We start from the raw sequence: 288,358 nt of genomic DNA on the forward strand, positions 1-288,358 counted from the left end.
CATTCACATGAGGAAATTCTGCCTCCCAGGTATTTGCTCATAAGAGCCTTTTATCTGTAACTGGGGTCTGGGACTGCTCTGTCTCTGGTTAGAGTAACATCTGGCAACAGCAAGATAATATTTTCAGACAGGTGGAGAGAGAATTCTCCTGGCCACGGAGCTAACTGTTGCCAAGGCTGCCTGGGAATGTATATCTGCTTTAGTTCGTTTGGGGCCAGAGATGGGTTAGAAGGAAGAGTAGGGTATCAAGACATCTCTTTTCTTCTTCCTCTCCCCCACCCCCAGTTCTAAACATCTCATCTTATTTCTCAAATCCAAGATTCTCCCCCAAAGGTTTCTCCCTGTAACATTTCCCCTCCCCTTCATTTCCTCTCCCTGTAGGTGCGCATGACCTTGGGAGCAGGTACCCACAGCCAGAGACCTGGAGTTTCTGACATCTGGGCTCTCTCCTAGGGCATCTAACCTGGGGGAAGTGAGCTGGTGGCAGCTGCTTGATGACAGTGTGTGTGTGTGTGTGTATTGTGGGGTTTAATTTTCTGTGTTAAGTAGACGCTCAAATAGAACACTTCTAATTTTCCAGTTCTACTTCAAGATGCTACGGATATTTGATTAAATGAGAGCTGGGAAATACAGAGAAACGAGTCATCATTGATGTCAATTATAAGTAATGCAGAACAGCAAGCAAACAAAACTCTGAAACTTGGTGTTCTGGGTAAGAACATTACCAATAGAAGTCATCTATGAGCATGACTGACCATTGCAGCTCATTCACCCTGCAATATAATAACACTTATATAGAGGCGGCAGCGTGCCATTTTCTTGGTTGTTTTACTTGATCAATAAACTCTACATGATGCTCACCTTTCATTCATTTTCCCTTTGGATACAGTGGTTGTCTGCTCACAGCTTCAAGGGAAAAGGAACATAGCCTGGGAAGACTCCGTTGATGGATGTGCCATTTTGGTGCCTTTGTGGTTTTCGCATTCTAGATGGTTTGCAGGTTGCACGCCATCATTCATTCAGTGATGCCTGCTGTGCGCCTGCCTGCTCAGCGCTGTGCCCCTCTGCAGGGGAGTCAGGGCGAGGGAGGACAGATGGGGAGGAGGTGTTTACAGCTCTTGCCAGAGGGAAGTCCTCTTGGATGGTGAGGAAGTGGCCGCCGGGATTGTCCCCCAGGGCAGCCACCCAGCATGGGCACGGCTGTTAAAGCCCGCGCAGACTCCCAGCAGCTGACAGGAACGGCTGAGGGCCCTCCTGCCCTTGCCTTTGTGGGGTCCCAGTCTAATCCCCACTCCACCTGACTCTATCCTCATTTCACCCCACTCTTGGTTTCTGTATTTGGAAAAAAAAACACTTTTCCATGAGCTCATTCTTTAGACATGTGCCTTCCTCATCACTTCAGGGGAGCTCCTGTACACAGCCCTACTTCTTTTTTTAGGAGTATTTTATCATTTATTTATTTATTTATTTTTAAAATTTTTATTGGCGTATAGTTGAGTTACAATGTTGTGTTACTTTCTGCTGTACAGCAAAGTGAATCATTTGTACATATACAAGTATCCACTCTTTTAAGGTTCTTTTCCCATTTAGGTCATTACAGAGTATTGAGTAGAGTTCCCTGGGCTATACAGTAGGTCCTTATTAGTTATCTATTTTACATATAGTAGTGTGTATTTGTCAATCCCTTCTTTAGGACCAAATTCCATGCTGGTCCCCCTAGGGGAGGCCCTGGAGGCTAGTGATTTGCAGGGAACACTGTTGACTTGGTTTTTAAGTTCTGAGTTTAACCCCATTTTGACCTTGTCTTTAAGAGAATATTCCCTTGGAATGACTGTCACAGTAAATGTCCTGATTCTGTACTTCATTCCCAAATGTAATTGGGTCAAGTGTCGTACTGAAGATCTCCTTTTATATGAGCAGGAAGGAGTAGCTCATCAGATGGGAATATGCTCTATGGAGGTACTGACCTCTGAGAAGGGTTTCTTTATGCTAGACTGCAGAATCATGATGGAAATGATGAATTGGGTCTACATGGGCCTGGTTAAACATGGCTGGGAAACATCTTTTTCTTGAGATCCACATCACACTTTCTTAGTAGAGTGGAAGAAAGATTTGCAGAAATAAGACTGTATTTCAAATAGCAATAGTGGCCCTTCCTGCCTGGGTGAACCTGGACAATTTACAGAATATCACTCCGCCTCAATTTTTTTCACCTTAACATGGTGTATTAGTTTCTGCGGGCTGCTGTAGCAAAGTACCCAAAAGTAGTTGGTTTAAGACAACAGAATTTATTGTCTCACAGTTCTGGAGGCTGGAAGTCTGAAATCAAGGTGTGTCAGGGCGATGCTCCCTCCGAAGGCTCTAGGGAAAATCCTTCCTCGCCTCTCCCAGCTTCTGGAGCTTGCTAGCTGTCCTTGGGGTTCCTTGTCTTGTAGCTGCTTCACCCCACTCACATGGCCTGTGTGTCTTCACATCATCTTCCCTCTGTGTGTATCAGTTTCCGTGACCAAACTTCTTTTTACAAGGACACCAATCATATTGGATTAAGGCCCATCTTAATGACCTCATTTTAGCTTGATGACCTCTGTAAAGACCCTGTTTCCAAATCAGCTCACGTTCTGAGGTCCTGGGGGTTAGAACATCAACATCTCTTTTTGAGGGGACACGATTCAGCCCATAATATATGGGAATAATATTTACCCTATAGGCAACCATCTAGCATGGATGTGAACCCCATAAAGGAGAGAGATTATATGATGATGATCACAGGAAGGGTGATTTAAAGTGATTAAATCTTCAAAGTCATTCACTTATTCACTCATTATTTCCACAGACCCTTACTGAAAGCTGTGTGCCAGGCGCCAGGGACCAACCTTTTTTCTTTTGGTTCCCACCTGGCTCCTGCCTTGGTCCCAGTTTCCCCCAGTCCCTGGCATTGGCTCCCTCTCCGCTGTGTAATCTCCTTCCTGCCTGGGTGGCCCAAGGGCTGGACCAGGCCTCCGGCTACAGACCCTCGGCTCTGCCACCAGCACCAAGGCTGCCTTGCTTCCCCAGCCCTGTTCTTCCTGCTCTGTCTTCCTAACCTCCCAGGATCGAAGCCCTGACTTCATTCTCCCCACCAGGGCCTTGCTTCTGCATGTTATCCCTGCCAAGGGGGTGATTTGACAGGAACTGATGAAGCCCTTAGCTGGAAACAGCCCTGGGGACTTTCTCTAGTCTGGGAGAGTTTGCATCCTCTCCCTTCTCCAGCCACGTTTTGTCCTCCTCTCCTTCTCTTCTGACTCCCAGCCTAAGCTTTCCACATGCCCTGCAGAGCACCTGGCCATACTCAACCCCTGTGCAGATCTCAGGTGTTTAAGGATTGCAAGGAGGAGGCTGCAGACACACACACACACACACACACACACACACACACACACTATACGTTCCCAACCTATTTAATTAGGAATCTTCCTCTTAAAGCAAGTAAGGCAGTTTATGTAGGAGCAGAGGCAACACACCTTGGGGTGGTTTTTCCTTGGAGCTGGGGTTTTAACAGGACATGCAGCTGCTGGTGACACTTCCCCCTCCAGAATTAAGAAAGCAGGTGGGGGCTTCCCTGGTGGCGCAGTGGTTGAGAATCTGCCTGCCAATGCAGGGGACACGGGTTCGAGCCCTGGTCTGGGAGGATCCCACATGCCGCGGAGCAACTGGGCCCGTGAACCACAACTGCTGAGCCTGCGCGTCTGGAGCCTGTGCTCCGCAACAAGAGAGGCCGCGATAGTGAGAGGCCCGCGCACCGCGATGAAGAGTGGTCCCCACTTGCCGCAGCTAGAGAAAGCCCTCGCACAGAAACGAAGACCCAACATAGCAATCAATCAATCAATCAATCTTAAAAAAAAAAAAAGAAAGCAGGTGGATTCTTCTTAAGCCGCTGCCCTTTTATATACAGGGCTTACATTACCTTCCCAGAGGAACTTATATTAACAATGCACACACTGGCTACATATTAGAATCACCTGGGGGTGGGAGGTAACTACCCCCAAATACCCAGGTTTCTGGGTATATAGAGTCAACAGGTCTTTGACAAAGGAGCAAATGTAATTCAGCTGAGGAAAGATAGTCTTTTCAATAAATGGTGTTGGGACACCTGGATATACACATGCAAAAAAAAAAAAAAAATTAAAAAAAAGAATCTACACACAGACCTTGTACCCTTCACAAAAATTACCTGAAAATGGATCATCGTCCCAAATGTAAAATGCAACACTATAAAAGTCCTAGAAGGCAACACAGGAGAAAAATCTAGGTGATCTTAGGTTCAGTGATGACTTTTAGATACAATACCAAAAGCACAATCCATGAAAGGAAAAAATGATAAGTTGGACTTCATTAAAATGAAAAACTTCTGTTCTGCAAAAGATACTGTTCAGAGAATGAAACAACAAGCCACAGACTGGGAGAGAATGCTTGCAAAACACGTATCTGATAATGGGCTAGTATCCAAAATACACAAAGAACTTTCAAAACTCAGCAATAAGAAACAAGCAACCCAATTTAAAAATGGGCAAATGACCTGAACACACACTTCACCAAAGAAGACTTACGTACTTATGGGAAATAAGAACATGAAAAGATGCTCAACATCCTATGTCACGAGGAAGCTGCAAATTAAAACAACAATGAGATGCATATATACCTACTGGAATGGCCAAAATCCAACACCCTGACAACATCAAATGCTGGCAAGGATGTGGAGCAACAGGAACTCTCATTCATTGCTGGTGGGAATGCAACATGGTGCAGCCACTTTGGAAAACAGTTTGGCAGTTGCGTACAAAATGAGACATACTCTTAGCACACGATCCAGCAGTCATACTCCTTGCAATTCACCCAAATGCGTTCAAGACTTATGTCCACACAAAAACCTGTACACAGATGTTTATAACAGCTTTCTTCATAGTTGCCAAAACTTGGAAGCAACCAAGATGTCCTTCAATAGGTGAATGGGTAAACAAACTGCTCTACAGCCATACAACAGGATATTATTCAACTAGACAAAGAAATGAGCTATCAAGCCATGAAAAGGTGTGGAAGAATCTTAAATGCATATTGCTAAGTGTAAGAAGACAATCTGAAAAGGCTACAGACTGTATGATTCCAAGGATATGACTTTCTGGAAAAGACAAAATTATGAAGACAATAAAAAGATCTATGGTTGCCAGGGGTGAGGGGGCAGGGAATGATGAATAGGTGAAGCACAGGGGATGTTTACAGCAGTGGAACTATTCTGTGTGACACTGGAATGGTGGCTACATGTCGTTAATACACTTGTTAAAACCCATGAAATGTACAACACCAGGAGTGAACCCTAATGTAAACTGTGGACTTTAGCTAATAGTAACATGTCAATATTGGCACATCAATTGTAACACATGTACCACACTAGTGCAAGAGGTTACCAATAGCGGAAACTTTTTAAAAAGCAAGGAGGGTCCAGGCATATAGATAACACAGCAAAAGCAAGGTGGGGAGCAGTGCATGCTACACTTTCATTTTATGTGTAAATATATATAATTTCTTGTCGGTTTTAAAATGATCTCTGGAAGTTGCCTCTGAGAGAAGTGAGTGGCTGAGGACAGGGCTTGGATGGAGACTTACTGTACTGTCCTTGTGTACATTTTAAAATCTGTGCCTTACACATGTAATCTCTCTTCAAAAGTAAATAAGATTAAAAAAAAATGAAGACAGAAGAAAACAACAGAGATACCCAGACTGTATCCCAGATTAGTGTAATCGGTATCTCTGGGAGTGAAGTCAAGGCATGAATAGTTTCTAAAGCCCCTCCAGGTATTCAGGAGAGAACCACGGCTTTAGAGGACCGTTTGCAAACATGGGGCTCCCCTGGTTCTTGCACCAAACTCCTCAGCAGGGCCAAACTCTCATGGGTGTGGACAGATAAAGCAGGGTCAGTGCCCAGGTGTCTCTCAACCTTAGCTCACCCCCAGTGTCTAGTTGTCTGGAAACCCATTTCCCCAGGGATACCAGCCAGCGCCCTCTCCCTGGTTTAATTCAAGTTTACCAGATGAGTTTCAAAAGCAATGCACGTGCTTTCCTTGCAGCTAGCTATGTTAATTACAGAGAATTGTGAGTCTCTGGGGAGGCAATTGCTCAGAGTTCAGCTCTTGAGTCTGTCCATTTCATCTTTCATTTCCTTTGCTCTCTCCCAAGGGGCTGGGAGCTGTGACCTCCAGGCACTGGCAATGGACGCAGCACAGCATGGCTGGTAAGAGCATCGCTCAGACTGCCTCAGAGTTGCATCCCAGCTGCCGCTCGCCAGCTGGTCTTTAAGGAGCCCAGCTTTCTTCCTGGGGTTAAGCTGGCAGCACCACCATGCTAAATTCAGCAAGAGTTCTAGGGCAGTATGGGCAATAACTGCATTTCCCATAATCTGAGATATTGTATGTGAAAGCTCACTAACAATTGTGTTTTTTAATTAAAAAATAAAAGTAAACTCTTGCCCCGCGGACCAGGCTCCAGGCCAGGTAGTGAGGGTACAAAGAGAAGAAAAACTCCATCCCTCCCCTTCCCTCCCTCTACCTCCTTTCAGTCTATTCCCACGGTGAAAAGCCAACACGGAACCAAAGTTGAGGAAGAGCTGAAGAACTAATTAGGCAGGTTTCAAAGAAAAATTGGGGGAATTATGATGTTTGTTTGCTCCTTTTCTGTTCCCACCCTCAGCTTGTTTACCTTCTGTCCACTCTTCCCTTCCTTCCTCCCCCTGTTTATACAAGTGCTTCCTTATCGGGCTGACATTCCCCATCTCAAAGATGATGAGAGGAATTGATTGGGAAATCTGTTCTGCATTTTGTGTGCATCCTGTCCAAACTATTGTGTTTGAAAACGCTTGTGCTGTTTAATCTAATTTGCGTTCCCAGGAGCGAGGAGGTTTACTAAAGTCAGGAGGCAAAAACCACATGTAAATCTATTCAGACTGTGCACAGTCGTTGCTGTGACATGCTGTACTCTGGTTATATTTTTGCTCTTATACATCCTTTTGTTTTGTTTTTCCTAGAGTTAGAAATTCTTTTCTTTTACTTTATTTAGTATTGATCAGGATTTGCTCAGAAAAGCAAACCAACGGTTTTGTTTTTTGTTTTTTTCACCATGGCAGTGAAGGCCCAGAATACTAACCACTAGGCCACCAGGGGACTCCCTGAACTGTAACAGTTGTTTTGTTGTTGTTGTTCTACTTTTACTCCTGGATCTCTTTCTCCAGAAGCCTTCTGTTTTTCTGCTCCCTTCTTTGTGCATGGCACTTGACTGTTGTCTTGGGGCTTTTTTTCAGTTTCTCTGATGTCTCACTGGTTTCCTGGATCTGGTCTTCTTTCTTGCTTTACTCCCTGCCTCCCGCTTCCCCTGAGTTTGTTTTATGTATATATGTATGTGTGTGGGTGTGTGTGTGTGTGTGCGTGTGCGCACATATGCTTTATTCCTGAAACTCCTCTTCTGGTACCTCCTAGGAAATAATGCATGGGAGACAGAACACTTACTCTCATGCCTGAAAATGTCTCAAACTTGGTTGATGGTTACGTGTTTAATTTTGATTGACAATTGAAAATCATATTTTCCCCCAGAACTTCCAAGGCCTTCGAACATCTGGTATTGTTCTTGAGAAATCCAATGACATTCGGATCCTCATTTCATCATATATAACCTTCCTTTCTCCCTCCCTCTCCCTCCTCCTCTGCTTCCTCCTCATTCTTTTCCTTTCTCTCTCTCTCTCCCTTTCCTTCAACTATCATTTTTATCCTGATTGTGAAATCTCATAATTAGGGTTTCCTGCTCTGAGCCTTTTTTTTGTACATTGCATTGGTTATTAAATGGGCCCTGTTAATCTGTCCAGATTGAAATTTTCCTATACTATTTCCTTTATGTCTTTATGTTATTATCTCCCCATCCATTTCCTCCCTGTTTTCGTTTTATGGAACTTCTTCTACTAGTTAAGCATTGGACGCCCTGAACTGCTCATTGAATTCTCCTATCAGCTTATCTATAGCTCATTTGTTTGTTTCTTCTCTTCCTGTTGCTTTTTAAAAGTACTTTCTGGGATATTTACTTGATTTAATTGAATCTTCCACTAATTTTTTTAACATTTTAACATTCATTATTTTAATGTTGTTTCTTAAAGAGCTTTCTTATTCTCTAATTGCCCCATCTTGGTATTAGAGCATTCTGTTCTTGTTTCATGAGAATAGTATCGTTCTATGTCTCTAAAGATACTGATGGTCTTTGGAAATTTTCTTCTGTTCTCCATATTTTGTCTATTTCCTGATTTTAAAAAAATCTTTTTTTGTTTTCTTTTGATCTTTATGTTGAATGCTTTCTTTAAAAACCTATTGATACTTTGCTGTCTGTCAATGTTTCAGAATAGAGGACTTGAGCCGATGTGAAGCTCTCTGACTGTGATGGGGCAATGCCTCCCAGGCTGTGCTATTAGGGGATGGGGGTGGTCATGGGCTTTTTCATGGGGAGACTCTCCATTTACTCTGGGCTATCTGCTTGTTAACAGAGAATTCTGTTTCTTGAGAGAATATTGTCTGACCTCCTGCCTTGGGATATATATCTATCTGGTTGTTGGCATTTGGAGTCTGCGACTGGAAGGGGGTGATGGGGAGTGAGGAGGGGTGAAGGTTTCTTTGCTCTGTAGACAGACATCATTCATTTTCTTTCCTTAGCCTCATAGCTCAGCCACGCCTGCCAATGTGCCTCAAGTGCCTTTTTCTGAAGTCCATCCTGCAGGGTGGGAGGGTGCTACAGACTGAACGTTTGTGTCCCCACCAGACTCATAGGCTGAAGCCCGATGCCAGTGTGATGGTATTTGGAGGTGGGGCCTTTGGGAGTTGATTAGTATTAGATGAGGCGATGAGGGTGGACCCGCATGATGGGATTAGTGACCTTATAAGATCAGAGAGCCTCCGTCCCTCCTGGCATGTGAGGATAGAGCAAGAAGGTAGCCATCTGCAACAGGACCATGAATTGGCCACACCTTGATCTTGGGCTTCCCAGCCTCCAGAACTGAGAGAGAAATGTTTGCCATTGAAGCGCCCAGTCTAGGGTATTTTGTGATAGCAGCCTGAGCTGACTAGGAAAAGGAGTTGTTCTTTGCCTGTGCAGGGTACGAGGAGGGGATCTGGGGGCTTGATTATTCTGTAGAAAGTGTCCAGACAGTTCTGTTTTCAGCCTCTGCCCTTGCCTATCTTCCCCAGAACGGAACGCCTCCACCCTGGGACTGCGGGTCCTTCATCGGCCCCGCACGCTAATGGTCCACCCTCTCCCCACCCTCTGACTTCCAGAATCGTGTTGATGCTGTGGCTTCCCCTCCTCTCCCTGTCTTTGGGGAGCGACCCTTTTGTTATTCCTTTACGTAACATTTCTGGTATTTCAGGCGGGAGCAGATATAAGTGTTTATGCTCATTCCCCATATTTACCTGAAGGTTCTCCTCTTTCGCTGGGCTGGTTGCACCGGCCTTTGGTGGCTACTGCATGTCCACACCTCAGGCTGCCCTCCTGGAGACTGTGCGCAGGGATGTAGGGATGCAGGGCTACTAGCTGTGGCAGGAACGAGGCGACGTTTAAGCATGGGCCCTGGTCTGAGCTACAGCTGTTGAGCATTTGCTCTAACGCGTATTAGCTGTGTGTCCTTGGACAAGTCACAACCTCTCTGTGTTTCACCTGTGAAATGGGGGTTATAACAACACTTACCTGAAAGGTCAGCTAGATAGTGCCTGCAAAACACTTTGCTGCTTCCAGCACAGAGTAAGGGCTCAATAAATTGGAGCAATCGTTATTATTATTAATATAATTAACATACTATCGTATTTCTCAGAGATAAGAACATCTCTGTATTATCGTCATTACATCTGAGATTAGACCAGATAAAAACAAGACCCAATTATAATAATTTCTACCATGGGTCTTCTACCAAGACCCATGGTAGAAATTAGAGAAAAGTCCAAATGATTTCCACCAAGTTATGTATTAAATCGTTTATTTATAATTATATTATTATTTATCATTTCATTATGTTATTTTATTCTTTGCTATTTATTTCTGTATCTAGTTATTTATGAAGCACCTGCTACGTAGCTGGTGCTATATACCGTAAGCCCCATGGGAACCAGGCCACAGAAGTGTGAAAGTGCAGACACTGTCTTTAGGGAGCTTACATTTCAGCCAGAGAGAATAGTTAAAGAACAGCTAAATACTGAGTCATTAGTTACTGGCTGAAGTGAAACAGGGATGAGCAAGGAGATGGTATGGGGGTTAGATGAGGGGAAACGTGGCTTGGGGGAAGATGTGGAATTGGTCTGGGCTTGGAGGATGAGGCAGGGCCAGATGCACCAAAGGAAGGACAGGGTCAGAAGCAATAGGAACCCCTTTCCCCACCCAGAGAGGGAGGGGAAGCTTTGTGTTTGCAGATCACAGTGAGAAGTGGGGGGGGGGGGGGCAGGGGCCGCAGAGGTGGGGTGTAAGGTTGGACGTTGAGGTGTAATCAGATTGTGAGCGGCTTAGAAAGAGGGGCGGAGGGGCTGACAGTTAACGTGGCAGACACTGGCTCTCTGGGCAGGAGGATGGCGGGGCGGATGGTGCAGCAGGTCCCTGGGGCTTTACTCCGGTCCCCATCTCACCCTCAGCAGAAGGAGAACTCAGAGGGAAAGTTTCCAAACTCGCCTGAGAAGCTGAGTGATGGGATGAATGAAAAATTGATGTGGGTCATAAATGTTGTAGGAGAGAATGCACCAGATTCCCTTAAGGGTAAAGTTCAGGGAGAAACCTACTGCTGCGGAGGGAAGGGGTTCCGTGGGGGAGAGAGGGGGAGGGAGGGGGATGCCCATCGGGGGTCCCGCGGTGCCACTCCCAGTATCCGGGGCCCCCGGGTCCTTGGAGAAGCTGCTGCTGCTCAGCGATGCTCCTGATGGAACAGAACGGCCAGTGTCCATTTGGTGAAGGGCATGGGGGCAGAGATGCTCCGTCTCCCTCAGCCTCAAGGCTGCTGCCCTGGATTCCTTTCAGCTTCCTCAAGGGGCGATGCAGATGTGACCCCAGAGAAGCTGAGGTCTCTGCTGAGCTCGCTGATGCTGGCTGACACTGGATAGCCCTCCTTTTCCACCAGCCCCACAAGCTCTTCCTCACAAGGCTCTCCATGGGGTCTGGGCGGAGTCCACAAGTCTCTGTGACCCTAGGTGGTCCCCTAGAGGTCAGAGTTCCGGGGCTCTGAGTCATTTTCCTGGTTGCCTCTTTGCTCCACATGCACCTCGGAGCACTGGTGCAAAGATCTTGGTGATGAGTCTTTGCATCCAAATACCTGCTGGTGAACTTTCTTCCGAGAAGGAGCACAGACAGTGAAAGGAGGGAGGCGGAGCCTTAATGCTGGCTCAGGGGGTCAGCCCCCCTGCCCGCATCCCCAGTGGCTTCTCATCACCTGTCTCTGGCGGTTTATTTCAGGAACACTTGAGATGGGCGTGTAGTGGGAGGGGAATAGTTACAAGCAACCAAGGCAGGGGTGGGGAGCGAGAACAGTCTTGCTGGGTGGTGGGCTGATAAACGTTCACCAGCTCTTGGGGGTAGGGGTAAGGGAGGCACCTTGACTGGCAACGTCTGCTGATTTCTGTGTGTTAACACTCTCACTGTGAGCCAGGTCATGTCACCAACAGGATGCCAGGCGGCTAACACAGTTCCCCAAGATGTAGCAATAGACTCACCCAAGCTGGTAGGCACATGCCTGGCCCCACTGTCTTTGGAGGCTTAGAAACCTGAGTTGCCATCGTGCTTTCTACCATCAGCCACAGCGAGACTGGGTATCTTGCCTCCCTGTCCCTCAGGTGGCCAAGAGTTTGCCTTTCTCTGGACCCACGGTAGGTTATCATGGTAGAAATTAGAAACTGGAAAGCCAGGGGAGCTTTGGAGAGTCCCTCTGGGCTCACTGACTGCTGATGGCATCGGAATCAGATGCAGGAAGGAGGGAGGGGCTGGTAGGAACCCCTGCAGTTGCCCCAGAGACTGAGGGATGGGCTGGCTGGCAACTGGTCCAGCTCTCCCTGCCTACCAGGGGTGTAGTTGGCAGTGCCTCCCACTGGCTGAAAGGTTTCTGATACCCCTGCCAGCCCTCTGAGTCTGTGTTGATGACAGCTGCCACCTACCCGGCTCCATTACGGGTCAAGCACTCTGCTGGCTGCCAGGTAGACCTCGTCTCGGTCAGTCTCACAGCCGCCCTAGGAGGTCAGCGTGATCTTGACCCCCACTTTACACGCAGAAACCGAGGCTTGGATTAAATAACGTGCCCAAGGTGCTACACTTGGTAAGTAGCAGAGCTGGTTCTGTTTGACAAGAGCTGGGGGGAGTCAGCGCTGGGGGGGAGGGGCGGGGGAGGGGGAGCGGGAAGCCGGACTGGGGCCAGCTGCCCTGTCCCTCCCGGCCCCATCCTGTGGCAGCCAGGTGGGCGGCGGCATCTGTTGGCAGCTCTGGGTCAGGGGCGTCCACTGGCTCCCCCGGCAGGTCTTGGTGGGAGGGCGAGTCAGGCACTCTGTTCCCAGGAGGGGATGGCGGATCTTGGGCTTAAGGATGGGCCTGCAGTACTGGCAAAGCGGGGATCACTCTGCCTGCTGGGAAATGTCCTAAGGAACCCAGCTGAGCTGCAGTTACGGAGGTAGATTTCCTGCTCTTTTCCACATCTCATGATTAATCCAGAAGCCTGAGCAGCGCGTGTGATGAGGCTCAGCAAAGTGGCCGTGGGCATCTCCAGCCTCCTTTGCAAGCCCCGCTTTTCCTCTGGAGTAGGTGCCCTGGAATCTGGGCCAGCCGTACACATTTCAGCAACTCGATTACAAGAGACAGAAGAGGCCGGGTGTGTGGCACCAATAAAACCGCACACACCCTGTACTTCTCTCTGCCTGTTGCTGGTTTGTGCATTTCCCCACCACACCTCCCGAGAGCAGTTTGTTTCCCGGAAGCAGCAGAAGAGAGGTCGGGAGAAGGAGATGCCTTATTGTTGTGAATGTGATGGACGTGGTGGCACCACAGGGGACTGGACACCAAGGCAAAGAAAGACTCCAGTGTCTGATGAACTTACTGGTTGAACTTAACCGCTTACTGGTCTTTGGCAGGTAATCAGCTTCTAAGAGTCTCTGTTTCTTCATCTGTAAAATTGGATCACGGTACCTGCACTCATTGATTTAACAAATAATATAAACATATAAATCCATACTCTGGCGTATTCTAGGTGCTGGAAATCAAGCAGTAAACAGAACAGTCTCTCCTCTTCGGATGTTAATAGTCTAACATGGGAAGATGGAAAACGGCAATGACATCTGTGTCAGGTGGTTATGATACTTAGAAGAAAAATAAAGCCGGGCTGAGGGGTAGGGGAGACAGTGTATGCATGTGGGGATGACTTTTCTTAAAGGACAGTCAAGGAAGGCATCTTTGATAAGATGATACTTCAACAGAACCTGGAAGAAAATGAGGTGCCATATAGATGTCCAGGTACGGCAAAGAGCTAGTTCAAAGGTGCTGGAGTGGGAGAGTGCTTGGCAAGTTCAAGGAGCATGAAGAAGCTCTGTGTGGCTGGAGGGGTGGGAAAGTGGGGGTCAAGGAGAAGAGGGCAGAGAGGGTGTGTGTGTGTGTGTGTGTGTGTGCACGCAGGGGCTGGTTGGATCATACAGCCTGGCAGGGTTACTCTAAGTGAGATGGGAAACAACTGGTGGCCTTGAGCAGAGAAATGACCTGATGTATATTTTAGAAAGACCACTCTGGTTGTTCAGTGGAAAGTAGCTTTTAAGACTGTAAGCTCGGTGCTCTGTGACCACCTAGAAGGGTGGGATGGCGGGGAGGAGGGAGGTCCAAGAGGGAGGGGATATATGTATACCTATAGCTGATTCACTTCATTGTACAGCAGAAACTAACACAACATTGTAAAGCAATTATACTCCAATAAAGAAAACAACAACACTGTAAGTGGAGAAGCCAAAAGACCAGGTCGGAGGTGACTGCATCTCCAGGTGAGAGAGGAAGAGAGCTTGGATTTCAGCAGTGGTCGTGGTGATAAGTGACCGTCAGAATCTGGAAATATTCTGTAGGTAGAACCTGTAGGATGAGCTAGTATGAGGGGTGGGTTGGGTGAATAGTGAGACACAAAGAGACACCTCGAGATTTTGTCCTGAGATTGGGATTGACACGTACACACTACTGTGTATAAAATAGGTAACTAATAAGGACCTACTGTATAGCACAGGGAACTCTACTCAATACTCTATAATGGCCTGTACGGGAAAAGAGTCTAAGAAAGAGCAGATATACGTATCTGTATAACTGATTCACTTTGCTGTAAGCCTGCAACTAACACAACATTGTAAATCAACTCTACTCCAATAAAAATTTAAGAAAAAAGAAACAACACTTTTGCAATAAAAAAAAAGATTTTGTCCTGAACGATGGGTAAACTGGAGTTGTCACATATTGAAACGGAGAACTGGGTGAAAGGAGAACCCTTTGGTTGTGGGGTGCAGGAACCAAGAATTTGGCTTCAGGCGCATTAAGCAGCAGTAGTCTGTTGGATACCCAAGTGGAGGTGATGGGTAGACAGAGGCGTGTGAGCATCCGGGGCCCCGGGAGAGGCCGGGGCTGGGATACGCTCATCAGTGTGTAGTTCATTAACAATCTTGGGGCTGCATGAGATCATCAAGGGAGTGAGTGAGGATGGAGAAGAGGAGTGGGTGGGACATTCCAAGGTTTAAAAGTCAGAAAAATGAGACAGAACCAGCATGAGAATCAAGAGAGCCTGCTTAAGACGGGACAGAGTACAGAGTGGGTGCTCAGTAAATCACAGCCACTGCCATCACCATGACCATCGGTATTTTCATGGTTAGAGTACGGAGAAGTGAAGTTTGAAACCAAAATAGCAAGAGTTCAGGAGGACGCACTTCATGTACTTTTTCCTCTTTTCCTTCCCTTTCCTCTGGTTGTGCATCAACCGTGGTCTCAGACTTCCAGCTACTTACTAGAAATAAAACAAAACCATACAAAACTTCTGGGCACCTTACAAGCCCACAACTCAGTTCAAGATATTCAAGAAGAGCTGAGGTCTTTGGGTTGTTGGTAGGGTGAGTAACCACTGAACAGAGTCTGGGAACTGGATGTGACTTTCTCCTCTTACCAACTCACTATATGACCTCAGGCAAGTCCGTCCCTGCCTCAGTCCTGGAGGAGGATAGAGACTTCCATTCAGGGGAGAATACTGATTAGCTCACCAAGTTTCCTACTTGGATGGCATCTCTGCCATTTGCTTTTCTCCTCTCCAAAGCATATAGATCCTATCCTCAATTATTAAAGCAAGATAACAGTGCTTTTGATTTCCCTCTGAGAGTCTAACCTCGAATTGTGGGCTGTTTAGTACTTACAAAGTCTGGGAGAGGAGTGCCCTTTAGGAGTGACCATCCAAGGTCCCCCGCCCCATCCACCCCTGTAGGCAGTCTGAGGCAGATGCCTCTCACTGGTCTACCAGAAGGCCAATGACTTGAACCATATTAGTTTATTTCCTTGTATAATTATCTTCACTGAATTGCATTTTAGGAATCATGCCCTTGGCTTTCATTAAACATCCTTGAAACAGTCACGCAAAGTTCACTGCTGCATTTGCACGAGAACTACTGTTGCAGACACGACCTATACGCTTCTGGAAAAGACTTCCTGAGTGTTTTTGTGAAGCACAAGTCTGCGGGATATTAATAAAAATTTCATTATGGGAAAAGTTGAGTGAGTTTGGAAAAAAACCCAGGTGTCTTTCTTAAAGGTTATCTAAGAGGCTTTACTAACAAAAAGTACAGTGGGTCCTTAGAAAGAGGATAAACTGCAAGATTTCCCATTTTGTCGACCCTTAGAATCCTGTTTTGGTGGTGCAGCTCTTGGGATCAGTGCTCTGAGCACCCAGCAGAAGAGGCTCTGAATGCTTCGGGCTCAGTTAGTCAAGCACCGTGAGCTGCAACAGGGAACATACAGACAGGAGGCCAGGTAAGCAAGTGACAGGGGAGCCTGCAGGGGGATGAGCAGCGAATGGGCAGCTGGCTCTTCCGTGCACAGCGATCCTGGGTGCCTGGGGTCCCAAGAGGCTTTGCAACGTCCTGGCTGCATCAGATATTAACTTTGCTATTCATGGAGTTAGGGGTCCTAGTCTCAAATATATCCCTCAGTGACCCTCCTGTACAACAACACACAGAGTTAAAAGATTTTAAAAAATAATCCATTGTTAGGAAAAGGACACAGAGACATGTGCTGTGTTTACAGTTTCATGGGCGAGATGGGGAGGAATGCCACTCGCTCCGACAGCTCACTACCTAGGAAGACCACTGAGAGTCTCTCCCCTCCTCTCCCGCAGCTGGAGTCTCTCTCTTTCACTTCCTGACGTGTACACCCCGTCAACCCTCAAATTTCAGCCTCCGAAGCTCCGAGAAAGCCCCTTGGGGAATACTCTGCTCCTCCCTTTCACTGGGCAGAGCGACCAGCACAGGTGTGTGTGCAGACTGCCTGCCCTCCTATCCATGCAAGGTGCATTATTTAGAGGCTAATGATTTCATTGTAAAGTGGGAAGTGAAATATGTTTCGCTAAAGCTTCCAAAGCGAGGGAGGAAGGAGGGAGGAAGAGGGTAGGTCAATGGGTAAATATGATTGCCTGATGGTCTGGGTCCAGCCATCTTCCTAAGGCTGTATCTTTAACTGGGAGGTACAGCAAGATGATCGATAGCACAAGCAACCTTAGGAGAACCACACCGGCCAGCCCGGATCAGCAGAGTCTGTGTGGTGAGATTTAAGGGGGTGCTTAGTTGGCCCTCCAGCTGTAAGTGTTTGCCAGATGACTTGTAACTTCACCACTGAAGCCAAATTCCTTTGACTCTTAGGGCTCTTTCTGCATTCAAGAGCCCTTGGAAATGAGAAATCCCTGAAATGGGTTGTCGCCTGCTGTCAGCTAACCCTGACGCTCAGGAGTAGAGTTGGGAGTAACGGGACGCCGTGTACCCGGGGTCCTTCCTGGGCGTGTGTAACTCTGAGGCTAAGACAGTGAGACTGGCAGTTTAAGAAGCACCTCCAGGACCATGTCGCCTACTGGCAGGCGGAGTAAGGACCCTGCAAGGTGGACAGACATACCTCTTCTCTTATCATTTGAGGGTTTGAGAGAAGAGGCACCGGGAGTTTAGCCTGAGCCCTTCCCACAGGTCTAGAGGTGGGAAGAGAGAGGGATGGGCTTTGACCCTGGGCGGCTCCTCCCTCCAGGCCAAGACCCTGGAGGAGGTTGAGTTTGTATCTTCAGAGGGGATGGGGTGCCCAGGCAGGTGACTGAAGACTTTATCTCCGAAGGACCCAGCATTAGAGAGCTGAACAGCCCCAGACCCCGCGGGCCGGGAGAGCTTCTGGGCATCCTTCCGTGGGGTCCCATCACCTCCCTGCTGGAGGCAGACTGGGTACCAGGACCCTGCGGTGAAGCCGACTGGGGAGCAGCTTCCTCCAGCCTCTCCAAGCACAGACGTCAGCGGCGAGGCTCAGACTTGGTGGCTGTGCTCTGTCTCTGCACAGGCTTGTGTACGCGCAGCGGGGGACCCACGCAGGGGACCGGGGTGGGGAAGCACACAGGAGGCAAGTGCAGAGTGGCGGCAAGTGGCGGTGGTGATGCTGGGGCAGTGCGAGCGGACAGCGGCTCTCCTGGAGGCTCCACCCCTCGGCGGGCTGCCGTGGGACCTGGGAACGGACAGTGCACGTGGAGGGGCAGCTACTCAGGGCTGCCCTGCCGGGGGGGGGGGCGGGCGGTGCTGTCAGGCGGGGGCTGCCTTCAGGGTGGAGTTGTAGCAGAGAAGTGGGGTCACCCCTCTTGGAAGCTTTGAGAATGCGTATGAGGAGGGAGCTGCGAACGGAATCTGGAAAAGGTACGGAGTGCTAGCTTGGTGGAGTTGGGTGCTGGCAGGACTGGCCTTGGAGTCGTGGGAGCGTTCCCAGGAACATCCAGGGGATCGCCACCGGGGCCCCAGTGGTCCCACAGGCCTCCTGAGGCTGGCTGTGCTGTGCTGAAGCCCACATCAAGGGCCCTGGGGATGGCAGCAGAGGCCAGCATGGTTGAGGGTCCCCCGCACCCACCTCATCTCTGCAGGGACCACAGAACTGCACGCACCGTGGGTGTTCTTCACCTGCTCACAAAAGAGCCAGGTCATTGCATGCAGCAGGAAAGGCTTGACGGGGGGTGACGGGAGGAAGGGCAGGAGCAGAGATTTTCCATCTTGATGGTTTTGTTCAAGGCCAGCCCAGAAGCAGCTGACGTTGGCTTCATTTATCCAAAGGGCACGGCGAGTGACCCTCTACAACCCAGGGATCCTGAAATATTTAGAAGCTCTAATGTTTGGGTGGGAAGAGAACCTCTTTTGGATGAGAAGCTCAATTATTGAGGAAGGGAGAGCTCCCGTTGTCTGGGGCGTAGGGGGGGGGCACCTTCCTGCTGCGTTGGCAGGGTGCCGGGCGCGGGGCACCCTGCCTGGGACACTTGCCCTGCTCTGTGGGCGAGGCCTCTCCCACAGTGCTGGGCTCTGGGGGACTTTTCTCGTGGCCAAACTCTTCGGGAAAGTGACACAACGGCCTATTTCTTCCAACAGCACCTCTGATTCAGCCTAGGGTATGGTTCGAGGTTGCATCTCTTGTAAACCCCCCTTCAGCTGCTGTCAAGGGCTGGCACCGGAGTTCTTGAATTTAGGCTGATGTGGGTCCTGCTAGAGCCTGCTGTCCTCTGCACATGTCAACAAATGTGTATGCAGGTGTGGACCAGCTGGATCTCTCTCCTTCTCTGGGAAGCGTGGTTTTCAGCAGCGTCAGGCTGGGAAGACAGACATTTCATGAACCCTGAAGTCCTGTGCAGGCAGTTGTCACACAGTGTTCCACCAGCGGCCCACGGCCGGCACAGAGCACTGCAAAGCTCCATCTAGCACAAGTGACCACGGGGAATGGGTTGAGAATCCTGCTGCATTGTACACGTCTCCTAAGGGAAGAACATCAAGAAAGATGAGCTCGCCGCGGAATTGGCGAACTGTGTGGAAGGGGCGGGATCTGTAGAGCTCAGCAGCGGCGAGCTCCTGTCATGGCTTGGCCAGTTCGGGTCTCCCCCTGTCACTTATGAGGGTGCGGCGATGTTTTCCCAGATGTGGTCCCCGTGTACAAAACAAAGAATCGCTTTGCACAAAGCCAGAAGGGATACATTGAAAGAATTATCAGAAGAGAATAATACATAGGAAATGTTTGTGCTCGCATGCAAGGAAACTTTGTGGGGTATCTGTGGCTGCCAAAGTGACATCTGGCAGGATTAACTGGATCACCAGAGCCAAACAATGAGGACTGGGAAGGCAGCAATAACTGTGAGGCCTGGGCCCATGTGGGGGCAAGATTTTGAGAATGACCACTTAGGTGACAAAATGGGATTCCCACGAACCGCAGCTCTGGTTAGTTTCTGGTCTGGAGCCAGATCCTCTCTCTGATGCAGACGTGGGAGGACGGAGCGGCAAGAGCTGCCCAGCTGCTCATCTGGGAACTCATCCTCCAAGGGACTCTGTCCCTCGTTCTCCTCCCGTACCTGGAGGCGGCAGTCAGCGGGCAGCACCTCTCACAGCACCCCCACGTACACCTGCTCAGACCACCTGCTCAGAGCTACTCTTTTGCCCAGCCCAGCATACCTGTTCCACCTGTCTGATGACCCGCCGCACGTTTCCTCGAAGCACACCCCAGAGCTCTTCGTCACTCCAGCCACGCCTCAGCAACTCCTGTATCAGTACCGGGTATATGGACACGTCCTCCAGCCCCTGTGGGAACCTGTGTGGCCGCCAGCCAGCCAGCTATTGGGCCTCAGACCTGTTCCCTGGTCCTGAGTCAGAACCAGAGCCCTATGTGTCCAGGGTCCACTGAACCCCAGCCCTGGTCAGATATGGAAAATGGAGACTTGGAGAGAGTAAATGATTCACTCCTGCTCTTCATCCTTCAAAGGAAGGCCCCAAAAGCGCCTCGACTATTCATCAAAACTCATTGAATTGTACTGTTAAGATCTATGCCTTTCACTGAATGCAATTTTTGCCTCCATTTATAAAGAGAAGAAAAGCTTTTTAAGAACTGGGTTGACCTCCCTGCGTGCACAGACCCAGCTGCAGGCAGAGACGATGGTCAGCCCAGCCCAGGCCTTGCTAAGAGTCTGCTCAGAGGCCGTGGGTCTGCTGGCACTGGATGGGCGCAGATGCTGGGCAGATGAGCTCTGTGTGGTGTTTTAGACAAATATGATGACCTAGAGTAGGGCCAAACAGACAGGAGAGCCCAGGAAGCAGACCCTGGGAGAGGGGAGATACCAGTTGGGCCAGCACACCTGAGGCTATGGTCAAGGCCATGAGGACCACAGTGTGGTGGGCACGGTGGCTGTGAAAGCCCCACTGCTGCCCAGCCAGCCCGAGACAAGCCATGGGGAAGCACTCACCGGCCAGCCCCGTCATAATCTCCGCCAATCCCGATGAACTTGCATCCAGTGACTGCCCTGATGTGGTCGAAGTGATCTGAAGAATGGGAAGTCAGCAGTGTGGGGCTTCCAGGGCAGGGGTGGGGGTGATGACTGGCCTCTGTTGATTCCCCTTTTTGCAGCCTGTAGGCCAAACAGTCCAGTTCCTTCGTGGCCTGGCACCGAGAGTACCAACTCGAGGGCCCTGAGGTTTGATCTGAAGTGATCCCAGCTGGCTCTAGACTGGACTTCAGATTTGGAGTGGACCCCAGTGCCCCCTGTTTGGGCCATTTCCCACCCACGATTCACCCTGCCTCCCAGTCTCCTTGAGAACCTGTGGAGGCTCCTTTCTCCGGGTGTGCAGGATGAGAGAGGAACAAGAGTACAACTGATGAAGACCCCAGAGACCTAAGGAGCTGTCCAGTCCCTTGGCCAGAGGTAGGGGCAGTGCGCTTTAGGAGCCCCTGCAGAGGCACAGATGGGCAGCACCCAGGCTCTGTGTCTGACAGCCTCCCTGCTACCCATCAGTACCGCAGTTTTGATTCCGTGGCTCCAGTTCCACATGGCACCAAGGTGCTGTGTACCGTCCGTTATTGGGTTTTTGGGAGCTGTACCTATTGCCAACAGGTGGGTCAAGCCACTGGGGCTCTTCTGAAGTCCTCCCCAAGTTTGGACCCAGCTTCAGCTCCAAATCAGAGTTTTCAGAGAGCCCAGGGTGAGGCTCACCTGCCACAGTAGGCACGTTGGCTAACGGGTTGCACTGCAGCACCCGCACGGACAAGGGCACCATCGCGATGCCACCGTTCTTCTTCTGCAGGGGCGGACCGGTGGACAGTCAGCTTGGCCCCCAGCACAGCCAGCTGCCTGTTCACTCTCTCGGCCCCTGTGAGGAAGGTGTTGAGGTCAGAGTCGTCTCCTCTCTGGGTTTGTGTGAATGGAGGAGCCGCAGCCCTGGTCTGGGTGGTGTCTTGGCCCTGGGTTTCCGGGTGTGGTGGAGTATCTTACCACCTAGACCCCCACCTAGGGCTCAGGAGTTCAGGGGCTGTGGACCGTGGGTTTTGGGGGCAGAAGATATTTAACCTGGGGTTTGAGGAAATTGAGGGAGAAGAGGCTCAGGTTCAAGGGCTCCCGGTTTGAACCTCTTGCTTTAGGTTTGAGGGCCAGGGCAGTCTCTCTCCAGAAGCTGCAGGATATCATCAGGATCATTCCGAGTGTTCTTGCACACACCCCGGGCAGCTGAGTGGGAGAAGATGACAGGTGCCTGTGACACTTCTAGGGCTCGCCGTGCCACAGCATCGAGACATGGGACAAGTCCACCATCATGCCCAGGCGGTTCATTTCTGCCACCACCTTCTGCAGGGACAGGATGGGGAGAGAGCATCAGGGCTGCATTTACCTTGTGTGCATTTATCTGTAGGGAACAGGCGGGGCTGTACATTCATGTGGGGCAGGGTATGGAACCCGGGTCCTTACCTCGCCCAAGCCGGTCAGCCGACTGACATTGCTGTAGAAGGGGTGGATCCCCTTTGCTGAGCTCTGTGCCCTGCAGGATGGCCAGGAGGCAGTCTGACTGGTGGCCATGACTTGGCTACAAGAGCCTAGAAAGAGGTTCTGTCGAACCGTCTACACCTGCAACTCCCTGGTGCAAGAGGAGGGACCCAAACTGGGCTGTGCCTGGCAGTAGGAGGGCCCTTCTGGGGATTCAGTCTTGTTCTGCGAACCTCCATTCCCCTCCCCACCCCAGGTTCAGGGCGGATACCAGGGGTAAACTTGTTTTGGGCCCCAGCGTGATCTTGGGCAGATCCCTGCCTCACTGGGCCCTTACCATCTGCACTGCGCTCACCAGGGCGTGTTGCAGGTGTGGGTGAGTGTCACGTAGCGCACACCCAGCGCATAGAAGGTACGCAAGATGGAGAGGCTACTGTCCAGTGAGTGGCCGCCCTCCACACCAATGAGGCAAGCCAACTTCCGGGTATTGTTGCGAGCTGGGGGCAGGTAGGTCAGATGATCATTTTCAGAGGCAGGGGTAGCTTACTGAAGTCCCTAGCACCTACCACCACCAGTCTGTTTACCTTTTTTTTTTTTTTTTTTTGGTCGTGCCGCGCAGCATGAGGGCTCTTAGTTCCCCCACCGGGGATCAAACCCGAGCCCCCTGCAGTGGAAGCGTAGAGTCTTAACGTCTGGACTACCAGGGAAGTCCCCCGTCTACCTTTAAGTGAGGTCACAAGCTCCAGCTCAGAATAGGAGGCACACATGAGGCGGATGAGGTCAATTTGATCCGGGGTGAGGCGCACAGCATCCCGTTCGTGGGTCTGGCATGGGACGTAGGCTGACCAGAACTGAGGGAAGGCCAGGGCTCGCTTTGGGCTTTGGAACTCCTTGGGCTTCTCATAGCCTCCTCAGCTGGCACAGCACTCACTGTGCCCAGAAGTCACATGGAACGCGTTGCTTTTTCTGTGGTACTCGGATGCCCGTCAGGTTGGCTCACTGTGACCCCTGTAGCCCCCAGCATCCATGGCATGGCACTTTCTAGGCCACTATGGTAACTTAGTTCCAGTGTGACTCACCTGTGGTCTCTGAGGCCCCCAAACTGCCCCACATTCCCCAGCAGCCATGGTGGCACCTTGTGTGGCCCTTTGGTACCTGGGCACCCACGAGACCGTCTTTCAGCCTGTCCAAGCTGGTCTGGCCATGGCTGAAATTGCACAGATTAACATCCTGGAGCCCATTGTGGTAAAACTGCCTCAGGACCCAGGGGCATGTCGTTGTGGCTGGAGGGAGGTCAAGGCAAATGGGTGGGCTCCTTAGGTCTTGGGATCAGGCAGGACACATTGCCTGGCCTGGGCCAGCCGGGGGGTCCCCCACCTCACACTGTCACACAGACTATACTAGGAGCAGCTGAGGCCTGGGCTGAGGGGTTCCCACCAGGGAGGGGATGACAGAGAAGGGGAAGGGCATCCATAGATGATGGAGAGGACATCCAGGGGTGGTGTGAGGGAGCCTCCCCACTAGCTCTGCATGCTCCGGACCTCCTCCCCTGCCCAGGGCCAGGCTAGGCCCCCACCGGCCCCCACCAGCCCGCACACACTGCAGCCCCCCGTCCACAAGCGGGAAGTCCCGCCTCAGGGCCCGCGTGCGCTCCCGCGGACTCGGGGTGCTGGAGGTGCCCGGCGTGGTCTGGACGCGGGTTCCGGCCGCAGCAGCAGACGCAGCAGCAGCAGCAGCAGACACAGCAGAGGCCGCTGGCTGAGTGCGCGGGGACCTTCGAGGCCCCCGGGCCGCAAGCTGCGCAGGGCCAGGCGGGTGGGCAGAGGCGGGTGTGAGAGGGGCGGGCGATGGGGTTGTGCCCGTCCACACAGGCCACCCAGCGGCGCGGCCTCGCGAGGGGGGCGGGGTGAGGGAGGGGATACAGAGTCACAGGGCCCTGCGAGCCGTGTGCGGAGAGCCGCGATCCGCGAAGCCCGGCAGCCCCGGGGCGGCACTGCCCTCCCGCCCCCTGCTCCGAGGCAGCTCCCGCGGGCTAAGCTGGCCTCTGCTGAGAGCCCACTCGCCTCCCGTCGCGGCTTCCCTCCGCCCCTGCGCCTCTTCCCACTCCCACTGCTCCGAGGGGGCGCCCTAGGCTGCTCTCCCCCGCCTCTAACCTTCCTGGCCAAGCTGGGCCGCTTCTCTCAGAGGGCCACCTTCAGCCCGAGGCCTCCCGGGAGCACACCGCGTCCCCATCTGCCTGCAGCCGGCCCCGCCCACTCCGAGGGCTGCGTGCCAGTGTCTCTGCGGCCACAGGTGCTCTGGGCTCCCGGTTTCCCGGTACGGGGCCATGTGGGCTGGTGTGGGGGAAGAGAGAGTTTCTGGAAATGGGGGGGGAACCTTGTGAGCTCTGGATTCAGGAAGGGGCCCTCTGCCCCCGACCTTCTCTCTCCACCTACTTGACTCCCCAACCTGCATGACCATTCTCTGGGGACTTCAACCAGCACCCGGGAACTCTCAGGAACACCCCCACACACACACTTCTGGCAGCCAGCCTCAGGAAAGAGCGCCCTCAGGAGCTGCTACACCTCCCCAGGGCCTGAAGAGAGGGACTTTTGGGATGTGAACTGAACACCTTCTGGGGAGAGTCAACGACCCTTTTCCTCAGCAGAGCAGGAACCCAGTCAGTAGGCTATTTGAGTGGAAGGAAATGAAGTCATTTCCATGGCAGCAGAGCCCCCATCGCAGCAACCTTCCTCCCAGGGCTGCTGGCCGACCTTCTGGCCAGGATCCCTCCTACCTCAGCATGGAAGGCCTGGCCTCGTGAAGAAGTATAGGTTCTGAGGAAAGACCTGGCACCTGGGTTCTGCTGCTACACTTGCCTTATCTCGAGGCCCTTGTGACTCTAGCTTTCCCAGAAACCTCAAGGGCTAAGTGCCTGTGCTTGCTCAGAGGCCGCACGCCACTCCCCATTTCCAGCCTCAGGCCCTCCCCCTAGCTGCCTCCTCTGGGGACCCCCTCCCTCCAACACACACACACACACACACACACACACACACACACACACACACACACACAGAGAGAGGGGATGTGCCTTCTCACAGAAGTTCAACCACTGAGATGCTTTAGGGACTGTGCCCAAACTCCTTCATCCCCAGCCTCTCCAGTTTTTGCTCTGATCCCTGGCACCCCCTGGAGCTGTTCCACCTTTGGAACCTTTCCTGGGTAGCAGGAGTGCCTAGCACAGGGGTAGTGACCTAAGTGTGAGCACTGGCGACCCTAGAAGTCTGTTACAGAAAAACATTGAGCAGTAAGGGACCCCCCTGGGGACAGAAAGGGCTGGGAATAAAGGAGCATGTGAACCTCGGGGCAGGGTGCGTGCTGCTTGACTCTCCATCCTGTTCTTGCTTCAGGGAGCAGGTCTTCCTGGGTCTCTCTATCCTGCCTCCTGAGACCCCAGGCAGGAGGCTCTTTGGGAAGCCACAGATTGCTGCTTTCAGTTTCAAAAAACCCAGCTCCCCCCTGGTTTGTGGTGGTGGCCGCTGACACTGGCTCAGAGCAGGAGCCCATGTGGTAGCCTGCTAAGGCTTCTCTGCACCCTGTCTCTGCTCCTGCATTCTTCTCGGCTCGCAGAGTGCAGACTTTTCTGTCTTCAGCTGACAAAGGGGCCCCTGAGGGTTGAGCAGAGGAACGTCACGTTTTCTTCCAGGCCAGCTTCAGCCCTGGGATGTTCAGGGCAGACTGTCATTTCAAACCTCAGTTTCTGAGGCTCCTTGCTTTTGGCCATTTAGTGTGGCAGGAGGCTCCTGGCTGAGGAAGGCTCAAACAGAACGACGCAGGTTGTGATCTGTGGCAGTGGGCAGTGGGGGGACGGGGTGGGTCACTGCAGGAAGAGGCATTCGCTGCCTTAGGCAGTTAAACCATTGCCCTCTCTTCAGAGTGCCTCAACCAGCAAGATGCTGTGGGGTCTACCTCCTGGCACCATGCTCCAATCGCCGGATTTTGGGTCTGGGGCAACCCAGGTCTTCGTCTGACTCTTCCGGAGCGCGCTTTCTCTTGGGAGCATGTCTAGGGACTGGCTTCTCTGCTTCCACCTTTGCTGGCGTGGCCAAAGGAACTGCTGCTGCAAAGAAAATCAGAACTGATCAGTCACTTCTGCTGTACACAGTCTCCTGCCAGAATTTCCCTCTCTCATGTCTCTCCCAGTTTCTGGCTGAAGACCTTTAATCAACTTGACATCCAAAACACAGCCTTGGCCCATCACCTCTATGAGTCCCTAGGGAAGGGACACTGGCTGCAAAAGCAATTCCTAGAGCCTATGGCTGCAGCACATGAGGAAGTCTCTTCACCGTTTCCAGGGAAAACAGTAGAACCCGAAAGTCATTGCAACCATGAGCCTCTCCATCTCTCCCTTCCACAACAGAGAAAACATTTCTTGCAGTCTGTCACTTCTGAGGCTTTAATGGAAATGTCTTTCAAGTTTTGGAAAAAAATAATCTAATATAAATTGGTGAAGAACCCCTCCCACCTTGGCAACCCCTCTTGGGCCCCATTTATACTGCCTGTTTCCACCACACTGAACTCTAGCCCTCTGATACTTTTATGTAGATTAGAACAAGGCCGAATACTGAGGCAGAGTGATCAGGAGACTGAGAACCGCGTTCTGGGTACCAAGTCTAGGCTCACATCAACCCAGCCTCCTGGGACACCGTCTCCTCAGCCCTCCAGTCTCATTAGCACTTCGACAGCCCTCTTGGTTCTTCCGGTCTTCCCATCAATATGGCACCACCCTCTCCCCTAGAAGTAAAAATCATTATAATTCTCCCTCTCTCCACCATGAAAGGATGAGATAAAGGCTCAGCAGCAGCCCCCGTGAAACACATGGTCACCACTGTGAAGAGGTGTTACTAAGACGATTTGGTCCGACTCCGAGAAGGAAAGAGACAACTCTGCCCTTAGGCTGATCAGGCCCACAGGAGGGAACCACACTGGGGGCAGCCTTTGAGAGAGTGGCAATGCGAGAGAACCTTCTTTAGGAGGGGACTCCCTGTTGCCGACCTTGAGAAAGTAAGGATGGGACATTGGTTTACTGGGGCTGTTGCAGAGGGGATGTGCCCAGAGGTTGGGCCACCCTGCTTGAGAATCAAAGCACCTTCTAGTCCGAAGCTGCTTGAATGCTCCAATCGCCGGATTTTGGGTCTGGGGCAACCCAGGTCTTCGTCTGACTCTTCCAGAGCGCGCTTTCTCTTGGGAGCACGTCTGGGGACTGGCTTCTCTGCTTCCACCGTTGCTGGCGTGGCCAAAGGAACATCCCCGTAGGCCCGGTAGCCACCAACCAGGCAGTATGTCTCCCCATGCCAGCCCAACTGCGTTTCTCCACACCCTCGGTAGGGGACATGGTACTGACCAGGGGTAGGAGGAGAAACGGGAGCCACTGCTGCTGCAAAGAAAATCAGAACTGATCAGTCACTTCTGCTGTACACAGTCTCCTGCCAGAATTTCCCTCTCTCATGTCTCTCCCAGTTTCTGGCTGAAGACCTTTAATCGACTTGACATCCAAAACACAGCCTTGGCCCATCACCTCTATGAGTCCCTAGGGAAGGGACACTGGCTGCAAAAGCAATTCCTAGAGCCTATGGCTGCAGCACATGAGGAAGTCTCTTCACCGTTTCCAGGGAAAACAGTAGAACCCGAAAGTCATTGCAACCATGAGCCTCTCCATCTCTCCCTTCCACAACAGAGAAAACATTTCTTGCAGTCTGTCACTTCTGAGGCTTTAATGGAAATGTCTTTCAAGTTTTGGAAAAAAATAATCTAATGTAAATTGGTGAAGAACCCCTCCCACCTTGGCAACCCCTCTTGGGCCCCATTTATACTGCCTGTTTCCACCACACTGAACTCTAGCCCTCTGATACTTTTATGTAGATTAGAACAAGGCCAAGTACTGAGGCAGAGTGATCAGGAGACTGAGAACCGCGTTCTGGGTACCAAGTCTAGGCTCACATCAACCCAGCCTCCTGGGACACCATCTCCTCAGCCCCCCAGTCTCATTAGCACTTCAACATCCCTCTTGGTGCTTCCAGTCTTCCCATCAATATGGCACCACCCTCTCCCCTAGTACTCAGCAGCTCAGGATGGGATGTGTCCGAGGGCACCGATATAGATGTCTCCATGACAGCACAGAGGTGCCTGGGTTTGAAGGTGTGTTTCAGGAGTGGCCCTCTTCCTCAAACTGCTCCATTTACCATTTGCCAACAAAAATGCACTTGTCTTTTGCTAAGAGGCCAATCAGGAAAGGGTCTGAATGGAAGCATCCTGTAGCCCAAAGGGGAAGCTCCATTTATAAAGATCAGGACCATCCTGCACACTTGTCCAGGGATGACCTTTCACTTGTCCTCAGCAGTGAGCACTGTGGGTCCCTGAAGGTGTCCCAGGTCACTGGTATTACTTACAGCTGGCAACGCGCTCAGGTATACGTAGTGGGCAAACCCCACAGGAACATGAGGCAGCCAGGTGAGATTGTGTGTACACCATGCCTCCGGGCGGTCTCGGTGTACCTGCCGCACTGCCCACCCATGGAACAGAGCACAGGTCTGAGTTAATATAGACGATCCAGTCACACATTCTCACTCAGACAACCAAAGAGATTGGTATCTGGTGGAGAACTGTCAGGGAAGTTTCTCTGAGGGCAGCACGTTGGCAGTTACGCGGCCATGGAAACTGTTAGAAGGCCGGTGAGGTCATCACTACCCAGTGAGGTCATGATAAGGAACGTGTGACTTGGGGGTCAGGCTTCAGGAGGAGGGGCAGTTTTGTGGAGGAGATCAGGGGGGAGGCAGAGGTACTCTACCTGGCCCCTCACACCTGGGCCTCCCCACCCATGCCCTAGTCTAGCAGACACCCCACGTGGGGCGTGCTGGTGGGCTGGCACAGCCCCAGGGGCCCCAGGAGGGCAAGAGAGACCCACTTTCTGAGATTGCCAGTGACACACCCATAGTCCGGATATTATCCGTAACGATTACTAAGGTTGTTTATCTCCCTCCACTTTTACTAAGAAAAGGAGTAATTGAAGACTCTAAGTCATTTTTACTGAGGTTCTTTGTTTTTTTTTTTTTTCTTCAAAATACTAAATGTAAAGTCTGCAGGGCGTATATAGGTGTTCAACTTTTTTCCAGATTTTATGTTTTTGGTGTTTTGTAAAAAATTTTTATTATTTATTTATTATGTTTATTTCTGGCTGTGTTGGGTCTTCGTTTCTGTGTGAGGGCTTTCTCCAGTTGCGGCGAGTGGGGGCCACTCTTCATCGCGGTGCGCGGGCCTGTCACTATCGCGGCCTCTCTTGTTGCGGAGCAGAGGCTCCAGACGCTCAGGCTCAGTAGTTGTGGCTCACGGGCCCAGTTGCTCCGCGGCATGTGGGATCTTCCCAGACCAGGGCTCGAACCCGTGTCTCCTGCATTGGCAGGCAGATTCTCAACCACTGTGCCACCAGGGAAGCCCAGGGAAGCCCCTTTACTGAGGTTCTTAATACCTTCCTCACAAGGGTGGACAAAACTCTCAGCTTTTTGTATTGAGTGCAGATGTCTCTATTCTTGCCCATTTCAGAGTCCTCCTCACTCAAAATCTAGGTTTTGTCGATCTTTAGTACCCTGTCTCTCATCTTATCTCAGATTATTCTGTGGTAAGATGGTGCAAACTATGTATTTATTAACTGGAGAGAATTCAAGTCCCCGGAGCTGTTGTAGCTCAAAATTCTGTTTTTTGTTTTTTTGTTTTTTTTTTCAAAATTCTGTTTTAAGTGGAGTCATTTTCTGTGCTTTCCTTTCATGCTGTCTGCAAAATGCCTGTTTCTGTCCTCCTTGAGATCCAGGTTTACAGCGCTCTCCTTTTTCTCATTCTGGGGTCTCTATGTTTGTGGCATCTCTGAGGGCCCATGTTCTGTTGAGGCTGAATTTGATACCTGGGGGGGTGGGGGGAAAGCAACTTCCAGATGGGTCAGCCTAGAAAAGGATCCCCCATTGTGTAGAAATTTAAAAACAGGCAAAATACCTGTCCTATCAGACACTATGATTTGCCCCCTCTGTCTGACGCAGCCCAGAGCTTCGTCATTTAATTCACACCTATCTACTGTGAAGGCCCAGCCAACAAGATCATTTTGGAGCCCTGAGTGGGTGCCCAGAATGGATGGGAAGCTGAGGTAACCAGAACTCTGCCTTTTTTATGGACAGGTGTTAGGGCATCTTCTTTTCAAAGTGACACATTCCCAACCCATCCAACTCACGTAGAGGAACAAAACCACTGTCACCAGCCAAAGGGAGAAAAACATGGGGCTGCAGAGGAGAGGGATCTTGTGGGGACTCTTGTATTATTCATCCACGTGCAAGTATGAGCTCCAGATTTGATAAGACATGCAGTCTGATCAAAAGTCATGCAATTAATGATTTCTTTCAAAAATCAAAGAACTCTTTGATTCTTCATTTTAATGTAACTTTGACCTCTTTTCTTTCCATGTCATAAAAAAGGCCTTGACTAAGCTAAACATGCTCTCTCTCCGTGCCTGCAATGTATCAGAAAGCATCGTCAGTTACTTTCACAGGCAGTGGAGAACTCCTTAATTTTTCTCTGACGACAAGAGCTCCCTTTGAGCCTGGGCCAGAGGTGAGCAAGATTCTGATTCTGGAAAGATGTAGAAAAATGAAGTTCCTTTTGCCAGAGGTTCTGGGTGAGCATTGTTGATGTATGACTGTTAGCAGTCTTACCCTCCTTCCACCTATTCTTCCTTTTCTGCATGGTGGACTGTCCTTTAGTTTTGGGGGTACAGTATTGGGGGAAAAAAGGAAGGGGAGGCTAGAGGTAAGTAGGCTAGTGGCGGGGATTTTGTGCACGAATATTTGAAGAAGGAAGTGTGGGAGCAAGTGCTGTGGTAAGACGGGAAAGGGAGAATTTTTTTAAAAAAATCTGTGATCCATAAATCCCCTTCAAAGACTCTAAGCAAAGTACTTAAATTATTTTACAATTACTTTTTGGTTACTACTCTGCAGTATAAAAAACAATAAGTTCACTTTTTATCGTATCCCTATGTCATTAGCATCATTTTAAAGACGTGTCTTAACGGCTGTATCGTGTACCATCCTTTATTTAACCAGCTCCCTTTTTTGGACAGTTAATTCAGTTATTTTGTTGTTTATAAATATATATATATATATGATGGATATTTTTGTTTGTAATTCTGATTATGTCATTTTGTCAGTCAGGATAACTGATGGTAGCTGTACTAACAAACAACCTAAAATCTCAGTGGCTTAGCAGGTGTTGACTGAAAAAAATGCACAACTAAAAGTTGAGAATCATCTTTTTTTTGGTGGACTTGCTGAGGACTTAAGCCCGGGAGGCAGTGTCAGATCGCTCTGAGAGATTGCACTGAAGAGGGAAGGGAGGAACCAGGACATATAGGAGTTTTGCAAAAACAAAACAAAACAAAACATTAAACCCCCAAACAACCAGGTAGTCGGAACATCAAAAGAGTACTGTTAATTAAAGAAAAACCAGACATCTCAAGTCAATGAATTTAGCATTTTTCTATGTACGGGAAGAGGCAGGAGTCTGGGCTCATTGGAATCCTTCCTTTGATGTGCATTTGAACTATCTAGAGCCAGGATCCTGCTTTTCTCCATCCTGAATCCCCTCCGGGTGCACCATCGGGGATGGCTGCCATGGCTGATGACGGCTTGATGGCTGCAACACTCTGTTGACTGATAGGGCAGGCGACATTCTTCATCCATACAGGTTCAAGTTTTCTTTCTTGCTCGATTTACTGGCTAGGGTTGGAGTGGGAGACTCTGTTCTTTGCAGATGTGAGAGACTCAGGGTCCTTCAACATTGTGGCGTCACCTTCCTCAGGTCCTCAGAGCCCCGGCGCTGGAAGAAGGGAGCTTGGAGAAGGCACGCACGCTCTTGGCCTCTTCTGCCCAGAGAGGACAGAGCCACTTCTGCGCATGGTCCACTGGTCAGGGCTCGTCCCAGGGCCCCACCCAGAGGCAAGGGGGCTGTCGAAGGGAATCTGGATGCAGCAAAGAGAAAGGGCCAATGGGTATTGATTAACAACTAGCCAAGGTCCTACCTACCTACCAATTCACTGTCAGATCTTTAGAATACAAAAGGTTACATTCCTGCAATCCTCCTCTAATTCGAGACAATTCTCCATTCATATTCTCTTTTGCTTAGAGCAACCTTGAGCTGGGTCTTCCCAGGCTCTTCTTTCTACTCCTACAGGCTGTGGTCTCCTCGGAAGCTTTGGTGGGATGCAGGCAGCATCTGGGAGAAGGCGCCTCGGAACTCACGTGCCCGCGTTGCCCAGGACCCCAATTCCTTCCACCTCTCGGATGCTGCTTTCTTTTCCCAGGGACAGAGCCAAGCTGTAACTGACTCCTTGGGTATTTCAAAGTCCCTGATCCCAAGACTGAAGGATGACTGCCTGCTGTTGTGAAAGGTTACCAAATTATCAGGACCTCTGATTGGGAGGGACAGTGGGAAGAGGGGAGGTGGTGTCAGGGGAAAGGCACTGACATTTCAAACTCAGCTGGCGACTCCAGCCCTTGGTAATGGCTTTAGTAACTTCCCAGCTGATCCCTGTGATTGAGCATCAGGACCATTGAATGCTAATTGGGTTGAAAAGCTTCCCCCTCATGTGCTAAAACTCTCAGGCAGTAAAAGGCTTCTGACCATGTCTGGAGTTGCGTGCTGGGGACAATGTGGTGGGTTGCCTCTGTCTACACTTAACTGCTGTTCGTCTTCCCGGCTTGACGGGGTAGGGTTGCTGTACATACACAGACTTTAAAATTATTTTTAAATTATTTTTTTAAACTGAAGAATGGTTGATTTACATTGTTGGTGGTTTCCGGTGTACAGCAAAGTGATTCAGTTATGCATACACACATACATACGTATACATACATACATATATATATATTCTTTTCCAGATTCTTTTTCATTATCGTTTATTGCAAGATATTGAGTAATATTGAGCACAGTAATACTGTGCTCTACAGTAGGACCCTGTTGTTCATCTATTTTACATATATCATATATCTGTGTGTCTCTGTTAATCCCACACTCCTAATTTATCCCTCCCCTCACCCTTTCCCCTTCGGTAACCGAAATTTTGTTTTCTGTGTCTGTGGGTCTATTTCTCAAACAGACTTTTTTTTTCTTTTTTTTTTTTTTTAAGCAGATTGCACCTTGCTGTGGCTGGATCAATACTCTGGAGTAAGCTGTTTGCCCTCAAAACTGCTGGGGCCGCAGCCATGGAGCTGCAGGATCCCAACGGGGTCCTGACGTCCATCTGCTCTGTTTTTTTCAGGTGCGCTGAATCGACAGTCCTGAGTTTTGAAGTTTTCCTGGAGGGGACGTGAGGGGATTTCTCCAGGATCGATGGAACTCCTTTTGTGGTGCTTCAGTGCTTCCACCATGAAGCGCTCATTTCCCTATGCACGTCCCCCCGCCCCACCCCACTGTTTCCTTTACTCTCTCTCCTCCCACCCCCAATTCCCAGAAGAAGATCTAGGAATCAGGTCCAAACATAAGATCTTTGGAGAATCCTTGCGTGTGTTTTTTTAAATTTTTATTGGAGTACAGTTGATTTACAATGTTGTGTTAGTTCCGGGTGTACAGCAAAGTGAAGCAGTTATACATATACATATAATCCACTCTTTTTTAGACTCTTTTCCCATACAGGTCATTACAGAGTACTGAGTAGAGTTCCCTGTGCTATACAGTAGGTCCTGATTAGTCATCTAGTTTATAGGTAGTGTTGTGTATATGTCAATCCCAATCTCCCAATTTATCCCTCTCCCCTCCCCACTTTCCCCCCCTGGTAACCATAAGTTTGTTTTCTACACCTGTGACTCTATTTCGAATCCTTGTGTTTTACTCTCGTCCTGAAACTAGATAAAGCCTAGTCATCAATCAACAGGTGAGGAAGTAGAGCCAGGCATTGTTTGAGTGTTGATGTTTCTGGTACAAGCTGACTCTCCGCTCATCATCCCACACCTTCATCAGCCATCATCATGCTGTCTGTCACCTCCTCTTCTCTGAAGAAGGCCCGGGCCATCTTCTGAAAATACAAAGTCCAGCATTGAGACCCTCCCAACTGAGAGAGCAGGAAGGGCCAGGGCTGCTGAGGTGCTCCCTGAACCCCACTCAGGGGATCTGTGTTGTTCCCCCCTGGGTGTATTGTGTGGACCCCTAAAATTCCTCCAAACCTCTGCCTCTGCGCTTCCAGATTGCCCCTGAAAGAAATGAACAATAATCATAATACCCACCACGTACTGACCGCTGGTCTCTTGAGGGCTGCCTTGCCATTGGACAACATTTGTTGAGCTCCTACTGTTTGCCAGACAGCGGGTACATGCTTTATGTGTGTTTAGCCCTTCTGACAACACTGTGATTTAGGACCTGTTAATATGTCTATTTTGCTGAAATGGAAACTGAGGTTCAGAGTGGTTAAATAACAAGGAAAAGTCCATGTTTTTACCCCCTACACTAATATATATGTATATTTGTGTATATATATTCTACATATGTATATTTAACATGTATATGATGTTGACTGAAAAAAATGCACAACCTCAAAGTTGAGAAATATGTTTTATTGGGTGGGCAAAACTGAGGACTTAAGCCTGGGACACAGCCTCTCAGCTCTCTCTGAGGGACTGATCCAAAAAGGAGAGGGAGGAGCCATCAACTATAGGAGTTTTTGCAACAAAGACCAGGTAATCGGAACATGGAAAGATTCCTGTTAATTAAAGAAAACCAGACATCTCGAGTTAATGACTTTTTAGTGTTTTTCTGTGTATGGGAAGATGCAAAAGTCTGGGCTCACTGAAATCCTTCCTTTGATATGCACCTCAGCTATGTGGGCCAGTATCCTGTGCTTTCTCATCCTGAGTTCCCTCGGGGTGCACCATCAGGGGAGGCTGTGGCAGTTGACTGCTAGATGGTGGGCATCCTGTTTCCATCCTGAGTTTCCTCAGGGTTCACTCTTGGGGCGGCTATAATGTGATAGCTTGATGGCTGCAACATCCTTTGTTTACTGATATGGCAGGCAACATTTTTTCATTGACAATTATATATATACAATCGACACTGTTCGTGTTACATATATTATCTATTTTACATACTACGCGTTTTTTAGACTCTTTGCAAAAAACCTTGCAAGGTAGGTGTTATTCTTTACATTTTGTGAAAAAGAAATTAAAGCCTCTAACAGGCTGAGAAATTTGTCAGGTCACTACATCACGATTAACAAGTCAGTGAACAAGATTTTGAATCCAAGTAATCCTTTTGTGAAAACAAAACCCCCCCAAAAACAAAGAAACTATGTTCTTTCCATGCTCCAAAATATATTTTGGTCAAGTGACTTAAGGAACTCTCCCTTAAGCTTGTCTAAAGCAGAAAATAAGACAACAATGCTTTACTGGAAATTATCAAAAGGCAGGATCAAGCAGGAATAATGAAAGGGAGCCTGAGGTTTCGGGGGATGAACCCACTGGCTAAATAGGCCCCTGGAAACAGACCTACTTTTTTTTTTTTTAATTAATTTGTATATTTGTTTATTGACTGTTTTCCTCCAATAGAATGTAATCTTTTTTTTTTTTTAACATCTTTATTGGAGTATAATTGCTTTACAATGGTGTTAGTTTCTGCTTTATAACAAAGTGAATCAGCTCTACATATACATATATCCCCATATCTCCTCCCTCTTGCTAGCTCATGATTTAGGACCCACGCACAGGAGAATTCAGGCTGCATTAATAGAAAAATATGACTTGCAGCCCTGGAGATGTGGCTTCAGAGGAAATGATGACTTAATGCTTGTGATCTGTAAGAATGTTGGTGTTTTGGGTCAAGTAACCTATGCATTTTCTCAAGGGAGGTAGGTTTGGGGAAAAAAGGCAATAATTAAACTGAACATACCAACAAGGAAAAAATAATTTAACTGTTACGATGACTCATTTAGTTGGCAGCTTCAGGTAATGAGGTGCTCTGGATTAATTTTCCTGAGAGCAGAAACATATCCCTTTAAATGATGAAGCATGTTATCTTCATCAATCTTTGAAGAAAATATTTCCAAGGTACATTTTATATTCTCTTTTGTCAGTAGTATTCTTGACAATTTTTAGGACTAGAGACATAGTTTTTGTTTTTAAAGAGTTTAAAGAACGATTTGATCTTTGAAAATCATGTTACATCGTTGGTCCCCAGTGTTTTCATCTACAGTATGTGAACTTTGGGTTAGATGATCATCAAGGTTCCTTCCATCTCTAATATTCTCTAAGTAAAGGGCTCTTGTGCACAATAAAATTTAAAACATAAGAATCATCGAGGGGGCTTGTTAAAAATGCAGATTCTTAGGTATCATTGTTGGAGGTTCTGATTCAGTTGGTTTGAGTGAGGCAAGAGAACCTGTATCATAAATGGGTGCATACCCATGGCCATTTTGATGACCTCATTTTGAGAAACTGATTCTCTTTCCAGCCTCAGATAACAGATGTCATAACCATTTTTGGCCACCAGGGTACCGTTGCTGCCCTGCCCTCAGTGGTGTGAAGTTGTAAGGGGCTGACCAGACCCAGAGGCCTGTGCTTTGATAGTTTGCTTCTGATCCCATCCTCAGTATTAACTGTCACTTAGTTAATGTAGCTGCTGAGGAAAACCAGATAATCGAGCTGCAAATTAGGTGCCCTGCATTTGTACCTATGAGTCATTAAGTTTTCATCTCAGGCTGGGTAGGGGCGAGGGGAGGACTTCCATTTTCTCCTGTAGTCTAAAGTGCATAAATGAGCCACGGCTATCTTAGACCCTGTTTGGAGGTCTCTTACTCTTCGTTCGTGTTCTTTCTCATCCTAAGAGTCAAGTTTCTGGAAGGGCGACATCAGGAGAAGTGGCAGATTTCTGTGTAAATATGTTAACATTTCATAGTGAGGTTTGGGGTCAGGGCTGTCCCTGACTTCTCTTTTAAATTTCTTTATTTTTTAAACAGTTGTATTGATGTATAATTCACATGCCATACAATTGACTCTTTTGAAGTATATGCAATTCAGTGGTTTTTAGTAAAATCTGTGAATTTATAGAGTTGTATGCACCTATCATGTAATCTAATTTTTGAACATTTCCATCACCCTCCAAAAGAAACCTTGTGCCTATTTGGAATCACTCTCATTCCCACCCCCAGACCCATTCAACCGATAATTTACTTCTTACCTCTATAGATTTGCCTTTTGTAGACATTTCATATAAATGGGCTCATACCGTATGTGGTCTCTTGTGTCTAGCTTCTTTTATCTAGCGTAATGTTTTTGAGGTTATGCAGTAGCATGTATCATATTGCCAAAGAATATTCTATAGTATGGATATACTACATTTTATTTATCCATCCACCAATTAATGGACATTTGGTTTGTTTCCACGTTTTCGCCGCTCTGGCTGATGTGTGCATGTAGTTTTAATTTCACTTGGGTGGTTACCTAGGGGTAATTACCTGGGTCATATGATGAATCAGTGTTTCAAAGTAGCAGTTTCGAATTTGACAATTCCACCAGCAATGCATGAGGGTTCCAGTTTCTCCGTATCCTTGCCAACGCTTGTTATTATTGGATACAAGTCCTTTATTGGATATATGATTTTCAAATATTTTTTCCTAGTTCATGGCACGTCTTTACTTTTTTAATGGTGTCTTTTGAAATGCATTATTTTTTATCTGAATGAAGCCCAGCTTATTTTTTTCTTTTATCAATATACTTTTTGGTGTCATAGCTAAGAAATCTTCGCCTGACCCAACATCAGTGTCTTGATGCTTACCTAAAATCTTGTAGGCTTTGTTCAATAGGAAGTGACCAGTGACACCTACTAGTTAGTGCCTTGTTTAAACAGATGAAAGATGAATATGCACGTTGTGGCCTGAACCTACTCTAATGAAAGCTTGCCGACAGTTTTCCTAAGGTCGTGAAGGTGCCGCAGCCAGACTGGACTCCTCCATCACCATGCCATGGCCTTCTGAGCATCTCTTCCTCATCTTAGTGCCTGCCAGCAGCAGAGGAAGGAGAACATAGGTCTTTCATGTACCTTTTTGTACTATGAGGTAGCACTGTGCCCTCCTTACTTTTTCAGAGCCTTAGGTAGAGGACCCTACCCTGAGGTGCCACAGCTGGAGGAACACAGCCCTTCTCTTTCTATAGGTTTTAGAGTGAGATATCGGGACAGTAGCTCACTCTCAGGCAACGAAAAACCAAAGAAAAAACCACCCACTACCTTAGGGTTTTGTCCTAAGAATATGCTGGTTGCAGCCTCTGTAGGTAGACACCAGGCATCCCTGAGAGCTTCTGATAGACTTGATACTTCTCCCCAATCCTGTTGTGTCTCTCCTGCTTTCCTAAAATACTAAGTAGTTTGTGTCCACTTTCAGTTCTGGATTTTTCCCACTGCGTTTAGACTGGGAGAAACGTTATCAAATCCCAGCTTCATGAATGCCTGATTATCACTTGTAACTTTTGTCTCTTGAGCCTAGAAGGCATCTCTTGTGTATAAATGACACTGGACGTTAATATGCACCCTAAACTTGAATACAGTGCACATCTAGTAACAGCTTGTATAAAACGTGTTACTCCCCGAAGTAGTCCTAACACCTTATAATTGAAAAAGTGAGTTATAATTGACCAAATGCTTTCACAAATAGGATCCCTTTTGATCCTCACATCTCTGTGGGGAATTACTGCTCCTTTTTTAAAAAAATAAATTAATTTTATATTTATTTATTTTTGGCTGCGTTGGGTCGTTGCTGCGCGTGGGCTTTCTCTAGTTGAGGCGGGCGGGGGCTACTCTTCTTGCGGTGCGCGGGCTTCTCATTGCGCTGGCTTCTCTTGTTGCGGAGCACGGGCTCTAGGCGCGCGGGCTTCCGTCGTTGTGGCACACAGGCTCAGTAGTTGTGGCGCATGGGCTCAGTGGCTCCGCGGCATGTGGGATCTTCCCGGACCAGGGCTCGAACCCGTGTCTCCTGCATTGGCAGGCGATTCCTAACCACTGTGCCACCAGGGAAGTCCCTACTGCTCCTTTTCTACGTATGAAGAAAACGTCTGGACTTCCCTGGTGGTATGGTGGTTAGGAATCACCTGCCAATGCAGGAGACACGGGTTCGAGCCCTGGTCCGGGAAGATCCCACATGCCGCGGAGCCACTGAGCCCATGCGCCACAACTACTGAGCCTGCGCTCTAGAGCCCGCGAGCCACAACTACTGAGCCCACGTGCCTAGAGCCTGTGCTCTGCAACAAGAGAAGCCACTGCAATGAGAAGCCCGTGCACCGCAACGAGGAGTAGCCCCCGCCCGCCGCAACTAGAGAAGGCCCACGTGCAGCAACGATGACCCAACGCAGCCAAAAATAAAATATAAACAAAGAAACAAAAAAAGACTTGTCAGAAGTCATTTATCCCCAAATATAGGATTTCTAACACCAAATTTGATGCCTTGCATGTAGCATCATGCTTCCTCTCCAAAGTAATAAAACTGAATTTTTGTAATTTTAAGCATATTAGACATGCCATGTTATATTAGACCTATGGTTAATCTATAAGCAGTCATTTACATTTGGAATGAGATCTGTAGACAGCGATATATATTCACTTTTTAGGACTTATTTCCTTCTCAAGCTTCTATTTCTTGCTACAAAGTAAAACGTTTTGTTTCCTGTTAAAGGAGTTCTAGGCATTGTCAGTGGGTAAGGTTTGTGGTGGTAGCCAGAGTACAGAGATCCTGAACGTGGGGACATCCTTTTGCCATTAAATTTCTACTGTGCCCGAAGCTGGGTTGAATAGTTTTAGGCTGTTTGAGGTCCCAGGAAGACTCTTTGCCCACCCAGGGAGCAAAAGGCCCAGGAAAATTTCCATGTGATTTTAGCTGGACCCCATTTACTGGATGATTCATCCTTCCTTTCCTTAATTCCACGCCAGCTTTCTTCACCTAGGTTTTCTCCTTTTCCCGAGACCATTCTTATCGTGATCTCTTGTTTCACCACCTGTGGCTTAGGACCATATTTCTCCAAGTGTGGGCCCTTGAGCAGAAACATCAGTTTGTTAGAAATAGAAATTCGGAACCCACAAAATCTGCTTAGTCAGAAACTCGAGGGGATGGGGCCCAGCAGTCTGTCTTTGACACACCTTCCAGGTGATTCTGATGCATGCTCAAGTTTGAGAACCATTGGTGCAGTAGTTAATTTTTTTTTTTTTTTTTTTTTTTTAGCATTCCTCTAACCTTTCAAAGTGATTTATGAATTTCATCTGACTTACCACCCTTTAGGACAGCATTTTTCTCGCAGTGCTTTGTTTTTGGCCAAAATAAAGGGTTCCGTGGTCAGCTGGCATGGGAAAGACTACATTCTTATGCGTACTTACTCTGTGCCCCCCATACCCTACCCCCAAAGTAGGTAAGGATTCTGGGGTCAGTTGCCAGGTTTCAAATTTTAGCTCTAACATTTAGTAGCTACTATTACTGCCACCTACTTACCTTAGTGATCTTTGGGGGAGTTACTTTCCTCTCTGAGCCTTTACTGTCTAGCTTGTAAACTCATGGAATAAAATGGCAATTACTTCTGTAGGAAGTTGTGAAGACTAAACAAAGTCATGCACATACAGTGACTCAGGTGGTGTTTGGCACGTGGAGAGCTTCCTTGAATGTCGTGGATCATACTGGCTATGACCCTTGTCATTGCCAGGACTGTACTAAATAAATAAATAACTCTCCGTCGGTTATCTCTGGCGCTTGGCATTTCACTGCTCATTTCTAAACCTGAACATTTGCCGTGTGCTCCATTTTTCAATATTATACAAATGAGACTAGTTTTCACTAATATCCCGAGATAAACTATATTTGAAATTTTGCTTATTTCTTCCTTTTGTTTTCTGCCACCAAGCCACTTTCCTATCTGGGGCAGAATATTTCTTTTGATAGTGATTTAATATTTTAAGCCTTTGTTGAAGAATGTTGTCTAAGATGTGTCGAAAGTCTAAATCAACATTATTTCCTGCCTCAGTTTATTTACCACTTCAAAAAATTTCAGGTGTTTTATATCTATTTCTCTTTATAGATACAGAATCTACCTATAGATATAGAATTAATACAGATATCTATAGATTCTATAACTTTACGGTGTTTCTTCTATTAGGTTATTTTTACTTCAGTGTCTGAGTCTATTCTTAATTAAAAATTCCCTCAACCTACCCTATACTTCCAACAAATCCACAATGAATCTTATTTTATTGGGTCTTCTCCGGAGCCTTTGTAGGAGCCAAATTTGGGGCTATTTGGATGATTCTATCTAACTTTGCCTACAGATTCATAGTCGTCCTCAAGAGCATCCAGAACTCTGGTTGGATACCATTCCATCCTGGTGATTTATTTCACTTTTGTCAGTTAGGACGAGTACAACCCTTGCATTTTTCTTTCTTTACTTTAGCATAGTTGGACTGCTTCATAACAACATTTGTATCCAAATATCCTCTTCAGTAAAATATATCAGAATTTTGATTTATTCTCTTTTCTATCTTTTATTCATCCATGTACTCATGTTTGTAAGTCCAACTGATTCTTGGCTGGCTTTCTACCAATAATAAAAGAAAAAAACAACAACCAGAAAGTCCTTAAATTTTTTTTTTTTTTTTTAGCATTCCTTTAACTCTACAAAGCGACTTATGAATTTCATCTGTCTTACCATCCTTTAGGACAACATTTTTCTCACAGACTTTTGTTTTTGGCCAAAATAAACGGTTCCGTGGTGAGCTGGCATGGGAAAGACTACATTCTTATGCGTACTTACTCTGTGCCCCCCATACCCTACCCCCAAAGTAGGTTAGTGATTCATAATTCACAGTGGCATTTTGAAAGATTCTGAGATGTACTGCATAAAGAATCTAATAGATTAACTTTGACCTATTCACCCCCTCCCCCCCCCCCCCCCCCCGCATAAACACCTATCATCATCCCATGAGCTAATGTTGGATAGGACACCTCTGTGACCTTTTGGTTTAGGAGTTTCCTTATTCTCTTTTGGTCAGTCTTTGTGTGTTTAGATGTACTTCTCTTTTTGTCTTTGCTTATTTATTTCTTTGCTAGTTAGACTTGCTGGGTCTGTTTTCCTTTTGCATTCTCAATATTCATTTGAAAATTTTGTACTTGAACTTTCTGTAACACATCTTTGAAACGATTCCTTTCCTCTTTCTGTCATCTGGTCTCTGAGTGATTGTCTTTTTGTTTTCATGTTTCTTTAGAGTGTTAGCCCTGGATTGGGTCAGATAACTTATGGGGAGTACTTACAATGAGTTTTAGGTCTTGTACTTGTGAATATTTCTTTTTTCCATTTATGCTTTTCCCATACTTATTTTTTTGATAGGCTTCTGTGACCCAAGTTGAAATTTTATAATAATTTACTTTGAACAACAGAATAATTTTTGTTATCTTTCTGTATTCTATATTGAAATGGTTATTTTCATACTTTTAATAAGAATGCTACTTTGGTACTACTGGTGGTTATAATGGTTTCAGCGGTTTTTTTAATTTACTTAATAGTTGATGTAAGATTTTTAAGCTTCATTGCTTGTGATAGGGAATTAGCAACTAAAATGATATGTTAACATTTATATTTTCCAGTGAACCTACTCAGAAATTCACTTTTCCTTCACAGAATTTGTAACAGAACTTCATATTGCCTTGCAGTGCTTACTGCATACAAGCTATGCTCTTGTTTCTGCTTGCAGGCTCTTGCCAGGTGTCATTTTGTCAATGACACCCATTCCTACCACTGCATTTGAAGTTGCAGACCTCCTTCCCCACACTACCTGTTCCCCTCTCTACTTCATTTTTGCCTTTTGTGTTGATCAATATGTAACAAACTATGCATTTTATTTATTCATTGTGTTTGTTCTCCTTTAATACAAGGTGAACTCCCTGAGGGCAAGTGTTTTCATCTGTTTGGTCACTGCTTTGCCTCTACTGTCTAGAACAGTGTGACACATTACGGGTGCAGAGTAAGTTTTTTATTGAAGTACAGTTGATTTACAATGTTAATTTCTGCTGTACAGCAAAGAGACTCAGTTACATATATATGCATTCTTTCTTATACTTTTCCATTATGGTTTATCACAGGATATTGAATTTAGTTCCCTGTGCTGTATAGTAGGACCTTGTTGTTTATCCATCCTATATATAATAGTTTGCGTCTGCTAACCCCAAACTCTCAATCCATCTGTCCCCCACTGAATTCTTGATTTAAAAAAAAATTTAATCTCAGGAGATGTAGAAAATGCATTCCATAACATTCAGTATCTATTCATGATACAAAATGAACAGACTATCATTAGAAGGTATAAGTATTCAGCAGATGTGATATTTAATGGTGAAACACTGAAAACATTCTTTTTAAATATTGGAAACAAGATAAGACGCCTTTCACCAACAAGATAAGATAATCCTTCTTTGCAGCATTATATAGGAAGTCTTACACAGGAAGAAAAAGAAGAATTCTTAGCATTGGAGAAGAAAAAACTGCTATCACTAGTCATTGAGGATATCTTGTCCCTGTAGAAAAACCAAAAGAATCTACAGATGAAGTATTCGAATGAATAAAAGTGGTTAGCAAGTATACTGCAAACAAAATCAATATACAGAATCAATTGCATTTCTGTACTCTGCTACAACTATTTAGAAAAGGCAATGAGATACCATTTATAATATTATCACAATTATAAAGTACCTAGGAATAACTCTAGCAAGAATAGGCAACAACTATATGGAGAAAATTATAGAACAAAGACACTTAAGAAAAACTAAAGGAATGGAGAAATAAATCTTATTTCAATAGAAAATTTCAATCCACAGAAGATGTGATTCTCCCCAAATTGTTTTAGAGGTTTTATGAAGCTAAAATGAATTTCCTTCACCTCCCTCCCCCACATAGAACATGCGAGCTGATTCTTAGCAGCAAATGGAAGAGTGAATTGGGGATTTTTGACCTACTAGATATTAAGACTCGCTATTATAAAACTCTACCAATTAAGACAGTATGGTACTGAGCAGAAATAAAAATAGATGATTGGAAGAGATTAGAGAAGCCAGGCGCACAGCCGTACATTTATGGTAAAGGGGAATATATAAATATATATGTATATGTTTTGGGGTCAACCTTTAAGTTCTCTTAGCAAATTATAGTTATACATTGCAGTGTTATCAACTAGTCACCATGCTATACATTAGAACCTCAGAACTTATTCATCTTATAGCTTAAAGTTTGTAGACTTTATTTTTTTAGAGCAGTTTTATGTTCACAACAACATTGAGTGAAAGGTACGGGGATTTCCCACGTACCCCCTGTTCCCACATATGTATAGCCTCCACCATTATCAACTACTCAGCAGAGAAGGATATTTGTTACAATTGATGAATCTACATTTACACTTCATTAGCACCCAAAGTCCATAGTTTACATTAGGATTCACGCTTGGTGTTGTATGTTCTATGGGTTTTGACTAATGACATTATCCACCATTATGGTATCACTTAGTTGGAATCAAAGAGTATGTAGCCTTTCAGATTGGCTTCTTTCACTTAGTAATAAGCATTTAAAGTTCTTGCATATCTTTTCATGGGTTGATGGCTTATTTCTTTTTAGTGCTGAATAATATTCCATTATCTGGATGCACCAGTTTGTTTACCCATTCATCTACCGAAGGGCATCTTGGTGGCTTCCAAGTTTTGGCAATTATGAATAAAGCTGCTATGAAACATCTGTGTCCAGGTTTTTTTTTTTTTTTTTTTTTTTGTGTCCAGGTTTTTGATGTGGACACAATTTTTCAACTCCTTTGTGTAAATACCAAGGAGTCCGATTGCTGGATCGTATAGTAAGAGTATGTTTAGTTTTGTAAGACACTGCCAAACTCTCTTCCAGAATGGCTGTACTATTTTGCATTCCCACCAGCAATGAATGAGCGTTCCTATTACTTCACATTCTTGCAAGTATTTGGGGCTGTCAGTGTTTGGATTTTCATTTTTCTAATAGGTAGGAGCATTGTCTTTAATTGACGGGGGGGGGGGGAATAAAGGAAGTAACTCAGATATTCATTAATATCAATAGAATGATCTTGATTAAGCATGGTCAGTCCCTGAACTAGTGTCCTCCCGGACTGGGGAGTGCAGCGCGGGGCGGGGACTCGCAGAGAGGAGAACAGCGCATCAACCCCAGCGAGAGGCGCGCAGGTCTCGGGATGCGGAAGGCGGGCCGGCGCCGCGCTCCTCTCCGCCCCCGCGAGCGAGACGGTCACGTGCAGTGGAGGAGCTGACCTCCGAGGGCGGGCCTGGGAGGGGCGCCGCGCAGGTGGTTCAGGGTCGCCCGAGGCTAGGCGCGAGGCGGGCACTTGCGCAGCGCGGGGCGGAGTGCGAGCCGGGGCCGGAACCGCCGCGGGTGGGGAAGGGCGGGGAGGAGCCTGGGAGCGTGCCGGCCGCCGCAGGGGGAGGGGCGGGGCGGAGCCGCGGCGCGCGCGCCCGTCGGAGGGGGAGGGACAGAGCAGCCATTGGGCGCGCTCAGTGTGGCCGCTGCGAGTGTGGGGCGAGCGTGGACCGCGGCGCGGCGGTGCGACTCCTTCCCCGGCCCTTCTCCCCGCCGCAGGCGAGGGCACCGTGTGGCGGCGGCGGGGCCAGCGAGGCCGGAGGAGGCGGCTGTGCCCGGGCATGGTGGTCTGGGGCAACGCGGAAGGTGAGCGACCCCCGGGCCGGCGGCGGGGGTGGGGGCGGGGTGGGACTGGCCTCGCGTCGCCGGGCGGCGGCCCAAGCGCGGGCGGCCTGAGGCGGGGCGGGGGCGGCGCGCCGGCCCGGCCCCCGCGGCTCTTGGTCTCGCGGCCTGGGCGGCCCGCGAGAAAAAAAAAAAAAAAAAAAGAACTTAAAAATTGAGAGTTGCATATATAATAAAATGGCATGAAACTATACACAAGCATTGTCCCAAAACCAGTTTGCTGGTTTTGATACTGTAATATAGTTAGGTAAGATGTAACCATTGGAGGAAACTGGATGAAGCATACATAGGACTTCTCTGTACTATTTTTGCAACTTCTTTTTTACCTCCGATTTTTTCAAAATGAAAAAAAAAGTCAACAATTTTAGTGCTGTTTTCTTGTAGATGAAATACTGCCCCGCCATGAAAGCAGTGAATTACTGATAAAAACCGAGGGCTACATCTCAAAAACATCATATTGAATAAAAAAGCAAATAGCATAAAAAGATATAGTATAAAGCTCAGAACATACAACCTAAACAATATGTTATTTAGAGATACAGCTATGAGAAAATTAACAAGAAAAGCAAGTGAATGATAAGACACAAACTTGAAGATAATGTTTATCTCAAAGGACTAACGGAGGGTATGTGACCAAGAAAAGGGATTCAGGGTCCTCAAAGGTGATTGTAATGTTCTTTTCCTTAAATTTTTATTAATCACTATTTTATAACAACTCTGAAGTCTTAAAAATGTATAAACCTGATCTTTAGCATTTAATAATCACCTTTATTGAAAAGAGTAAAATTAAGTGAAAGGTGAATAAAATTCAGCAACATTAAACATGTTTGATAGAGCATATAATTATAAGAGCATCTAAGAGAAGATTGGGTTCTAGTTTAAATTCTGGTCTGACTAATTTGGGGTTAGTAGGTTTTGGTCAGTGGTTTTTGAAGGGCGGTCCCTGGGCCAGCAGCATTAGTACCACTTAGATATTTGTTAGAAACGTAAATTCTCAGACCTTACCCCAGACCTACGCTCTTGGGGAAGGGCCCAGCACTCTCTATTTTAACACAAACCCTCCAGGAGGTTCTGATGTGCACAGACTTTTGAGAGTCACCAGGAAGTTCAACTTTCTCACCCATAAAATTAGAAGATAAAACTAGATCAGTATTTCCCAAAGTGTGGTATATGTAGTACTGATCATGTGCAAGATGTTTTTAAGTGATAGACACATCACCATTTAAAATTTTATTTATTGTAATGTTTGTTAGACTAGTACAGATAGCTTACCAAACCCATAAGTTCACTGATGTTGTGTCATACATTGCTAAGTTAAAAAAAAAAAGGAAAGGAATCAACTTAATGTAAATATAAATAATAAGGCAAAATAGTAAGGTATGTATAGCAGAAAGTAACACAGCATTGTACATCAACTATACTCCAATAAAAATTTAAAAAGTAAGGTGATATGAGAATATCACAAAATTCCTGGGGTTAGTTCTTAGATATTAAAGTTTCAGTAGTCCTGAAGAGGATCAGTCTTGAAAATATTTTCCATTCTAAAATTCTGAGACTTCATATGCTTGCTTTTCTTACAGATCTGCCTCCTTAATTTTGCTTTTTAAAATTCAAGCTAATACGTTAAAAATTTAGTCCACACAGCTTGTGTTGGGAGAGGAATGGCCTGTTAATGTGCTTTTGTATTGGGGGATACTTATCTGAGATTGAAAATTTAACCATAGTTAATGGAAAGTGTGGATAATTCACATGCGAATCATTAAAATTAAATATATTAAGGAGAAATCTGTTTTGAAAACATAATTTAATTTTAGAAGCACTTTCTTTCACTACGTGTAGTATTTATAGTGGAATAGGCAGATGGTTTTATGTAAGGAAATGAAATGAGGTTTGTGGACAGTAAGAAACATATTTTGATAATTAGGGATTTAGACTTTGAAAAGTCTATACAAGTTATAAACAGCTACAACATGACCGGCCCTTTTGTTAAAAAGTAAATTTATTTATTTATTTTTGGCTGCGTTGGGTCTTTGTTGCCGTGTGTGGGCTTTCTCTAGTTGCGGCGAGCGGGGACTACTCTTCATTGCGGTGCGTGGGCTCTAGGCGCGCGGGCTTCAGTAGTTGTGGCACTTGGGCTCAGTAGTTGTGGCTCGTGGGCTTAGTTGCTCCGCAGCATGTGAGATCTTCCTGGACCAGGGCTCGAACCCGTGTCCCCTGCATTGGCAAGTGGATTCTATACCACTGCGCCACCAGGAAAGCCCCTGACTGGCCTTTTTAACTGGCATTTTAAATAGCTTTTTTGCGATGTAGTTCACATACAGTTCACCCACTTAAAGTGTACAATTCAGAGGTTGTGTATAGCCAGAGAGTTGTGCAGCCATCACCGTGCACAATTCTAGAACATTTCATTACCCCAGAAAGCAACCCTATATCCATTAGCAATTATTCTCCATTCCCTCTACACTCAACCCTAGGCAACCACTTATCTACATCTTATTTCTATGGATTTGCCTATCCTGGGCATTTCATATAAATAGAATTTATATTTCATATAAACATAATGATATGTAGCCTCTTGTGACTGGCTTCCTTAATATAATATTTTCAAGGTTCATCCGTATTGTAGCATGTATCAGTACTTTATTCCTTCTTATTGCTGAATAATATTCTGTTCTATTGATATTATATGTCACTTGATGGACATTTGGGTTGTTTGCACTTCTTGTCTTTTATGAATAATGTTGCATGTATGAACATTCATGTACAAGGGTCTGTGTGAAAGTATGTTTTAATTTCTGTTTTATACCTCGGAGTGGGATTTCTGGGTCAGATGATGACTGTGTTTAACATTGTAAGGAACTGACTGGATCTAAAATGCATTCTCATTCAAAGCAAAATTACAAGTTTGCTGAAAACTGAAATACATTTCTGTTCTAATTTATAATAAGGTACCAATTTTGTTTGTCAATGGTTTTATTACAGAATATCTCTCTAAAATGATATTTGGCAAAAATCATCATTAAAATACATGTTTTTGAAAACAGCAGCTTACAAACGGCTGTTCTACATCACAGTTTATCATCATTTATCAAAATTGTCACATCTTCTGTGACATGGTTCTTTCTCTGCATATTTTATCGCTGCCTGTGTCGTTTAGCCATTTAGGGGAAAAAAATGTCATGGAATCTGCTTCCTGAGCTGATGATTGAATTCAGATTGTTTTGGTTGACTTTTACAAATAAATTACATGTTAAGAAACTGATGGTAGTTTTTTTTCTAAAATTCTCGTTTCAGCAGTAATAAAAAACATACTTCTAAAAATAAAAACATAACATTTTGTAGTCTAGCTGCATCTGACACTTGATATTTTGCTGTGTGGCCCTATTAATATTTTGAAGTTATAAGGAGAGATACTATTTTGTGTAATGAGAATTTATGTTCAGTAAATTGTTAATATTTGACTTTGTTTTACTTTCTTCTAATGCTTTCCTAAAGTCTTATGTACTAAATTACCTACCTTTAGATTTCTTTTTAGGAAAGGTGTTCAAGATATTTCTTTTTCATACCTACTTGTGAAATGAGGTTTTTAGCACCTCCTTGTTATGAAGGAATATTTCTGAAAAAAATAAGATAAACAACTAAATGCAGTGAATAACTGAAGTAATAGAGAAGTGGTAGTATAGAAAAAAGATGCTCCTCAGGGAAGAGAAAGAAAAAATACCAGTTGGACTTGAATGGATAAGATTTATTTAAAGCCTTTCATTGCTGCATGAAGGATAAACAAAAAGAGTAGTAAGGCAGCATGAGGCAATCAGTGTCCTTGTAAAGAAGACAAGAAATATCCTTAATCTCTGAATCTATAACTATATGATTCTACACGTAGATCAGCTAAAATCATCCTTTGTTTTATTTCTAGTAGGGATAAGCTGTTCTATGCACAATATTGTAATGGATGTTTGTAGTGAAGACTTGAAGCATTTGGATCATTTGGGAAGTAGACTCAGACAGGGTTTAGTGTGTAGAATACTTGTAAGCATGTGCCCTTGGGAACAACATAGTGGGAGGGAGGCAGAGGCGTCAGGATTGGGCAGAAGCTTACGTCAAAGTGTCTCCTTGGCCAGCCTTCCAAGAGAGGTTTGTTGATAGCTTGGATGTGGGGTATGACAGAAAGAGGTGTCAGGATGATTTCAAGGATTTCAGCCTAACTAACTAGAAGGACGAAGTTGTCATCAACTTCATCCTTTAAAAGGAGGTTTGGTGGAGAAGATCTGCAGTTAGTTGGGCTTGTTAAACGTTCGAGATCTGTAAAACATCTATTGGCAGAGGATGAGTTGGTGAGTCCATATGTGAAACTGGAGCCCAGGAAAGAGGTCTGCAGTATATATAAATATGGGGGTGGTCAGCATAGGATAGATGCTAATTAGACCAGGAGACTAGCTGAGACCACCAAGTGAGCATGTGTAGACTGACTTGAGGATGAGACAGGGCTGAGTCCTGGGACACTTCAGCGCTTAGAAATTGGGGCAAATAGGGGAAACCAGCGGAGGAGACTGGGATGGAGCCCCAGGACCCAGCACACTGCTTAACAGCAGTGGGTAGTAGATGTTTATTTCGTGGGTAAATGTCCAAAGGGGAGGGAAAATAACATAGGACAATGATGAATTTTATTTCTCCAGGTAGAATAAATTAAAAGGTGAAAAATAGGATCAACTGTTATCTATCTCCTCGGGTGAATGGGTGGGGAGTGAGTCATGGAAATTAGAATAAAAATAGATGTGTTCTTTTCTATAAAAATAGATGTGTATACCTATAAAATAGGAACCGTTCCTTTTAATAAACTGAAGTATTTTTAATGCAGTTACTTTCTTTTAATCTTTATGGTACCTATTGTGCTTGTGTGGCTAATTCTTCGAGAAACTGTATAAAAATGTCCCTTGTGTATAGAGATGAATCCAGTTCTTCAGATTGATTATTTCTATTGTTTGTGAATATGCTTTAAAGTAGCACATTAAGTAGTTGAAACTCATTTGAGAAATTATCCTATATTTGTATCTCTCTTCTTTGTACTAAATGACAGAAGAATTTCATTTATATATTTGCTTCCATATATTTGATAATTTACAGTAGAATTTTCAGTGTTCTTCATGGTTAAAATTGGTACTAAAGGTGATTTGGAAATTGTGTTGAGCATGTATCTTGCTAAACTATAGAAGACAGACATTTTGTTCAAGGATTTTATATTCTAGGTGAAAAAGTTAAAACATTTATGGAAAGGTACATAAACAATTTTCTTGGGAAAATATACAGTTATGTCATTGAAACTCTGAGTCCTGTCTTACACTGAGCGGGACATTTATTAAAGAATAGACTGAAAGTAGAAATATCTGTAAGCTTGAATTTTGACAGAATGAAAGAAGAATACAAAAATCAAGCTCACAGACTCAGCTGCCTTGATGTGGATGAAGCTTCTGTAAACAGACAGCTACTGTCCTTGAATAATAGTTCACATATCTTTTGAAGTGAATTAAGCTTTGGTTGTATTGGACCTGACCTGTCGGTGAGAAGGAGATGGCTGAGGCCAGGGAGGCGTGTGAGCTTTCTCAAGACAGACTATAGAGTCGCTGGTGACTGAGACAAGTAGTGAAACGTTATTTCAAGGGTTGAAATGTGAATAGGAACCAGTGATTTAACAATGCTCATCTCTAACTTTTAAGCCTTTTCTTGAGCCAGAAACCTTGGTTTTTTATGAGAGGTTGAGATTCCCTGAAGATACAACCTAGGTTGGACAGTTACCCAGATCTATTATATATTTAAGCTCAGGAAAGTTATGTGAACTGTGTTACTGCTTCTTGTTTTTGTGAGTTTTTGGTCCAGGCTTTCAGAAAGACCTGAGCTGAACTCTAGGACAAAGCTTGTGGTGACCACCATTGCTGTTTCAAGCCACTGTCCTCTGTGTTTCTTTCTGTCATTCAGGAATTTTGTTGTCATAGCTCCTCTATTACTGACGTGTGTGTGTGTGTGTGTGTGTGTGTGTGTGTGTGTAGGGGGTGTCCTTCATTTGTAAATTCTGTAATCTTTGGACCTTGGATGGAGATGGTAAATACAGAAGTCTTAGAATAGAATTGGTCCCAAACTATTTTGAGAGAAAACACAAAGCATATTAAAACTTACATTTTCAATTAAAGCATAGGGAAACCATTCACAAAAAGGGTGCAGAAGTTGATGCTGTTGTTTATTGTGTTATATGCTGGTTATAGACCTTCATTTTACGGTTATTTCTCTGAAATGCAGTAAAAAAACCCAAAAAACAAAAAACAATGCCTAGCACCATAGCAGCCCGTATGAAATGAGGCATATGCTGTTTCTAAGACTCACAGCATGTTTTTCTGATACTGTGTTTGCCCATAAACATGTTGATGGTAGGTGCTGTCTGAGGCAGGGGCGGTTTTCCTATGGAAATCCTCTCTTGAACGTACTGGTTTCTGATTCCCCTTGAGGAAGAATGAAGCTCCTTTTTGCTTCCTTAGCAAATTTGATACTTCAGGTATTAATAACATAGCCAGTGGTTGATATGTATCTTGATGACTTACAGGTCATCATGATGGCTGCTCTGTCATAAGTTGCTGTGGTTTCAGAGTACGTTAGAACTCTACGCAGCGTTTTGAGGTGGGAGGGAGCTGAGGTGTAATGAAAGAGAAATTCCCTGCACAGCAGTGGTGATGCCTTAATGATAAAATCATCTTGCTCGGTCTCAAAATCCCTGGGTCTGCCAGCAACAGCATTAGATGTGAAGTCTGACCTGGGCTTCCATTTTGATTTTGCCATTAAAAGCGTTATGACTTTGCCCTCAGCACTTCTGCGAGTCTAGAGGAATGTTAATTACTAAATGAAAACAAATTTATGAGATCCTTTTGATGGAGTAGAGTGTAATATCTGCTGAGTGCCCCAATATACATTCAGCCCTCTAGAGGAGAAGACTTATAAGTGGTAAAGAGTAGGCTGCTTTTGGAGAAGGAAGCGTGAGGTGAGATGGCAAATTTGGGAATACGTTTTCTAAGGAAGGCCTTGGAGGAGGCCATCATTCTGTAAACCTGAACTTGAGATACAGCAGTGTCCGTTTTGGGGATAGGAGGTCTCTGGGGCATTTATGATTGGGAGTGTGTGAAAATACTGATTCAGAGCCACGAGACCCTGTGACATTGGCTGCATCTAACCCAGGTCTTTCTCATTTAGGGCCCCAGACTAGGGAAGCTACAGTTATCTTCTGAAAGATAGTAAAAAAGATGATCTTGCTGCTCTTAAAGTGAAAGAATCCAAGTTTTGGTGAAGAAATGTTTTAGGGACAGGATTGCCCCCATGTTTTTAATATCACTCTTGACTGATTGTTTATTTCGCTTCTTATTTGGGGAAAAGTATATGGAAGTTCAGGTTGGGAAAATTACTTGGAAGAGTTTCTTAAGAATAACCTCATTAGATAGTTTGTGTGTAGATGTGAGAATAAAGTTTTCTTAGAAACAAATGATTTTTTTTACAGTTCAAATATTTTATTTTCCTTAAAGATAGGAGTAGATTTTATAGTTTGAGACTCTTGCTATTATTTAAGCAATAACCAATAAATGTGAGTAAGTAGCAATTATTTAGGAAGAATGATATAATGATGAACTATTGGAAAATATAAAAACTATAGATAGCATTGTTGAATTGGAAGGGACTTATCACCTGATTTTATAGACAGTTTATCTCATTATTCGCCTCCTCACTGTAAAATGGTAAAAATATTAGTTGATCCAGAGTTATTTTAAGGAATAAAAGAGAATTTATTCATTCAACAATTATTTATTAAGTGCTTACTAGGCGCTGAGGCACATGCAGGTTCAGAGGATGTGTCTGTGTATTAGAAAGAAGAAAATCCTGGCCTTCATGGATTTTACCGACTAAGAGGCAAGAGGCTTTACCCAGTGATGACAAACGTGATGAGGGCTTCCAGTGTGCTCCCTGCAGTGGTGTTTTAGACTGAACACAGTGCCTGATAGTTGCGGTAGAAGAAGACTAGCACCAATGTGTCTTGGATGCAAAGTACACCCATTATCTCATTTAAATCTAACACCAGGTCTATAAACTAGGTCTAGTTTCCCCCCTTTTACAGCTGAGCAATGTTGTGTTCTTTTAGGTCTGTGATCAAATCATGGTTATTAAATAAATTAATGAGTAAACTTGGACCTAAAGTGTGGTCCAAGGTCTTCAGCCAGATAGTGGCAGAGCTGGCACTAGAACTGGTTTTGACTCAAGCTCAGGGCTCCTTTCATTGTACCACATTGCCCCTCAGAGCGTGCATGGGCAAATAATCGTATGTACCATGGTAGATAGGAAGAGTGCACAGTTTCAGAGATCCCATACTTGCCAATATGAAAATCATTTCACACAGTACAAATAATAACAGTGAAATCAGGGCTGCTGGCATCCTCAGTTTTAATTCCCATCGCTAGTTATATTCAATTATCCAGTGAGATGGACTTTGAGCTGTGGATTTAGTGTATTAAGTAATAGGATCCAACTCGAAGTTTTCTCTGGCAAGCTATTGGCTGTGAAGTAAATTCAAGGCTATTCATCCAAAACGTAAGGTGTCCTGAAGTAGATGTATATGTCATCTTGCCTAATGGGTGGGTTGTGTGAGAGATTTTTCTTTCCAAATTGAGTCATTGGAGACCATTGCTCCTATTACTGCCTTTGAAGTCCTGCAGCTGGTGAACCTTTGGTAGTTGAGATTTCTTTCTCAAAAAACAAAAACCAAAAACATGTATTAGAAGTATTTGTAGTCTAGTTGTGTGTGGGTTACGTGTCTTAATTAGTAAAGTTCTAGTGAATGTCTTGGGATTTTATAAAAACTTCAGTAATAACAACTAAAAATGAACATTTCTGATCCTTTCTCGTGACCCCATAATCAAATCCAAGTCAGTTTCTACTCTCTGCCTGCTATCCTCCAACTCTGAACCACCTTGAAAATACTTGTTTTTTCTAAACATTGTTAGTTTAGGGAGTTACTTGGAGTGAGAGAGTCTCTTTCCTTTGGCTTCCTTTGGGTCAGCAAAGCAGAGGAGTTAGTTTTGGAGGGTTCTCCTTCTATGCATCATCAATTTTAGTCCTTGGCAACGTCTCTAGTCCCAAAGAAATGATGTGGGACTCCCCACGTCTTCCAGAATTTTTAGAAGGCATGTGATGTATTAACAGTACCTGTGTCTCTTCTGTAATTCATCTGGGCTCTGCAAACTGCCGAAGTGTATCTAATAGAGAAGTACAAGACATGTGCCTATTTTCTTAAAAGTCAACCTTAATTTCGTGTCACTCCAGTCTGCCGCTGGTCTACCCAATAATTAGGATTTTAAGGCTTATGAGTAGTTAGGGGCGCTCCTAGTCCAGAAAGGAGATGCAACTGAAAATATGACATATATTGGCACTACCACTGCAGTGCTTTGGGTTTAAACATTCATCAGTGAAAACTAAACTCTATGAAATGAATGCCAGGATAGACCAGTCTCATCCTGATTTCCTGTCTGGAGTCTATTGCTATAAAAGGTGTATATGTTTATAATTCCTGCCCCTAATAGTCCCTTGCTTCTGTAGAGCAGTGTTTCTTTCCCAAGCACTTAAATATGTTTGATTTTACCCTTGCACCTGTCTTTTAAGGCAGACACACTCAAGTTGACACACAGTTTTTCTCATGACAAGGACCAGTTGTGATTTATGGCCATTTACAGGATGTCAGTGATGTGGAGAGGGTACATTTTGAGCGAACAAGGCTGTATATGTATATCCTTTCACTTGGCAATAAAGAACATGGTAAAAAGCTGTTTTCTTCTGAGTGAAGAGCCCTTAGGCTAACTTCCTATAATGTTCACCTAATGTGTTACTATGTTCAAGTCACCTTAACAAATATTTCTTGAGTGCCTGCCTCCTGCAAGGTATTCCACTGGCTGAAGTGAAAGTGTCTGTGAGAAGCCTGATGTATAGAATTTGGAAGTAAAAAAATGCAGTGTTAGTGTGGGTCTTTACTGCTTTAGTTGAAAAGAAAGTGTTATGAGGTAACCTGTCTTTTCCTTTATGAATTTGGCTTGTTTAGTAAGAAACATATTAACCAAAGATGAAAGGTAGATTCAGAAACATTTATTCACTTTTAATAGGAGTATAAACTTTTATTTTCACCAGAAATTCCTGAACACCTTGATTATAATAAAGTACAACCCTGATTTTGGCGTTTAGGGCCAAGGATAAAAGATTCGTAGACTTACTGAAGAGTAGATTGTATGAAAGCACAGACTCCTGATAAACGCTGAGTGCCCTGTAGTCCTCTAGATCAGCGGTCCCTAACCTTTTTGGCACCAGGGACCAGTTTCGTGGAAGACAGTTTTTCCACGGACGGGGGGTTTGGGGTATGGTTCAGGTGGTAATGTGAGTGATGGGAAGCGGCAGATGAAGCTTCGCTCGCTCCCCGCCACTCACCTCTTGCTGTGCGGCCAGGTTCCTGGGGGGTTGGGGAGCCCTGCTCTAAATAACTGTCCTAAAAGTGGAAGAACCAGTCTTTTTGTTGGTGAGGACCCAGTGGCCTCCATCATTGTAACTACTGTGATATAACCTGTAGTGTGTGATTGATAAATAATTTAATACTGTTGACAGGGGTATTTGTTGCTTATTTTGTACATTTGCAAGCAGTTCTTTCTTCCTCATGATACTCCTTGCATTAATAGTTGAGCGAAATGACATGATGAGTCAATAAGACTGCTTTCCCTGTGACCAGAGTTGTCAGGACAAGTCAAGGTCTAATCAGACATTTTCATTTCATTAAGTTGGACTTTTGCCAGAGCCTTTTGGAAGCCAGCATAACACTTGTTCTTGCAGGTCATTGGCCCAGACACAGTCACATGATTACACCTCCATGCGAGAATGTCTGGGAAATGTTGTTTTATAGTCTTGTTTCAGAATAAAAATCAGGGTTCTGACGTTAAGAAAAAGGCTACTGCTGAGCTACCCCAATTCTTTTCCCTACCTCCGATTTCTTCCTGATACCTAGATGGAAGATCTGGCTGTATTCCTTTTCTTGAACTCTGCGTGGCATACTTGGGTACTTCATGTCCTAGTCTTTCAACCTGAGAGGAGGATCCTTCAAGTTTTTGCAGCTTTCAGCTCCATGAGCTCAGTAGGAGTATCCTTGAAGCAAAATAAGAACAGGGTGTTGCATGCTCTTTTTTTTTTTTTTTTTTTAATTTCAGATTTTAATGATCAATTTTAGTTATCTATGCAAAGTGATTCATGCAGATCATAAAATTCTTAGAGGAAAAGGAACCCTGGGACAGAAGACATGGGTCCACTGAGGGCGGTAGTCATGGTTTGCAAATAAAAATTGTGACTGCAGCCAGAAGAAGGAACAGTGGGTGCTGAGAAAGGAAATGACAGATAACCATTCCTAGAGGGTTTATTTGGCTTTTGAGAAATAAGTAAACGAAAAGTTCCCTCTAGTTTGCTGCTTTGAGTCTTCCCTTTGAACACATCATCTAGGCAGAGTTGACATAGATGGTTCTTTTAATTTAAAATCTCTGTAGTCTTCAAACAAGGAGGCCCCATGCAGGCAGTCTCATAGATGGTTGTACATGAATTACCCATCTGTCTTCAAAAAAGGGAGTTTCTGATTTCCTTCTAAGAAAAGGATTTGCAGGATGTGGTGGGAATGAGGTGAGCGAGGCCTTCAACTTCCATGCAGTTGCAGACATTTTGGAGGCAACTTGAACTCTTTGGATCATACTTTAATCCCTGATACCTAAGGATGGCGATCCTAATTTCAGCATCTGGGTGGTATTCATGAAAGGCTTCTGGTTGAATAAGTTAGGAAGGATGCTCATATGAATAAACCTTATTATATGCCCCAGTTTCTGGGCAGCCTGCAGTACCGAGTTCTGACCTGGGATTAGGATGCCTTGTGTGGAGCTAGTGCCACTGCAGCTCTTAAGTCTCATCCAAGATGGTTATTTTCCATGTGCTTCTGAGTAGCTGTTTCTTTGGCTTTCTAATAGCATGGATACTCAGCATAATCACAGACTCCTAGATATGGAAGTATCTGAATGATAATGTAGTCTAATTTCGAAAGAAATGAGATGAAAGAGGCCAAGTGACTTGCTTCAAGGTATCTGGTAGAAAAACTGGTGTTAGAACCTTGGTTCCGTGTTCTCAGTCCAGTGCTGTCTTGCAGTGCACTGAATTTCTCAGAGAAAATGAGACTAAAGGCGGTGTTTTTCTATGTCCTCCTTTGCTCCTGGTACTTAACAGACCTGGAATCTACTCATGTATGTGTCAGGTTTTAGATCAGCAATAGGCTCACTGATTATGGAAATAATTGGGGAGATGTGGTATGTGTGAAAGTTTCAGGTAAGCGAGGCAAGGGGTTGTTGTGGTGGATTGGGAGATGTTTACCAGTTCAACTCACATTTCTGCAGTGTGTGATGGGACTTGGGGCTCTTCTTTCTGTAGCTTATTAACAGATAAGCTGTTTCGCTGCTGGAGCTGCTGAATCTACAATAGCATGAATCAGCAAGAAGGAGGTGTGATTAGTCACGTGGACTTAGGCCTTTCCCATTGCCAAGGCTTGATATATTCACATCTTCCACTTTTTTTTTTCCTTCCGGTTTTACTGAGATATACTTGACATACAGCACTGTAAAAGTTGAAGGTATATAGCGTAGTGCTTTGACTTGCATACATCATGAAATGATTATCACAGTAAGTTTAGTGACCATTCATCATCTCATATAGGTACAAAATTAAAGTAGAAAAAAAAGTGTTTTTTTTCACATCTTCTGTTTTTTCCTCTTTGTAGAGGCTCATCACATGGAATGATAACATGTTTAGTCTTCTGTGTTACACTTGGTTTAGTCCACGTAATTACATGTAATGTAAAATTACATACAGTGCAAATCAGTCAAGAGGCTATCTTTCCTTCCTCCATCTCTGAGACATGGGTGACCACAGGAGGCCCCTCTGTTGACATTTCTTGCTCTTGTCGTGGCCCTGTTGCCAATCAGTCTAAAACAATATTTTTCTGTGAATTTCTTGTGAAGTTATTTACATGAAAAGTTTTCTAAACGTATGTAATTCAAACTTGATTCTTTGTTTAATGCCAGTGCAATTTTTATGGACTAGAAAAACAATTATATGAATTCTAGATTTTCCCGGGAAATCTATAACATGTAGATCTGAAGTTCATATGGGACCTCTGTCTCCTCGTGAGCCCTAGGTAAGGTACAGTGAGGATGGAGAGGTGGATAAAGGAAGGAGTGAGTGATGCTTCATTGGGGAAGGTGAGCAAGGTGGCCAGATAGGTTTGTTTCATGACAAAGAGTGTGATTTAAGCACTTACTTTCTTTTGAAAACATCTCTTTTCACCATCTCCCTATCCTGATATCACAGGAAGAAGGAAAAAACCAAACAAACCTGTTGCCTCATTTCCTAAAGCAGTGATTCTCAAACTTTAATGAACACGCAAGTCACCTTGCCTTTTAGAAGACTGCCGACTCTGATTTAATAGTGGTGGGGCAGTGGTTCTCAAAGTGTGTTCCTCAGAGCAGCAGCTCTGGTTCCGCCAGCCGTGTTAGAACTATAAATTCATGGACCTCGCCTGACCTGCTGAATTAAAATCTCAGAGGATCGGCCTCAGAAACTGTTTTTACACATTCACCAGGTGATTGTTGTGTACCTTGAACATTTGAGAATCACTGCCATTGAAGCTATTCTCTTGGGATTTTCCCAGGCCTCTGGTATTTGCTACTCTGTGATTGGGCCTTGGTATTATTCCCTTGCTATTTAGGAATTGAAACTTTTGGGCAGAGATGTTACTTGAGGCTCCTGACTGGATGATAGTGTCCAGCAAGTTAACTGGCTCTATTAAAGTATGTTTCTTAGTCCTTCACCACTCTCTCTGTTATAACCCTGATACTTTGTAAAGCAAAGATGCCATTTCATGGAATCATGAACATCAGTACCATGGCTAGACACCATACATAACATGGCGATTGGGTAATACCTTAAAAGGTAGACTGAAAAAGAAACCGACGAGATAAAACACCCCAGAAGAAAACGCTCTTGTAGATTTTCAGGGGTTTTACATCTTAATATCAACTGAGTCCCAATTCACAGATAGTTTCAATCATATTAATAGCCAGTGGGCGTTGTTACCTAGGTTCTATGCCTGCTTGGTTCAGATGAGTGCAAACATGCTTAGCAGTGCCTTTACCAGTGTTGCCATTACTGGTGAAGGAAGACTATTTTATAATAGGGATTGGATTCTCTCAGAAGTCAGTTTTCTTAAGGTATTTGCAAAGGATGAATGTTACCTCCTACAGTGTTTCAAGAGCTCTAACTTTAACTTTCTGAAAGTTTTATTGATTTCTTCCAAAGGCTATAGCTGGAGAAATACGCACTGTATGTTTGTCAGATTGGTTACAGGGTCTCCAATATAGGTGGGCTGAGGCTGTGTTTGTGCTTTTCCTCTGGGAGGTTTTTCATCTTAGAGAAAGGATCCATGTGTTTTGTGAATCTCTATAAAGCAATGAGAGGAGTTCAAAATGTATTAGAGTATTCGACAAGTGCTCCAAAGAGGGCTATTTGGGCACAAGGTCTAGATGCTAATGTATTACGTTCTTTGAAAACAGCTTAAATGTAAGTACATATAAGAACCCTAGTTAAGATTTAAGGGTAATGCTGTAAGATCTCTCGTAAAGGATTCACAAAAAGTGCTGCAATTTTATAACCTTTCCAGAAGCAATACAGTGTATGTTCACCCCTCATTTGCAACTTGAAGAAATTTATCCAGTTTATGCGGAAAATTGAAAAGAAGCAGATGCTTATTCCTAAGCTAGAGTTTTGAAGGCCAACAATTAAAATAAACATGTCTCTGCCAAAACTTGAACTAAATTAAAAAATTTAGCATATAAATTAAAGCTTACTTAAAACTAAATTTATCAAGGAAGTACATTTGTTTTGCATTACTGGTTTCAATTATTGTGAAAAGGCTTCATTTTTATGGAACACTGAAGATTTTTCAAAGTTTCCAACAATTTATTAGACAATTGCACCACTGAAAATGAGTTACGAGTGTCTGGCTTAAATGTATGAACTATTAGCACATCGTTGATGAGCTTAGAGAGAGATGTTAAAGCAGCCATTATCCTCCTGCAGGTTCATGTTCCTATTCCCAGGGGACTGTAAGAAACTGGTTTGTAGCCTGAAAACAGATAAAGCCATGGGCTGAGGATATACGTAGCATCTCTTCTCTCCTATTCGTTTGTTCTTTCTCTTGGGAATCTGAATTTTGGGACATTGCTGATGAATTGCTGTCAGGCATGGGTACTCTTAGTTTATTGCCATAGAAGAAGAGAGAGATTACTTCCTTGTTTGCAGTACCTGTCTGCTCTAGTCCTGTCTGTACAGTGTTTCCTAATTAATATTTCCTAAACACCTACCTCATAACTTTTTGTCATTTACTAAATATTTATTTAGTTCTTGTTTTCCCAGCTTTCTTGAGGTATAATTGACAAATAAAATTGTATATATTTAAAGTGTACAAACTGATTTGATACACCTAGACATTGGGAAATACTGGTCCTGATCAAGTTAATTAACATTTTCATCACTTCACATAGTTCCCCTCTACCCCCATACCCTTGTTTTTGTTTTTGTTTTTTTTGGTGATGAGAATGCTTAAAGTCTATTTCAGCAAATTTCAAGTATACAAGACAGTATTATTAACTACTGTAACCATGTTGTACATTGGATCCTCAGAACTTATTCATATTCTTCTTAAAAGTGAAAGTTTGTACGTTTGACCAATGTTTTCCTGTTTCCCTCATCTCCCAGACCCTGGCAAGGACCCTTCTCTTCTGTTTCTATTAGTTCAATTTGTTTTTTTTTTTTTTTTAAGATTGCACATGTAAGTGATACCATGCAGCATTTGTCTTTCTCAGTCTGACTTTTTCCATTTAATATAATGCCCTCCGAGTTCATTCATGTTGTCACAAATGACAGGATTTCCTTCTTTTTTATAGCTAAATAATATTCCATTGAATATATATACCACATATTCTTTCTTTGTTCATTGATGGACACAGGTTTCCTTATCTTGGCTATTGTCAATAATGCTGCAATGAACATGGGAATGCAGATATCTCTTTGGGATACTGATTTCATTTCCTTTGGATATGTATCCAGAAGTGGGATTGCCGGATCATTCGGTAGTTCTATGTTTAACTTTTTGAGTAACCGCCATACTGTTTTCCATAGTGACTGCACCAATTCACATTCTCACCAACAGTGTACAAGGGTTCCCTTTATTCATATCCTCACCAAGATTTGTTGTCTCTTGTCTTTTTTCATAATAAACATTATAATAGGTAGTGAGGTCATATCTCATTGTGGTTTTGATTTGCATTTCCCTGATGATTAGTGATGTTGAGCACCTTTTCATATAACCGTTGGTCATTTGTATGTCTTCTTTGGGGAACTGTCTATTCAGGTCCTCTGCCCACTTTTTAATTGGATTATTTTTAAAATTTTGCTATTGAGGCATATGAGTTCTTTGCATGCTTTGGATATTAATCCCTCATCTGATAGGTAGTTTGCAAATGTTTTCTCACATTCTATAGGTTGCCTTTTCCTTTTGTTGCTTGTTTCCTTTGCTGTGCAGAAACTTTTTAGTTTGATGTAGTTCTACTTGTTTATTTTTGCTTTTATTGCCTGTGCTTTTGGTGTCAAATCCAGAAAGATATGGCGAAGACCTATGTCAAATAGCTTACCACCTATGTTTTCTTCTAGAAGTTTTATGGTTTCAGGTCTTACATTGGAGTCCTTAATCCATTTCAAGTTAAGTTTTGTCTATGGTATTCTTTCGCATGTGGGTATCAATTTTCCTAACACCAGTTATTGAATAGACTATCCTTTCCCCATTTTGTGTTTTGGGCACCGTGGTCAAAGGTTAGTTGACTGCATATGCATCCCACATAACTATTTTCCTGAAAACTTTCATTTACTCCTGTTTGCTGTGCCAGGATTCATGGCCCTCAGTTTACTGTTCTATTTTCATTGATCCCTAATCATCACTCCGTCTGCTTCAGTCAGTCCAGTGATTTTCCTTCTTCCGCCACATCTCAGGTTCATGCAAAGTAGCTTCTGGGGCAGAGTTGCCTTTTCTTTCTAAACAGGTCCAGTCAGATCATCACGTATGACTGCTTGTACATATAGAGGAAGGCAGACTATCAGGAGAAAACTATTTTAGGATTCTATGTTATAAACATTTTAACTAAAAAACTTTTAAATTTAACGAGTTCATGCTTCTTAAAAAGAAAATGCTGAACACAATTTAATCCTTTCTAGATAAATTAGAATGACATTATACACAGTAAAAATAAGTTGCATTGTAGTGATTTCTACTAGACAGGTAAGGTATTAAGGACTAGTTGTCTGATCCTACATTGAATAATACGTCTTGCAGCTGATATTTGTTTTTATAATGAATGCACACGTGTGTTGGTTTAAATTGCTGTGTTGAGATTAATGTTCTCAGAAATTATTTCTACATTACCAGGAAGTGGTACATTTGAAGCCTCTCCTGTACCATCTTGAGATTAAAAAAAAAAAAAAAAAGAGAACTTTCTTTTATTTCCATTACTTAAGTTTATTTAAACTTGTGTTTAAAAAACAAAATATCTTCTCAAATCCCCAGTCATATTTCCATGCAGCTTGGTTCTAAGAGTCCTGGAAACAAAGAACAGTATCAGTCCAGGACCTTTGCAGGAAATGTTCTCAAGATCACTAGTGCATCTTAGGATGTTAGCCCAAGGGCCAACTGGGATATCAGGCCACATTGAAGAGATACTTTAATTTGTAAGATTTGTTGTGACCGTCAGACAACATATGTCTTTTGACTCCATTAAGGAATGTGTGAAGGCACAGCACTACTAATGCTACATTAGCTATCTGTCTTTAACTTTCAAAAATAATTTGAAAGCATTTTTAATGCCATTTTTCAGACGGCGAAAAGAAGTGCAAAGAAGTTAACTTGGCCAAATATAAGTGAAGGAGACGTGATTTTAGCTCGAGAACAAATGCTTTGTCTCATTACTGTACTGCTTCACTATAACAATCAAGATGTGGAGATTTCTAAAATTTTCACCATGAATGTTAAGAAAACACTAGATTGCATGATGTGTTACAGAAACACCCACTAAAATCCACTGAAGTAAGAAGTTGTGAATTCTCTCTGTACTTTGATAAATTCCCCTTGGGAGCACACCGGTTTGGAATCAAGAACGCTTGGTTCTAGTCCTAACATCTGCATTCTGTGGGTCTCAGTTTTTAATATTAAAACTCTCCAAGGCCCCTTCTTAGTGCAGTGATACATGCCTATGGAATTGGGGCTTTTTGCATGCTTTATGAAGTATTTTAGAGCCAGCTGGCCTGGCACTTTACACTGGAGGAAAAAGTAGCCATTAAGGTCTTAAATTTGTCCCGTGTAGTAAAGACTGAAGGTGAAGATGAGAAGTTTTGTTTTCTTAGGTTTTGTTGAAGCAGGCTGCTACTGACTGCTGCCCTGGGATGCTTGGGATTCGTCATAGGGCCGGAGGCTGTGCCTGCCGGTCTGGCAGTGGGCCATCCTGGCGAAGCACAGCACAGGGGCTGGTGTGCGCTGCCACGTGAAGTATTAGATAACTGCCCAGAAGAGCTGCCATACATGCAGAGGAGGGGGTATTAGGGGCTGCCCATGGTAGTCATAAAATGATAGATATGAATCTAATCTTAGAAAAGCGAGTTGAACTCCCTCACTTTTAGTTGGGGCTCAAGGAAGTGAGGAAAGTTGTGCAAGTTTGTACCTTTAGTGTGAAAGTTGAGGATGGAATTCGGGTCTCCTGACTACTTATCTAACTCACCACTTACACTCATTTATGCTAAATACCATGCCTCCTTTTGCTCCCACAGGAATATGGTCACTTGGTGAATTTATGTTCATTTATTTCATGTACAACCTGAAATGCCTCTTCTTGCTTATCAAATCAACATAAAGCACTTGAAAATTGGATTCAAGCTTAGACAACAGACACAGTGACGTATTAAGATCATTTTATGCCGTATCATGATGATTTTTAGGGTGTTAATTAATTTCCGCTCAAGGAAGCATAAACAGCAACTACATGCAGGTAAAAGACAATAGACAAAAAGGTAGCAGTAAATGGTTGCCCTTTGGGTTCCACAGGGCTTGTGTTAGATAAGGTCTTACTTTGCATAGTTATGATGCGGTAAAGAAGTATACTCCCCACTAGTAAATATTTCAGAGATGCTAAATTGGGAAACTGGCAAATTGCAGGTATGAATGGATGAGTACAGTGTGCTCAATGAATAAGGAATCAAAAGGAATCAGAAGGAATCGAAAGAATGTAGGCACCTTAAATGTATTCAGGTACAAAGAAATCACCACAAAGGAGACCATGATGGAGGAGAGGTACTGGCTTGTCAATAGATTTGGGTTTGCAGTTTGGAAACCACTCTGTAAACTCCACAAAAACTGATAATTGTGCTAATAACCTTGGTGTTGATAATCATAATCTGGGTATTCAGATTTACTGGCATGACATTATGCAAATCAGTTAACCTTTCTGAAAATCGAATTCCTCATCTGTGAAGGAGTTGGATTAGAAGATATTTCCTGGCTTAAATAACCACTGTTGGACAAAGAATCTTATAATTAGTATCTGCAGCTCTTCAGGAGGGAAAAAAATAACGATAATTGATAACTTCAATGAGTAACTTTATTTCTTTGAGTTATGGGATAGTCATGCTTTTTTCAGTCGTCATAGATACTCCCCATCGCCTAAGATTATAAATATATGAGGCTTGAACACACAAAGGAAACTTAGAGATAGTCCACCCCTACTCGAAATTTTATTCTTAAGGGTGGAGAGGCCTTGAATTACAAAGTGACTTGTCTAACTGGTTAATGGTGAAGCCCAAAGGACTAACAAGGCTTCCCAGTTCTCCACACACAGGGCTCTTTTCTCCTATAGGAAAAGGGGTAAATAGGTTTTCTTTCTCATGCCAATTCAGGTTGATTAGTAAGGCCTGGCTGTTTGAGAAAGACTGTGGAACTGAGAGCCAGGTACTATAGAAAAGACTAATGTTATTGATTAGGACTGTTTGCTAGATAAACAGAACAGGGAAGTCACCTATATGTTTGCCACCTCCTCTCAAAGCTATGGTTTACACATGTTCCTTGAGGTTAAACTTTGAATATTTCTTCTGCCTTGCTTTTTAACAACCATCACTCACAATATTAATTAATGTTGTCTAAGGTATTTCACTCTAAGAGACGGCCTATGTCTCAGTGGACCAAACTTGGATTTGGTCATTAGGAAATACGTCATTCTCAGTGCTTGGATCCTCATTGGGTTTTCTTGAGCTGTTTTTCATTTCTGACGCTGCTAAATGTTTTAGACTTCTCCATTAGCATCATGTGGCCTGTCTGACTAGGATTTCAAGCTGCCAGGGCAGGACCACAGCTCTGAGTACAGGCTGGCTGTAGTTTTGTCCCTCATTATAAGACCATGGAATACAGTAGGAGAGGAGCGGCAGATACCTTGTCCTTTGTGGTTCCGACAACTTAAGTGCAATTCTTGGCAGCCTAGTTTTAGACTCTGATATGGGCCTTTTCTCGTATGATGTTGCAGGAAGCTTTCTCTTGCTGCTGACATGTTCTGGCTCCTTGGTTTACTCAGAGGAGTGGTGAAGGAGACATACCTCAAGCCAGGAGCCGCTATGTTGGCCCTTATGCTCTACTTTCTATAACTTTGCAGGATTTTGGAAGAAAATGAGAATATACTCTGGAACTGGAGATACATATACCCACACATAGATTCGTATATATATATATATTTTCACTTCTTCAGGTCTTTGTCCTCATTCCTATCATCTGGAATTGTTTTGAAAGAAAAACGCATATTACCCTCATAAGGAACTAGAGTTTAACTTCGGAAACTTATAACACATTTATAAAAGACACAAAGTGTTCTCTCTTTTTAGAACTGTTCAAGTGCAAGTCAGATTTGAGTTCAAATGGAATGAAATGCCGGTTTATTTCTGGAAGCAAGTTTAGTTATTTTCTAGTCCAGATTCTTTGTTTTACAGATGAAAAAATGGAAATCCAGGGTCTAGGAGGGTTAAGTGATATGCTCGGTGGTACATTTCAGAAGAAACAGAATAGGAAAAAGAATCCAGAACTTGCCAATTTTTGGTCTCACGCATTTTATCTCACACCGCAGTACTGCCTCTGGGTTTAGAATTACAACAGTTTGGTTTCCTTTTAAACTGATGACTTAGGTTTTTGTTAAGGTTTGATTTACAGTTTAGTAAAAATTTAATACTTATGTTCATTTTGGGTTTTAGCAAGTCAATACTATTCTAGAGTTTTATTTTTATTTTCTTTAAGCCTGTAATGGGCATTGAGGTCTCCCTGTGGTCTCTGGACTTCTCTCTCGGCTTTGAAGATTCTGCTGTTCCCTGCTCCATCTCAACTTACGCATATTCTCAACCACAGGGGAGTCTGGAACATGCCAGACATTATGGTGAGGCTGTTACAACGCTCACCCCGGTCTAAAACCTAAGCCACAGGAGACACAGACTTCTGGTTCCGCAGAAAGCAGGTGTTACAGGTAAGGAAGGGAGCATAATGTACAACAGCCAGATTTTAAACAGCTCTGCTCAGATTTCATATTCCCACACTCCCTCTTAATTTACAGGCTTCTGTTCACAGGTAGTTTGAAAACCTATCTGTACCAAATTTAAATATTCAGTGACTTGCCTATAACTAATCATACTTGAAATTAAAAAAGCATGTGTGAACAAGCAATAGCACTAACTAGTACTCACAGGGGAATATTCCAGCTATATTACAATGAGACTTTTGGCAGTAAAAGCACTCAAGTACTGTTTCTTAAAATGTAAGGATTAGGTGTTCTTGAGGTAGAAAAGAAAAATCTATTCTTTGCAGATGGAGGGGACAATGAAATGGATTCACTAGCAGAGTCACTTTTATGGAAATTTGGATCTGTACTGTGAAATTTTAGTGTTTAAACAAGATCAGAGGCCTTGTAGGATGATTTTTTAACATGCTGGATTAGAAACACCAGACAGAATTGATTCCCAGTAAAATGGAAAACGTCCTGAATTAAAAAGGGGCCTCAAAAAAAAAAAAAAAGGAGCCTCACTTGGTAACACTTAATTTTCTAACATGAGTGCTCCAAACTCTTAATAACTATTTTAAAACACTTGATAATTTCAGGTAAGATAAATTTTACGTAAGAATAAAAATGGACAGCGTATATGAATTTGGTGAGACTGAGCATACAATGTGGATTTGCCTTGGAAAACTTGGGCAGTTTTTGAGATTATTGAAGTTGAGCGTCTGTTGCAAGATAGCTAAGTGAACTCTCCCAAAGCATTTCCTGGAAGCATTTGCCCAACAAGTAATCTTCAAACAAACGAACAAACATACATACCCACCATTCCTCTATTCCGTGTAATATAATCCATGGACCAACAAGAATAAGCTTATTTTCTACTTGTACAGTTTTTGGGTGGTGCTGCTTTTCCTAACCTTCTCACCATCTGTCAAGACATAACTTTCATTACTCTCCAGCATCACTTTTAACAGCATCATCTTTCTTTTCGTCCTTTCTCCTTCCCTCCCTCCCTCCTCCTCTCCCCCTTTGCTTTTCTTCCCTGCCTCCTTTTTCTTTCTTTAAAAGGAATCTCTTTTGACCTGTGTTTTCCTCAAGGGTTCAATTGTTTTTATATTTCTCTCCCTCATAATACAGTCTTTGGGGATTTAAAAATACGACATAAGTAGAATCTTCTGTGATTTCTCAGCAGAAGGGAAGGTATGGTTTGTATCACTTTCTCTCATAGGATTCTTTATGGGGTAAATATTTCCAGATGCCCCAAATCTCTTTGTTACGTTTACTATAAGAACCAACAACTCTTCCTTTTCCTGTACGGTGACATGATTGGGTCCTGGGATGGCTCCCACTCGTATCGCTATGAAAACAGAAGTTTCATAAACCAGAGATGAGTTACTTCAACTCAGTTTAATTCAATAAACAGTTATTGAACATTTACTGTGTCCAGGATACCATTGGCCATGGTGAATGATACACGATCCCTCCTATCAAGAAATTTGCAATCTAGTATGGGAGAAACTATGCAAATAAATGTCCAACCATAAGATGACTGCTGCGGTCTAGTAACAAGCAAAGATTTAGGAACTCAGTAGGTAAGCAAAATAAGTCGAATAGTAAAGATGAGGCTCTTTTGTTTGTCAGTATTTTACTTTAGCTCTGTATAGTTTTGAGATATGAAATGGTGTCATTTTACTTTACAGTTCTTGTTACTTTATAATCATTACCACGACTTTGTAGTCATAGCTCATGGGTAAGTTGCTTCACTTATGTGAATGTTATGGAGAGGTACTATGCTTCCGGTAGAGTCTTCTTCAGAAAGAGATTTATTGATTTGAGTTTATAACACTGAATTATGGTGTGGTAATACGTTTTACTTCAACTCGAAGATAGCTACTTTATCGATCCCGTGGGTAAACCCTTACTCTAGATCTGGGCGGTGAGCCCTCTCAGGATCAGCTGTCACACAGCAAGAGATAAGACTTCCTGGATCAGTTTTCTAAAGTGACAGGTTTATTCCCTGGTCAGGACAGAAGATACTGTTTTTAACGAACAGGCTAGACTTCTCTGTGTGCGTATTTGTTCCATGTGTTTCGGGGTGAGGATGGGGTTGAGGAGTCTACTCTGTTTTTATGGGGCATGAATCTGGCTTAAAAATGACAGAGCCCTTTAACAGGGAAATTGCAGCTGGAAGACACCAGCAACTAAGTAGATCTGGGACTTGAGAAACTGTGCCTCCCTGGAGCTATCCAGGGTACTGAACCACTTCTCCTTATGTTGCCTTCTAACCCCGCGAAACAAACATTCAGACATTTAAAAATATCTAGCTTTTTTTTTTTTTTCTGACTAGAGAAATTCTTTAACCTGTATATTTCTGATAACTGTTCTTGCTCTAGTCTTGGCCAGCTGTAGCAGTTCACCTCTTGTGTCTTTTATTCACTAAACAAATATTTAGGTATAACCTTCTCTGCGTTGGGCACTTTTCTCATGGTTAAATTACTCAGATTGAATATGATTATTTTTGCCTTTTTGTGAAATTTGGGTTAAAGAAACAAATTTTATGGGATGCCTAAAGGATCTCAGGTTTTCAAGTGTCGTTTGAAGAACCTGGTTTCTGGTCCAAAGGTTGTGTTTGTTTACGTTTGTTTACAGTACTTAGAATAGCCCTTGGCATAAAATAGGCAGCACAGAAATTTTATTCCGCTGATGATCAGATTTATTTTGTGGAATTTTTTTAAAAATAAATTTATTTTATGTATTTATTTTTGGCTGCGTTGGGTCTTTGTTGCTGTGCGCGGGCTTTCTCTAGTTGTGGCGAGCGGGGGCTACTCTTCCTTGTGATGCACGGACTTCTCACTGCGGTGGCTTCTCTTGTTGTGGAGTACGGGCTCTAGGCGCATGGGCTTCAGTAGTTGTGGCACCTGGGCTCAGTAGTTGTGGCTCGTGGGCTCTAGAACGCAGGCTCAGTAGTTGTGGTGCACGACCTTAGTTGCTCCGCAGCATGTGGGATCTTCCTGGACCAGGGCTCGAACCCGTGTCCCCTGCATTGGCAGGTGGATTCTTAACCACTGCACCACCAGGGACGTCCCATTTGTGGAATATTTTTCTATACCATGTTACAAGGAACATATTTCTTTTCAACCTAAAGGTAAAATTCTTTGAAGAAAAATTTTGCTCTAAGTGCTCTAGATGCAACATGCACATAATCCTGATGAATGTAGACTAAGCATTTTGGGGCACTGTCATATACATTAGGACCAAAGTACAGGCTGATCGGAAAGAAAGGGACCAGAAACTTCCAGCTCAGACTTTTCTACTTATGTATTTTCTCAACCATCTTTTCATTCTATTTTATTCATACTAGTCTATTCTGTATTCAGGTAAACAACCACCACCTGTTCACCCCCTCTCCTCCAAAAGAGGAAAAAAAGAATTTTTCCTTTGATGACAGCAACACATGACCCAGGAAGGTGGAGTATATTCTAAACTGTCCTTTTGTAATTCCTTGTTCTAAGCATCTGGCAAGACAAATTGGTCTTGACTTCCCTGGAAATGTTGGTTTCTTTCAATGAGTATAAGGGGTACAGAATCAACAGTGTTCCTAGTGTTCTCAAGACCAGTTATTGTATGGGTCAGTAAGGCTAAACCCTTCACCCCCAACCTGGTGTTAATTTAATGTTATTCTCAGTAAATATCTGAGACAGACTGAATTTGAGCAGAATATAAAGTATCTGGCTGAAATTGAATCAGGTTCAGTGTTCTAACATAGCGATTTGCCACTACCCACATCTATTTCTGTGGTATGCCTTTTTTTTTTTTTTTTTTTTTTTTTTTTTTTTTTACAACATGTACATTTAGAAACTTGGTAAGGTCCAAACTGTATCATAATTGACTTGAAAATGTCAGTTTCTTGGGATTGCCAAACTCAAACACTTTTCTTGGTATCTCAGTGAGAAATCAAATTTGAGGTTGAAGAGTATTGACCAGTAAGCTTCTTTTCTAGAGATTGTTACTCTACCTTTGGTCATGGACCAAGTTTAATTATTCCTATTGCTTTTATTTCTCTTTCCTTAGGGAAGTGATAGGCACTTGTTTAGTCACCGGAAGTTGTGAGAATTTGTGGACCTCAGCAAAGACCCAAGAGACCTATGCAACAGTATTGTTTTCCTACTTATATACCCAGACCCAGTTTGTTTTAAAATCTATTTACTGATTCCACCTGAGTTGCATGACTTAGTTGTAATATAATCTCTTGATTTCTTGAATTATCTCCAGACTGGACTTCATGATTGATTTCTTTTTCGCCTTTGACTTATTCAGATGGAAATAGGTTAAACAAACAGAAAAACTTGACTATTATTCAAAGGCTGAAGGATTCCTTCATTACTTCCCTCCATTTCCTTGGGAATCAATACCATTGGCTGTTTTCTTTTAGTTAGCATAGTTTTGCTTGCTTAATATAATTAATATAGTAATTTAAGAGTTATATATACGTGATCTGACTTAACCTTCCAATTCTATGGTGTAGTATTACTACTGTCATTTTATGTGTGAGAAAGGTAATGTTCAGGGGGAGTTAAGGAATTTCTAATGACCATAAAATTAGGAGTCAGGACTGAAGATTCAGACCCAGCTCTCTCCGACATTAGTCACTGCTTTTAATCACTCTTCTGCTTGCTTTAATATTTCTTTACTGCCCACATAAAGTGCCATGTCAGAATATAGAAATGGTTATTAACTGAGGAAATAGGAAATATTTTGATGTTTTTAGGGAAATTCAAAACATTGTAGAATAAAAAGCTGGACATGATTTTATTGGCAGTTTTATCGCGATGGCTTAAAAGAAATGAAGTTGTTCCTGAAGGTACCTAGTTTATTGTCGTGAAATATATTTGCTTTGCCTCATGCTGTGTTTTGTAACATTTGGTCCTGGTAGGGTTTATTTGTGCGTGTAGTTTAATATAAAGATCTCAATTTTAACAAATACTGGGAACTCTTCGGAGAAAAAGCCAAAACAGATGTGTTTTTACTCAGTAGTTTTTGTTTAGGTCTGAACCTTTGATAGGAATTTGTTCCACAAATGTGGTTATTACAGAAGATGAAGAAAGCCAAGCTGAACACAAAGTTAGATGACTTGTCTATTTAATTTTAGGTGATACTTGCCGAATGTCTTGAGAAAATATTTTTTCAGCTTGTTTCAGAATTAGAATAGACTCTGTTGACATTTTATGCAAGCATATATCTGTTATTCCTTTTTAGAAATTCGAAGTAAATTCTTCTTATAAAAATAATACACAATCAATAATACACGACCATTTTCTATGAGGAAATTTTCAAATGAAAAAACATTAATCTCTAAACATCCGTAACACCAACCAGTTAATATGTTAGTATGTTTCATTTGGTTTTTGACACACGCAAGTGCACACAAAACTTAACATATAATTATATAATTTTATATGTAATTTTGTGTTCCAGTTTTCTACTTAATTAATAGCATTGTCTTATTTTGCATTTCTGTGACTTCCAGGGAGATATAATCTACTTTATTGGCCAGTTCTATCTAATTTGGGGTTCTCTGCTTGTGTGTATGGTGTATGTGTGTGTATAATTTAATATATATATGTGGGTGTGTATATATACACATATGTATAATTCGTTTTCTTGTTTTAGAAAAAGATGCATTGTATTCCTTTTAATACATCACAACTTACCCATTTTATTGGGAAGACTTTGCACATATTAAAATCTGATATATTAGGACTAATCAAGAAGAGGTCAGTGTGACTAAGATGCTTTTTAAATGTTTTTTTGTATTGTATATAGCAACTGGAGCTGCTTTCCCAACAGAAATTTGAAGTGATGCCGAACCTGTGCTAATGAATAGATATAATTAATTGGAAAACTTCATCTGTTTTCCTACAGTGTCTTAAAGACTTGAAAATAATCCCTCAGTAATTTAATCATATCTCCTAGTTTTCTCCTTTAATGGTATTACCTAGCAATATTTTTTCTTTATTTTAAGATCATCTTCAGCCTAATCCAGATAGCCCTATTAAATTATCGTATCAAAAACCAACGATAATTTTCTATACCTTTTATTTTCATAGGGAAATATTTTGAGATCCACCAGTGTGATTAAAAAATAGAGCAGGTGGAAGTGGGGCAAGGGTGGGAATTGACATCTGATGCAAGAGCCAAGGAGGAAACCATTGTTTTTACTCTGGTCAGGTGATATCATGCTAGCCTTACATTTCTAAAATTTGAGTATCTTTGGAATTATATTCAACTGCAGCAGTTTAAGTTGTAAATGCTTTAATGTTTTCAAGGCATGTCTTTTAGTGACTAAACTTTTCTAGTGCATTTATTTCAGTAAGGTTGAGGGGATTTCTATTGGATGATCTTCTCCAAATGAGGTAAATATTCTAATGGTAACTGTCCTCCTGGAACACATATCTCTTGTTATTAAAAGTTTTCTAAGAGTACTGATGAATTTAAATGACTCACAGTAGCACAATAGGCATTTGAGTTAACCTGATTTTTAGCAACAACTTTTTTTTTACTGTGAAACTTCTTATTCCAAGATGTTGGGGGAAAAGGGGAAAAACTACAAAGAAAAACATAAAATTTAAATGAACTGCCACTACTTAGATAAATCAGGGTCAACATTTTTTTTTTAAACATCTTTATTGAAGTATAATTGCTTTACAATGGTGTGTTAGTTTCTGCTTTATAACAAAGTGAATCAGTTATACATATACATATGTTCCCATATCTCTTCCCTCTTGTATCTCCCTCCCTCCCACCCTCCCTATCCCCCGCCTCCAGGTGTTTACAAAGCACCGAGCTGATCTCCCTGTGCTATGCGGCTGCTTCCCACTAGCTATCTATTTTACATTTGGTAGTGTATATATGTCCATGCCACTCTCTCACCCTGTCACATCTTACCCTTCCCTCTCCCCATATCCTCAAGTCCATTCTCTAGTAGGTCTGTGTCTTTATTCCCGTCTTGCCACTAGGTTCTTCATGACCTTTTTTTTTTTTTCCCTTAGATTCCATATATATGTGTTAGCATACTGTATTTGTTTTTCTCTTTCTGACTTACTTCACTCAGTATGACAGACTCTAACTCCATCCACCTCACTACAAATACCTCCATTTCATTTCTTTTTATGGCTGAGTAATATTCCATTGTATATATATGCCACATCTTCTTTATCCATTCATCCGATGATGGACACTTAGGTTGCTTCCATGTCCTGCCTATTGTAAATAGAGCTGCAATGAACATTTTGGTACATGACTCTTTTTGAATTATGGTTTTCTCAGGGTATATGCCCAGTAGTGGGATTGCTGGGTCGTATGGTAGTCCTATTTTTAGTTTTTTAAGGAACCTCCATACTGTTCTCCATAGTGGCTGTATTAATTTACATTCCCACCAACAGTGCAAGAGCGTTCCCTTTTCTCCACATCCTCTCCAGCATTTATTGTTTCTAGATATTTTCATGATGGCCATTCTGACTGGTGTGAGATGATATCTCATTGTAGTTTTGATTTGCATTTCTCTAATGATTAATGATGTTGAGCATTCTTTCATGTGTCTGTTGGCAATCTGTATATCTTCTTTGGAGAAATGTCTATTTAGGTCTTCTGCCCATCTTTGGATTGGGTTGTTTGTTTTTTTGTTATTAAGCTGCATGAGCTGCTTGTAAATCTTGGAGATTAATCCTTTGTCAGTTGCTTGATTTGCAAATATTTTCTCCCATTCTGAGGGTTGTCTTTTGGTCTTGTTTATGGTTTCCTTTGCTGTGCAAAAGCTTTGAAGTTTCATTAGGTCCCATTTGTTTATTTGTGTTTTTATTTCCATTTCTCTAGGAGCTGGGTCAAAAAGGATCTTGCTGTGATTTATGTCATAGAGTGTTCTGCCTATGTTTTCCTCTAAGAGTTTGAAGGCATGGGAGAGACTTAAGTTACCCACAAGAAGATCCAAAGAATCATAGGTCTGAGAGTTTTTTAAGTGGGTATACTTGAGGATGTTTATAAGCTGAAAGAAAGTAGCCAGCAGAGGAAGGGTGTGAAGATCTAGGAGAGGAAATGATTGTTCATTTGTTTTCAAAAAGCTGAATACTTATCGTGTGCCTGGCCTTCTTCTAGGATCTGGGGTTCACACCATCTGTTATCTCTTCTGCAAGGACAGTTCAACTCATCCCCTGGTGAAGAGAAGTCAGATTATTCTTTGCATCCAATGCAGGTGTAGGAACTGTTCTGTACCTCTGAAGGGACTTTACTTAACCAGAGTAATAAGTTAGAAATCAAAAGAAATTAGAGCTGAAAGGACCTTAAAGGCCACTGTACTTAATTTTGCCTAATATTTTACATTGAATGTAAGAAAAGTTTATTGCAGAGCCTGTTCTCTTCAGAGTTCCTTCAGTGAACTTTATGTCTTCAATCCAGTGGGTCTAGCTCGTAGATTTTGGCCTCCTCCTCAATTTGCTTCTTCATCCATATTACATTTTGCCCGGACTATGGCAGAAGCTCCTGGGTGGTTTCGCGGCCCCTGGGCTCAGTTCCTCTAAGTTCATCTGCCTACTCGGGTTGAGTGATCTTCTAACATAAAAAGATACGCTTAAAATAATGCTGCTAATGGCTTGCCCACACAGAGTTAGTGCATACTAGCCGCCCAGCGTGTGCTCTGCACAGAGGCGTGTAGTCTGAACTGTGCTCGGCCAAGCCTCCTGGGGCTCTTTGGCCCTGAGGAAGGGGAGCTTTTTGGGATCACTCCCTTTATCTAATCGGTCCTTCAGCAGCGGGGCACCTTTTTCTAATCAGCGGAGGCACCCTTACTTAGCCAGTGGTAACCCCAGGCCTCATCACCTGTGGGATACAAGCCATGCTGTCTCCCAGGCTTGCTTCCGCCAACATCTCTATTTTCCTTTCTGTCTGTTCTCACATTTGGACCCCTGGCCTTTAGTCATCCCCACCTGCAGTATTTACAGTGCCCAGCAGGTGTCAGGCTTGAGTGTCTTTGCACAGGTGCTCCCTCTGCAGTTAATGCACCTCCTACTCCACCTCTGCATAGCCTCAGCTTTTTAGATTCTGCTTCAGGGTTATCATGAAGCTGTCACTTAGATATAACATTTTGCCTCCAAGGAACCTCTGTGCATAAAGGTTATGCTTCTTTATCTCATGTGATTCAAATTTTCACGTCCCTCCTTAATGCAGGCTTTAAGGGCAGGAGTCGTTTCTTATCCTTAGCACAGAGCAGATGCTTTTTTTTTTTTTTTTAAAGGTGCTTTTTAATGATGATAAAATGTATGGTTTAAATCACTCATTTTACAATAATTTTGCTTTAGGTTGTGACAGAAATAAAGTTTACAGAAGTCGTGTTCCTGCGATAAGAAATAAAGATGTGACCTTCCAGTTGTGTAAAGCTCTTAAATGCTGTGTGAGTGCGTCGGGTGCGCTAAGGAACCTGGAGCTAAATGGGCTAGTTCTGAGAGAGAGAGACTTAACTATGTTAACAAGGTAAGCCTTCATTGTATCCTGCCAACATTTGATAGTTGCTTTTGGGGCAAGCTAAACCAATAAAAGTTTAAACTTTTTCTCTCCATTAAAGGGATTGAATAAATTGGCCACTTTATCAGCACCTCATGCCTGTCACATTAATGGCTGAACTAGAAAATCAGAAGGATCAGCACAGGTTTTATTTTCTTAATCCTTACCTCAGGGTGGAGAAAGGTCAATCCCGAACTGAATCCCAAGTTTAGACCAGGAAGCCCTCGGGTTCCTTATAGTATCTCAGAAATATGGGAAAGTAGAAAGGAACAATAAAGTGTAGGGCAGATTAGCCTCATTTTCCTGTGAAGCTTGAGGAGAGGGAGGGAGGAGGTGGATGACCATGGGCAGTTGGGCAGGTTGTGCACTGTACAGCACCATAAATGTAGAACGTTTGCATATATTATTATGACAGCCTTCTGACAGATGGAAATGGTGTCTTGAGGAAGTACCTTTTTCTGTTTCTCTTAGAGAAGTGCTTCTCAATGGGAGTGATTTTGTCCCCTGGGGGATATTTGGCAATATCTGGAGGCACTTTTGGTTGTCACAAGTAGCTGATGTGTTACTGGCATCTAGTAGGTAAGGACAGGGATGCTGCTAAACATCCTACAGCGCACATGGCAGTCACACACAACAAAGAAACAAAGTCACACATTGCCTAGCTCAAAATGTCACTAGAGCCGGGGCTGAGAAACCCGGGTCTAGAGGATGAAGGTGAACCTCCCTGTCTCTGGTATCTTTTCCCTGCTTGTTCTGGAGAAATGACAGCTGGAGAGGGAGTGAACCATTTCTGACTCTGCATCCAATATGCTCCAGCAGCCTGTAGTACATCATGTACTCATAGGGCCAGTGTGCCTGGAGGAACCCAAGGCTACCTGATGGCAGAGCTGTGGATCAGGGTGACAGCCAACATGGGAAAAGCCTTCCTGCCTCCAGGCCCTCGGTTCACCAGGCCCAGGTGTCTCTTCCTTCCATCCATGGGCCTCTGAGATGAACCAGCTTTCCTTGTCCCTCCTAAGCTTCCCAGGTTGTGAGTCCTTGCCTCTCAAGAGTGGGGCACAGTATCCTCAGGTTTGCTTTCCACGCTGCCTCCTGAACCAGTTTTGGAAGGTTTGTGGATGATCAGTTGGGGGATAACAGGTAGAAAATTGAGACAAAACAGTGAACTCCGAGACTGGTGACTGGGTTCAAATTCCAGCTTTTCCACATGTCAGATGTATGGCCTTAGGCAATTCACTGAACATCTCTGTGCCTCAGTTTTCTTGTCTGTAAGATGGGGGTGAGAACAATAGTGCCCACTTCATAGGGCTATGGTGAGGATCGAGTTAGTATTTGGCATGTATTTGGCATGTAGCAAACAACATGTAAGCGGTAGGTGTTCCAGGCCTCATTCCACGTTAATTTTTGGTATCTGTATGAGTTTGCTAGGGCTGTCATAACAAAACACCACAGTCTGGGTAGCTTAAACAACAGAAATTTATTTCTCACCGTTCTGGAGGCTGGAAGTCCAAGGTCAAGTTGTCAGCAGGGTTGGTTTCCTCTGAGGCTCCTGAGGGAAGAGCCTGCTCCAGCCTCTCTCCTTGGCTTGCAGAGCGCCGCCTTCTCCCTGTGTCCTCACAGGGCTTTCACCCTCTGGGCAGGCCTGGTGTCTCTCTGTGTGTCTAATCTGCATTCCTTATAAGGACACCAGTCAGATTGGACTGGGATCCACCCTAATGGCCTCATTTTAACTTAATTACTCTTTAAAGGCCTGATCTCCCAATACAGTCACATGCTGAGGTACTGGGGTTTAGGGCTTCATCCTGTGAATTCCGTGGTGGACACAACTCAGCCCATGACACCTGACAAGGACCTGGTAACAACACCAACATGGTTCTAACCATGTTTAACTGTGATACCAGATGCAAAAAAAAGCCAGGACAGACCTTGAGGCCATTACTCTAAGTGAAATTAGAGAAAGACAAATACTGTATGATCTCACGTATACGAATCGAAGAAAACTGAGCTTATAGAAACAGAGAACAGTTCAGTGGTTGCCAGAGGTGGGAGTAGGGGGGATGGGAAAGGTGGTCAAAAGGTACAAACTTGCAGTTATAAGAGAAACAACTCCTGGGGATGTAATGTACATCGTGATGACTATAGTTAAAAATACTGTTTTCTTTTTTTTTTAAACATCTTTATTGGAGTATAATTGCTTTACAATGGTGTGTTAGTTTCTGCTGTATAACAAAGTGAATCAGCTATACATATACCTATATCCCCATATCTCCTCCCTCTTGCATCTCCCTCCCACCCTCCCTATCCCACCCCTCTAGGTGGACACAAAGCACCGAACAATACTGTTTTTTAATTTGAAAGTTGCTAAGAGTATAGATCTTAAAAGTTCTCATCACAAGAAAAAAATTGTAACTATGTGAGGCGGTAAATGTTAACTAAACTTATTGTGGAAATTATTTTGCAATTTATACACATATCAAATTACTATGTTGTACACCTGAAATTAATATAAAATTATATGACAATTATATCTCAGTAACATGGGGGGAAAAAAGGAATCCAATATCTCAGGTATAAAGCCTCCCTCCTCCTTCCCTCTCACATTCTCGGGAAGACCTCAGGCCCGGGCCTTACACCTGCCTTGAGTATATTCCTATTAACTGTGTCAGTAAATGGTAGGTGCTTCCCTTCCACACCTTCCTTTGCTCGTCATTGGAGAATATGCTAGAGCGACACTAGAAAAGTGATCACATATCTCCGATTTTTGTGGACAATCATGGTTTCAAAAATTCTGTCCTCTTGTCCACCTAAGAACACTGGTATTTTTCATACTACAGGTTCCAAAATGTGGTTCAGAAATCATGGTCACGGTGCCTGCCATGCCAGGATGGCAACTTGGAGGGCTGGGGAGGGCGTGGCAGGTGGCAGGTGGGGAAAGCCGGCAGCCAGAAGGAGGAGAGGACAAAGAAAAAGACCCAGGAAATTCGTATCTCTAGAACAAATTCCCAAATAGTAAGAGTTTACTGTAGCAGCAAGTCCTAGCCTCTAGTTTACTGCTAAATCTAGTCCTCAAGGAGCACAGCAGTCAGAACATTTAATACAAAATTTCCTAGCTCTAAAACGGAAATATTAATACCTGCTTGTTGTGTTTGGAAGTTATTTCAAAAAGTAACGCTAATATCAATAAAGCCCTTTATAAAAGAGCTAAAGGAACTCTGTAAGTATTACTTTTGTTTGTTTGTTTTTCCATCACTCTTCATAGCTGCCAAGCAGTAACGGCTGTCTTTGTACTGAATCCCGGAAGTGTCTCTGTATCCTGGAAGTATTGCAATGATCGTCTTCACACCTGCAAAATATTCCTGCACCGTGTACGCAAATGATTATGGCTCCGCTCTCGGGCCTCATCTGGGAGCTACTGCATGTGAGGATCAAATTGATACACATTAGGGCATCCTCAGCGGTCTTTGGCAAAGGCCTATAGATTACCTCGCTATCCAATTTGTTAACTGGACAGCAGAGCCTGAGTGGAAAGAACAATGCGCTCGTCAGTTGGGAGAAGCTCCTCCAGGTATCAACAGATACAAGCAAGGCAATCTCACTGTGCAGGTTGATTAGAACTGGGTTTGTATTTTGGACAATAAACTCTACTTATGATAGTCTCCCAGTCACTAAGTATCTCTGCTGTAAGAGAAAACTGGGGCTATTAACTTCTCCAGATAGAACCCGAGGGAAAAGTGATCATTTCTTTTCTAAGCAGAAGGGAAGGTTCTGCTCAATAAAGATCAATTAAACATCTCTGTTAAAAGACTGCTTGAAGCTGGTGCCAAAGGAAATTCCACTGTATTAACCCGTGCTCCATCCAACCCTCCCCACCTCTGTAGCTTGCGCTGGGGAAAATTGTAAGAGGACGCTGGCTATTGTAAGCTTTATAAGGTGACAGTCGCTCTCACATCCGTGGCTGAATGATCTTTGATGTTGAGTGATTTTTCCTGCATTTAGCAGGGGTATTCCCGGAGGATGGCAGGCAAATCAAACGCTCCTCTGAATTCAGCTGAGCATCAATCATCCTCATGAGGGAGTAAAAAAAAGAATATAACAATAGGTACCGGGAAAAATGATATGGTGGTCTGAGCTAGTAATTCCCAGGATGCAGGAAGAGTTTTGGGGGCCCTAGAAAATCCACTGCATAAAGAAAACCCGCCACAATCTCCGCCAGCATCTTATAGTTACCACTTCATTCTTGTCCTTTAAAATACAGTGTGCTTGTCCTTTAAAATACAGTGTGTCTTGTACATTAAGATACAGTGTGCTTCTACTCTCTGGCTTAGACTGCATCCTCTCATGTAAATTCCATCTGTTCTTGCTTGAGGGAGGGCAGACACAACCTTGACTTTATCCTCTTGATGAGAGTGATGTTTCATGGTGTTGGGAGGATTTTCATTGGGTCAATTGCCTGATTGAGACATAGCCTTAGTGAGGTGACAAATAGCAGGCATTAATGTCTCTTTTTTAATGGTATGATGAATGGTCTAAGAGAAGGGTCAGCAAACTGTAGCCAGCCGCCTGTTTTTGTAAATAAATGATTGGACCACAGCCAGGCCAGTTCATTCATGAATTTTCTCTGGCTCCTTTTGCGTCGAGTAGTTGTGACAGAGACCTAATGGCCCACAAAGCCAAAGATATTCCCTGGCCCCGGCCACCCCTGATCTAAGACCGTTCCCACAGTCCTCTGATGATAAGAATCACCTGGATCATTTGTTCAAAAGACAATTTCTGGGTCCAGCTTGGAACCGCTGAGTCAGAATCTCCAGGGAAGGGGCTTTGGGAAGGTAGAGTGAACAAGCTTCCCGGGTGATTCTTATCCCCAGGGAACTACTGGTCTCAGGTGTGCCTGCCTACCAGGTAAGGAGGAGGTTTTCAAAGAGGCAGTGGGGGTGGGGGGTTGGGCGGAGTTTGCCTTGGAGAGCACGGGCCTCGCGGTTTCACTGCTGGGACTGCATCCCAGCTCCGCTTCTCCCCGAGCTTCGCCACCTCGGGTAAGTTCCTTTTAACACTGTTTCCTCCGCTGAGAAGTGAGGGTCATGGTGCCCGGTTGGCAGTGTGTGTATATACGCTGAGAGCCTAATCCAAGGCTCGGTAGTGGTCACCCTCACTAAGAGGAGCAGCGCCATGTAAACACAGAAGACCCCGCTGTGGAAACATCTCATAAATAAGACAGGCCCAGCGGGGCTTTTCAGTAGTCCACGGTGTACAGCTGTTTTCCTCAGAAGGAAAAACTCCCTTAAAGGAATCTCCCATTACGTTCAGGACAGTATACGGCCCTTTAGAAACTCAATTCTCCACAGAATGCTGAGTATTGCAAGAGGTTATCATTGGCTGTTTTAGGATATAGCTGAGTTTGCAAAGGAATATTTAATTTCATGATTGAAAACTCTGGTACTTCGCACGAGACAGACATATATTCTGTTTCTGAGGTTAATGTTTTTAAAAACTCTTTGCCGAGTGACCTCCCCCAGGAAGTTCCCCTGGGGGAGGGAGGAGCTGACCCGGAATTGCTGGGTGGGGGGTGGCGGCGGTGGCGCGACGCTCACCTTGGTGAGCAGAGGCGCGGGCTGCGGGCGCCATGGTCTTCCTCACGGCGCAGCTGTGGCTGCGGAACCGCGTCACCGACCGCTACTGGCGGGTCCAGGAGGTGCTGAAGCACGCGCGGCACTTCCGGGGGAGGAAGAATCGGTGCTACCGGCTGGCAGTCAGGGCTGTGACGCGAGCGTTCGTGCAGTGCACCCGAGCCCGCAGGTTGAAGAAGAGGAACCTGCGGATGCTCTGGATCAGTCGAGTTACAGCTGCTTCCCAGGAACACGGCCTGAAGTACCCAGCATTCATCCTCAACTTGATTAAGTGCCAGGTGGAGCTCAACAGGAAAGTACTTGCAGATCTAGCCATCTACGAACCAAAGACTTTTAAATCTTTGGCTGCTTTGGCCAAAAGGAGGAGACAGGAAGGATTTGCTGCTGCCTTGGGGGACGGGAAGGAGCCCGAAGGCATTTTTTCCAGGGTGGTACAGCACCTCTGAGGGGCATGCTGACACCCACTGCCCTTTGAGGCGGAGCATCTTAGGAAAAGTTTTTTTTTTCCCTCATGTGATGATTATACTAAAATAGGGACTAAGATTTGTCAACAGTGAGTAAGTTTGATTTGCATTTGTGTTAATTTACATTTCAGTAACAGGCCTGAGAGAAAAGGCCTTATCTTGCCTCTTTTGGCACGGGTTCAGAAATCTCACATGGATTGTGTAAATAAAGTTTGTGTGGAACGCAAAAAAAAAAAAAAAAAAAACAAAACTCTTTGCCTGGCGAGATCAAGCAATTTCAGCCATTCGTGTAGCTGTTGAAAGGCAGTTTTTAGATAAATTGCGCATAAATCCTTGCAAGATACAGGACCCAATAATACTTCAGGTTACCAGGGAGTTTCATATTTTACTAAAAGGGGGAAAAAGTCAATCTTGAATCTTTTAGTCCGATGACCAAAGAATTGCTCCATTGATTTTGTTCAGCTACTCAGGTGGGTGTGCAGTTGATCCTGATTGGATCTTATTTAAAGTTTACTTTTTCTGGGAAGTATTAATTCGAATGTAGTATGGGTAATACTGGAATACGAGAGCCTCTTTAAAGCCACTTTACACAGCTTGTGTAAACATCCTAGGGTAGTTTCCTCTTAACATTTTCACAGATATAGAACTTGAGTTTGCTGTATGTTTTCCTCTTTTTAACAGAAGAGGGAGGTAAAGGCTTGGCTAAACAATGTACCTAAAACCCAGGCTAGAGGGAAATGGATTCATATTCTTAGAGGAACAGGTAAACAAGAACAGCATGAATTCTGCCAGGTATGATTTAGGTTTGTGAAGGAAGGAAAAAAAAGCACACTTGGCAAATGAGTGTGGTTTGCTGATTTCTTTATTTTTAAACTTAGTTTTAAACGAAAGTACCAGTGGGACCCGAGAAAAACGAATCTGCAGAGGGCAGGGGGCGGGGGGTATTCTTCATTTTTATTACATGCAGTGTTGGAATCGTGCTGTGCCCTGAAACACAGCTGGATGAACAGGGTAGTTCAGGGTCTGCCTGGATTAACTCCTTAAGCAAATTTCTAGGCTGCCAGGCCGGCTGGTTGAGCTCCAGGCTGGTGGCTAGTGGTGCCGTGTTATTCCTTTCCGCTCACCTCAAGGCGAAAACCCGGAAGTGCCGACCACCAGTAGCTGCATGTACGCCTTGTGGAATGTCCAATGCTGAGAGATTCTCTTAGGCTCATGCCTCCTGTGCAGATGCTCCCCACACACACCCCCCCGGCCAGCTCCCAGAGTTCCCATGGCTCACACCTGGTGCCAGCCAGCAGCCGCGGACCTGCCTGTAGGCCCTCGTGAAGGCCTGCTGCTCGTCCTGAAAACCTGCTGCTACTCGAGAATCCAGAGGGGCTGCTCCTCATGGGGCGCCGTCTTGGCTAGAGGCTGCCTACATCTTCTGTGGGCTTTGCCTCCGTGGTTTCCAAGGGGGCAAATGGGGGCTGCCGGGCCTTATTTGACGGGAGACATGAATATCTGGGCTAGGTTCACTTCAGAGATTCATCGTTTTCCTGATAGGTATGAGTGATAAGTTTTGTTTGTTTTGTATGTGGGTGGGGTCATGGAAATACTTGGGGATGGTAATCAAACTTAGCTGAACTGAGTTTGCTGTCACTGAGCAGTGTGATCTTGGACAGGTCTTTTAACCTTTCTGGTCTCCATCTGTAGAATGGGAATTATAATACTAGTCTCATTTGCCTTTGAGATTGTCATGAAGAGAAAGTGAACTACATATACGAAAGTGCTTTCAGAATGGCAATGTACTCTGTATGCAGTGTGTGTGGCAGATAGCATCCCAGTTTGAATTTCAATGAGATTCAGAACTGTGATTAACAAGGCAAGCAGAGCCAGGATGGGGTGAGGCAAGCAGGGTGGGTAGGGCGCTAAGTGAAGGAGGCACTCCCTCACGGGGGTGTTTACATGCGGCTCTGAACCAGCAAGACGCTGAGAGTCAGTGTCTCCTTCAGTTTTGCACTGTAGTCACCCTGCTTGCCTCACCCAAACCCCTGTCCTGAGTGAAAGTAAAATACATGCCCATGAAAATTATACATGTGAGATACACTTTTGTTGTAACAAAGTCCACCAGTACCTAATCAACCTTGACAGATGTTACCGCTGGGACAATTTCTGGGGTGTCTTTCCTGGCGTTTTTCATACATGTACAACCTTAAACTAGCTTTTGTTCTCACCTCATGGGCAGCACAGAAACATGGGGAAGAAACACCAATCTGATCTCAAAACCTCATGCGTGTTCTAGATCTTTGTCATGGGTGTATTTGTAGACTCTGTGGAGGGGTCACACAGCACATGACACGGCCAAACATGTTGAACCTACGTCACCCAGCTTTCTCTCCCGTACACCAAGTCTTCAGTAGCTGCTCCAGGACCTCCACCTCCCCCGTCTTTAAAAGCTCCAGGTACTTCTTTTCTTCCATCTCCTGGTTGGCTGGCTGGCTGCCTGCCTGCCTCTCTCATCCACTACTTCCTCTTTCATCTCCTCTCATGAAGACTAATCTGGCCATTTGAGGACTCTTTATCTCTCTTACTGTCTCCCAGATCAGTTCCATAAAGGATCTGGTGGTAAAAAAAGACTCCCCTTCAGGCATGGGTATGAGGGAGAAAGGTTGTCAGTAGCTCCATAGGTTTTGTTCCTGACATGTAATATTCATATGTACCTCTTCCCGGCCCCTCCTCCACACTTTTGAAATGCGATCACGCTGTCCCTAACGTCTTCTAACTCAGCGGTCCCCCACCTGTTCGGCAGCAGGGACCGGTTTCCTGGAAGACAATGGTTCCACGGGGGAGGGGGCGGGGGGCTCAGGCAGTCGTGCAAGCGATGGGGAGCGGCAGATGAAGCTTCGCTGGCCTGCCCGCCGCTCACCCCGCCTCCTAACAGGCTGTGGAGCGCTGTTCTAACTGGCATTGTGTCACTTAACGATGCATCGCAGAGCTCTCCAGTGGTACTTCCAAGCTGATGTCATCGTTTTTAACAGCTGCCTGTATTCTACCCTGTCAGTGTGTCATAATTTAACCCCTTCTGTACTAGGAGATGTGTGTTTCTCCTTTTTCACTCTTGCAAATAATCTGCGTTGAAAATCCTCCTACACTTTTCACTTCCTTGTGTGCTTAGAAGTTTGATTTGCTGGGTCAAACAGGATGATGTGCATTTTGATAGCACATTATGGGAAGGTTGATTGTGAGCACGGCATGGGCTCTGTCCCTGGTATTTTTCTTCCTGCCCAACCTCTGCTAGATTCACCTTCACATACAGTTTTCATTCACATCTTGAGGGCTGTAAGTAACAACTGTCAGAGTTGTTTTTCTAAAATACCCTCGGTAAGCTATCGTGTATGGCACCGGTGTGACTGCTTTGGGAATGGTAGCTCCCAGGAGGAATGAGATGTTTCCCCTACTCCATATGGACCATCCTGCAGTTTGGCCTGCGGAGGCCTCAGGGTGCTTGAAGGCGCAGGAGAGGGAGCTGTGTGGACCCATCGCCGCCCAGTGGCCGCTGAGAGGACGACGGCCTTGTTCGCAGGCTCAGGCACCAAATCCCTGGGAACTCCTAGGAATGCTTGAGGGGCACTTTACTGGAGGCTGAAGTCCTGCATGAACAGCAGGGAGGTGGGAGCTAGTGACATCTGGGCTACTGTTACAGTGACTCCATGTGCAGCCATAGGCTGGCGCCTGGGGCAACTCAGGTGACTGTGGCTTTGGAGTGAATTTGCGTTTTATGGCTCACATGGTATCTACAGATACTAGAACGAGACAGCGGCAATATGCCAGGAGCAAGTCGTTTCTGGGCAGTGCTTATCTGCCTTCAGGACCTCTGCCATAACTCTGTGGTCCATAAGTTGGGAACCACTGAGGTGGGATATTGGAAAGCTGAGTGCAAATGAAATCATTAACTCAATGTCAAGGGGAGCGTGCTCTTGAAAGGAATCCTGGGGTGAGTTCTCACCATACGGAAGGAACACCCGGTTGTTCCCATTCAGGATCCTAAAATGACTCCCTAATGTAACAAATCAACTTCTCTGGGCAGCTTGTTACCCCTTCATAACGAGTCCCCACCCTATAATGAGCCCTGTCTCCTGTGGCTCTGATCAGGGCAGGTGCTGTCACTGCTATCGGCAAACAGAAGGCTTCTTTTTGCTTCTAAGTCATTGCTTCTGCTTCTTGTACCTCCGTGAAACGCCACCTCCGTCCCTTTGGTAATCTAAAGCCTACCATCTTTGCTGCCCTTCTTAACGCCCACTGCTCCAAGTCCTCTCAGCAACTTGGGCTTTTAGTGACTTTGGATTTTGTGAACTCCTGAAGCTTTTACACTTGGTGTCAGACATTTGCTGTGGTCTCTGTTTCGGGTCTGTCACTTGTCTTCTCGGCTAGACTGTGACTTCTGACATCAGTGATGCTTCATGTTTTCATAGCTCCTTGAAGGGAGTTGCTGGACACAAAATAGTGTAATATTTCAGTGACTTGCTGCATGATAAAAAAAATGAAAGCCTTTTTGTAAATGGAGATGTTCGTATATTAGATCTGCTTTATGTAGACATTTTAAAAATCATTCATTCAGTCACGCATACACACGCACACACGCACGTACACTCCTCATACAGGGCTGGTCACAGGTGTAGGCGCATAGCCTTCCGCTTAGAACAGAGATGTGTTCCTGCGAAAAGCATGCCAACCAATGTGGACAATCAAGCCGATGGCTCATAAAAACGGAGCCAATCTGCTTGGATCGAGACTGGGCATCCAGACCCCGTGGATCACGTGTCCACTTTCCCAGGCCTGGCGTGCTCCTCGGAAAACACTTGTTGGATGAGTCGTGGTCATGTATCTATTGGATTCAGCTCTGCTTCCTCTTGCTCTGCTTTGTGTTGACTTTATGTGAACAGTGGATTGCTGGCCTCTGGGTTAAGGGGAGTTATTTAATGCACACAAGCCAATGAACAACCACTAACTGTTGCGAGTTCAGGGGATCTAATATCTTGGGAGGATTTATACCAATTACTTAACTGCCTGAATACCAACCTTCCTATTAGTTTTATGATAAGATGCGCTTAGGTCTCACGTTTATCCCGAGAAGACAGCCTTATCCAAATCATCTATATTTTAGCAGGCAGTACCAAACTTCAGGCCTCAGAAACACATTTTAAATAATTCTTGCCATGCCATGTATTTTAAGTATCATTAAAAAGCCACTTTCTTACTTTTAAAAATATGTGTGCAGTAGATTTTGTGAAGCCTATAATAAGTCTATGAAAAATTGATTACTTTTCCACAGGTATAGGTTCAGATTTTTATTCTGCTTGCCAAATGAAAAATCTAGTATGCGTGGGTCCTTTATCTTATTTATGCCCTCTGAATAGAATCACCATGTTCCCAAACAAAGAGAAATGGGTTACTCGGATTGAGTAACCTAATCCCTTCCTGTGGTGGGCAAAGGAGTTTGTGCAGCTCTAAACTAGGAAGCATGGATTTCCCTTTCAAATGCCTCATTTTCTTATTCTTTGCCTTTCAGTCAGCTCCATGTAAACTGGGTCAGAATATAACATGGGTGCTGAGGTGAGTTTCGGCTGCTGGTGGAATGTGCGTGTGATGGAAATAGGTCGCTTTAGGACCCAAGGATGATGCAGAGAGAGGTTTACAGTCAAAAGATAATAATCGTTCTGTCCTTTAGTTAGCATTCCTGGTTTCTTTTCTTTTTTTTAACTGAACAGTATGTGCCAATGGCCCCCACGTACTTTCGTCTCAGTTCTCTGGCCCTCATTGCTACAAGTTGGTTATGGCGTTGGCTGCTTTCCCAGCATTCATTCTCTCCCTGATCAGGAACCATGGCTCAGCACCCTGGTTGAGGGAAAGGGAAGGATGGGGTATCATCATGCTCCCCTGTGCCTAAGTCTCTTCTGAATTACTCCCTCTCCACCCTTCCATCTGAGAGTCCTGGATACTTGTTAAGCCCCCAGAACAGACGAGGTGGGGGAATTGGGCACCTTGTGCAGGTGACAGTGGCATAGATATAGCGCCTCGCCCATAACTAAGGTGGGACTAGAAACAGCCTTCTGAGCTGGGGCGGCGGGTGAGCACACAGCTCTCACTCCACAAACAAGGATGAAATAGGCAGCGCACAGAGGCTCAAGAGACCGCTGTGATGAGTAACTCTGAGTACAGGGGGCCACGGCGGTGCTCTGTGAGCTTGGACACTTACACTGGGGCTACAATGTGGACAATCTCAAGGACCATGGTGGTGAGTGTGAACCGATTCGGCCTTGAGGGGCCAGGAGGGCTTTTCAGCTGGAGACTTTTGAGAGTGTGATTGGACCCGCGGCTTTTGAAATTGTCTTAAAGAGAATTGAGAAGTTGTCCTGTTTAGTGGTTTTAAAACTTTGCTTTGATGATCTCCCCGAGGGGCTGTTCTGGTGGGAGGATCTGGGGAAAGAAGCCGAGAGGCTGGAACCTTGGGCTCCTTTTCCCACTGATTCAGCAGTTCCGCCTCTGTTTTACTTCTTGAGCTGCCAGGTAAGAGTCCCTTCATCCATCCTTTCCTCTGTCCTTTCCTCCTTTCCTCCCTTCCTGTGGTTAAACACATAAGTTGGAAACTTTTGTTAACTGTTTTTAAGTGTACAGCTCAGTAGTGTTAAGTATACTCAGTGTTAAATAGATCTCCAGACTTTTTCCTCTTGCAAACTGCAACTCTAGTCTCTTTCAATAACAATTCCCCCTTTTCATCTCCCTCCAGCCCTTGGTAACCACCATCCTACATTGTTTCTATGAATTTGACTAGCCAAGATTTCTTTTCAAAAAGCAATCAAGCAGCTGAGAAGGTTTGATAGCCTCCTGATGTATCCATCATTCCTCACTGTCTGCACCCGCCCCCCAGACAGTGAGGAAACTGAAATCCCAGAGGTCCTGGGAGGCCCAGGTGGCCACACAATGCAGATGTTATTCACACGGATACTTAAGCCGGATTGCCAGGTTCACATTTTGGCTCTGATGCTCTGTATGTGACACTGGGCAAGTGATGTAACGCAGTGCCCCAGTTTGCTCATCGGTTAAAGGGACGTGATGGTAACAGAATCTGCCTTATAGCCTTGTTGTGAAGATTAAGTGAGGTAATCTACATAAAGCACTGGGAATAGGGCCTGACACTTATGTACGTGTCTGCTATGATTGTTAAGTGACTTCCTAGCATGACACAGTTCCTTGTAAGGAGAGCTGTGACTTTGGGCCTACAACCAGCTCCTGTGGTGCATGTCTTTTGAGTTTCCACTTAAGACTGAATAGATAGATAGCTTTGACTGGCAAGGTTTCCTCCTACACATCCCTATCTTTCATCTAGGGCATGCCATTGATCTTGAAGGATGCTCCATCAATATCTTAATCCTCAGGGGGAAAGTCACGCAGTTCACATCATACAGCACAAGAAGGCCGGTCATGCGACGGCATTAATTCAACAAATATTTATGGAATGCTTTGATGTAAGGACACCTGGGGTAGATGCTGGGGACACTGAGCAAACCAGCCCCAAATCCCTGCTCTCGAGGAGCTTGTGTTGTCTTGGGGCAAACCTTTGTAATGCAGCCCTTTTAATCAATGAAATGTTTTTCCTGAACTCATCTAGCTAAGGAAGATGAAAAGTTTGCTTAAAAATATTCAGGTTTGGAAAGGAACTCTCTAGACCTGTTGCTGATGGTGCTTTCGAAAACTGGTTCGTAAAAATAGACACTAAAAATGGTGTAGAAATACTGGTGATTTCAGATTTGAGGCGATTTTTCAGATACACAGTTTGCAAGTCGGTTTATCTCCAGTGCTTATTCTGGGGTTGCGTGTGCAGTACAGTCCCTCATACTTAGAACTCGGTAAGGACAGCATAAGACTCACTTTACCTGTGCTTCAATCAGATGTCAGGAGGAATGTGGGATTCCTCCTGCCTACGCCTCTCCTGGGCTTCCTCCTTTCCTCCTCAATGTGGGCAGATGACATTCAGACTCAGAGGAAGCAGAAGCAGGGGTAGTGCGGTTGGGACTGATCTTCCAGAGGGAAGAAAATAGGAATTGCCATCACAGGCTGGGGCTTTCCAGCTACAAGAAAAGATCTGCGGTACAGATATCATGCTGCTTGCTACCTCCTTGGCTATTTGGGTCATAGCCGGTGCTGTAAAGCACAGCTGTTCTTTCCTGGGGTCCTACAAGTACTTCATTGGTAGGTACTTCCCAACACAGCATTTCCAGGGTGCCACTGCTAGTCAGTCAAGGTTGCTGGGTGATAGGCATCCCATGTACTGTTAGAAACTGCTGGGACCTGTGTGGCGGCCTTAAAGCTAACGGACACAATCACCCGCAGCCGTGGCCCATTGTTCATTGCCCGCTATCCCCACTTGTTTCCCGTTAAGAGACTGCTATTTTGTTCAGCTAGGGTGGAGAACCCTTGATCTTAGGGAGCAGGGGGGCCCCTCTTTTAACCCTAAGGGATGAAGCGTGGAGGTCTGGGCCAGTTGTAATAAACCCATTCCCAAACCCAAACCCAAACCCAAACCCAAACCCATCCTCCTTCACAACTCTAAGTTTCAATGTGACACTGGCCAGCGAGTCTGGTGGTTTCTAGGAAATATTTTAAAAAATTTCCCATATAGGACTTCCCTGATGGCGCAGTGGTTAAGTATCTGCCTGCCAATGCAGGGGACACAGGTTCGAGCCCTGGTCTGGGAAGATCCCACATGCCGCGGAGCAACTGGGCCCGTGAGCCACAACTACTGAGCCTGCGCGTCTGGAGCCTGTGCTCCGCAACAAGAGAGGCCGCGATAGTGAGAGGCCCGCGCACCGCAACGAAGAGTGGCCCCCGCTCGCCGCAACTAGAGAAAGCCCTCGCACAGAAACGAAGACCCAACGCAGCCAAAAATAAATTAAGTAATTATTTCTTTTAAAAAAAGAGAGCTTTAAAACCAAAGGTCAGGGGAATGACTGCTAATGAGTTTGGGGCTTCTTTTTGGGAGGATGAAAATGTTCTAAAATTGATCGTGGTGATGAATGTACCAAAAGAATTTAATTGTACACTTTAATGGGTGAATCGTTATGGTATGTGGATTGTCTCTCAATAAAGCTGTTATTTAAAAAAAAAAATGGTCTGCAGGTAGCTAGACTTAAATTATAAAAACAAATATTAAGCCTGCAAAAAAAAATACATAGGGGATAAAAACACTTGTTATATTTATGCAATTTTAAAATAGCTAAATGCCGTGTTACTGCACAAAATTTCACTGGTTAGGAAAAACAACAAATTGGAAACAGTGTCTGCCTTCAGGAGTAACTGGATGGGACAGAAGAGACTTATTTTTTTCCCTGTATACTTTTATAACTTCTGATTTGATACATGTATTAAAAAAATAAGTGTACATATAATTAGTAACAACAGTGTCATACCTCTCCTTAGTACAAGTATAAACTCCCAGGTTGCATATTTTGTTCTGAAAAGAATAAAGAATGAAATATATATGTTTTTAAAAATCAGTCAAAGGAAGTAAAAAACTGAAAGATTCTTACATTTGTCTCATCTCACACTAAAAAGCATTTAGTCATTTCTCTGTTATTAGGCATTATAATCAGGCAGAATTCTTTCTTACCCAACAGTCTGACACATCTTTAAACAATGACACAGTTGACCATTCCCTCCTCCTTGAAAACTTCCTTTCCTTCATTTCTAGTACATCGCACTCTCCTGGTCTTCCTCCTCCCTCAATAACCTCTTATTAATCGCCTTTGCTGAATTCCTCTTCATTTCCCAAGAAGGTGTCCAGAAGGTAAGTTCCATGAAGGTGGGAATTTTTGTCAGCTTTGTTCACTACTGTATTCCCAAAGGCTAAAAAAAGTACCCAGAACCATACTCAATAAATAACTGTTGAATGAATACATGAGTGAATCAGCACCTCCAGGCTCACATTTTGAAAAGCCATAGAAGTAAACTATATTCCACATAACCTTTATGCTTAATCTACTTTATTACATTATATTTCTCTGAACATTGATAATCAATACACTGTTTATTATTTGATTAGCCCAAATACTTCATTCCCTGCTCTTTCTCCATCAATGTGTTTTACACAGTATGTGCAAAACGCACATTTAACAGCTCTTATACTACTACTAAAAGCATAAACGTAGCATAGAAAAAGAGCAGCTGTTGCTATGGGAATTTTCACTTTTGTTTCTAGTATTAATGTTGAATTAACACAATGACATACTTTAGTAATTTTTAAAAAGGGGGGGACACCCCACTAGACTTAACTAAGATATCACAGTAAAGACAACACCCGGAAAGTGCCCGGGGCCCGCGCGCGCCCCAGTCGCACTCCCCGGAGGCTTCGGGACGCCGACCGGGCGCGGTCGCGCGGGGGCGGGGCTGGCGCTGACGTCGGCCGGGGGCGGGGCTGGGGAATCGCGCAGGGGGCGGCGCGCGGTGACGTCGGGCGCCCGGGCGGAGCTGTGGCTGTCGTGGTGGTGGTGGTGGTGGTGGTGGCGGCGGCGGCGGGTCGCCGCCGACGCCCGGCGGGCAGCGGCAGCGGCAGCCCTGAGCAGGGTGAGACGGCCGCGGTGGCGGCAGCTCGGGGTCGGGCGGCGCCTGGAGCTTCCCGCCCGTCGCTGGCGCTAGGCCCCTCGGCTCTCCTCCGCCCGCTCCTCCTCACGGCCCTGGCTGGGTCCCGGCAGCGCGCCCCCGGGGAGGGCGGAGCCGTAGGTGAGGCTGGCGGGCTGGGGGGCTGGGGGCTGGCGGGCGGGGGCTCTGGGCTGCGGGCCGGCGCGGGCGCACACGGCAGGCGCCGGGCGGGCGGCGTCTGTCTCCTCTCTCTTGCCGTAGGAGGCGGTGCGGCGCAAACAGTGGGCCGCCGCCTCCGCCGCTGCTTCAGGGGGCCAGTCACGCAGAGCCCGGGGCGAGCCGCCCCGAGGAGCCTGGCGCCCGCGGACAGGTGGGCTTCCCGCCCGGAGGCCCTCGGGCTGCCCGCACGGCCCGGGAGACCCCGCTAGCGGCCTGTCCGCGGTTCACCTCGGCGGCCGGGGAGGGAGGGAGGGCGGCGCGGACGGCCGTCCCGGTCCTCGCGGGCGGCGCCACCAGGGAAGTCCTTTACAGGCCTTTTAAAAGCGTTCTGTCTCTTCTCTATCTGGTCATATATATTTTTTCTTTTCTTCCTGCCTTCCTCAGAAAATCTCTACCTACCCAGCTTTAGAGCAGGAAATTATCCGATTGAATTCTAGCTGTTTGTTTAACAAGAAATTTTTTGTAATGGTATAAACAGAAGACTCTTAGTTTGAACGAATAAAAATGACTCATTTATGTTTATTCTGCATCTGGTATTAGTCAGGTTTATGGCTTTTATTTCCTAAAATCGTTCTAGAAATATTTATTATGATTTTGTTCCTTATATTTTTATCTGCATTATATTGTTATTTCCATGGAAGGTTCTGGACTGTTTCTAAATAAATTCCTTCGAAGGGATTGTTCCTGGCACACTGTTACTTCTGATGCCCTTACATTTGTCAAAAAGAAAATGAGGGTTTTTTGGACCTAAACTGAGAAGAATTATAGTGGAGGGAAGATGAGAGATGTATTTCTTTCACTGCCATTTATGTCTGATCCTGCGAGAGTACAGAATTTTTGATGGGTGTGTCTTCAATTTTGTGGACCCAGGCGTTGCCCACTGCCCAGCTCCTCTGACTATACCTGACCCAGATGCTCAGTTTCTGTCTTTTCTGTATTGATCATAGGTGGAGGAGTTACTGATGGCCATGGAGAAGGTAAAACAGGAGCTGGAGTCCATGAAGGCGAAGCTGTCCTGCACTCAGCAGTCACTGGCAGAGAAGGAAACTCATGTGACCAACCTTCGGGCCGAGAGAAGAAAACACTTAGAGGAAGTTCTGGAGATGAAGTAAGTTTTATAATATTGTTCTTCAGGCATATGCTTAGTTGAAATACTTGTCCTCATCGCTTTCATCTTCTGGCCCCGTTTGTCACGCCTGACACGCTTAGCCTAATTTTAATGCTCACTTGTGTTTCTCACTCCTTAGAACAAATTTGGGACAAATCCTCGTCAACTGGAAACTTTTGCCTCCCTGTCATTGAATTTTGCAGTCCTCTAGAGTGTATGTATCCATATGCAATTGTGTCTCTGAAGTTCCTAAAACCTTCTGGAAAGTTCTGGCAAGATGTTGAGCTTTCTGAGGAAGATAACCATTGCTCCTGAGGTCATACGATGGCTAGGCAATTTTAAAAACATTTTTTATTATAAACATTTCCAAAGGTACACAAAAGTAGAGAATAGTATAGTGAACCTCCTTATACCCATCCCCCATATTTAACCATTAACATTTGCCGCACTCTCCAGTCAGTTTTGACAAAGTTGTCACTTTTAGCAGAACCATTCTTGACATCATTTTCGTACTTTCCAGGCATCTTGCAGCTTCCTTGAGATAGTCTGTTGTGAAGGCTGTATATATCTGCTGTGCAGAATACAGCTGCTGCTTTTTCTCCTCTGTGACTTTGAAAAGTTCTGGTTTCCTTCTCTTCAGAACAAGTATGTCTGTTTTTTAAGTCCCTTAGTACTTTCTCCATCACTCCAATCCCCACCCCTGTGTAACTGTCCTGCTCTCATTTTACTGAAACCAAGTCTATGCTGGGACCCCTCAGTTACCTTCATCACCTCAGCAGTTACCTGTGTTCTTGTCGTCGTCTCTTCTGACTCAGAGGAGATACTGTCTCTCCTTCACCAAGCTCGCTTCTTATTTCTATCACAGATTTAAGCTCTGGTTCCCTCCTCTGCAATCTGTCTCCATTAATTTTCTTTCACATAATCTTTGCTCACTTTCTGTTAGTTCCTTCTTCTCTGCAATAAATACGCACTCTCTCTGACCTAAAGTAAACAGTCTTTCTGAGCCCAGCCAGTGCTTGAAGCTAACATCCCCTCTTCTTTTCTGCTACGTTGAACTATCAATACATGTTGAATATGAGAATTACAAAGTAGCAGAGGATCTTGCCATGACACCTCAGCATGAATTTTCATGGGGCATGATTGTTTTGATATCATGACGGCAGCCCAGGAGTTGAGGAAACAAATATCGGGGTGTCCCCTGTGCTTATGGATTATTAGGACACAGTGGGAGGTTAAGAGAGCCTGATCTTTCAGAAAAGAATTACAGGTGATGTGCTCTCGGAAGTGACAGATACTGGAGCCAGAAATAGGTTGATACGCAGGGAGAACGGGGAGAATTTAGGGTTCTGAGTATCGTGATGAGAAAGTTTGCTTCTTACGAACAGGTTAGTAGAGGCAGTTGAAGACAAGGTTTTATCCCTGATGATAAGAACATAGAGGAAGGATGGGCATAATATTCGGGAATACAAGGTATCGATGTGATACTCCTAAGCACAAACAGGCCCTGCTAAAGCAACGGTGTAGGAGTATTGTTTCGTTTTCTCTGTGTACCAATATCTTGACTTGACTTGTCACATCTTTCCCACTCAGTTCAAGTGTCTATAGCAAAACAGTGGTGGATTTGTAAAGGAATTTTCCTTTATTATTAGGACTTTGAAAAGATATGAAAGAATTTTTTAAAGAATGCTTGACTTTAAACCATTAAAAGGGAATTGCGTGTGTTTTGTTTTTTTTTTTTTTATTGTTATTATTTTTGGAACCACAGTACTAAACTTTCTTATGGACTTCCCTTGCCAACCCAGGTTAGAGATTACATTTCAGAAAAATACTGTGATTTGCAAGACTGTTTTTGGTAAGGTCAAACACTCACACACTAAGGCATGGGATGAGTCATTAAAGTATTCAGAGAATTTATAAGTGGTATAGAAATTTGATGAATAAACATTAAATAAAAGTTCTAGAAATAAGGTGTTAAAACCTGGCTCTGACAGGTGACCTGTCTCTTAAATCACCTTCCTCATTTGCTCAGGAGATACTACTACAGCATCATGCTGTTCTTAGATTTTCTACAAGTTTTTTGTCATGCAGATTTACTGACTTAAAGTTTTTAAAGTAGTCTTTGCTTTAATTTGCACTTAAATTTCTCCTTGTTGTCTCTCATTTTCATATCTTAATAAAATGGTTGTTTAATACCTTTCTTTTAACAAATTAAGCACTTCAGGCCTAATCGTCTATCCGAACATGCTGTTGAGAGTGGTTGCTGATCCCTAACTCCTAATGTATCCCTTCTCCACACTCTTTGCTCCTTTGGTAACCATAAGTTTGTTTTCTATGTCTGTGGGTCTATTTCTGTTTTGTATGTAAGTTCATTTGTATCTTTTTTTTTTTTTTTTTTTACATTCCACATATAAGCGATATCATGATGTTTGTCTTTCTCTGTCTGGATTACTTCACTTAGTATGATAATCTCTAGGTCCATGCATGTTGCTGCAAATGGCATTATTTCATTCCTTTTTATGGCTGAATAATATTCCATTGTGTGTGTCTGTGTGTGTGTGTGTGTGTGTGTATACATATATATGTATAAATATATAAAACACATCTTCTTTATCCATTCACCTTTTGATGGACATTTAGGTTACTTCCATGTCTTGGCTATTGTAATAGAGCTGCAGTGAACACTGGTTTGCATGTATCTTTTTGAATTATGTTTTTCTCTGGATATATGCCCAGGAGTGGGATTGCTGGATCATATGGTAACTCTATTTTTAGTTTCTTCAGGAACCTCCATACTGTTCTCCATAGTGGGTGCACCAATTTACATTCCCACCATCAGTGTAAGAAGGTTCCCTTTTCTCCATGCCCTCTCCAGCATTTATTGTTTGTAGATTTTTTTGATGATGGCCATTCTTACTGATGTGAGGTGATACCTCGTTGTTTTGCTTTGCATTTCTCTAATAATTAGCAATGTTGAGCATCTTTTCATGTGCCTTTTGGCCATCTATACGTCTTCTTTGGAGAAATGTCTATTTAGATCTTCTGCCCATTTTTTGATTGGGTGGTTTGTTTTTTTGATATTGAGCTGTATGAGCTGCTTGTATATTTTGGAGATTAATCCTTTGTCAGTTGCTTCATTTGCAAATATTTTCTCCCATTCTGAGGGTTGTCTTTTCATCTTGTTTATGGTTTCCTTTGCTGTGCAAAAGCTTTGAAGTTTCATTAGGTCCCATTTGTTTATTTTTCTTTTTATTTCCATTTCTCTAGGAGCTGGGTCAAAAAGGATCTTGTTGTGATTTATGTCCTAGAGTGTTCTGCCTCTGTTTTCCTCTAAGAGTTTTATAGTGTCTTGCCTTACATTTAAGTCTTTAGTCCATTTTGAGTTTATTTTTGTGTATGGTATTAGGGAGTGTTCTAATTTCATTCTTTTACATGTACCTGTCCAGTTTTCCCAGCACCACTTACTGAAGAGGCTGTCTTTTCTCCAATGTATATTCTTGCCTCCTTTATCAAAGATAAGGTGACCATATGTGCGTGGGTTTATCTCTGGGCTTTCTGTCATGTTCCACTGATCTATATTTCTGTTTTTGTGCCAGTACCATACTGTCTGGATTACTGTAGCTTTGTAGTATTGTCTGAAGTCAGGGAGCCTGATTCCTCCAGCTCCACTTTTCTTTCTCAAGATTGCTTTGGCTATTCGGGGTCTTTTGTGTTTCCATGCAAGTTGTGAAATTTTTTGTTTTAGTTCTGTGAAAAATGCCATTGGTAGTTTGATAGGGATTGCACTGAATCTGTAGATTGCTTTGGGTAGTATAGTCATTTTCACAATGTTGATTGTGGATTTGTCCATTTCTTCCAGGTTGTCCATTTTATTGGCGTATGGTTGCTTGTAGTAATCTCTCATGATACTTTGTATTTCTGCAGTGTCAGTGGTTACTTCTTTTTCATTTCTAATTCTATTGATCTGAGTTTTCTCAGACTTTATTCTTGATGAGTCTGGCTAATGGTTTATCAATTTTGTTTATCTTCTCAACGAACCAGCCTTTAGTTTTATTGATCTTTGGTATTGTTTCCTTCATTTCTTTTTCATTTATTTCTGATCTGATCTTTATGATTTCTTTCCTTCTGCTAACTTTGGGGTTTTTTTGGTTCTTCTTTCTCTAATTGCTTTAGGTAGAAGGTTAGGTTGTTTATTTGAGATGTTTCTTGTTTCTTGAGGTAGGATTGTATTGCTATAAACTTCCCTCTTAGAACTGCTTTTGCTGCATCCCATAGGTTTTGGGTCGTCGTGTTTTCATTGTCATTTGTCTCTAGGTATTTTTTGATTTCCTCTTTGATTTCTTCAGCGATCTCTCGGTTATTTAGTGACGTATTGTTTAGCCTCCATGTGTTTGTATTTTTTACAAAATTTTTCCTGTAATTGATATCTAGTCTCATAGCATTGTGGTCAGGAAAGATACTTGATACAATTTCAATTTTCTTAAATTTGTCAAGGCTTGCTTTGTGACCCAAGATATGATCTATCCTGGAGAATGTTCCATGAGCACCTGAGAAGAAAGTATATTCTGTTGTTTTTGGATGGAATGTCCTATAAATATCAATTAAGTCCATCTTGTTTAATGTACCATTTAAAGCTTGTGTTTCCTTATTTATTTTCATTTTGGATGATCTGTCCGTTGGTGAAAGTGGGATGTTAAAAGTCCCCTACTATGATTGTGTTACTGTCGATTTCCCCTTTTTCGGCTGTTAGCCTTTGCCTTATGTATTGAGGTGCTCCTATGTTGGGTGCATAAATATTTACAATTGTTATATTCTTGTTGGATTGATCCCTTGATCATTATGTAGTGTCCTTCCTTGTCTCTTGTAACATTCTTTATTGTAAAGTCTGTTTTGTCTGATAAGAGAATTGCTACTCCAGCTTTCTTTTGATTTCCATTTGCATAAAATATCTTTTTCCATCCCTTCACTTTCAGTCTATATGTGTCCCTAGGTCTGAAGTGGGTCTCTTGTAGACAGCATATATACAGGTCTTGTTTTTGTATCAATTCAGCAGTCTATGTCTTTTGGTTGGAGCATTTAATCCATTTACATTTAAGGTAATGATCGATATGTATGTTCCTATTAGCATTTTCTTAATTGTTTTGGGTTTGTTATTGTAGGTCTTTTCCTTCTCTTGTGTTTCCTGCCTAGAGAAGTTCCTTGAGCATTTGTTGTAAAGCTGGTTTGGCGGTGCTGAATTGTCTTAGCTTTTGCTTATCTGTAAAGGTTTTAATTTCTCCATGAAATCTGAATGAGATCCTTGCTGGGTAGAGTAATCTTGGTTGTAGGTTTTTCCCTTTCATCACTTTAAATATGTCCTGCCACTCCCTTCTGGCTTGCAGAGTTTCTTCTGAAAGATCAGCTGTTAACCTTATGGGGATTCCCTTGTATGTTATTTGTTGCTTTTCCATTACTGCTTTTAATATTTTTTCTTTGTATTTAGTTTTTGATAGTTTGATTAATATGTGTCTTCGTGTGTTTCTCCTTGGATTTCTCCTGCCTGGGACTCTCTGTGCTTCCTGGACTTGATTGACTATTTCCTTTCCCACATTAGGGAAGTTTTCAACTATAATCTCTTCAAATATTTTCTCAGTCCCTTTCTTTTTCTCTTCTTCTTCTGGGACCCCTATAATTCTAATGTTGGTGCGTTTAATGTTGTCCCAGAGGTCTCTCAGACTGTCCTAATTCTTTTCATTCTTTTTTCTTTTTTCTTCTCTGCAGTAGTTATTTCCACTATTTTATCTTCCAGGTCACTTATCCATTCTCCTTCCTTAGTTATTCTGCTATTGATTCCTTCTGGAGAATTTTTCATTTCATTTATTGTGTTATTCATCCTTGTTGTTTATTCTTTAGTTCTTCTAGGTCCTTGTTAAACGTTTCTTGTATTTTCTCCATTCTACTTGCAAGATTTTGGATCATGTTTGCTGTCATTACTGTGAATTCTTTTTCATGTAGACTGCCTATTTCCTCTTCATTTGTTTGGTCTGGTGGGTTCTTACTTTGCTCCTTCATCTGCTGTGTGTTTCTCTGTCTTCTCATTTTGCTTAACTTACTGTGTTTGGGGTCTCCGTTTTGCAGGCTGCAGGTTCGTAGTTCCCGTTGTTTTTGGTGTCTGCTCCCAGTGGCTAAGGTTGATTCAGTGGGTTGTGTAGGCTTCCTGGTGGAGGGGACTGGTACCTGTGTTCTGGTGGATGAGGCTGGATCTTGTCTTTCTGGTGGGCAGGTCCACGTCTGGTGGTGTGTTTTGGGGTGTCTGTGACCTTATTATGATTTTTCGGCAGCCTCTCTGCTAATGGGTGGAGTTGTGTTCCTGTCTTGCTAGTTGTTTGGCATAGTGTGTCCAGCACTGTAGCTTACTGGTCGTTGAGTGGAGCTGGGTCTTAGCGTTGAGATGGAGATCTCTGGGAGAGCTTTTGCCATTTGATATTACGTGGAGCTGGGAGGTCTCTGGTGGACCCATGTCCTGAACTCGGCTCTCCCACCTCAGAGACACAGGCCTGGCACCCGGCCAGAGCACCAAGACCCTGTCAGCCGCATGGCTCAGAAGAAAAGGGAGAAAAAAAAGAAATAAAATAAAGTTATTAAAATAAAAAATAAAAAATAATTATTGAAAATAAAAAAAATTAAAAAGTAATAAAAAAAAAAGAAAAAAAAAAAGAAGAGAGCAACCAAACCAAAAAACAAATCCACCAATGATAACAAACGCTAAAAACTATACTAAGAAAAAAAAACAAAAAACGGACAGACAGAACCCTAGGACAATTGGTAAAAGCAAAGCTATACAGGCAAAATCACACGAAGTCCACTGCCTCAATTTGGGGATGATTCATTGTCTATTTAGGTATTCCACAGATGCAGGGTACCTCAAGTTGATTGTGGAGATTTAATCCGCTGCTCCTAAGGCTTCTGGTAGATATTTCCCTTTCCTTCTTTGTTCACACAGCTCCCGGGGTTCAGCTTTGGATTTGGCCTCTCCTCTCCATGTAGGTTGCCTGAGGGCGTTTGTTCCTGCCCAGACAGGACAGGGTTAAAGTAGCAGCTGATTCCGGGGCTCTGGCTCACCTAGGCCTGGGGGGAGGGAGGAGTACAGAATGCAGTGGTGAGCCTGTGGTGGCGGAGGCTGGCGTGACATTGCACCAGCCTGAGGCGCGCCGTGTGTCCTCCCGGGGAAGTTGTCCCTGCATCACGGGACCCTGGCAGTCGGGGGCTGCACATGCTTCCGGGAGGGGAGGTGTGGATAGTGACCTGTGCTTGCACACAGGCTTCTTGGTGGCTGCACCTGCAGCCTTAGCGTCTCATGCCAGTCTCTGGTGTCCGTGCTGATAGCCTCGGCTCGCGCCCGTCTCTGGAGCTCATTTAGGAGGTCCTCTGAATCCCCTCTCCTCACGCGCCCGAAACAATGGTCTCTTGCCTCTTGGGCAGCTCCAGACTTTTCCCGGACACCCTCCCGGCTAGCTGTGGCACGCTAGCCCCCTTCAGGCTGTGTTCACACAGCCAACCCCAGTACTCTCCCTGGGGTCTGACCTCCGAAGCCCGAGCCTCAGCTCCCAGCCCCCGCCCGCCCTGGCGGGTGAGCAGACAAGCCTCTTGGGCTGGTGAGTGCTGGTCGGCACCGATCCTCTGTGAGGGAATCTCTCCGCTTTGCCCTCTGCACCCCTGTTGCTGCGCTCTCCCCTGTGGCTCTGAAGCTTTGCCCTGCCACGCCCTGTCTCCAACAGTGAAGGGGCTTCCTAGTGCATGGAAACCTTTCTTCCTTCACAGCTCCCTCCCACTGGTGCGGGTCCCGTCCCTATTCTTTTGTCTCTGTTTTTTCTTTTTTCTTTTGCCCTACCCAGGTACGTGGGGAGTTTCTTGCCTTTTGGGAGGTCTGAGGTCCTCTGCTAGTGTTCAGTAGGTGTTCTGTAGGAGTTGTTCCACACGTAGATGTATTTATGATGTATTTGTGGGGAGGAAGGTGATCTCCATGTGTTACTCTTTCGCCATCTTGAAGGTCTCCCCACTTTTCAGTTTTTTTTGTCATATGTATTACTGTTATGGCCATCTTTATTAATACATTTTCACATTTCTGATTATTTTCCTATGATAGGTTGTTAAAAAATTGAATATATTCATCAGAGGGGATCAAAGGAATTATAGGAGAGGTTTTCCCATATACATTTATGTATTCTTAAAATGTTTTAACACTTATATTTCTTACTTTGTAATGAGAAAATGTTACAAAAATGACCCTACAAATTACTATATTATCCACCTTATATTTGGAGAGAAAAGCAACATTGCTAGAAGATAGTTTCTGCTTCCTAAGGATGATACATTTGTGCTTATAAAATAAAAGAGATGAATATACTTATTGACACACTGTCTTCTAGAAGGATTGGACCACTTTAGGTGATCAGGCATGTAAGAATGCATGTATCACCTTACCTGTTCATATAATGTTTAAAAATCTTTTGCCTGAAAAAAAACTTTTACCTCTTTCATAGATTAAAAAGTTTTGTCTTACCTTGCTTTCATTTGCAATTCTTTGTTTACATTTTCATGTGTTTATTGTCAATTTGCATATTGTCTGTGATTGGTATATTCCTATTTGTTAATTTCTCTTGGGGACAGTACGGTCTTAGTATTTCATTGACGTTTATGGGCTTTTTCAATAGTGAGGATAAAGTACTTTCACAGTTGTGAATAATTTGTAGTTTTTGTCATTTGCTCATTAGTTTTTGACTTTTGATGTTTATAATTCTAGATTTCTAAGCAGTAAAATGTACTATACTTTTCTTACATTTGTAATTTGTAATTTTTTTGTAATTTCTTACATTTCGTTTTTTGTTTAGAAAGTCCTTCCCTATCTGAATATCATTAAATATGTTATATTTATTCTTTTTATTTTCTAATTAATTTGCATTTTATACCTAGTTCTTTAATCTTCCTGGAACTTATTTTTAATTTTGCGTGGGGAGAACGTATTTATTTTGATGTTTTCCTAATAATTGAAAAGCTTTCTAAATACTGTGATCAGTCTCTTTTCTTTTGGTTTGTGGCATTTCCTTTTTCTTTCTTAAGTGCTTAATTATTGTGAGATTTGTTCCATTGATCTCTTTGTTGATACTCTTTTTCCAGGACTACATTGATTTGATTATAACAGGCTTTCAATTTGTATTAATGGCCGATTGGGTGTTGAAAAAAATGTCCTTCAAATATATATGTACACACACACACACATATACATATATATATATATGCTGTTCTTAACTCTTTATTCTTATGTGCTGCCAGACATTCTTACCCCACTCTTATATGCTGGCTGCCTCAGGTGTCAGCTTAAATGGTACGTCTTCAAAGAGACCTTCCCTAACCATCCTGCCTAAAGTAGGGCAGTCTGTGCCAGTATCAGCACAAATAAATCAGTCAGCCTTTCAGAAGTCATTTCCTTTCACACCAAATCTTCCAGATGCAGTTCTCATGTTCCTCATTATTGGGTGAGCTGTTAAAATGAAGACAACTATTGATCCACCGTCAGCTCCTATTGAATTGCTTAAAACTTCCAGCAATTAAATAGGAGCAAATTCTGTCATTTAAGAGAAGTGACTTACTATTGAAGAGTATAAATTCTAAAGTTGTAGTTAAAAAACTTATACAGTACATTTTTTTTTAATACAGTACATTTTTGATTATGTCCTAGATGAAAAAGACAGCCAGTGTCTGGGACAAAAGATCAGCAAGGCTCTGTAAAACCTTTGTCCCATTTTAAAATGAAGTATTAGGACATCTGTGCCATAGAGATTCAAGCTAGTGTCCCTGAGAATTTTCAGCTGCACCAGAGTGGTGATTGCTCAACAGACTAAACTGGAGAGTGTGGGATAATTATCACAAGAGGACCACATACAATGATGACATGGAAAGTGATTAGTTACAAACAATCAGTAGCATAAGAAAAGGATATTAAAAGAAAGTTTTTAGAGGTACTGATTTCAATGAGAAAAGGCTGGTGAGATATTTTGATTCTTTATTAATTGGTTTTCTTCATGCAGGGCTTTCAAAAAGAAAACAAGTAATTTGAGCACACTAACCAACTTTATTTTTCATGAAAAAAGAAAGCCCTTTGTGATTTTAATGCTGCTTAACTCTTTTCTTCACTGTTCATGTGGTTATAATCTTAAGCAAACAAACAAAAAATTGCTATTATAAGGCTGTGGTGCTTCAATGGCAGTAATGGCACTGACCCTAGTACAATTTTCAGTAGATAAACAGAGCTAATTGATTTATAACCATTATTCTAATGAAATAATCATAAATAATAAGCTTCATGTTAGGGATTATGTTATCAAGTGTGTTGTTTTGTCCTTATTTCTCACATGTTTTACTTTGGTGAAGAATTACAAGCTGTAAATGGTACAGATGAACCGGTTTTCAGGGCAGAAATAGACACAGATGTAGAGAACAAACGTATGGGCACCAAGGGGGGAAAGTGGCGGGGAGGGTGGGTGGTGGTGGGATGAACTGGGAGATTGGGATTGACATGTATACACTAATATGTATAAAATAGATAACTAATCAGAACCTGCTGTATAAAAAAAAAAATAAAATAAACTTCAAAAATTCAAAAAAAGAAAAAAAAAAAGAATTACAAGCTGTAATCCAAATGAATTGAAGGGACTATTGAGATGATCCAGTCATTGCTTTTTGAAAAACACTTTAAGCTGCAGACCCCTTTTTTCAAATGAATATTATTCAGATATGAAAATAAAACTTATTATTTATTAATTAATTAATTTTTTTTTTGGCTGTGTTGGGTCTTCATTGCTGCGCACAGGCTTTCTCTAGTTGCGGCGAGCGGTGTGGGGCGCAGGCTTCTCATTGCGGTGGCCTCTCTTGTTGTGGAGCCGGGATCTAGAGCGCAGGCTCAGTAGTTGTGGTGCACGGGCTTAGTTGCTCTGCGGCATGTGGGATCTTCCCGGACCAGGGCTCGAACCCGTGTCCCCTGCATTGGCAGGTGGATTCCCAACCACGGTGCCACCAGGCAAGTGCCTAAAACTTATTTTAAGAAGTAAAATGAAAAAGAAGGCAAAGCTGTTCTGATTGAGACAGGACTGGGGAGCCCAGATGCCCCAGTGTGGCCCTGCCAGGCATTCCCTGAAGATGTTCTTTAGAACCCCTAGGCCTTCCCAGGGCTGGGTTCAGTAAGCCACTAACCAAACCTTTTGGTTTTACAAACAGGAGCAACAACAGTAACTGCCATTTATTGATAATTTACAGTGTGATAGGTGTTCTGTCTTACTGCTAATTATTATAATAACCCTGTAGATTCAGTTTCATAATGTTCATAGTATAGATTAATAAATTAAGGCTCAGAGTATTTAGTTAACTTCACTGAAGTCATCCTGATGGAACCAGGAATTGAACCCAGAGCCAGATCTTTCTTGGTCTGTGTTCTCCCCTTAGAGAAAGGGTCCTTATCAACTTCTTTCAGTTTCTGTGACACTGTTTTCCTGATTTCTACCCACTTCTCTGACTGCTCCTCTTGTCTCCTTTGCCCGCCTCTTACCCTCTGCCTGCCATCTAATGTTGAATCGGTCCTATGACTATCTCCTCTTGCTGTGCTTTCTTTTCCTAGGGAGGCTCATTCATTGCCTTGGCCTCAGTTAACATCTGTGTATCAGAGCTTCCACACTTAACATCTTTAGCTCATATCATTCCTCTAAGCTCCAGACCCACATGCCCAGTTGCTCCCTCAAACCTTTTCTCAGCATCTCAAAAGCACATTACATTCAGCTCAAGATTTCCCCTCAATTCTGGTCCTTCCTTATTTTTTCCCATTTTTGTTTATGGTGCCACCAACTTGTCCATGGTGTTTAAGTCAGAAACTTCAGAATTTTCCTTGATTGCTTCACTCCCTCATTTCCCACCCTGCCAGTCAAATCCTGGTGATCTTTTTTCTCTGAAGTATTTCTGTAAGCCATCCATTTTCCCACCCCACAGCCACTGTCATAGTTTGGTCATGTCGCTGTTGGCTGACATTATTGCAGTGGTCTCCCAATTTTCCCGTCTTTCTGTTTCCCCCTGGTATGCAGCCTCATTGCAGCCAGTCTGAGCTTTTGAAAGTGCCCATGTGATGTTTGAATCCTGGCTCCACCACTCACTAGTTATGTGAGCTTGGCAGGCTGCTAAGTCTTTCCAAACCTTAGTTTCCTCATCTGTAAAATGGTTATATAATTCTTACCTCATGTACTTGTTCTAAGAATTAAATGTGGTAGTAGGTGCCCGGCATCACTGTTAGTGATGATGGTAGAGATGATCGTACTCTGCTCAAAACTTTTTCAGGGCTTCCTGTTGCCCTTAAAGTCCAAAACTCTTGTCACACTTCCTTGGTGCTCAGTCTCCTTAATCCCTCAAATGTGCTGTGTCCCCTCCTTCTTGAGGGTCTTCACCTAAGTAGTCTTCTCCTCACAGTAGAAGTGTTGTGTCTTTAAATAGTTAATGGAAGTTAACTTATTCTTCAGATCTCACCCAGCCCCCAAATCTTCTCTTATCTTTTACTACCTTGGATTTATAGCTTTTATCCCTGTTTGCAGTTATAATTGTGTATGTTTGTTGCTGTTGGGATTAATGACTCTCTTATCCACCGTTATCTGTCTTATCTACCTTTATATGGAGACAGACCATGTTTATTATACCCACCTGCCATGGTATCTCTGTCAGGGAGCTTAATGCCTGCTACTAACTAAAGATCTTTCTTCCATCAGTGAGGGATTATACTTCAGTATTTTTTTTCTGTTCTCCAATGTTTGGTTAAGTTTATTTTTCAACAGCGCTGCCTCCTTTGTGGGCAGAATTGTCTGAAATGGACTCTTTCATGTTAATTACTAGTTCTTGTTCTTGATGGAGAGAACTCCCAAGGTAGCCGGAGCCCTCTCAGAATCTGTCATTCTTCTGGTATTGAAATAGGCTAGGGGTTCGTTTTTCCACCTAGGATAAAGTGCTGTTCTTGTGTTCCTGTAGGTTTTGTGTTTTTGTGGCACTTGTCTATACGTTGGGATTCATATTTTCTTTTGCTTAAGTCTGTATAAGAAATATGACATATTTTAGGTCCACTAACGTCATCAAATGTTCCTTTGTGAACCTCTCATTTAAGTTTTCTTGTTTTTGTTTAGATACCTTGGGTTAAGCAAGTAGCTTTATTTAAAAAGCCAATTTTCCTTATAATATGGGGATCAAAGAATGTGTTCTTAAAAGCTGTCAGAAAAAACGAATTATATAAGCATCTATCCCAATTCATAAGTTTAGTTTAAAAATATTTTAAACATTAGTAATGAATCAGGTATCCCTGTGTTACTTTTTTGTTTCTCAAATACCTGAGAGAAAAAAGAAGCCTGCTTATTTATTTATTTTCCAATAAATATGGAAGGGATAGAAAGGAAATTCTTGAAACTGTTGATTATTGTTGCTTTCAGATTTTCAGTGTCCTTATCTCTAAGATCATTTTTATAGGAATCTTTGACATCAAAATTTTGGTACTGAGATTAAAGTAGTTGTATTTTGTGGGGATTCTCAGGGAAAGATGCCATTTTAGGAAGTAGGGTGAGCGGAGAGAAATTAGGATTCTTTCCAATCTTTTCTGTTTCTTCTCTCATTCCTTCTTTCAGAGAGAAAAGATCCTATGGATAGAATTTTTGCTTTTTAAAAAAAATTCTCAAACCTTAAGCGATACTTGGGCTCTGCTAATTAAAGTAGCTTCATAAGTAATAACTTTCTTTGAAAACACTGTCTTTATTCCTTATGGATGGAATTGAATGCACAATCATTTAGCTTTTCTTTTTTTTTTAAAGTAACAACCCAATCCATTTCCACCAAAAATTTCCTTCTAGGAAAGTGGTTTTATGATTAATGGAAAGTGTTATATGATTAATGGTTCTGTAGATATGAAAGTTATAGGCTGGATATCTGCTCCCTTTTATCATCTGTGTCATGCATCTTGTTTATAGTAAATTGAAAAAGGTACATTTAAATGACCAGTAAGGTTGAAGACACGCTCTACTACCTGGCAGTTTCATTTCTGTGTGTCTCCTTGAGAGAAACTTTTGCACATGTGCACAAGGAGACAGGTAGATGTACATGTGCTTGTCGTAACAGTGAAAAAAGTGGAAAAACATCTAACTGTTCCTCAAGTAGGTGAGTGGATAAGTTGGTATTTATTCACAAAATGGAATATGAGTACACAGTCCCTTCCTCCAAAATACTTAGGGCACATGTATGTTGGAATTTAGATGTTTTTCAGATTTTGAAAGGTAATCCAGTATATAAACTGTATATTGTGTAATACTCCCATTGGGATCTGGACAATACCCAGTCATCAAACATATTAAATCTGTAGCAAAAATTAGGAATATTCATATTAAATTGGATAAATAAATGGTAAATAGCCTCATAGCAGTTGAGTCAGGTTTTTCCATTAAGCTTGGAGAAAAATTTAAGTCTTTTTAAAGCTCTTTGGATTTTAGAATTTTGGATAAGGAATTGTGAAACCTGTATTATACAGTTCATAAAAGTGAATGAGCTAGAGTTATGTGTATCAGTGTGGATAAATCTCAAACACGTTTTTAAAAAATTGAAGTATTGTTGACATATTATATTAGTTTCAATATTTTGCTATTGGGATACATTACAAAATGATCAACACACTGGGTCTGGTTAACATCCATCACCACACATAGTTACAAAGAACTTTTTTTTCTTGGGATGAGAACTTTTAAGATCTACTCTCTTAGCAACTTTCAAATATGTAATACAGTGTTATTAACTATAGTCACCATGCTGTACATTATATTCCCAGGACTTATTTATTTTTATAACTGGAAGTTTGTACCTTTTGACTCCCTTTACCCATTTCACCCACTCCCTGTCCCCCACCCCTGGCAACCACCAATCTGTTCTCTACCTGTGAGCTTGTGGTTCCACCCCCCCCCCTCCGAAATGGTAAGATTTTATTTTTTTTTATGGCTGAATAATATCCCATTGTGTATATCTATACACATATGTGTATAGATATACACACCACATTTTCTTTATCCATTCATCCATTGATGGACACTTAGGTTGTTTCTATATCTTGGGTATTATAAATAATGCTGCAGTGAACATGGGGGTGTGGATATCTTTTCGAGTTAGTTATTTTTGTTTTCTTTGGATAAAAACTCAGAAGTGGAATTGCTGGATCTAATGGCAGTTCTATTTTTAATTTTTTGAGGAACCTCCATTACTGTTTCCTATAGTGGCTATACCAGTTTACATTCTCAGACACATTATGTTGAGTAACATGAGCAATTTGCAAAGAGAATCAAGAACAGATGACATCACTTCTGTGAATTTTAAATAAGCAACAGTGAGGGGTGGGGGAGAGAGAGAGAGATATCTGAAACAAATAAGGCAAATTGTTGATGGTGATTTCCATACGTTGTTGTATATTTGAATGAGTCTCTGTAGCCCCGAGCTTCTGCTTTCTTCTCTAACCTTTTTAAGAATGCAGGGTTACAATTGAATTAGGTGATAGAGCATAATACATGTTGGGACTGGAAGTGTTCTTAAAATCAACTAAATTATCCTTTTTTCTTTTAAGTGAAGTCATTCCTACTTGTTAAGAAATTTTCTTGAATATTTATTTACTTTTCCCTTTTCTGACCTATGTCTGTTACTTTTTTCTCTTTTAATATATTTATTTTTTGTTGGAGTATAGTTTACATACAGCAAAATACATGGATCTTCCGTATCATAGTTCCATGAGTTTTGACAAATGCCAGTAGTCGTATAATGCAGTCTTACGAAGATATAGAACATTTCCATCATCCCATAAGGTTCCCTTGAGCTCCTTCCCAATCCGTATTTTCCCTGCCCCGAACACATAGATAGTGTTCTAATTCCTTTCACTTTAGATTAGTTTTGCCTGCTCTAGAACCTCCTATACATGGAACCATATAGTCTGTACTCTGTTGTGTTTGGCTTCTTTTGCTCAGTGTACTATATATTTTTTTAAAAGTTTATTCGTGTTGTTGCATGTATCCATAGTCATCCTAATATTGAGTAGTTTTCATTGCATGGATACTGCAGAATCAATTTATCCATTCTCCTGTTGATGGGGTTGTTTCCAGTTTTGGCTCTTATGAATAAAGCGGTTGTAAACATTTTTATACAGATGTGTTTGTGGCCATGTTTTTATTTCTCTTGCGGAAATATCTAGGAGTGGAATCGCTGGGTCATAGGGTAAGTGCATGTTTAACTTTCCCCAAAAGTATGCAGTCAGCTGAAGTGAAGTGAAAGATTTTGTGGTCATAGACCTAAGTATTCAAATTGAAAATACAACGCGATGAGTAAATATGGATGTAGGAGATGAATGAAAATAATGGTAACACATGTATTTATTGGAGTTTATGTGATAAAATTGGTGAGAGTCGAGAAAACAAATGTATTTTCCTTTTAAATACCCCGTGAAGATCCCTTATGGTTTTATTTCTTCTCAACATGCTGTTAAAACATGAAGCAATCTTTTGTATTGTCTGTTTACTACCTAAATTGATTTTCAAAAAAATTTTATTAATTTTTAAAGATTTCTTTTATCTACTTAACATTTTTACAGAAGCATGTGCAAAAGAGCCTTTGATATGCCTTATTTGATGGTTGCCATGGAAAAATTAAGGAATTGTATACAAAAAAAAATAATATTTATACCTTGGTGTTTTGCTTTTGAAACAATTATGATTTTCTCCATAATAGTTTGACTTTTTATTGTTATTTTATCCCCAGATGCTTCTTTGGTTTTATTTATCAAGATTCTCTTTCTCTCTCTTTTTAATGACACTTTTTAAAGATTTGTTCCTTGTAGAGAAATGCAGTTAAATTTTATATGTTGATCTTATATGCGCCAGGCTTGCTAAACTCTTTTTTTTTTAAATATTTAATTATTTATCTGTTTTATTTTTGGCTGCGTCAGGTCTTAGTTGCTGCACGCGGGATATTCCTTGCGGCACGCAGGATATTTCGTTGCGGTGCGCAGGCTCCAGAGCGTGTGGGCTCCGGTGGGCTCTGTAGTTGTGGCACGTGAGCTGAGTTGCCCCGTGGCATGTGGGATGCAGAACCCACGTCCTCTGCATTAGAAGGTGGATTCTTAACCACTGGACCACCAGGGAAGTCCCTTGCTGGACTCTTAATTATACAGATATTTTGTCTGTAATTTCATCTGAGTTTTCATCCTACGATCTCTGTATAATGACTTTCTTGCTTTCTAATTCTTATACCTTTGGTTTCCTTCTCTTGTCTTAACCGCACTTGGTCTTAGTATCTCTAGAACAAAATACAACAGTGGACTGTTGTAGTCTATCAGTTGCCTAGTGTAGATTTGATTTTTACAAGAAAGCCCATTATTAAAGAGGTAAGTCTTGAAAAAAAATGTGAGTAATTTGGTTGGTTTATTCTGGTTAGCTGCTGTTCTTTGTATATGTTCTATGCTATTTTCTCCCCAAGACAGAATTATTTATGTAAATAATTTTGATGGGCTTCATTTCAGTTTAACACAGTTTAGTGATAGTGTGTGTGAAAGCATCTTAAACAATGGCAGTGTACAGGAGTGCTTTTCTGTAAGATCGTAAGGTCATGATCTCTTTGTACTCTCCCTCAATATCAGTCTTCCTTGCCTCTTCTCTTTCTCTGGAGGAAAAGGGGGGGAAAAAAAGGAAAAAGGAATTCTGTAGCTTCTGGAAAGCTTTGGGCACACAGTGACTTCAGTGTTGACATAGCTCTGTGGGACACAGACATTAGCCCGTTAGCTTTATGCCAGCAGGGACCTCCCCCCCCCCCCCCCCCCCCCCGCCACCTCACAGTCAAGCTGCTGCCTCCGGTGTGTGTTTATTCAGCTGAATCCACTCCCAGTTGTAGCATTGCCAGGGTTAGCTTTTAACATGTTCACAGCTGATAGGTATCGCTTCACTCTTCTTTCTTTACCCTTCTTTCTTCACCCTTCTTCTTGATTTATATACTAGTATTTCAGGGACTAAATCTGGGAATTTTGTTAACCTCACTGACGTCTGTTGCAGGTGCTTGAAACTTTTGGGTTGTAGAGCATGAAGAAAGAAGTGAGGTTGATACTTAAAATGCTGCTAGACTGAACAGTACCTTTATGGTCCCTTGTATTTAATTCTGCCTTTGCTTTGTTAGTACTGAGCATTCTCAAGTTAAACACTATGGAAATGGTTACTATAGGATCCCTCTGCTGGTTGATTTTACTTTTAAGGTTAAAAAAATTTTTATTTTGATGTTATTTTTTAATGGAATGACATCTTCAATCCTGACATTGCTTAGTATGATATTTTTACTACTGTAATATCTGGTTTGGGATATTATCTTTTCTTCTTTCTGTACTTTTCTTCCTCCACCCATTCCTTCCTCTCTAGTTCTGCCTTTTGTTCAGTTTGAGAGTCAGACAGGCTTTCTAGAGGAGGTAATGCCTGATCTAAGGATGAAAGGACAGGTAGGATTTAGCTGGGAGTGAAAGTGAGGGAACGGGTAGAGGATATTCTTTATTTATATTTATTTAATTAATTAATTTATTTATTTAACATCTTTATTGGAGTGTAATTGCTTTACAATGGTGTGTTAGTTTTCTGCTTTATAACGAAGTGAATCAGTTATACATATACATATACTCTTTAAGTAGAGGTTAAGGGGTAAGTAAATGGTATGGGAGTTTGGGTAACTGAAAGCTATTTGGAATTTCTAGAACTTGTACTAAAATCAGTTTATTGTCACTTGAGTTGTTGTCTTGATGAGCACACAATAATAGAATGTATTATGACCTCGGGACTTCCCCATTTTGATAGTATTTTTGTTTATTCTTTAATTTCTCCTCTGGGTTATGCTGGCATAAAGGCAGATGTTCTTTTTTCTCTCCTGGATTCAGTAGCAGAGAGTAGCTGCTAGGAATCTGGAATAATTGCTTGTTCATTTTCTTGACTCTGACATCTTTTTTAGAGGAGAATAAGCTCAAAGTAGCATTCATTTAAACAACTTAATCTATCCATTTGAATTCTGGTATGGTTGTTTCTCGCATTGTAGTATGTCTCTTGCTGGTGTTTATTTAGATCAGTCTGAGAACTTGGTTTTGGTTTAATATTTGAGAGTTTACAGTGTGCTTTGCTGCACAGAAAATAAATCCTTGTCAGCAACTGAAAGAATCAACGGAAAGAATACTAGACTAATGATCAGACGAAATGAACTACCTAGAGGCTCTTGCTTTGTCTCAGTCTTGGAGGTTCAGACTCATTAAAAAACTTTGAGTTTCTTCTAAAATGATAGAAATTAGAATACTTTCTTTTCCTATTAAAGATTCATGAATCCAAATCATAGTGATCTTATAGAATCTGAACTTCATTCGAGTATGTTGCATATATAATAAGTGCTTTTATGTGTCCCATTTCTCGTTCTTGAATATTCTTAATTTAAAATTTATAATAAGGTATAGTGCTGGTGTGTGAGTGTGTATATATAGCTATTAAGTTTTACCACTTTGTAAGCTCTGTTTTTGGATAAGAACTCTATCCTACACTTTTGGTGTATGTTGTATAGTATTAAAAGTATAAAAGATTCTTGTTGACAGTTAATTATTTGAAAATGCTTCTCTTCACTTCAGATCAAACACAAATAAATCCAGAGTGTATAATTAACATTTTTTTAAACATTAGGATTGCATTTAGTATTTTGGCCAGTTTGTATTTGAGATAGAATTTTTTGTGTGTTAGCTGGTAAGGAACTAATTGTTACAGAATAAGAGTAATTGTCTCTGTTATAGGGGAAAGATATAATTTTCCAGGGACTTGATTTGCATCTACTATCCAGTAGCCATTTACTTTCAAAATAATGCGTGAAAATTTGTTTTTGTCAATCTTTCATCAAAAATTTATTGAGCACTTACTATACCAAACACTGTGCCGTGCCCTAGAGTAACAAGATGAAAGTCCCAAGTTCTAGAAAGTTTTTCTTGAAGACAGATACAAAGAAATAAATTGCAGATTGGGCTGGTAAGTGCTCTTCTTAGGGACACATACGGTACAGCACAGATCAGAACATCACAGAGCCTGAGGATCGACTTGGGTGATGTCAGTAAGAATTACTATAAACTCTTTTGCATCTTGCATTGATAAAGTTTCCTCAATGTATGTATTTACATGTTTCAGGAAAAAAATCGTTCTTAATTTAACATAATAGGATGCAGTACTGGTATTTTTTCTAATGGTTATCTTGACAAATAGTGCATTGAACTCTCTGGGATACAGTATAATGTTTGTGATGATGACCATTTTCATGTATCCATAATATTCTTTTTCTGTAACTAAAAATAGCTCTAGACTCCTTGGTTCTGTCATTTTAGAAATCAGGATAAACTGGATCAAAGCGTTCTCTTGTTCAGAGAAACTAATGGAAGTTTTGCCTCAGAAGAGCTTCTGATATTTGTCTAAAATATATGAAGCATTGTTGTGATGTTTTGTTGTTTTTGAGATGTATTTTTCTAAAAAATGATCATAAACCCTATCAGAGATTTAAGAATTTTCATTACTGTTGTTCACAACATCCTACCATTTCATTGAGATACAGCTTGGTGTAATTTTAGTACAATCCTTGGACTAAATTTTAAGCAGTTATTTTTCCAGTCTTCCAGCTCAAGCTGAGTGTTAGAGTGAGCAGAAGTAGACTAGTGAGTGTTGGTGTACAATTTGGCATGTGAGAAGTGTGAGATCATTTTGGAGAGTGTCATGAGCAGAATTCCCAAATAGAAATTTTCCTAATATCTGACAACTGAGATTGTCCTGCTAAATTCAGCATGTGTTTTTGGTCGGTCATGGTAAATGTCTGTGATATGTGCAGATATGCTCCCTTTATCTTCAGTATGAATGTGCTAGAGAAAGAGCAGCCTGGCTTATTGCCTGCTGCTTCTTTCTTCTCCCAGGGGAGTTGGCAGGAATTTTAGTAAAGTGAATCTAGCTTGAATGTAGCCTAAAGAAGGGGTGCTGATTCCCATTGCAATGGAGAAAATTGCTGTGTAGCCTTCTCGGCTACCAGTCAGAGCATCATTTTAATTCTGTATTCTAGTAAAATGGGTGCAAGCAGAGCTGAAGAAGCAGGGCACATTAGTCGTTGTATTTTCTTTCTTCACCAAAACAGTGCTTGCCATACTAGTATAATCACAAGTGCTAAAGTGTATGTGAGACTGTTAGCTGTCATCAACATCTGTTTCTCCTGATTTGAATGAATTTGGTGATGAGTGTCCAGAAAAGGAGGGACAGTTGTACCTAGAAATCAGTTTCATTGTTGAATTTAACTTCTGATATTTCCCTGTGGGATAAACTTGCTCAGAATTTATTTGGATTTTTTGACTTCCAAAGGTAAAGAATGAAACTGGAGGTTGATTATAGGCTTCAGAGAATTAGCATTTTGACACATCTTTTTATGAAGGATTTTGAACTCCAACAACTGTTGAGAATCTTTACAGCATGATGCGGGTAGTTAAATTTATTTAAAGAATCATATTCATGAATTCAAATACCTGATAATTTTATTGTAAATTTATTTTTCGTAAGAAAATTTGGAGAGTTTGAAGACTGCCATAATTGAAAGTTCACTACTTGCTAAGCATAATACCAAAACCAGAAACTGTAAAAGAAGAGGTTCTTATCTTTGCACTAAAAAAATTCTGTATTTAAGTTGCCATAAACTATGTTAAAAGAAAAATGACAGATTTGGAAATATATTTGTAACATGCACAGCAGGCAAAAGGTTGTTTTCCAAATATAAAAAGATCTTAAAGTGGATTAGGAGAAAGGTTAAATGTCCCCAAAACAAAATGAGCAAAGAACAAGAACAGATGAGTCACAAAGGAAGGAATACAAAGCGCCTGTAGATATGTGAATAGATATTCAGTCTTACTTGTAATCAAAGAAAAGCCCAAAAAAGAAAGAGAAGAAAGAAAATACCCAGTTGTCAAAGGTATAGGAAAGTGCTCAGACATCGTTTGGTGGAAGTTTAAATCTGTACAGACCCTTTTAGAGATCATTTGTTGTGTGTATTAAAATCATAACTGCATACCCTCTGATCCAGGAATTCCACCTTTCAGAATTTATCTCCAGGAAAAATTTGGATAAATGTGCAGAGATACACATGTGAAGGTGCCTGTTATAATAGTGGAAAATGAGAACCAAACTAAATATTTATCAATAGTTATAAGTAAATTATTTAATATCAACACGTTGGAATTCTATGGCAGGCATATTTTTTCCCCAGTGTTTAAAATCGTTGTAAAATACAGCTTACATTCACCATGTTAAATTTACCATCTTAACCAATTTTCAGGTGTACAGTTCATAAGGTACATTCATACTGTTGTGCAGCCATCACCACCATCCATCTCCACAACTCTTCATCCTGTAAGACTGAATCTCTGCACCCATCAAACAGTCACTCCCTGTCTCCCGGCTCCCGTCTCCCCAGCCCCTAGCAACCACTCTTGTGCTTCCTGTCTCTGTGAGGTAGACTGCTCTAGGGACCTCATGTAAGTGGACTCGTGTAATATTTGTCTTTTGTGACGGGCTTATTTCATTTGGCATAGTGTCCATCCATGTGGCAGCGTGTGTCAGCATTTCCTTCCTTTTTGAGGCGGAAAAATATCATTAGGCATTTTTTTAAATTTAATTTTTGGGTGGGTAGTACATACATTTAGTTCAAATTCAAGAGGAGGGTTAGGAGGAGAGAAAGATGGGAAGTGGCTGGGAAGTGACTGCAGATGTATATGGGTTTTCTCTTAAGGGGTGATGGAAGTGTTCTAGAATTAGATAGTAGTGATCAATGTATAACTTTTAATATGCTGAAAACTGCTGACTTACACAGTTTAAACCGGTGAACTTTATGGTATGTGTGAATTATGTCTCAATAAAGCTATTATTAAAAAATTTTCAATGTCAGTTACACTTCAGTTAAAAAAATTTTTATGCGGAATAGAATAAAGTTTTCTTACATGTTGTCCCCCAGTGATTCCAGTTCGTTCCTCCCTTCTTCCCTTCTTGCCTTCCTCCGTTCCCCCAAATAACCATTAATTATTTCTTGTGTAACATTACAGAAGTATTTTTATTTCTTATGATATTTTTTATTTATAGTAAATAGTAAATATTTATTGTTCCCTCCCTTTTAACCAAAGTGGTAGCAAATTGAACACAGCCAAGCAGGCATCTCTGAAGTCTTTTCTCTTATTTTTAAAGGTAAAAATGCCCCTTTTTATTGATTACTTGCCTACTGTAGGGGATTTAGATAGTACAAAAAAGTATGAAGAAAAATGTAAAATCTACCCATACCCAGACACTGGTAATTGTTTGCATCCTTTTAGACTTTTCTCTGCATGTTTATACTTTTTAAAAATTAGAATCGCGATCATCCTATACTTGCTATTATATATCTGCTTTTTTACTCTTAATATGTTGTAACTGTAGTTTTTATCAGTAACTATAAATCTACATTTTAAAAAATTGATGCATAGTATTAAACTGGGTGGACATTTCTCCTTTACTTAACTCATCACCTATTAATATCCATTTAGGTTGTTTCTAATTTTGTCGCTGGTGTAAACAACAGTGAGCGTCTTTGTACACTTGCCAGATCGTTTCCTTGAGATATTTACTGCTGTTTTGCAGTTTGCCAAAAATTTTAAACAATGTACGTTTTAACATATATGCCACAAAGATTTCAATGATATTATTAGCTCTGCGAAAAAATGGTGCAGGCATTTATATCCTCACTTTAAATATGAGGAATCTGAAACCCAGAAAGATGGCAATGTGTTCCAAATTAGGTTGCTCTTTAGTGTGAGAGCTGGAACTAAAACTCCTGTCTTCTGATTGTGGGTTAGTTTCCTTCCACTGTGGCACACTGCCAGACCTTGAATACCTTGAATACAAAGGGTGATTTTCTGTTGTTGCTTCTTCATTTCTAAAAACATGATTCTTGATGTAACTTCCTTTTAGGTTCTTTGTATAATGTTCTAGAATTTATCCATTCAGATTAAAGGTTCATATACCTTCGTTAGGGATACAGGCTAAAGATATACCCTCTGGAACATTTTACTAGCTTATCTGCACTAACATTTTCATTTAATTACTCAAATTACTCACTTATATTGTTATCTTCTTCTGTATAAATAGCTCACACAGCCTCAGTTTTTTGTGTTTTGTTTTTTGTTTTTAAAGCTTCAAGTTATCTAATTACCTTTGGGTACTAGCTTCAGTGGGCTGCGAGAATTGCTTTAATTCGAATGCCAGCTCTATTACTTACTGTGTGATCTTGGGGTGAGTTATTTAAGTCTCTGTATGCCTGGTGTCATCATCAATAAAATTCAAATAATAGTAGGGGTGAGATGTGACAGGGTGAAAGAGTGTCATGGACATATATACACTACCAAATGTAAAATAGATAGCTGGTGGGAAGCAGCCACATAGCACAGGGAGATCAGCTTGGTGCTATGTGACTGCCTGGGGGGGTGGGATGGGGAGGGTGGGAGGGAGGGAGATGCGGGAGGGAGGAGATATGGGAACTTGTGTATATGTGTAGCTGATTCACTTTGTTATAAAGCAGAAACTAACACACCATTGTGAAGCAATTATACTTCAATAAAGATGTTTAAAAAAATAAAAGAAATGGAAAAAAAAATAGTACATGTGTTATAGTGAGGATTAAATAAATTAACACATAAGGAGTGCTAAGCACATTCTGGCATGCACTCATATGTTTATTATTTAATGTGCTAACTTAATTGTAAAGCACTTAAAAGTCATTTTGTATTTTGACATCCTTTGTGTTTGTTGGTGAAATTTTTTGTATGATGTGTCCGTATTCCTATAGGTTTCCCCTGCCTTTCCCCACTCCTCACCTTCAGTTCCGTGTAATACCTTCTGTTAATCTTGAACAGTGTCTTTATTTAGTCAAGCAAAGTGAGGAGCTGCCAGACTGACCTTGTTTCCTGTTGGTAATAAACACAAATTAAATTACTGACATTTTACAGATTATCTCAATCAGTTTTAAAGACAGTGTAAAACAGAATAATGTGAATCCTCATTTGCTAAATGCAGGGTTCTGAGAGCTGTGGTAGCTGCTTTCTCATTGCCCGTAGTCTGCTTTGTTTCTGCTACTTGAGGAGGAAAGCTCATTTGGGTTTTCTTTTTTGTCTTTATACCAGCACATGCAAATGACAGTCCAGGCTCTCCAGGATGAATTGCGGATCCAGAGGGACCTAAACCAGCTGTTTCAACAGGACAGTAACAGTAGGACTGGTGAGCCTTGCGTGGCAGAGCTGACGGAGGAGAACTTTCAGAGGCTGCACACTGAGCATGAGCGGCAGGCCAAGGAGCTGTTCCTCCTTCGAAAGACTCTGGAGGAGATGGAGCTGCGGATTGAGACTCAGAAGCAAACCCTGAACGCTCGGGACGAATCCATCAAGAAATTTCTGGAGATGTTGCAGAGCAAGGGGCTTTCTGCTAAGGCTACTGAGGAGGACCATGAGAGAACAAGGAGACTGGCAGAGGCAGAGATGCATGTCCACCACCTCGAAAGCCTTTTGGAGCAGAAGGAAAAAGAGAACGCTCTGTTGAGAGAGGTGAGTGGCCACTTTCTCAGTTGTTATGACTGTCTTTTTTTCCTGATTAGTCAGCATTTTGACCTAGATAAATTTATATGCTCTCCTGAGCTAGTGCAAGGGAATTTCTTCTTTCTTACCTAAGTTCTGCACTGATTTCTGTTCTGATTTGCTGTCTTGTATGAGATGACATTGGCTGGCATGTATACTGGTTTAATACCTTTCTGGGGTTTTTTTTCCCCCCTCCTGATTTCTGTAGACTCATTTTGTTGCTAGAGGGGCACAGAATTTTCTTGATTTGTTCCTCATCTATTGATTTGTTCATAGAGACACACACAACAAAACCAGAATTAAAGTAGCTAACTACTGCTCAATTTTAAAATATTAATAATTGAAAGTAAGCGATTCCCTCAGTTTCGGTGTGCTTATAAAGTCCTAGGCAGCAGTAATGGATGTTTGCCCTGTGGTTTCCATGGAAACTGTTGCCTTGCTGTAAAAGATCCGTGATAAAAATTATATGCTGCCCTGGAGGCACAGCTGGAGGGAATGCTACAGAGGTATGCTGTCACTTATTTTTAGAGAGGAAACTGAGACTTTAGCTGACCACTGTGTCTACTGATAATTTTTCACTTTTCTATGTAATGTTTCATTTTAAGAAAGCTTAAGTGAAGAATTCATCTTACATTGAATTAAAAAAAAATGACAGCTCTACTTCTCTATATGAGGTCAGAGTCTTCAGATAATTTTCACATTTGGATAGGGGGAAAAAAAATCTCAGAACTATTTTAGTGCCAGTCTGAATAATCCCTTTTTAAATGAAGGGTGAGGAAGGCGGTTAAAAGCAGGAAAACAGCGACTTCCCCTGATGATGGCGACGGTCTGTATCTGCTCTCTGCAATATGGTAGCCACTGGCTGCATGTGACTGTTGAGCAGTTGAAATGTGGTTAGTGTGACTGAGGAACTGAAATTTAAATTTTATTTAAATATAACTAATTTAAAATTAAATTCAATTAATCAAATTTAAATTTAAGTATCTCTGTGTAGGTAGTGGCTACTGTATTAGGTAGTGCAGCGATGCATAATGCATGATGCGGGTAATGTTACCCGCTTTTCTTAATAATTTGTCTTGAACATCTTTCTTTGTCAGTACATGTAGAGTTTTGTAATTTCAGTTGAATTTATAATGTTCTGTTGCATTTATTTATATTTCTTACTGTTGAAAATTTAGACTACTGTTAATTTTTCATTATTATAAAACTGTGCTGCACTGAATATCCCTAACCATATATCCCTGTACATTAATTTTTTTCTTTAGCGTAAATTTCCAGAAATGAATTTGCTCAGGGTGTGTACGTTTTCAAAACTCTGAATATCAGTCTTGTCTCCCAGAGTGATTGGACCAGTTTATCCTCCCAGAAGCATATACTGTATTTTTACGGTTAATCTGCAGCTATGTGCGTTACAATCTTCAAATTACTGGACTGTATTGTTTTAGAAAATTTTCTATCAACTACTGTGTTGTAGGCACCATCCTGAGTTTCTTTCATTTTACTTTCAAGAGTTTATATTTTAATGAGGTAACCTGGAGCCTGGCCATAGAACATTGTAAGAGAAGGTGTAATCATCTCAGATAGCATGCAGCATGAAAACCCTACCAGCATCGTGATGAACTTTGAATGTTACGTTTTTACTCCTTCTGTTCTGAATATTTCAACCTGTGCCCATTTATTTTTGAGTTTTGGAGTTACTAAAAAGTGAATAGTTAAGGATTATGGAAAGCCACAGTGTTATTCTGGCAGAGAACAACCAGCAATATGGTGAATTTGAACAAGTAGTAGGAAAAAACATGAATTTAAGACTAATTTTGAAGTAACAAGCTCTACAAATATGAAGTCCCACTTCTGAACATAATGTGGAAAGAAATATAGGCCTTGTTAGTTGTATCAATACACAATTCCAGTTGCCATTAGTAATGTAGCGTCATCTTACAGGAAACACAGTCCTATGGATTAAAATTATTTAAGAGCAAGTAGAAGTGATTGCTTCATGAACACATGTTTAGAATGCTGGTTCTCCTTTCTTTGTCTCCTACTTGCCTTCAAGACTTAGCGCAAATTGCAGTTCTTCTGTGAAGTCTTCCTTGTGCAGCTCTATACATATATGTAGATGAGCCAGTAATATTATAGTATACTTCCATGTGTGTTTCTTCATTGTTCACTTAATTTTTTGCACCAAGGATGTGTATATATATATATATGAAATTTTATCTTGTCAGTGTCTTAACAAATGCACAGTGGGTACTCAAGAAATGTTGGTTGAATAAGTTGAAATGTAGGGAAAGAAGTTTAAGCCTGGAGCTTACAGAAAGAAGGATAGCTTTTCCAATTCTTTTTTCTCCAGTGTGACCACTGGATACTAAAACCTAACGAAGGTTAGAAAACAAACTAAAACCCCAAACCAGTTTTGCTTATGAGTTTAGGTATAGAAGTTATAAATAAGATATTGGCAGATAAAATCAGCATTATGATAAAAGGATAATATTCTGACCAAAAGGAGTTTATTCTAGGAATCCAGAATGGCTCAATATGTCATTCACAGTTATAATTTGTAATAGGTGAAAGGAAAAGATAACCTCGTAGTGTTTGATAGCTATCTCAAAGACATTAGATAAAATGTTAGACACTTTGAAAACTAAACCAAATGAACTAAAAATAAGAATGGAATGATACCTTTATAGCATGATTTAAATAAAACAACTCAGTAAATGTGTATTATAAACATATTTTAAACTAGTAGCCAGAATTGCGCTTACTGTGACATATACTAAGACGCATCCATTAAAGTTAGGGAGAGGCAAAGATACTGTTCATCAGTATTTACATTATTCTGGAAGTGTTAGGCAGTGCTGTTAGATAAGGAAAATGGAATAAATAATATCAGTAACAGTAATGGAAAGGATAGGGCTAAATTTTCATTACAATGTAGATGGGAACATTAATATAAAGATGCTGCTTTCCCCCAACTCTGTGAATTTAGTGTAATCCCAATAGGAATATTCTTGACACGTGCCCAAATGACGTTGCAGTTTCTTTGCAAGAAGAACAGTGCGGGAACACTTGTTTAAGCAGCTCATGATATATGTGTTTCAAACCCAGTGATATTAAAATCTGTGGTACTGGCACAGTAATAGATAGCTAGATTGATGAGACAGAATAGAACCCAGAAATAATATAGTTTTAAGCATATGATACATGTTTGGGAATAATCGCCATCTATTTGGAAAACAGTACATAGTTACATCAAATTAAGTTCTAGATGAAATAGCTACTTGTTAAAAAATAACAACACTAGAAGAGAATGTAAGAAAAAGGTTTTAATACAATCTTGAGACAGGAAAGAATCTTTTATTGCCATAGCAAGAGGCTTAAACCATTAAATTTGTATATGTTAGAAAATACAGGTAACAGAAGCTAAAATGGTAATTTGGAGTAAAGCTTTGTAACATGTGGCTTGACTGTTTTGTTTCCAGAGTGACAAGGTGCTAGAGGCACTCGGCACAGCCTTTCTTTGCTCATTACTCAACAAACATCCATTGAGCTTCTAGAATGTATGTGACCCTGGGATACACGCTGGGTATACATTTTTCATGTCAGAACACATGGTCTGTGCCCTCCTAGAACTTAAAAATCTGGTGAGAGACAATAAACATAATTATGAGAGGAAATAAATTAGTTGAGTCTAATTATGTTGGGAGAGGGGATAAACAGGGTAAGTAAGCATCTTTGAGGAGGTGCCCTTTAAGGGAGATCTGAAGAAAGTTGAAAGAGTCTTGCTGAGCATTTGGGTAAAATCATTTCATGAAGAAGGTTAACAGTTTCAAAGGCCGGATGAGAAGTTTTCAGGAGACAGCAAGGAGACTAGAGGACAAAAGCATATTGTCTAAGGGGAAAACAGGCATGAGATGAGAGGTTGAAGAGGTAGCCAGGGCCAGAGTCATTCATTGCATTCATCAGATATTTATTGGGCACTAACCCATGTGCAGAGCACAAGGAAATATAGTAGCAGTGAACAAAACAAAAATCCATGCCCTCTAGGAGACAAAGCACTTGGCTTCAGGATCCCTGCAGGTAATGCAACAATTTTATTCAAAGTGCAAGAGAAAACTGCACCAATGTTTAATCAAGGGAGTGATCTAGTTTAGCTTTTAAAATCTACTCTGGCTGTGTTGAGAATAAATGGGGGAGGGAGAATTACGAGTGAACAAGGAAGTCTAATAAAGAACTTAACAACTCTAGGTTGGGTGAGTGGTGACTTGAAATGGCTATTGTGCATTATATCACTAGTGTGTCAAGAAAGGCAGAAAGAATTGAGAGCTGGCAACACTGGGATATCCATAGGTTTTCTTATTATTGGATTATTGTCCATCTTTTTAAAAAGCGGGTTTTCATCAGTTCCAAGACTCATAGTTTTCCCCATCTCAACAGTATGAAATTGAGTTAATAAGTCTTATCCTTGATGGCATCTTAAAATCTCTGTCAGCAAGGCCACAGTCCTGCTTGATTTGTTTGCCTGTGTACTCACAAACAGTTAACAGCTGCTCATTTTAGTCAATGTTGTGAGTATTGTTGCTATTTCTCATGTTAACTTTAGCTGTTGTTTAGTATATCTTCAGTAATATTATGCTGTGAACCAGCATTGAAACAATTATTGGTATGGAGAAAGTTATAAAACAGTTCAAAATGATATATGATTAAACTTTATGGTTAAATAAGTAAAAAAGGGTCTTGCAATCAGTATAAAATAAAAATTCTGAATGATAGAAGCTTGGGTCATGGTTTATTTGGAGGCATTTCCTTCTTTTCTTTCCAACACATTAAACAGTGGTTTACCTTACAATCAGTGGCATCTTAGATTTGATGAAATACAGTAACATTAAAATGGCATTCATATCCAGGAACATTTGTGATTAGTTTTCCATTTTGTTTATGAACATGATTCTGGAGATAGCAGGTAAATAATTCCCCCAAATAAAAGCCAAAGAAGAAAAACAAAAATTAAATTAAGCATTATATTTTCTGTTTGTACTGAAATTACATTGTTACGTGACTTATTGTTAGATTTTGTATTGTTTACTGGAGTGCCTTTCCTTTGATGGATAGAAGCGTGAAGACACCTATTGGACACATACTGAACTAGAGTCAAGACGTGGTTAGTGCCTGGGGCCAGGCATATGGAGTTTTAACAGGCTTTACAGGTGATTCCGTGATACACCAAAGTTTGGTTCTCAGTCTGTTGGCAGAACATACCTGAATTGGCTATGGAATTTTTGGATTGGCTATCCATATGCATACCAAGCATTGTCTATAGGCTGAATAAATATTTCAGTTCTATATGTGCTCCTGTTTTTTTGAAATGTAGATCCTATTGTGATGAATAAAATACTAATTTGTTGGGAATTCCCTGGCGGTCCAGTCGTTAGGATTCTGCGCTTCCACTGCAGGGGCCACGGGTTCGATTCCTGGTCGGGGAACTAAGATCCGCATGATGCACAACATGGCCCCCCAAAAAAAAAAAAAATTAAAATACTAATTTGTTTTAAAACATTTACACGTATGTTAATTTTGGTCTCTATAATATTTTAGTCAACAAACCTTGTTTAGTGCAACTGCTCTCATGTTAAGATTTGCAGCAGTGTTTGAGGTTTAAAAGCCCTACTCTTAATCTACAGATTCAATGCAATCCCTATCAAACTACCACTGGCATTTTTCACAGAACTAGAACAAAAAATTTCACAATTTGTATGGAAACACAAAAGACCCCGAATAGCCAAAGCAATCTTGAGAACGGAAAACGGAGCTGGAGGAATCAGGCTCCCTGACTTCAGACAATACTACAAAGCTACAGTAATCAAGACAGTATGGTACTGGCACAAAAACAGAGATATAGATCAATGGAACAGGATAGAAAGCCCAGAGAGAAACCCACGCACATATGGTCACCTTATCTTTGATAAAGGAGGCAAGAATATACAGTGGAGAAAAGACAGCCTCTTCAGTAAGTGGTGCTGGGAAAACTGGACAGGTACATGTAAAAGAATGAAATTAGAACACTGCCTAACACCATACACAAAAATAAACTCAAAATGGATTAAAGACCTAAATATAAGGCCAGACACTATCAAACTCTTAGAGGAAAACATAGGCAGAACACTCTGTGACATAAATCACAGCAAGATCCTTTTTGACCCAGCTCCTAGAGAAATGGAAATAAAAAGAAAAATAAACAAATGGGACCTAATGAAACTTCAAAGCTTTTGCACAGCAAAGGAAACCATAAACAAGATGAGACGACAACCCTCAGAATGGGAGAAAATATTTGCAAATGAAGCAACTGACAAAGGATTAAACTCCAAAATTTATAAGCAGCTCATGCAGCTCAATATCAAAAAAACAAACAACCCAATCCAAAAATGGGCAGAAGACCTAAATAGACATTTCTCCAAAGAAGATATACAGATTGCCAGCAGACACATGAAAGAATGCTCAACATCATTAATCATTAGAGAAATGCAAATCAAAACTACAATGAGATATCATCTCACACCAGTCAGAATGGCCATCATCAAAAAATCTACAAACGATAAATGCTGGAGAGGGTGTGGAGAAAAGGGAACCCTCTTGCACTGTTGGTGGGAATGTAAATTGATACAGCCACTATGGAGCACAGTATGGAGGTTCCTTAAAAAACTAAAAATAGAACTACCATACAACCCAGCAATCCCACTACTGGGCATATACCCTGAGGAAACCATAATTCAAAAAGAGTCATGTACCAGAATGTTCATTGCAGCTCTATTTACAATAGGCAGGACATGGAAGCAACCTAAGTGTCCATCAACAATGAATGGATAAAGAAGATGTGGCACATATATACAGTGGAATATTACTCAGCCATAAAAAGAAATGAAATTGAGTTATTTGTAGTGAGGTGGATGGACCTAGAGTCTGTCATACAGAGTGAAGTAAGTCATAAAGAGAAAAACAAATACCGTATGCTAACATATATATGGAATCTAAGGAAAAAAAAAAAAAAGGTCATGAAGAACCTAGGGGCAAGACGTGAATAAAGACACAGACCTACTAGAGAATGGACTTGAGGATATGGGGAGGGGGAAGGGTAAGCTGTGACAAAGTGAGAGAGTGGCATGGACATATATACACTGCCAAACGTAAAATAGATAGCTAGTGGGAAGCAGCCGCATAGCACAGGGAGATCAGCTAGGTGCTTTGTGACCACCTAGAGAGGTGGGATAGGGAGGGTGGGAGGGAGGGAGACGCAAGAGGGAAGAGATATGGGAACATATGTATATGTATAACTGATTCACTTTGTTATAAAGCAGAAACTAACACACCATTATAAAGCAATTATACTCCAATAAAGATGTTAAAAAAAAAAAAAGAAGGTGTCAGATATGGGGATATATGTATATGTATAGCTGATTCACTTTGTTATAAAGTAGAAACTAACACACCATTGTAAAGCAATTATACTCCAATAAAGATGTTTAAAAAAAAAAGCCCTATTCTTTAACTAGGTTCTAGGCCAGGAATTTTGGCTGTAACATGTCTGAGGAATGCCCATCTGTATCTTTGGCAGTTGTCAGGTAAAAGCAGAGGAGGTTAGAGGGAAAAAAAGAGAAATAAACGTATATAGAAAAAACAGAAACTTTGGACAAAGAGTAGGAAGAATTAAAAAAGAAAAAGGGTCCCTAGTTAGTTTTCCCTTTGCTAGTGATTTTGGAAAGTGTGAACAGTTGCATCGCATAACTTACTGATTCAGGTTATCCTTCCTCATCTTTTTTTTTTTGTTGTGTCATTTGTACCTCATTTCCATTTTGACAGGAAGATATGTTTTCTCAGAAGCATGCTGTTACTTGAGATGGTAAAGGGTCAAAGTGCAGTGCTGTCTGACAATGGCAGAGTTGAGGTACAGGAGGAGTAGTGAGGGTTCCTTCTTCACTTCTCCGTGTGGAGTACAGTAAGCCCAGAACTTGTGTGGAGGATTGAAATCTGCTGAAGGGACGTCTAGCCTTGAACCAAGGGTGCTGGAGGCTAAAACCTGAAACTTGAAAGAAAGAAATTTCAGACATAAGTACTACTTTTCAGTCACAAATGCTCCTTTCTCTCAGTTGTGTAAGTAAATGTTGACTTACTTTTAAAAAGAAAGAAACTACTAACAACGGAGAAATTTTGTTCCTAACTTGTTTGTTTTCTTTCTCTAGTCATTATTCTTTATTAAATCAGTGAGAGGAACTGAACACGTTTTCTACCGTGTACCACAGTTGACAATATAACAAGATCCAGATAATTCTACCTGTATGAATCTCTGAGCTTTCTTTAATTTGTGTAGAGTGAAAATTTTCAGGCTAAAAAGAGCGAAATAAAGCAAGCACTAGCACATTCGACTTCTTACATTTGTCTGAATGGTACATTCTTTTTTATTCGCAGAGTCCTCTCCCTTTATTAACGGTGCAGGAGTCAGAGGCTCGATGTGCTCTCTGGGAAAGGGGAGTTGGTCAGCCCACTGACTGCAGGATGTGTTCATAATGAGCTTTAATGCGCAGGCCTTTGAATGGAGATCTGTTAGGACTGATAGGTTTTACAAGCTCTTAACAGGAAAGCTTTATGCCTGCGAATGGTTTAAAGTGCACCCTAGTTCCTTAGCAGAAGAGGATTTTTTTTTTATTCAAATGGATTTCTTTCCTTATATATTGCTGATATGCTTGCTAGAGTTTAAAATGAAATTGTAATAGTTTCACTGTAAAGCATTTGGAAATTTCCCTAATATCTGTGTGCCCAATTTATCACCTGTTTACAGTGTAGGGAGTAGACTCAGTGTGGACAGACTGGAGGCTGGGGGGTAACTGATGAGTTTGTTGTTTTAATGCAGGTGAGAGGTGATTATGGCCTGAACTAATGTGTTCAGATTTTGTCCTGGATTAATGTGTTCTGCATTTTACTGTCTTAATGAAGTGTTTTATCTTGCAGGGGTTAATTGTGGATTAACTCGATCCTTAACGAGACTTGCTTTTACACTCTGTTGGCTCTAGTCTAGGTAGCCTTCCCTCCAGGGCTAGACTGTCTCTACTCCTAAGACGTGACCTTTCTGGTGTCTCTGCTCAGTGCCTCTGATGTTCTCTCCACTCTGGCTCTTTGGAGCTTGAATTCTTCCCAGCCCCATGTGCGTTCAGGTAGTTGCTCAACTCATAGCTCTCTGGTAGTTGTTCTTTGACACTGTGGAGTCTTTCCCTGTACATGCAGGCTTAGTATTTGGTCAAAGACTCCAGGGGACCCCTGTCAGATCAGACACTGCTGCTTTTCTGGCTAGCTTCTTCCTCTGTGTCATTCTGCTCTGTACATTTCTCCTGTCTTTGGGACTCTTACCCACTGATCTGTCTTCTGAGCTCTGCGGGACTGCTGTTTTCTGTTTGGTCTTCCTCTCCCTGCATCACATATTGGATAGCAAGTCCGGACCATAACCTTGTTAGTTTCTCTTCTCTCAAGGATCATACTCCTGTGCTGCTTGTTTTCCAGCGTCTGAAAACAGTTGCTTTATGCATTTTTGTCTAATTTTAACATAGTTTATGACAGGAGAGCTAGTCTTCTGTCTGTTATGATCAGATTGTGTTGACCTTGTAGAGGGTGAGAAGTAAATAGGAAACTCGTTGAAGGATTGAAAACAGACTATTGCCGTGATTTGTTGATGCTTTATCTAGAGTACACCATTGCTTTCTTTAAAATGGACAGAGGAAATGAAAGGAACTTAACTCGAGGCTGTTGTAGTAATCTAGGCTGAAACTAGACTGGAACTGGAGTGAAATGATAAATTCAAGAAGTCTTTTGAAGCTGGAACAATTAGGACCTGCTCTAGAAGGTGGTAGGAAGTGAAGATGTGGGAGGAATGAAAGGAGACACTGTGCTGTTTGGCTTGAACCACCGGGAGGGTAATGCCATTTAAGGAGATGGGCAAGACTCATCAGTCTTCAGAGGAGGGGCTAGGTTAAAGAGGAGAAAATGACGAGTTTTGTTTTGGATGAAATAAGTTTGAGTGACCTAGTAAACATCTATATACATGTCAAATGGGCAGAGCAGAGGGCAGGGCTAGAATTTCACCAGCACTGTTCAGATGGAAAATATCCATCTGTATTCTCTGCCATCGCTAGGGGCTGTACCAGGGTACTCTGGAAGTACTGGCTGACTCAGAGACATTCCCAGAATCTGACAAGAAAATAGCCTGAGGAGGTCTGGTAACTTCAGGGTGATCCTTGAAGACCCGAAACTGTGATATTCTGCCATCTCCTTCCTTCCTTTCTGATCCTGAACGCACTGACATTTGGATTGAAAAAAATAGCTATGTTTTTCTGCCATTTGCTACCTGTAGACTGTTTAGGAAACTTGTTCAGCAGTCTTACCTTCTTTTTTTTTCTGATTGTAGCCCCTCTGGAGAGAGATTTCCATCGTAGGTAGCCCGGTGGTTGTTGCTCTGGGGGAGGATGCTGTGCAAAGGAGGTTGTCCACACAAATGCTTTCAGTTGTTTTGTGCAGTGTGGACTGTGGCTACTTTGATTCCTCCTTTTTCTTTTTTTTTAAATAAATTTATTTCTTTTTGGCTGTGTTGGGTCTTCGTTGCAGTGCGCGGGCTTCTCATTGCGGTGGCCTTTCTTGTTGCGGAGCACGGGCTCTAGGCGCGCGGGCTTCAGTAGTTGTGGCTCATGGGCTCTAGAGCGCAGGCTCACTAGTTGTGGCGCATGGGCTTAGTTGCTCTGCGGCATGTGGGGTCTTCCCGGATCAGGGCTCGAACCCGTGTCCCCTGCATCGGCAGGCGGATTCCTAACCACTGCGCCACCAGGGAAGTCCTGATTTCTCCTTTTAAAAAGGGACTCTTTCTAATCCCCTTTTTGGATTGTTTGGAGTTCTGATAATACGTCTTGGAGTCCTGTGGAAGAGCGACACACAACCTGGGGATGTGCCGGAGCTTCACCTCTTGTGGTGGCTGGGGTCTGTGTGACTTACCGTGTATAACCAGGTGTGCAGAGACGGGGACCCTCCTGTACCCCTTAGCCTGAATGCAGTCTGTGTGCTCCCTGGTCCACAGGGAAAGGTCAGGAAGACAGAAAGTGGATCAGAATGTCTTACAAGGCCGGGGTAGTCATCTTTGCATGTAACTACTACTCCCTTGCCTCTCCACTCCCCTGTTGAAAAAATGAGAGTGAAAAGGAGGACACGTACTCTCTTTTTTGCTTCTCTTGTATAGGAGATGCATCGGAGATTTGAGAATGCCCCCGATTCTGCCAAAACTAAAGCTCTGCAAACTGTTATCGAAATGAAGATGAGAACTTCCTAAGGAATCTTATGTGTCATTTCACACTTTAATGTGTGAGTTTAAGAAAGTGGTATGTAATAATAGTTCACTCATTTTGTAGACTGAGAAGAAATAGTAAGACTTAATGAAAATGACACGTTAAAAGAACTTCAGTTTCGTTTCCTCTTGTCCAGCATTTCTTGGAGTCAGCTGTTCTCAAACCTTTTGATATCAGGGCCCCTTATTCTCTTAAAATGACTCATTTCATTTGTTTTTAAGAAAATGTCCACCAAATACCAAGTTTGTGTGTCAGTTCTTCTCTCGAGTTAAGAATAGGGTTCCGTGAAAAAAGTACCTGATTGGGCTTGCAGCTCACAGAGCACCCAGTGCTGTCCTGGGAGCAGCGTCACACCCAGGTGCAGCAGCCGGGCCTGGCCCCTTCCTGTGTCGTCACACAGCATGGTACAGAGATACATACTCAAGGGCTGAGCATATGAAAAGTCACCAGGGACATTCCTAAGTGAGCCAGTGTTTTAAAAATGTTCTTTCTTAGTTTTCTTTTTTGTCTGAGAGTGCTGGCACTGAAGACTACACTGACGGCTAGCACGGTTTGGCGCTGTTGTCCAGAGGCACGAGCGCTTTTGCCTGTCCTTTATACCTTTAGTGCATGTGTTAACACAGTGGAAAAGGCACATAAAGTCATAGTATTATTATGAAAATAGTTTTGACTTCTCAAAAGGGCTAGGAGGCACCCCCAGGCTTTCACGGACTATACTTTGAAAACTTCTGCTTTAAGTTACTGAGTAGTTAGAAATCTTTAGGCTGAACGTTATGGTGATTGGTGACTAAGCGCTTGCCTTCTGTGTTAAATTGCCTGGATTCAAAACCTGGCTTTATTTAACCAGTTGTGTGACATAGAACAAGTAACCTAACCTCTCCATACCTTAATTTCTTTATTGATAAATGGTGATAACAATAGTACCTATCCCATGGGTTCTTTTGTGGTTTAAATTAGTTAAAACAAGTAAAACACTTTAAACAGGACCTGGCACATAGTAAACATTCAGTCAGTGTTAGCTGCTATGCTATTATTATTTTTATTAACAACATATTCCTTCTTGCAAGAGCTAGAAGACTCTTACAGATAGGGACCCCTCCCTCTCCCCCTCCTGCCCTCTCTGTCTCTTTTTTTAACTTCTTTGTATCCCCTAAAAAATTTGACACGGTGTTTTGCATCATGTGCCTTCATTTAATATTTGTTGATGTGGCAAGAGTCTTTAGTTTTTGGTATATAAATAGTTTTATGTAAATAGATGCTTCTCAAGTACAGTTATCAGAATGGTTCTCTTAATTTAGAAGATTTCCTCTTAAAACTTTGTTTTTATTGTTGTATACATCTTTATTCTCACTGGGGAAAGGGTTTACCAAACAAATACCAAATTAGTGGATTCTGGGTTCTTTATAGTTAGACAATTCATAGTCTTGAACATAATCTTGTAAACAGCCTCTAGAAAGGTATAATTACATATTCACATTTCCCACAAGTTTATTGGTACATGTTATTTCCTGATCCCTGTTGGAACCTAAAAACACACGAGTGTACCTGTATTCACAGAATTATTTTGCTTGCCTTTTGATGGCACAGGGAAGTGTACTGGTTTTAACTGGCAGTAGATCTATTTTAAGTTGTGTTAACCTCCAGCCATTCTGCTAAGAAGCAAGAGACTGAGATTCTGGTGGCCCAGTGGGGTCAGGTAGATGTTATGTTGAAATTGCAGATGAAATAGCTGAGATGCTGAGAGTGTGGCATGAGCTTGAGAGGATCATGAAGACCTAGACTGGTCTTTGGGGGAAATGGGAAAGGAGGTGATGGTGGACAATAAAAGAGCCCAGCTGTCTTCAAGGTGACGTAATATTCTTTTCTCTCTCCTCCTCCTCTCCCTCCTCCTTTCTCCCACTTTCTTCCCTCTGCTTCCTTCTCCCTTCTCTAACTTCTTCTTTTCCCTTTAGCAGTGGAGGAGCAGGGAGGAATTACTGGACTGCTGTAGGGTTAGAGTTTTGCTGGGTAGATATGGCAGAATGACTGGGATGCAAGTGAATTGAGGGTGGAGGTGAAGGAGTAGTTGGGATGATGAGTCCAGGAATGTAGCCTGGATAGGAGGGAAGAGAATTCAGAATGGATGGACAGGTTGGGAGAAAATGTAGAAGTTAGGGAGGTGGAGGACTCTGTGAGATACAAGAGCAGCAGTTAATGTGAGTGACGGTGTGTCAGGCCTGGGAGGAGAGGCCTGGGTGATGTGGTCTTGTAAACTGGATAGCTAAAATGGACCGGAGGATGAAGGCGTTGGCATTACGGATGTCAAGGAATTCGGACATTGAAATCTTAGGATTATGGCAAGAGTGGCATTTGAAGGAGAGATCTATTGTCAGCCGGGTGCTGAAGACTTCTTCAGCGGGCGGGAGTGACGGGGAAGCCCCTAGATGGCAGCCGTGCAGAGGGAGAGTGAAGAGGAGTGTGAGCTTTAAATGGGAGCAGCATGGAGGAACCTGGAGGATGCCCACACTTGTCCCTGCCACTCTGTGATGCTGGTGGATTAGTGAACTTCAATGGAGAGCGTTGGGGGAAATTATATCCTTTGGGAAAGCCTGGGTTTACTTAGAGCAGGGAGACAACTTTTGAAAAAAAGTTGAGCATTTGGGAAATTTAACAAGGAAAAGAGGATTTCAGTGGACTCAGTGGGGTTGGTTGATTAATGATGGGAGACCCAGGGCTGGGGAAGTATAGAGTAGTAAGATGATAAAGAATTTATTTATTTAGTTATTATACGTTCTAGGAGTAAGAAGCCTCCTTGGAAAGGGCTGTCCTCAAATAAACCCAGCCTGAGTACTGGTCGGTGCTACAACTAGTCCAACATATCAGGCGTTAATTTTCTGGCCTCATCCCAGAAAGTAGCCTGGCAGGTTCTTTTTCTGCCTCATGGCTTTCAGAGCTGCAGTTATGGTCCCTTTTTAGGTGCAGATTTTATGGTGCATGATTTGATAGTGAGTGTCTGATTTGGTCAAGAGCTGCCTCTCTGTCTGTGTTGGGATTTTCAGATAGTGCATTTGAAGCCGTTTATTTGTTTATTCTTCATGGGCCGGGATAGCTTTAAACGAGTAAATCAAAATCCTGGTTTAGGTTTAGAGTGTCTCTGATTGTGTTAATTTAATATGTTTAATTTTGAACCAAATGTAAGTTTCATTTGAATAGATTTGTAAAAGAAAATTTTCGTTGTGTTATTTTTAAAGGTAATGCAATGCAAGTCAGAGGAGTACAGCCCTCGCCTCTCCCCCGAACCTAAAAATAGCTAGCTGTAAGTGTCTCATGATAAATCCTTTAACTCTTATCAGCATACTCTCAGATAACAAGGAAAGTCAGTCAAGACAGGCTTGAGGTAAAGTGAAAAGAGGAAGTCAGTCTCAAAATTTCTTCCTAAAGGAATGGTTTCTCTAAAATTCCAAATAAAATAAAGCTATACTGAATTTATGCTCTTTAAGGTCTTTACTTCTTAGGTGAATAAGCATATGCAACTATAGATGTAAAAGTATCTATTCTTTGTAGGAGTTTTTCTGTAATTGATGACATCTAAAGCAATCTGGGGATAAACTGGATACTGTGACAGACAAAACCAAGAAAATGAGTATAGACGGATGTTGTACGAGGAGGTGATATTCGTGGTGATGCTGATTTACAAGGACAGTGACGTTTCTTTTTAGAAATCATTATGAGATATTTGCAATGCATGGTGAAGTATAGCGAATAAGTAAGATTACTAATGCAGTAAGTAGCCTCCTCTTATCTGCAGGGGATAGGTTCCACGACCCTCAGTGGATGCCTGAAACCACAGATGGTACCAAAGCCTATATATACTATGTTTTTTCCTATACATACCTATGATTAATTTTATAAATTAGGCACAGTGTGTAAGGGATTAGCAACAGTAATTAATAGTAAAATAGAACAGTTATAACAGTATGCTGTGATGGAAGTTATGTGAATAGGTCTCATTTTCTCTCTCTCTCTCTCTCTCTCAGTATCTTACTGCACAAATCTAATGCCTTCTTCATCTAAACTAAGCACTTGTCATGCACTGTAGCCGTAACTTTTGCAGTTTGAGGTGGCACGAATTTCTTTTTCCTTCATCCCAATTTCACTGCTGGAAGATTCGTTCTGACTGTAGATCTTAGCAACCTCAGCATATGATTTTTTCTCTTAGTGAGAACTTCCACCTCTTCACTTAAAAGAAGCACCTTACAGCTTCTCTTTGTCAAATCTGAATTGCCAGCATACTACTCTTGTGCTTTGGGGACGGTATTAAATAAAATACTGTCACGTAAAAATGGTCACTTGAACACAAGCACTGTGATGCCAGGACTGTCCATCTGATAACCGAGGTGGCTGCCGTGAGTGCCTAACGGGCGCGGGTACACTGGACAAAGGGATGATTCACGTTCCGGTGGGACAGAATGGGATGGTGTGAGAGTTCATCGTGTTGATTGGAACAGCGGTGCACAGTTTAAAACTTCTGAATTGTTTTTTTCTGGAATTTTCCATTTGATATTTTCTGACCGCAGTTGACCTCAGGTAACTGAAACCACAGAAAGCAGAACCACGGAAAGTAAAACTGTGGAAAAGGCGGGACCACTGTGTGATAAAGTGTAACTGTTAACGTAATTATTCATCCCTTTGTTTTTCTGCAGTGGGACGTTATCAGATCTTTATTATTGTAGATAAGGGTTATACGCATTATTGTGTAAATCTTTGAAACCTTCTTACTCTTTTCCCCACTCCTTTGCGGGCAGAAATAAGCCTTTTAGGGGGGGTCAAGTAAAACGATAAAATATTATAGCTAGAAAAGGTTTTACTGTTAATATTACAGATGTTTTCACTAGAAGTTTGTTGACCATAAAGTACTTAGAAACTTTAACTAGTTTTCCATTGCTTCTACTTCTTTAGTTAATACTCTCAATTTTAATCAAAAGGGTGCAGAGGAAAGGATAGAGGAAAAATCATACTATAGATCTCAGTCTCAGTCCTCTCCACCATATGGCCATGAAGGATATATTTTAGAAGCAAGGCACCAGTTGCAATATTTCTACATATTTGTTTATCTTTATTAAACTTCACATCTGTAAAGACAGACTTGTGCAACCTCTCTGACTTTTTGCGAATACTTTAATGTCTAAATCTTCCTTTGTCCTCAGGATTCAAAAATTTCCTCTATGGAGCGTGGGCTCTGAGACTTGGAAGAGGAGATTCAGATGCTGAAATCGAACGGGGCTTTGAGTACTGAAGAACGAGAGGAAGAAATGAGGCAAATGGAGGTCTATCGGAGCCATTCTAAATTTATGAAAAACAAGGTCATGGTGTGTGATACCGTGATTTTTAAATGGGGTTTGAAAAATTGATGCATGTTCCTACTTCTTTAGTGATGATGGACCTCACGCTGTTTTATCAGGCTTCAGGGAAGAATACTTGTACCGTAATTCTTTCAGATAGAACTTTCCCAGAATTAAAGTCAGAATTACTGATGTTGTATAGTTATTTCACATTTCACTTCAAAGAAAATTACTTGTATGAGGCTAAGTGTGTATTATCACAGTTTAACATTTCATGTCTACCAGTACTTCTGAGGCGATTAGTAGGATTACATCCAGATGAGTTTTTCTCACCATATGAAACATCGCGTTCTCTATGTGTTGTGAACAAATTTAGAAGTCAAATTCAGCCTAAGAGACTGAATCCACCTCCCCTTTTTTTTCCTGAAATGGCTTAAATAAAATCGTGTTTTCCCTTCAAACACAGTTCCCTAAAGGAAAGCCCTCTGCGCTCTCCCTTGGAGAAGACCCATGTGTATCAGGTTTATTGTTTCCCACGTGCACTTGGGGTGTATGTACAGTAGGATAGGCATCGCTGAGACATATCAGTCTGTATTATAACCTCAGTCACAGTATTCCTTCTTTAGAGCCAAAGGCATTTATTTTGATCCTATGAACTATTTTAGGCAAATTGGAGGACTTAGTTTATTACAGTTATCAGTTTATCAGGTCTGTGGTGTTTTAAAGATCATAATTTCAATTATAAAATATTAGCTAGAAAATAAGTGTTCCTCCCCCTCCCCCTGCCCCCCATATCCCAATTGTGTTAGTTCCCTAATTTCTCAGAAGTGAACACTGTTCCTTTAATGATACAGTTTCTGGCTTCTTTCTCTGATACCCATACCTGCATATAAGTCAGTAGAATATTCCTCTGTTATTTTAAGAATCTGTTATCAATGACTACGGCCAATTTCATGTAACTTTTAGAACTTAAAAATTCACATATCCAACTTTCTGTTAGTTTTGATTTATCATTCTAACTTGAGAACAAAATAAAATATCATCTCTGCTTCCCATTTGCTGATTAGCACATTTCAGTCCATTACCCTGTGAAAATAGTGAGCCCATCTAGGGTCCTTTGAAGAGGAAATTAGGGGAACAGATTTGATTGTGTTATATGAGTTATTGTTATTTCCAGTTACTGTTCTGGCTCAAAAGCAGATAATAAGAAGACCTAAGTTGACACATGAGTGAAAAAGAATAACAGTGTCGTGACAGGTAGAGCAACTGAAGGAGGAGCTAAATTCGAAAGAGGCTCAAGGGGAGGAGCTGAAAAAGAGAGCGGCTGGTCTTCAGGCAGAGGTCTTTGCCGAAACATTTACCCTTTGCGTGCAGTGATCCCACAGTGGGACCCTGCTGCTCTGGCTCTGGGTGCTCACACTTTCACTCTGTGGTCGGCAGCTTTGCCTGGGACTAGCACTGACCAGCCTGCTCTGCTCTTTAACTGACTCCTGTTCACCGGTTTGACCCACGTGCCACCCTGTGTGCAGCGAGCCCTCATGTGCTCTGGAAGCCCTGTCCCTGGTTTTTTATTGTTGCTTTGTCACTGTGTGGATGGTGCTTCAAAGCTGTTTTTTCTCGACTCCTTTCCTGTTAACCAGAAACTTGTTGATTTATGTGAATGGTCTCTTTCTCTTCTTAGGTACAAAGAATGTGCAGATGTTCTAGGTCCATCACCCAGGGTTTATTTGAGTCTGATTTCTTGAGTGAAGTGCTTTACCTTCATATGTAGACATCATCTTTAAGTCCCCGATAGGTGATTTTGCAACAAATTTTACTTTCTTTGGAACAGATGTATAGAAGTGATTAGCTTATTTAGTTATCTGGTCAGTTAGAAGTAGCGTGAAACTTAAAGTCTCTAAATCTATTCAGTAGCTCAATCATCTGTCTAGAGAACTTGAAATTCCATTTCAAACTGTGATAAAATGATTATAATAAAATAGCTGACACTTGAGTACTTACTATAAGCATTTTATAACCTACTAAGGTAGGTATATTCTCAACCCAATTTATGGATAAGGAAGCTGAGGTAACACAGTGGTGCTCAGGAAGCACAGTTAGTAAGAGGCAGAGTTTGATTTTTACACAAGCCATTTGGTTCCAGAACCTGTGCTGGTAAGCTCTGCACTCCACTGCCCTATACTAGGCTGTGCACGCATTTGTCTCACAAGTGTCAGGAAAAAAACTGCTTCTGAAAATTACGGTAGGATAAGACTGGAATGCAGCATTAAAAGAAAAAAAAAAAAAACCACTTGTGCTAATTTAGTGTGTTTGCTATTTATGGACCACTTTATAGTATAGATAGAAAAGTGAGATATTTTGTCTAAAAGGGTCCAATTTGGTTTGTTGTAACCATGTATTGTCTAGAGGAGAAGTTGATCTATAACTTTTTTTTCCTCAGCTAGTATTATTAATTTCTTTTTGTGTCGAACAACAGGCTAAACATTCTCTACATTTTTTTGGTTTAATCTGTACGCAGTACAGTGGCACTGGTTTGCTTTCTCCATCTTACTGATTAGGAAACCAAGGCTTAGAGAGGTAGTTACCCAAGAAGACACACTCGTTCGTTCTCACATGGGATTGACTGCAAAAGCCTTATGCTCCTAACTTTTAAGGAAAATTTGTGCTTCTAAACTCTTCTATTTAGGATATTTTCTTCTTTTTCTCAGTCTTTATGGTCAGTATAGCATTATTTGAGGATTATTTAGTAATGCAGATGATGAGGAAACTGAGATTTTATATTTATTTTTGATCACATGGTCTAGAGGTAGCTGGAAATTTGAGTAATCTTTAAGCCATAGTTCTTTAGCTGATGAGGTGAGAACATTTTGAACGTTTCTCCTGACTATTCATTCATACCACAAGTGCGTTTTTAGTGCATTCTGTTTGTTAGGGGTGGGATGTTGGTAAAGGGATGTCATGAAAGATGCTACACCATTACAGTATGTGGCAGCTCCTGGGTACGTATCTGTGTTACAGGATGGAAGTAGCTGCTGTTTACAGCTATCTTCCAGTGATGTCCTTAGCAGCTGCGAGTATTTTGCATACAGTGAGCACACAGAAATGTTTGTTGAATGAATGAATATTCTATTTGTAAGTAGAGATTTCATGCATATGAGAAAAATGCTTGTCTTCCTGATGAAACAGAACAGTAAATTATAAGTTTATTTTTAGTCCTCCTTAAAAGTAATTTTAATTACAGTAAAATTTATTTCATACTCTCTCATGGGAAATTGTTCTCAAAAACTTTGTCCCTTATGCCTAAGATTATTTCAGTCAAAATACTTTAGATACATTCAGCTTTTTAAAAAGTATTTTTTGTTTCATCAGTGGTACTGAGATTACTGACTTCTTGTGAAATTTATACTTCCAAGAGTCTATATTTTAGTGCATAGCTACCTTGCTTAGGCAGTAGATACAATGTAAAAACAGATATGATTTCTGTTAATTTGGCTTACATTTATAGCTACTTTATTTATTTATTTTAATTTTATTTTTGGCTGTGTTGGGTCTTCGGTTCATGCGAGGGCTTTCTCCAGTTGAGGCAAGTGGGGGCCACTCTTCATCGCGGTGCGGGGACCGCTCTTCATCGCGGTGCGCGGGCCTTTCACTATCGCGGCCCCTCCCGTCGCGGGGCACAGGCTCCAGACGCGCAGGCTCAGCAGTTGTGGCTCACGGGCCCAGCCGCTCCGTGGCATGTGGGATCTTCCCAGACCAGGGCTCGAACCCGTGTCCCCTGCATTAGCAGGCGGATTCTCAACCACTGCGCCACCAGGGAAGCCCTTGGCTTACATTTAGAATAAAAGAGTAAAAATTCTTAGAAACACGGTAGAAATGTAAAGGAGATGTTTGATGTTAAATGTTTTCTAAGTTAAGATGAGAAAAATTTCTGGGGGAGTGAGTGGCACCTGTTGATGTATGGATTACTCTGTCAGAGTAATTCAAATTTGATTACACATGTAGATTCTTAGAGAATGAGATTTTATGCGTTCTTTATTTAGGTTATATACTTTTATCCATTTAGTTGATATGACATGTTGTAGGTAATATAACTTTGTAGGTGGAATCTTTCTTTTAGGTCAGTACCCCTAACTCCTCAAAATTATATAATTTTTAGAAAGCACATGTTTATAATGCCTTATAACACTAAAGTGGCTTTTTAAGAAGGACTTTATGTACACTTTCATTTGAGAATGAAAAAAACAACAATGAAAAAATAAATGTGCAGCTTTTGAGTTTAAATAGCAATAGTAGGAAGTTTCTTTTTTCTTTCTGTATTCCATCTACACTAGTCCTGCTGTATGATTTGAAGTTTCTTATGACTTAATAAGATGAAAACTGCTTTAGTCGTGTTCAGATGCTTACTGCTGTCTCATAGTCATCTAAGTGAATTGGGATTTTTCTTCTTCCATTCCTTTTCTAATGGATTTCAAAAGTTTAGGGGAGACAATAAATGAAAACTGGAAATTTTGCTATTAGTTGAATAAGCTTTGTTTTTTTGGGGGGGGTGGTCAGCTAAGATTAGATGGTGCAAAAAGATGAATTGTGTCCTGTCATAAAGTTAATGCTGTATATCTTGACGTGGATCTGTCAAAGATCCAGATCAGAGGTGGTGGTTTTATTTCTTTTTTCCTTACACTGCTTTTTCTTCTTCTCTAGATTGGTCAGGTGAAGCAGGAGCTGTCCAGAAAGGACACAGAACTACTAGCCCTACAGACAAAGCTAGAAACACTCACCAACCAGTTCTCAGACAGCAAGCAGCACATTGAAGTGCTGAAGGAGTCCTTGACTGCTAAGGAGCCTCGAGGGCTGCCATCCTGCAGAACGAGGTAAAAGGAGTTGTGGGATTTGCACGGAGCCCATTCCTTGGCACCTTTTCTTGTGTGTTACCTGTGCACTTCTTGTTGTGTTGAGATACGGGAGCTATGAATAATGTTACGATGGATTCTTTAGCGATGTGGTCAGTTATAGTACTAAACTATAACCATCTTGTTTCTATTGTTCTTGTATCTAACAAATTAAACCGGTGCAGTTAATATATATTTTTGATACTTCAGACTTTGACTAAGTCTGTGCTTCTAAGTAGACTTTAAACTAATGTTATGAAATGAAACGATAGTTGTAAAAGCATTTGTTTTCACCCGTGGTAAATCTTTCAGTCATGAATGGGAGTGAGCTTGGTCAGCCTGTGTTGGGTTATTAAGTGTCCTTAATTTTTGGTATTATGAATAGCTTTAAGTAGGCAAACTGTGGAATCTAGAAATGTTTGAGATAAATCTTGTTTTGAACTGCAGATTATTAGACATGTGCCTTCATGTCCTGTTTGAAAATAAAGTTAGCATTTTTAGAAATATTAGAAGATTATCTAGTCTGCCAGCCTTGATTAGAGGTAGGAACACACTAAATAATTCCAGGCAGATGAGAATCTCTCATATTTGCAATGAGAAGGAATTGATGATGCTATTTGGATTTACTGTCTTAAGGAAAATATTTTCTAAAGATCTCAATGAAATAGAGAATTTAGGTAGGAATAGGTAAGCAGTTCTGCTCTATAGAAGAAAAATAAAGCGTATAGTATGGATTAATTTTTTCTTTTCTTTTCAAGAACAAGGTAATAGATAAATAAAGGCATAGTGTAATGAAGAAAGGAATGGGTAGTAAAAAGAAGGCATAAAAACATCTTAGACCCAGAAGTTCAGAATCTTCAAGCGAGGGGGAATGGGAAAATGACCAAAATGTTTCATGTAGTATTTTATTTTTTTACAGTTAGGGATTTTGTTGAAAATGAGAGATTTGGATGATGTATTTATAATTTTCCTTACAACTTATACTTTTTCTATTTTGATCACGTTTCATTTTATCATGATACCTCAGAGGGATATTTTGGGGTAGATAAGGCTCTGGCTCTGGAGTCACAGTTACTGAGTGTGAACTTCAGTTTTACCACTTGCTACCAGGTGCAGGGTCCTGGGCACATTACTTAAGTTCATTGTGCCTCGTTTTACACCTGTAAGATGAAGAGGAGTTCCTGCCTCATTAGGTTGTTAGCATTAAACTAATTTATTCACTCCTAGTGCCTGGCACATAGTAAGGTCTTTGTCTGTCAGTTATTGGCATCCTTCTAATTCTTGTAATACTATCAGCTAATATATGTAAACTGTTAAAACGGTAAGAGAACATTGTTGCTTTTCTTTTCATTGGCATAAATTTTATGTAGAAGGTCTGCTATTTAACATTTTTATCAAGCTAAATTAAGGTTTATTCAGGGAATTGCAAATACAGAATTATCTGAAAAATGTTACCTGCAAATTTATTAATTTGTGGCTTTATTAGAGATTTTCACATCAGTGCCTGGTATGAATGCAGTACTACAAAAGGGTCAGAAGAGGGCGCCAGTGTTTTGGAGCTGAGCCTGTTGGCAAGTGCTGCTGTGATAGTTTTGGATGGAGGTGGCAGGTGTGGGAACCAGGGAACCAGGCAGTTGGTTAATGATAATGCAAACACTTAAAAGCTTGTCACAGTCTAATAGATGACTTCTTCCCCTTGGCAACCCATCCTTCTCTTTGTACCCCCCTCTGAAATAGTGTTCTTATTAGCTAGGTCTCACACAGATGGGCTTGTGATTGGTTTCTTGTACCATAGAGAACAAAGACTGTATTTGTGGTCATTCTTGGATGGTTTTTATATTTGTTTTTAGGACTAACTGAGTTTCAGCAATTACCCCTGTAAGTTATTAGGACTACTGCTCAAATATAAGGGTCTCATTCTAAAAGATAACAGTAGAAAAGCTAACTTCCTTTTGAATTTGGGGTGATTATATGAATGTTATATGCCTGTTTATCAGGATTTGCTATTTTTTCTTAAATTACTCTGGTGACACTTGACAAGGCTCACTTTTTCCAAAGCAGCTTTCTCCTGTTGGATCCCATAAAAGACAGTTTGAACCAGCTCTTTGAAAGTTCTCACCTATTTCTATAATTGCTATCTTTCTGTTCCTATAATTGCTCTTTTTTAAAAAAATAATTTTATTTATTTATTTTTGGCTGCATTAGGTCTTCGTTGCTGCGCGCGGGCTTTCTCTAGTTGGCGGCGAGCAAGGGCTACTCTTTGTTGTGGTGCACAGGCTTCTCATTGCGGTGGCTTCTCTTGTTGCAGAGCACAGGCTCTAGGCTTGCAGGCTTCAGCAGTTGTGGTACACGGGCTCATTAGTTGTGGCTCGCAGGCTCTAGAGCCCAGGCTCAGTAGTTGTGGTGGCGCACGGGCTTAGTTGCTCCGCGGCATGTGGGATCTTCCCAGACCAGGGCTCGCTCCTGTGTCTCCTGCATTGGCAGGAGGATTCTTAACCACTGCGCCACCAGGGAGGCCCACTATAATTGCTCTTTATCGATCTCATCCTCCTCTCTGAAGCTACCCTAGACTTTCATCCAGCTCTCAAATCACAAAATTAAGCACATAATGAAAAAGAACATGGATTCAGGAGTTTTTTGGTTTTGTTTTTTTTTTAAATTTTAAAATTCTTGAAGGAAAAACGGGATGTGGGAAAAGACCTGGTGTTTTTCCTGTTCAGGGTCCATGGAATGAGGTCCTTTTGTGTTGGGCAGTGTACAGTGTATAGTATCTATGGAATTGCTCCAGTTTTATGAACATCTCCTTTAATTGGTTGACCTTCACAGAGGTGGTCTGGATTTAGTAGCACTGTGGTCAAAGCATGGGCTTTGGAGTCAGACCTAGGCTTGAAATAGCCTTCTACATTTATTAGTTATGTGACCTTGGATGAGTTATCTTACCTCTGTAATCCTCCATTTTCTCGTCTGTCACTGAGAAGAATAATAATACCAACTTCCTAAGGTTAGAATAGATGTTTAATGTGGCTAGAATAGATTTTTTAAATTATGAAGTTCTCATCTGAATTTGGAGGTGAATATTAAATATCAGTGGGTTTAAAATATCACCACTGGTTTTTTTAGATGATAACTTTGTAGCCCTCTCCCCACCTTTGTACAGATAAACTGTGCACTGTTGAATGACACATCTCTGCCTGTGGCCTTTTGCAAGTTTCTCTGAGCTCTTCAACCTGTTGTTGGGATGTCAGACAGAACTCAGTGCAGTTGAAATAGCCTTTTAAAAAGGTCTGCTTGTGTACACTCTCAGCCTCATGACCCAACGCCCTTCAGTCATCCTCCTTTCTAGATGGGAACAGTGGGAGATGTGGTGATAGGAACAGTGGGAGATGTGGTGATAGGAAATTATACTTAGTGATCTTCGGCAAGTCACTTAGTTTCGGCTTTGATTTCCTCAGCTTTAAAATTAGGAGTAGTTTAGATTATTTACCTTTTTAAAAGTTTATGGGGACTTCCCTGGTGGCGCAGTGGTTAAGAATCCGCCTGCCAAAGCAGGGGATACGGGTTCGAGCCCTGGTCCAGGAAGATCCCACATGCCGCAGAGCAACTAAGCCCGTGCGCCACAACTACTGAGCCTGCGCTCTAGAGCCCGTGAGCCACAGCTACTGAGCCCATGTGCCACAACTACTGAAGCCCACGCGCCTAGAGCCCGTGCTCCGCAACAAGAGAATCCACCGCAATGAGAAGCCCGCGTACCGCAACTAAGAGTAGCCCCCGCTTGCCGCAACTAAAAAAAAGCCCACGTGCAACAACAAAGACCCAACACAGCCAAATAAATAAATACATAAATTAAAAAAAAAATTTATGAAATACAGGAAAAATGCAGAAAATAATATAGTAGACAGTACTCAGATTTAACTTACATTTATGTGTGACCACATTAGGTGATCTTTAAAGGTCCTTTCAAAGAAAAGATTAAAACCAAAAAAGCTCATTCTAAACTAAATATTCAGTGAAAGCAGAAACTTTTGTTAGAATCTCAGGTTTTTAGAACTGGTTGGGGCTAGGAATAGGCTAGGAATAAATATTAGGAAGCTGTCATTATGGGGGTAGTGGCTAAAGCCTTAGGGATGAATTGGTTTCTCCAGAGGAAGGTTGTATCGAGTGAGATGTAAAGAGGGGGAAATGACAGCGGATCCAGTGAAGAAAACTGAAAAGGTGTGGTCAGAGAGTTAGAAAGGCAGTGAGTCATATAATTGCAAAAGAGGAATTATAGGAAACATGCCATTGTTACTGGCATGCAGTTACTAGTGCTAATGTGCTCTTAGGTAGATCTGTTTATTGATGTAAAACAAAAGAAGGTTAAGATGGGTTGAGATAATTAATACTTTTGTGGTCAGAAGTAAAAGGCCAAACAGCAAGGTAGCCATTTTTCTGTTCATGTCCTTTGGTAGAGAAAGTCTTGTGGAGGAAAAACCTTCTGATTTTGTTGAAGTTGGCCTAACCTGTTTGCCACAGACCTTGATGCTTGGCAAGCTGGTTAGATGCTGTTCCTCCAGCTCAGTTGATGTGAATAAAAAAGGTCTTATTCCTCCTGCCAAGAATGGTGTTAGGGTGATGACTGTGTGTCCTGCTAGTCTGTGAGGGGTTTTCCTGAATATGTTTTTTGTGGTTTGCAAAATACGGACCTCACGCAAAATTATACTCTGAATTTAGTTCACACCAAACCAGAAGATCAGTGTAGAATTCAGAGCAATTAATCTAGTAGTAGCAAAGTGGTTTTTGTGGTTATTTTTATCTCAGCTCTCCAGACTAGCCCATTTAAATTCTGCATTGCATGAAAAAGCAGATCAAGAAAAAGTGTACACAGGTGATTTGAATTGAAAAGATCACTTAGTAATTAGACTGTGGGCTTGGGTAGTTTCTGTGGCTAATATTTGTGATACGAAATATTTTTAATATCAAAACCTGCATTTCCCACTGCAGTAACACCAAAGGTTTGTATGTTTATAACAGGAGTTTTCATTCTTTACCTTTTTCGGTCACCAATTCTTGTGGGTCTCATACCTGACATTCCCTCAAATCGGCATGCGGGTATTTATGAGTGGTGGTTCGTGCAGGCCCATTTCCAGGTCACTTAGCAGAGTCAGGGATCTAACGTAAAAGTGCAGCTGGGGCATCTGGGTACTTTTGGTAAAGAAGCAGCAATATGAGGCCTCACAGTTATTATCCTGAGACATTGGTCCCATCAGAATGAGAAACACTTAGAAGTGATGAGGGACGTTTTCCTGCTGTGTTCTGATTCCTGACCCACAGATGGAAAGCCTTTCATTTTTCTGAAATTAATGCTGAGAAGAACTGAGAGACAAGGCAGTTCAAGCTTATCTACAGGTTTAAATGTCTGGGCTTTTGACTTCTGCAATAAGAATTTAATAGTGTATTTCAAGGGTATTGGGTAAAATGTTTTTAAGGTGAGTTGCTTTGTTCTTTTGCTTGTGGTTATTGGGATATATAGAATACATATTAGAAGTGGAATATATAGTATACAGAATACAAACTAGAATGTAGGAATTAGGTAGAAATGACTTGGCATGAGATTTATTTATTTTTAGATTTCTGGCATGTGTACTTTCTAAGACTTTGACCTCTTTAACTGTGCAGCGGGTCAGAGGGTTCAAGGAGCTCCCTCTTGACTCGCCCTGACTGATGGATGCCCTGTAATGGGTTCACTAATAGGAGCCACATCTCATGCTGTCAGATGGAACTAGTAGCCACGTAGGCCGGCTGGAGCTGAGCCTCAACAAACGCCAGGTGGATAAGGGTCAGTGAGTTCTTCTGGCATCTCGACAGCCTGGTCGTTGAATTTCCTATTCACAAGAATCTTCGCTCTGTGGTGGCAGTTCTTTTCTCCCTATTGAATAATTATTCAGTCTGTTCTGACATTTCCCTTCTGGACCTTTTTTCCTTCTTTGCATAGTGGAGTGTTTCTGATTTTAATAGGTAGATGAAGGAAAACTGGGGGTAACTTAAGGAATTTTGTCACCTTGCACTTTAGAAAGGACCATTGGAGAACTCAGTGGTGATCATGTATTCCATCTTTGTTCTGCATTGGATTTTAGTTCTTGCTCTGAACTCTCTAGTGCTGAATTCAGGCACCAAAACTGGAAATTTGTAACGTAACATCTTTTGGATTCGCTGGGCTTGGCTTATTGTAGTTCTACTGTTTGTCAGTAAAACACTTTTTTTTTTTTTTTTGGTCACTGCTGAGTAATCTTTTCTTTTTCCTCATCTTTGAGGAAAAATTTAAGTAGATTGGCTATCTTTACACATGTCAAGTTTCCATTTCATATACTATTCATGGGAAGAACTCATTTAGATCTTCTTCAGTTGCTTTCATTAGCCGTTTGTAATTTTCAGCATACAGAGCCTATACATGTTTTGTTAGATTTAGACCTAGGTATTTAATTTTTTTGGAGTGATTGTAAATGGTCATACATTTTGAAACTTGAAGTTCAGTATTGCATCATATTTATTTTGACCAGTTCACAAAATATCAACATTTTAAAAAGCTAGTGTAGGGACTTCCCTGGTGGCGCAGTGGTTAAGAATCCGCCTGCCAATACAGGGGACACGGGTTCGATCCCTGGTCCAGGAAGATCCCACATGCCGTGGAGCAACAAAGTCTGTGCGCCACAACTGCTGAGCCTGCGCTCTGGAGCTCACGAGCCACAGCTACTGAGCCTGCGTGCCAAAACTGCTGAATCCCGTGCGCCTGGAGCCCATGCTCTGCCACAAGAGAAGCCACTACAATGAAAAGCCCACACACTGCGATGAAGAGTAGCCCCTGCTCGCTGTAACTAGAGAAAGCCCGTGCACAGCAGCGAAGACCCAACACAGCCAAAAATAAAAATAAACAAAATAAAATAAATTAAAAAAAAAAATTAGTATAAATATGCCTCTATTTTCCTTAGTAGTATGTTTACTAAGAACTATTTCAGGCACTTAAAATATAGGTAAAATACTAAAACATTTTAATATGGTAAATGACGTGTAGGAGTTTTGAATTTTAAGGTAGTTGGCTTTACCAGTATTTCTTCTTTACGATGTATCCTTTCTGGGTCTTTAAAAAAAAAACATCCTTCCATGCTGCCCTGTCTTAAAAGATACTTAAACAGTATCTTTCTTTCTAAAAGTTTTAAAGATTTGCTTTCTATATATAAAGCTTTAATTCATCTAGAATTCATTTTTGTGTATGATATGAGTCAGGGTTCTTCCCCCCTCCCTCAGTATGGGTAGCCAGTTGTCTAAAAACAGTTTATCAGATACTCTGTGCTTTCCTCACTGATTACAGTGTCACCTCTGTTTATATGTGTATGGGTCACTAAATGGTGTGAGTGTGTGTGTCTGGGCTTGCATTTCTGTGGCAAACGTCTGTTGGTTTATTCCTGTTCTAATACCATGCTTTCTAATTTTGCTTACTTAAAAAAATCAAATTTATTGCCATCAAATAAACTGCATATATTCAAAATGTACAGTTTGGTAAGTTTCGGCACATACACCTCTGAAACCAATGGCACGGTCAAGATAAAGAACACCTGTCCCCAAGGTTTTCTTGTACCTCTTTGTAACCCCTTTCTTCTGCCTCTCCCTGATATTCTTCTCTCCTCCCAACTTCCTCCCTCATATCCAGGCAACCCTCGGTCTGCTTTCTGTTACTGTAATTAGTTTGCATTTTCTAGAATTTTACATATATGAAATCTTACAGAATTAGTGGTTAAGAGCTTAGGATCTGAAGACAGACCATTTAATCTTAAATCCATGCTCCATCACTTCTTTTTAGCTTTGAGATCTTGGGTCTGCTTTCTTCTCAAAGTACCGGTTTTGCCGGTTACCATGGGAAATTGAAATTTTCCACAGGGAAAATACAAGGGAAGAAAATACGATGCTTGAGAATAGAATTCCGAGGACTTTTGATATACTGTGTATGTGCTTGGCAAGCATATACATGACCATGTGCAGGAAGGTTCATAAGTCTGAGGGTAGAATGGAGAAAACTGTTTAATACAGAAGTAAAGGTTTGTAAAAAATAAACATGACTGGAAAAAAAAAGATGATGTGAGGCTGTATTTGAAATGATTGCTCAGGCTGGGAGAAAAACAAATAAAACCAGAATGGAGGTGAATAACAAAAAGTTAGGGATAGGTCAGAGGTTATACTATGGACAAAGAGTAGATTTAGTAGGCGTAGAAGAAAGGAAAGAACCATGTTTCAGAAATAAGATTTTCAGAGTTTGAAAGTTCTTAGGTGGACCTTTCCAGAATGTAATAAGGTTTACCCTGTATCATTAATTAAAGTAGAATAGAGGAAAATTCCAGGTGCAAGATTGTTTATTGAGGGGGCAGTGGAACTTGTGCTGACGAATTATAAATGGGACCTGAAAAGACGGCTTCCCCTATTTCTGGCTTGGTGAGACTGGTGGCATTGAAGTGGTTGAGAGAAATAGAGTTTAGCAGAGTGGAATGTTGTTTATTTACATGTTTTTCCTCTCCAGCGTGGTCCAACATAATTTGTAAGTACATGATGGCTTATGTATATCAGTCTCAAATGAGACTGGTCTCCTAGGAAATTTTCCACAATACTTATTGAGCAGTAAGTGCCACTAAACATACAGTACTGGTTCTCAGATACCTTATTGTTTTGATATAATATAGTTTCAATATGTTATTGATGTAATAATATAGTTGTGATATAAGGTAATAATAATATTTCCTGATGTTTTGGTATTCTCTCTGTGAGTCATTACCCATAGTACCTATTTTTAAAAAAAATTAGGTTTCTCATTGCAGTGGCTTCTCGTTGCAGAGCACGGGCTCTAGGCACACAGGCTTCAGTAGTTGTGGCACACGGGCTCAGTAGCTGTGGCTTGCGGGCTCTAGAGCGCAGGCTCAGTAGTTGTGGCGCACGGGCTTAGTTGCTCCGCGGCATGTGGGAATTTCCTGGACCAGGGCTCGAACCCGTGTCCCCTGCATTGGCAGGCGGATTCTTAACCACTGCGCCACCAGGGAAGTCCGACCTATTTTTTCTTTGTGGGTTATTCTACATTCAGACAGGGAAAATAATATAGGACAAGTTCAAGATTAAAGATGTTCTGTAGAAACATACTTGTTATCTTAGATGTGCACTGTCAGTGTGTAGCCACCAGCCACATGTGGCTATTGAGCACTTGAAACATGGCAAGTCCAAATTGAGATGTGACATACGTGTCAATTACAATATGCATTGGGCTTTGAAGACTTAGTACAAAACAGAAACGTAAAATAGCTTGTTAATAGTTTTTTTATATAGACTACAGGTTTGAAATGACAATAATGTGTATATATATTAGATTAAATAAAATATATTATTAAAATTAATTTTACCTGTTCCTTTATCACTTTTTAATGTGGCTGCTAGAAAATTAAAAATTTCAGAAGTGGCTTGCATGTGTGACTCATGTTACATTTTTGTTGAACAGAAAGAAACCCACCTCCCTGTTTTTCTGTAATCAAATGTGTAACTATTTGCTGAATTATAAATCCTTAGTGGGAAAGCAAAAAAACAAAAGAATTTGGTGTGTGAGTATGTTTAATGAAATTTGCTGTGAATAGATTCTAAAATAAGTACAAAATGCCAATGGCATTCTTCATAGAACTAGAATAATTCTAAAGTTTGTATGGAAACACAAAAGACCCTAAATAGCCAAAACAGTCTTGAGAAAGAAGAACAAAGCTGGAGGTATCATGCTCCCTGATTTCAAACTATATTATAAAGCTACAGTATTCAAAACAGTGTGGTACTGGCACAAAAATGGATACATGGATCAATGGCGCATAATAGAGAGCCCAGAAATGCATCCACATTTATATGGGCAATTAATCTATGACAAAGGGCCAAGAACATACAGTGAGGGAAAGACAGCTTCTTCAACAAACGGTGTTGGGAAAACTGGGCAGCTACATGAAAAATAATGAAACTGGACTGCTCTCTCACACCATGCACAAAAACAAGTTCAAAATGGATTAAAAGGACGTCCTTAGTGGCACAGTGGTTAAGAATCCTCCTGCCAATGCAGGGGACACAGGTTTGAGCCCTGGTCCAGGAAGATCCACATGCCACGGAGCAACTCAGCCTGTGTGCCACAACTACTGAGCCTGCGCTCTAGAGCCCGCGTGCCACAACTGCTGAAGCCCGTGTGCCTAGAGCGCGTGCTCCACAACAAGAGAAGCTGCCACAATGAGAATCCCGCGCACCACAACAAAGAGTAGACCCCGCTCGCCGCAACTAGAGAAAGCCCGCGTGCAGCAACAAAGACCCAACGCAGTCAAAAATAAATAAATTAATTTAAGAAAATAACCAAAGAACCAAAATGGATTAAAGACTTAAATGTGAGACCTGAAACCATAAAACTTCTAGAAGAAAACATAGGCAGTACCCTCTTCAATATCGGTCTTAGTAATTTTTTTTGGATATGTCTCCTCAGGCAAGGGAAACAGGCAAAACTAAACAAGTGGGACCACATCAAACTACATAGTTTTTGCACAGCAAAGGAAACTATTAACAAAACAAAAAGACCACCTACTGAATTGGAGAAGATATTTGCAGATAATATATTCAATAAGGGGTCCAAAATATACAAAGAACTCATATAATTCAACATCAAAAAAAAAAAAAAACTTGATTAAAAAATGGGCAGAGGATCTGAGTAGACATTTTTCCAAAGAAGACATACAGATGGCCACCAGGCACGTGAAAAGATGCTCAACATCACTAATCATCAGGGAAATGCAAATCAAAACTACAATGAGATATCACCTCACACCTGTCAGAGTGGCTATTATCCAAAAGCCAGCAAATAACAAGAGCTGGTGAGTCTGTGGTCTGTGGAGAAAAGGGAATCCTTGTGCACTGTTGGTAGGAATGTAAGTTGGTGCAGCCACTATGGAAAACAGTATGGAGATTCCTCAAAAAATTAAAAGTAGAACTGCTGTATGATCCAGCAGTTCACTCTGGGGTATTTATCTGAAGAAAACAAAAACACTAATTATAAGAGATCCATACACCCCTATGTTCATTACAGCATTAATGAACCAAGATATGGAAGCAACCTAAGTGTCCATCAGTGGATGAATGGATAAAGAAGATGTTGTCTGTGTATGTGTATATTATTATTCAGCCATGAGAAAGAAGGAAATCCTACTGTTTGTGACAACATGGATGGGCCTTGAGGACATTATGCTAATAAGTGAAGTAAGCCAGACAGAGAAAGCCAAATACTGTGTGATTTCGCGTCTATGTGGGATCTTAAAAAGCCAATGAACAAACATAGCAAAACTGAAACAGAATTATAGATATAGAGAACAAACAGGTAGTTGCCAGAGGAGAGGAGGATGGGGAGAGAAAAGAAGTAGGTGAGGGAGATTAAGAGGGACAAACTTCCAGTTACAAAAGTAAATGAGTCAAGGGGATGAAATGTACAGTGTGGGGAATACAGTCAGTAACTATGGAATATTATTGTGTGGTGACGTATTGTAATAGACTTTTTGAAATGTATAGTAAAATCAACTTACACTGCTGTGTTTCAGGAAGTAACATAGGGCTGTAGGTCAGTTATACTTGAAAAACAAACAGAACAAGAGACCAGATATGTGGTTACCAGAGGTGAGGAATCAGGGGAGGGGAGATTGGATGAAGACAGTCAAAAGGTACAAACGTCCAGATATCAGGTAAATAAGTACTGGGGTGCGGTGCACAACAGGATAAAGATAATCAGCACGGCTGTGTGTTATATGTGAAAGTCCTTAAGGGAGAAAATCCTAAGAGTTCTCGTCATGAGGAAAAGGTTGTTTTCTATTTCTTTAATTTTGTATCTGTATGAGACAATGGATGTTCATAAAACTTACTGTGATAATCACTTCATGACGCATGGAAGTCAAATAATTATGCTGTACACTTTCAACTAACACAGTGCCGTATGTCAGTTGTATCTCAAAATTGGAAGAAAACATAAGTACTTATATTAGATTTCTAATTATTTTAAAGTTATATCTAATGGATGGTATGAAACTTTGGTGATAAAGGTACCTGGATACCAAGCTTTAGCTGACTAGTCTTGAGATCAGAAAGTAGACCTTGCTTTGCCTTACAGATCTCTAAGTGCATTATGGGATTGTCAGCTGCAGCTAGATTGTATTCTCTGATACAGCAAGTGTCATGTTTGGTGACGCTTATGGTTTCCTTTCTACTTTTAGATTTTCTAAAGCAGTGTAGCATCACTTGGGAACTTGTTAGAAATATTGATTCTTGAGCCCCAACCCTGCCAAATTAGAAACTGGTGGCTTGGCCTGGCATTCTGTTTAAATCCTCCAAATGATTCTAAATTTGAGAAACATAATAGATTATACCACTTTTATAGAAGTAGCAAAGCTCAACTCAACCCCTTTATATAAATTCTCCAATTTTGTCCCCTTTATTCAGATCTGTTTATTTTGATTACACCGTAACTTAACGGATGTAAATGTTATTTTATCATGGAAGTGCTCACAAAATTTTAGGGTTTCGTTTCTAAATAGTCACAGTTGTATTTAGAGTGGTATTTTATTTGATTCTAATGAAAGTTTACTCTAAAAGTATCATTTAGGCAACTGTACACATCTATTTGGAAGGAATTACGTTCCTTTCTTTTCAATTAATCATTTGTAAAAATGTTATATTCTTAGGTGGATGCTCTGGGGTTGCGTTTGGAAGAGAAGGAAACCATGCTGAATAAGAAGACAAAACAAATCCAGGACATGGCTGAGGAGAAGGGGACCACAAGCTGGAGAGATCCATGACCTCAAGGACATGCTGGATGTGAAGGAGCGGAAAGTTAATGTCCTTCAGAAGAAGGTGAGGTGCAGGTGTTCTGAGCCCAGGGTCCCGCATCAGACCCACGTCCTCATTCCTACCACTGAGTTGTACCTAAGTGCTATCAGAGTTTCTCTCTCATTCCTCTGTTTATATTTTTGCAGGTCGTAATTGAAACCATTGCTGCAGGAGGTAGATTGTGAAAACTGTTCTGTATATTCAGTTTTTAAACTTGCGAAGTAAACACTGTTTGGTATCTTCAGTAGTATTTTCCGTGCTACTGTCTCTGAAAAGTGCCTTGTAAATTGCCAGAGTATTTGCATTGGCATTCTTCTACCTCTCCTAATCTTCTGTCTTGTATGGCAACTGTAGGGCCATGAATTAGTGTAGTACGTGGGCCGGGATTCTTGCAAGACTGCAATTTTGAATAGAAACACATGCTACTATAATGACATCTAATCTACATATGTCAAGGAAAGGAAGACTTTCTTTCCTATTTTACCTTAAACATAACTGGAAAGAGGCTAACACTGTAATAAATAAGGGAAGTACTAATAATTGTCTTCCCCTCCCCCTTTTAGCTAAATTAAAGGGTACCTTTGAGATAATAGTTACAGTAGACACTGGTATTTATTGTTCTTCTCCACTGAGGGGATAGATCAGAAATATTTGACATTGTCCCAGTTTATTTTTAACCTCTAACAATAGCCCAGGAATAAAACTCTCTTCACTAAACCTCAAATTCAGCTTTTCTTTTGTGTACAGAGGACCATGTTCAATATTTGTCCTCTGTTAATTTGGTTTTCATTTGCTTTCAATGAGTAAACATAAAAATTTGATCACTCTAGATGGGTGACTGTAGTATCTTGTTAGTGGATGCTACTTTGCTTTACATTTTTATACATATGTTCTTCTCACCTTACCCCCAACTGCTCACTTCCCCTTACCCGTTTCTTGTATACGCTTCCAGGCACAGTTTACATATACACAGGCAAATACGTATTCTCTTTTTTTCTGTTTACCTCTTTGTGTGTTCTTCCATAAACATTTTATGCATAATCCATATAAAGCAAAAATGTTTCTCTAAACACAAATGTTACCATTCCTTTATTTCCCTTTCCTTTCCTTTCCTTTTTTCCCATTAATATATTTTGAAACTTCTTCCGGGGCTTCTTCATTGTTACCAGCAGCACCTGTGTGGATGTGCTACGGTTTATTACAAGGTTTCCACTGATGGACAGTCTGCTTAAAGTTTCTGCTGTTATGTAAAATGATGCTGCATTTTAAAAATGTGCATATTTAGTTTATTCATATGTGAAGTATATTTCTAGGTAAATTACTTAAAGTAGAATTGCTGGGTGAAAGGATATGCATTTGTAATGTTGGTGGATTTTGCCAAGTCACAAGTACATTGGTTAGAACCCAAAGGTTGTTTCAAACTAATGCACGTCTTATTTTTAACTAGATAAACATTAAAAAAAGTTTTTAATAACTGTGAACAGGGGTTTGAAGTTAGAAATAATGCCTCATTATCCTGGAATAATCATAGTTTGTAAAAATAGAGTGGCAGCACTTATGTTAGCCACTTTATATCTGTAATGTTGTTTAATCCTTGCAACTTTTTGGGCGTGGAGTTTAGATCTTGATTGCTCTGTTATAATCAGTGGCTAAATTTTTAGGCCATGACACATAATAAGAAATATATGTTACATTCATCTGTGTCAACGTATAGTATACATGCTTAGAGGTACAGCTAAAACAAAATTTTCACAAAATATACTCTGAACTATCTTCTCCCATTTCTTAAAGGAAATAGAAAAATGTTAGTCCCAATCCATTAAGTTATTTCAGTACTCACTAATAAAACACTTTTATACCTTGGTATCCATTCTCCCATGCTCCCCTTTCCCGCCCCCAAAACAAAAACAAGCCCCAAACCAACAAAGTCCGAGACATATTACATCATAAGGGAGGTTCAAATTTGTACAAATTTGTTTAGCTAAAAAAGTGGTAGCTTCAGGTTTTGTCACAAGGTTGGTCTTATTCCAAAATGCAGCTTTTCCCATGACAACAACTTTCCTGTTGGGAGAATTAGTAGTATGTGTTCAAGCTTTTTGACACTACAGGACATCATACAAATATGACGTGTATTATGCTTTGTCTAGTCTCTTTGCCTTTCGCCGTGGAGGGCCAGTGGAGTAGGCTCTAGAGGGCCGGTAATTGTGCTCTTTTTAGTACACTAGCTGCCTCACTAATTTGTCATGTTATAGACTTTGATTTGTCTTAAAACAGTTATCAAATAGGTAGCACAGGTACTTTCAAAACTGGTTTAGATTATTATTGCTTCTTTTAAGATAATGCCTCTATACCTGTCATTTTCAGTGCTTAGAGCCTTCAGTGCTTTCTGCCTACTTATTTTGTTGTAGAAGTTGCTGTACTAACATCATTAGACTCAACGTTCGTGATGTGTTTCCTGGACCATTGTTTGCTGATAAAATAGAAATAGCTTTAATTTTTGGATCCACATAAAATAAACCAGAAAACACAGTAAGTTTAGAGGCAGTTAAAGGTTCTCAAGAGAGCTATAGTTATTTTTATTATGGCTTTCCTTTCTTGAGGTGCAAACATCCCCTTGCTCCAGGATTCTATGAGCAAGCTTGATTTTCAGGTGGTTGACAGAGGGGAGCTGGCTGAGTGCGAGACTGGGGGTTGAGGGAGCAGAGTGAACTCTGATGAGCTGGGCTGTGGTGATATGGTGGCTTCCGGAGGCCGTGTGAAAGGTGATGAGCCGCACGGACAGGATGTAGAAGGCACCATCTGTGGAGTAGATCATGTAGGAGATCTGGGAGAAGAGCGACAGGATGGAGATGAAATGGCCCAGACAGTGGTGACTGTGGAGGCCGCATATCTGGCGTTTATTGTACTACAGGATGTTGGTGATGGCCAGTACACGTCCACAGCAGTGATGCAGAGATGCACACAGCACGTGATTCCAGAAGACAGCCAGATGTCACATAGGATTTGGCCAAAGTTCCAGGTGTGGGTGATGGTATATGTGATGCAGATGGCTATGACCAAGATGAAAGCCAAGAGATTGGTCTTGGCCAGGGAGCCAGTGAGATAGTTGGCTGGCGTGTGGAGCTTCCTGGTAAGGAAGACGGTGAGAAGCACAAAGGCTTTGGTGAAGACTTTGGTCCATGTGGTGATGGAAAGGACCTCAGCAAGAGAGATCTTGAGTTCCTGGAAGGTCCCAGATCCCAAGCCTCTGGGGCTTCTGCAGCATTCAGGATCTGTTAGAGGCCCCCAGGAAGAGGCCTTCTGCCGACGGGTTTGGAGGGGGCATTCTAGGTGGCTCTCTCCGTACTCATAGCTCCTTCTTCCACAGTTGTCTTCCCCACAGAACAAGGGCGTCCTTCCATTTCACACTGGAGGGCGACACTTATCACATGAACAGACACAGTGAAAAGACCCCAGGTCTTACTTGTATTAAGAACACAGAGGTGACTCAGCTGTAATCAAAGATTGTTCTAACTCAGACGAATCCCAAGGTTTCTCACTCTTCTGGAACTCTGGTAGACACATGCTGAATTTGTTAGATAATCATCAGGTTACCCACCAGTGTGGACAGAGCTCTGCAGGTCTTGCTTTTGGCCTTTGGGCTCTTTCCAAAGGCTTGAGGCTCTTACTGTTTGGTGATGTATTCAGAATTTCCCCCACTCTTTTCTGTTTTGAGAAGATTCTGGATTTCAGGTTGTCTCCTGGGAACTTTTAAAGCTAGAGCACCAGCCGATTAAGAGAAGCAGTTCAGTCAACAGCCCACAGTTTTCCCAGATTAATCTTGACACATAATGAGGTACTTGTTTTGGTTCCTTTTCCACCGATCATTTCTGAGCCGGGAGAGAGAAATGTTCCAGTTCCCAAGACTTGGAGAATGCGTGAGTGCAGAGAACACAAACAAATGGCTCGCTGTGAGCTCCCCAAGAGGAGCACGGGGTCAGCAGCCCCTCCCTGGCCACACGAGTGCTGTGTTTGCTGTGGTGCGGCCCTTCCCCCTTCCTCCTTGCTTGTCACCTGGTTTTGTCCCACCTTAACTACAACCCCCAGCCGAGCACCTTCCGCTGGGCTCTTCCCTTCCCTATGCCTTTGAGATACCCCCTATTGCCTTCTTGTTGTTGTTGTTAAATTAACAGACTTTATTTTTAGGGCATTTTCCCATTTACTCCCTGCCCACAGTTTCCCGTTATTAACATCTTGCATTGGTGTGGTACATGTGTTAAAATTGATGAACCGATATTGGTACATTATTATCAACTAAAGCCTGTAGCTTACAGTAGGTTTCACTCTTTGTCTTGTACAGTTCTGTGGGTTTTGCTGAATGTATAATGACATGAATCCACCATTACAGCGTCATACAGAGTATCTTCACTGGCCTAAAGATCTCTGTGTTCTACCTATTCATCGCTCTCCCAGCTCGCTACCACGGATGTTTTTACTGTTTACAGTTTTGCCTTTTCCAGAATGTCATGTATTTGGAATCATACAGTATGCACCCTTTCCAGGACTTGTTTCTTTTACTTACTATATGCATTTAAAATTCCTCCATTTCATTTCATGGCTTAATAACTCACTTCTTTTTATCGCTGAATAATATTCTGCTGTCTGATGTACTGTAGTTTGTTTATGTAATTACCTGCAGAAGGACATCTTGGTTGCTTCCAATTTTTATCAATTATGAATAAAGCTGCTATAAACATTCCCATACAGGTTTTTGTGTGGGCACAAGTTTTTAACTCATTTGGGTAAATACCTAGGAGCATGATGGCTGGATATATGGTTAGACTGTGTTTAGCTTGTAGAAACTTCCCCTATATTGCTTTTTGTTTGTTCGTTTGTTTTTGACTGCGTCAGGTCTTAGTTGCAGCATATGGGATCTTTCGTTGCGGCGCACAAGCTTTTCGTTGCAGCGCGCGGGCTTCTCTCTAGTTGTGGCACGTGGGTTTTCTCTCCCTAGTTGTGGCGCATGGGCTCCAGAGCGCATGGGCTCTGTAGTTTGCAGCACACGGGCTCTCTAGTTGAGGCACGTGGGCTTAGTTGCCCCGTGGCATGTGGGATCTTATTCCCCCGACCAGGGATCGAACCCATGTCCCCTGCACTGGAAGGCAGATTCCCAGTGGACCACCGGGGAAGTCCCTATATTGCTTTTTAATTGGGAACTTTGAAACACATGAGCTTTGCAAAACGTGTTATACACTTGAGTATTCTTTTTTTTTCTTGGTCAATGTGTATTAATGTTTTGGCTTGCTGTAAATCCCTGGGTTATTCCCACTGTAGATTGTTGCTGTAACTTTGCTACTCACTTCTAGTGTGCCCACAATTATTTTTTTAATAGAAAAAATAATTCTGAAGTATACTTTGGGGGAGAGTGTTGTACAATCATTGTAAAAGTTTAGCCTCTGAAACTTTTTTTGTCTAATTTTTATGCAGAATGTAGAATCACTAGTATATTTGAAATATATTTGTTTTGAAATATTTGAAATATTGGGTAAATGTGCTCAACTGTTTTAAAATCTAGATTTTAATGCACTAAGAAGGGGGTCAAAGGGTGCAAACTTGCAGTTATAAAATAATTAAGTCCTGGTGATGTTACGTATGGCATGGTGACTAAATATAGTTAACAGTACTGTACTGCATGTTTGAAAGTTGCTAAGAGAGTAGATCTTAGACGTTCTCATCACAGGAAAAGAAATTTCATAAGTATATATGGTAACAGATGTTAACTAGACTTACTTGTGGTGATATTTTGCAGTATAAACAAATACTGAATCATTATGTTGTACACCTGAAACTACACAGTGTTACCTGTCAGTTATACCTCAACTAAAGAAAAGACACTAAGAAATGACAATGTGGATTAAAAAATTAGCTAGTTTTAAATTATGAAAGTAATATATGTTCAAGGTAAAAAAAAATTCAAAAGTACAAAAGCATATGAAATGAACTTATCTTTTCCCATCCTTTGACCCTCTCAGTGCAGCTCCTTAGAGATGTAACTTGTTAATAATTATTTGTATACTCTTCTATAAAATATCTATGCATATATAGGCATACGTATGTTACACACCATTTTTAAAAAAAGACAAGTGGGATCATACTTTTTTATTCGTTTAAAAATAAACGTATTTTTGTGTCTTTTTATATGTAGCTTTATCTCATTGTTTTTAATGTCTGCTTGGTTTTCGGTGTCTTACTTGCACCATAATTAACTGATGTCCTATAGCTGTATAAGTAGATATTTATAGGGTTTTTTCTTGTTTATATATTTGTTATAGTAGCATAACAGTTAATGACATAAACATACCTCATTCATGAATTGATATTGTATGCATCTAAAAAAATTGATGGATGCCCAGTTCTCTAAAAAACTTGTGCCTTTATATATTAAGATGAGTTTCTGCACAGCTTCATCAGACATTTGTTGCCAAACCTTTAAAAATTTCCAGTGACCTGGTAGATAATTTAAAAATACCTTCTTTCTTCCTTCCTTCCTTCCTTCCTCCCTCCTTCCCTCCCTCCCTCCCTTCCTTTCTTCCTCTCTCTCCGTGCCCCCATTTATTTATTTATTTATTTATTTATTTATTTATTTATTTATTTATTTATGGCTGCGTTGGGTCTTTGTTGCTGTGCGTGGGTTTTCTCTAGTTGCAGCGAGCAGGGGCTACTCTTCGTTGCGGTGCACAGGCTTCTCATTGCAGTGGCTTCTCTTGTTGCGGAACACAGGCTCTAGGCGCACAGGCTAAGTAGTTGTGGCTTGCGGGCTCTAGAGCGCAGGCTCAGTCGTTGTGGCACACAGGCTTAGTTGCTCCGCGGCATGTGGGATCTTCCCGGAACAGGGCTCGAACCCGTGTCCCCTGCATTGGCAGGTGGATTCTTAACCACTGCGCCACCAGGGAAGTTCCAAAAATATCTACTTTCTTGCTTAATATTTATTTAAATTTGAGTGCATGTTAAGCATTTTTTCATAGGGTTTTCTTCGTTTTGAAGCTACATATTCATGTCGTTTCTACATTTTTCTGTTAGATGGTTTATTTTTTTCCCTTATTGATTTATAGGGGTTCCCTAGTAAGTGAATTGGCCTCTTTCCTCATGTTTTACAAATATATTTTCTTGTTTGTCATTTTCTTTTTTACTTCCTTTATGGTATTTGTTTTAGAATTTATGTGTCAAATTTAGTTGTCCTTTCCTCTGTGTCCTCTCAATTTTCAGTCATGCTCAGAAAGTCCTTATGCCCACTAAGGTTATTAAGTAATTCACGCATGCTTTCTTCTGGTACATTTAAAGTTTCTTTTTTCTTTATACCTAAAAATTGTTTTATAAAATTTATATATTGGCTTTAATGATTCAGCTTTTTCTTCTTCTATGTGGCCAGTCATCATTATAATATTTATTAAATAATCTACCTTTTTCCTCCTGATTTGAAATGCCAAAAATAAATTGTCGTTTAAATCTGGGCCTGTTTCTGGTCTGTTCCATTTATCTGCCTCTGTTTCTTTGACTGCTTTTTATGAAAAATACTTAGTTTGTTTAGAATCCCCCTTCCTGATTTTTGTTGGTAAGCTTTGTTGTCTTTTGCTGAGTCCACAGTGCTTTTCATATTTACATTGTGTTGCTTTTCGAAGGGGAAAAAGTCTTTTCTGTAATCGTGATTCATATTGTTTAGCCTTTATTTCTGTGTTTAAGTGAATTTAATGTTTACCACTGTTTGTAGCACCATGGCTTACCTGTTCCCAAGGTTTACATTTCATTTAATTCTTGGTTCCCCAAGAACTCCTTTGAACACTTTTTCAAGAATGGTCCTGGCTGCTTGCTTGTTTGTTTTTTTTTAAAGTGTACCTTTTTATTTAAGATTTTTTTTTTTTTGGATGTGGACCATTTTTAAAGTCTTTATTGAATTTGTTACAGTATTGCTTCTGTTTGATGTTTTGGTTTTTTGGCTGTGAGGCATGTGGGATTTTAGCTTCCTGACCAGGGATTGAACCTGTACCTCCTGCATTGGAAAGTATAGTCTTAACCACTGGACAGCCAGGGAAGTCCGCTGGGTGCTTGCTTGTTGACCATGCATTTGTATTATCTTTTTACATTTTATAATTTAATTATTTGTGAGATTCAAAAAGCATAGAGAATAACATAATAAGTAATGGTAATTACTCAACTTGGGAAGTAAAATTTCAAACAGAGTCAAAGTTCTTTGGCATATCTTTTCTTGAGAGTATTCCCCTCCATTCCCTCGCAGAAATAAACGCTTGCTTTGGTGTTTATGCATGCACCCGTATCTTAGGTCAGGATGCATGTTTTCGTACAACCTGTGTATGTGTTAATAAAATTTATATAAGAGGAAATATACATGGCAAATAAATATGAAAAGTTATGTACCCTCACTGTAATCAGTGGAATGTAAAAGAAGACCAGATTAAGAAACCATTTTATACTTAGCGTTGTAAGCTGTGTTCGCAAAAATTAAGAAGTCTGACAGTATCAGGTGTTGGTAAATGTGGCAACTGAATTTCTCACACAGTGCTGTTGGGTTTTTAAATAGGTACAACTATTTTGGAAAGCACTTACTAAACATAAGGGTACCCTGCCAGATACATATACTGTAGATGAACTCCAGGATGTATGTAAGAATGCTCATAGTAACCTTGTTTGGATTAAGGAAAAAACCAAAACAGAACTGAGGAAATACTTTGCAAATGTTTATTGGCAGAATGATTGAGTTAGTAAGTTGTGGTATAGTCACACAGTGGAATATATTATTCTTTTCGTTTTAGGGCAAGGGAATATTTAGGATAAAAATTCAGCAAAGTTATTTCTTCTGGAGGTAGGGAAGGGAAGAGGGTTGGGATAAGGAAGAATATATGAGTATCTTAAGTAGTTCAGGTAATTCTCATTCTTACGATGGGTAATGCGTTTGTGTGTAATTTAACATACTTCATAACATATAGATACATATTTATATTTGAAATATATTCAAAATACCTGGAGGCAGATTTACTTCTGTTTAATTTGCTGGTACATGGGTGCTTATTATATACTTTATATGTTTCCTTTTGTTTAATTGTGAATAATAAAAATGCCTAGAAAAAACCTGCTCTGTACCTGCATATCTATCTTCATTGAGAAAGAATTTTTCCTGTGTTTTACTTTAAATTCATTCCTAATTTTATAATTGTGAAATTAGAACCACCTTCCTCTAGAAGTTTATTTGTATATTTTGAAACAATGTCTGATGCAGATGTAGAGTCTCATTTGATAAAGCCCAGCTGTTCGTTGGATGAAAATTTCCTACAAAGTCTGGCAAATGGATTTATTCAGCTTATGGTCAGATATGTCCAATTAAGATGCATGAATGGCTTGGACAGTTTTGACCCTCTTTCCTTGAACCATAATTTGGCTACTTATCGTATTTGCTTGTTAAGATTAGCTTGGGCCGTATTGAACAAGTGTAATCCTCCTTCAGCAGGATGATTTTTTAGCTATTGGGAGCCTATATTTGACAGCCCCCAAATCTTATTTTCCTCGGTGAAATATTGCTGTTCCTCCCATTATTCTTACTTGCCCTGATTAATTTTTCTGATGGCAGTTGTTTTTCTACACTCATTTTTCCTCCATACTTGTACTCTTTGGAATTTTGGATCTAGTTGCAAGAGAGATGATTAGAAGGTGATTAATGTTCTGTTCTTGGCCCTCCCTGAAATGTGGTATTGGGAAAACTCACTAACCCTCAGTTTCCTCATCTGTAGACAGGGTATAATAGTTACTTTGGGGGGGTTGTGAAATGATGTAATGTGTATAAAAGCACCTTGGAACCCATGAAGTGTTATATACCATGCATATATTAATAGGTGTTAATATTGTTTGTTCTTTATTACATTTTACTTTGCTAAATTCAGCCAATGACTCTAATCTTTAAGAATCTTTTGAAACTTGATTTATTTAGTCTGTTTATCTCCTTCAGTTTTATGCCTTCAACCCTTATGAATATATTCTTTTTTTAAAAAAAGTAAATTTATTTATTTATTTTTGGCTGTGTTGGGTCTTTGTCGCTGTGCGTGGGCTTTCTCTAGTTGCGGCGAGCGGGGGCTACTCTTTGTTGCTGTGCACAGGCTTCTCAATGCGGTGGCTTCTCTTGTTGTGGAGCACGGGCTCTAGGCGCACGGGCTTCAGTAGTTGTGGTGTGCGGGCTTCAGTAGTTGCAGCACGCGGGCCCAGTAGTTGTGGCTCTCGGGCTCTAGAGTGTGGGCTCAGTAGTTGTGGCTCGTGGGCTCTAGAGCGCAGGCTCGGTAGTTGTGGCGCACAGGCTTAGTTGCTCCGCAGCATGTGGGATCTTCCCGGACCAGGGCTCAAACCCGTGTCCCCCTGCATTAGCAGGTGGATTCTTAACCACTGCGCCACTGGGGATGCCCATGAATATGTTCTTTATACGTCCATGTAGGTGATAAAATGTTGCATAGGCTCAGAAAAGACTTTTGTGGTATATTGTAAGAAAACTCTATCAGATTGATATGTCTATCCAAACAATTCGAAGACCTCCTTTTGTTGTCTGTAGGATTTTTTTTTTTTTTTTTTTTTGGTAATCCCAGTTTGTTTGCAGGTCTAATTTATTTTTTATTTTTAAAAAATTTTTATTTTATATTGGAGTATAGTTGATTTACAATGTTGTGTTAGTTTCAGGTGTACAGCAAAGTGATTCAATTATACATATATATGTAACTATTCTTTTTCAAGTTCTTTTCCCATTTCAGTTATTACCGAATATTGAGCAGAGTTCCCTGTGCTATACAGTACAGTTCCTTTGTAAATCCATTTTCTCCTCTGTTCTTCATCCAGAAGAAATCTGTCTTGAAAATCTGAGTCCATTGGACTCATTATCATTCTGTATAATTCCTTCTTAGAGTGATGTGAGCCACATGATGATGTACACGATGGCCTAGCTTTCTAAGCAGTGTGTCTATTTCTATACACTGGAATCTTCTTGGCTTCTCTCCTTTCCCCCCTTACTGAGTGCATTGATAGTTGCACAGTCACTTTATGTTCTTGTGGGCGTCCCAGTCTTCCCAGGCGTCCTCAGCTGTCTCATTCATGCAGTCAGCATTGCCTTCTGCTGTGCACCTGGCACTGTGCTAAGTACACAGAGAGGATGGTTTCTGCTCTCAGAGTCTCAGAGTTGTAGCAGTTAAAGAAGTTACCATACAAATGGTGTACAGTGGGCACAAAGCAAGGCATTCCGGATTCGACCTTGTGTGAAAGGAGTCTAAGAGAAGTCTTAGCAGTCGAGTCTTGAAAGGTGTGTGAAAGTTTGCTAGGCAGATGGGGAAGGGGTAAGAGGTCCCAAGCTGAGAGAGCGGTGTGAATGAAAAAGGGGAATAGTGTCCTTTCCAGAGGGTCACGCCCTGGAATTTCACCTCTGTACTTCATACATTTGTAATACGGATTCCTAAAAATTTCTGGTAGAGCTCTGTCTCTCAATGCCTTTTCTTTCTTACTATGATCTCTCCTATTACCTGGTCTCTGGGAAAATTATTCCCATTTCTTACATAATGCGAAGGTTTTCAGAGAATATACTCATCTTTATTGTCCTATTAGTTTATTTAGGAAACTGATAAATAGAATTCAGTTTTTCTTTTCCCTGGCCCTGAAGATTTTCCATCAGAAACTTTAGAAATTTACCTGCGGTGGTATATTGAAGTATAACCTTACAGGCGGATCTTGAGATTTTCCTGGAGAGATGTCTTTTTCTTTTTGAATTAATTAATTAAATTGACTTTTGGCTGCATCAAGTCTTAGGTGCAGCATGCGGGATCTTCATTGAGGCACGCAGGGTCTTTCGTTGCAGCGCGTGGGCTTCTCTGTAGTTGTGGCGGCAGGTTTTCTCTTCTCTAGCTGTGGTGTGCAGGCTCCAGGGCGCATGGGCTCTGTAGTTGTGACGCGCAGGTTCCAGAGCTCGTGGGCTCTATAGTTTGTGGCACGCGGGCTCAGCAGTTGTGGCGCATGGGCTTATCCCTGCGGCATGTGGGATCTTAGTTCCCTGACCAGGGATCGAACCAGCATCCCCTGCATTGTAAGGCGGATTCTTTACCACTGGACCACGAGGGAAGTCCCTGGAGACATGTCTTAATTCTATGCAACACTTAACCTACTTTGCTGCTGCTTCTTTTTTTTTTTTAATTTCTTTATTTTTGGCTGCGTTGGGTCTTCATTGCTACGTGCAGGCTTTCTCTAGTTGCAGCGAGCGGGGGCTACTCTTCGTTGCGATGCGCGGGCTTCTCATTGCGGTGGCTTCTCTCGTTGCGGAGCATGGGCTCTAGGCTTGTGGGCTTCAGTAGTTGTGGCACGCGGGCTCAGTAGTTGTGGTGCACGGGCTTATTTGCTCCGTGGCACGTGGGATCTTCCCGGGGCTCGAACCCGTGTCCTCTGCATTGGCAGTCGGATTCTTAACCACTACGCCACCAGGGAGGTCCCTATTTTGCTTCTTGATTTATCCACTTACTCCATAAGGAAGAGCAAATGGTAACTCTGCTTTCATCCTTTCCTTGTTCTTGGCATCTGCATTCTCTATCATTTTTCTCACAAATATTACTTATAATTGTAAGTTTAAGTAATATTTAACTCTTTTAATATTTAAGGAGAATACCAGGAAACAATGTATTACTTTGGCATTACTTTGGCATATTAAATATGCATTAAAAATCCTTGTTTTCTGAAAATCGTAGCAGCTTTGAGAATGGCTGGATTGTGAATCACATACTCTGGACCGATTTTGGGTCTGTCTGGGCCACCACTGCCTGCCCATAGGCTTCCAGCTTTCTAGGTAGTATATGTATTTGTATGCACGGGGATAGCCCTGCGCTCAGAGAATGAAATGAGACAATAGCAGATGGCCAAGCATGCAGTACAGTGGGATTAGCACCGGCCTCTCCTTTCCAGGGCTCTCCGCTATGGTTTAAAGTAGTTTTGTGTTACAGTAAATTTCTTATCTTCATAATAAATCACTGACCTGGAAAATGTAATTGAGCATTTGAATCTGAGCTGCATTCAGAATCTGTGTTAAAATTGTACAGCTTCTTGCTTGGTTGATTATAAATGGTAATGTAGCTTGGAGTTTAATTTGCTGACGCAGACGTTATCATCTTTCCCTTGTATGCTTCTGTAACTTCTCTTTATTTCACCTTGCCTGCATCTCCAGTTTCCTAGGTTTTGGTATTTAGAGTTTAGATTTATCAGTAGCAGAAAGCTAACTGATAATTGAATTAGAAAGTTTTCCCTTTTTGTGGTCCTGGATTGGTTCTTTAAGTCTCCTGTTATTTTGTTTTCGGTAGGAAGTCAGAAAGAATAGGTTCTTTACACACTCTATTTGTTTGCTGTAGAGTCTTGACTTTAAGGACATGTTAGTTTCTTCACTTTTTCCATATCATAAAATGGAAAGAATATATTTTAGCATTGAAAACAATATTTACTAATTTATTCTGAGAAAATTAATATTTTAAAAATTGTGCTTTTATTTTTAATAAGGATTAATTGTAATGTTTTCTAAATATTCTTTTTAAATCACAAGCCAGCTGTTAATGAAGCTAAGTTGAAAGAAGAGCAGGTCAGGCCCTAATTGGATTTTAAGTTGGAAACTTAATATACTTAGGCATTAGAATTTTCCCTTTTCTTTCTTTCTTTATTATTTTTTAATAGAACTCAGTTTAATTAAAAATTTGTTTCCTCAGTGGAAAATATGTATAGCTAAATTCTTGAAATATTTTATTGAAAAAACAATGCATAGTAAATGAAGTCTGACTGATGGTAACTTTTCTGCTGGGGAATATGCTCCATATGGATTTACTTTGCTTCATATAACTTTTTTCCCCTCACTTTTTCAAGTAAACCTTAAGGAGGGTAGATAGTTGAACTTTCAAAGTCTGGTTTAACTTCCATTTGTCAGTAGATAACTTTTTAAATGATGCTGGTATTATACAAGTAACATCTTACAATGATTGAAGAATTAGTCCCTAAAAAAGGGAGGATCTTAGTTTACTTTGTTACAAAATATCTTTTCATTATGATATGTTCCTTCTCACCATCCCTCCTCTTCCAGAACACCCCTCTCCAAAAAATAAAAACAATAAAAGAAAACACAACATGCCTCATCCCTATCTTCTGATAATCTAGAAACAATACACTTTCGATATCAGTGATTAAAACAGAAAGAGCAATAGCATTGTAAAGATAGACGGGGGAGGAAAACCTCTCGCTGCATAGTAAACTGTTGCTGAAGCTTAGTGGAGTAAACAGTCATTTTATGTGTGAATCAGGAATTCAGGAAGGGCTCTCTTGCGTAGTTTGTCCCTGATTTGTTTGGTGACAGCTGGGGGTGTCTGCAGCTGGGTGACCCACTACCAGGATGGTTTCTTCATTTGCGTACATCCTGCCTGGGTATTCCTTGGCCTCTGGCTCCGTGGCTCCGTGGCCAGTTAAGGGTTGCGCTAGGAGTTGGTTTGGAAGCAGCAGGGGATTCCTTTTGTCTGTACTCTTTTGGTCACAGTAGTCACAGGACCTAACTTGATTTGGTGGCGGGGGCGTCAAGGAAAATACTCCACGTCTTACTGGAGGAGTGGCAAAGCCACTTACAAAAAAGCACGTGAAGTCGGAGACATTGTTGCGGCCGTCTGTGCAAAATATCTGCTCCAGCTGAATAAAAATGTTGGATAAAGGATTGAGAACATGAGGGCGAGATTTTGTTTGTGTGGTATGGTAACAAAGCTCTCACTTTCTTTTCTGTTGTCGTATGACTTTTTTGTATATTTCCATGTTCTGCTCAGTGTTTTAATCTCTTATTCATAGGACTTCTACTATCATCTATTGCTGTCAACAGAAGTCACTTCAAACCAGAAGGAATTCTAAACAGTTTTAAGTTGTTTTACCCAATTGAGGCATTATCACTGGGTATGAAAATAATTGATAGGAAAAGGGTACAGAGGAATAAGGTGTGTGGAAAGGGCAGGCTGACAGCAGAAGGTGAATTAATGCTACGTATTCAATTTGGAGATCATCATAGGTGAGCAGCACAACCGTCTAGATGAAAACTTTTGCGTATGAGTGATCTAACGTGGAAGAGACGCCATCTAGAAGCGCGTCAGACTGAGTATGTGCATGGATGACACAGTGATTGCAAGAGAATTTTTAAGTCCATTAAGAACAGAGAAACTTGACTAAACTGTTATTTGTATTTGTGTTATTTGGGGAATAATGCCAGATAAATCTCAGTACTAGAGTAGTTTCACGCTTCGTTGATGGATATTGGGAACCTTGACTTTTTTTTTTTTTCTGTTTTCTTATTCTGTCACAGAAACTATGCTTTTTAAAGATTGACGCTTCAAATTAATAGATTATAATTTCATTCCATTTATATCAGTGTTTCTTAATGGGGAAGGGAGGGACAGTTTTGTCTCAAAAGGGGCATTGTACAAGGTCTAGAAACATTTTTTGGTTGTAAAAACCCCTGGGTGGAGGGGGGGGGAGGGGGGAACCTTGACTTTTAAAGCTAGCACCATGGGGTTAATTGGATTGATGCTTTTTTTTCCCTCCCTAATTGAGATATAATTCACATACCATAAACTTTACTAATTTAAACTATATAATTCAGTTGTTTTTGGTATACTTACAAGGTTGTGCAACCATCACTTTTGTCCAGTTCCAGAACATTTTCATGACCCTAAAAAGAAACCCATACCTGTCACAACCCCTATACTCTGCATCCACTGCCTACTTTTTGTCTTTATCAATTTGCCTATGCTAGACATTTCATAGAAATGTAATCATATAATAAGTAGCTTTTTATGTCTTGCTTCTTTAATGTTTTCAAGGTTCATTATGTTGTAGCAAGTGTCAGTACTTTATTCCTTTTTATGGCTGAATAATATTCCATTGTAATGAATATAGCACTTTTTTTTTTTTAATCCATCCATCAGTTTCTGGAGGTTTGGGTGGTTTCCACTTGAATAATGATTATGTTACATCTATGTACAAGTTTTTGTATGAACATACGTTTTTCATTTCTCTTGAGTTTATATCTTGGGATGGAATTGATGTTAACTTTACCTGTAACTTTTTGAGGAACTGCCAAACTGTTTCTAAAGCGGCTGAACCATTTTACATTTCTGCCAACACTAGTTATTTTTCTTTTTCAAATAGCCATTCTAATGGGTGTGCAGTGGTATGTTGTTGTGGTTTTGACTTCTATTTCCATAATGACTAATGATGTTGAATGTCTTTTCATGTAATTGCTGGCCATCTGTGTATCTTCCTTGGAGAAATGTCTGTTCAGATCCTTTGCCCATTTCTTTTTTTTTAATTTTTATTTATTTATTTATCCATCCATCCATGGCCGTGTCGGGTCCTCGCCTCTGTGCGAGGGCCCTCTCCAGTTGCGGCAAGTGGGGACCACTCCTCATCACGGTGCGCGGGCCTCTCACTGTCGCGGCCTCTCCCGTTGCGGAGCACAGGCTCCAGACGCGCAGGCTCAGCAATCGTGGCTCATGGGCCCAGCCGCTCCGCGGCATGTGGGATCCTCCCAGACCGGGGCTCGAACCCGTGTCCCCTGCACTGGCAGGCAGAATCCCAACCACTGCGCCACCAGGGAAGCCCCCTTTGCCCATTTTTAAATGGAGTTATTTGGCTTTTTATTGAGTTCTAGAAAGTCTTTATTCGGGAGATTCCATCCATATCAGATAAGTGATTTGCACATATTTCTCCCATTCTCTGGGTTATCTCTTCACTGTCTTGATAGCATCCTTTGATGCACAAAAGTTTTAAATTTGATGAAGTCCAATTTATCTGTTTTTTCCTTAGTTGCTTATATGTTTTTGACATCATATCTAAGAAACCATTACCTAATTGAAGGTCACAAAGATTTCCTCCTGTGTTTTCTTCTAAGAGTTTTATAGTTTTAGCTTTTACTTTTAGGTCTTTGGTCCATTCCTAGTTCATTTTTGTATGTGGTGTAAGGTAGGGATCCAACTTCATTATTTTGCATGTGGATATCCATTTGTCCCAGCACCATTTGTTGAAAAGACTGTTCTTTTCCCACTGAATGGTCTTGGGACCATTGCTAAAAATCAGTTGTACATAGACACACATGTTCATTTCTGAACTTTAAGTTCTGTTCCATCAATTTATATGTCTGTCTGTTTCCCACATCACACTGTCTTGGTTACTGTAGCTTTGTAGTAGGTTTTGATACTGGACACTGTGAATCTTCTACCTTTGTTCCTTTTCAAGATCGTTTTGGCTTTTGGGCGTCCAAAAAAAGAAGTAACCACCTCCCACCAACATCAGGTCTTTCAGCTGATCAACACAGGATGTCTTTTAACTTATTTAGGTTGTTTTTAGTTTCTTTCATTGATGTTTTGTAATTTTCAGTTTACAAGCCTTGCACTTCTTTAAATTTATTCCTAAATATTTTATTATTTTTGCTGCTACTGTAAATGGAATTTTCTTTACTTCATTTTTAGATTATTTATTTTTAGTGTAAAGACATACAAGTGATTTTTGTTTATTGGTCTTGGGTTTTGAAACTTGGCTAAATTGGTTTATTATCTTTAATGGTGTTTTAGTGGATTCTTTAGTATTTTCTACGTATAAGATAAAGCCATCTGCAAATAGAGGTAGCTGTACCTTTTCTTTCCAATGTGGCTGCCTTTTATTTCTTTTTCTTCCCTAATTGCCCTTCCCTAATTGTCCAGTATAATGATGAATAGAGGTGGTGAGAGTGGACATCCTTGTCTTGTTCTTTATCTTAGGGGAAAGGTTTTCATTTTTCACCTTAAGTATGATGTTAACTGGGTTTTTTACAGATGCCTTTTATCCAGTTGAGGAAGTTCCCTTCTATTCCTAGTTTATTGAGTGTTTTTTATCATGAAGAGGTGTTGGGTTTTGTCAAATGCTTTTTCTGTAGTTATTGGGATGATCATGTGGTTTCTGTTCTTTATTAATATGGTACATTATATGGATTGATTTTTGTATGGTGAATCAATCTTGCATTCCTGGGATAAGAGTGGATGTGTTTTTAAAGAGCCTTGTATTTTTCACCTGGAGAGATGTAGAAACTTGTTCTACCACCATTATCATGGAGGCAATAGGAATGGACCTGAGAGAACATAGCCTTTGGATAAATGCTTTATTTTCAAGTGCTAGGGTATAATATAAACAAGAAGCATTCAAAGGCTTATAGTGTCATGCTTTGTACAACACAGAAGTAATTTTGACTCTTATGAAAACATCATTTCTTTGGACTTTTAAGGAGCTTCGTGAATAATTTGAGGATTTATGTGATGTGTCCATTTCCTATTAATCGTATGCCATATTAATATTCTCAGAGTCTTGCAAGCTCTAGTTTGGAGTGCCCTGACTTCTGTTTTGACTGAAAACATATTTTAAACTTGAAAAATGGTAATTAACAAGTCAATATGGAAGGGTCAGATTCCTTTTGGGACAAAGGTTGTTCTTAGTAGTCTCTCAGGAGACCTTGTAGCAGGAACTTGTCAGAGTATAAATATTACATAGATAAATATCTAGAAAGAGGCAAAGGATTTGGAAAAAAAATGCTTGATCAGAGTTTTGAAGCACAGTTAATATTTTCTTCTGCTTAAAACTGCTTATAATTTGGCATGAATTAACTTGCATTGCATTCTCACCTGTGGGAATGCCTGTTTTTGGATAGACGCCTAGGTGCCTGTCAACTCTAGTTGAGAAGTGGAAATAATTAACCTCCTGAAGAAATTATTAAATCAAACTTTGATGAAGTAGCTTTTTGTGCTCTTCCTTCTCTCTGCCATACCGATATGTACACCCTCACCAGAAAAGAGCTTCCAGCATCAGACGTGTATTTTGTCCTTTATCTGTTTTATCTTCCTGTAATTGCCAGACCTCCTTACTTTTTTCTCCTAACACTTTTTTTTTCCTGCAGGGGTTTTTCAGATTAGAAAAATCATTCAAGTTGACCAAGGAGGATTTACTAAATTTAGTAAGATTCTTGGGCTTCCATTGCATATAGGTGAGGAACTGTTGTTTGGATCTGTTCTCCCTGCATCCCAACCAGGCCAAACTCTTACACAGCAAATTTGGTAACACAGTATCTTTGTAAAACAGCTAAGCAAGCAATTTTAAGTGAAGTGGCTATTCGTTTTAGAAAATATTGTGGGTATTTGAAAAGAATGCCACTAATTAATGATTTGTAACTTTTCTCCTACCCTTTTGACAATCTGATGAAAGCTGTGGGTGCTCTTCATGTAAAAATGCACATGGCTCATTTGTGTGGACCGGGATGTCAGACACACCTTAAAGGCCATCCCTGAACTCCTGCTTCAAAATGCCCACCATGGGTGAAACAATCAAGTTGGGATACAAGGGTCTCTAGGTTTTACAAAGCCATAAAATTATGTATATGGTTCAAATACAGCATAAATTGAGAGCAATTACAATTTCATGTTAAATATTATTTAACTAGAAAGAGCATACATAGCTGCTGGGTATAATGGATGCTGTGATGAGTGACCCAGATCCCTGCTGAGGGTTGAAGGTTGTATTCCCCCAGGTGCTGGAAGTATCCCCCGTGGAGATTGCGTTGGCTAAAGAGACCTACCTTGTACAAGGCCACATCCCTTCCCATTGGTATCCAATGATTGATCCTTGTAGGGTACAAGGGCTTGAATCCATTGCCCTGATTTGGGGCAACTCTGAAAGGTCATCGCAGATTCAGAGCTCCCCATGGGGTTGTCTGAATCCTTTGGGACTTCATGGCAGCCTAATTTCTCCCTCTGCACCATCATGCTCCCCCCCCCCCCACTTCCTTTCCACTGGTATTGATCCCAAGAGCACCCTCTAATTTCTTGAACAATAAAATCTGTCTCAAGGTCTGCTTCTTGGGAAACCCAGCCTTGTCACACTAGGATTGACTTTTAGTACAGGTTAGCTTACTTCAGGCCATAAAAGTTGGCCTGGCTAAAATAAAAATTGAGTGAGATGAACTTGAATTTAGACTTAAAATATGTGAAGCATCCTATTGCTGTTTCCTTTGGACCATATATTTCAAATAGGTTTTGCAAGTCTTGGTTTCTCTGGATTCATTTGTTATCTCTCAGTCTTCCTTTGGCATTGCGGAAAACCCCCCAAGTCTCTGACAGCTTGGTTTGGTCCCACAGTATGAACCTGTGGAAGGTGTGGGTTAAATAGAAACGCTCACATGTCCCACAGAAACCCCTAGAGATTTCCCATGTTGGTAAGTGCATATGTTAGGAGAATCTCTCTTATCATGATCCTAATCATATTTCTTGTAAATCCTGAGATTTCTCAGATAGGAGTTAGAAAATTATTGCTTTTGTCATTATCATTGAAATCATGTATGTCCCTTCTGAATATTTGAAAAATGTGGAAAAGGTATAACAAGGAAAGTTCTATGTAAAAATAAACTTTTCCTTCAAATTGGGATAATATTGTACATTTTGATAACTTTTCTTTTTCATGTAATGTTATCTAATAAAAAAGTTTGCATATCCTTAATTAATCATCAAGTATATGAACTGTAATGGTTGATAGAGCATATTTAATTTAGCTAGCCTTCTATTGTTATGTACTTGATTTTTCCCGACTTTGTTATTGGTAATAAGTAATACAAAGAATAGTGGTTCTTTGTGGGGGGATGGGCAGAAACTAAGCCTAGTGTGTCTGCTTTAGTTAGTTACTTAAAAATACTGAGTTCTTTCATCACTAAAATGTAGTGAACTATTAGATCTAAGAGTGTTCTATCTATTGTTATCGCACAGCTTCAAGGGATGCCATTCGTATAGGTGTGAATTGAGGTCCTAGGTGCAGTCCCATCATTGCCGCTGCTTCACAAGGACAGCCACCGTGGATTTATGGGTCCTCTTTTTGTTTTTTTGTTTTTTTTTTTGAGCAATTTTAGCATATGAATATCCGTCAAGTTTGTTTTTTTTTTTTTTTTTAATTTTATTTATTTATTTATTTATTTATGGCTGTGTTGGGTCTTCGTTTCTGTGCGAGGGCTTTCTCCAGTCGCGGCAAGTGGGGGCCACTCTTCATCGCGGTGCGCAGGCCTCTCACTGTCGCAGCCTCCAGACGCGCAGGCTCAGTAGCTGTGGCTCACGGGCCTAGTTGCTCCGCGGCATGTGGGATCCTCCCAGACCAGGGCTCGAACCCGTGTCCCCTGCATTGGCAGGCAGATTCTTAACCACTGCGCCACCAGGAAGCCCCGCCAAGTTTTTATATATGCCTGCCAGATATAAAAAGAAGTATTTGAGCCATTTCCTTAATTGTCTACCAAGCAGATCTTGACTAGCAGTGTGACCTTTGGTCTCACCAGCTTTTGCTTCATATTATCCAGTTATTTTAATTCAGGAGGTCCCTAGTTCCATTATCTGTACCATGAGCAAGTCTATCAAGGAACTTACTTTCCCTCCCAGCAATTAATAAAATCTAACCGGAGCAATGGACTCTGTATTTTCCTAAAGGTCATACCTATACTTCCTGTATAGTTCAATTTGAACAGTTTTTAAGATAAAATACAGAGGTACTCTGCTGAAGTGTATTACTTTTTAAATGTTCTCGTCTTTCCCATCATAAGAATACAGTTGTGGGCTTCCCTGGTGGCGCAGTGGTTGGGAATCCGCCTGCCAATGCAGGGGACACGGGTTCGAGCCCTGGTCCGGGAGGATCCCACATGCCGCGGAGCAGTTAAGCCCGTGCGCCACAACTGCTGAGCCTGCGTGCCGCAACTGGTGAAGCCCACGTGCCTAGAGCCCGTGCACCGCAACAGAGTAGCCTCCGCTCGCAGCAACTAGAGAAAGCCCGCGCGCAGCAACGAAGACCCAACGCAGCCAAAAATAAATAAATAAATTTAAAAAAAATAAAAAAGAATACAGTTGTATTTTAGAATTGAAAGGAATATTAGTGGTCTTTGTCTTGTAGGTAGGTAATTAGAAAGAACAAGTAACTTGCCCAGTGGGACATAGCTAGCTATTTATTCATCACGGTAATCCGTCCATTACTTATATGATGAGAGAATAGCACAACTGGGAGGGAAACTCAACCAAAGAAATAATTGGTTGTCAGCCAGAATCTTTGCTGGGCTTATTAAAGACCCTAAACAGTCATTGAGAATATAGATATGGGAGTTTTAACAACCTAAGTTGTGTTTAAAACACTGCTTAGAGTTCCACATGACTTTGTTGCTCTTGTATCCTCTAATCGATGGAAACACATAACTGGACAAGTAAAACTTAGAGACCAGTACAGTCTGGGCAAACCCTGATCATTTTAGTAAAGTATAGTTGTGCCTTGTTAGTACATTTCACAGGCCTGCAGGATGGTAGACAAACAATTGCGTAGATCAGGGGACTTAGTGAATTTTTCCTTTTTAGATTCCATTGATTACTGTAGATCTCTTTTGCCAGCTGATTATGACCAGTTCATCCAGACTGTACTTTTACCACTGATACTGAGAAGTATTATTAACCAAGAAGGTAAAGGTCAGAGCCTTTCTGAGTAACTTGCTTTCCACAATACATTTGACACTGATGGCTGCTTAGAACAAGTGTGGAGGCATCATCCAAAAAATTCTTTCCTTTAAATGATGTTCCAGGTAGCTAGGTGACTGCAAGGAGTATTTTGGGATTTCTTGTCCTTAGAACTACATCCTACAGGAAGTCCCTTCTACGTTTGCTCAGTGATTAGGGCCTCAGCAGCAGAGCAGTCAGTTCCACTTGACTAGGAATAAATCACCCACGTTGAACCATGATAGTTTCTGACAACTGGCAATGCTGATAAAAACCAAAACAAAAGATGTTAAGAAATCTGTGCCAGTGTGGAGCTGGTGTGCAGATTTGATGGATTCACGTGCAGCATGCATTCTGCGTTAGTCTTCCTCCTCTTTCATCGGTTTTTCTCTCTTTGTAAAATAAAAATTGTACGAGAAGAAAGGCTCTATATCATATAATAATTATTTCAATTTTCTTTCTAGCCCAGTTAACAGACTTATACCCTAATTAGAGAGGTCATTTTAAGGAAAACGCCTTCCTTCTCTAAATAGTTATTTAGAAAGTGTTTCCTTCTTGAATTCTTCACTCTTAGTTCTTCTCTATGATTTTAGGCTGTATGTATAAACCTGATTGACCCTTCCCCTCCCTACTCATCACCAGGGACACAGATAATATAGACTAAACACCAATTCCTTTGATCTCTGCACAATTTTACTCATGCAGAAATTGAATACATGTTAATAGCTGCTTAATGATTTCTTCTTAATACAGATCGGTCATGCATAAAGTAGGAAGAGGCCATAGAATTATAAAATACATTATTTTCTGCAAGAATTTTTTATTAATTTTCAATATTACTAAGTATAAGTTATTAATGTAAAAGAAGAAAAGCTTTTTTAGCTATTGTTAAGTGCTCCTTAGTCCGTGTGTATAAATAAACTAGCCTCCTTCTACCCCTTGAAAGGCCAAACAGACTGTCTTAATACTATCATGATATTGATCCTGATATCAAGTACCTTTGGTTCTGCCCACCAGCTTTAGTGTGTTATGTTTGACTATACACGGAAGTACATGGAAGATGCTCTTCTGCATCGGCAGTGGTTTGGTACCTCCACCCTTCCTTCTTTGCTTCTGTAGGGGAGAATATTTTCATATGTGACCGTAGTAATAACATTGTGTTTATTGATAAACACTACTTAATAACAAGGAATCATTTATGGAAAGATGCTTGAGACATCTTTGTGTGATTCTTCTTTCCCCCCCCCCCCGCCCCCCATCATAGAACATATTATTTATAGCACAGTGATTAAGAGTAGAATTCTGGAGCTAGATTGCCTAATAATTATAGTCTTGTGGCGGAGCTTCAATAGTTGTTATACATAGATTTCTGAAAACAGTGCCTGATACATACCACACTCTCTGTGTTAGTGGTGCCTCTTGTCACCACTGCCGCCGCCTCCTCCACCACCCCCATCACGAGTAATTTTTTGTTGTTTTTATCATATTGCCATTTTAGGGATTCTGTGGTTTCTGTTTCTACAAAATGGAAAGTTTTTTTCTTGGGTAGATATTCTGAGCATATTTAAAGGAGTATTTTTCCACTTAGCATGATTCTGAAGCAGTCATCTTTATCATTAATAGTCGAGTATGTGCATAACTGATCCAGTTTTTCTCTTAGCTGTTGTATTCAAAGCTTTTGTAAATAGTGTATTTCAGATCCTGTGGATAATTGAACTTGGTATAGAATGGGATTTCCACTATATAGTTTATAGAAATTGCATGGTAAATACTGAAAGGGTGTGATATGGGACTATTAGGGTGAACAGTTTTCACAGCCTCTATATTGGATTAGTTAAAAGAAGAGAATAATGGCAAGATTAATATGATAGCATTCATACACCCCTTGGTTAGCAACGTCTGAACCCAGAGAGCCTTGATCACAAAATCACGATTTTGAGTCTCAACCAAAGTGAGGATATATAAAAGGAGTTTTCAGTAGGATTCAGCTGCTGTCCATCATGATGCTGGGTAAACGGAAAGTGCTTTGTACACACCCATCCTCCCACACACCACACAGAGCCTCTTTTGGGTTAATGCTCTTGCAGCTGGTTTGCACATATCTGTATCTACTGCAGGCCTTCCTTGCCGATAGCAGCTTGCCCAAAGGAGACAGCTCTAGTGAGCGCTGCCCTTTCTTCACCGTGGAATGGCTATTTCTGCTCTCCAGGAATAGCCATCCTCTTCCTCCCCTCCAACTCAGCAGTTTAGACAGCTGGCTAATTGGATAAGAAAGTAGCTTAGGGAGAACTTGTTAATGGGGATTTTACCTGGTTTAGCAGCTTCTGCACCTGAGTATATCAGGAAAAGTCTTTTTGTTTGTTGGTTGGTTTGTTTGTTTTTGTTTTTGCTGGCAAAGAATAATGGATCCCTTTAATAGTTGGCCTACATACAAATTATACAAGTGGAATTGTTAACAGTGAACATCTTAATTATTTCTTAGATGCTGATGATGGAGGAGAAAGAAGGGTATAATCCTTATTATGCATGTAAGGGCTGTTTGTATATTAGGTGGGCTCATAAAACAAATCTCTGGTTTCTTGTATGTAAAACTTGGTTCTATGAAGTTTTATTTTTTAAAAAAGGTGGTTGTACTGCTCTTCCTTGGTAAAAAAGTCTAATCAACAGAATGATGATATCTTTTTTGTGTGTGTGTAAGGTTTATATGTCAGCAACTAGGATGACCCGCACAGCTGGTTAAATATGTAAACACCAGGGCATTGCCTCCTGTATGTTATGGAGTACTAGATTTTTAAGTGGCAAAATCTCTTTAGTGGTTGTGAATTTACCTAAGTATTGATCCATATGAGATTCCAATAGGAGTGTCTGATTAAACTAAAGGAAACTAATGCTTTTCATATGTGATGGTCTTTTCTCTCACAGTATGCTTTGGACTTTATCGGCATGGAAAAGACTGGAGCCAGTTGCAGTGGTTCACCTGTAGGATTCTTCCTTCGTTAAAGAGTGAAAATCCAAGCCTGACAGTACTCATGGTTCCCTATTCTGAGTTCGCTGAATCTTTTCGCTTAGCTTATTTGTTCTGCTGTGGAATTCTCAGGGACTGTAGAGAGGGACCTTTTTTTCTTCCCCTTGGAAGAGGGGAAGAAAATGTGTATAGAATGAGTAATAACAATATGGTTGGAGATTCGTGTTATAATATATAGATAGATGAAAGAATGGAGATAAATGTATAGATAGAGAAAAGAATGGGAGATGTGTATATGTATGTATGTAGATCAGTACTTTGTTCATGTGTGATGGCATACAGACTGTGGTCATCTTATTGTCATGGGGGTAAGAGCAAGAAAGTCATCCCAAAGCAGATAACATTTATGTTGCTTTTTGAAAGCCATGTGAAATAAACCAGCTAGTTCAAGAGTAGACGATGATATTATATTCTCCTGCTTCATTTTTCTCTGTAGGACTTATCACCATCCTACATACTATGTTCACTTCATTCATTCATTCCTTGTCTAGCGTATTAGGATTAAGCTCTTTGAGGGTAGGGATTTTTGTCTGTTTGGATTAATTCTATATCCTCAACACCTAGAAAACTGCCTGGCACGTAGCTGAATGAAAGAATGAAGTTTGTGAGTTTTAGAATAGTTGTCTTACTTATTTTCCTTTTGCTTATTAAGAATCTCTCTCTACAGTTCCTCCATATTTTTGCTTCCTATTTTTCATTGTGTGTACGGGAGTCTCCCTAGTGATAATATGCTGTTTCCACACTAGTTCACAAACCCATCCCCTATTTTCCATCTCTCTTAACTCACTTAGTTTCCAAACTCTCTTACCTGAATTGATACGCTCTCCTAGCTGTTTTCATGCCTCTACGTAACTCCCCTTAGATATTGACTATCTTCTCCACAGCTATCAGAATTATCAGTCTGAAATACAGAACTGACCGGACTGTTTCTTTGCTTAAAAGTCCCTAATAGTCCCCATCTGTCTAGAGTAAAATGTGTGCTCGTTAGAATGGCACGGAAGCCCATCCATAGCTTGGATTCAGGTACATAAAGTCCCCTTCCCATCTTATAATGAAAATGGGTCTGTTCATTTTTCTTTGTGTCACTAGTGCCTGGCATGTAATAGAGACTTCACCAATAGTTTTTTGAGTAAATGAATGCGTACTAGGGTATATGAAGGAATGAATAACTATAATAATAAATTTCATTGAAAATGCTTGCTGTTGAAATAAAAGATGATATAAAAACCTAACTTGAACACTAGCATTTAAGAACAGTTTTTCCGGGCTTCCCTGGTGGCGCAGTGGTTGAGAATCTGCCTGCCAATGCAGGGGACGCGGGTTCGAGCCCTGGTCTGGGAAGATCCCACATGCCGCGGAGCAACTGGGCCCGTGAGCCACAACTACTGGGCCTGCGCGTCTGGAGCCTGTGCTCCACAACAAGAGAGGCCGCGACAGTGAGAGGCCCGCGACCGCGATGAAGAGTGGCCCCCGCTCGCCACAACCAAAGAAAGCCCTCACACAGAAACGAAGACCCAACACAGCCAGAAATAAATAAATAAATAAATTTAAGGACAGTTTTTCCTTTTTACAGCTGATTTGTTTTTCTTAGCATCCAGCTGTTCAATTTGCTGTCCTCCCTCAGCATTTTTTAAAGGAATCTCTCTGGGCATTTACACTGTTGCTTTGGAAGTAATCCAGTTTCTCATGGCTTTCCTCCCTGTAGGTCTTCCCTTTATCCCTATCCCTATATGTTGGGTCTTTTCTCCCTAGCTACTTTGCTTATTTCTTTATAGAGATTTATGACTCTGCATGTATGACCATACCCATGTGTATGTCTTTTCTGTCTTCTGGCTATAAGTTCTCAGTTTAAAGCTTTGCATGAAGTTCTAAGACCCTTAGGGTTAAATTACTTCTACAGAGCACACACTGACAACCCTGATCTACCTGTTTCCAACTTAAAATGATTTTTATTGTGACTGTTTGTATTTCTCTGAATTTCCTTTTTTTCCCCCCCTTAAATGTGTGTGCACACTCAGAATGAAAAGCTCCAAGAGCAACTTAGAGATAAGGAAAAGCAGATGAGCAGCTTGAAGGAGCGAGTCAAATCCTTGCAGGCTGACACCACCAACACTGACACCGCCTTGACTACTTTGGAGGAGGCCCTTGCCGAGAAGGTGGGTGACTGGCCCAGACTCCTCACAGACACATTTCTTCTGCCTTCTCATTAATCTGAAAGTCACTTTAGTGCTGAGACTTGATAGAGGAGACAGAAGAAGTCGCTTTGGCAAAAGGGAAAAGAGCTGCCTGTACTGTTGCTGACGTACCCAGTGTAAGGGAAAGAAGATTCGTTTTGTTGTTGCCAATTTAAGCACCTGTTGCTAGGCAGGATGGATTCCGTACTGGAGGGCAGTGGCTGAAGTTTCTAAAGAATCAGCCATGTGCTCCCTGTTTACTATCTTCTTTTTATGTGTATGGTCAGCTAGAATTCGGTGATGTGGGAATGTCGGACGCTGACCATCAGGAGGCAACATTAGTTCTCTTTTACTGTGCCGCATTGGGATCTAATATATTCATGGGTTTTAGTTATTAATACAGTGTACTTGCTGTTTTTCTAGTCGTGGCCTTGCCACTTCATTTTGCCTTCATGAGCAAACCTAGTTTTTACAGGAATGGTTGACTAAATAAAGAAGTGGCCCAACATGACAAGTGTTAATGTCTTGGAGGAGGTTTAAGGACTCTTGGTGGGGCATTTTAATTGGATTCTTCTTCTTTTTTCTTTAAGGGATAGGGTTACTGTTCCTTAAGCCTCTTGGACTCAGAATGTTTCAGGCTTCCTGCCCAGGGATCAAGGCTTGATCCCCGAATATATTCAGAAATAATACCCATAAATGTACTTAAATTGCTTCAACTTTCAAACTTCCTGAGTATCTGTTGACAGAAGTTTTAATGGTTTCTCTTTTCTTTATCCTTCTTTATGCTTTAAGCTCAACAAATCATAATCTCTCCAACCTCCTCCTGTTTGCTGTGTGAGTTGTGAGTTGTTTCCATTGCTTTGTAGGCAACATGTGAATTATATATAGAAAAGAAATATTTGCTACTTATTGTCCTTAGGGTATATGTATAAGTTTTTTGTTGCTTGGGATTTGAATAAATGAGATTATTCCAAAAGAATACTCTAGGGACATCTAATACTAATTAAGGTTATAGGAAAAGAAACCTAGGGGAATCAAAAGAACAAAACCAGATGTATGTTAGGGCAAGATAGGTTGGAAGGTTGAATTCTTTACAAGGTCAGTTATTAACGACCTATCACTGTCTTTTGAATGGAGGATGGAAGTGTGAAATTTTATCAGCTAGAAGCTGAATTGCAGTCATATGATAGAAGTATGAAAGGAATTTTCTCATGTATTGATGTACTCTCTTATCAGGAGCGGACAATCGAACGCTTGAAGGACCAGCGGGAGCGAGATGAGCAAGAAAAGCAGGAGGAAATTCATAACTACAAAAAAGATCTTAAAGACCTGAAAGAAAAAGTCAGCCTATTGCAAGGCGACCTCTCAGAGAAAGAGGTCAAGATCACCAAAATGGAATTATTTGGTTTGCTTAGCCAGTGCATTGTGTGTATATGTTGTTGGTGTTTACATAATGCGTATAAAAAAAGGGTCTGTTGGAAGATTTAAAGAATCTTCTTATAGCAGGGATTATTTCAGGAAGCTTTGCAGAGATATAGTAGATGGAATCATTTCTTTCCTAAGTCTTACCTCTTACCTCTTGCAACTGTTATGAGTTGGCTTCTTACTTGCTAATGACGTTTTACAGATCCTAAAATAACAGTATTTCTCCAGTTACATTTGGAGAAATATTGTGCTAATGGTGAGAAAGCTGATAGACGAACGGCATATGCACAAGGAGGACAGTTTATTTACATCAGCTCTTAACGATCACCTCAGCATTGGCAGAGAAATCTTAAATGATTGTTGACCAATTAGGTGACTTAATAGACTTTGATTTTACTTTTGAAGAATCTTGTCGATGTCACCTAAATAGCAGAAATGCCTAATGCCTTGTGATCAGATAATAATGAGCTTTAGGGACATTCTCAGGGTTTTCTTTCTAATATCTTTAGGAAAATTTATGGGAATTTGTGTTTCTAATAGAATGTTTCTTCCAAAATCAGAAGAGAAGAAAAAAGTCAGTGTAGCTACTAAGGTTGACTGCTTACATTCACAAAGCTTGATCTATTTCCATTTATTTTGTGGGAATGGATATGTATTGGTAGAGCTCTTTAAGTCACTATTCAGTTGGTATTTCTTGGGAATTCATTCTGTTTTAGTTAGAACTTGAAAGCCAGAGCTAATGTTGTTGTTCTGTATTTCATGTTCTTGAAGTGGAAATATGTCAGTATATGCTAATGGAAAGAAACTACAAACCACCAGGAAAATAAATTTAAGAATTTAAATCTCCATTTTGTTAATAAATAGTATTTATTCTAGATGTATGTTGCTTCTTTTAGGCTTCACTCTTGGATCTGAAAGAGCATGCTTCTTCCCTGGCTTCCGCAGGATTGAAAAAGGACTCACGGCTTAAGACACTAGAAATTGCTTTGGAGCAGAAGAAGGAAGAGTGTCTGAAGATGGACTCGCAGTTGAAAAAGGTTAAAGAAAACTTTTCCAATTTCTTGCTTTGCTTTATTTATTTTTTTTAAGTTTCTGCTTTATAACAAAGTGAATCAGCTATACATAAACATATATCCCCATATCTCCTCCCTCTTGCATCTCCCTCCCATCCTCCCTATCCCACCCCTCTAGGTGGTCACAAAGCACTGAGCTGATCTCCCTGTGCTATGCGGCTGCTTCCCACTAGCTATCTGTTTTACATTTGGTAGTGTATATATGTCCATGCCACTCTCTCACTTCGTCCCAGCTTACCCTTCCCCCTCCCCGTGTCCTCAAGTCCATTCTCTACATCTGCGTCTTTATTCCTGTCCTGCCCCTAGGTTCTTCATAACTTTTTTTTTTTTTTAGATTCCGTATGTATGTGTTAGCATACGGTATTTGTTTTTCTCTTTCTGACTTACTTCACTCTGTATGACAGACTCTAGGTCCATCCACCTCACTACAAATAACTCAATTTCATTTCTTTTTATGGCTGAGTAATATTCTATTGTATATATGTGCAACATCTTCTTTATCCATTCATCTGTTGATGGACACTTAGGTTGCTTCCATGTCCTGGCTATTGTCAATAGAGCTGTAATGAACATTGTGGTACATGACTCTTTTTGAATTATGGTTTTCTCAGGGTATATGCCCAGTAGTGGGATTGCTGGGTTGTATGGTAGTTCTATTTATAGTTTCTTAAGGAACCTCCCTACTGTTCTCCATAGTGGTTGTATCACTTTACATTCCCACCAACAGTGCAAGAGGGTTCCCTTTTCTCCACACCCTCTCCAGCATTTATTGTTTGTAGATTTTTTGATAATGGCCATTCTGACTGGTGTGAGGTGATACCTCATTGTAGTTTGGATTTGCATTTCTCTAATGATTAGTGATGTTGAGCATCCTTTCATGTGTTTGTTGGCAATCTGTATATCTTCTTTGGAGAAATGTCTATTTAGGTCTTCTGCCCATTTTTGGATTGGGTTGTTTGTTTTTTGATATTGAACTGCATGAGCTGCTTGTATATTTTGGAGTTTAATCCTTTGTCAGTTGCTTCATTTGCAAATATTTTCTCCCATTCTGAGGGTTGTCTTCTCATCTTGTTTATGGTTTCCTTTGCTGTGCAAAAGCTTCTAAGTTTCTAGGTCCCATTTGTTTATTTTTGTTTTTATTTCCATTTCTCTAGGAGGTGGGTCAAAAAGGATCTTGCTGCGATTTATGTCATAGAGTGTTCTGCCTCTGTTTTCCTCTAAGAGTTGGATAGTGTCTGGCCTTACATTTAGGTCTTTAACCCATTTTGAGTCTATTTTTGTGTATGGTGTTAGGGAGTGTTCTGCTTTCATTCTTTTACATGTAGCTGTCCAGTTTTCCCAGCACCATTTATTGAAGAGGCTGTCTTTTCTCCATTGTATATTCTTGCCTCCTTTATCAAGAATAAGGTGACCATATGTGAGTGGGTTTATCTCTGGGCTTTTTACCCTGTTCCATTGATCTGTATTTCTGTTTTTGTGCCAGTCCCATACTGTCTTGATGACTGTTCTTGCTTTGCCTTAAATAACAGCATAGTAGAAAACTCTATAGTGTCCATATGGAATAACTTACCAGTGGAGTAATAATCTCCTAAAATTCAAAATACCATTTATACCTTGATTAATTCTCTTGGCATTCTTATCCTATTTTACTTTACTCCTGAGAGTCCCCAAACTCTTAGAAAATTGGCAATTCAGAGTAAGATTAAAATATGCAGCTCCTTTATAGATGACATGTAAGACCACAATGTAAAAATCTCAATTATCTGATATTTTTCTTCTATTAGCATTAGGCTTCCTGGCAAGAGATAATTTAACAGTGATAATCACCCATACCGGTGAATATTAGAATTTGGTACAGGTATTTACTATCCATTTCATTGATTTACACCTCTCTAATATTTATATGGCAGTTTGTGGTTTTCAAAGCACTTTCATACTTATTATCTCTGAGTTACCAACTCTGATTAACTGGGTCCAGTTCATGTGATTACTGATGAGAAGGGGGCCCAGCCTAGTCTTGAGACTTGGTGGTGTTCTTTTGACATATATTGGGTGTGTTCAGCATGAACACCTTGTGATGAATCATTATTTAGGGTGTGCCAGAAATGAAGTCATATTCTTAAGCTAAGGAAAGGAAGAAAATCCAGTAGCTTAAAGTTACTTTTGAATAAGTAGGAAAATACTTTTTTTGAGATTAACTAGTTCAGATTTGGTGATTGACTTTTTTCCCCCTCACTAAAGAAGTGGAGGTAATTTTCTATTTAATACCGGAATATTGAAGGTAAGACTGTTAGATGTATTTAGGATTATGAAACTGAGCAGTAACTGTCAAGAGTAATAAATGTTATTCACTAATATTCCAAACTCGCCTATTTATGGCAATCCCACATTTTCTCTTTGTTTATTTTTAATCTCCTTGTTATGATACTTCTATAGCTGGCCATTTTTATGATCTCTTAAACTTTGTGTTTAGGTTCATGAGAAAAAATAAAGTTATCTTTGGGTAGAGGACTTGGTGGCTTCCCCCTCCTCTGATTTATTACTTGTTTTTCTGCTAATTGCCATTTTACTTTTCGTATTTTCCCTTCTTTCATTCTGGACAACTGTAACTTTTCATTTTAATTAATTAGTGATGTTTTCCTATTACACTGCTCCCACAACGCCCTCCTCCAACCTAAATATAGGTTGCTCTAGAGTTTGCAATATACATTTTCACTCTTTTCTTTTTCCTCAGCTTTTTCAATGCCAAAAATTGTAGATATTTAAGGTGTACAACATGATGCTTTCATCTATGTATGCGTTGTGAAATGGTTACCACAGTCAAGCTAATTAACACATTCATCAACCTTAAATAGTTACCTTTTTTCGTGTGTGTGGTGAGAACACTTTTTAAAAATTGTAGTATAATTGACATATAACATTTTATTAGTTTCTGGTGTACAACATAACAACTCAATATTTGTATATATTGCAGAATCATCACCACAGTAAATCTATTGAACATCCATCAATATACATAGTTATAAATTTTTTTTCTTGTGATGAGAACTTTTAAGATGTATTCTCTTAGCAACTTTGACATATGCAGCACATATTTATAGTCACCATGCTGTACATCACATCCCCAGGACTTACTGTTTTGTAACTGGAAATGTGTACCTTCTGGTCCCCTTCACCCATGTCGCCCACCTCTGACTCCCCACTTCTGGCAGGCTACCGGTCTTTTCTGTGAGCTTGGTCTTTTTGTTTTTGTTTTAGATTCCATATATAAGTGCAGTCATAATGACATTTATCTACTCTGTCTGACTTATCTCACTTAGCATGTTCTCAAGGTCCATCCATTTTGTGGCCAATGAAAAGACTTTCCCCCTTTTTTTATGGCTGAGTAATATTCCTGTGTGTGTATACATACATACATACGTACATACCGCATTTTCTTATCTATTCATCCACTGATGGACACTTAGGTTGTTGAGAACACTTTTTAAGATGTATTCTCTTAGCAAATTTCAAGTATGCAACACAACATTGTTAACTAGAGTCGATATCCTATACGTTAGATCCCCAGGACTTATTCATCTTATAACTGAAAGTTTGTACACTTTGACCAACATCTTCCCATTTCCCCACCCCCAGCCCCTGGCAACCACCCTTCTACCCTCTGCTTTTCTGAGTTCACCTTTTTCAGATTCCACATTATAAGCAAGATCTTCCATGTTTTTAATATGTGGCATTTCCTTCTCATTCTTCTTTGCAGTGTCCATTTTTCTGCTTACATTGCCCCTCTACTCTTGGGTGTTGTCTCCTTTTCCCCTTAGCGCCTTTAACTATTTTTTAAAAATACTTATTTATTTTATTTATTTATTTTTTTGTCTGTGTTGGGTCTTGGTTGTGGCATGCGGGATCTTCATTGTGATGCGCGGGCTCTCTAGTTGTGGCGCACGGGCTCCAGAGCGCATGGGCTCTGTCGTTTGTGGGATGCAGCCTCTCTAGTTGAGGCATGGGGGCTCTGTAGTGGCGGCGCACGGGCTTAGTTGCCCTGCGGCATGTGGGATCTTAGTTCTCTGACCGGGGATCAAACCCGTGTCCCCCGCACTGGAAGACGGATTCTTAACCGCTGGACCACCAGGGAAGTCCTGTGCCTTTAGCTATTTATCATAGTTACTTTAAATTCCCTGTCTGGTAATTCCAACATCTGTGTCAAATATATGAGTCTTATTTTTTACTAGCAGGGGCGAGAGTGGGAGAAATGCCCTTTCCCCAGGTAGGACAAAGCTCTGTTAAAATTTTTACTCCTGAGGGTCTGTCTTTGGATAGAGTACACTTTGGGCATATTTCACAATTGTTACTCTTCCCCTCCTGCAGCCAGAACCACAAGGGGATTTTTGTTGGCTCTTCACTGTGAGACCCTGGTGTGGTTCCTGGATTAAAGCCCATGAAAGTATGGGCCCCCCTAAAACCGCCGGCCCTGGGACTTTCCTCACTCTTTTGCTTGTACGTCCACACTCAGCCCCCAGCAGTTCCTTAAAATTACCACTTAAGTGTTTCTGCTCACAGCTTCTGCTCCAGGTGAGCAGATCTCAGCTTCAGCTCTGTGGGTTTGCCAGTGTCTCTTGATGTTGGAGGGGTAATTTTTCCTGTGACCTCAGTTCTCTGATAGGTCCTAGAAAACTCATTGATTTTCTGTTTTTCAACTTTTTCTTGTAAAAATAGTAGTGATGACTTCTGAGTTTTTTACATGTTGGAACTGAAGTTCCAGTAGCTTCCTGTATGGAACAGGCCTACTCATTCTTGTTTTATGAAGGTATTTGTATGAATTTTGCTGTTTAGAATAAAATCTAAAAATATAATAAAAACAATTTATTAATTATATTTGGGAATCAGCTTTAGTTTTATTCATTAACACATAACTGTTTATGGAATCAGTAAGTTAACCTATGCCCAGGAATTTGAAAGTAGATCACAGAGATTTAATTAACAACATTACCTGTCTTATACAGCTTTTTCAGTTCTGCTAGATGTTGAATGAATTTGACTATTTTATCATGTCTGTTTCTCAACTTAATTTATATTGGAAATTGCCTTATTGAAAATAAAAAACCCTTTGACTTTAAAAAAATGTCTTAAAATAAATGAGAGCATATTTCCTAATGTAAGATTGAGATAAGAGTCTAGTAATAAAATGTAAGACCCAGAATAATTGTTAAATATCATATTTCAGATTTTATCCCATTCTAGTAGATAAGTGCTTCCCTAGCATTATTACATTTTAAAAGCAGGGCAGTGAAGTAAGTCAGACAGAGAAAGACAAATACTGTATGATCTCACTTATATGTGGAATGTAAAAACCAAAAACCAACCAAAAACTGAACTCATAGATACAGAGACCAGATTGGTAGTTGTCAGAAATGGAGGGCTGTGTGTGTGTGTGTGTGTGTGTTTGTATAATGGGTGGAGGTGGTCAAAAGGTACAAACTTCCAGTTATAAAAAAAAAAAATGTAACTGTGTAGTGATATTTTGTCTATGTAATATTTAAGCAGAGAAGAACCTTATAAATTGAAGACTAGCTATTAGATGTTTGATAATCCCCTGTTGAAATTGGAGTATAGGTGGCTTCTGGGGACATGGTTTGCCCACTGCCACTGTATGTATATCTGATAGAACTTGGACATTTTCTTTGTAGGCACACGAGGCAGCATCGGAAGCCAGAGCCAGTCCAGAGATGAGTGATCGAATACAGCAATTGGAGAGAGAGATTGCCAGGTACAAAGATGACTCTAGCAAGGCCCAGGCAGAAGTTGACCGCCTCTTGGAAATCTTGAAGGAGGTGGAAAATGAGAAGAATGACAAAGATAAGAAGATTGCTGAGTTGGAAAGGTAAGGAAAGGGAAGCTGAAGAGGCACTCTCTATGTTAGAGAGGTTGAAGGATGGTTTTAAAACTATGTACTTTTCGGGACATATTTTTCCAATATATCTGCCTCTCAATTTACTTTATTACCTACTTTTTATTCTAAGTCAGTGTAGCTTCACTGTTGCAGTCTCTGAATGGCAACACGGAGTGGGAATAGATTGGGAAGCTATGGACTTCAGCATCATTGATTGGAAAGAGAAAGTATTCATTGATTAAGAAGTTAAAGTTTTCTACTGGCTAATCAAGAGAGTGCAGATAGCCACTTGCTCTCTCATTATTTATTTATCTGTGTAAGGAACAAATGAACCTCAAGTTTAAGGAGTTAAAATTTTTAATTGGTTTAGACCTTTTATGTTGAGCCGTTGCTCTTTTGGGCTGTGAATTTTTAGACTCTGTATTGTGGAGAAGCAAGCTATTACATTGGTACATAGGTCAAATTTAGAAGGAGGGACATTTTGAGGACAAGTTAGGAGACTTGGATGTGATTTTTTATTGAGCTCTGACTTTGACTTCTTCAGAATGAGCTTTGTTTAAACAGAACCAGCCAGATAGCTCTCTTGGAATTTTCTTTGCCTTTTTTTCTTGTTAGGGTATTTTGTACGAAAGATAAAGCGTATGCCTCTTGGCCTCTTCCTTTACACCATGTATTTAACATAAATTCACAAGTGCATAGAAATAGTTCTTCCAGTAGAACTGCATTAATCACTGTATTCTGAACAGTCAGAGAGACTGGCAGTGACAGAATGAAGTCATTAATCCGTGTGACTCCTTTGAGCCTGATTCTTAGAAGTATTTTATTTTCATGCTCTTGAACGTTGGGAAGTAGTAGACTACTTTCATAAGTTGTTTACTAAGTTTTAAATTTTTAGGATATTGGTAGACTTGATATTTTCCCCTAGAAGTAACTTTTTCCTCTTGTTCTGTACCCATAGAATTTTGATTTTCAAAAAACTAAAAGGATAAAGTCCAACCCTCACAATTCTTCTTCACTAAGTTGAAAGTGTGAATGAATGAGCTGATCACCTACTCATTTGTTTCCTCTTATTTTGATATTAACTCTATTCGTGTTTTCTGGTCTGGTTCTGGATAAGATGGGTGGATAAAGTTCTTTAAGTCAGAATTAACAAATTATCAGAGTCTCAAGATTAGATTATGTATGTTTTTTGTACGTCTTCCCTGTTTGCACTGCATCTTTACCCCCAGCACACGTGCACGTGCACACACACACACACACACACACACTCTCTCGTTACATACTTACATAAGTACATGCCTTTCTTTGCTTTTGTGTCACCCTGAAATCAACAGCAGTACTTCATAGATGTAATTTATTTTTATTTTATTTATTTATTTATTTATTTTTTGAAATCAGACTTTTATTCAAATCTTAATTTCATAGATTTTAAAATACGATACTTCTGATGGATTAGTGACTTCCCACTAAATGTATTTCAGTCTTTCAGAAAAGAAATTTCTTGATAAAGTTTTTGTTTTTTTTTTTTTTTAATAAATTTATTTATTTATTCATTTATTTATTTGTTTATGGCTGCGTTGGGTCTTCGTTGCTGTGCACAGGCTTTCTCTAGTTGCGGCGAGCGGGGGCTACTCTTCTTTGTGGTGCGTGGGCTTCTTATTGCTGTGGCCTCTCTTGTTGCGGAGCACCGGCGCTAGGCATGCGGGCTCTAGAGCGCAGGCTCAGTAGTTGTGGCACACGGGCTTAGTTGCTCCGTGGCATGTGGAATCTTCCCCGAGCAGGGCTCGAACCCGTTTCCCCTGTGTTGGCAGGCAGATTCTTAACCACTGCGCCACCAGGGAAGTCCCTTGATAAAGTTTTATTTTTCAGTTTGATTTTTTTGTGTTAGAACTCTGCATTGAAATTATTGCTTGCTATTCCAGATACCTTGCTTGAAAAATGTTTCAATTCATTTTTGGACCCAGTACTGATTTTGGGAGATGGACGTGATTTGAACGAGAGTAAGAAATAGAATTAAATCTATATTTGATATCCAAAGCACACCAGATAGCTTTTATTAGCCACTATATTTCTCACATTTGGGGAGAGAGTTGTAAATGATCTGTTCTTTCCACAGAATATTACTTATAAATTTGAACAAGTACTATAGAATTTTGTCCTCTGGTCATGTAACATTGTAATCTTCTTTTAAGATTCGACGCACAGTTTCCTGGCTACCGAGAAAAGAAACAGTTTTAAAAACTCAATTGCTACTGGCTTTGTAATTTGTTATTGAGCAGCATAGTTTAAGAGGGGAATAAAAGATGATTGGAATTATTTTATGCCTTTTCTTCCCAGAGTTTTAGTACTGAGCTGCGTGTGCGTGGCTGCTGTGTTTCTTACTAACCGTTTGCTTCTTATGTTGCTGTTCCACTGTTTCCTGGGTGTGGGTGTCTGGCTCCCTGTCATTCCTCATCTGAGTTTCTTCACCTTTCTTTTGGCGTGTCTTATCCTGGTCCTATTCCATTGGGGTTTTGGTCTCTGTGTCTGTCTGTGTTCATGTCCCTCTTGGCCATGCTGTTTCCCAGAAAGCCAGCCTCCCGCACTTTGTACCTTCCACGCCACATTTCTGTCCCTGCACCGTCGGGGGGGTTTGTTTGGGACTTCCTGGGAAAGTGAGTGTTAAGTAAGGCTACAGTTGTGTACTCGAGGAGTTGCTGCTGCCACTCTTGCTGCTGCTGGGGCTTGCTGGGGGTTTTGCTTGATCAGAATTAAAGACCAGCCGGTTATATATCCAGTTGAACAGTACCTCTTAGGTCCATTGCTTGTGGATAAAGTATGTGTTCTCTCTGCTAAGATTCTGATATTGTTGGATATAATTGTCTTATTCTTGGTTTCTAGCCCATCTTTTATGTGGTGGTTCTTTTGCTGGAGTGCCCTTTAAGTAGTAGCCTCTCAGGCGATGCAGCTGTAGTGCCACACCCTGATTCAGGAAGTAGCATGCATTTTTACTGGGTGTTCAGCCACCTTCTAAGTGCAAAAATGACAGCAGAATGTTATCATTGGGCTAAAGAAAATTCTTATTATTCTTTTAAAATTTCCTAGTACTTATGTAAGATTCTCCAGTATTAATAGGTTTAGATTAAATCATGAAGAATTCCCAGACTTATTCTTTGTGGTCTTGAGAAAAACAAATAGTCCCTTACACTGCTCTTCCAGAACAATGGTAGTTCCTGTCAGATGATTTAGTGTTGTACCAGTGTCTTGAGCTACTGCAATTTTAAAACGAGGATTATGTAGGCCTACCCATACATCTGCAAATACAAAATATTTTTCCCAATTAAATCGAAGAAGTACTATTTCTAAATTTATATTCCGTACTGTGGTGTGTATCAGTTGGAGTTCAACCAGAGAGGCAGAACCAGTAGGAGAGATACATACATATATTTATATATATATGATACATATATATCCGTTTTATTACAAGGAATTGTCTTGCATGATTGTCAGCAGCTGGCTAAGCGAGTCTGAAATGTGTATGGGAAAGCTGTCAGGAGGAGATCACCTGCAGGATAGAACTCCCGTGGGCATGGGCCAGAACGGTGGTCCGCAGGCAAAATTTCTTTTCTTTCCTTGGGAAACCTGCTTTTAGGGCCTTCCAAAGAATTGAGATAGCCCACTTCGATTATCTGGGATAGTAATCTCCTTTACTTAAATGGATTGTAGGCTTTACTTATATCCGCAAAATACCTTCATAGCAACGTGTAGATTAGTGTTGGATTAAGTTAACTGGGTGCTGTAGCCTACCCAGGTTGACACTTCAAGAAAGTCATCACCTGGCGGTTCTGGATAGTCTCCACAGATGATTTTAAGGGAGAAAATAATAGTAAAAACAAACCTAAAGATTGACGTGTTATATAAGTAGATTGATTTCGATTAGCATGAGGAACCCAAAATGTAAATTGAATATTTCTCTTCTCAAGTGAGCATATTATGGTTTCTATTTAGATGCACGATGAATAGCCTTTTCTTTGGCATAATGTTTAAAATGTTTAGTAATGTAGGCTGATGAAATTCTGATAGTAGTATCTTTTCAGACTCCTGAAAGAATTGCTTGTTGTCTGCTCTTTCACTCACGTCCCTTTAGCTAAATACCCATGCCATGGCAGTATACTGGGAGCATTATCCCCCGTGCATAATTTTGCTTCTGTATTTGCTTTATTACCTTTTTTTTTCTGATACAGAAGCACTAATGAATCTGCAGAGTTTGGTGTTTGCACTAGAAATCCTCAATTTTTACTCTAATGTGAGGTTTATTTAAATTACATTCAGCATCCCACTTAGCAACTTTTATGTTTGGAGAATGACACCCATCTTCTGATTTTTCACATAATTTAGGTATCAAGGATTGCCTTTGGTTTATGAAAGTTAGGAATTTTCAGTGATGTAAAGAATAATAGAATATTATTGTGTAACTTAAATAATTTATAAGAAATTTGGATTTACTGTATTTCCTGATTTGTGGGAATATAAAAACTGGAATTTTAATGGATGTAGATTTCATTTGGGGTTGTGTTTTGAAATTTATAAGAGGGATTAAAAGATGAGAAGAAAGGACATGTTTTCTTAGACATGTTTAATCTTTGAAAACCCTAAAGTTCTTTTTATTCCTTATTCCTTTTACCTGGTTACTCTCCCTTTAAATATGCATCTCTAAAAACACTACTGTTAGTAAGATTTGTAGTTATCAAGCTCTTGAGAATAATAGCCAATCTGTGAGTTTAGTTTTTCTCTCCGTAACTCACTCTCCTCTTTGCCACAAAGTATATACCCTTTCCTTCTTCATTAATGAATGAATGAATTTTTCTACTTATGAAGGCTCTTATTTGCGGGTCACTGTTCTGGGCTCTGGGGACACAACAGGGAACAAAGCAAACAAAATCTCTGCCTTCCAGGAGTTTATCATCTAGCCTCAGAAGACGAAAGCTCCAGCAAGGAGCGGACTTTTCCTCTGTAGGCAATGCTGGCAGAGGCGTTCTTCCACAGCTTGCCGGTACCTAGAAATTTCAGTGAGGAGGTTTCCATTTGCGGTCTGGTTGAGCTCTCCTGGGAAGTCATACTTAACATACTCAATTGATGTGTGCCCCAGGATACAGAATTATTACGGAAAAGGGACTTCTTGTTGAACTTCAGACTCTTAAGTCTGGTCTTCTAATTTTTGTGACCAGTATTAAATGATAATGGCTTGAGAGGTTGTTTGGATAGAAGGCTAGCAGGTTGTTTTGGATCCTAGGCTCCTAATTTTAGGTCCTAGAACTGTAACGTAGATGGAGATGTAAAATGGAGAGGGAAAGCCAGGATAGTGTGCTGCTACTGGTACTATTCTGACAAAGGCAAGAGAACCAGGAATCAGTGTTGTTATTTACATACATACACACACACACACACACACACACACACACACACACACACACACACATACACACACACACACACGTATAGGTACATAAGCACATTTTGGGGCCAGTCTCGTAAGTAGATTTATATTAGGTTTTTATTAGGAGGAAACTTAGTTTTTCTGCTTTGTGATGGTTGCTTTCATTTTCTTTGCTAACTGTCTTTTCCAGACCTCATCTAGAACTATTAGTTCTAGGCTTTTACATCATGATTAAACTTAAATTTTGTGGACTAGCAAGAAAACTTAACCTGTGTTTATAATGTTTCCAAGGGAACTACATTCTGGTTTATAAACAACTGGCTCTATTAAACAACTGGTATATGATGTATTCATAAGATTTGGAGCTGCTTGATTTTTTTTTTTAAAGCAAGGGTGTTCCCAGTTTGCTCAGAATTCAGGCTCAAGGTAGTTAGCCCCTGAATTAACTGTCTAAATTGCTACAGCAGTAACTGTTAACCTCATTTTGGTAAGTGAGAGGAATCTATACTTCTGTAGTTCAAGATGAACATAATGAACTGAGCTTGAACACAAAGAATGGGGTCGTTTTCCCATCATGCCGGGAGTGAGATTTAGTCTGTGGTGTTATTTGCACGCGTGCATGTGTAAGAGAAAGTACTTCTCTGGTGGTATTTGGAGAATTTAGGGAAGATAGTTGCTAGGCTTAAATCCTCATGGCTCGAAGATATGACCTTTTAAGTTTTTTTATTTGTTTTTAAAGCTTACTAGTACCTGAAATTTTATGTAATGAAAACGGAGTTATTTTTACTTTTTATAAATCTTTCAAAATGTGTTGGCAAACTTAGAGTTTACAAGATATTTCCAACTTTTGGTCTGATATTAGTAGATTTAACTCTGTTTTCTTTAAAACTGGGCTTTAGAATTAGGAGGTGAATGCTTTTTTGTTATCTGCTTTTTCTGAGTATTTTCTCTTTGACTAAAATTTTCTTTCCCCTTATTCATTTGTGGGGATTTGACCCCTTTTAATTGTTATCTTTTTTTGGGGAAAAAAAAAACTTTACTGACCTCTCTTAGGTAGTAATGTCTCTTTCCTTTTTTTTTTTTTTTTTGTGTGTGTGTGTGCTTTTGTTATAGTATCTATCACATTCTGTCCCAGGACTGTACATTGTTGTGGGCCCAATAAATACATACATTAAAACGTAGAGACACAGCTCCTTTCTCATTTTACTGTCTAATCATCCCACATTTCTTCACTTTTATCTTTCCATCCCCCACACATTCAGACCGTTGATCAAGCAGATGGAGATTTAATAGTCCCTTATACCCTTGTTTGTTATAGTGAATATATTTTTATATTTGTTTCTTCTATATGTTTGTAATATGTTTACCATTGCCCATATACTTTTCTTTCTGTAAAAATATAAGTAAACGCATATGCATTAAATATTCTTATTTAATATAATTCAGTAGGATTACTTTTCTATCTGCAGGTTAAACAAAAGTATAGATAACCTCTCTCCTCTTCTGTCACAGTGAAATACCAATTCTAACTTGTATTTTTACATTTTAACATCACTGAAACTGGGATACGTGAATAAATAATGGCGTGATTTAATTGGTATATATTTTTTTATTTCTTGGTAATACATAAAGTAATGGCACATCTTCTTCCTTTGGTGAATTGATATTGAAGATGTGCGCAAAGAGAGTGAATAAAATTATTTCAGTGGCTGGGGGTGGAAGGAAGTATTTCCAAATTAACGTTATCTTCTCATGTATTCCATTTTAAATGTGTGTAGCCAGCTGAATATGTTTACTATTATCATTAGATATTTGACTGTTTTAACTGCATCCTGAAAGTTTATTTGCTTAGGTTGACCTAAAATTTTTGTTGACATTTTCATTTGGAAAGTGGGTTTTATGTTTGTGATTTTATATTGGTATCACAGTACATTCAAGCATCTATGGCACAGTATAACCTGAGAATATAAACCTACATATTTAATCTTCATATTTGTAAATATTTTTTCTGTAAAGAAATCCCGAATTGATCATTCAGCTTAATGTCTTCAGAAATCTCCCATAGGGAAATTAATATTAAGCTGTATATAGATTTGGCGTAAACTAGTATACAATTGATGAGGAAAATGGTTCCTTAAAGCATTTCCTTACTTTTAAATTTATAGTCATGTATCTTTGATCCACGAAGGACAGTGTTGGTGAATGTGGTCTTGACGTAGCTGGAATAGAGGAGAAATGAGTGTGGTGATTGTGTGTGCTTTCTTGAGGGAGAATGGGTTGTGTTTAAAAAAACGAAAAGAAAAAGGGAAAACGAGATGCTGCGAGTGTTGTAACGGAAGGCGACTGGTTCTTTATCAGATCCTGCTGGCTTCAGCTTGCTTTCTGGGGGGGGGCCGCTTGTTTCTTCCTTCGTCCTCCTAGATGAATTTCACTGATTTCATTTAAAAGAAGAATAAATCACACCGCTTTACATAGTCAGTTCTATTAGGCCATCTTCCTAAAGTTTCTTGTGGGCACAGCACCTTATAATTTATTACAGTCTTGATAGAAATTTTGATGGTTACCTCAAGTTTTTACTTGACACTGGAAACATTAGAATTATATATAGTTATTCTATATGCAGATTTTTTTTCTCCTAAATTTATTTCCCAAGAGCTAAAGTTTGATGCCAAAGTGAAATATGACTCCTGAACTGTAAAATAGTTAAAAAGATCCTTAAGGTTGCTCACTCTCGACAGGAATAAGCTTAATTTTTCTTTTTTCAGGGATTTTCTCGTGTCTCATATAAAACTTTGCATCTATATGAGATTTCAGTGAGTGTCATCACTGATCTAAAATTATTCTAACGTAATGTGTCCTAACCAACAAAAATAAAAAAGATCATTGGGAACAGTCATTTAGATAAATGATTGGCCTCTCTTTGACTTTGAACATTGTCTGCATTCTACACTGTTTTCCAAATGCCAAAGATCCGTGGATTTTTGTAGATCCCTTCAGGAGTCTGTAAGCATCATAGGACATATAAAGTATGTCCAGGAGGTGTGTCAGTAGACCTACATTCCTCTCACGGATCCACTACGTATTTGCTGTGTGGTTGTGAGGAGTTTTGTTTGTCATTTTGTTTCTCTGTTTTTCATCTATTTATCTTATGTGATGGCGATCATAAATCTTGTTATCCTTGCCTTTCATTATTCTGACAATGAGTTTTAAAAAACTCTCGTTTTAGTACTGAAATATTAGAAAACATTAAAGTGCAAGTTGAAATGGTGCTTGCATTCAAGAAATAAACTTCTTGTTTTAGATTCTTAAAGTAAAATTTAGATCCTGAAGGTGAGCTGGATGGCACTGGCTGTTAGAAGTCTTAAGTATTTGGAGGATAATATCGATACTACTTTCAATGAAATTGATTAATTTTTAAAAAGGGAAAACTGCCTGTTGTTATGAAAAGCAGTAATGAACCTCAGGGGCTTCGTGCTAAAGTAGGAATAGGAATCATGGCTACTTTGCATCTCTTTCTGCTGAGCAGTATTGGAAATGAATTGATGTTTATAGAGCCATATAGTCTTCATTATTGCTTTTAGATTGTGCCTTTGGGGGTGGATTTGATAGATTTGGAATGAGAAATAATGGGTGTAATTAGGGAAACATTATTTTCACATTTGAGAAAATTATTTCAAAATCTTCCAAATGAATTAGAGTTCTGTTTTCTACAGAATAACTGAAGCTGTCAGTGTTTTTCTACTTTTGCTCCTGGATGACTTGGGTCTAAGACATGGACTGGGGTGGGTAAAGGAGTTGTCAGTTCTAAGATGGGTGTGTCTAGAACTAAGCTGACTGACGTTGTAGGATCACAGTTAGCTACTTAAACGAGAAGGGGAGCAGCTAGCCTTCTTTTCTTTTCCTTTGTGTTTAAGAAACTACTTTTTTTCCTGCCCTAGGAAATGGTAAATTTTAGACAAAATTTGTTCTTTTAGAAACTTACATTAAGGTACAGTGGTGTAATCTAATATGAAAATACACTTGTTGAAAATCTGAAATGACTAATTTTTGTTGCCAGTGCAGAATCTGTGTGACGCCTTTCCCTTCTCTAATCCTGTGCTTTATATTTTGTCTATGTCTGTGAATAATATTATTTCTGAATATCGCCCTCACTAAGTTTTTTCTAACGTTCTCTTTCACACTTTCTTCCTGGATTTGTTGTTTCCTTCAGTCTCACCTCAAGGTCAGTATGCTTGTCCTAAAACAAAGATATGTAACAGAACATTGTATACTAACGTTGTCTTGAATTCCTATAAGCAACTGGAATGATGGAACTTATCCCAGGAATGAGATGTCTAGAAATTCAGTTATGAGTGCAGAAGATGTCATGAATCTTAGATTTATCGGAAGAGTGGATTCACGGTTCTGTGCTTCAAAAGATAGTGAGAGTGGTCAGAAAGCGAGAATCAGACTGACCAGGTTTGGACTGAGAGAGAAACGAAGATGAAAGGAAGCCACTAGAGGAATGAGGAGGTGAAAAATATTGCTTTAATTTTATTCTGTTTTCATCCAGAGACATTCTGGCTGTTATAGGGAAGATTAACCAAGATGGCAGAGTAGAAGGACGTGCTCTCACTCCCTCTTCGAGAGCACCAGAATCACAACTGGCTGCTGGACAATCATCGACAGGAAGACACTGAAACTCACCAAAAAAGATACCCCACATCCAAAGACAAAGGAGAAGCCACAATGAGACGGTAGGAGGGGGCGCAATCACAATAAAATCAAATCCCATAACTGCTGGGTGGGTGACTCACAGACTGGCGAACACTTATACCACAGAAGTCCACCCACTGGAGTGGAGGTTCTGAGCCCCACGTCAGGCTTCCCAACCTGGGGGTCCGGCAACGGGAGGAGGAATTCCTAGAGAATCAGACTTTGAAGCCTAGTGGGAATTGATTGCAGGACTTCGACAGGACTGGGGGAAACAGAGACCCCACTCTTGGAGGGCGCACACGGAACAGTGTGCACATCGGGTCCCGGGGGAAGGAGCAGTGACCCTGGGGGAGGCTGAACCAGACCTACCTGCTAGTGTTGGAGGGTCTCCTGCAGAGGCGGGGGCTGGCTCTGTTTCACCGTGGGGACAAGGACACTGGCAGCGGAGGTTCTGGGAAGTACTCTTTGGCGTGAGCCCTCCCAGAGTCTGCCATTAGCCCCACCAAAGAGCCCAGGTAGGCTCCAGTGTTGGGTTGCCTCAGGCAAAACAACCATCAGGGAGGGAACCCAGCCCCCACCCATCAGCAGTCAAGTGGATTAAAGTTTTACTGAGCTCTGACCACCACAGCAACAGTCAGCTCTACCCACCATCAGAGCCTCCCATCAAGCCTCTTAGATAGCCTCAACCACCAGAGGGCAGACAGCAGAAGCAAGGAAAACTACAGTCCTGCAGCCTGTGGACCAAAAACCACATTTACAGAAAGACAGACAAGATGAAAAGGCAGAGGGCTACATACCAGATGAAGGAACAAGATAAAACCCCAGAAAAACAACTCAATGAAGTGGAGATAGGCAGCCTTCCAGAAAAAGAATTCAGAATAATGATAGTGAAGATGATCCAGGACCTCGGAATAAGAATGGAGGCAAAGATTGAGAAGATGCAAGAAATGATTAACAAAGACCTAGAAGAATTAAAGAACAAACAAACAGAGATGACCAATACAATAACTGAAATGAAAACTACACTAGAAGGAATCAATAGCAGAATAACGGCGGCAGAAGAACGGATAAGTGACCTGGAAGACAGAACGGTGGAATTCACTGCTGCGGAACAGACTAAAGAAAAAAGAATGAAAAGAAATGAAGACAGCCTAAGAGACCTCTGGGACAACATTAAACGCAACACCTGCAGAGCTGGTGCCCAGGCAGGGTGAGCTCTGGAGGAGAAGGCTTCCAGAGTCCCCAACAGTCTCCGCACGGTGGCCCATCCGGTGCCAAACACCTGCCACCCACAGCGAGAAGTCCCAGAAGAGTTCGGGCTCTTTGTCCTTGGGCCGGGTTTCTCCACGGGCTGGGCTTGCCTGTGGCCCCCGCCCCACCCCCGCCCCCGCCTGCCCTTGCTCTGTGACACGTACAATGGAATGTCACAGCACCAGGCTGAGCTGTCCAGTGCATGCTAGACCTCGAGAAGAGTTAGAAGCTAGGGAGAAGCTCTCCCACTTTCACTCTCTTTTCTCAGATCAGGCAGGCAGCAGCTCTGATATGGAAGCTATGGACACCACACCTCCTTCCCAGGCCGGCATTGTCCATTCTGCCCCTGTTTTCCCCAGCCCCCCATTTACGGCTTCGGCTGCCATTGGTCATTCAGCAGGCGGCACCTCTGACCCTGAAGCTATGGACACCACACCTCCTTCCCGGGCCGTCACTGTCCATTCTGCCCCCGTTTTCCCCAGCCCCCCATTTACAGCTTCGGCTGCCATTGGTCATTCAGCAGGCGGCACCTCTGACCCCGAAGCTATGGACACCACACCTCCTTCCCGGGCCGTCACTGTCCATTCTGCCCCTGTTTTCCCCAGCCCCCCATTTACGGCTTTGGCTGCCATTGGTCATTCAGCAGGCGGCACCTCTGACCCCGAAGCTATGGACACCACACCTCCTTCCCGGGCCGTCATTGTCCAGTCTGCCCCGTCTCCAAGTAGAACTACTACCCATTTCACACCGCTGTTCCAAGTTCTGGGAACACACCACCCAGTGGTAGCAATGCCTCAGCCCGTGCCTCGACTCAGTTACCTGAAACGCCGGCCAAAAGATAGACCAACCTTTCAAAGTTATGACAGAAAGCTGAGTAAGTTTTACGCTTGGAATTGCAATTACTGTTATTAACAAGCACAACTGTAGTGCTTAGACTACAACAAGTACTATTCTAAGTGCTTAGCAAATATTAACTCACTGAATCCTCATAATGGCAACCCTATAGGTATGTAATATTCACCTTTTTTTGGGGAAACTGAGGCCCAGAGAGGTTGAATAGCTTGCCTAATGCCACACAGTAAGTAGGTGGCAAAAACCCAGGACTAAAACCAGACCGTCTAGACTTTCATCACTTTGCTGTGTCACCTTATTATAAGTTGTGGTTAGGGAAAGGACTAAACTGACAAGACTCTGAACTAGAGAAGGGAGAAATGAGAAAATGGGTGATCCTAAAAACTAGAGAGGATTTAGGCTCAGAAATTTCTGGTGATGAGACCCGGAAGAACAAGAACTTGGTTGGAATATTAACTTGGGGTAGTATCTGAATCCATCGAGAAATGGTCTTGTTTTCTTTAAAATTTAGAAAGGCCAGTTGGATGAAGATGAATGAAAAAAAAAGTAGAAAGGAAAAGAGGAAGGTGCCTTAAGTGAGACATAACCTCTTCCCTCTAAGTACTGGGGTGGGCATCCTGTGGGAAAGGATGGAGCTCTCTCTACCAGGTTTGTCACCAGGATGAACAAGGAGAAACACGGCAACCACTGTACTGGTTTTGATGATCCCTCAAAACCAAGGCTTCAGTTTCCAAGAACGACCTACAGTAGCGTACCTACCATGTGTCAGACATGCCACCAAGTGTGTTTCCAGGCACACATTTTAATTGGAGAAATAGTTCCTATGAGGTACGCATTAGTTTCCTAGGGCTGCTGTAACAAATTACTACAAATGTGCTTGCTTAAAACAAAACACACTTATTTTCTTATGGTTCTGGAAGAGAGAGGTCCAGAACCAGTTTCCCTGGGCTGGAACGAGGAGTTGACAAGGCCGTCCATCCTCCTTCTAGAGGCTCCAAGGGAGAATCTGTTTCCTTGCCAGCATTCCTTGACTTCTGGCCACATCAATCCAACCCCAACTTCATCATCACATTCTCTTTGGAGTAAAAACTCCCTCTGCCTCTCTCTTATGAGAATACCAGTGGTTACATTTGGGTCCATCCAGGTAGTCCAGGAGAATCTCCCCATCTCAAAACCCTTACTTTCATCCCACTGGCAAAGTCCCTTCTGCCATTTAAGGTGACATTCACAGGTTCTGGGGATTAGAATGTGGACATTTGGGGGCAATGGTATTATTCAGTCTACTACAAGGTAGATACTATTATCTTTCTCAGATGCAGGAAATGAAGTTGAGGGAAGCAATTTGTCTCAGGTCTACAATTTCCAGAGTAGAGATTTAAATTCTGCCAGTGAGACTTTAGGACACACTCTAAACAACTTTAATCTGTGTCCTGAACTACTGCATAATCCTTGGTGAAGAGTCACACTTGGGTATCAAGACCCAATTGAATACAACACTATGTACTGTCTCACCTTTCACTTTATTTGCCTGCTGTATTCATAAGTCTTGCCCAGAGCACAAGAGTTCAGAAAATTGTTATGCAGGTTTACTAAGAGAACGCATTTACTGTTTGATGTGCGTGGAGTAATGGAAGGTTTTTTAAAATAGAATATGCCACCAAGTAGTGTTATCACCATTTTACACATTTAAACAACCTGACAACAACAACGAAAAGCTACAGATGCAAAGGTGTCAGGGACATGTCTAAAGGTTAACTGCCAGGAAAAGGGCTGGAACCAGATGCCAGATGCCCAGGCCTGAATTCATCCTGTCCAGTCCTGATTAAGCACCTGTTCAGACGGCTTGTGGCTCATCACCCAACACCTGAGTCTTTATATCCCAGCTTCAAGACGGAAATTAGCCGAGGGATCACAGATACTGTGCTAATCACTAATTCGTAATCTGCTATCCCCATCCTTTGTGGGACAGAAGTGGGCACTTCTAAAATCCTTTTCTGCTTGAGAAAGAGCAGAGCAGCCTTTGCTCCTCTGGCTGTGGCCTACTGTGCTTTGCAAAGGTGATTTGGCAAGTGCAGCTGCAAACCCATCTCCAATATCACACATCTATGGAAAATTCCAGTCAGGTTTTGGACCCAGTCACAGTACATTTTCCTGAGGATCAGTAATGATTTGCTGAGGATCAGTAATGCTCTCCGTATGCTGGCTGACAAGGGCATGACCTCTGCGCTTACTATATACTCCCTTTGTCAGCTCCGCTCTGACACAGTTGTCCGCGGGATTCCTTAGGAATATTGGAGGTATTTAGGCACAATTTCAGGGGCCGCTCTTGCCTGTTTCCTCTCATTTCTTAATCAACATTTCCCAGTTGAGACTATAAATAATTCAACTTGGGTGGGTTATCAGAGGCATTCTTCCCTACTCTACTCCATTTGAATCTCTGTGCTCTTCAAGTTTCACATACGTGGCATCACATATTTCCCATCATCGCTGTTTTCAGCAGTCAGGGCTACATAGGTCATTGGCAAGTTCATTAGCCTTTCCATTTCTTTCCCTCTTGACTCTTTAAGAGTGATTTGCTAAAGACTGTCCGCTTCGATGTTTTACAAGGCTCAGTGGTACAGAGGCAATATTGGAATTCTGCCCTGGAGAAATAGACATTCTGTTCATTGTTCTCCTCCTCTTATAGAACAGGAAAGAGATGCATCTATCACACAGTTACTCAAGGTTTCTCTAATCTTCATAAGACTGGTAATACTCACATTTTCTGTTGGAAGGTAAGTTGCATTCCATAAAATTAAATCCACACCATATGAGAACTTTAGTCTAACCTCTCATCTATTGATTCATGAGGTTTGACTCACTGAGATTTTCCCTCCTCATACTATTGTGAAGAAAAGGAATTGTTGGCCAAATCCATGGTCAGATATTTATATTTGGTTTCCCAGTTTGTCAGTTATCTTTATGTTTGGGTTGCCTTTTGCTGTGCAGAATTCTTTAATTTTTATCAAGTCAAATCAACTCGCCTTTTTCTTTATGATATCTCAGTTTCATGTTCTGCTTAGGGACAGACTTCCTCATAACAAGAGTATGATTTCTCATCCTATCTTACAGTCTTCTAGGTATTTGTTTCTTGCAATGGAATGTTACCCAATGTATGCTACACATGCAGTCCTCGCTCTGAACAGTTTGCCCATGCATGAATTTCAGTTACCATGATTTAGTTAAATAATCCCAGGACCACAACAAAACCATCAAATTTCAGTTACTGCCATATTAACTGTGAGGAAGGGCATAAAGTACAAACTTCACAGCTAGTTCTTAACTCCACAAATCACCCGGGATATAACAGATGTGTATCATGGTCAGTGAACAATCAGGTCCCTTCTTTCAAAGTCTGTAGGTGATTGGTCACTGTGCATGTTATTCAGTTCACATACAGACAGCAAGGTCCATGTATTGCTTAGAATTGAACCGTTTAACCTTCAAGTATTTTGGAATTTTCCAGCTTTGTTTTTCTTCTTGACTTCCAGTTTGACCTCGCTGCAGTCTGAGAACAGACTTTATATGATTTCTGACATTTTAAATTTGTTAGAGTGTGTTTTATGGCCTAGAATGTGGTTTGTCTTCGTGTGTACTTCATGTGAGCTTGAGACAATGTGTATTCTGCTGTTGTTGAAGTAGTCTGTAGATGTTTATTGTATCCATTTGGTCGATGGTGTTGCTGAATTCAGCTATGTCTGTACTGATTTTCTCCCTGATGGATTTGTCCATTTATGATAAAGCGGTGTAGAAATCTCCAGCTATGATAGTGGATTTATCTCTTTCTCCTTGCAGTTCTATCAGTTGTTGTCTCACGAATTTTGATGCTTTGTTGTTAGGCACATAAACATGAAGAATTGTTATGTCTTCTTGGAGAATTGACCCCTTTATCATTATGGAATGTCCCTCTGTGTCTGATAATTTTCTTTGCTCTTAACTCTGCTTTGTCTGAGATTGATACAGCTTCTCACACTTTCTTTTAATTAGTTAGCATGATGTAGCTTTCCCCAACCCTTTACTTTTAAGCTATATGTGCCTTCATATTTAAAGTAGATTTCTTATATTTGGATCTTGTTTATCGATCCTCTGTGACCATCTCTGTCTTTTAACTGGTGTATTTATACCATTGGTATTTAAAATGATTATTGATATCATTGGATTAATACCTACCATATTTGTTACTGTTTCATATTTATTGCCAGTGTTCTTTGTTCCTTTTTTACATTCCACTCTTTTTCTGCCATTTCTCGGTTTAATCAGGCATTTTATATGATTCACTTTTCTCTTCCTTGAAAATCCAGACACGATGCACTGGTGAAATTCACTGCAGTACATAGTCCTTTAGAGATGTGGTGTTATAGAAGCATTGCATAGTCTTATGATTAGGTCTCAGTCTTATAATGAGCATGTGCTCCTCAGCTATGAATGTCACAAGTGCCTCTCAGTATTTTCCCTCACCTTAGGTGAAACCCAGTGGCCGGCAGGGGTCACGGTAGGATATTTCCCTTCCCCCAGGTCAGTTAGGCTCTGACAAAACCCCATAGGTTAGGCCTCTGGTAAAACCGTTTCTCCTGAGGGCAGGCCTTATGAAGAACAGCAGAATGCTCTGGTGTATTTCAAAATTGCTCCTTGCACCCTCCCCCTGCCAGAATTCCAAGGGGATTTTCCTTTGACCTTCACCTGGTAGTCACAACCTGGTAGAGCTCAAGAGACAAAAGTCGCAAAAGGATAGGGGCTTCCCTGGAGTTTTTACCTCACAGACTTTTCCACACAAGCCTCCAGCAATCCTTCAAATATAGTTCAGGTTTTCCTACCTCACCATTGCTTTCCACAGAGATTTCTGCTCTTGGGTTTCTGTTCCGGTAAGTTGTTACTCTCTGTATCTGCCATCTGCCTCTCCAGTTTTGGGCACGGTGATTTTTCCTGTGACCTCACTTCTCTAATGAATCTAAGAAGAATTGTTGATTTTTCAGTGTGTCCAGATATTTACCTGTTAGGACAGAGTGGCAACTTCCAAGCTCCTTCCTTGCTGGACTCAAAACTAGAAGTCTCATAAGTTTTTTACAATGGAATAAAACATGTTAATTTTCAGTACTTCTAATGTTTTAGGTTGCACTGTATTAACTAAATACAAGATTTACTAATTTTTTTAAGTCTATCTATAACTTTATAACAAACAAGAAAGTTTCTAGTGTTTTTGTCAGAAAGATTTTAAGGTCATAGAACAATAATATTTTCCCCATCAATCACTGAGATCAACTTTGCACAGTTCAGCTTCTGTGATCATTTTTATAGCTCCACAGTGAAGACAGCCTGTACTTTATTTACCCTATATTTTATTTCTCACATATACATGGGTTCCTATTCTGCTTGAATAATCTACTGATGTACTGTTACAGCGTATTAGATTCTTTTAAACTACTGAAATTTGGAGTGTGTTTTGATATTGGATATGGACATTTCTTTCCTCATTCCAACTTTACCCTACTTGAAAAAATCTGCTTTATGGTGATAAATCCCTGTTGATCATAATGACTTTTTAAAAAGAGCATGATTACTAGATCACTGTATGGTAAAAGTATGTTTAGTTCTGTAAGAAACTGCCAAGTATCCTGCTAGCAACAAATGAGAATTCCAGTTGTTCTGCATCGTCACCAACTTTGGGATTTCAGTATTTGGATTTTAGCCATTTGAATAGGTGTGTAGTGGTATCTCACTGTTGTTCTAATTGAAAATTCCCTGATGACATGGAACGTGTAGCATCTTTTCATATGCTTATTTGCCATGTGTCTATTTTCTTTGTTTAATCATAGTTGTTTTGTTTTGTTTTTTAACCGCCTACTAACTCTTGTCCTCCTGTGTCTATTTACATTGTCCTTTTTTTTTTTTTTTTTTGAGCTTTTAATCATTTAGTCTTTTTCCTGGTATGTCCAATTATTTTTTATATTAAAATTGGGCTTAACTTATTTTAGGAAACTATTAAGATACCTCCACATTCTGGATGCTGTTATCGTTCTCTTGAAAAGATTTCCTTTTGCCCATGGCAGACAGTTACTATAGGGACTGGAAACCTTAGTCCATTCTCAGTTTGAGCTCCTTCAAAGCTGTTTTTCAGTCTGTGTGAAGGTTGCTCTATTTCTGTCTTGTCCTTCCTCTACGGGTGTTGCCCTTTGGGATTACCATGTGAAAGTTTGGATTCTCCCTATTCCCAACTACCCTTGTATTTGTTAGGCTTTAAATGTAATGGTTCCGCCAGCCCTGTGAGACTAAGGATACGTGTAGCCTGTCATTCCATTAGTTGTTGCTTTTAGCTTGAGCTCTTGCCGTTTGGCTTCTGTGGTTAGAGTCTTTTGAACTCCTTGGCTTTTCAGTTCCTAGGCTGTATGAGTTGAATCAGCAAATGCCCCAAGGAGAAAAGCTGCACCAAATGTCAAGTTTGTGTCTGTGTTTCCCTTCTCTCCAGAACTTGGCCCACATGTCTCGGTGTCTCGCGAACATTCGGATGCCGGCGAACAGATGTTTTCTTACTTTATCCAGGTTTTCTAAAATTTCTTTAGACTTCACCTGATCTTACGTTATTACTGAACTATCATCTCAATTATCCCTAGGAAGAAAATTTACAATTTTATGTTTTATTTTTTTATTTTCTATATTAACTCAGTTTCTGTAGAGACCTTTTACCTGATTGTTCAGTCTAGTTCCTGTGTTACCAGTAAGATGGAGATAGGTGGAGGCTAAGAATATTGGGGGGGAAATCACTGATGAATGATAATGTCTCGTTCTTTTTGTTTTTCCTCTCCTTATTTACTCTGGCAGCCTACATTTGCCCTTCTTGATTTGACCCAGTTGCCCAAATAAGCAACCCACTCTGGCAAAGACCTGACTTTACTCTCATAAATGTCTGCATGTTAGGATTAGCTAGATGATGACCACCATGCCAGAGTTCTTTGTGTGACCAGTCAGAATGGCCATCATCAAAAAATCTATAAACAATAAATGCTGGAGTGGGTGTGGAGAAAAGGGAACTCTCTTGCACTGTTGGTGGGAATGTACACTGATAGAGCCACTATGGAGTACAGTATGGAGGTTCCTTAAAAAACGAAAAATAGAACTACCGTACGACCCAGCAATCCCACTACTGGGCATATACCCTAAAAAAACCATAATTCGAAAAGAGACATGTACCACCATGTTCATTGCAGCACTATTTACAATCGCCAGGACATGGAAGCAACCTAAGTGTCCATCAACAGATGAATGATAAAGAAGATGTGGCACATATATACAATGGAATATTCCTCAGCCATAAAAAGAAATTGAGTTACTTGCAGTGAGGTGGATGGACCTAGAGTCTGTCATACAGAGTGAAGTAAGTCAGGAAGAGAAAAACAAATACCGTATGCTAACACATACATATGGAACCTAAAAAAAAAAAAAAAAATTGTTCTGAAGAATCTAGGGGCAGGACAGGAATAAAGATGCAGACGTAGAGAATGGACTTGAGGAGATGGGGAGGTGGAAGGGTAAGCTAGGATGAAGTGACAGAGTGGCTTGGACATACATACACTACCAAATATAAAACAGATACTAGTGGGAAGCAGCCACATAGCACAGGGAGATCAGCTCGGTGCTTTGTGACCACCTAGAGGGGTGGGATAGGGAGGGTGGGAGGGAGATGCAAGAGGGAGGAGATATGGGGATATATGTATATGTATAGCTGATTCACTTTGTTATAAAGCAGAAACCAAGTCACCATTGTAAAGCAATTATACTCCAATAAAGATGTCTAAAAAAATGTTAGAGAGTAAAAAAAATCAAAAGAATTGGCCACACTCCTCCAACAGATTCTCTAACATTCAGCAGAAGAGAATTCACACTGAATCTGGTTTATGAGTAAAAGACAAGTCAACTTTAAAGTGGATCACAGATGACAACATTTCTTTTCCATGTGCCTGCTTTGGAGCCATATTTCTGCTGACCACTCAAAAACTTCCTCTTGAGTATTCTGTGATATATTAGAACCAGGAATAAGGGATGTTAGTGCTGGAAGGGTCAGCCGGTGGTCTGCCATTTAATTCACATATCCTTTCTGCACCAGACTCTTTTAAGATCATTGAGTTAGCCTAAGAATTTTGAAGCTGCGGAATTCAAGACAGTACATTACAATATGCCAATATTACTATTCTCCTGCTCTGACATTCCTCACTGACGGACAGATGAAGGAGGAGAAGGAAGGGCAGTCACCAGTAACTGAGAGTAAATGAAACTGGAATATTATAATTCAGTATCATTTGAGTGACTGAATTGGCTGGCAGAGTGTTCTCCAGTTAAGGGTGAGGAAAGATTAATTCTGCACATGACACCACTACTGTATTTATACAAGTCTACTGGGACAGTTGTTTGCCTTGAATTGTTTTCTTCATTCATTTCGGTCAGACAGTTGTGTTGACTGATTTTCCTTTCTGATGTATGAAATGGCTGTTTGACTGAATTTACCATTTAATTTCCACTAATGCACTGTAAAAACAATACATTAGTCAAATTGGATTGGCAGGTATGAAAATGTTTACCCCAGAACTAGACAGAAATATAATATTGCCTTCTACAGAAATGTAAGTCATATGCCCTGGATTTGGGGGAAATGTTCCAATTTTAACTATTTTGCCACTTTTCAAACATGTAGGGTCACTGATCCCATAGTAAAAATAAGAAGATCTGTGAAGTCCAGATAAAAATAGTTTTGTGTCACTCTGACAATCACATAACACAAAAGAAAAAACTATTAGGAGATAAATTTTACTGAGTTTCATACTTATCAAGAGGTGTTTCTGTGTAAACTTCTGAGTCTTATTCTACAAGTTCTTTAGGAACAAACATTTCAAATATATTCATAGAAAACCCTCTTTATTTATAATTTCATTCTTCCAATGTTTATAGTTACTATGACAGGCCATTTCTCCATGTCCCATCCCATGGTTCTCTGCTCCCATTGAACATTTGGAAGTTGGTGGCATGAGCAGGAAAGTGAAGCAGTTTTTGAGATTATTGAATAATGTTGATGTTATAAAGACTGCTTTCTTCCACAGTTGACAAACTTATTATGGTACCGATGGTTGGATACTACTCTTAGAGATGAAAAAGGTCTTAAGGCATCTTCCATATTCCATTCACCAATCTGTGTTCTTGTTCAAAGCAAAATTAATTCCTTTCAAAATTAACATATTAGCTTAATAATAATTTTTTTTTAATTTTTATTTATTTATTTATTTATTTATTTTGGACTGTGTTGGGTCTTCGTTTCTGTGCGAGGGTTTTCTCTAGTTGCGGCAAGTGGGGACCACTCTTCATCGCGGTGCGCGGGCCTCTCACTTTCGTGGCCTCTCTTGTTGCGGAGCACAGGCTCCAGACGCACAGGCTCAGTAGTTGTGGCTCACGGGCCTAGTTGCTCCGTGGCATGTGGGGTCTTCCCAGACCAGGGCTCGAACCCGTGTCCCCTGCATTGGCAGGCAGATTCTCAACCACTGCGCCACCAGGGAAGCCCTTAATAATAATTTTTAATCTTAAAATAATCTATCTGTGAGAATGGGAATTTTTGGTGGGAAAAAGTGACAGAAGATGGGACAAGGAGAGAATTCATAGAAAGACAAAACAGAATTTTTTTTTTTTTTAAACAAAGGATTCTGGGTGTTTTTTATTTGTTTTTTTTTTTATTTATTTATTATTTATGGGTGTGTTGGGTCTTCTTTTCTGTGCGAGGGCTTTCTCTACTTGCAGCAAGCGGGGGCCACTCTTCATCGCGGTGCGCGGGCCTCTCATTATCGCAGCCTCTCTTGTTGCGGAGCACAGGCTCCAGACGCGCAGGCTCAGTAATTGTGGCTCACGGGCCCAGTTGCTCCGCGGCATATGGGATCTTCCCAGACCGGGGCACGAACCCGTGTCCCCTGCATCGGCAGGCAGATTCTCAACCACTGCGCCACCAGGGAAGCCCCAAACAGAATTTTTTAAATGGTGGGTACGAACTTCTGTTTCCAACTATATCAGTTTACCTTAGGAAAACATACTAGAAAGGCCAGAGAAATCATAAGCAACATTTGACTGTGAGCGTTAGAAAGCTACTGAGGTAGCCATGACCTAGAAGAGTAAAATAGAGAAAGAAACTCACTGAAGTGAGAACAATATTCTGCACGTGCTTTTCTAGCCCAGTCATTTAGAAACTACCGATGAAGAGCAAAAGTCTGAGAAACCAAATGTGACTCCTAAGAGGTAGAAAAGCCAGTAGATCTTAGGACAATGTCATAGGACTAAGGAAACCAGAGTTGGAATTGAGAAATAACAAGGCAGCTAGAATTTTAAGGACCAAAATCACAGAGAGAGTAAAGATTCAGAGAACTGAGCTGGATTCAGCAACAGTGTTCCCTTGCAGTATTTTCCATGTATAAATAGGTAGACAAGGCAAGATGCTAAGAAGTCAAACAAAAGCTAACTGAAGTCAAAGCAAAGACTTAGTTGGCTCATAATGCTGAAGAGACAAAACGGGGGTTCAGAACCTATGAAAGATTTCTGGCCCAATGGAAAACTAATGATATGAACTAGGACATTGGAAGTCTCTACATATGTGTGTGTGTGGGTGTGTGTGTCTGTGTGTTAGGAAGGTTGATGCAACGTCTACATTGAACCTGATAAAGAAGGAAAATGAGTATGAAGTTGGTCCAGTGACTGAGGTGTGATGGTCCCCTCTGCTCCCTACCGAAGAATAGGAAATTCTCTCCTCAAGAAAATACAGTTGGGCTTCCCTGGTGGCGCAGTGGTTGAGAATCTGCCTGCCAATGCAGGGGACACGGGTTCGAGCCCTGGTCTGGGAAGATCCCATATACCGCGGAGCCACTGAGCCCATGCGCCACAACTACTGAGCCTGCGCTCTAGAGCCCGCGAGCCACAACTACTGAGCCCACGTGCCTAGAGCCTGTGCTCTGCAACAAGAGAAGCCGCTGCAATGAGAAGCCCGTGCACCGCAACGAGGAGTAGCCCCCGCCCGCCGCAACTAGAGAAGGCCCACGTGCAGCAACGATGACCCAACGCAGCCAAAAATAAAATATAAACAAAGAAACAAAAAAAGACTTGTTAGAAGTCATTTATCCCCAAATATAGGATTTCTAACATCAAATTTGATGCCTTGCATGTAGCATCATGCTTCCTCTCCAAAGTAATAAAACTGAATTTTTGTAATTTTAAGAATATTAGACATGCCATGTTATATTAGACCTATAGACCTTAATCTATAAGCAGTCATTTACATTTTGAATGAGATCTGTAGACAGCGATATATATTCACTTTTTAGGACTTATTTCCTTCTCAAGCTTCTATTTCTTGCTACAAAGTAAAACGTTTTGTTTCCTGTTAAAGGAGTTCTAGGCATTGTCAGTGGGTAAGGTTTGTGGTGGTAGCCAGAGTACAGAGATCCTGAACGTGGGGACATCCTTTTGCCATTAAATTTCTACTGTGCCCGAAGCTGGGTTGAATAGTTTTAGGCTGTTTGAGGTCCCAGGAAGACTCTTTGCCCACCCAGGGAGCAAAAGGCCCAGGAAAATTTCCATGTGATTTTAGCTGGACCCCATTTACTGGATGATTCATCCCTCCTTTCCTTAATTCCACGCCAGCTTTCTTCACCTAGGTTTTCTCCTTTTCCCGAGACCATTCTTATCGTGATCTCTTGCTTTCTTTGTTTCACCACCTGTGGCTTAGGACCATATTTCTCCAAGTGTGGGCCCTTGAGCAGAAACATCAGTTTGTTAGAAATAGAAATTCGGAACCCACAAAATCTGCTTAGTCAGAAACTCGAGGGGATGGGGCCCAGCAGTCTGTCTTTGACACACCTTCCAGGTGATTCTGATGCATGCTCAAGTTTGAGAACCATTGGTGCAGTAGTTAATTTTTTTTTTTTTTTTTTTTAGCATTCCTTTAACCTTTCAAAGTGATTTATGAATTTCATCTGACTTACCACCCTTTAGGACAGCATTTTTCTCGCAGTGCTTTGTTTTTGGCCAAAATAAAGGGTTCCGTGGTCAGCTGGCATGGGAAAGACTACATTCTTATGCATACTTACTCTGTGCCCCCCATACCCTACCCCCAAAGTAGGTAAGGATTCTGGGGTCAGTTGCCAGGTTTCAAATTTTAGCTCTATCATTTAGTAGCTACTATTACTGCCACCTACTTACCTTAGTGATCTTTGGGGGAGTTACTTTCCTCTCTGAGCCTTTACTGTCTAGCTTGTAAACTCATGGAATAAAATGGCAATTACTTCTGTAGGAAGTTGTGAAGACTAAACAAAGTCATGCACATACAGTGACTCAGGTGGTGTTTGGCACGTGGAGAGCTTCCTTGAATGTCGTGGATCATACTGGCTATGACCCTTGTCATTGCCAGGACTGTACTAAATAAATAAATAACTCTCCGTCGGTTATCTCTGGCGCTTGGCATTTCACTGCTCATTTCTAAACCTGAACATTTGCCATGTGCTCCATTTTTCAATATTATACAAATGAGACTAGTTTTCACTAATATCCCGAGATAAACTATATTTGAAATTTTGCTTATTTCTTCCTTTTGTTTTCTGCCACCAAGCCACTTTCCTATCTGGGGCAGAATATTTCTTTTGATAGTGATTTAATATTTTAAGCCTTTGTTGAAGAATGTTGTCTAAGATGTGTCGAAAGTCTAAATAAATATTATTTCCTGCCTCAGTTTATTTACCACTTCAAAAAATTTCAGGTGTTTTATATCTATTTCTCTTTATAGATACAGAATCTACCTATAGATATAGAATTAATACAGATATCTATAGATTCTATAACTTTACGGTGTTTCTTCTATTAGGTTATTTTTACTTCAGTGTCTGAGTCTATTCTTAATTAAAAATTCCCTCAACCTACCCTATACTTCCAACAAATCCACAATGAATCTTATTTTATTGGGTCTTCTCCGGAGCCTTTGTAGGAGCCAAATTTGGGGCTATTTGGATGATTCTATCTAACTTTGCCTACAGATTCATAGTCGTCCTCAAGAGCATCCAGAACTCTGGTTGGATACCATTCCATCCTGGTGATTTATTTCACTTTTGTCAGTTAGGACGAGTACAACCCTTGCATTTTTCTTTCTTTACTTTAGCATAGTTGGACTGCTTCATAACAAAATTTGTATCCAAATATCCCCTTCAGTAAAATATTTCAGAATTTTGATTTATTCTCTTTTCTATCTTTTATTCATCCATGTACTCATGTTTGTAAGTCCAACTGATTCTTGGCTGGCTTTCTACCAATAATAAAAGAAAAAAACAACAACCAGAAAGTCCTTAAATTTTTTTTTTTTTTTTTAGCATTCCTTTAACTCTACAAAGCAATTTATGAATTTCATCTGTCTTACCATCCTTTAGGACAACATTTTTCTCACAGACTTTTGTTTTTGGCCAAAATAAAGGGTTCCGTGGTGAGCTGGCATGGGAAAGACTACATTCTTATGTGTACTTACTCTGTGCCCCCCATACCCTACCCCCAAAGTAGGTTAGTGATTCATAATTCACAGTGGCATTTTGAAAGATTCTGAGATGTACTGCATAAAGAATCTAATAGATTAACTTTGACCTATTCACACCCCCCACCCCCCCGCATAAACACCTATCATCATCCTATGAGCTAATGTTGGATAGGACACCTCTGTGACCTTTTGGTTTAGGAGTTTCCTTATTCTCTTTTGGTCAGTCTTTGTGTGTTTAGATGTACTTCTCTTTTTGTCTTTGCTTATTTATTTCTTTGCTAGTTAGACTTGCTGGGTCTGTTTTCCTTTTGCATTCTCAATATTCATTTGAAAATTTTGTACTTGAACTTTCTGTAACACATCTTTGAAACGATTCCTTTCCTCTTTCTGTCATCTGGTGTCTGAGTGATTGTCTTTTTGTTTTCATGTTTCTTTAGAGTGTTAGCCCTGGATTGGGTCAGATAACTTATGGGGAGTACTTACAATGAGTTTTAGGTCTTGTACTTGTGAATATTTCTTTTTTCCATTTATGCTTTTCCCATACTTATTTTTTTGATAGGCTTCTGTGACCCAAGTTGAAATTTTATAATAATTTACTTTGAACAACAGAATAACTTTTGTTATCTTTCTGTATTCTATGTTGAAATGGTTATTTTCACACTTTTAATAAGAATGCTACTTTGGTACTACTGGTGGTTATAATGGTTTCAGCGGTTTTTTTAATTTACTTAATAGTTGATGTAAGATTTTTAAGCTTCATTGCTTGTGATAGGGAATTAGCAACTAAAATAGTATGTTAACATTTATATTTTCCAGTGAACCTACTCAGAAATTCACTTTTCCTTCACAGAATTTGTAACAGAACTTCATATTGCCTTGCAGTGCTTACTGCATACAAGCTATGCCTATGCTCTTGTTTCTGCTTGCAGGCTCTTGCCAGATGTCATTTTGTCAATGACGCCCATTCCTACCACTGCATTTGAAGTTGCAGACCTCCTTCCCCACACTACCTGTTCCCCTCTCTACTTCATTTTTGCCTTTTGTGTTGATCAATATGTAACAAACTATGCATTTTATTTATTCATTGTGTTTGTTCTCCTTTAATACAAGGTGAACTCCCTGAGGGCAAGTGTTTTCATCTGTTTGGTCACTGCTTTGCCTCTACTGTCTAGAACAGTGTGACACATTATGGGTGCAGAGTAAGTTTTTTATTGAAGTACAGTTGATTTACAATGTTAATTTCTGCTGTACAGCAAAGAGACTCAGTTACATATATATGCATTCTTTCTCATACTTTTCCATTATGGTTTATCACAGGATATTGAATTTAGTTCCCTGTGCTGTATAGTAGGACCTTGTTGTTTATCCATCCTATATATAATAGTTTGCGTCTGCTAACCCCAAACTCTCAATCCATCTGTCCCCCACTGAATTCTTGATTTAAAAAAAAATTTAATCTCAGGAGATATAGAAAATGCATTCCATAACATTCAGTATCTATTCATGATACAAAATGAACAGACTATCATTAGAAGGTATAAGTATTCAGCAGATGTGATATTTAATGGTGAAACATTGAAAACATTCTTTTGTAATATTGAAACAAGATAAGACACCTTTCACCAACAAGATAATATAATCCTTCTTTGCAGCATTATATAGGAAGTCTTACACAGGAAGAAAAAGAAGAATTCTTAGCATTGGAGAAGAAGAAACTATCACTAGTCATTGAGGATATCTTGTCCCTGTAGAAAAACCAAAAGAATCTACAGATGAAGTATTCGAATGAATAAAAGTGGTTAGCAAGTATACTGCAAACAAAATCAATATACAAAATCAATTGCATTTCTGTACTCTGCTACAACTATTTAGAAAAGGCAATGAGATACCATTTATAATATTATCACAGTTATAAAGTACCTAGGAATAACTCTAGCAAGAATAGGCAACAACTATATGGAGAAAATTATAGAACAAAGACACTTAAGAAAAACTAAAGGAATGGAGAAATAAATCTTATTTCAATAGAAAATTTCAATCCACAGAAGATGTGATTCTCCCCAAATTGTTTTAGAGGTTTTATGAAGCTAAAATGAATTTCCTTCACCTCCCTCCCCCACATAGAACATGCGAGCTGATTCTTAGCAGCAAATGGAAGAGTGAATTGGGGATTTTTGACCTACTAGATATTAAGACTCGCTATTATAAAACTCTGCCAATTAAGACAGCATGGTACTGAGCAGAAATAAAAATAGATGATTGGAAGAGATTAGAGAAGCCAGGCGCACAGCCGTACATTTATGGTAAAGAGGAATATATAAATATATATGTATATGTTTTGGGGGTCAACCTTTAAGTTCTCTTAGCAAATTATAGTTATACATTGCAGTGTTATCAACTAGTCACCATGCTATACATTAGAACCTCAGAACTTATTCATCTTATAGCTTAAAGTTTGTAGACTTTATTTTTTTAGAGCAGTTTTATGTTCACAACAACATTGAGTGAAAGGTACAGGGATTTCCCATGTACCCCCTGTTCCCACATAGGTATAGCCTCCACCATTATCAACTACTCAGCAGAGAAGTATATTTGTTACAATTGATGAATCTACATTTACACTTCATTAGCACCCAAAGTCCATAGTTTACATTAGGATTCACGCTTGGTGTTGTATGTTCTATGGGTTTTGACTAATGACATTATCCACCATTATGGTATCACTTAGTTGGAATCAAAGAGTATGTATGTAGCCTTTCAGATTGGCTTCTTTCACTTAGTAATAAGCATTTAAAGTTCTTGCATATCTTTTCATGGGTTGATGGCTTATTTCTTTTTAGTGCTGAATAATATTCCATTATCTGGATGCACCAGTTTGTTTACCCATTCATCTACCGAAGGGCATCTTGGTGGCTTCCAAGTTTTGGCAATTATGAATAAAGCTGCTATGAAACATCTGTGTCCAGGTTTTTGATGTGGACATAATTTTTCAACTCCTTTGTGTAAATACCAAGGAGTCCGATTGCTGGATGATATAGTAAGAGTATGTTTAGTTTTGTAAGACACTGCCAAACTCTCTTCCAGAATGGCTGTACTATTTTGCATTCCCACCAGCAATGAATGAGCGTTCCTAATACTTCACATTCTTGCAAGTATTTGGGGCTGTCAGTGTTTGGATTTTCATTTTTCTAATAGGTAGGAGCATTGTCTTTAATTGGCGGGGGGGGGGAATAAAGGAAGTAACTCAGATATTCATTAATATCAATAGAATGATCTTGATTAAGCATGGTCAGTCCCTGAACTAGTGTCTTCCCGGACTGGGGAGTGCAGCGTGGGGCGGGGACTCGCGGAGAGGAGAACAGCTCATCAACCCCAGCGGGAGGCGCGCAGGTCTCGGGATGCGGAAGGCGGGCCGGCGCCGTGCTCCTCTCCGCCCCCGCGAGCGAGAAGGTCCCATGCAGCGGAGGGGCTGACCTCCGCGGGCGGGCCTGGGAGGGGCGCCGCGCCGGTGGTTCAGGGTCGCCCGAGGCTAGGCGCGAGGCGGGCACTTGCGCAGCGCGGGGCGGAGTGCGAGCCGGGGCCGGAACCGCCGCGGGTGGGGAAGGGCGGGGAGGAGCCTGGGAGCGCGCTGGCCGCCGCAGGGGGAGGGGCGGGGCGGAGCCGCGGCGCGCGCGCCCGTCGGAGGGGGAGGGACAGAGCAGCCATTGGGCGCGCTCAGTGTGGCCGCTGCGAGCGTGGGGCGGGCGTGGACCGCGGCGCGGCGGTGCGACTCCTTTCCGGGCCCTTCTCCCCTCCCCAGGCGAGGGCACCGTGTGGCGGCGGCGGGGCCAGCGAGGCCGGAGGAGGCGGCTGTGCCCGGGCATGGTGGTCTGGGGCAACGCGGAAGGTGAGCGACCCCCGGGCCGGCGGCGGGGGTGGGGGCGGGGTGGGACTGGCCTCGCGTCGCCGGGCGGCGGCCCAAGCGCGGGCGGCCTGAGGCGGGGCGGGGGCGGCGCGCCGGCCCGGCCCCCGCGGCTCTTGGTCTCGCGGCCTGGGCGGCCCGCGAGAAAAAAAAAAAAAGAAAAAAGAACTTAAAAATTGAGAGTTGCATATATAGTAAAATGGCATGAAAGTATACACAAGCATTGTCCCAAAACCAGTTTGCTGGTTTTGATACTGTAATATAGTTAGGTAAGATGTAACCATTGGAGGAAACTGGATGAAGCATACATAGGACTTCTCTGTACTATTTTTGCAACTTCTTTTTTACCTCTGATTTTTTCAAAATGAAAAAAAATAGTCAACAGTTTTAGTGCTGTTTTCTTGTAGATGAAATAGTGTCCCTCCATGAAAGCAATGAATTACTGATAAAAACCGAGGGCTACATCTCAAAAACATCATATTGAATAAAAAAGTAAATAGCATAAAAAGATATAGTATAAAGCTCAGAACATACAACCTAAACAATATATTATTTAGAGATATAGCTATGAGAAAATTAACAAGAAAAGCAAGTGAATGATAAGACACAGACTTGAAGATAATGTTTATCTCAAAGGACTAATGGAGGGTATGTGAACAAGAAAAGGGATTCAGGGTCCTCAAAGGTGATTGTAATGTTCTTTTCCTTAAATTTTTATTAATCACTATTTTATAACAACTCTGAAGTCTTAAAAATGTATAAACCTGATCTTTAGCATTTAATAGTCACCTTTATTGAAAAGAGTAAAATTAAGTGAAAGGTGAATAAAATTCAGCAACATTAAACATGTTTGATAGAGCATATAATTATAAGAGCATCTAAGAGAAGTTTGGGTTCTAGTTTAAATTCGGGTCTGACTAATTTGGGGTTAGTAGGTTTGGGTCAGTGGTTTTTGAAGGGCGGTCCCTGGGCCAGCAGCATTAGTACCACTTAGATATTTGTTAGAAACGTAAATTCTCAGACCTTACCCCAGACCTACGCTCTTGGGGAAGAGCCCAGCACTCTCTATTTTAACACAAACCCTCCAGGAGGTTCTGATGTGCACAGACTTTTGAGAGTCACCAGGAAGTTCAACTTTCTCACCCATAAAATTAGAATATAAAACTAGATCAGTGTTTCCCATAGTGTGGTAGATGTAGTACTGGTCATGTGCAAGATGTTTTTAAGTGATAGACACATCACCATTTAAAATTTTATTTATTGTAATGTTTGTTAGACTAGTACAGATAGATTACCAAACCTATAAGTTCACTGATGTTGTGTCATACATTGCTAAGTTAAAAAGAAAAGAAAGGAATGAACTTAATGTAAATATAAATAATAAGGCAAAATAGTAAGGTATGTATAGCAGAAAGTAACACAGCATTGTAAATCAACTATACTCCAATAAAAATTTAAAAAGTAAGGTGATATGAGAATATCACAAAATTCCTGGGGTTAGTTCTTAGATATTAAAGTTTCGGTAGTCCTGAAGAGGATCAATCTTGAAAATATTTTCCATTCTAAAATTCTGAGACTTCATGTGCTTGCTTTTCTTACAGATCTGCCTCCTTAATTTTGCTTTTTAAAATTCAAGCTAATACGTTAAAAATTTAGTCCACACAGCTTGTGTTGGGAGAGGAATGGCCTGTTAATGTGCTTTTGTATTGGGGGATACTTATCTGAGATTGAAAATTTAACCATAGTTAATGGAAAGTGTGGATAATTCACATGCGAATCATTAAAATTAAATATATTAAGGAGAAATCTGTTTTGAAAACATGATTTAATTTTAGAAGCACTTTCTTTCACTACGTGTAGTATTTATAGTGGAATAGGCAGATGGTTTTATGTAAGGAAATGAAATGAGGTTTGTGGACAGTAAGAAACATATTTTAATAATTAGGGATTTAGACTTTGAAAAGTCTATACAAGTTATAAACAGCTACAACATGACCGGCCCTTTTGTTAAAAAGTAAATTGATTTATTTATTTATTTTTGGCTGCGTTGGGTCTTTGTTGCCGTGTGTGGGCTTTCTCTAGTTGCGGCGAGCGGGGACTACTCTTCATTGCGGTGCGTGGGCTCTAGGCGCGCGGGCTTCAGTAGTTGTGGCACTTGGGCTCAGTAGTTGTGGCTCGTGGGCTTAGTTGCTCCGCAGCATGTGAGATCTTCCTGGACCAGGGGTCGAACCCGTGTCCCCTGCATTGGCAAGTGGATTCTATACCACTGCGCCACCAGGAAAGCCCCTGACTGGCCTTTTTAACTGGCATTTTAAATAGCTTTTTTGCGATGTAGTTCACATACAGTTCACCCACTTAAAGTGTACAATTCAGAGGTTGTGTATAGCCAGAGAGTTGTGCAGCCATCACCGTGCACAATTCTAGAACATTTCATTACCCCAGAAAGCAACCCTATATCCATTAGCAATTATTCTCCATTCCCTCTACACTCTCAACCCTAGGCAACCACTTATCTACATCTTATTTCTATGGATTTGCCTATCCTGGGCATTTCATATAAATAGAATTTATATTTCATATAAACATAATGATATGTAGCCTCTTGTGACTGGCTTCCTTAATATAATATTTTCAAGGTTCATCCGTATTGTAGCATGTATCAGTACTTTATTCCTTCTTATTGCTGAATAATATTCTGTTCTATTGATATTATATGTCACTTGATGGACATTTGGGTTGTTTGCACTTCTTGTCTTTTATGAATAATGTTGCATGTACGAACATTCATGTACAAGGGTTTGTGTGAAAGTATGTTTTAATTTCTGTTTTATACCTCGGAGTGGGATTTCTGGGTCAGATGATGACTGTGTTTAACATTGTAAGGAACTGACTGGATCTAAAATGCATTCTCATTCAAAGCAAAATTACAAGTTTGCTGAAAACTTAAATACATTTCTGTTCTAATTTATAATAAGGTACCAAGTTTGTTTGTCAATGGTTTTATTACAGAATATCCCTCTAAAATGATATTTGGCAAAAATCATCATTAAAATACATGTTTTTGAAAACAGCAGCTTACAAACGGCTGTTCTACATCACAGTTTATCATCATTTATCAAAATTGTCACATCTTCTGTGACATGGTTCTTTCTCTGCATATTTTATCGCTGCCTGTGTCATTTAGCATTTAGGGGGAAAAAATGTCATGGAATCTGCTTCCTGAGCTGATGATTGAATTCAGATTGTTCTGGTTGACTTTTACAAATAAATTACATGTTAAGAAACTGATGGTAGTTTTTTTTCCTAAAATTCTCGTTTCAGCAATAATAAAAAACATACTTCTAAAATAAAAACATAACATTTTGTAGTCTAGCTGCATCTGACACTTGATATTTTGCTGTGTTGCCCTATTAATATTTTGAAGTTATAAGGAGAGATACTTTTTTGTGTAATGAGAATTTATGTTCAGTAAATTGTTAATATTTGACTTTGTCTTACTTTCTTCTAATGCTTTCCTAAAGTCTTATGTACTAAATTACCTACCTTTAGATTTCTTTTTAGGAAAGGTGTTCAAGATATTTCTTTTTCATACCTATTTGTGAAATGAGGTTTTTAGCACCTCCTTGTTATGAAGGAATATTTCTGAAAAAAATAAGATAAACAACTAAATGCAGTGAATAACTGAAGTAATAGAGAAGTGGTAGTATAGAAAAAAGATGCTCCTCAGGGAAGAGAAAGAAAAAATACCAGTTGGACTTGAATGGATAAGATTTATTTAAAGCCTTTCATTGCTGCATGGAGGATAAACAAAAAGAGTAGTAAGGCAGCATGAGGCAATCAGTGTCCTTGTAAAGAAGACAAGAAATATCCTTAATCTCTGAATCTATAACTATATGATTCTACACATAGATCAGCTAAAATCATCCTTTGTTTTATTTCTAGTAGGGATAAGCTGTTCTATGCACAATATTGTAATGGATGTTTGTAGTGAAGACTTGAAGCATTTGGATCATTTGGGAAGTAGACTCAGACAGGGTTTAGTGTGTAGAATACTTGTAAGCATGTGCCCTTGGGAACAACATAGTGGGAGGGAGGCAGAGGCGTCAGGATTGGGCAGAAGCTTACGTCAAAGTGTCTCCTTGGCCAGCCTTCCAAGAGAGGTTTGTTGATAGCTTGGATGTGGGGTATGACAGAAAGAGGTGTCAGGATGATTTCAAGGATTTCAGCCTAACTAACTAGAAGGACGAAGTTGTCATCAACTTCATCCTTTGAAAGGAGGTTTGGTGGAGAAGATCTGCAGTTAGTTGGGCCTGTTAAACGTTCGAGATCTGTAAAACATCTATTGGCAGAGGATGAGTTGGTGAGTCCATATGTGAAACTGGAGCCCAGGAAAGAAGTCTGCAGTATATATAAACATGGGGGTGGTCAGCATAGGATAGATGCTAATTAGACCAGGAGACTAGCTGAGACCACCAAGTGAGCATGTGTAGACTGACTTGAGGATGAGACAGGGCTGAGTCCTGGGACACTTCAGCGCTTAGAAATTGGGGCAAATAGGGGAAACCAGCGGAGGAGACTGGGATGGAGCCCCAGGACCCAGCACACTGCTTAACAGCAGTGGGTAGTAGATGTTTATTTCGTGGATAAATGTCCAAAGGGGAGGGAAAATAACATAGGACAATGATGAATTTTATTTCTCCAGGTAGAATAAATTAAAAGGTGAAAAATAGGATCAACTGTTATCTATCTCCTCGGTGAATGGGTGGGGAGTGAGTCATGGAAATTAGAATAAAAATAGATGTGTTCTTTTCTATAAAAATAGATGTGTATACCTATAAAATAGGAACCGTTCCTTTTAATAAACTGAAGTATTTTTAATGCAGTTACTTTCTTTTAATCTTTATGGTACCTATTGTGCTTGTGTGGCTAATTCTTCGAGAAACTGTATAAAAATGTCCCTTGTGTATAGAGATGAATCCAGTTCTTCAGATTGATTATTTCTATTGTTTGTGAATATGCTTTAAAGTAGCACATTAAGTAGTTGAAACTCATTTGAGAAATTATCCTATATTTGTATCTCTCTTCTTTGTACTAAATGACAGAAGAATTTCATTTATATATTTGCTTCCATATATTTGATAATTTACAGTAGAATTTTCAGTGTTCTTCATGCTTAAAATTGGTACTAAAGGTGATTTGGAAATTGTGTTGAGCATGTATCTCGCTAAACTATAGAAGACAGACATTTTGTTCAAGGATTTTATATTCTAGGTGAAAAAGTTAAAACATTTATGGAAAGGTACATAAACAATTTTCTTGGGAAAATATACAGTTATGTCATTGAAACTCTGAGTCCTGTCTTACACTGAGCGGGACATTTATTAAAGAATAGACTGAAAGTAGAAATATCTGTAAGCTTGAATTTTGACAGAATGAAAGAAGAATACAAAAATCAAGCTCACAGACTCAGCTGCCTTGATGTGGATGAAGCTTCTGTAAACAGACAGCTACTGTCCTTGAATAATAGTTCACATATCTTTTGAAGTGAATTAAGCTTTGGTTGTATTGGACCTGACCTGTCGGTGAGAAGGAGATGGCTGAGGCCAGGGAGGCGTGTGAGCTTTCTCAAGACAGACTATAGAGTCGCTGGTGACTGAGACAAGTAGTGAAACGTTATTTCAAGGGTTGAAATGTGAATAGGAACCAGTGATTTAACAATGCTCATCTCTAACTTTTAAGCCTTTTCTTGAGCCAGAAACCTTGGTTTTTTATGAGAGGTTGAGATTCCCTGAAGATACAACCTAGGTTGGACAGTTACCCAGATCTATTATATATTTAAGCTCAGGAAAGTTATGTGAACTGTGTTACTGCTTCTTGTTTTTGTGAGTTTTTGGTCCAGGCTTTCAGAAAGACCTGAGCTGAACTCTAGGACAAAGCTTGTGGTGACCACCATTGCTGTTTCAAGCCACTGTCCTCTGTGTTTCTTTCTGTCATTCAGGAATTTTGTTGTCATAGCTCCTCTATTACTGACGTGTGTGTGTGTGTGTGTGTGTGTGTGTGTGTGTGTGTGTGTGTGTAGGGGGTGTCCTTCATTTGTAAATTCTGTAATCTTTGGACCTTGGATGGAGATGGTAAATACAGAAGTCTTAGAATAGAATTGGTCCCAAACTATTTTGAGAGAAAACACAAAGCATATTAAAACTTACATTTTCAATTAAAGCATAGGGAAACCATTCACAAAAAGGGTGCAGAAGTTGATGCTGTTGTTTATTGTGTTATATGCTGGTTATAGACCTTCATTTTACGGTTATTTCTCTGAAATGCAGTAAAAAAACCCAAAAAACAAAAAACAATGCCTAGCACCATAGCAGCCCGTATGAAATGAGGCATATGCTGTTTCTAAGACTCACAGCATGTTTTTCTGATACTGTGTTTGCCCATAAACATGTTGATGGTAGGTGCTGTCTGAGGCAGGGGCGGTTTTCCTATGGAAATCCTCTCTTGAACATACTGGTTTCTGATTCCCCTTGAGGAAGAATGAAGCTCCTTTTTGCTTCCTTAGCAAATTTGATACTTCAAGTATTAATAACATAGCCAGTGGTTGATATGTATCTTGATGACTTACAGGTCATCATGATGGCTGCTCTGTCATAAGTTGCTGTGGTTTCAGAGTACGTTAGAACTCTACGCAGCGTTTTGAGGTGGGAGGGAGCTGAGGTGTAATGAAAGAGAAATTCCCTGCACAGCAGTGGTGATGCCTTAATGATAAAATCATCTTGCTCGGTCTCAAAATCCCTGGGTCTGCCAGCAACAGCATTAGATGTGAAGTCTGACCTGGGCTTCCATTTTGATTTTGCCATTAAAAGCGTTATGACTTTGCCCTCAGCACTTCTGCGAGTCTAGAGGAATGTTAATTACTAAATGAAAACAAATTTATGAGATCCTTTTGATGGAGTAGAGTGTAATATCTGCTGAGTGCCCCAATATACATTCAGCCCTCTAGAGGAGAAGACTTATAAGTGGTAAAGAGTAGGCTGCTTTTGGAGAAGGAAGCGTGAGGTGAGATGGCAAATTTGGGAATACGTTTTCTAAGGAAGGCCTTGGAGGAGGCCATCATTCTGTAAACCTGAACTTGAGATACAGCAGTGTCCGTTTTGGGGATAGGAGGTCTCTGGGGCATTTATGATTGGGAGTGTGTGAAAATACTGATTCAGAGCCACGAGACCCTGTGACATTGGCTGCATCTAACCCAGGTCTTTCTCATTTAGGGCCCCAGACTAGGGAAGCTACAGTTATCTTCTGAAAGATAGTAAAAAAGATGATCTTGCTGCTCTTAAAGTGAAAGAATCCAAGTTTTGGTGAAGAAATGTTTTAGGGACAGGATTGCCCCCATGTTTTTAATATCACTTTTGACTGATTGTTTATTTCGCTTCTTATTTGGGGAAAAGTATATGGAAGTTCAGGTTGGGAAAATTACTTGGAAGAGTTTCTTAAGAATAACCTCATTAGATAGTTTGTGTGTAGATGTGAGAATAAAGTTTTCTTAGAAACAAATAATTTTTTTATTATTTCAAATATTTTATTTTCCTTAAAGATAGGAGTAGATTTTATAGTTTGAGACTCTTGCTATTATTTAAGCAATAACCAATAAATGTGAGTAAGTAGCAATTATTTAGGAAGAATGATATAATGATGAACTATTGGAAAATATAAAAACTATAGATAGCATTGTTGAATTGGAAGGGACTTATCACCTGATTTTATAGACAGTTTATCTCATTATTCAGCCTCCTCACTGTAAAATGGTAAAAATATTAGTTGATCCAGAGTTATTTTAAGGAATAAAAGAGAATTTATTCATTCAACAATTATTTATTAAGTGCTTACTAGGCGCTGAGGCACATGCAGGTTCAGAGGATGTGTCTGTGTATTAGAAAGAAGAAAATCCTGGCCTTCATGGATTTTACCGACTAAGAGGCAAGAGGCTTTACCCAGTGATGACAAACGTGATGAGGGCTTCCAGTGTGCTCCCTGCAGTGGTGTTTTAGACTGAACACAGTGCCTGATAGTTGCGGTAGAAGAAGACTAGCACCAATGTGTCTTGGATGCAAAGTACACCCATTATCTCATTTAAATCTAACACCAGGTCTATAAACTAGGTCTAGTTTCCCCCCTTTTACAGCTGAGCAATGTTGTGTTCTTTTAGGTCTGTGATCAAATCATGGTTATTAAATAAATTAATGAGTAAACTTGGACCTAAAGTGTGGTCCAAGGTCTTCAGCCAGATAGTGGCAGAGCTGGCACTAGAACTGGTTTTGACTCAAGCTCAGGGCTCCTTTCATTGTACCACATTGCCCCTCAGAGCGTGCATGGGCAAATAATCGTATGTACCATGGTAGATAGGAAGAGTGCACAGTTTCAGAGATCCCATACTTGCCAATATGAAAATCATTTCACACAGTACAAATAATAACAGCGAAATCAGGGCTGCTGGCATCCTCAGTTTTAATTCCCATCGCTAGTTATATTCAATTATCCAGTGAGATGGACTTTGAGCTGTGGATTTAGTGTATTAAGTAATAGGATCCAACTCGAAGTTTTCTCTGGCAAGCTATTGGCTGTGAAGTAAATTCAAGGCTATTCATCCAAAACGTAAGGTGTCCTGAAGTAGATGTATATGTCATCTTGCCTAATGGGTGGGTTGTGTGAGAGATTTTTCTTTCCAGATTGAGTCATTGGAGACCATTGCTCCTATTACTGCCTTTGAAGTCCTGCAGCTGGTGAACCTTTGGTAGTTGAGATTTCTTTCTCAAAAAACAAAAACCAAAAACATGTATTAGAAGTATTTGTAGTCTAGTTGTGTGTGGGTTACGTGTCTTAATTAGTAAAGTTCTAGTGAATGTCTTGGGATTTTATAAAAACTTCAGTAATAACAACTAAAAATGAACATTTCTGATCCTTTCTCGTGACCCCATAATCAAATCCAAGTCAGTTTCTACTCTCTGCCTGCTATCCTCCAACTCTGAACCATCTTGAAAATACTTGTTTTTTCTAAACATTGTTAGTTTAGGGAGTTACTTGGAGTGAGAGAGTCTCTTTCCTTTGGCTTCCTTTGGGTCAGCAAAGCAGAGGAGTTAGTTTTGGAGGGTTCTCCTTCTATGCATCATCAATTTTAGTCCTTGGCAACGTCTCTAGTCCCTAAGAAATGATGTGGGACTCCCCACGTCTTCCAGAATTTTTAGAAGGCATGTGATGTATTAAGAGTACCTGTGTCTCTTCTGTAATTCATCTGGGCTCTGCAAACTGCCGAAGTGTATCTAATAGAGAAGTACAAGACATGTGCCTATTTTCTTAAAAGTCAACCTTAATTTCGTGTCACTCCAGTCTGCCGCTGGTCTACCCAATAATTAGGATTTTAAGGCTTATGAGTAGTTAGGGGCGCTCCTAGTCCAGAAAGGAGATGCAACTGAAAATATGACATATATTGGCACTACCACTGCAGTGCTTTGGGTTTAAACATTCATCAGTCAAAACTAAACTCTATGAAATGAATGCCAGGATAGACCAGTCTCATCCTGATTTCCTGTCTGGAGTCTATTGCTATAAAAGGTGTATATGTTTATAATTCCTGCCCCTAATAGTCCCTTGCTTCTGTAGAGCAGTGTTTCTTTCCCAAGCACTTAAATATGTTTGATTTTACCCTTGCACCTGTCTTTTAAGGCAGACACACTCAAGTTGACACACAGTTTTTCTCATGACAAGGACCAGTTGTGATTTATGGCCATTTACAGGATGTCAGTGATGTGGAGAGGGTACATTTTGAGCGAACAAGGCTGTATATGTATATCCTTTCACTTGGCAATAAAGAACATGGTAAAAAGCTGTTTTCTTCTGAGTGAAGAGCCCTTAGGCTAACTTCCTATAATGTTCACCTAATGTGTTACTATGTTCAAGTCACCTTAACAAATATTTCTTGAGTGCCTGCCTCCTGCAAGGTATTCCACTGGCTGAAGTGAAAGTTTCTGTGAGAAGCCTGATGTATAGAATTTGGAAGTAAAAAAATGCAGTGTTAGTGTGGGTCTTTACTGCTTTAGTTGAAAAGAAAGTGTTATGAGGTAACCTGTCTTTTCCTTTATGAATTTGGCTTGTTTAGTAAGAAACATATTAACCAAAGATGAAAGGTAGATTCAGAAACATTTATTCACTTTTAATAGGAGTATAAACTTTTATTTTCACCAGAAATTCCTGAACACCTTGATTATAATAAAGTACAACCCTGATTTTGGCGTTTAGGGCCAAGGATAAAAGATTCGTAGACTTACTGAAGAGTAGATTGTATGAAAGCACAGACTCCTGATAAACGCTGAGTGCCCTGTAGTCCTCTAGATCAGCGGTCCCTAACCTTTTTGGCACCAGGGACCAGTTTCGTGGAAGACAGTTTTTCCACGGACGGGGGGGTTTGGGGTATGGTTCAGGTGGTAATGTGAGTGATGGGAAGCGGCAGATGAAGCTTCGCTCGCTCCCCGCCACTCACCTCTTGCTGTGCGGCCAGGTTCCTGGGGGGTTGGGGAGCCCTGCTCTAAATAACTGTCCTAAAAGTGGAAGAACCAGTCTTTTTGTTGGTGAGGACCCAGTGGCCTCCATCATTGTAACTACTGTGATATAACCTGTAGTGTGTGATTGATAAATAATTTAATACTGTTGACAGGGGTATTTGTTGCTTATTTTGTACATTTGCAAGCAGTTCTTTCTTCCTCATGATACTCCTTGCATTAATAGTTGAGCGAAATGACATGATGAGTCAATAAGACTGCTTTCCCTGTGACCAGAGTTGTCAGGACAAGTCAAGGTCTAATCAGACATTTTCATTTCATTAAGTTGGACTTTTGCCAGAGCCTTTTGGAAGCCAGCATAACACTTGTTCTTGCAGGTCATTGGCCCAGACACAGTCACATGATTACACCTCCATGCGAGAATGTCTGGGAAATGTTGTTTTATAGTCTTGTTTCGGAATAAAAATCAGGGTTCTGACGTTAAGAAAAAGGCTACTGCTGAGCTACCCCAATTCTTTTCCCTACCTCCGATTTCTTCCTGATACTTAGATGGAAGATCTGGCTGTATTCCTTTTCTTGAACTCTGTGTGGCATACTTGGGTACTTCATGTCCTAGTCTTTCAACCTGAGAGGAGGATCCTTCAAGTTTTTGCAGCTTTCAGCTCCATGAGCTCAGTAGGAGTATCCTTGAAGCAAAATAAGAACAGGGTGTTGCATGCTCTTTTTTTTTTTTTTTTAATTTCAGATTTTAATGATCAATTTTAGTTATCTATGCAAAGTGATTCATGCAGATCATAAAATTCTTAGAGGAAAAGGAACCCTGGGACAGAAGACATGGGTCCACTGAGGGCGGTAGTCATGGTTTGCAAATAAAAATTGTGACTGCAGCCAGAAGAAGGAACAGTGGGTGCTGAGAAAGGAAATGACAGATAACCATTCCTAGAGGGTTTATTTGGCTTTTTAGAAATAAGTAAACGAAAAGTTCCCTCTAGTTTGCTGCTTTGAGTCTTCCCTTTGAACACATCATCTAGGCAGAGTTGACATAGATGGTTCTTTTAATTTAAAATCTCTGTAGTCTTCAAACAAGGAGGCCCCATGCAGGCAGTCTCATAGATGGTTGTACATGAATTACCCATCTGTCTTCAAAAAAGGGAGTTTCTGATTTCCTTCTAAGAAAAGGATTTGCAGGATGTGGTGGGAATGAGGTGAGCGAGGCCTTCAACTTCCATGCAGTTGCAGACATTTTGGAGGCAACTTGAACTCTTTGGATCATACTTTAATCCCTGATACCTAAGGATGGTGATCCTAATTTCAGCATCTGGGTGGTATTCATGAAAGGCTTCTGGTTGAATAAGTTAGGAAGGATGCTCATATGAATAAACCTTATTATATGCCCCAGTTTCTGGGCAGCCTGCAGTACCGAGTTCTGACCTGGGATTAGGATGCCTTGTGTGGAGCTAGTGCCACTGCAGCTCTTAAGTCTCATCCAAGATGGTTATTTTCCATGTGCTTCTGAGTAGCTGTTTCTTTGGCTTTCTAATAGCATGGATACTCAGCATAATCACAGACTCCTAGATATGGAAGTATCTGAATGATAATGTAGTCTAATTTCGAAAGAAATGAGATGAAAGAGGCCAAGTGACTTGCTTCAAGGTACCTGGTAGAAAAACTGGTGTTAGAACCTTGGTTCCGTGTTCTCAGTCCAGTGCTGTCTTGCAGTGCACTGAATTTCTCAGAGAAAATGAGACTAAAGGCGGTGTTTTTCTATGTCCTCCTTTGCTCCTGGTACTTAACAGACCTGGAATCTACTCATGTATGTGTCAGGTTTTAGATCAGCAATAGGCTCACTGATTATGGAAATAATTGGGGAGATGTGGTATGTGTGAAAGTTTCAGGTAAGCGAGGCAAGGGGTTGTTGTGGTGGATTGGGAGATGTTTGCCAGTTCAACTCACATTTCTGCAGTGCGTGATGGGACTTGGGGCTCTTCTTTCTGTAGCTTATTAACAGATAAGCTGTTTCGCTGCTGGAGCTGCTGAATCTACAATAGCATGAATCAGCAAGAAGGAGGTGTGATTAGTCACGTGGACTTAGGCCTTTCCCATTGCCAAGGCTTGATATATTCACATCTTCCACTTTTTTTTTTCCTTCCGGTTTTACTGAGATATAATAATTGACATACAGCACTGTAAAAGTTGAAGGTATATAGCGTAGTGCTTTGACTTGCATACATCATGAAATGATTATCACAGTAAGTTTAGTGACCATTCATCATCTCATATAGGTACAAAATTAAAGTAGAAAAAAAAGTGTTTTTTTTCACATCTTCTGTTTTTTCCTCTTTGTAGAGGCTCATCACATGGAATGATAACATGTTTAGTCTTCTGTGTTACACTTGGTTTAGTCCACGTAATTACATGTAATGTAAAATTACATACAGTGCAAATCAGTCAAGAGGCTATCTTTCCTTCCTCCATCTCTGAGACATGGGTGACCACAGGAGGCCCCTCTGTTGACATTTCTTGCTCTTGTCGTGGCCCTGTTGCCAATCAGTCTAAAACAATATTTTTCTGTGAATTTCTTGTGAAGTTATTTACATGAAAAGTTTTCTAAACGTATGTAATTCAAACTTGATTCTTTGTTTAATGCCAGTGCAATTTTTATGGACTAGAAAAACAATTATATGAATTCTAGATTTTCCCGGGAAATCTATAACATGCAGATCTGAAGTTCATATGGGACCTCTGTCTCCTCGTGAGCCCTAGGTAAGGTACAGTGAGGATGGAGAGGTGGATAAAGGAAGGAGTGAGTGATGCTTCATTGGGGAAGGTGAGCAAGGTGGCCAGATAGGTTTGTTTCATGACAAAGAGTGTGATTTAAGCACTTACTTTCTTTTGAAAACATCTCTTTTCACCATCTCCCTATCCTGATATCACAGGAAGAAGGAAAAAACCAAACAAACCTGTTGCCTCATTTCCTAAAGCAGTGATTCTCAAACTTTAATGAACACGCAAGTCACCTTGCCTTTTAGAAGACTGCCGACTCTGATTTAATAGTGGTGGGGCAGTGGTTCTCAAAGTGTGTTCCTCAGAGCAGCAGCTCTGGTTCCGCCAGCCGTGTTAGAACTATAAATTCATGGACCTCGCCTGACCTGCTGAATTAAAATCTCAGAGGATCGGCCTCAGAAACTGTTTTTACACATTCACCAGGTGATTGTTGTGTACCTTGAACATTTGAGAATCACTGCCATTGAAGCTATTCTCTTGGGATTTTCCCAGGCCTCTGGTATTTGCTACTCTGTGATTGGGCCTTGGTATTATTCCCTTGCTATTTAGCAATTGAAACTTTTGGGCAGAGATGTTACTTGAGGCTCCTGACTGGATGATAGTGTCCAGCAAGTTAACTGGCTCTATTAAAGTATGTTTCTTAGTCCTTCACCACTCTCTCTGTTATAACCCTGATACTTTGTACAGCAAAGATGCCATTTCATGGAATCATGAACATCAGTACCATGGCTAGACACCATACATAACATGGCGATCGGGTAATACCTTAAAAGGTAGACTGAAAAAGAAACCGACGAAATAAAACACCCCAGAAGAAAACGCTCTTGTAGATTTTCAGGGGTTTTACATCTTAATATCAACTGAGTCCCAATTCACAGATAGTTTCAATCATATTAATAGCCAGTGGGCGTTGTTACCTAGGTTCTATGCCTGCTTGGTTCAGATGAGTGCAAACATGCTTAGCAGTGCCTTTACCAGTGTTGCCATTACTGGTGAAGGAAGACTATTTTATAATAGGGATTGGATTCTCTCAGAAGTCAGTTTTCTTAAGGTATTTGCAAAGGATGAATGTTACCTCCTACAGTGTTTCAAGAGCTCTAACTTTAACTTTCTGAAAGTTTTATTGATTTCTTCCAAAGGCTATAGCTGGAGAAATACGCACTGTATGTTTGTCAGATTGGTTACAGGGTCTCCAATATAGGTGGGCTGAGGCTGTGTTTGTGCTTTTCCTCTGGGAGGTTTTTCATCTTAGAGAAAGGATCCATGTGTTTTGTGAATCTCTATAAAGCAATGAGAGGAGTTCAAAATGTATTAGAGTATTCGACAAGTGCTCCAAAGAGGGCTATTTGGGCACAAGGTCTAGATGCTAATGTATTACGTTCTTTGAAAACAGCTTAAATGTAAGTACATATAAGAACCCTAGTTAAGATTTAAGGGTAATGCTGTAAGATCTCTCGTAAAGGATTCACAAAAAGTGCTGCAATTTTATAACCTTTCCAGAGGCAATACAGTGTATGTTCACCCCTCATTTGCAACTTGAAGAAATTTATCCAGTTTATGCGGAAAATTGAAAAGAAGCAGATGCTTATTCCTAAGCTAGAGTTTTGAAGGCCAACAATTAAAATAAACATGTCTCTGCCAAAACTTGAACTAAATTAAAAAATTTAGCATATAAATTAAAGCTTACTTAAAACTAAATTTATCAAGGAAGTACATTTGTTTTGCATTACTGGTTTCAATTATTGTGAAAAGGCTTCATTTTTATGGAACACTGAAGATTTTTCAAAGTTTCCAACAATTTATTAGACAATTGCACCACTGAAAATGAGTTACGAGTGTCTGGCTTAAATGTATGAACTATTAGCACATCGTTGATGAGCTTAGAGAGAGATGTTAAAGCAGCCATTATCCTCCTGCAGGTTCATGTTCCTATTCCCAGGGGACTGTAAGAAACTGGTTTGTAGCCTGAAAACAGATAAAGCCATAGGCTGAGGATATACATAGCATCTCTTCTCTCCTATTCGTTTGTTCTTTCTCTTGGGAATCTGCATTTTGGGACATTGCTGATGAATTGCTGTCAGGCATGGGTACTCTTAGTTTATTGCCATAGAAGAAGAGAGAGATTACTTCCTTGTTTGCAGTACCTGTCTGCTCTAGTCCTGTCTGTACAGTGTTTCCTAATTAATATTTCCTAAACACCTACCTCATAACTTTTTGTCATTTACTAAATATTTATTTAGTTCTTGTTTTCCCAGCTTTCTTGAGGTATAATTGACAAATAAAATTGTATATATTTAAAGTGTACAAACTGATTTGATACACCTAGACATTGGGAAATACTTGTCCTGATGAAGTTAATTAACATTTTCATCACCTCACATAGTTCCCCTCTACCCCCATACCCTTGTTTTTGTTTTTGTTTTTTTTGGTGGTGAGAATGGTTAAAGTCTGTTTCAGCAAATTTCAAGTATACAAGACAGTATTATTAACTACTGTAACCATGTTGTACATTGGATCCTCAGAACTTATTCATATTCTTCTTAAAAGTGAAAGTTTGTACGTTTGACCAACGTTTTCCTGTTTCCCTCATCTCCCAGACCCTGGCAAGGACCCTTCTCTTCTGTTTCTATTAGTTCAATTTTTTTTTTTTTTTTTTAAGATTGCACATGTAAGTGATACCACGTAGCATTTGTCTTTCTCAGTCTGACTTTTTCCATTTAACATAATGCCCTCCGAGTTCATTCATGTTGTCACAAATGACAGGATTTCCTTCTTTTTTATAGCTACATAATATTCCATTGAATATATATACAACATATTCTTTCTTTGTTCATTGATGGACACAGGTTTCCTTATCTTGGCTATTGTCAATAATGCTGCAATGAACATGGGAATGCAGATATCTCTTTGGGATACTGATTTCATTTCCTTTGGATATGTATCCAGAAGTGGGATTGCTGGATCATTCGGTAGTTCTATGTTTAACTTTTTGAGTAACTGCCATACTGTTTTCCATAGTGATTGCACCAATTCACATTCTCACCAACAGTGTACAAGGGTTCCCTTTATTCATATCCTCACCAAGATTTGTTATCTCTTGTCTTTTTTCATAATAAACATTATAATAGGTAGTGAGGTCATATCTCATTGTGGTGTTTTTTTTTTTTTTTTTTTCATTGTGGTTTTGATTTGCATTTCCCTGATGATTAGTGATGTTGAGCACCTTTTCATATATCCGTTGGTCATTTGTATGTCTTCTTTGGGGAACTGTCTATTCAGGTCCTCTGCCCACTGTTTAATTGGATTTTTTTTTTTTATTTTGCTATTGAGGCATATGAGTTCTTTGCATGCTTTGGATATTAATCCCTTATCTGATAGGTAGTTTGCAAATGTTTTCTCACATTCTATAGGTTGCCTTTTCATTTTGTTGGTTGTTTCCTTTGCTGCGCAGAAACTTTTTAGTTTGATGTGGTTCTACTTGTTTATTTTTACTTTTATTGCTTGTGCTTTTGGTGTCAAACCCAGAAAGATATGGCGAAGACCTATGTCAAATAGCTTACCACCTATGTTTTCTTCTAGAAGTTTTATGGTTTCAGGTCTTACATTTAAGTCCTTAATCCATTTCAAGTTAATTTTTGTCTATGGTATTCTTTCGCATGTGGGTATCAATTTTCCTAACACCAGTTATTGAATAGACTATCCTTTCCCCATTTTGTGTTTTGGGCACCGTGGTCAAAGGTTAGTTGACTGCATATGCATCCCACATAACTATTTTCCTGAAAACTTTCATTTACTCCTGTTTGCTGTGCCAGGATTCATGGCCCTCAGTTTACTGTTCTGTTTTCATTGATCCCTAATCATCACTCTGCTTCAGTCAGTCCAGTGATTTTCCTTCTTCCACCTCATCTCAGGTTCATGCAAAGTAGCTTCTGGGGCAGAGTTGCCTTTTCTTTCTCAACAGGTCCAGTCAGATCATCACGTATGACTGCTTGTACATATAGAGGAAGGCAGACTATCAGGAGAAAACTATTTTAGGATTCTATGTTATAAACATTTTAACTAAAAAACTTTTAAATTTAACGAGTTCATGCTTCTTAAAAAGAAAATGCTGAACACAATTTAATCCTTTCTAGATAAATTAGAGTGACATTATGCACAGTAAAAATAAGTTGCATTGTAGTGATTTCTACTAGACAGGTAAGGTATTAAGGACTAGTTGTCCCTGTATTAAATGAACCTGGGCTGTGTCTTTCTCATTGTTTTGTACTCTCTAATTTTTAATGGTTTTTTTCTTTTGTTTTTTCTCTGTTGCTGTCAGTATCCTTACTGCTGAATCTGTCTCTAAATAGAAGTACTTTCGTTTCTGATATAATTTTTTAAAATTTATTTTATTTATTTAATTTTGGCCGTGTTGGGTCTTGGTTGTTGTGTCGTGTTGATGCTGTGGCTTCCCCTCCTCTCCCTGTCTTTGGGGAGCGACCCTTTTGTTATTCCTTTACGTAACATTTCTGGTATTTCAGGCGGGAGCAGATATAAGTGTTTATGCTCATTCCCCATATTTACCTGAAGGTTCTCCTCTTTCGCTGGGCTGGTTGCACCGGCCTTTGGTGGCTACTGCATTGTCCACACCTCAGGCTGCCCTCCTGGAGACTGTGCGCAGGGATGTAGGGATGCAGGGCTACTAGCTGTGGCAGGAACGAGGCGACGTTTAAGCATGGGCCCTGGTCTGAGCTACAGCTGTTGAGCATTTGCTCTAACGCGTATTAGCTGTGTGTCCTTGGACAAGTCACAACCTCTCTGTGTTTCACCTGTGAAATGGGGGTTATAACAACACTTACCTGAAAGGTCAGCTAGATAGTGCCTGCAAAACACTTTGCTGCTTCCAGCACAGAGTAAGGGCTCAATAAATTGGAGCAATCGTTATTATTATTAATATAATTAACATACTATCGTATTTCTCAGAGATAAGAACATCTCTGTATTATCGTCATTACATCTGAGATTAGACCAGATAAAAACAAGACCCAATTATAATAATTTCTACCATGGGTCTTCTACCAAGACCCATGGTAGAAATTAGAGAAAAGTCCAAATGATTTCCACCAAGTTATGTATTAAATCGTTTATTTATAATTATATTATTATTTATCATTTTATTATGTTATTTTATTCTTTGCTATTTATTTCTGTATCTAGTTATTTATGAAGCACCTGCTACGTAGCTGGTGCTATATACCGTAAGCCCCATGGGAACCAGGCCACAGAAGTGTGAAAGTGCAGACTCTGTCTTTAGGGAGCTTACATTTCAGCCAGAGAGAATAGTTAAAGAACAGCTAAATACTGAGTCATTAATTACTGGCTGAAGTGAAACAGGGATGAGCAAGGAGATGGTATGGGGGTTAGATGAGGGGAAACGTGGCTTGGGGGAAGATGTGGAATTGGTCTGGGCTTGGAGGATGAGGCAGGGCCAGATGCACCAAAGGAAGGACAGGGTCAGAAGCAATAGGAACCCCTTTCCCCACCCAGAGAGGGAGGGGAAGCTTTGTGTTTGCAGATCACAGTGAGAAGTGGGGGGGGGGGGGGCCAGGGGCCGCAGAGGTGGGGTGTAAGGTTGGACGTTGAGGTGTAATCAGATTGTGAGCGGCTTAGAAAGAGGGGCGGACGGGCTGGCAGTTAACGTGGCAGACACTGGCTCTCTGGGCAGGAGGATGGCGGGGCGGATGGTGCAGCAGGTCCCTGGGGCTTTACTCCGGTCCCCATCTCACCCTCAGCAGAAGGAGAACTCAGAGGGAAAGTTTCCAAACTCGCCTGAGAAGCTGAGTGATGGGATGAATGAAAAATTGATGTGGGTCATAAATATTGTAGGAGAGAATGCACCAGATTCCCTTAAGGGTAAAGTTCAGGGAGAAACCTACTGCTGCGGAGGGAAGGGGTTCCGTGGGGGAGAGAGGGGGAGGGAGGGGGATGCCCATCGGGGGTCCCGCGGTGCCACTCCCAGTATCCGGGGCCCCCGGGTCCTTGGAGAAGCTGCTGCTGCTCAGCGATGCTCCTGATGGAACAGAACGGCCAGTGTCCATTTGGTGAAGGGCATGGGGGCAGAGATGCTCCGTCTCCCTCAGCCTCAAGGCTGCTGCCCTGGATTCCTTTCAGCTTCCTCAAGGGGCGATGCAGATGTGACCCCAGAGAAGCTGAGGTCTCTGCTGAGCTCGCTGATGCTGGCTGACACTGGATAGCCCTCCTTTTCCACCAGCCCCACAAGCTCTTCCTCACAAGGCTCTCCATGGGGTCTGGGCGGAGTCCACAAGTCTCTGTGACCCTAGGTGGTCCCCTAGAGGTCAGAGTTCCGGGGCTCTGAGCCATTTTCCTGGTTGCCTCTTTGCTCCACATGCACCTCGGAGCACTGGTGCAAAGATCTTGGTGATGAGTCTTTGCATCCAAATACCTGCTGGTGAACTTTCTTCCGAGAAGGAGCACAGACAGTGAAAGGAGGGAGGCGGAGCCTTAATGCTGGCTCAGGGGGTCAGCCCCCCTGCCCGCATCCCCAGTGGCTTCTCATCACCTGTCTCTGGCGGTTTATTTCAGGAACACTTGAGATGGGCGTGTAGTGGGAGGGGAATAGTTACAAGCAACCAAGGCAGGGGTGGGGAGCGAGAACAGTCTTGCTGGGTGGTGGGCTGATAAACGTTCACCAGCTCTTGGGGGTTGGGGTAAGGGAGGCACCTTGACTGGCAACGTCTGCTGATTCCTGTGTGTTAACACTCTCACTGTGAGCCAGGTCATGTCACCAACAGGATGCCAGGCGGCTAACACAGTTCCCCAAGATGTAGCAATAGACTCACCCAAGCTGGTAGGCACATGCCTGGCCCCACTGTCTTTGGAGGCTTAGAAACCTGAGTTGCCATCGTGCTTTCTACCATCAGCCACAGCGAGACTGGGTATCTTGCCTCCCTGTCCCTCAGGTGGCCAAGAGTTTGCCTTTCTCTGGACCCACGGTAGGTTATCATGGTAGAAATTAGAAACTGGAAAGCCAGGGGAGCTTTGGAGAGTCCCTCTGGGCTCACTGACTGCTGATGGCATCGGAATCAGATGCAGGAAGGAGGGAGGGGCTGGTAGGAACCCCTGCAGTTGCCCCAGAGACTGAGGGATGGGCTGGCTGGCAACTGGTCCAGCTCTCCCTGCCTACCAGGGGTGTAGTTGGCAGTGCCTCCCACTGGCTGAAAGGTTTCTGATACCCCTGCCAGCCCTCTGAGTCTGTGTTGATGACAGCTGCCACCTACCCGGCTCCATTACGGGTCAAGCACTCTGCTGGCTGCCAGGTAGACCTCGTCTCGGTCAGTCTCACAGCCGCCCTAGGAGGTCAGCGTGATCTTGACCCCCACTTTACACGCAGAAACCGAGGCTTGGATTAAATAACGTGCCCAAGGTGCTACACTTGGTAAGTAGCAGAGCTGGTTCTGTTTGACGAGAGCTGGGGGGAGTCAGCGCTGGGGGGGAGGGGCGGGGGAGGGGGAGCGGGAAGCCGGACTGGGGCCAGCTGCCCTGTCCCTCCCGGCCCCATCCTGTGGCAGCCAGGTGGGCGGCGGCATCTGTTGGCAGCTCTGGGTCAGGGGCGTCCACTGGCTCCCCCGGCAGGTCTTGGTGGGAGGGCGAGTCAGGCACTCTGTTCCCAGGAGGGGATGGCGGATCTTGGGCTTAAGGATGGGCCTGCAGTACTGGCAAAGCGGGGATCACTCTGCCTGCTGGGAAATGTCCTAAGGAACCCAGCTGAGCTGCAGTTACGGAGGTAGATTTCCTGCTCTTTTCCACATCTCATGATTAATCCAGAAGCCTGAGCAGCGCGTGTGATGAGGCTCAGCAAAGTGGCCGTGGGCATCTCCAGCCTCCTTTGCAAGCCCCGCTTTTCCTCTGGAGTAGGTGCCCTGGAATCTGGGCCAGCCGTACACATTTCAGCAACTCGATTACAAGAGACAGAAGAGGCCGGGTGTGTGGCACCAATAAAACCGCACACACCCTGTACTTCTCTCTGCCTGTTGCTGGTTTGTGCATTTCCCCACCACACCTCCCGAGAGCAGTTTGTTTCCCGGAAGCAGCAGAAGAGAGGTCGGGAGAAGGAGATGCCTTATTGTTGTGAATGTGATGGACGTGGTGGCACCACAGGGGACTGGACACCAAGGCAAAGAAAGACTCCAGTGTCTGATGAACTTACTGGTTGAACTTAACCGCTTACTGGTCTTTGGCAGGTAATCAGCTTCTAAGAGTCTCTGTTTCTTCATCTGTAAAATTGGATCACGGTACCTGCACTCATTGATTTAACAAATAATATAAACATATAAATCCATACTCTGGCGTATTCTAGGTGCTGGAAATCAAGCAGTAAACAGAACAGTCTCTCCTCTTCGGATGTTAATAGTCTAACATGGGAAGATGGAAAACGGCAATGACATCTGTGTCAGGTGGTTATGATACTTAGAAGAAAAATAAAGCCGGGCTGAGGGGTAGGGGAGACAGTGTATGCATGTGGGGATGACTTTTCTTAAAGGACAGTCAAGGAAGGCATCTTTGATAAGATGATACTTCAACAGAACCTGGAAGAAAATGAGGTGCCATATAGATGTCCAGGTACGGCAAAGAGCTAGTTCAAAGGTGCTGGAGTGGGAGAGTGCTTGGCAAGTTCAAGGAGCATGAAGAAGCTCTGTGTGGCTGGAGGGGTGGGAAAGTGGGGGTCAAGGAGAAGAGGGCAGAGAGGGTGTGTGTGTGTGTGTGTGTGTGCACGCACGCAGGGGCTGGTTGGATCATACAGCCTGGCAGGGTTACTCTAAGTGAGATGGGAAACAACTGGTGGCCTTGAGCAGAGAAATGACCTGATGTATATTTTAGAAAGACCACTCTGGTTGTTCAGTGGAAAGTAGCTTTTAAGACTGTAAGCTCGGTGCTCTGTGACCACCTAGAAGGGTGGGATGGGGGGGAGGAGGGAGGTCCAAGAGGGAGGGGATATATGTATACCTATAGCTGATTCACTTCATTGTACAGCAGAAACTAACACAACATTGTAAAGCAATTATACTCCAATAAAGAAAACAACAACACTGTAAGTGGAGAAGCCAAAAGACCAGGTCGGAGGTGACTGCATCTCCAGGTGAGAGAGGAAGAGAGCTTGGATTTCAGCAGTGGTCGTGGTGATAAGTGACCGTCAGAATCTGGAAATATTCTGTAGGTAGAACCTGTAGGATGAGCTAGTATGAGGGGTGGGTTGGGTGAATAGTGAGACACAAAGAGACACCTCGAGATTTTGTCCTGAGATTGGGATTGACACGTACACACTACTGTGTATAAAATAGGTAACTAATAAGGACCTACTGTATAGCACAGGGAACTCTACTCAATACTCTATAATGGCCTGTACGGGAAAAGAGTCTAAGAAAGAGCAGATATACGTATCTGTATAACTGATTCACTTTGCTGTAAGCCTGCAACTAACACAACATTGTAAATCAACTCTACTCCAATAAAAATTTAAGAAAAAAGAAACAACACTTTTGCAATAAAAAAAAAGATTTTGTCCTGAACGATGGGTAAACTGGAGTTGTCACATATTGAAACGGAGAACTGGGTGAAAGGAGAACCCTTTGGTTGTGGGGTGCAGGAACCAAGAATTTGGCTTCAGGCGCATTAAGCAGCAGTAGTCTGTTGGATACCCAAGTGGAGGTGATGGGTAGACAGAGGCGTGTGAGCATCCGGGGCCCCGGGAGAGGCCGGGGCTGGGATACGCTCATCAGTGTGTAGTTCATTAACAATCTTGGGGCTGCATGAGATCATCAAGGGAGTGAGTGAGGATGGAGAAGAGGAGTGGGTGGGACATTCCAAGGTTTAAAAGTCAGAAAAATGAGACAGAACCAGCATGAGAATCAAGAGAGCCTGCTTAAGACGGGACAGAGTACAGAGTGGGTGCTCAGTAAATCACAGCCACTGCCATCACCATGACCATCGGTATTTTCATGGTTAGAGTACGGAGAAGTGAAGTTTGAAACCAAAATAGCAAGAGTTCAGGAGGACGCACTTCATGTACTTTTTCCTCTTTTCCTTCCCTTTCCTCTGGTTGTGCATCAACCGTGGTCTCAGACTTCCAGCTACTTACTAGAAATAAAACAAAACCATACAAAACTTCTGGGCACCTTACAAGCCCACAACTCAGTTCAAGATATTCAAGAAGAGCTGAGGTCTTTGGGTTGTTGGTAGGGTGAGTAACCACTGAACAGAGTCTGGGAACTGGATGTGACTTTCTCCTCTTACCAACTCACTATATGACCTCAGGCAAGTCCGTCCCTGCCTCAGTCCTGGAGGAGGATAGAGACTTCCATTCAGGGGAGAATACTGATTAGCTCACCAAGTTTCCTACTTGGATGGCATCTCTGCCATTTGCTTTTCTCCTCTCCAAAGCATATAGATCCTATCCTCAATTATTAAAGCAAGATAACAGTGCTTTTGATTTCCCTCTGAGAGTCTAACCTCGAATTGTGGGCTGTTTAGTACTTACAAAGTCTGGGAGAGGAGTGCCCTTTAGGAGTGACCATCCAAGGTCCCCCGCCCCATCCACCCCTGTAGGCAGTCTGAGGCAGATGCCTCTCACTGGTCTACCAGAAGGCCAATGACTTGAACCATATTAGTTTATTTCCTTGTATAATTATCTTCACTGAATTGCATTTTAGGAATCATGCCCTTGGCTTTCATTAAACATCCTTGAAACAGTCACGCAAAGTTCACTGCTGCATTTGCACGAGAACTACTGTTGCAGACACGACCTATACGCTTCTGGAAAAGACTTCCTGAGTGTTTTTGTGAAGCACAAGTCTGCGGGATATTAATAAAAATTTCATTATGGGAAAAGTTGAGTGAGTTTGGAAAAAAACCCAGGTGTCTTTCTTAAAGGTTATCTAAGAGGCTTTACTAACAAAAAGTACAGTGGGTCCTTAGAAAGAGGATAAACTGCAAGATTTCCCATTGTGTCGACCCTTAGAATCCTGTTTTGGTGGTGCAGCTCTTGGGATCAGTGCTCTGAGCACCCAGCAGAAGAGGCTCTGAATGCTTCGGGCTCAGTCAGTCAAGCACCGTGAGCTGCAACAGGGAACATACAGACAGGAGGCCAGGTAAGCAAGTGACAGGGGAGCCTGCAGGGGGATGAGCAGCGAATGGGCAGCTGGCTCTTCCGTGCACAGCGATCCTGGGTGCCTGGGGTCCCAAGAGGCTTTGCAACGTCCTGGCTGCATCAGATATTAACTTTGCTATTCATGGAGTTAGGGGTCCTAGCCTCAAATATATCCCTCAGTGACCCTCCTGTACAACAACACACAGAGTTAAAAGATTTTAAAAAATAATCCATTGTTAGGAAAAGGACACAGAGACATGTGCTGTGTTTACAGTTTCATGGGCGAGATGGGGAGGAATGCCACTCGCTCCGACAGCTCACTACCTAGGAAGACCACTGAGAGTCTCTCCCCTCCTCTCCCGCAGCTGGAGTCTCTCTCTTTCACTTCCTGACGTGTACACCCCGTCAACCCTCAAATTTCAGCCTCCGAAGCTCCGAGAAAGCCCCTTGGGGAATACTCTGCTCCTCCCTTTCACTGGGCAGAGCGACCAGCACAGGTGTGTGTGCAGACTGCCTGCCCTCCTATCCATGCAAGGTGCATTATTTAGAGGCTAATGATTTCATTGTAAAGTGGGAAGTGAAATATGTTTCGCTAAAGCTTCCAAAGCGAGGGAGGAAGGAGGGAGGAAGAGGGTAGGTCAATGGGTAAATATGATTGCCTGATGGTCTGGGTCCAGCCATCTTCCTAAGGCTGTATCTTTAACTGGGAGGTACAGCAAGATGATCGATAGCACAAGCAACCTTAGGAGAACCACACCGGCCAGCCCGGATCAGCAGAGTCTGTGTGGTGAGATTTAAGGGGGTGCTTAGTTGGCCCTCCAGCTGTAAGTGTTTGCCAGATGACTTGTAACTTCACCACTGGAGCCAAATTCCTTTGACTCTTAGGGCTCTTTCTGCATTCAAGAGCCCTTGGAAATGAGAAATCCCTGAAATGGGTTGTCGCCTGCTGTCAGCTAACCCTGACGCTCAGGAGTAGAGTTGGGAGTAACGGGACGCCGTGTACCCGGGGTCCTTCCTGGGCGTGTGTAACTCTGAGGCTAAGACAGTGAGACTGGCAGTTTAAGAAGCACCTCCAGGACCATGTCGCCTACTGGCAGACGGAGTAAGGACCCTGCAAGGTGGACAGACATACCTCTTCTCTTATCATTTGAGGGTTTGAGAGAAGAGGCACCGGGAGTTTAGCCTGAGCCCTTCCCACAGGTCTAGAGGTGGGAAGAGAGAGGGATGGGCTTTGACCCTGGGCGGCTCCTCCCTCCAGGCCAAGACCCTGGAGGAGGTTGAGTTTGTATCTTCAGAGGGGATGGGGTGCCCAGGCAGGTGACTGAAGACTTTATCTCCGAAGGACCCAGCATTAGAGAGCTGAACAGCCCCAGACCCCGCGGGCCGGGAGAGCTTCTGGGCATCCTTCCGTGGGGTCCCATCACCTCCCTGCTGGAGGCAGACTGGGTACCAGGACCCTGCGGTGAAGCCGACTGGGGAGCAGCTTCCTCCAGCCTCTCCAAGCACAGACGTCAGCGGCGAGGCTCAGACTTGGTGGCTGTGCTCTGTCTCTGCACAGGCTTGTGTACGCGCAGCGGGGGACCCACGCAGGGGACCGGGGTGGGGAAGCACACAGGAGGCAAGTGCAGAGTGGCGGCAAGTGGCGGTGGTGATGCTGGGGCAGTGCGAGCGGACAGCGGCTCTCCTGGAGGCTCCACCCCTCGGCGGGCTGGCGTGGGACCTGGGAACGGACAGTGCACGTGGAGGGGCAGCTACTCAGGGCTGCCCTGCCGGGGGGGGGGGGGGGGCGGGCGGTGCTGTCAGGCGGGGGCTGCCTTCAGGGTGGAGTTGTAGCAGAGAAGTGGGGTCACCCCTCTTGGAAGCTTTGAGAATGCGTATGAGGAGGGAGCTGCGAACGGAATCCGGAAAAGGTAAGGAGTGCCAGCTTGGTGGAGTTGGGTGCTGGCAGGACTGGCCTTGGAGTCGTGGGAGCGTCCCCAGGAACATCCAGGGGATCGCCACCGGGGCCCCAGTGGTCCCACAGGCCTCCTGAGGCTGGCTGTGCTGTGCTGAAGCCCACATCAAGGGCCCTGGGGATGGCAGCAGAGGCCAGCATGGTTGAGGGTCCCCCGCACCCACCTCATCTCTGCAGGGACCACAGAACTGCACGCACCGTGGGTGTTCTTCACCTGCTCACAAAAGAGCCGGGTCATTGCATGCAGCAGGAAAGGCTTGACGGGGGGTGACGGGAGGAAGGGCAGGAGCAGAGATTTTCCATCTTGATGGTTTTGTTCAAGGCTAGCCCAGAAGCAGCTGACGTTGGCTTCATTTATCCAAAGGGCACGGCGAGTGACCCTCTACAACCCAGGGATCCTGAAATATTTAGAAGCTCTAATGTTTGGGTGGGAAGAGAACCTCTTTTGGATGAGAAGCTCAATTATTGAGGAAAGGAGAGCTCCCGTTGTCTGGGGCGTAGGGGGGGCACCTTCCTGCTGCGTTGGCAGGGTGCCGGGCGCGGGGCACCCTGCCTGGGACACTTGCCCTGCTCTGTGGGTGAGGCCTCTCCCACAGTGCTGGGCTCTGGGGGACTTTTCTCGTGGCCAAACTCTTCGGGAAAGTGACACAACGGCCTATTTCTTCCAACAGCACCTCTGATTCAGCCTAGGGTATGGTTCGAGGTTGCATCTCTTGTAAACCCCCCTTCAGCTGCTGTCAAGGGCTGGCACCGGAGTTCTTGAATTTAGGCTGATGTGGGTCCTGCTAGAGCCTGCTGTCCTCTGCACATGTCAACAAATGTGTATGCAGGTGTGGACCAGCTGGATCTCTCTCCTTCTCTGGGAAGCGTGGTTTTCAGCAGCGTCAGGCTGGGAAGACAGACATTTCATGAACCCTGAAGTCCTGTGCAGGCAGTTGTCACACAGTGTTCCACCAGCGGCCCACGGCCGGCACAGAACACTGCAAAGCTCCATCTAGCACAAGTGACCACGGGGAACGGGTTGAGAATCCTGCTGCATTGTACACGTCTCCTAAGGGAAGAACATCAAGAAAGATGAGCTCGCCGCGGAATTGGCGAACTGTGTGGAAGGGGCGGGATCTGTAGAGCTCAGCAGCGGCGAGCTCCTGTCATGGCTTGGCCAGTTCGGGTCTCCCCCTGTCACTTATGAGGGTGCGGCGATGTTTTCCCAGATGTGGTCCCCGTGTACAAAACAAAGAATCGCTTTGCACAAAGCCAGAAGGGATACATTGAAAGAATTATCAGAAGAGAATAATACATAGGAAATGTTTGTGCTTGCATGCAAGGAAACTTTGGGGGGTATCTGTGGCTGCCAAAGTGACATCTGGCAGGATTAACTGGATCACCAGAGCCAAACAATGAGGACTGGGAAGGCAGCAATAACTGTGAGGCCTGGGCCCATGTGGGGGCAAGATTTTGAGAATGACCACTTAGGTGACAAAATGGGATTCCCACGAACCGCAGCTCTGGTTAGTTTCTGGTCTGGAGCCAGATCCTCTCTCTGATGCAGACGTGGGAGGACGGAGCGGCAAGAGCTGCCCAGCTGCTCATCTGGGAACTCATCCTCCAAGGGACTCTGTCCCTCGTTCTCCTCCCGTACCTGGAGGCGGCAGTCAGCGGGCAGCACCTCTCACAGCACCCCCACGTACACCTGCTCAGACCACCTGCTCAGAGCTACTCTTTTGCCCAGCCCAGCATACCTGTTCCACCTGTCTGAAGACCCGCCGCACGTTTCCTCGAAGCACACCCCAGAGCTCTTCGTCACTCCAGCCACGCCTCAGCAACTCCTGTATCAGTACCGGGTATATGGACACGTCCTCCAGCCCCTGTGGGAACCTGTGTGGCCGCCAGCCAGCCAGCTATTGGGCCTCAGACCTGTTCCCTGGTCCTGAGTCAGAACCAGAGCCCTATGTGTCCAGGGTCCACTGAACCCCAGCCCTGGTCAGATAGGGAAAATGGAGACTTGGAGAGAGTAAATGATTCACTCCTGCTCTTCATCCTTCAAAGGAAGGCCCCAAGAGCGCCTCGACTATTCGTCAAAACTCATTGAATTGTACTGTTAAGATCTATGCCTTTCACTGAATGCAATTTTTGCCTCCATTTATAAAGAGAAGAAAAGCTTTTTAAGAACTGGGTTGACCCCCCTGCGTGCACAGACCCAGCTGCAGGCAGAGACGATGGTCAGCCCAGCCCAGACCTTGCGAAGAGTCTGCTCAGAGGCCGTGGGTCTGCTGGCACTGGATGGGCGCAGATGCTGGGCAGATGAGCTCTGTGTGGTGTTTTAGACAAATATGATGACCTAGAGTAGGGCCAAGCAGACAGGAGAGCCCAGGAAGCAGACCCTGGGAGAGGGGAGATACCAGTTGGGCCAGCACACCTGAGGCTATGGTCAAGGCCATGAGGACCACAGTGTGGTGGGCACGGTGGCTGTGAAAGCCCCACTGCTGCCCAGCCAGCCCGAGACAAGCCATGGGGAAGCACTCACCGGCCAGCCCCGTCATAATCTCCGCCAATCCCGATGAACTTGCATCCAGTGACTGCCCTGATGTGGTCGAAGTGATCTGAAGAATGGGAAGTCAGCAGTGTGGGGCTTCCAGGGCAGGGGTGGGGGTGATGACTGGCCTCTGTTGATTCCCCTTTTTGCAGCCTGTAGGCCAAACAGTCCAGTTCCTTCGTGGCCTGGCACCGAGAGTACCAACTCGAGGGCCCTGAGGTTTGATCTGAAGTGATCCCAGCTGGCTCTAGACTGGACTTCAGATTTGGAGTGGACCCCAGAGCCCCCTGTTTGGGCCATTTCCCACCCACGATTCACCCTGCCTCCCAGTCTCCTTGAGAACCTGTGGGGGCTCCTTTCCCCGGGTGTGGAGGATGAGAGAGGAACAAGAGTACAACTGATGAAGACCCCAGAGACCTAAGGAGCTGTCCAGTCCCTTGGCCAGAGGTAGGGGCAGTGCGCTTTAGGAGCCCCTGCAGAGGCACAGATGGGCAGCACCCGGGCTCTGTGTCTGACAGCCTCCCTGCTACCCATCAGTACCGCAGTTTTGATTCCGTGGCTCCAGTTCCACATGGCACCAAGGTGCTGTGTACCGTCCGTTATTGGGTTTTTGGGAGCTGTACCTATTGCCAACAGTTGGGTCAAGCCACTGGGGCTCTTCTGAAGTCCTCCCCAAGTTTGGACCCAGCTTCAGCTCCAAATCAGAGTTTTCAGAGAGCCCAGGGTGAGGCTCACCTGCCACAGTAGGCACGTTGGCTAACGGGTTGCACTGCAGCACCCGCACGGACAAGGGCACCATCGCGATGCCACCGTTCTTCTTCTGCAGGGGCGGACCGGTGGACAGTCAGCTTGGCCCCCAGCACAGCCAGCTGCCTGTTCACTCTCTCGGCCCCTGTGAGGAAGGTGTTGAGGTCAGAGTCGTCTCCTCTCTGGGTTTGTGTGAATGGAGGAGCCGCAGCCCTGGTCTGGGTGGTGTCTTGGCCCTGGGTTTCCGGGTGTGGTGGAGTATCTTACCACCTAGACCCCCACCTAGGGCTCAGGAGTTCAGGGGCTGTGGACCGTGGGTTTTGGGGGCAGAAGATATTTAACCTGGGGTTTGAGGAAATTGAGGGAGAAGAGGCTCAGGTTCAAGGGCTCCCGGTTTGAACCTCTTGCTTTAGGTTTGAGGGCCAGGGCAGTCTCTCACCAGAAGCTGCAGGATATCATCAGGATCATTCCGAGTGTTCTTGCACACACCCCGGGCAGCTGAGTGGGAGAAGATGACAGGTGCCTGTGACACTTCTAGGGCTCGCCGTGCCACAGCATCGAGACATGGGACAAGTCCACCATCATGCCCAGGCGGTTCATTTCTGCCACCACCTTCTGCAGGGACAGGATGGGGAGAGGGCATCAGGGCTGCATTTACCTTGTGTGCATTTATCTGTAGGGAACAGGCGGGGCTGTACATTCATGTGGGGCAGGGTATGGAACCCGGGTCCTTACCTCGCCCAAGCCGGTCAGCCGACTGACATTGCTGTAGAAGGGGTGGATCCCCTTTGCTGAGCTCTGTGCCCTGCAGGATGGCCAGGAGGCAGTCTGACTGGTGGCCATGACTTGGCTACAAGAGCCTAGAAAGAGGTTCTGTCGAACCGTCTACACCTGCAACTCCCTGGTGCAAGAGGAGGGACCCAAAGTGGGCTGTGCCTGGCAGTAGGAGGGCCCTTCTGGGGATTCAGTCTTGTTCTGCGAACCTCCATTCCCCTCCCCACCCCAGGTTCAGGGCGGATCCCAGGGGTAAACTTGCTTTGGGCCCCAGCGTGATCTTGGGCAGATCCCTGCCTCACTGGGCCCTTACCATCTGCACTGCGCTCACCAGGGCGTGTTGCAGGTGTGGGTGAGTGTCACGTAGCGCACACCCAGCGCATAGAAGGTACGCAAGATGGAGAGGCTACTGTCCAGTGAGTGGCCGCCCTCCACACCAATGAGGCAAGCCAACTTCCGGGTATTGTTGCGAGCTGGGGGCAGGTAGGTCAGATGATCATTTTCAGAGGCAGCGGTAGCTTACTGAAGTCCCTAGCACCTACCACCACCAGTCTGTTTACCTTTTTTTTTTTTTTTTTTTGGTCGTGCCGCGCAGCATGAGGGCTCTTAGTTCCCCCACCGGGGATCAAACCCGAGCCCCCTGCAGTGGAAGCGTAGAGTCTTAACGTCTGGACTACCAGGGAAGTCCCCCGTCTACCTTTAAGTGAGGTCACAAGCTCCAGCTCAGAATAGGAGGCACACATGAGGCGGATGAGGTCAATTTGATCCGGGGTGAGGCGCACAGCATCCCGTTCGTGGGTCTGGCATGGGACGTAGGCTGACCAGAACTGAGGGAAGGCCAGGGCTCGCTTTGGGCTTTGGAACTCCTTGGGCTTCTCATAGCCTCCTCAGCTGGCACAGCACTCACTGTGCCCAGAAGTCACATGGAACGCGTTGCTTTTTCTGTGGTACTCGGATGCCCGTCAGGTTGGCTCACTGTGACCCCTGTAGCCCCCAGCATCCATGGCATGGCACTTTCTAGGCCACTATGGTAACTTAGTTCCAGTGTGACTCACCTGTGGTCTCTGAGGCCCCCAAACTGCCCCACATTCCCCAGCAGCCATGGTGGCACCTTGTGTGGCCCTTTGGTACCTGGGCACCCACGAGACCGTCTTTCAGCCTGTCCAAGCTGGTCTGGCCATGGCTGAAATTGCACAGATTAACATCCTGGAGCCCATTGTGGTAAAACTGCCTCAGGACCCAGGGGCATGTCGTTGTGGCTGGAGGGAGGTCAAGGCAAATGGGTGGGCTCCTTAGGTCTTGGGATCAGGCAGGACACATTGCCTGGCCTGGGCCAGCCGGGGGGTCCCCCACCTCACACTGTCACACAGACTATACTAGGAGCAGCTGAGGCCTGGGCTGAGGGGTTCCCACCAGGGAGGGGATGACAGAGAAGGGGAAGGGCATCCATAGATGATGGAGAGGACATCCAGGGGTGGTGTGAGGGAGCCTCCCCACTAGCTCTGCATGCTCCGGACCTCCTCCCCTGCCCAGGGCCAGGCTAGGCCCCCACCGGCCCCCACCAGCCCGCACACACTGCAGCCCCCCGTCCACAAGCGGGAAGTCCCGCCTCAGGGCCCGCGTGCGCTCCCGCGGACTCGGGGTGCTGGAGGTGCCCGGCGTGGTCTGGACGCGGGTTCCCGGCCGCAGCAGCAGACGCAGCAGCAGCAGCAGCAGACACAGCAGAGGCCGCTGGCTGAGTGCGCGGGGACCTTCGAGGCCCCCGGGCCGCAAGCTGCGCAGGGCCAGGCGGGTGGGCAGAGGCGGGTGTGAGAGGGGCGGGCGATGGGGTTGTGCCCGTCCACACAGGCCACCCAGCGGCGTGGCCTCGCGAGGGGGGCGGGGTGAGGGAGGGGATACAGAGTCACAGGGCCCTGCGAGCCGTGTGCGGAGAGCCGCGATCCGCGAAGCCCGGCAGCCCCGGGGCGGCACTGCCCTCCCGCCCCCTGCTCCGAGGCAGCTCCCGCGGGCTAAGCTGGCCTCTGCTGAGAGCCCACTCGCCTCCCGTCGCGGCTTCCCTCCGCCCCTGCGCCTCTTCCCACTCCCACTGCTCCGAGGGGGCGCCCTAGGCTGCTCTCCCCCGCCTCTAACCTTCCTGGCCAAGCTGGGCCGCTTCTCTCAGAGGGCCACCTTCAGCCCGAGGCCTCCCGGGAGCACACCGCGTCCCCATCTGCCTGCAGCCGGCCCCGCCCACTCCGAGGGCTGCGTGCCAGTGTCTCTGCGGCCACAGGTGCTCTGGGCTCCCGGTTTCCCGGTACGGGGCCATGTGGGCTGGTGTGGGGGAAGAGAGAGTTTCTGGAAATGGGGGGGGGAACCTTGTGAGCTCTGGATTCAGGAAGGGGCCCTCTGCCCCCGACCTTCTCTCTCCACCTACTTGACTCCCCAACCTGCATGACCATTCTCTGGGGACTTCAACCAGCACCCGGGAACTCTCAGGAACCCCCCCACACACACACTTCTGGCAGCCAGCCTCAGGAAAGAGCGCCCTCAGGAGCTGCTACACCTCCCCAGGGCCTGAAGAGAGGGACTTTTGGGATGTGAACTGAACACCTTCTGGGGAGAGTCAACGACCCTTTTCCTCAGCAGAGCAGGAACCCAGTCAGTAGGCTATTTGAGTGGAAGGAAATGAAGTCATTTCCATGGCAGCAGATCCCCCATCGCAGCAACCTTCCTCCCAGGGCTGCTGGCCGACCTTCTGGCCAGGATCCCTCCTACCTCAGCATGGAAGGCCTGGCCTCGTGAAGAAGTATAGGTTCTGAGGAAAGACCTGGCACCTGGGTTCTGCTGCTACACTTGCCTTATCTCGAGGCCCTTGTGACTCTAGCTTTCCCAGAAACCTCAAGGGCTAAGTGCCTGTGCTTGCTCAGAGGCCGCACGCCACTCCCCATTTCCAGCCTCAGGCCCTCCCCCTAGCTGCCTCCTCTGGGGACCCCCTCCCTCCAACACACACACACACACACACACACACACACACACACACACAGAGAGAGAGAGAGGGGATGTGCCTTCTCACAGAAGCTCAACCACTGAGATGCTTTAGGGACTGTGCCCAAACTCCTTCATCCCCAGCCTCTCCAGTTTTTGCTCTGATCCCTGGCACCCCCTGGAGCTGTTCCACCTTTGGAACCTTTCCTGGGTAGCAGGAGTGCCTAGCACAGGGGTAGTGACCTAAGTGTGAGCACTGGCGACCCTAGAAGTCTGTTACAGAAAAACATTGAGCAGTAAGGGACCCCCCTGGGGACAGAAAGGGCTGGGAATAAAGGAGCATGTGAACCTCGGGGCAGGGTGCGTGCTGCTTGACTCTCCATCCTGTTCTTGCTTCAGGGAGCAGGTCTTCCTGGGTCTCTCTATCCTGCCTCCTGAGACCCCAGGCAGGAGGCTCTTTGGGAAGCCACAGATTGCTGCTTTCAGTTTCAAAAAACCCAGCTCCCCCCTGGTTTGTGGTGGTGGCCGCTGACACTGGCTCAGAGCAGGAGCCCATGTGGTAGCCTGCTAAGGCTTCTCTGCACCCTGTCTCTGCTCCTGCATTCTTCTCGGCTCGCAGAGTGCAGACTTTTCTGTCTTCAGCTGACAAAGGGGCCCCTGAGGGTTGAGCAGAGGAACGTCACGTTTTCTTCCAGGCCAGCTTCAGCCCTGGGATGTTCAGGGCAGACTGTCATTTCAAACCTCAGTTTCTGAGGCTCCTTGCTTTTGGCCATTTAGTGTGGCAGGAGGCTCCTGGCTGAGGAAGGCTCAAACAGAACGACGCAGGTTGTGATCTGTGGCAGTGGGCAGTGGGGGGACGGGGTGGGTCACTGCAGGAAGAGGCAGTCGCTGCCTTAGGCAGTTAAACCATTGCCCTCTCTTCAGAGTGCCTCAACCAGCAAGATGCTGTGGGGTCTACCTCCTGGCACCATGCTCCAGTCGCCGGATTTTGGGTCTGGGGCAACCCAGGTCTTCGTCTGACTCTTCCGGAGCGCGCTTTCTCTTGGGAGCATGTCTAGGGACTGGCTTCTCTGCTTCCACCTTTGCTGGCGTAGCCAAAGGAACTGCTGCTGCAAAGAAAATCAGAACTGATCAGTCACTTCTGCTGTACACAGTCTCCTGCCAGAATTTCCCTCTCTCATGTCTCTCCCAGTTTCTGGCTGAAGACCTTTAATCGACTTGACATCCAAAACACAGCCTTGGCCCATCACCTCTATGAGTCCCTAGGGAAGGGACACTGGCTGCAAAAGCAATTCCTAGAGCCTATGGCTGCAGCACATGAGGAAGTCTCTTCACCGTTTCCAGGGAAAACAGTAGAACCCGAAAGTCATTGCAACCATGAGCCTCTCCATCTCTCCCTTCCACAACAGAGAAAACATTTCTTGCAGTCTGTCACTTCTGAGGCTTTAATGGAAATGTCTTTCAAGTTTTGGAAAAAAATAATCTAATATAAATTGGTGAAGAACCCCTCCCACCTTGGCAACCCCTCTTGGGCCCCATTTATACTGCCTGTTTCCACCACACTGAACTCTAGCCCTCTGATACTTTTATGTAGATTAGAACAAGGCCGAATACTGAGGCAGAGTGATCAGGAGACTGAGAACCGCGTTCTGGGTACCAAGTCTAGGCTCACATCAACCCAGCCTCCTGGGACACCGTCTCCTCAGCCCTCCAGTCTCATTAGCACTTCGACAGCCCTCTTGGTTCTTCCGGTCTTCCCATCAATATGGCACCACCCTCTCCCCTAGAAGTAAAAATCATTATAATTCTCCCTCTCTCCACCGTGAAAGGATGAGATAAAGGCTCAGCAGCAGCCCCCGTGAAACACATGGTCACCACTGTGAAGAGGTGTTACTAAGACGATTTGGTCCGACTCAGAGAAGGAAAGAGACAACTCTGCCCTAAGGCTGATCAGGCCCACAGGAGGGAACCACACTGGGGGCAGCCTTTGAGAGAGTGGCAATGCGAGAGAACCTTCTTTAGGAGGGGACTCCCTGTTGCCGACCTTGAGAAAGTAAGGATGGGACATTGGTTTACTGGGGCTGTTGCAGAGGGGATGTGCCCAGAGGTTGGGCCACCCTGCTTGAGAATCAAAGCACCTTCTAGTCCGAAGCTGCTTGAATGCTCCAATCGCCGGATTTTGGGTCTGGGGCAACCCAGGTCTTCGTCTGACTCTTCCAGAGCGCGCTTTCTCTTGGGAGCACGTCTGGGGACTGGCTTCTCTGCTTCCACCGTTGCTGGCGTGGCCAAAGGAACATCCCCGTAGGCCCGGTAGCCACCAACCAGGCAGTATGTCTCCCCATGCCAGCCCAACTGCGTTTCTCCACACCCTCGGTAGGGGACATGGTACTGACCAGGGGTAGGAGGAGAAACGGGAGCCACTGCTGCTGCAAAGAAAATCAGAACTGATCAGTCACTTCTGCTGTACACAGTCTCCTGCCAGAATTTCCCTCTCTCATGTCTCTCCCAGTTTCTGGCTGAAGACCTTTAATCGACTTGACATCCAAAACACAGCCTTGGCCCATCACCTCTATGAGTCCCTAGGGAAGGGACACTGGCTGCAAAAGCAATTCCTAGAGCCTACGGCTGCAGCACATGAGGAAGTCTCTTCACCGTTTCCAGGGAAAACAGTAGAACCCGAAAGTCATTGCAACCATGAGCCTCTCCATCTCTCCCTTCCACAACAGAGAAAACATTTCTTGCAGTCTGTCACTTCTGAGGCTTTAATGGAAATGTCTTTCAAGTTTTGGAAAAAAATAATCTAATGTAAATTGGTGAAGAACCCCTCCCACCTTGGCAACCCCTCTTGGGCCCCATTTATACTGCCTGTTTCCACCACACTGAACTCTAGCCCTCTGATACTTTTATGTAGATTAGAACAAAGCCAAGTACTGAGGCAGAGTGATCAGGAGACTGAGAACCGCGTTCTGGGTACCAAGTCTAGGCTCACACCAACCCAGCCTCCTGGGACACCATCTCCTCAGCCCCCCAGTCTCATTAGCACTTCAACATCCCTCTTGGTGCTTCCAGTCTTCCCATCAATATGGCACCACCCTCTCCCCTAGTACTCAGCAGCTCAGGATGGGATGTGTCTGAGGGCACCGATATAGATGTCTCCATGACAGCACAGAGGTGCCTGGGTTTGAAGGTGTGTTTCAGGAGTGGCCCTCTTCCTCAAACTGCTCCATTTACCATTTGCCAACAAAAATGCACTTGTCTTTTGCTAAGAGGCCAATCAGGAAAGGGTCTGAATGGAAGCATCCTGTAGCCCAAAGGGGAAGCTCCATTTATAAAGATCAGGACCATCCTGCACACTTGTCCAGGGATGACCTTTCACTTGTCCTCAGCAGTGAGCACTGTGGGTCCCTGAAGGTGTCCCAGGTCACTGGTATTACTTACAGCTGGCAACGCGCTCAGGTATACGTAGTGGGCAAACCCCACAGGAACATGAGGCAGCCAGGTGAGATTGTGTGTACACCATGCCTCCGGGCGGTCTCGGTGTACCTGCCGCACTGCCCACCCATGGAACAGAGCACAGGTCTGAGTTAATATAGACGATCCAGTCACACATTCTCACTCAGACAACCAAAGAGATTGGTATCTGGTGGAGAACTGTCAGGGAAGTTTCTCTGAGGGCAGCACGTTGGCAGTTACGCGGCCATGGAAACTGTTAGAAGGCCGGTGAGGTCATCACTGCCCAGTGAGGTCATGATAAGGAACGTGTGACTTGGGGGTCAGGCTTCAGGAGGAGGGGCAGTTTTGTGGAGGAGATCAGGGGGGAGGCAGAGGTACTCTACCTGGCCCCTCACACCTGGGCCTCCCCACCCATGCCCTAGTCTAGCAGACACCCCACGTGGGGCGTGCCGGTGGGCTGGCACAGCCCCAGGGGCCCCAGGAGGGCAAGAGAGACCCACTTTCTGAGATTGCCAGTGACACACCCATAGTCCGGATATTATCCGTAACGATTACTAAGGTTGTTTATCTCCCTCCACTTTTACTAAGAAAAGGAGTAATTGAAGACTCTAAATCATTTTTACTGAGGTTCTTTGTTTGTTTTTTTTTCTTCAAAATACTAAATGTAAAGTCTGCAGGGCGTATATAGGTGTTCAACTTTTTTCCAGATTTTATGTTTTTGGTGTTTTGTAAAAAATTTTTATTATTTATTTATTATGTTTATTTCTGGCTGTGTTGGGTCTTCGTTTCTGTGTGAGGGCTTTCTCCAGTTGCGGCGAGTGGGGGCCACTCTTCATCGCGGTGCGCGGGCCTGTCACTATCGCGGCCTCTCTTGTTGCGGAGCAGAGGCTCCAGACGCTCAGGCTCAGTAGTTGTGGCTCACGGGCCCAGTTGCTCCGCGGCATGTGGGATCTTCCCAGACCAGGGCTCGAACCCGTGTCCCCTGCATTGGCAGGCAGATTCTCAACCACTGCGCCACCAGGGAAGCCCCTTTACTGAGGTTCTTAATACCTTCCTCACAAGGGTGGACAAAACTCTCAGCTTTTTGTATTGAGTGCAGATGTCTCTATTCTTGCCCATTTCAGAGTCCTCCTCACTCAAAATCTAGGTTTTGTTGATCTTTAGTACCCTGTCTCTCATCTTATCTCAGATTATTCTGTGGTAAGATGGTGCAAACTATGTATTTATTAACTGGAGAGAATTCAAGTCCCCGGAGCTGTTGTAGCTCAAAATTCTGTTTTTTGTTTTTTTGTTTTTTTTTTCAAAATTCTGTTTTAAGTGGAGTCATTTTCTGTGCTTTCCTTTCATGCTGTCTGCAAAATGCCTGTTTCTGTCCTCCTTGAGATCCAGGTTTACAGCGCTCTCCTTTTTCTCATTCTGGGGTCTCTATGTTTGTGGCATCTCTGAGGGCCCATGTTCTGTTGAGGCTGAATTTGATACCTGGGGGGGCGGGGCCGGGAAAGCAACTTCCAGATGGGTCAGCCTAGAAAAGGATCCCCCATTGTGTAGAAATTTAAAAACAGGCAAAATATCTGTCCTATCAGACACTATGATTTGCCCCCTCTGTCTGACGCAGCCCAGGGCTTCGTCATTTAATTCACACCTATCTACTGTGAAGGCCCAGCCAACAAGATCATTTTGGAGCCCTGAGTGGGTGCCCAGAATGGATGGGAGGGCTGAGGTAACCAGAACTCTGCCTTTTTTATGGACAGGTGTTAGGGCATCTTCTTTTCAAAGTGACACATTCCCAACCCATCCAACTCACGTAGAGGAACAAAACCACTGTCACCAGCCAAAGGGAGAAAAACATGGGGCTGCAGAGGAGAGGGATCTTGTGGGGACTCTTGTATTATTCATCCACGTGCAAGTATGAGCTCCAGATTTGATAAGACATGCAGTCTGATCAAAAGTCATGCAATTAATGATTTCTTTCAAAAATCAAAGAACTCTTTGATTCTTCATTTTAATGTAACTTTGACCTCTTTTCTTTCCATGTCATAAAAGAGGCCTTGACTAAGCTAAACATGCTCTCTCTCCGTGCCTGCAATGTATCAGAAAGCATCGTCAGTTACTTTCACAGGCAGTGGAGAACTCCTTAATTTTTCTCTGACGACAAGAGCTCCCTTTGAGCCTGGGCCAGAGGTGAGCAAGATTCTGATTCTGGAAAGATGTAGAAAAATGAAGTTCCTTTTGCCAGAGGTTCTGGGTGAGCATTGTTGATGTATGACTGTTAGCAGTCTTACCCTCCTTCCACCTATTCTTCCTTTTCTGCATGGTGGACTGTCCTTTAGTTTTGGGGGTACAGTATTGGGGGGAAAAAGGAAGGGGAGGCTAGAGGTAAGTAGGCTAGTGGCGGGGATTTTGTGCACGAATATTTGAAGAAGGAAGTGTGGGAGCAAGTGCTGTGGTAAGACGGGAAAGGGAGAATTTAAAAAAAAAAATCTGTGATCCATAAATCCCCTTCAAAGACTCTAAGCAAAGTACTTAAATTATTTTACAATTACTTTTTGGTTACTACTCTGCAGTATAAAAAACAATAAGTTCACTTTTTATCGTATCTCTGTGTCATTAGCATCATTTTAAAGACGTGTCTTAACGGCTGTATCGTGTACCATCCTTTATTTAACCAGCTCCCTTTTTTGGACAGTTAATTCAGTTATTTTGTTGTTTATAAATATATATATATATATGATGGATATTTTTGTTTGTAATTCTGATTATGTCATTTTGTCAGTCAGGATAACTGATGGTAGCTGTACTAACAAACAACCTAAAATCTCAGTGGCTTAGCAGGTGTTGACTGAAAAAAATGCACAACTAAAAGTTGAGAATCATCTTTTTTTTGGTGGACTTGCTGAGGACTTAAGCCCGGGAGGCAGTGTCAGATCGCTCTGAGAGATTGCACTGAAGAGGGAAGGGAGGAACCAGGACATATAGGAGTTTTGCAAAAACAAAACAAAACAAAACATTAAACCCCCAAACAACCAGGTAGTCGGAACATCAAAAGAGTACTGTTAATTAAAGAAAAACCAGACATCTCAAGTCAATGAATTTAGCATTTTTCTATGTACGGGAAGAGGCAGGAGTCTGGGCTCATTGGAATCCTTCCTTTGATGTGCATTTGAACTATCTAGAGCCAGCATCCTGCTTTTCTCCATCCTGAATCCCCTCCGGGTGCACCATCGGGGATGGCTGCCATGGCTGATGATGGCTTGATGGCTGCAACACTCTGTTGACTGATAGGGCAGGCGACATTCTTCATCCATACAGGTTCAAGTCTTCTTTCTTGCTCGATTTACTGGCTAGGGTTGGAGTGGGAGACTCTGTTCTTTGCAGATGTGAGGGACTCAGGGTCCTTCAACATTGTGGCGTCACCTTCCTCAGGTCCTCGGAGCCCCGGCGCTGGAAGAAGGGAGCTTGGAGAAGGCACGCACGCTCTTGGCCTCTTCTGCCCGGAGAGGACAGAGCCACTTCTGCGCATGGTCCACTGGTCAGGGCTCGTCCCAGGGCCTCACCCAGAGGCAAGGGGGCTGTCGAAGGGAATCTGGATGCAGCAAAGAGAAAGGGCCAATGGGTATTGATTAACAACTAGCCAAGGTCCTACCTACCTACCAATTCACTGTCAGATCTTTAGAATACAAAGGGTTACATTCCTGCAATCCTCCTCTAATTTGAGACAATTCTCCATTCATATTCTCTTTTGCTTAGAGCAACCTTGAGCTGGGTCTTCCCAGGCTCTTCTTTCTACCCCTACAGGCTGTGGTCTCCTCGGAAGCTTTGGTGGGATGCAGGCAGCATCTGGGAGAAGGCGCCTCGGAACTCACGTGCCCGCGTTGCCCAGGACCCCAATTCCTTCCACCTCTCGGATGCTGCTTTCTTTTCCCAGGGACAGAGCCAAGCTGTAATTGACTCCTTGGGTATTTCAAAGTCCCTGATCCCAAGACTGAAGGATGACTGCCTGCTGTTGTGAAAGGTTACCAAATTATCAGGACCTCTGGTTGGGAGGGACAGTGGGAAGAGGGGAGGTGGTGTCAGGGGAAAGGCACTGACATTTTAAACTCAGCTGGCGACTCCAGCCCTTGGTAATGGCTTTAGTAACTTCCCAGCTGATCCCTGTGATTGAGCATCAGGACCATTGAATGCTAATTGGATTGAAAAGCTTCCCCCTCATGTGCTAAAACTCTCAGGCAGTAAAAGGCTTCTGACCATGTCTGGAGTTGCGTGCTGGGGACAATGTGGTGGGTTGCCTCTGTCTACACTTAACTGCTGTTCGTCTTCCCGGCTTGACGGGGTAGGGTTGCTGTACATACACAGACTTTAAAATTATTTTTAAATTATTTTTTTAAACTGAAGAATGGTTGATTTACATTGTTGGTGGTTTCAGGTGTACAGCAAAGTGATTCAGTTATGCATACACACATACATATGTATACATACATACATATATATATATTCTTTTCCAGATTCTTTTTCATTATCGTTTATTGCAAGATATTGAGTAATATTGAGCACAGTAATACTGTGCTCTACAGTAGGACCCTGTTGTTCATCTATTTTACATATATCATATATCTGTGTGTCTCTGTTAATCCCACACTCCTAATTTATCCCTCCCCTCACCCTTTCCCCTTCGGTAACCGAAATTTTGTTTTCTGTGTCTGTGGGTCTATTTCTCAAACAGACTTTTTATTTCTTTTTTTTTTTTTTAAGCAGATTGCACCTTGCTGTGGCTGGATCAATACTCTGGAGTAAGCTGTTTGCCCTCAAAACTGCTGGGGCCGCAGCCATGGAGCTGCAGGATCCCAACGGGGTCCTGACGTCCATCTGCTCTGTTTTTTTCAGGTGCGCTGAATCGACAGTCCTGAGTTTTGAAGTTTTCCTGGAGGGGACGTGAGGGGATTTCTCCAGGATCGATGGAACTCCTTTTGTGGTGCTTCAGTGCTTCCACCATGAAGCGCTCATTTCCCTATGCACGTCCCCCCGCCCCACCCCACTGTTTCCTTTACTCTCTCTCCTCCCACCCCCAATTCCCAGAAGAAGATCTAGGAATCAGGTCCAAACATAAGATCTTTGGAGAATCCTTGCGTGTGTTTTTTTAAATTTTTATTGGAGTATAGTTGATTTACAATGTTGTGTTAGTTCCGGGTGTACAGCAAAGTGAAGCAGTTATACATATACATATAATCCACTCTTTTTTAGACTCTTTTCCCATACAGGTCATTACAGAGTACTGAGTAGAGTTCCCTGTGCTATACAGTAGGTCCTGATTAGTCATCTAGTTTATAGGTAGTGTTGTGTATATGTCAATCCCAATCTCCCAATTTATCCTTCTCCCCTCCCCACTTTCCCCCCCTGGTAACCATAAGTTTGTTTTCTACACCTGTGACTCTATTTCGAATCCTTGTGTTTTACTCTCGTCCTGAAACTAGATAAAGCCTAGTCATCAATCAACAGGTGAGGAAGTAGAGCCAGGCATTGGTTGAGTGTTGATGTTTCTGGTACAAGCTGACTCTCCGCTCATCATCCCACACCTTCATCAGCCATCATCATGCTGTCTGTCACCTCCTCTTCTCTGAAGAAGGCCCGGGCCATCTTTTGAAAATACAAAGTCCAGCATTGAGACCCTCCCAACTGAGAGAGCAGGAAGGGCCAGGGCTGCTGAGGTGCTCCCTGAACCCCACTCAGGGGATCTGTGTTGTTCCCACCTGGGTGTATTGTGTGGACCCCCTAAAATTCCTCCAAACCTCTGCCTCTGCGCTTCCAGATTGCCCCTGATAGAAATGAACAATAATCATAATACCCACCACGTACTGACCGCTGGTCTCTTGAGGGCTGCCTTGCCATTGGACAACATTTGTTGAGCTCCTACTGTTTGCCAGACAGCGGGTACATGCTTTATGTGTGTTTAGCCCTTCTGACAACACTGTGATTTAGGACCTGTTAATATGTCTATTTTGCTGAAATGGAAACTGAGGTTCAGAGTGGTTAAATAACAAGGAAAAGTCCATGTTTTTACCCCCTACACTAATATATATGTATATTTGTGTATATATATTCTATATATGTATATTTAACATGTATATGATGTTGACTGAAAAAAATGCACAACCTCAAAGTTGAGAAATATGTTTTATTGGGTGGGCAAAACTGAGGACTTAAGCCTGGGACACAGCCTCTCAGCTCTCTCTGAGGGACTGATCCAAAAAGGAGAGGGAGGAGCCATCAACTATAGGAGTTTTTGCAACAAAGACCAGGTAATCGGAACATGGAAAGATTCCTGTTAATTAAAGAAAACCAGACATCTCGAGTTAATGACTTTTTAGTGTTTTTCTGTGTATGGGAAGATGCAAAAGTCTGGGCTCACTGAAATCCTTCCTTTGATATGCACCTCAGCTATGTGGGCCAGTATCCTGTGCTTTCTCATCCTGTGTTCCCTCGGGGTGCACCATCAGGGGAGGCTGTGGCAGTTGACTGCTAGATGGTGGGCATCCTGTTTCCATCCTGAGTTTCCTCAGGGTTCACTCTTGGGGCGGCTATAATGTGATGGCTTGATGGCTGCAACATCCTTTGTTTACTGATATGGCAGGCAACATTTTTTCATTGACAATTATATATATACAATAGACACTGTTCGTGTTACATATATTATCTATTTTACGTGCTACGTGTTTTTTAGACTCTTTGCAAAAAACCTTGCAAGGTAGGTGTTATTCTTTACATTTTGTGAAAAAGAAATTAAAGCCTCTAACAGGCTGAGAAATTTGTCAGGTCACTACATCACGATTAACAAGTCAGTGAACAAGATTTTGAATCCAAGTAATCCTTTTGTGAAAACAAAACCCCCCCAAAAACAAAGAAACTATGTTCTTTCCATGCTCCAAAATATATTTTGGTCAAGTGACTTAAGAAACTCTCCCTTAAGCTTGTCTAAAGCAGAAAATAAGACAACAGTGCTTGACTGGAAATTATCAAAAGGCAGGATCAAGCAGGAATAATGAAAGGGAGCCTGAGGTTTCGGGGGATGAACCCACTGGCTAAATAGGCCCCTGGAAACAGAAACCCACTTTTTTTTTTTTTTAATTCATTTGTATATTTGTTTATTGACTGTTTTCCTCCAATAGAATGTAATCTTTTTTTTTTTTTTAACATCTTTATTGGAGTATAATTGCTTTACAATGGTGTTAGTTTCTGCTTTATAACAAAGTGAATCAGCTCTACATATACATATATCCCCATATCTCCTCCCTCTTGCTAGCTCATGATTTAGGACCCACGCACAGGAGAATTCAGGCTGCATTAATAGAAAAATATGACTTGCAGCCCTGGAGATGTGGCTTCAGAGGAAATGATGACTTAATGCTTGTGATCTGTAAGAATGTTGGTGTTTTGGGTCAAGTAACCTATGCATTTTCTCAAGGGAGGTAGGTTTGGGGAAAAAAGGCAATAATTAAACTGAACATACCAACAAGGAAAAAATAATTTAACTGTTACGATGACTCATTTAGTTGGCAGCTTCAGGTAATGAGGTGCTCTGGATTAATTTTCCTGAGAGCAGAAACATATCCCTTTAAATGATGAAGCATGTTATCTTCATCAATCTTTGAAGAAAATATTTCCAAGGTACATTTTATATTCTCTTTTGTCAGTAGTATTCTTGACAATTTTTAGGACTAGAGACATAGTTTTGTTTTTGTTTTTAAAGAGTTTAAAGAACGATTTGATCTTTGAAAATCATGTTACATCGTTGGTCCCCAGTGTTTTCATCTACAGTATGTGAACTTTGGGTTAGATGATCATCAAGGTTCCTTCCATCTCTAATATTCTCTAAGTAAAGGGCTCTTGTGCACAATAAAATTTAAAACATAAGAATCATCGAGGGGGCTTGTTAAAAATGCAGATTCTTAGGTATCATTGTTGGAGGTTCTGATTCAGTTGGTTTGAGTGAGGCAAGAGAACCTGTATCATAAATGGGTGCATACCCATGGCCATTTTGATGACCTCATTTTGAGAAACTGATTCTCTTTCCAGCCTCAGATAACAGATGTCATAACCATTTTTGGCCACCAGGGTACCGTTGCTGCCCTGCCCTCAGTGGTGTGAAGTTGTAAGGGGCTGACCAGACCCAGAGGCCTGTGCTTTGATAGTTTGCTTCTGATCCCATCCTCAGTATTAACTGTCACTTAGTTAATGTAGCTGCTGAGGAAAACCAGATAATCGAGCTGCAAATTAGGTGCCCTGCATTTGTACCTATGAGTCATTAAGTTTTCATCTCAGGCTGGGTAGGGGCGAGGGGAGGACTTCCATTTTCTCCTGTAGTCTAAAGTGCATAAATGAGCCACGGCTATCTTAGACCCTGTTTGGAGGTCTCTTACTCTTCGTTCGTGTTCTTTCTCATCCTAAGAGTCAAGTTTCTGGAAGGGCGACATCAGGAGAAGTGGCAGATTTCTGTGTAAATATGTTAACATTTCATAGTGAGGTTTGGGGTCAGGGCTGTCCCTGACTTCTCTTTTAAATTTCTTTATTTTTTGAACAGTTGTATTGATGTATAATTCACATGCCATACAATTGACTCTTTTGAAGTATATGCAATTCAGTGGTTTTTAGTAAAATCTGTGAATTTATAGAGTTGTATGCACCTATCATGTAATCTAATTTTTGAACATTTCCATCACCCTCCAAAAGAAACCTTGTGCCTATTTGGAATCACTCTCATTCCCACCCCCAGACCCATTCAACCGATAATTTACTTCTTACCTCTATAGATTTGCCTTTTGTAGACATTTCATATAAATGGGCTCATACCGTATGTGGTCTCTTGTGTCTAGCTTCTTTTATCTAGCGTAATGTTTTTGAGGTTATGCAGTAGCATGTATCATATTGCCAAAGAATATTCTATAGTATGGATATACTACATTTTATTTATCCATCCACCAATTAATGGACATTTGGTTTGTTTCCACGTTTTCGCCGCTCTGGCTGATGTGTGCATTTAGTTTTAATTTCACTTGGGTGGTTACCTAGGGGTAATTACCTGGGTCATATGATGAATCAGTGTTTCAAAGTAGCAGTTTCGAATTTGACAATTCCACCAGCAATGCATGAGGGTTCCAGTTTCTCCGTATCCTTGCCAACGCTTGTTATTATTGGATACAAGTCCTTTATTGGATATATGATTTTCAAATATTTTTTCCTAGTTCATGGCACGTCTTTACTTTTTTAATGGTGTCTTTTGAAATGCATTATTTTTTATCTGAATGAAGCCCAGCTTATTTTTTTCTTTTATCAATATACTTTTTGGTGTCATAGCTAAGAAATCTTCGCCTGACCCAACATCAGTGTCTTGATGCTTACCTAAAATCTTGTAGGCTTTGTTCAATAGGAAGTGACCAGTGACACCTACTAGTTAGTGCCTTGTTTAAACAGATGAAAGATGAATATGCACGTTGTGGCCTGAACCTACTCTAATGAAAGCTTGCCGACAGTTTTCCTAAGGTCGTGAAGGTGCCGCAGCCAGACTGGACTCCTCCATCACCATGCCATGGCCTTCTGAGCATCTCTTCCTCATCTTAGTGCCTGCCAGCAGCAGAGGAAGGAGAACATAGGTCTTTCATGTACCTTTTTGTACTATGAGGTAGCACTGTGCCCTCCTTACTTTTTCAGAGCCTTAGGTAGAGGACCCTACCCTGAGGTGCCACAGCTGGAGGAACACAGCCCTTCTCTTTCTATAGGTTTTAGAGTGAGATATCGGGACAGTAACTCAGTCTCAGGCAACAAAAAAACCAAACAAAAAACCACCCACTACCTTGACTAATATAGTGGCCCATATAAATAAAAGGGATGAACCCAAGTTCACCCAGGTAGAAAGTAGTACAATAGGAACTGGAACTTAAGGCCTCATGACTCATTCAGCTGTGAACACTGACCCAGAACTGGGGTCCGCAAACTCTGGCCCACTGATCAGATCTCGCTTGACTCCTGGTTTTGTACATAACGTTTTGCTTGAACACAGCCGCACCCATTCATTAACGTATTGTGCATGGCTGTTTCTGTGCTACAGCAGCAGATGGGCAGTTGCAGCAGAGACATATGGTACACAAAATCCAAAATGTTTACTATCTGACCCTTTACACAAAAGATCTGCTGACCCTTGCTCTAGGATGCCATCTGATTTCTGATAGCACCGAGGAGAATAATTCATGCACATTGGGTTAGATTGTTCATCTCATGTCCTCCTTAGGTCAAAGATCTCTTAAATGCTCACCCTTGCCATAGCCAACTTGGGGAGCATTTTCTAAGGATGCAGAAATATTTCTTGCCAGGTCTTTCCAATCCACACTGCTCCCTGACTATCGTTCTTAAAACCTATTTTTAAAAAAATTTTTATTGGAGTATAGTTGATTTACAGTGTTGTGTTAGTTTCAGGTGTACAGCAAAATGAATCAGTTATACATATACATATATCCACTTTTATTTTTTTTTAGAGTCTTTTCCAAATAGGCCACTACAGAGTATTGAGTGGAGTTCCCTGTGCTAATAAGAAGAGCAGGTTCTTATTAGTTATCTATTTTATGTATAGTAGTGTGTATATTTCAGTCCCAATCTCCCAATTTAGCCTCCCTGCCACAATCCCCTGGTAACCCTAAGTTTGTTTTCTACATCCGTGCCTCTACTTCTAAAACCTGTCTATTTTAACCAACTACCACTCATTGCTTACTGTCTCTGGCTTCATGTACTTGATAATAAATCTATTTCTTGTTCTATCCTGGATGACATGTTCCACGGACTGAGATAATATCTTATTCTACATAATTTGTCCTTGATATTGTCTATCTTGGCGTCTTCGTCTATGTCCCAAAGAAGACAGTCACACTCTGTCTTCTGGTACTACTACTAATACCACATTTTATGGCATGAATTTGACCCAGCGCACTGAACTATCCCTTTAGAAGCTGTATGCAACCTGTCACTGGGTTTTAGCACAGAGGTAGAACTCAGATTAGTGTTCATATTTAAACAAATCTACTTGACCAGAAGCTTTTTGTCTCACCATTTATTTTATTACACAAGTAACTTCTGTCTTTGCATCTATGATGTAAATATTTTTAATTTCCTAAATTATCTGAAAAATTATTTAGACCTTCCATTTCAGTAGGCATTGGAATTGCTGTGTGATGACTATTTCATTATTTTATTTCCAAATGTTAAATTAGGCTTCAAGCTTTGGCCAAGAGTAGACAGAAAAGGGTTTAAAAAGAAATGAAGAGTGGGAGAGACTTCTGATGCGATGGAGACTTAATCAAGATTTGATTTTGAATCAATAATTTATAATAAAGGTTTGATTTTGAATCAATAATTTATGTCATTGCAAAATAACTCCCTGGTAAAATTCCATTCTTTGGTCATCATTAAGTACAGAAATTAACAATCAGAATATGCAGTGCTCTTCTTCATTTTCTAAAAACAAACCTATATCTAGATGAGAGGAGAATTCATTTCATAACTCAGGCTCTGGGCTTACGACTCCAAGTCCTGTCTTCTTTCAACCATACCTGCTAAGTTTCTGTCTAACCTCTTGAGCATGAGGTAATGGCTTCAGCTTTCATCCCCTTCCTCAGTATATAGCTTGGTGACTAAGAGTAAGGGATCTAAAACTTGAGAACTTGGGTTCAAATCTTGACTCTAAAATTTACTTGTTGAGTACTCTTGAGCGTGTTATCTGTTTTTGCCTCAGTTTTCTCATCTATAAAATACAGATAACATTACTCCTCTCCGGGAGTTGCTATGAGGGTTAAAAGAGAAAATTCATACAATGCAAGAATTTATCAGTTCTTGGAACACAATAAATACCGAAAAAAAATGTTAGCCATTATCAAGGGCCCCTCATTTTATGGATAATATAGATTCGTTTATATAGGTCTAATATTTACATATACATAAACATTTTGTACCTATATGTGTGTATACGTTCTTCTTAGAAATTGAGCAGTCAACATTCACATCTAAATATGTGCTCTGTGAAATGCAGATCTCCTGTGTACAGACACAGTGCTATAGTCATCTATTGCTACATAATAAAGAAGTCCAAACTTAGTGGTGAAATAAACAAAAATTTTAATATGTGCCCAGAATCTGTGGGTCAGCAATTCAAACAATACACAGAGGAGATGGCTTGTCTCTACTCCATGACTGATGTCTGAAACCTCAGCTCATGAGGATTCAAATGGCTGGGGCTGGAATCATCTAGATAATTTTAATTCACACGTCTGGCCCTTGAGATGGGATGACTTGAAGACTGGGCCCAACAAGGACTGTTGACTGGAGTGCCTATAGATGGCTGCCCATGTGGCTTGGACTTCTCATAACGTGGTAGTTAAGATTCAAGATAGAGTATCCCAAGAATGAGTGTCCAGGGTTCAAGCATTCCACGAGAATCATGCAAAATCATGCATGACCTTTTATGACCTAGTCTTAGATGTTACATAGCATCACTTTCATTATATACTATTGCAGGCGTTGGAGATCTTTTTCCATAAAGTGTCAGACAGTCAATATTTTAGGCTTTACAAGCCATACAGTCTCTTTTGCAACTACTTAGCTCTGCTGCTGTGATGTGAAAACAGACACAAACAATACATATACTAAGGAACATGGCTGTGTTCCAATAAAGCTTCATTTATAAAAGCCGGTAGAGGCCTAGATTTGGCCCACCAGCCATAATTTACTGACCCCTGCTCTATTGTTTGAAGGCATGGAAAGCCTGCCCAAATTCAAGGGAAAAATGCCCACATCTGGATGCGAAGAACGGCAACGAATCTGAGACCCTGTATTAAAACCACTACATATGGGATATTTATAAGAGGATCTGTTTGCATACCTTGATTCTCCCATGTATGTTGGATATGAGGTATTGGGACATCCTTACATCTCTATAAGCCTGGGTCAAGGTCAAAGTTGGAATCTGAACTTAATGACCTTGATTTCTGGAATAATTGGTAACTCTAATTATGATTTCCTTACACTCCTTACCCCAATAAATATACCACAAAAGATAGATTTCAAGTAAACAATTGCTTTATGGCAGATTTTTATTAAGTCTCCATTGACTGAATTATTCCATTTTGGTTGGAAAGCATGGGTTTTGTTTCTTTCCTAAAGAGGTCTGCAACTTTTCAGACGTGGCATTTCATTCTACTGAGAGGATGATGTAGGTTTTTATAAACGGAAAAAGCAGGGCAGGCTGAGTTCACTCAGATCATACTAATGCTTACAGGAATAACCGAAACTGGAACACAGGTTTCCAGGTTTTCCTGTCCTGTGCTCTTTGCGGTAGGTGCCATTGTCTGCTGGGCCTGGCAGTAATAATTTTTGACCTTTACCTCTCTACGCTATTGTGAAGCGGTTTTGGGTTTTGTTAGCTTTCTTATGAGTTTGTACTAAATTGTGTCCATGAAATAGGCTGAATTCCTCAGGGAAGGTTGATAGCTGTTACTGTGTTATCACTTAAAATGTTGTGTTGGTTACCTTTTGTTCTTTTCTTTTCTCCAGCTGTCTCCTGAACTTAAAAGTTATATTATCCTAAATGAAAGATGTGCATCTGGTGGAAAACACTAATTTAAGGGATGAAAATTCCTGATGATTGCTTCAGTCAACCCTTAATACACACTGAGCTTCATTAGTAAATAGACAACTCTCAGACCTTTCCCTTGGAAGAGGTCGCATAATCAGGCTTTGTGTTGATTTTGCATTCTGTTCGTTAGAGACAGAACAAATTAGAATAATTGGCTGGTACAGGGAAAGCACAAAGAACTTTCTTCTATTTTTGTGATGCATCCCGTAATAAGGGTTGAAAATGAGACTAGAGGTAAGAACGTGAAACTCAGAAGAGCAAAGGAGAGAGGATATTGTTTCTTTGAAAATATTCTTTCAGTGTTGGCCCAGAAGAAATAGGAAGCTGAGGAAATTGTTTTTTTTGTAAATGATGATTTTTGTGTTAATGATGTGAATTCCACAATTAGTAAGAATCAGGAAGCAAGCATCCTTTGCCACCAAGGACTTGGGAGCAAATGAAACCATAAATACTCCCCCGCTCTTGGAAACCCTTTTGGAGCAGTAATCAGAGAAGGGTAAAGGCAAAGCCTCAGGGCAAAGGTGTTCAGAGCAAAGGGATAGGAGGAGAACAAAAGGAAAGTGGATATTTTTAGAGCTGTCATTTTGAAATTTACCTGCTTCTGATTCAGTGCTGCTTTGCTACCGTGTTGGTCCAGTGGAAATCCTCAAAGCAGGAGCAGCCGTATTTTAAAATAATAAGGTTAGAGCAAGTGACTTTAATCCAGGTCTCTTTAGCTCAAGAGCACAGAGGAGAGCGTGAGGAAAGGGTGAGGCCACAAGGAATTGTTCACTGGGTAAATTTTCCCCAAACCTCCCTAACTGGGAGAAATTGACCACTGGATTATGTGCCTTGAAGGAAAGCAAAAATGTTGAAAGCAAAGAGTGTGGAGCTTGTTTAGAAAGCAAGCTCTATCATTTGGTCACCTTCTGATAATAGCATTCATTGGCTGAGACCTGACCATTTACAATGAAGGCACTTCTGTAGGTAATAAGTTCCAGGAGGGCCAGAACTGAGTATGTCTGTTTCAGCGTTTAGCATGGTTTAGCATCTTAGAGCCCGGTACATTATTGGCATATGGTAGACTTAAAAATGAGTATTTGTGGATTGTCTGAATGAGTGGATGTGTGTGTGATTCATATCCTATTTGCAGGTCCTATGCCCTACAGTGGGTTTTCAGTGTCAGATTGTGAAAGTATTTATGCCGGGGATTGGCATTGTTCCCTATCTAATCGATAAAGATTACACATCAAAGGACGTTACACTGACAGCCCAAAAGCCTCATAGGAATTACTTAACAAAAAAATAAAATTGGATTCTGTGTAATTTCTAATTTATAAGCTGGCCAGAACACTGGTATTTCAGCCAGTCCTCTGGTAGTTCCAATGATGTCCCCATGATCACCCAGGCATAATCAGAATGGCTTTAGGATTTGGGAGCCAAAATGTTCCTCAGTATTTACTGCTTTGCTAGTCCATTTAAGAAAATGGACTATTGAAAAAACAGCTTCAGACACAATATGGCATTTTATGATTTAGCACGAAATCTGAGAAATATAGAGGTAATCTGAAGCCTGCAATGGTAAAGTTCCCTCTGCTATTGAAGTTATTGTCTTTAAACAATGATTCTACATCAGTAATGCTATATATATATATATATATATATATATATATATATATATATATTTATGATATTCAGGTTTATTTCCTCTTCTCTCTAAGCAGGTAATTGGTTGGTTGGTATGAGAGATGGTGTGGCTTCCAAAGGTGAAAAGTATTATTTTGTTGTAATTTCCGGCTACCTAAGGATGGGAGAGGCCCAGGACACTGCAGTCAGTATATTATGTGGAGCAGGTTATATTGTGGTTTATTTATGAACTTTTACATGTTTATTTTCTATGCAAGTTTGTGTGCTCCTTTCTGAGTTTTGGTAGATAAGTGTTTTGTAACTTTGGAATACTTGGAGTTATATATATATATATATATATATATATATATATATATATATATATATAACTTTCATATATATATATTTTAACGTAGTAGTTAAAGCCGTGGAGAGAGTACTAGTCTACGTAGGTTCAAATTCTGGCTTTACCCTATGACTTCCCTGTGGCTTCCTCTGCTCACCTATTAAAAAGGAGTATAAGACGACTGCTGTGATGAGTTATATACTAAGTGCTATTTAAGCATTTGCTATAATGATTATGTATACTCGAAGGCAAGGAACTTGCCCCTTGATCGTCTCTGTATTCCTAGCGCTTAAGAATTCCTAGTGCTTTTCTAGTGCATTGTCTTAGGATAGAGATAGCTCAGTATAGCTCTTCTCACTATAAAGTACTGTTACGTTGAAAGTGTTTGCTTGTGTACTAATAATCTATGACATATCTGCTGAGGACAAGGAAAGGAATAGTTTTAAAACTGCAATGGATAACAAAAGATTGTATGATGTAATGCCTTTATTATGTAATGATAAAACTAACAAATGATCATGGTAGAAAATTTGAAAAACTCCTAGACAAAATAGAGATCAACAAAATTTGCAGTAACTTTCAGAGTGTAGAGTTGTCCATGAATATTAGTGCTTTCACATTTTCCAGGACTTCAAGTAGACTCTGCTTCTTAAGAGTCTATTCATGAGATTTTATTTTAATGATGTTTTCATCATGGGGGGACACACACACACAAATCTGTTAAAAAAAAAGAAAGAAACATGTAAATCACTGATGTTTCAGATAGCCACATGAAATAAGGTGAGAAAGGTCAACAAGCTGAAAGAATGTGGAGTAGCATCTCCTTAATCGCTTACATAATTCTGATAATTACCTCTTTGTGGCTAAAGTAATTAATGGGGAATCTAATTCAAGAAAAACGTATGAACTTCAAGCCTTCTTGAAGCCAAGTATTTCTTTCCACAAAAGGTTACTTTCCACGGCCATGCTTCCTTATCACCCGACAGGGAAAGAGTGTTGTATGGCAAAGGATCTTCCCGAAGGAGGGTGCTTCCCACGCTGATTGTCATCAGTGACTTCGGAATTACTGTTGCTGTATTACCAAAATCTTAAACTAGGATATTTTTGACAAATGCGGTCCTTAGTTAATTTTTAGAGCTACACACTGTCAGATGGCTCTGAAATAACAATTGTCTGGCTATTCTTCAGGGTGATCGCAATACGGTAATGACCTTGAGGTATCACTAAAAAGCAGGAAGGTGTGAGTCTTCCTTTGGTTCCAGAGTGAAATGCGAGTTGGAGTTGGAGTTGGAAAAGAGGCCGACAACCAAGTGATAGAGAAGGAAATGTGAGGTCATTAGTGAAAAAGCAGGTTTAAGTTAAGGTGAAAAGGCATGAGGAAATGGTCAACCGTTACAGTATTACAAAGATCATCACGAAGCGTATCCATGAATGTGGTTTGTATTGCAATCTGCTGAAAAAGAGACAAATATCCTGGCCTGGCCTTCATGGAGATTATATTTTATTGATTCTGATGATAGATTATTGTTGAAGAGGGCCTCCTATAAATTATAACCATGTAAAGGCAGCAAGATAATTTTTTTTTCTTTATGTATGTGTTTCTCATTCCTACTCACTTCTCTCTTAGGGGAAGAGAAAAATCACAAAAAATCAAAAATGTCAAATCTCAGCTATTCATTTGCAAAATAATTTTTTTCCCAAATTCCAATGGAGGCAGTAGGTTAACCGTTAAGATTTGTAAGGCTCAAAAAGCTAGATTTTTACAAAGTGTAGCCAAATTTTATTCCATAAGTAATAGCTTTGGAAAGAATATGTGATGATGCAAAGTTGGAAAAAGCTGGGTTTTCTTCCGTAAATGACTTCACTGTGTTGGGAGAAGAGGCAGAGAAGAAATCAAAGTAAGTAAACATGGGGTGAGTTTTTCTGATAGGGGACTCTAGTGCTTTAAAATAGACTACATAATCCTAGGGATAATCTGAGGGTAGAACAGACCAATGCCTTATTTCCAATCTGGTACCCTGGAAGAAAACAGTGTATTTCCTTTGAGGTCTTGAGAGGTTTTTCTTCTGCTTTGTTTTGTTTGGGGTTCATTTTGTAGTCAACCTTACTAAGGTATCATTTGCATACAACAAAATGCAGACATTTTTAGCTAACGGTTCAGTGACTTTTAATTAATGTATACATTTGTATAACTACCACCCCCATAAAGATAGATAACAATTCTAAAAGCCGAGAAAGTTTCCTCCTAGGCTTTTGCAAAAGTATCCCCATCTCCCACCCCAAGGCAACCACTGATTTGTTTTTTATCTTTCGAGATGAATTTTGCCCAGTTTAGAATTTCATGTCAGTTGAATACTACAGTAGGTGCCCTTTTGATCTGGCTTCACTTGCTCAGCATATGGTTCTTGAGATTCATTCATGTTGGGATGTTTTAAACCAGGACTTTAGCCTGGGTGGCTGATTTTGTCTGAAGGCACCTACAGGTACATCTGGGTCTCTGGCATTGTCACTGTCTGTTCTTGGCTCAGTATTTTCAACTTTACTAAGAAGCACAAGGTTGAAGTAAGGAAGATCATTGTCAGTATACTGGAGGTGAAGTGGGTTCCGTTATGTAATATTCTCAGCATAAATTGACCTGCTTGGAATCATTGTGTTGATAATCGACAAGGATACTCTTCCTCCAAAAACCTTGATACTATAAAACTTCTAAAGGACGCTGTCCTAGGACTCTTTTAGTTTTAATTTTTTGGGAAACATTTCTGGAAAATTCCAATGCTCACAACCTGAAAGAAGCAATTATTCACCTGAAGGCTAACTCTGCTCAAGTTGAGTTGTCCGACCTTTACATGCTGATAGAACCCAAATAGCCTTGCAAAACAATGCTCTCTTATTGGATATAAGCACATAGACTATTTAAGATGGACGTGTATATGCAGTAAAGTAAAAAAAACAAAGACTCTTTGAGTTTCCCTTGCAGGTTTTTAAAATTTTTTCATTTAAGTTTCTATAGCATATGCTAATAGTTGAGGGCAACCTCAGGTTAGTTTTAGGTCCACTCTTTACATCAATGTTGAAGTACTCCATACCCACCTTTTTTCTACCTTCCTTCTCTTCTTCCATCTTTCCTTTCTAACTTCTTATAATCCATTATACTTAATCCTGCATTTGTTGAGGTGGCAATTAGTGTAGGAAAATTGAAAGCAGTGTGAAATTTTGCTGTTCAGAATGCATGTTGACCAAATTCTATATTGAGAAAAGGTCTGAATTTACCCACAGGAACCCTTTCTCAGCGTCTTTGAATACAGGCCATAGAAACTGGGCTATAATATCCTGACAGGTATGTCGAATTCACAGCAATAGCCCTCAAAGAGCTTACCTAGCGTACGTAGATGCGTATGAATGCATTTAATGATTGCTTTATTGGCAGCAGTGCCAACATACACAGTCTATTTTGTTTTATATCATTATCATTACCTGCTGTTGACCACTGTATACATTGCTAATGGTGTGGTTCCTATGGCTTGTGAATTTCACGGCCAACTAATATGTAATTTATTGCACACTTTAGTGTAGAAGATGGAGACTCCATAAATTTTCGTGTGCTCTTTGCCCCTTTGGAATGTATTACACTGAGATCAGGCAAAGTAATAAATTTACTTCAAATGTGTGTGATAGCTAAACATCAGTTAGGACTGATGGGCAATATTTCTTCTTCCAGCAACATAACAGTTTTTAAAGACTAAGCCATTGAACGTGGAGTTACTGAACATGGGACTCAGTTCACTGGGATCCCTTCTCAGAAAAATAAAGGAAAACTTGAATTGGATATGTGTGGCTTATTCAAGTAGTAACTGATCAGCTACATCTTGGTGAACTTAATTTGTCACAATCGTTTGGTATTTTATTAACTCTCTTCCCCTTCTTCCCCGGACTCTCATGAGAATGGATTATGAGTATCTTAAAACATACTAAGTCGTCTTCCATCCCTGTTACTCTAACTACAAAAGCACACTTTCCTTATCCAACGTAACTTACTGTCTTTTAGAGTAGCTGTGGTTTTAATTCTCTACAGAATTCAAACCAGCAAGAGAAACATTTTCAAGGAGCCACCACATTGTAGAGCTTTAGAAAGAAGACTTTAGAATTAAGGGCAAATATATCATTTTATGGCTAAAGCACCTGAGGCGTAAAGTAGGAAGGTAACCATCGAGGTCAGGGAAAGGGGTTGAAGATGAGGTTTCAGGCTGAGAAAGAGTCTACAGGGACTCAATCTGAGCAGTTCAAAACCTGAAAGGAGACCACGAATGTTCTGGGAAGGCTGGCATCTGGCCTCAAGTGTGGGATTTCAGACAGGGAGTGGGCCCGGGGGGAACTGAGCTTCTGCAGTAGGCAGAGAAGTCCACCTCATCTCCAGAAAGTGCCACTGACATCAGGGAGTTGAGGGGAAAGAGCAATGAATTCCAGTCCACCTGAGAAAGCAGGCCAATCTGATTAACTCTGAATTTAGGCTTATTTCAGATACTTCTTGAGAAAGAACTTGGACAAGCGCAAGTCCCGAGTAGCCTCTTTAAATCCATGCCCGGTATTTTCTGGTGAAGCTGCTTAAACCCTCCAAGTGACTCCAGTGTTTTAATTTCTCTCTCTATTTAATTCCGACAGTTCTATGATTGATTATTTAGTGGGCAAATAAGTAGGGTCACAAGAGAGTGTGAATGTATTTTACAGGATGAGGATGGGCGGAGTGGAGCAGTCTGGAATAGGACACCAATAAAAAGGGATCTGGGTAAATAAGAACGTCTATTAGAAAGGGAGAGGAATTCGCAAGGAAATTAGTGCCTGACACCAGGACATGGACATATGGTGAAGTTTGCGTGAGAGAAAGCAAGTATTAGAATTTGTCTTGTGAGCAACTATAAACACTTCCTGGAACAATCTAGGGTAGAAGGAAAAGGAAAGGAAGGTGGAAACAAAGGAGAAAGACAGCTAATGATGCTGGAGTCTCTCGCTGGGATTTGTGGTATCGCTTTTTGAAACTAAGTACAAAAAGTCAGAACTTGACTGATTGTTTCTTGAGCACGGTTTGTTTTCATTTTTGTTTTTTTCTTGCTGTCTCATCAGTTATTCCAGCCAGTGCTATGTCATTTTCAGTTTCAGTAAGCATGCCTGTCTTGTTTCCATTCGCATTATTCATGCAAATGTTGACTGAACTGATGACCCCGAGTTATCAAGGAAATATTAGATACACCAGTGGATACATTTCTTAATTTTAGAAAAAAATTACCGAGTGAAGGTGAAAATAACTCCTCTTAAATTTGCCATTTAAAAAAAACTTCTCCTAACATACAATACCTCATTGCCTAATAATGCCAGATAAATGAAGAATTCCTATGTATTCATGAACGCAGGCTAGTCTGTCTATTTTTTGGCAGGTATGACCGTTACCGAGGGTAACGGCCTAGTTTGCTGGCCGTGTCCTGTCTCCTAGAAAGTGGTAGTTTCTGTTGTCTTTCAGTTGGTCCATTGGATATCAGAGGTGAATTTATAAAACTATACTTCCCTTTACACTTTGTTTTGTTTTGTTTTACTTGAAGTATAGTTGATTGACAATGTTGTGTTTCAGGTGTACAGCCAAGTGATTCAGATATATTTCTTTTTCAGATCCTTTTCCATTATAGGTTATTACAAGATATTGAATATAGTTGCCTGCGCTATACAGTAGGACCTCGCAGTTTTATCTATTTTATATATAGTATACACTTACTTTGTGTGATCCAGGCTGGTCAGACCACATGATTCCTTTCACTTCTGATATAATTTTTCAGGTCCAACCTCAAATCTTTGATAAGAAGTTATTTTAAAATAAGTTTATTAGCATGTGTGTGCTCTAAATCCAACAGTAGTTATTAGAGATATGGTTTTGCACTAGGTATTCCTCTCTTTTTTGTTCTTGGCCAACCAATTGAAAATTAGCTTTTATTTTCTGGTTGGTTTGCTAGATGTTTATGACTATAATAAAAGTCTTAAATTTTGTCTCATTATCTTAAAACACAATCTGAATTAGCAATGGATATTGTGCTCTACATAGGGGCTGTGATATAAGTATAGTTTCCAACTTCAAAAACATATAACCTAGAAGGGAACACACACAGACACATATGCAGCAATTATGGCAACTGCATTTGTTTACGAAGTGAAATAGTACTGAGATGGATAAAGTGCTAGCAAGCCTTGAACAGCCAAATCAGCTTCAAAAATAGATGTGCAGTTCTTTAAAAATATTTTTAACATTTTTCCAGCTACATGTAGAATATAACTTAGCATAAAAACGGTATGGGTTTTATTTTAAGTAATTCAGCATTTTGACATCCTCATAATGAAATTAAATCCAGGAGGAGGTTTCTCTCCATGATCTCTTGAAATGGTCCTTGATCATCCCCAATATTTCCCATCATCACAAAGGTGGTACCAAGGGCAGGAAACTCCAACATTATTAAAGTTTCATAAAGCAAAGTCAATTTTAAGAATAGAATGACCCCAAACTGATAAAGGTCTTGACAGATAATTTCAAGGGAAGCATAAATTATTTTCTGTTTGTCAGAGGGCAAAAATATTTAGGCTGAGTTAATGAATGGTAGAGTTTTTGAGTGGAGAGTGTCCTTAAAATATTATGTAGATCTGTACTGTCAACAGATGCTAGCCACGTGGCATTATTTATATTTAAACAAATTTAAAAATAAGATTAAAAATTCAGTTCCTCAGTTGCATTTGCCATATTTCAAAGATGTTTATTAGCTCCATGGAGCTATTGAGTACTGCATTGCACGGTACAGATATAGAATATTTTCATTATCACTGAAAATTCTATTGGGCAATACTAAAATTATACCCAGATATTCACAGAGAAGGCAACCAAGTCTCAAGGAAATAATATAACTTCCCCAAGGTCACACAGCTATGTTTTGAAAGAAAAACAAAATGACACAAAGGAAATAGTAACAGAGGCATTAAAGAAACCCAGTAAGTTTCTGGAGCAGTCAAAGTAGGGTTTAAAAGTGCATACTTAACTGTTAGCAGGGTTGAAGCTCTTGATGGTTGGTAAGATCTACCTGCCTGAATTTGGACATGAGCATTTTATGCAATGAATGAAAAGCAAAAAATCATTTCAGCGAATGGCTGCCAGCTCCATAGTTTTAGCCACTGCTGTGCTTCCAGATTATGTTTATCACTTTCATGTACAGGGCACCACTGTGAAATGTGATGGTTTATCTGACCCCAGAGAAATCAAGAAATCTTGTGGGGGTTATGGCTATATTTGAAAAGGTTGATTTTTCAATGCATCATGCAGACTGGCCCTGTTTTAAAAGGGATTCCTGCCATCAAATAATCAAAATGGAAACTCTCTTCTCACCTTGCAAAAGTCAAAGATACTCCCTGCATTTTTATTATTTCGTTGAAGTCCAAATATTATTTTTCCATTCTCTAACTTGTTTTCCTCACAGTGTGATCAACTATTGCCAAGGAAGGAAGGGTTAGATGTATCGATCAAAGTTTGCTAAAGGCCCCCTAGGTAATTGAACCCTCAGGAGAAACAATCGTCATGTCTTCTGTTTCTGTTGTTTCAATATCTTCGTAAAGAGTCATTTCAATATGTTTGGTTCTGTAGCAGAGGTTCTGTGAAGTGCTTCTGTTCCTCAGAGGTCCAGAAAGCCTGCGAGTCTGTGGGTAAAGGTGGGTAAGGAGAGAGAGGGAAGGAGGCTAGAGAGAGGCTCAGTGCTGAGATAAGGACAGTGTTCTAAAGCCTCCTGGGGGTGAGGCTGGGGTGCACAAACACCCACGACTAATCCAGACAGAAACTGAATAATCAAGGGGACGAGCACTGTGAAGTCATGTGGTCACCTCTCCCTCTAGAAATACACATTGCCCTCAGTAAGCCTCCTCCCGCCCCAGAAGAGCATTAGGAAGGTCTGGAGAGGGGGAGTATTGGCAGAAATGGAAAAAGCAGGTTGAAGGGATTACCCTGGAGCAGAGAGACCAAGAAACGCAAGCCAGCAGATGGAAGGCAGACTTTTCATGGAAGTCTCCAAGCCCAAGTCAAGTTCTGGGACCACCAAGTACAAGTCAAAGAGTGCTCATTTAACCCCTTTGGGCCCCCACGCGCGTGGAGGAAGACTGGACAGAGAGGGAGAAGGGGCCATTGAAGGTACAGTATTTACTATGGGATTTAACTCCTGAAAGGCCTCCCAAGTAGCTTCAGATCTGCTCAAGAATCCTTCATGTCCTGCTGGTTCGCAGTGAGTGGCTCACAGCTTCAAGGCCTCCTCTGCCAGATGGAGAACTATTTCAAGCATCCTGCCTCTATTTTGTACTGTAGCAATGCAGACAGGAAACCTGACCCCATTTTCAGGTTCTAAAGAGCAATTCTAAGTACCTGAAAGACTGAGGAACATGGTGGCTTTTATTTAAGATGTGGAGAGAGAGAGCACATACCTGGACTTGGGCCTGCAGCAGCACCAAGGGTTCCCTTTATTTTCTCTCCCGTCTCTGTTTCTCCTTTTCCCTCCGCTGGATTAGCCACGGGGACTCCAAGTTCTTCATTCTGCGGTCCTGGTACCAAGATCCTCCTGGGAATTATAAAGTTATTCACCTTCTACATCGAGCACTTCTTATTTTTTCCCCAGCAACGTAAGTCATCCTTAAGAGGAGTCAGGGTGCTAGCTCTTAAATATATTTTAGTCATCCCTTTGTACATTAAATGCTCTTTCTTGGAGACTGCTCCTGACATGGTGTTCACCGTGCTCTCAGCTGGCCTCCTGAAGTTCTGCCCTGCCTTCCCCACCAGGTACAGTTCAGGAGCTGCCTACCTCAGGGTGATAGGTTATCTTTTACATTTAGAGAATATAATTTGAATACATAAACTTCTCTGTGACCACAGCTTTATTTGCGACCCACAGGTTTTGTTATGGCATATTTTCATTATCATTCAATTAATAAAATTCTAATTCCCATTGTAACTTTATCTTCGACCTACATAATGATCAGAAGTATGTTTTTAATATCCAACTCTTTGGTAAAATATTGGTTATATATTTTTTAATTTCTTGCTTATTCGGAGTCTTGTTTTATAACCAGCATATAGTCAGTTTTATAAATGTGCCATGTGCACCTAAAAATTTCTGCGTAATATATATATTCCATCATTGTTGGTGCAGGGTTTTATTTAGGCCAGAGTTTTTAATGATGGTATTCAGATCTTCTATCATCTGCTGATTTGTTGTTGTGGTTCTATGTTACTGATCTAGGTAATTTAGATTTTTCTATTTCGACTTAGTTTTTTGGAATTTCCCTTCATATACTGCATTGAAGTTTAGATATATATTCCTTGTAAAGTAACAGTGGGTTTTATTATCCTGCCTTATCGCCAGTGATAATTTTGGCTTTCAAATCTGTGTTAACATTAAAAAATCTTCAATTGTATTTATTGTTATGACATAATTTTTGAATCCTTTAATCTACAGTCTGACTCTTGTCTCTTGTAAGTGGCATAGAATTAGGTTTTTTTGTTTGTTCCAATAATCCTTGTCCTTTAATTTGAGTATTTACAGTTAATGTATTGTCTTACAGACCGTTTACTCCTTGTTTACTATTTGTCCCACCTTGTTATGTTCCTTTTGCTCCTTTCTTCCTTTTAGATTTCTTCAAATTCCATTTTCCCTTGTATTAGCTTGTTATTTTTACATAAGTAGCAGTTACACATGTACCATGACTTATTAGCTTTTTTACTGCTTCTCAAGCAATGCTGAGATCTTAAATTTCTTTGACTACTTTTTTCCTCTTCCATTTGTTTTTAATGCATTCTAATTTTTGATATATTTTATTATTACTCTTTTGTGCAGTTAGATTTTATTTAGGTTTATCCACTTATTTATCCTTTCTGTTATACATAATTCTTTATAAAGTCCTTATTTTCATCTGTGATAGCCTTCCTTCTGCCTGCGGGTCTCCCTTTATAATTTAATTCAGTCGGTTCTGATGAGAACATATTTTCTAAATTTTGTCTGTCTGCAAATTTCCTTATTTCATCTTTCCTTCCAAACAACATTTTCTCTGCCTCTAGAATTCCCAATGGGCAGCTCTTTTCTTTAGCACTTAAAAATGTTATTCCATTATTTTCTAGTATCCAGTCAGTTTCGTTGAGAAGTAAGCTGTAATCTTAATCCTGTTGTTCCTTTGAAAGGAATCTCTCTCTTTTTCCTGGGGCTGCTTTTAAGATGTCATGTTTTTCTTTGTTATTCATGAATTGTACGGTGGTGATCTTAGGTGTGGTTTTCTTTGTATTTATTCTTGTTGCATTTTTTTTAGTGCTTATTGAATGTATGGCTCCATATATTCTTTTTAGTTTTAGAGAACTCTCAGCTGTTATTTCTGAAATATTGTTTTCATCCCAATCTCTCTCTCCTTTTTTCTTTGGACTCCAGTTTACACATATGATAAAAATGTTTCCTGTGGCCCATATGTCTCAAGTGCGCTTTTGTGTACTTTTTATTCTTTTCGTTTCCCATGCTTTAGTCTCAATATTTTTACTACTCTATCTTCCAGTTCACTTACCTCTCTTTACCTGTGTCCAATCCACTACCGAGTTTTAAATTTCGTATAATTTTTATTTCTATCAGTTCAACTTCAATCAGTTTCTAGTTTCTTGTTGTCAAGTTAAATTCTCCACCTTGTCATCTATTTTCTTGAACTTGATAACATTTACCAAAATATGTATGAACTTTAATGTTTAAGTCATCTATGATTCTGATTCTGTTTTGTTTTTTATTCATTTAATTCTCCTTTTCTTGGTAGTCTTGGTGGTTCTTCAGTGAATGAATACCAGACTTGGGATATGACAAGTTGTAGAGAATCTGAATGACGTTACAGTTGCCCTTTGAACAACCTGGGTTTGAACTGCACAGATCCACTTATACATGGATTTTTTTCCCATAAGTAATACAGTACTACACGATCTGTGGTTGGTTGAATCCTCAGATTCAGAACCACAGATAAGAAGGGCCGACCATAAAGTTATATGTGGATTTTTGACTGCACAGGGAGTCAGCGTCTCTAACCCCTACATTGTTCAAGGGGTCAACTGTATTTTCTTGAGGAGAGAATTTCCTATTCTTAGGTAGGGAGCAGAGGGGACCATCACCTCAGTCACTGGACCAACTTCATACTCATTTTCCTTCTTTATCAGGTTCAATGTAGATGTTGCATCAACCTTCCTAACACAGAGACACACACACCCACACCCACACCCACATATGTAGAGACTTTCAATGTCCTAGTTCATATCATTAGTTTTCCATTGGGCCAGAAATCTTTCATAGGTTCTGAACCCCCGTTTTGTCTCTTCAGCATTATGAGCCAACTAAGTCTTTGCTTTGACTTCAGTTAGCTTTTGTTTGACTTCTTAGCATCTTGCCTTGTCTACCTATTTATACATGGAAAATACTGCAAGGGAACACTGTTGCTGAATCCAGCTCAGTTCTCTGAATCTTTACTCTCTCTGTGATTTTGGTCCTTAAAATTCTAGCTGCCTTGTTATTTCTCAATTCCAACTCTGGTTTCCTTAGTCCTATGACATTGTCCTAAGATCTACTGGCTTTTCTACCTCTTAGGAGTCACATTTGGTTTCTCAGACTTTTGCTCTTCATTGGTAGTTTCTAAATGACTGGGCTAGAAAAGCATGTGCAGAATATTGTTCTCACTTCAGTGAGTTTCTTTCTCTATTTTACTCTTCTAGGTCATGGCTACCTCAGTAGCTTTCTAACGCTCACAGTCAAATGTTGCTTATGATTTCTCTGGCCTTTCTAGTATGTTTTCCTAAGGTAAACTGATATAGTTGGAAACAGAAGTTCGTACCCACCATTTAAAAAATTGTTTTGTCTTTCTATGAATTCTCTTCTTGTCCCATCTTCTGTCACTTTTTCCCACCAAAGATTCCCATTCTCACAGATAGATTATTTTAAGATTAAAAATTATTGGGGCTTCCCTGGTGGCGCAGTGGTTGAGAATCTGCCTGCTAATGCAGGGCACACGGGTTCGAGCCCTGGTCTGGGAAGATCCCACATGCCGCGGAGCGGCTAGGCCCGTGAGCCACAACTACTGAGCCTGCGCGTCTGGAGCCTGTGCTCCGCAACAAGAGAGGCCACGATAGTGAGAGGCCCGCGCACAGCAATGAAGAGTGGCCCCCACTTGCCGCAACTAGAGAAAGCCCTTGCACAGAAACGAAGACCCAACACAGACAAAAATAAATATGAATAAAAATAAATTAAAAAAAATATTATTAAGCTAATATGTGAATTTTGAAAGGAATTAATTTTGCTTTGAACAAGAACACAGATTGGTGAATGGAATATGGAAGATTCCTTAAGACCTTTTTCATCTCTAAGAGTAGTATCCAACCATCGGTACCATAATAAGTTTGTCAACTGTGGAAGAAAGCAGTCTTTATAACGTCAACATTATTCAATAATCTCAAAAACTGCTTCACTTTCCTGCTCATGCCACCAATTTCCAAATGTTCAATGGGAGCAGAGAATCATGGGATGGGACATGGAGAAATGGCCTGTCATAGTAACTATAAATATTGGAAGAATGAAATTATAAATAAAGAGGGTTTTCTATGAATATATTTGAAGTGTTTGTTCCTAAAGAACTTGTAGAATAAGACTCAGAAGTTTAACATAGAAGCACCTCTTGATAAGTATGAAACTCAGTAAAATTTATCTCCTAATAGTTTTTTCTTTTGTGTTATGTGATTGTCAGAGTGACACAAAACCATTTTTATCTGGACTTCACAGATCTTCTTATTTTTACTATGGGATCAGTGACCCTACATGTTTGAAAAGTGGCAAAATAGTTAAAATTGGAACATTTCCCCCAAATCCAGGGCATATGACTTACATTTCTGTAGAAGGCAATATTATATTTCTGTCTAGTTCTGGGGTAAACATTTTCATACCTGCCAATCCAATCTGACTAATGTACTGTTTTTACAGTGCATCAGTGGAAATTAAATGGTAAATTCAGTCAAACAGCCATTTCATACATCAGAAAGGAAAATCAGTCAACACAACTGTCTGACCGAAATGAATGAAGAAAACAATTCAAGGCAAACAACGGTCCCAGTAGACTTGTATAAATACAGTAGTGGTGTCATGTGCAGAATTAATCTTTCCTCACCCTTAACTGGAGAACACTCTGCCAGCCAATTCAGTCACTCAAATGATACTGAATTATAATATTCCAGTTTCATTTACTCTCAGTTACTGGTGACTGCCCTTCCTTCTCCTTCATCTGTCCATCAGTGGAGAATGTCAGAGCAGGAGAATAGTAATATTGGCATATTGTAATGTACTGTCTTGAATTCCACAGCTTCAAAATTCTTAGGCTAACTCAATGATCTTAAAAGAGTCTGGTGCAGAAAGGATATGTGAATTAAATGGCAGACCACCGGCTGACCCTTCCAGCACTAACATCCCTTATTCCTGGTTCTAATATATCACAGAATACTCAAGAGGAAGTTTTTGAGTGGTCAGCAGAAATATGGCTCCAAAGCCAGGCACATGGAAAAGAAATGTTGTCATCTGTGATCCACTTTAAAGTTGACTTGTCTTTTACTCATAAACCAGATTCAGTGTGAATTCTCTTCTGCTGAATGTTAGAGAATCTGTTGGAGGAGTGTGGCCAATTCTTTTGAATTTTTTTACTAACATTTTTTTAAACATCTTTATTGGAGTATAATTGCTTTACAGTGGTGACTTGGTTTCTGCTTTATAACAAAGTGAATCAGCTATACATATACATATATCCCCATATCTCCTCCCTCTTGCATCTCCCTCCCACCCTCCCTACCCCACCCCTCTGGGTGGTCACAAAGCACCGAGCTGATCTCCCTGTGCTATGTGGCTGCTTCCCACTAGTATCTGTTTTATATTTGGTAGTGTATGTATGTCCATGCCACTCTCTCACTTCGTCCCAGCTTACCCTTCCCCCTCCTCGTGTCCTCAAGTCCATTCTCTACATCTGCGTCTTTATTCCTGTCCTGCCCCTAGGTTCTTCATAACTTTTTTTTTTTTTTTAGATTCCGTATATATGTGTTAGCATACGGTATTTGTTTTTCTCTTTCTGACTTACTTCACTCTGTATGACAGACTCTAGGTCCATCCACCTCACTGCAAGTAACTCAATTTCATTTCTTTTTATGGCTGAGGAATATTCCATTGTATATATGTGCCACATCTTCTTTATCATTCATCTGTCGATGGACACTTAGGTTGCTTCCATGTCCTGGCGATTGTAAATAGTGCTGCAATGAACATGGTGGTACATGTCTCTTTTCGAATTATGGTTTTTTTAGGGTATATGCCCAGTAGTGGGATTGCTGGGTCGTACGGTAGTTCTATTTTTCGTTTTTTAAGGAACCTCCATACTGTACTCCATAGTGGCTGTATCAGTGTATATTCCCACCAACAGTGCAAGAGAGTTCCCTTTTCTCCACACCCACTCCAGCATTTACTGTTTATAGATTTTTTGATGATGGCCATTCTGACTGGTCA

The 288,358-nt window shown here is 41.8% G+C and overlaps 1 protein-coding gene, 2 long non-coding RNA genes and 1 pseudogene across 6 annotated transcripts; all 4 read left to right on the forward strand.

Moving 5' to 3' along the window:
- The first annotated feature begins 15,918 nt into the window (after positions 1-15,918).
- LOC132362777 (uncharacterized) lies at positions 15,919-19,740 on the forward strand. Of its 3 annotated transcripts, XR_009502491.1 has the most exons (4): positions 15,919-16,047; positions 16,412-16,543; positions 17,389-17,610; positions 18,669-19,740. It is a non-coding gene; the product is annotated as an uncharacterized LOC132362777 (long non-coding RNA). The 3 variants fall into 3 exon arrangements; XR_009502490.1 differs by lacking the exon at positions 17,389-17,610; XR_009502489.1 differs by lacking the exon at positions 18,669-19,740 and having other exon boundaries at positions 17,389-17,775.
- A 25,854-nt stretch (positions 19,741-45,594) lies between these two features.
- LOC132362771 (ELKS/Rab6-interacting/CAST family member 1-like) lies at positions 45,595-209,253 on the forward strand (annotated as a pseudogene).
- Positions 82,680-83,475, forward strand: LOC132362767 (large ribosomal subunit protein bL20m). Its single transcript, XM_059917745.1, has one exon. The coding sequence runs from the start codon at positions 82,759-82,761 to the stop codon at positions 83,206-83,208; it is 450 nt and encodes a 149-aa protein (XP_059773728.1). The 5' UTR covers positions 82,680-82,758; the 3' UTR covers positions 83,209-83,475.
- Positions 209,254-247,524: 38,271 nt separating the features above from the next.
- On the forward strand, positions 247,525-266,983 carry LOC132362779 (uncharacterized). 2 transcript variants are annotated; one of them, XR_009502495.1, is made up of 4 exons: positions 247,525-247,623; positions 248,339-250,647; positions 261,934-262,150; positions 263,020-266,983. It is a non-coding gene; the product is annotated as an uncharacterized LOC132362779 (long non-coding RNA). The 2 variants fall into 2 exon arrangements; XR_009502494.1 differs by lacking the exon at positions 247,525-247,623 and having other exon boundaries at positions 247,680-250,647.
- The last annotated feature ends 21,375 nt before the right edge of the window (positions 266,984-288,358 follow it).

This window comes from Balaenoptera ricei, chromosome 3 (genome assembly GCF_028023285.1).
Source record: "Balaenoptera ricei isolate mBalRic1 chromosome 3, mBalRic1.hap2, whole genome shotgun sequence".
Lineage (NCBI taxonomy): Eukaryota > Metazoa > Chordata > Mammalia > Artiodactyla > Balaenopteridae > Balaenoptera > Balaenoptera ricei.

Coding starts and splice junctions, on each gene's coding strand:
- LOC132362767 (XM_059917745.1), top strand. CDS start 82,759: ATGGTCTTCCTCACGGCGCAGCTGTGGCTGCGGAACCGCGTCACCGAC.